Source organism: Rhinopithecus roxellana, chromosome 5 (assembly GCF_007565055.1).
Source record: "Rhinopithecus roxellana isolate Shanxi Qingling chromosome 5, ASM756505v1, whole genome shotgun sequence".
NCBI lineage: Eukaryota > Metazoa > Chordata > Mammalia > Primates > Cercopithecidae > Rhinopithecus > Rhinopithecus roxellana.
Window position 1 is genome coordinate 99762497 of NC_044553.1, and position 272036 is coordinate 100034532.

Consider the following 272036-nt stretch of genomic DNA (forward strand, 5'->3'; position numbering starts at 1 on the left):
CTCCTTTTTTCTTGTAACATGTGGATTCAGTAATGTGACCATACCCTCCCAATTTCCCCTCCAGCCTGCTTTTCCCCTTTAAATACTGAAGCCCTCAAAATCATCTTTGCAGAAAGGCAAACTTCTGAATTGGTTGAGACTTGTCTCAGGAACTTTTTGGTTTACAAATTTGTGACCAGGAAGGGGCTCAGTGGAGGTCCCCCTGACCTTTAATAAATTTCCTGTCGATGCTTGGTACCAGCTTGGGCTATCTTTATTGCTCAAATAGGATGATTTGCTGAGGCTTGTGAGCTCTCCCTTCCAGAGAATCCCTGATCTCCCAAAATTTGATTGAGGTCTAAGGTTTATTTTGCTATACAACTCCTTTTCTGGAGTTTTACTTGCTTCCAACAAGAAAAAGTGAGTTTGCCTGCTTTCATGACAATGGAGAGCAGGCAACTCCTTTCTGGAGTTTCAGCTTGCTTCCAACAGGGAAGGCAAGTTTGAGTGTTTTCCTGCTTCTAGGACACTAGAGAACAATCTTTAGCCTAGACCCCATTCCTAGTTAGTTGAACTAGGGTTTGTCTTGGAAATTCTCCTTATTAACTAAAGGTTAAGATTAACAACTAGCTGGTCTTAATTTCTCCTTACCATTAAGAGTTCAGTAGTCATATAAATTGTGCAAGCATCGTTTGTGTTGCTTAATTGTTTTTGTTGATTTGTTTCTGGTCTTTTTGTTGTTTTTGTTTTTCGGTCTTTATCCCATTGGGTTTGACCAACTCTACCTGACCTGATCAAATGCAAAGGAACATTCCAAATTAAAAGGAATAAGGCCTCTGAATTGGTTAAATTCCCACAGCTGGGGAAAAAAAAAAAAGAGAGGAGGAAAAAAAAAAAAAAAAAAGCCGGCCAGCAAAAGAAAAAAAGATTTGCCTACACAGGGACTTTATTTATGTAACAAGGCCACCTTTTGCTAGCCAAGTGAAACCGAAAGAACTTCGGCCACCACCCCACACTGTGGTTCCTTCTTTTGCCCTTTTTTTCACCGTGACACCTGGGATTGATTCTTAAATCAAGTCCTTTCTGGCTTTATATTTTTATATTTATGTTACTTTTTAAATATAAGCAATTTGTCCCAGCTAAAATGTGGTAATGAGATATAAAAGGATGTTTTGAACAGTTTGATGGTTGAAAGTCAGCTTAATTAAAAGCTGCTATCAAGATGTGTGTGTGTGTATTTAAAAGGCCTTTATGCTTTCTTTCTCTCCTAGAATCTTGTTTTTTGAGAAAAAGGTTTTTTTCTTCTCAGTAGACTGAATTCTGTCTTTTCCATTTACTTCTACCTAACTTTCCTTCCTCTTACCACCTTCTGCTGCATGAGGGACCTAAAACAGTTTCTAACAGCCTAGGATTCCTTAATGAAAACAAAGAAGATGCCAGACTCCTTTTTAGGGAGAAGCTCTGTTTTTCCTTATGATACCAAGAGTGTAAACAGACAAGTTTCTCAGATTTTTAAACTGCTTGCTTTTCTATTGTTACCCGTTTGTTTTGTTTTGTTTTGTTTTTAACTAAAATAGTTATTACCACAGGGGCTGCTCTTGGGTGTTTAAGAAAGGACATAGTTTAGACACTTACAGAAAAGTCTTTGTAACAAAGTGCACTGTAAAAGCACTACATGGCCTAGTCTCTTCGGAACAGGCCCATGATGTTTCCCTCTTTGGAGAACCAGGGGTTCAGTGTGGGCTCTGCCCAGAGCTCAGAAATCTAGTTAAAAGATAGAGACTAAATTTAAAACTACCAATCTAAATAAAATTGGTCTCCTTATACAATCCTATGGTAGATTTCTATAACTTTATGTTTGACTTGGCATCTTTTTTTTTTCTTGAGACTGAGTCTCGCTCTGTCGCCAGGTTGGAGTGCAGTGGCGCGATCTCGGCTCACAGCAACCTCCACCTCCCAGGTTCAAGCAATTCTCCTCCCTCAGCCTCCTGAGTAGCTGGGACTATAGGGGTGCGCCACCACGCCCAGCTAATTTTTGTATTTTTAGTATAGACGGGATTTCACCATGTTAGACAGGATGCTCTCGATCTCTTCACCTCATGATCTGCCCTCCTAGGCCTCCCAAAGTGCTGGGATTACAGGTGTGAGCCACCTCACCACGGCATCAAATTTTTTTTTTATACTTTATGTTCTAGGGTACATGTGCACAATGTGCAGGTTTGTTACATATGTATACATGTGCCATGTTGGTGTGCTGCACCCATTAACTCATCATTTACATTAGGTATATCTCCTAATGCTATCCCTCCCCTCTCCCCCAACCCCACAACAGGCCTCGGTGTGTGATGTTCCCCTTCCTGTGTCCAAGTGTTCTCACTGATCAATTTCCACCTATAAGTGAGAACATGCAGTGTTTGGTTTTCTGTTCTTGGGATAGTTTGCTGAGAATGATGGTTTCCAGCTGCATCCACATCCCTACAAAGGACACAAACTCATCCTTTTTTTATGGCTGCATAGTATTCCATGGTATATATGTGCCACATTTTCTCAATCCAGTCTGTCACTGATGGACATTTGGGTTGATTCCAAGTCTTTGAACAGAGCCCTCAGAAATAATACCACACATCTACAGCCATCAGATCTTTGACAAACCTGACAAAAACAAGAAATGGGGAAAGGATTCCCTATTTAATAAATGGTACTGGGAAAACTGGCTAGCCATAAGTAGAAAGCTAAAACTGGATGCCTTCCTTAAACCTTATACAAAAATTAATTCAAGATGGATTAGAGACTTAAATGTTAGACCTAATACTATAAAAACCCTAGAAGAAAACCTAGGCAATACCATTCAGGACATAGGCATGAGCAAGGACTTCATGTCTAAAACACCAAAAGCAATGGCAACAAAAGCCAAAATTGACAAATGGGATCTAATTAAACTAAAGAGCTTCTGTGCAACAAAAGAAACTACCATCAGAGTGAACAGGCAACCTACAGAATGGGAGAAAATTTTTGCAATCTACTCATCTGACAAAGGGCTAATATCCAGAACCTACAAAGAACTCAAACAAATTTACAAGAAAAAACCCCATCAAAAAGTGGGCAAAGGATATGAACAGACACTTCTCAAAAGAAGACATTTATGCAGCCAACAGACATACGAAAAAATGCTCATCATCACTGGGCATCAGAGAAATGCAAATCAAAACCACAACGAGATACCATCTCACACCAGCTAGAATGGCGATCATTAAAAAGTCAGGAAACAACAGGTGCTGGAGAGGATGTGGAGAAATAGGAACACTTTTACACTGTTGGTGGGACTGTAAACTAGTTCAACCATTGTGGAAGACAATGGTTTCCATTTCATTCATTTTGACTTGCGGGTTATCCAAACATACTCCCCACATTGAAAAGCAATCACACTGCAGAAGGTGGTGGGGTTTTTTTGTTGTTGTTTTTTGTTTGCCTTAGGAAAACTGAGATAAAAACATTTTTAAATTTAAGGTAATTTAAGGTTTTGGGGGGATTGAGACAGTCTTGCTCTGTTGCCCAGGCTAGAATGCAGTGGCGCAATCTTGGCTCACTTCAACCTCCGCCTCCCAGGATCAAGCAATTCTCCTGCCTCAGCCTCCTGCTAGCTGGGACTACAGGTGCGCACCACCATGCCTGGTTAATTTTTGTATTTTTAGTAGAGATGGTGTTTCGCCATGTTGGCCAGACTGGTCTCGAACTCCTGACCTCAGGTGATCCACCTGCGTCAGCCTCCCAAAGTGCTGGGATTACAGGCATGAGCCACTACGCCCAACCTAGCTTGCAAGTTATCTAAATGTACTCCCCATATTGAAAAGCAATCACACGGCAGAAGGTGGTGGATTTTTTGTTAGTTCTGTATGGGGGGAGGGGAGAGTTTGTCTCAGGAAAACTGACTTATTTTACAATGATCTGTGATCCTATTTTGTGATATCAAGTATTTTAAACTCTTTATATTTGACAAACTTTCCAAAATCAAATTCTAAATTTTTAAATTTAAGGTGATTTAAGGTTTTAAATTAAGGTTATTACATCATGAACCGCATTCATGAGGCACAGGGCCAGAAATTAAAACTATTCAACCACTCTAGGCCCAGGGACTATTCTGAAAGAGGTGGGTGCATAAGACTGTAAGGGCTGATTTTGAGAGAGAAAATTAGTTCAAAGTTTCTCTATAAACATTAATACCAAAGGTACACTGATACAGGACCAGCAACTGGACCCCCATGTCAGATTAACAAGCTTTTCTTGGAGCATTTACCCACTTTAAAAAAAAAAAAAAAAAAAAAAATTATAAAAGACTATAAAAAGGTTTATGGAAATTCCATCTTTATGGTCAAGATGATTAAAATTTAATAGGTTTGGCCGGGCACGGTGGCTCAAGCCTGTAATCCCAGCACTTTGGGAGGCCGAGACGGGCAGATCACGAGGTCAGGAGATGAGACCATCCTGGCTAACACGGTGAAACCCCGTCTCTACTAAAAATACAAAAAATTAGCCGGGCGAGGTGGCGGGCGCCTGTGGTCCCAGCTACTCGGGAGGCTGAGGCAGGAGAATGGCGTGAACCCGGGAGGCGGAGCTTGCAGTGAGCTGAGATCTGGCCACTGCACTCCAGCCTGGGCGACAGAGCAAGACTCCGTCTCAAAAAAAAAAAAATTAATAGGTTTGAGAGACAGACTTAATTGGCCTTATGCTGTCTTTATTTTGGCTTATTGTTTGAGGAATTAAGTCTCCCCTCTCAAAGAATAAAGATTTTTGCCTTTTAACAAAATCTTTATCACTTTGGCTAAATGAATGACTTATTTTACAATGATCCGTGATCCTATTTTGTGATATCAAGTATTTTAAACTCTTTATATTTGACAAACTTTCCAAAATCAAATTCTAAATTCAGTCTTCATTAATTTTTTGATATTAGGTACCCTTAAGTCCAAGAGACACATTTGGCTTATTTGGTATAATAAATTCACACAGGAAGTATTCTCAAATATGAAATTGTGTTTAGCCTTCTTTGGATTATATTTATATAAATGTGTTATTAGTACGTGTGCCAAAATTATAAGAGATTCCTGTGATTCTGATGTTTTAGTATATGTTATCAGTAGTAATTATGATTATTATGTAAAATTATTGTATGCCAGAGAAGTAACTAAATTTCCTTGTCAATTGTGTCTTTAAACATGGCTGTTCTAAGACTTTTGTCATCCACAATTGTTGTTTTACTTTGATCCTTTTATAAGGCAGTTTCTAATCAGCTGTAGAACTCCAAGGAGTACTCTTAAATATAGATTTATAGATAAATTTAGAGATGGTGTCATTGGAATAAAGAGGAAAACTTCCAGGATTCTCATGGAAGAGCTGATGTATTCATGAGGTTTGCTGATCCAATATTGAGCAGAGTAGGAGTTAATTGCATGGGCTGAACTAGTAGCAGACTGGAAATAATCTTTTATGACTTTTTGTTTAAAACGTTTGCTGATTCTTTTTGTTTTGTTTTTCAGAGTCAAGAAAACTTTCTTTTCTTTTAGGCTACTTGCAGCTTTTAACAATTCAGTAATGTATACTCTTATGATAAAAATTTAAAACATAATTTCTTTCACTCAACCTAATTTCTCCAAAATTTGGTAACTTATTTGTGAGAATTCTTGTGCCAAGATTGAAGACACACCCAGGACAATATGAAAATATAGTTATTTGCATAACTTCAATAAGAAGCTATTTTCTTTTATACAAGTGTATAATTGGAGCCCCTTGGAAAAACTGGCCTCATACCTTGTTCTTTACAGGGTCCTGATCTGTGGTAAGTAAAGAATGTCACTTTCTGACAGGCCCAGGAACCCCAAGTTTTCTTGGAACCTCAAAAAGAGAAAAAAATCACCTAATTCACACAGGTATTTGAAGGCACAGATATAAATCCTTGGCTGGGCTCAAGGCTTTTAAGAAAGTCAAATCTTAGATTCCTTATAAAACAAAGTTTCCAGCAAAGCCAATTAAAAAGAAAAAAAGGGAGAGAGCCTGTATAACAAATGATTATTCTTGCTGTACTTTATGCAAATAATCAAGCCAAGTGTAATAGGTCTAAAATGTATTTTACAAATAAGTTGGTCCTACTATGATTTTAAATAAAATTGGGTTATTGGAGAGAGAAAAATCTTGTTCAAATTAAATTACAGTATACCTGTTATTAGACTCCAGCCTTGCCTAAATGCTTTCATTTTTATTATTTTCTACAATTTGGACTGAATTCTAAAAAATTTTGCTGGCTATGACTCTCCAAAATAATGTTTTCAATTTCTTTTCCTTATTTCTTTTCCTTCTTTTTTTCTATTTTTTCCTGATTTGAAATCACTGAAAATTAAGCTCTGCTTTTCTTAAAGCCCTGTGAACTGAAGCTAGACAACTTAAACTTCAGAAGAAAACAACAGCAACCTACTTATATACATAAACCACTTTCATACCTGCCTACTGATGAATGGACTTCAGAGTAATATAATATGGCCTTTGTCATTTTTCCAGGATTGTTCTCCATCTTTTTTTGTTTTTCTTCCTCCCTCTATGTTCTCTTTGTAGGACATGAGACTTCACAACCTGCCAAAAAATTAGCTTACTAACAACATAGAGACCTACTCGTCTAGGAATAAACTGTCCTAGCCACAAAAGATCAGACAAAACCCAAGATCAGAGAATCGTTTTCTTCTAAAATGCTTTCTCTGAAAGATTTTAAAAAGAAAAGTGGTGAGAAATGTGAAAGGAAAATAAAAACTCAGGACTCCAATTCACTAGGCCAAAAGGAAAAATTTAAGCTAAAAACTGAGTCATGCAAGCAACTGCCTTTCCTTTAGTTCCTAAGCAGAGAGCTACAGATAAAGGTCAAATATCTCCACTCTATCACCTTATCTTGTGTACAGCACAGATTTACTGAGCATAAGACGAATACATAATTGACTATTCCCTTATGTGGTTTTATCTTGCAACCTGTGGATTCAGTAATGTGACCCTGCACTCCCTATTTCCCCTCCAGCCTGCTTTGCCCCTTTAAATACTGAAGCCCTCAAAATCATCTTTGGAGAAAGGCACAGATCTGTCTCGTGGGTGTGTCTTCAATCGTGGCACAACAAACTTCTAAACTGATTGAGATTTGTCTCACATACTTTTTGTTTTACATGAGATTGAAAAAACAAACTCTCTTCCTAAATACTTAGTTCACCTTTAGCTTGAAATAGTACATTCTCTTATGTTTCAGTTAATAAAGATTTCAAATTGGCCATGTTTTCTGTTTTCATAAATTCATTATATTAAACCTATGATATTAAACATAATTTTAAATGCTAGAGCTAATTTTCTTTAAAAATGTTTATATATTAAAATGTTCCAAATGTTTAACTTTTAAAAACACTAAATCAACCCACAGCATAAAATGACACAATAATTTATCATGTTAAACTCATGTAATTATAATATTGAAAAATCATTTAGAAATCAACTTGTCTAATTCCCTCACTTTATAGATAAAGAAATGTAAAACCACTTGGCTGGGCATAGTGGCTCCCACCTGTAATCCCAGTACTTTGGGAGGCCAAGCCCGGCAGATCACTTGAGGCCAGGAGTTTCAGACCAGGCTGGCTGACATGGCAAAACCCCATCTCTACTAAAAATTTAAAAAGCTGGGTGTGGTGGTATGCACCTGTAATCCCAGCTACTCAGGAGGCTGAGGCAGGAGAATCACTTGAGCCCAGGAGGTAGAGGTTGCAGTGAGCTGAGATCGTGCCACTGCACTCCAGCCTGGGCAACAGAGCCAGGCTCTGTCTCAAAAAAAAAAAAAAAAAAAAAAATCAATTTTTCACTTTTTGCTTTAGGTTACAAAAAAAGCTATATAACTAAAATAACAATATCCTACTTTAAAAAGCTCATGAGACTATAGATTTTTTTTCTCTAAACAAGATTCATAATTTCAAGAGCTTATGAAAGATGAACTTCAGTTACATGATTTTGTTCAGTGAAACAGTAACAAAATATTAATTTTCAGGTTGTTTCCTTGAACTTCTCATCTCTCAAGTGGATCCACAATTTTTTTTCGTTTTGTTTTTAAAGACAGACTCTTGCTCTGTCACATAGGTTGGAGTGTAGTGGCCTGATCTCCACTCACTGCAACCTCTGTCTCCGGGGTTCAAGCAATTCTCTTGCCTTGGCCTCCCAAGTAGCTGGGATTACAGACGTGCGCCACTATGTCTCATTCATTTTTTGTATTTTTAGTAGAGCAGGGTTTCGCCATGTTAGCCAGGCTGGTCTCAAACTTCTGAGCTCAATCTGTCTGCCTCATCCTCCCAAAGTGCTGAGATTACAGGTGTAAGCCACCATGCCTGGCCTGGATCCACAACTTTAATAATGCTCTCATTTTACACAGTTTCTAAAAGCTTTACCATTTCAGGCTGAACTTAACATGGCAAAAATTCTATCCAAGGTAAATACTGAATAAAGTATGAACTAATGATAACATTTGCAGTAACACCAGTAAAAATACTAGAAGTGCAACTTTAATCAACAGAGCCAATTATTCATCTGCCTAGTCAATTCCTTAGAATTGAAGGAATAGCTTTCTCCATAAATGAAAAACAATTTAGAAAGCAGAAGCCTCTTAAGTTTTAATTGGGAGCACATGCTTCTCCCCTTACTAACAAGCAGCAGGAAGAATACTTAATTCCTGATTACACATTTCCTTTACCTCATACCAATCCAAGTCTAATCCCTGGTTTTCTTTGCCACGTCCAAACCTTCATAACTCAGAAGTGAAAAATGAAGCACACTGTGTAAGTTTTAAAGCACCTCATCATGAGTCAGTTTTAGTTATAAAACCCAATTTGAAAGAGCTGCTTCCTAAGGTTATGTCTAAAATGAGAATTCAAGGCCGCGCTCGGTGGCTCAAGCCTGTAATCCCAGCACTTTGGGAGGCCGAGCCGGGCGGATCACGAGGTCAGGATATCGAGACTATCCTGGCTAACCCGGTGAAACCCCGTCTCTACTAAAAAGTACAAAAAACTAGCCGGGCGAGGTGGCGGGCGCCTGTAGTCCCAGCTACTCCGGAGGCTGAGGCAGGAGAATGGCGTAAACCCGGGAGGCGGAGCTTGCAGTGAGCTGAGATCCCGCCACTGTACTCCAGCCCGGGGGACAGAGCAAGACTCCGTCTCAAAAAAAAAAAGAGAGAGAGAGAGAGAATTCAAATACCTGCCTTAACTGCTTCACAGGATTGTTTTGAAAAATATGAAGTATTACATGCAAAAATGAGTTTCTCATATTACTAACATTCAGAGAATAGGAGTTTGAAAGTAATCCCAGAGTATACTGGGTCAGTCTCAATACAGAAACTTCCTTCAGACTTGTTAAATAGCTGCCCAATTTCCATGTGAACACATACCTTGATAGGAAGAGGACAGCATCCTCTAACTGCCTGTTTGAATATTAGACAAGATCTCTTGGGATGAACACACACTGGCCCTGGTTAAGCAAAATATCTATTCCATATCTAAAGTAATGAACTGAGTCATTTTTCAGTCTTCTCCAACCCCAAGATTCTCTGATGTTCTGCCTTTTGAAAGATCACATTTCCTTTTTTCAAAAAAAGATAGCCATAATCATACCTGCTCTCAAAGTTAATATTTTATCACTCATTGAGCATTTACCATGTTTTAGCATCTGTATATACATAATTTTGGACCTGTATCATTACTGATGAGAAGGCTATTAGTTTGCTGTTTATAGGTAATTTGTCCTGCTGGTTGCTTTCAAATTTCCTTCGTATTCTGTAGATTTCCAATGGCATGACCTTAGGTGTAGATATACTTTTATTTATCTGCTTTGGACTCAAAGTGCTTCTGCAATCTGAAGAATTACATTTTTCATCAACTCTGAGAAATTCTCAGGTACCATTTCTTTGAATGTTGCTGCTCTTCCAGTCTTCCCTCTGGAATTCCTACAAGGCTCATATTGGACTTTTCATTCTATCTTCTGTCCCGTAACCTCCCCCATTTATTTATCTGTTAATATACTCTGGTAATTTCACATATTCTCTTTTTAGCTGGGTCCAATCTCACACCTTGAGTTTGCTTATTGAGACAGTCTTGCTATGTTGCCAAGCTGGGAGAGACTCCTGGGCTCAGGTGATTCTCCTATCTTGGACTCCCAAAGCGCTGTGATTACAAGCATGAACTACTGCGCCTGGCAAGAGTTCGTTTTTTTAATGACTGTTTTCTCATTTTTTATTTATTTATTTATTTATTTATTTATAGACAAACTCTTGCTCTGTCATGGAGGCTGGAGTGCAATGGAGTGATCTCCTCTCACTGCAACCTCTGCCTCCCAGGTTCAAGTGACTCTCATGCCTCAGCCTCCCAAGTAGCTGGGATTACAGGTGCACACCACCATGCCCAGCTAATTTTTTGTGTTTTTAGTAGAGACGGGGGTTTCACCATGTTGAGCAGGCTGGTCTCGAACTCCTGACCTCAGGTGATCCACCACCTTGGCCTCCCAAAGTGCTAGGATTACAGGTGTGAGCCACCGCGCCTGGCCCTATTTTCTCATTTCTATACATTCTAATTGATTCTTATCAACGATGCCTCAGCCTTTTTCATAATGCTCTGCTCTTTGTGGCTTTTATTCTTTTATCTTTCAAATTATTTTTAAAATATACTTTAAAATCTCATTCAAGTTGTTCTTTTAATTCAATTACATAGGTTGCTAATTTTCCAGTCTATTACGTCTTCTAGTTTTCCCTCAGTGGCACGCTTACTTTTGGGGGGGGGGGGGGGGGGGGGGGGGCCTAAGAATTTTTTGCTTTTTAACATAGAAAGCCAGTATGTATTTACACTAATAAAGCAATTACAGATACATACACTTAAAAAGACATAACATACTGGAATATTTTCTTAGTGATACCCTAAAACCATAATTAAATCCTTTTTCACTTCTCTACTGAAACACAATAAACGTACATATTTTAGGGTACATGTGCTAATTTAATATGTTCATGTAGTTCAAGATCAAATCCGCGTAATTGGGATATCCATCACCTTAAATATTTGCCTTTTCTTTGTGCTAAGGATGGCTGTAACTCTTCTGTCTTGGGGTAAATTTCCATCTCTAAACCAATCCCCTTGAACATTTGAATTACTCTCTTCTATTTATTTTGAAATATACAATACACACACTTTTTATTGGGTCCTCAATTTCAGGAGGAATTGCTTGTCTATGGACAAGCTGTTAGTCACAACTAGTCTTAAGTATTACTACAGTACAGTTTCTGCCAAGTATTCCAGATGTTACATTCAGTTTTTAGCACTCCTTTAAGAGTGCTAGCTTTGTACAGGAATCTCTATATCAATTTATACATTAAAACATTAGTCCATACAACTTATATCTGGTTTTAATATCCTTTTATCACTTTTCATTAAAAAGGTTTTAATATCCTTTTTTTAATTCTGGCACCAAGGATATTTTCCTTTCCTATACTCTTAGATTCCTCTTCTCAACTAAACATAACCACAAGTTATGTAAAATTTACGAAGTCCATGCAATCTGCAGGCGCATTTACCATATGGCACCCAGAATGAACAAAGTTTTCCTGTTGCCTGGTCCAGTTTGGAAACTGAACTTCTATTATATACATCCTTAATTGCTTTAGCTCCCACATTATACTGTTTACTCACCTTATGCTCTATTCACTTATAACTCATAGATCTTTGATGTAAGAACAACTTCTAAAATAATTTAAATGGAAAAATGAGACTTCATATTTATCCTGCATCAACTTTTTTTTTTTTTTTTTAACGTTTTCACACAAAAATGAGTCAATACTACTCAGCAAGTGGGAACCTTTAAAACACACACCTGGCTTTCTAGGAAAAGAGGAATAAGCTTATTCCTATGTGAAATGGACCCTGCTGTTTCTGCCTACACAGTACTCCATTCGTATAACAGAATCCCTCTACTTACAAGCAATGTATCCCACATAATTCAGATGAGGATTACCCTGCCCAGCCACAGGGGGAAGCTCCCAATCCCAAGGCCCAGCCAAGGGGATTGGTTAAGAGATGGAAATTTACCCCAAGACAGAAAAGTTAGAGCCATCTTTATGACTTTTGCTGAAATTTTCCAATTCAAAAAGAAAAAGAAAAAAGGACTCTCTCCACCTTCTGAAGTAGTAGTAAATACTAAATACCACGTTAAGCTTAGAGATGCTGCCCCTACACAGGAAGATAATGTGCCTGAGAATGAAATTAACAGAGAAAAAGCACAGCCCAAGAGACTAGGACAGAAAGACTATGTTTTCATAATATAATTTAAGTCATTAGATGTAACTGTGAAACCTTGAAACTCTCAGTCACAAAAAACAAAATTCAGTTGTTTTTCTCAAAGCAGTTTGAGTCGCATTTCCATCCTGCAAGCAAGAGACCTAACACAATGTATAATTCACTTAACTGCTCTTTATAGAAAATTATCAGAGCATTCTCCTATGACACAAAAAACCCATCATCTTTTGTAGCACTCACATCAAATTCTGTAAAAGTAGCTGCTATTTTGAAAAACCAGAAGGTTTAGTTTGTCATGATTATAACACTGGATGCTTGTCTAAATAGACACACGATGAACCCTGAACCACATCTGCAAAAACAGACTAAAAATCACTCAGTATGTTAACAAAATAATTTTATAGCATCTAACCAAGTCTACAAATTGGCCCTAAAAAGTCTTTTTTTTGCAACTAACCTGGTTACAAAGAATATGATCTTCTCCTTTTCTCTTAACTACCCTCTCTCCCCTTCCCCAAATTCTGGCACCAATTCTGAGAATACATTCCTAAACTTATCCTAAATCCAGAAAACAAAAGTGGATATATAAAGATATTTAATATTACATCATATGTAATTATTTTAAAAACCTTTTAAAAAATGAAAACAGCTTAAGTGCTCACCAAGAAAAGAATAGTCAAGTAAACTATAGTCACAAAATGGACCACTTACAAACACTAAAAGTGAAGTTTACAAAAGAGTATGTAACATAAAAATGATTTATGTTACAGGATTAAGTTTCAGGAAAAAAATAAAAAATTACAGACATATAATTACAACAATTCAAAAGATACTTGAATAAAAGCTTGAAGGAAATATGTAAATGCAAAATGCAACTCTGCTTTGGTGATGGCCTTGGAGTGATTTTTCTTCTATCTTTGACCATTTTCCAACTTTTCTTCAAGGACCATGTATTCGTTTTCCATTTAAAAGGTTATAAGATCAAAGCAAAGGGAAAAGTTATCCAAATAGAACCCAGAAGTAGTCTTTCTTGAAATTTTCAAGACTACTGTAATCAGTTCAAAATAATGCTCGAGGGCCTGGGCCATTGTGGGCTCCAGCAAATGTGTGGGGATGAGCGGCGAAAAGGGGTGGCTCTACCGTGCTGAGGATGCAGCACCGGCAACAGACTCGGGCAATGGAGGCTTGTCGGAGAGGCGCTGGTGAAGGACAAGGTGCTGGACTTCCTCAAGAGGACGCCAGAGCAGCCCCAGTGAGGCTTCAGCAACGTGGTGGTGCATATCCTGCCAACTGCACAGCCTCCGTGACTACCTGGCCTACAAAGTGCTAGATGACCTTGAGCTCCGACAAGGCATTAAAGACTTTTCCAACTGGCCCGCCATCGCACAAGCATATCTCAATGGAGAGTTTGTGAGGGGCTGTAACATTCTTCTGCAGATGTGCCAGAATGAGGACCTGGTGGCAGAACTGAGAAAGCTGGGGATCCACTCCACCCTTTTAGATAAAAAGAAACACCAGATTCAAAGTGTGGCTGCCTGGGCCCTCACTGAGCAGAGATGGAGTGTTCATGTCAGAGACCGCCAGAAAAGCTTTACCGATTTTGGTTTTCGCTATTGAGGCAACAACTGCTTGCACTGATCACTTCAGTTTGTAAGCAGTTGGGTGATTTTAGTTTGTCCAGTGTTTGGGCTAGTAATATTTTATTGTGAAAATTGCAACCACTTCACTGTAGTAATTCAATGTTGTATTACAATATTGCTGTAAAAAATTCATTCTTATATTGTCATTTATTCTTTGATTCAGGAACTAAACTAGGGGCTTTGGAATCATTATTCATGACTCCTCTGCAAATGACAGTCTGCAAAGAAAATATATCCCCCCAAATTTTGTGTAACTTCTGATAAGCAAAATGATGGACAAAGAAGAAACTGTAATAAACGGGGTGCTGTTTTTTAAAACAACTGCCAACACAAGGGGAGAAAAACAAAACAAAACAAAATAATGCTCAGTTGAACTTTTGCCTATTCATGTCACTATCACTTCAGAAGGTGGTAACCATTAATAGTAGAAAACTTAAGCTTCAAGATGGCAGACAAAGCACATGCATTTACCATCTGCCCCTCCTGAGACCCCACTGAAAAAAACACAGAGTCGACTGAAATCCCATAACAGTACAAAGAATAAAGGAGGCCACCAACGAATAAGAGGTTTTCCATTTTTTTGGAGGAAAGGAGGAGCAATGAGGATTAGGGTGGAAGATAAAATAACTAGAGAAAGCCACAGCCCAGAATCTGTTACCAGGGACTAGACGCCAGTCTACCTGCTGGTACCTGAAGATGTGTTCCCTATACTATACACAGAATTAAGGATGAGTGTGAGAAGAGGAAGATTAAAGATCTGTACATAGAATACCTAATTGTTGGTACCACCATTCTAGTCCTATAATCCCAGGCACATGGCAGTGAGCTTGGATTTGCCTCTGGCTAAAACACTGGACAGATCTTGCCTAAAGAAATTAAACTGGAACAAGCAAAGGCTTCTAGTGCAACTAGATCTCTTTCTGGCATCTGAACAGCATTCACCCTGCCAGCCAGGTCCCTATCTGTTCACCCCAAGGCAAACCCTGTCAGTCACAGACTCCCCTCCCCAAGCCCTACCCACAAGAAAAAAGATCTCCCAGTCTGAATTCTCACCTGAGAAAGCCATCTAACAGGAAAAGTGCATCTTATATTAAAAAAAAATATGAGCCAGTACCAGTTAACTAGTTCATCTTTCTGAAACATGGATAACTGAAGGCTTAGCAAGCACGGTGAGGACAGAAGACCCAAGAGGAGCAAACGGAATTTAATTATTAACTCCAGAGGAAACAGATAATTTTGAAAACAACTTCCAGAAAGCTCTAATTTAATATAGAGAGATTCAAGAAGATAATAAATCTTTACAAAAAGGACAAGATATATGAAACAAAGTATGAACTAAAGAAACAAGTATAATAAAAATGTTCTTGCTGGGTGCAGTGGCTCAGGCCTGTAATCCCAGCACTTTGGGAGGCCGAGGCAGGCGGATCACCTGAGGTCAGGAGTTCAAGACCAACCTGGGCAACATGGTGAAACCTCGTCTCTATTAAAAATACAAAAAAATTAGCAGAGTGTGGTGGCAGATGCCTGTAATCCCAGCTACTCAGGAGGCTGAGGCAGGAGAATTGCTTGAACCTGGGAGGTGGAGGTTGCAGTGAGCTGAGATGGTGCCATTGTACTCTGGCCTGGGCAAAAGAGCCAGACTCCGTCTCAAAAAAAAAATTTAAAAAAATAAAAAAAAATAAAAAATGTTCTTGAAGATTAAACACGTTTACTGAAAAAAATTTCAAGAGAAATACATAACTGAAAAAAATTTTCAGAACAAAAGATAAAGGATTAAATTATCTATAGGTAAAAAATTACCAAAAAAAAAAGGAAAGAAAAAGAAAAAAAGTAGAGATTTAAAATATAAGAAAAGTAGAAAAGGCCGGGCGCAGTGGCTCAAGCCTGTAATCCCAGCACTTTGGGAGGCCGAGACGGGCGGATCACAAGGTCAGGAGATCGAGACCATCCTGGCTAACATGGTGAAACCCCGTCTCTACTAAAAAAAAAAAAAAAAAAACTAGCTGGGCGAGGTGGTGGGCGCCTGTAGTCCCAGCTACTCTGGAGGCTGAGGCAGGAGAATGGTGTAAACCCGGGAGGCGGAGCTTGCAGTGAGCTGAGATCTGGCCACTGCACTCCAGCCTGGGCGACAGAGCAAGACTCCGTCTCAAAAAAAAAAGAAAAAAGAAAAGAAAAGTAGAAAAGGAATCTTCCAAAGATTAAAAAAAAAAAAAAAATCCCAGAATCCCAGAATTTCAGAACATAAGTCTTCAGGTATAAGTGCCTGAACACAAGGTGGCAGCCATGGTACACCAATCATGTTTCTCCTCTGCAGAAAAGCCTGCTAGGTATAGTTCTTTAGCCTTCAGCACTCACACAAATACCAGGTTCCTCCCGGGAGATTCTCCAAGCCAAGGACAGAACACAGCAGGGGATCCAGAATACAGCCATTCCTACCTAATGAGGGACTATTCTAACAGGCAACTTTTACCCTGGGAATTGCCACTGCCCTGCTTGAGACTTTCTCAGAGCTGCACTAAGACTGTTTACACCCAATCTTTCTTCCTTCCCTCTCTCCACTCACTGATGACAGACATGAATCATTATCCGAAAGTCCTCTTCAACCTAATTCTGCACTCTCGCCCCTTAATCCTTCACAGGTGTTCTTCCTCAATAAATCTCTTCATTGTCTAATTCCATCTTGGAATCTGTTTCTCAGAGAACCTTAACTAACAAAACAATAATTTAAAAGTGTCTCACATGTAAATGCATTATATTGTGATTCTCAGACACCAAAGATAAAGGGTGGGGGGGAGCAAATTTCCATAAGAAAAAAATCAGGTTACCAACAAAGGGAACAAAATGAAATTTCCTTCAGACTTCTCACCAACAACATTAAAAGATGATATATTGGTATTAACTGACACTTAGAAAACAATATGCAGTAGTTCCTCTGTAACTGTGAGTTCTGCATCCACAGAATCAATCAACCACAGATCACAATATTTGCAGGAAAAAAAAACAGACAACAATAAAAAATAATACAAATAGAGAAGAGAAGGAACTTCAAGACAGCAGACTAGGAGGCATCTGACATTTGCTTCCTCCACAAAGAACCAAAATAGCATGTAGATAATCACACTTTGAATAGACCACCTAAGAGAGAACACTGGAATTGAACAGAGAAGTGACAGGAAATACCTGAGGCATGGAAGGAGAAGGAAGTCGGGCAACCGGCTCAGCTGGGTGCCCAAAGAGGCTCTCCACTGTGGGAAAAGGGTGAGGGATCCCCAGGCATCCACATTCCCACTGCAAACTCCTACAACATTAGCCACAGGACAGAACCCTCAGACTAGCATAAGGAGCTGCCTAGACATAGCACGTTAGCATTGCTCTCGAGAGGGAGCTCATGCCGAGTACCACACAGCCCCTGAAATCCAAGCTGCTGCAGCCCAGTACCACTTCAAAATCCAGCCCCACCAAACTAAGCCTTCTGCTCTAGGGCTCAACAGCCCCTGCATCTTCACATCCCTGAAGCGGCACTGATTCCCCTGCATTCACAAGGATGACTGCAGTGGCATAGCATCAACTGGACTCAGTGGAATGACACAGTCGCCGACACTCTAGCACATACAGTATCCTGTACCCCAAGGATAGGGTACTGTAGCACACAAGGGAGGTGCCCCCAGAACAAAGGGAGCCAAAGTACTACAAGTTCCCCAGAGCCTGAAACCTGCCTGCCTAAAGCTACTGCCACTGATAAAAACCCTGCCTCCATCAGCAGCAGGGCCACAACACAATGGCATGGCTTTCCAGTGTGCCACCACTGGTGCTGCCACCAGGGACCCAAGTGTGTGCCACTGGCAGCAACTCTCTGCCCCTCAGCAACACAGCGGCCATGCACTTGCACACACTCTTCTGAGGACTATTTCTGCTGTTGCCACCAATGCTAGAGGTTGAAGTGTGTCCTCCCTAGAGCCTAAGAGTTGCCTACCTGCAGCTGTGGGCACTGACAGCAACCCCATCCCCACCAGCAAAAGGACAACAGTGCACTAGTGTGTAACCTGAGGATGGGCTCTCTCCGCTCACCACAATGCAGCTGCCACCATCCAAGTGCTCTGCCAGGAAACATAAGGGTCTCCCCAATGTGTCCACCACAAACTGCACCATGCACACCACAGGACAGACTGAGGACAGGCTATTTCCAAACACACCATTCAGCGGTGTGGGGATCACCCCAACCCATCCACCACTGCTGGCATCTGTGCACTACTCCTAGGGGCCTGAAGATGGGCTCACTTAGCCTGCCACTAACATCACAGCTGGTACCTACTGGCACGTGCCCTGCGGGCCCGGGGACTGGCCCACCCAACCCAACACAGCCATTTCCAAAACAAGTGTGTGCCATATGGAAACTCAAAAGTTGTCTTACCACCGCTACAGACATTGCCCATGATACACGCGCTGCCCAGCGGCCCAACAACTCACCCCCCTGGCCCACCAATGCAACTACCAGCACCCAAGAAAGCTACCCGGAAGCCCAAGAACAGGCTACTTGGACCTGTTAATACCTGTATCTGTGTATGGCCACCCAGAGGCCCAAGGACAGGCACACTCAGCTCACTGTTCCCACTACTGGGCCCTGAAGACAGCCTGGCCCACCTGGCATCCCTATATCCAGCAAAACCTCACCACAGCCTCCACTAATAGCTACAGCCTAAGCGAATGATGAAATCACAAACATCACTGAAGCTGCTTAAAGTCTAAGAAACTGCATAGAGACTGCACTACTGCATGCACCCAGAATCAAAGCTAAAACGCCCTACCCAACCAACAACATAGGCACACTTTTAGGAAAAGGTCTGGCCCTACAAAAGCCAATACAAAAAATTAAAAGAAGTGACTGTTACACCAGACATGCAAATATCAATATAAAGGAGACAAGAAACATAAAAAAGAAAGGAAATGTGACACAGCCAGAGAAACAAAATAATTCTCCAGCATTGTATTCCAATAAAAATGAAATTTATAAGATGCTGGAGAAATAATTCAAAAGAATGTTATTAAAGCTTAGTGAGACGTAAGAGAACACAGATGAACAATACAAAGAAATCAGAAAAGCAATTCAGGATATAAATGAGAAATTACCAGATAGATAGATAGGTATTTTTAAAAACCCAGATATCCTAAAATAAAAGAATTCAATACATGAAATGACAAATACATTTGAAAGCTTCAACAATAGACTAGATCAACCAGAGGAAAGAATTTCAGAATCTAAACCCAGGCCTTTTGAAATAACTCAGTAACACACACACGCAAAAAAAAGAAAAAATAGTAAGAATGAACAAAGCCTATGTGACATACAGAGAACCATACTGTAACCAAATATTTGAATTCTGGGTGTTCCAGAAATGAAGAGAAGGCTAAAGGCACCGAAAACCTATTTAATGGCCAGGTGCAGTGGCTTACGCCTATACCACTTTGGGAGGCTGAGGCAGGCAGATTACTTGAGGTCAGAAGTTCGAGACCAACCTGGGCAACATGGTGAAACCCCCATCTCTACTAAAGATACAAAAATTAGCCAGGCGTGGTGGCGCATGCCTGTAATCCCAGCTACTTGGGTGGCTGAGGCAGGAGGATTGCTTGAACCTGGGAGGTGGAAGTTGCAGTGAACTAAGATCATGCCACTGCACTCCAGCCTGTGCACCACAATGAGACTCCATCTCAAAAAAAAAAAAAAAAATTATTTTAAAAAAAAGAAAAAGAAAACCTAAAACCTATTTAATAAAATAATGGCTGAAATGTTCTCACATAAAAGAAGACACTTAAACATCCAGATACAGTAAATTCAGAGATTCCAAATACGTAAAACCCAAAAAGGTGTTCTCCACAGCACATTATAGTCAAATGTTTAAAGTTAAAAACAAAGAGAGGATTCCAAGAACAACAAGAAAAAATAAATCTAGTAACATAAAAGGGAATCCCCATCCAAATAACCACAGATTTCTCAGCAGAAACTTTATAGCCCAGGAGACAATGAGATGATATATTTGCAGTGCTCAAAAAAAAAAAAAAAAAAAAAAAAACCATCAGCCAAGAATACTACACCCAGTAAAGTATTCCTTCGTAAATTAAGGGAAAATAAAGTATTTTCTAGATAAGCAAAAACTGAGAAAATTCATCACCACTAGAACAGACCTACAAGAAACGCTTAAGGGAGTCCTATACATGGAAGGGAAAGGACAATACCTATCAGCATGAAAACACAAAAGTATAAAACTTACTGGTAAAGCAAATACGAATAAGGAACAAAAAGATTCAAATGTTACCACCACAAAAAAAAAACCAACAAACTACAATAAACAAGGGAGAAAGAAACATGAGATATACAAAATAACCAGAAAACATTTTTTTTTTTGAGAGTCTCACTCTGTCCCCAGGCTGGAGTGCAGCGGTGCGATGATGTCGGCTCACTGCAACCTCTGCCTCCCGGGTTCAAGCGATTCTCCTGCCTCAGCCTCCCCAGTAGCTGGGACTACAGGTGTGTGTAGAGATGGGGTTTCACCATGTTGGCCAGGATGGTCTCAATCTCTTGACCTCGTCATCCATCGTCCTCAGACTCCCAAAGTGTTGGGATTACAGGCATGAGCCACCGCACCCGGCCCCAGAAGACAATTTTTTAAATGCCAAAAATAAGTTCACCACATATGAACAATGACCTAGAACACAGAGAGATTAAACTTTCTGCTTAAAAGGTATAGAATGGCTAAATGAATTAAAAACCAGAACCCAACTATATACTGCCTACAAGAAAATCCTATCACCTGTAAAGACACATAGACTGAAAGCTTTACTTTTCAGCTCTTTAAGCTGGAAAAAGATACTCCATGTGAAGAGAAACCAAAAGCAAGCAAGAGTACTTACATGAGAAAAAACAGACTTTAAGTCAAATAACAGTATACAGAGGCAAAGAATAACATCACAAAACAATAAAGGAATCAATTCAGCAAGAGATTATAACAAATCTAAATACATATGCACCCAACAATGAAGCACCTAGAAGAAATACCTGAAGCAAATATTATTAGATCCGAAGGGAGAGACAGACTCCAATACAGTAATAGTTACAGACTTAAACAAAACATTGCTCTCCCAGCATCAGACAGATCATCCAGACAGAAAATTAACAAAGAAACATCCTTTTTTTTTTTTTTTGGAGACAGGGTCTCGCTATGTCACCTAGGCTGAAGAACAAAGGCACAATCTCAGCTCACTGCAACCTCCACCTCCCAGGCTCAAGTGATTCTCATGCCTCAGCCTATGAGTAGCTGGAACTACAGACACATTCCACCACGCCCAGCTAATTTTTGTATTTTTTGTAGAGACAGGATTTTGCCATGTTGGCCAGAGTGGTCTCCAACTCCTGGTCTCAAGAAAACCTCCCACCCTGGCCTCCCAAAGTGCTGGGATTACAGGTGTGAGCCACAGCACCTGGCCAGAAACATTAGACTTAAACTGTACCTTAGACCAGAGAGACCTAACAGACTATTTACAGAAAATCTTATCCAGCAGTTGTAGAATACACATTCTTCTCACTGGCATAGAATATTCTCCAGGTTATACCATATGTTAGGCCACAAATTTAAAATATTTGAAATCATACCAAATATCTTATCAGAACACAATGGGATAAAACTAGAAATCAATAATACTTTGATTGGAAACTATACAAATACATGGAAACTTTGAAAAGGAACTTTGGAAACTATACAAATACATGGAAATTAAATGACATGTTCCTGAATGACAGACCACTGGGTCAATGTAGAAATTAAGAAGGAAATAAAAAAGTTTCTTAAAACAAGTGAAAACAGAAACACAACATATCAAACCCCATGTAATACAACAAAAGCAGTGCTGAGAGGGAATTTTATAGCAAAAGACATCTACATAAAAGAAATAGAAAATTTTCAAATAATCTAACAATGCACCTCAAGGAAACAGAAAAGCAAGAACAAATCAAACCCAAAATTAGAAGGAAATAAATAATAAAGATCAGAGCAGAACTAAACAAAACAGAGACTAGAAAAACATTACAAAGTTTAGTGAAACAAAATTTGGGTATTTGAAAAGATAAAATTGATAAACTGCTAGCTAGACTAACTAAGAAAAAAAAGAAGACCCAAATAAAGAAATCAGAAATGAAAAAGGAGAAATTACAACTGATAGCACAGAAATATAAAAGATCGTCAGAGGCTATTATGAACAATATGCTGACCAACTGAAAAAACTAAGAGGAAATGGATAAATTCCTAGACAAATACAATCTACCAAGGTTGAATGAGAAAGAAAGCAAAAACTTGAACAGACCAATAACAAGTACCAAAATTAAATCAGTAATAAAAAGTCTCCAAACAGAGGAAAACCCAGAATGAGACAGCTTTACTGCCAAATTCTAGCAAACTTATAAAGAATTAACACCAATTCTCCTCAAACTATTCCCAAAAGAACTGAAGAGAAGGAAATTCTCCCTAACTCCCTTCTATAAGGTCGGCATTATTCTGACACCAAAATCAGACAAAAACACAACAAAAAAATAAAACTATAGGCCAATATCTCAGATGAATATGGACGTAAAAATCCTCAACAAATACTAATACTAGCAAACTGAATCAAAAATCACATCAAAAATAATAAACTATATCCAAGTGGGTTTTATCCCACAGATAAAAGGATGGTTCAACATATGCAAATCAATAAATGTGATACATCATATGAACAGAATGAAGGACAAAAAATAGATCATCTCAATAGATGCAGATAAAATTAAACATCCCTTTACGATAAAAAACACTCAAAAAACTAAATACAGAAAGAATATTCTTCAACATCATAAAGGCCATTTCTGACAGACCCACAGCTAACATCATACCAAAATGAAACTGAAAACCTTCCCTTTAAGAACTGGAATAAGACACTTGTATGATTCCTATCAAATACAGTAGTGAAAGGCCGGGTGCAGTGGCTCAAGCCTGTAATCCCAGCACTTTACGAGGCCAAAGCAGGAGGATCACCCGAGGTCAGGAGTTCGAGACCAGCCTAATATGGTGAAACCCCATTTCCACTAAAAATACAAAAAATTAGCTGGGCATGATGGTGAACATCTGTAATCCCAGCTACTCATGAGGCTGAGACAGGAGAATCGCTTGAACCCAAGAGGCGGAGGTTGCCGTGAGTCAAGATGTTGTCATTACACTCCAGCTTGGGCAACAAGAGCAAAACTCTGTCTCAGAAAACACACACACACACACACACACACACACACACACACACACACACATAGTCCTCAAAGTCCTCGTCAGAGCAATCAGGCAAGAGAAAGACACCTAAATTGGAAACAGGGAGGTCAAATCATCCCTCTTTGCAGATGAAATGATCTCATGTTTAGAAAAACCCAAAGACTCCACACACACACACACACACACACACACACACAAACTCTTAAGATCTAAAAAACAAATTTAGCAAAGTTGCAAGATACAAAATCAACATACAAAAATCAGTAGTGTTTGTAAACACCAATGAATGAAATAGCTGAAAAAGAAATCAAGAAGGAAATCCCATTTACAATAGCCACAAAGAAAGAAGTAAAACACCAAAGAATAAATTTAAACAAGGAGGTGAAAGGCCTTCACAGGGAAAACTACAAAACACTGATAAAAGAAGTTAAAGAGGCTATAAACAGAAAGATCCCATCCTACCATCATGGGATTGGAATTATTAATATTGTTAAAATGTCCATACTACCTAAAGCAATCTATAAATTTGAAGCAATGGCTATCAAAATACCAACATAATTTTTCACAGAAATAGAAAAACAATCCTAAAATTCATATGAAACCAATAAAGAGCCAGAACTAGCCAAAGCAATCCTGAACAAGAAGAATAAAGGTGGGGGCATCACATTATCTGACTTCAAAATATATTACAAGGCTGTAGTAACCAAAACAGCATAATATTGGTATAAAAATAGACACACAGACAAATAAAACAGAAAACCGCAAAATAAATCCATATATTTACAGTCAACTGATTTTCAACGAATTTCCAAGAACATACATTGGAGGAAAGAACACTCTCAATAAATCGAGTTGGGAAAACTGGATATCCATATGCAGAAGAATGAAACTAGACCCTTATCTCTCACCATATGTATTAAACTCAAGATGGATTAAATACCTAAACATAAGGCCTAAAACTATAAAACTACTAGAAGAAAATACAAGGGGAACACTATAGGACATTGGTCTAGGCAAAGATTTTATGGTTAAGGAGGTATAAGCATATCTCCTAAAATTCTAGAATCACCAGAATAAAGGAAAAAGAATTTGTTTTACATTTTAAACAATTTTAAATTGTCTAAAAACAAACTATCTAGAAAATATAGCTGGGAATAAGGAATAAATGGAGAAAACTTACTCTTTATCCTCAAATATTATTTTATTAAAAAATTAATTTAATTGGAATATTCTGTGTAACTTCTGTCCTACTTTTCTTCTTTCACTTTCCAACTTAAAAAACAGTCTTCAGGCCGGGCGCGGTGGCTCAAGCCTGTAATCCCAGCACTTTGGGAGGCCGAGACAGGCGGATCACGAGGTCAGGAGATCGAGACCATCCTGGCTAACACGGTGAAACCCCGTCTCTACTAAAAAATACAAAAAACGAGTCGGGCGAGGTGGCGGGCGCCTGTAGTCCCAGCTACGCCGGAGGCTGAGGCCAGAGAATGGCGTAAACCCGGGGGGCGGAGCTTGCAGTGAGCTGAGATCCGGCCACTGCACTCCAGCCTGGGCGACAGAGGGAGACTCCGTCTCAAAAAAAAAAAAAAAAAAAAAAAAAAAAAAGAGTCTTCAGTCAGGTGTGGTTGCTTATGCCTGTAATCCCAGCACGTTGGGAGGCTGAGGTAGGAGGATCCCTTGAGCCCAGGAGATAGAGGCTGCGGTGAGCTATAATAGTGCCACTATGCTCCAGCCTGGGCAACAGAGCAAGACCCTGTCTCTAATTAATTAATTAATTAATTTGAAAAGTGGTTGGGCATGGTGGCTCACACCTGGAATCCCAGCACTTAGGGAGGCAGGGGCAGGAGGATAGCTTGAGCCCCAGGAGCTTGAGTCCTACCTGGGCAATATAGTGAGACCTTGTTCTCTAAAAAATAATAACAAATAATTAAAAATTAATACTTTTAAAAATCTTTTGTTTCCTCTGAAATCTTTTAATCACTGTGGTAGTCCATTTAGGCTGCTATTATAAAACACTATAAACTGGGCAGCTGTTAAACAAAAGAAATTTATTTCTCACAATTCTGGAGGGTGAGAATCCAAGATCAGGCATTCTCAGATTTGGATTCTGGTGAGGTTTTTAGCTCCCTGCCTCAGAGATGGAACCTTCTTGATGCATACTCCTACATGGTTGAAGGGGTGAACAAGCTCCCTTGAGCCTCTTTTATAAGGGCACAAATCCCATTCATGAAGGTTCCACCCCCATGACTTAATCACCTCCCAAAAGGCTACTTTCTAACACATCACCTTGGGGGTTAGTATTTCAACGTAAGAATTTTGGGGAACACATTCAGACCATGGTAAGCACGAAATGTAATGACATTTCCACATCCTCATTTTACTTAGTATTTTAATCAAGCATTCATTTCACTTCCAGTATTCCTTTTTAGCCTTTTTTTTTTTTTTTTTCTTTGAGGTGAGGGTTAGAATAGAAGGGGAGCAAAAATACTTCACAAGATCAGTTTTCCAAAGAACACCTAGGGAAATGCTGGCGGGAAGTGTTCCAATTACAAATGTATCACTGCTTTTATTCAAGAATATTTAATCTTCTATTTTTCGGCACCGGAAAAAAAGTCTAATACTAAAACAACCAACTGGTCAACATAAGTATTGTGATGTTTATTAGCTATGCTTCACTGCCTTTCCTCCATAATCACATTAATGTGCAAGAAGCCTAACATGACCTACAAACCTGATTCAGGGAAACACTACAGATATTGAGTCCAAAGTGCAAAATGATGACACATCACTCACTACAGTTATCCTGTAGTAAATCTCAATATTCCCCACAGAAAATAGTAAATACCTTACAAAAGAAGAGTGGGGTGGGGGGGGCAGGGAAGGCAATAAGGAAACTGTGCAAGAAATTCAGTGAATAAGAAGATCAAAAGTCTACAACTGACCATTAGATAATATCCTGGTTTTCTTTAAAATATAATCCATTTTGACTTTTAAGAGTGTATTAATTTGTTGCTTTGGGCCACTCATGTCTATTTACAAGAAAGAGGGCACATTTGTCATAACATAACTGAACATGAAAGACCCACATAAGTTTGAGTTTTGTACCTCAAAGTTACTGGTAAAAGGAAAAAAGTTAATAGAGTCAAACTTATAGAAAAACTAGCTGATTTTATTATTATCAATGCCAAACAAATCTTTAAATCAACTAAAATTTATTTAAGCATAAAGTTACTTTCACATTTGTCTACAACCACAGTAAATACAGTTCTCGGCATAAAGACAATTTAAAGCCTCCCCACCTGCAAGATTACATATATAAAACTCCCACCATTGTTTATATAATAGTGGATTAATCAAATTAAAAGTTATACTATCTAGAATAAAATAAAATGAAAATAAATTACTCCTAAGATTCATATTTAAATTATCCTCATTTACAAAATACTATCCTGAGAACTGTAATTCCATTAAGCTTCAATTTGAGCAAAAGTATAATCACTTAAGTAACAGCAGTTACTTAAACTGAAAATGAGATCAGTCAAAATTACTTTTGAAGAGGGCAAACGTGTTGTCAGGTTTCTTGCTGTGTTTCTGGATGTTCAGTAGCAGGCTCATTTGAAGGCGAACTCAACCCTGAAGGGAACTCATTCTACCTTCAGAATGTGGGGGTGGGGGAAAAAATCCAGGTCTTGGGGGAAGGTAAGGAGGAAAACCCCTCGGTGGATAGACATTTCTCACTGTTCAAAGAGATTGGTAAAAGACATTTTTTAACTTTAAGAACCTGTACTGTGCCCTAATAAATCATTAAGTTTATAACTTCCATTACCTATTCTTTTCTTTGAAAATTGACACCAGATAATTACTTCATCTAACAAATTACTTTTTACATTGAGAAAAATGTACCTCTTCCAATACAGAAGATTAAAGGAAAATCATTAATTTTTTATGTAATTTTTGTCCTATCTTAACACCTGTTTTTAAAAAAAGAGGAATTATTTCAAAATATATACAACTTACTGTAAAAATAACATTTTTATCTTTCATTATCAAAGTCCTTCTCAAAAAACATTTTCATGTAATATTTTCACCAAACTTAAAATTCATATCAGTGATTCCCGACTCTGATTTGATATTATACTGAAACATTTCCAGTAATATCAAAGGCCACCTTAAAATTCCCCCAAACAAAATTCATTTTAATTCACTTTTAACTTTAAAAAGAGAGGAGAAATAAGGAAAGGAATGATTATATGAGACAGTCATAGGAAAAGCCTAGTATTTGGTAACTACTTATTTATTCTGCAGAACCTTATAGTTCAAAACAGTAAAGTATGAATATAAAAGCAATGTATTCTTCCCTGTTTCTTATGTGAAGCTTTAAAAGAATTCAATAAATCCAAAAATTAGGTCAAACATATTAAATACATTTTAAATTTTAAATAAGTAGGACTATATCAGAACTACTTATGAAAAGGACTAAAAAATAGCCAGTAATTGTAATGCTAGAATATAAGTTTTAAATATTTTCACTAACTGCCAAAATGACCAGTTGCTACCAGATAAGGTACAGATAATTTTAGTTTTATCATAAGACCTGCAAAAAGTCAATTATTTTCTTGACTACCAAAATACAGAAATAATTCCATATTATTAAGATGAATCAAGGTGAAACCTCATTATAGTCCACTTATGGCTGGCTGCCTTCCCAATTCGGAAAAGTAATGGTATACTCACAGAATGCTAGAAAAATTTTTCCTCTGCTGTGTTACTACATTAACAGATAGTAAAATTAAATCTCTGATTAATAAAACACATATTGAGCTTTAAAAAACAGTTTAAAAAAGCATACTTGCAAATGGAGCATGTGGTGGACCTGGGAAATCCCTTGGTGGAAAATAATCTCGAGAAGTTCCAAACATGGCTCCTGGAGGAGGTGCAGGGAAAGGAGGTCCTCTTCTCAAGAATGGGCCCCTTGTATCCACTGGAAACAATGGACCTCTGATTGGAGCAAGAGGTGGAGGAACAAAGCCAGGGCCAGTTGCTTCATTTTCAGCGGGGAGAGATGAATCAGGCACATTTAAATTCTACAACAAATTGACATATAGCAGTCACTTAAACAGCAAATTTGTAATCGTTTTCCTTAAAATCTCAGGCTTAAAAGAAACCATCTAGACAGAAAGCATTCCATGATAGTCTTAGAAAGCTCTAGAGAAAGATTCAAACAGCTTTCCACATTAATCTATTAGCTATCACATTTTAGTTATCACAAATATTTTATTAAGTCAACAGAAAACAGCTTTAACCAACAAAGTAATAGTCTGTCTAAAGATAAAACAGAAATATAACCCAAGAGCACCAAAATATATATTATTTTATCAAATATATACTGGAAAAAAAGAAAAAGCAAGATGCCTATGTTTATATTTTCCAAAAAACCAGTATCTTAATAAACAAAAATATATTTTAAAATATTCAAATAAAAATCCAAGGGCGAGGGAAACTAAAATCTTGTTTAACTACTAAACTAACTCAAACTCCTAGTCTGCAAATTGTATTTTATCACCACAGGTTACCATTTACAAAAGAAACAGCTTTAATGCTAAGTAGAAAGTATATTAATCAAAAAGACAAAATCAGCCTCATATCAAAACCCAGATTATTTATTAGCTGTATTTCTATTCTAATAAACCATGAGGTTTAGAAGGCTCAGGCCAGGCGCAGTGGCTCAGGGCAGGGCACAGTAGCTCACACCTGTAATCCCAGCACTTCGGAAGGCCGAGGCGGTTGGATCATCTGAGGTCAGGAGTTCAAGACCAGCCTGGTGACACTCTGTCTCTACTAAATACACAAAAATTAGCTGGGTGTGGTCGCACGTGCCTGTAGTCCCAGGTACTCAGGAGGCTGAGGCAGGAGAATTGCTTGAACCCAGGTTACAGTGAGCCGAGATAGCGTCACTGCACTCTAGCCTGGGCAACAAGAGTGAAACTCCATTTCCAAAAAAAAAAGAAGGCTCCTGAATACATGGATACAATTCCACTCTTTCAATACTTACACCAAGATCATCTTTGGTATCATTTCTACTGGATTCCATTTCTGAAGGCATTGACCCATCTAGACATAAAAGTTAAACCATGAAAAGTACATGATTTACCACTTTATTCCTAGAGTATTTCCAGACCACAAAATTGGTATTTTCCCACTCCCCTTGTTGGCACATAAACCAGTTGGACACCAATATCGTATATTGCGGGCACAAGAACAGATTGAGGTCCCTAGAAATTCTGGCAGACTCAGAGTTCTATGATGGCATGTGGCAGTGATTTCTCTGGCTAGTTCCTAACTAAGAAGACATCTGGGAGGAAGCATCTCCCTCCTTCCTTTTCCCCCTCCCTCCTTTTATTTTTCCCTCCTATCCTCTTCTCCTTCCTCCCCTTCTTCCTTCTGTCCTTATTCCTCCATTAAGAGAGACTAGCCACTGGAATTCAGCTACTGTTCCTAAATAAATGTTCCTGAACTCTGTTATCATCAAGAAATGCAATCCTCTCTGACCATAACTACCTCTCCTCTTGTAGCTTTCTCATTTATTCTCACTACATCTGTCCTTAGAAGTCACTGATGCTTCTGACCACTGAGTTTCCTCCCTCACTTCCTTCCCCAATTAACTAGACTCCAAAGTCCATGACTTCAGCCAGTTATAAATGTCCTTGTCTTACTAGTCATTTTTCACTTGTGCTTGACAACATTCAACTACAAACGGTAGCACTTAAATATTATTATGCCATATTAGGTACTGGTCAACTAGTATTAAAAAATGGGCAAATGTAAAAATTTTTAAATAGTGTAGAAATGGATGTTTAATCACCCATTACTTTCATTCCATTAAACCTGATTTAATGGGGGGAAAACAATTTCTAAAGCCAAACAGAAAGAATTCATTATAATTCTGTAAGGACCTTGGGACTGCTTTCTTTGCTTGTTACTTTTACAATCTGATTTTTGGCCAGACACAGTGGCTCATGCCGATAATCCCAGCATTTTGGAAGGCCAAAGAGGGTGGATTACTTGAGGTCAGGAGTTTGAGACCAGCCTGGCCAACATGGTGAAATCCCATCTCTACTAAAAATACAAAAAATCAGCTGGGCGTGGCAATGGGTGTCGATAGTCCCAGCTACTTGGGAGGCTGATGCACAAGAATCGCTTGAACCCAGGAGGCGGAGGTTGCAGTGGAGCCAAGATGGCACTAATGCATTCCAGCCTGGGCAACAGAGACTCTGTCTCAAAAATAATAATAAAAAAATAAAATAAAATACTGATTTTCTAGGCTGAGCAAGGTGTCTCACACCTGTAATCCCAGCACTTTGGGAGGCCAAGGCAGGTGAATTGCTTGAGTCCAGGAGTTCAAGACCAGCCTCAACAACATGTCAAAACCTCATCTCTACAAAAAATTAGCCATATGTGGTGGTGCACACCTGTAGTCCCTGCTATACTATATAGTTTACTATTTCAGAAAATCAGTATTATTTTTTAAATTATGTATATATTATATATGTTAATATTTACACACATATATTTAATAAAATATAAATATATTTCCTTTCCTGAGGAAACCTTTTACCAATACATTTAAATCTTGACTTTAAAAAAAAAAAATTGGCCAGGTGCGGTGGCTCAAGCCTGTAATCCCAGCACTTTGGGAGGCCGAGACGGGCGGATCACGAGGTCAGAAGATCGAGACCATCCTGGCTAACACGGTGAAACCCCATCTCTACTAAAAAATACAAAAAACTTAGCCAGGCAAGGTGGCGGGCGCCTGTAGTCCCAGCTACTCGGGAGGCTGAGGCAGGAGAATGGTGTAAACCCGGGAGGCGGAGCTTGCAGTGAGCTGAGATCCGGTCACTGCACTCCAGCCCAGGCGACAGAGCGAGACTCCGTCTCAAAAAAAAAAAAAAAAAAAAAAAAAAAAAAATTTATTTTCTTAATGTTGTATACTTCTGGTTGATATACTACATACATCTATTTCCCAACTTTAATGGGTTGCTATGAAGTAGTCTAAGTAAAAGAGAGCCGGAGAAATAGATTGCTCAGTATATGTTAGTTATATATAAGTTTGAAATGTTTAAATAATATAACTGATCACAATATCAACAGAGCATGCATCTAAATTGTCTGGTGGGTTTTTATGTATCCATTCACATTTGCCTGGCTTATTTCCCTGATTACTGAACAGGACACATGTAAGTGGACTAGAAAAATTAGAAAATTAGTCATAGAGCAGAGAAAAATTTATCATCATAGGTATATGGAGTAAACCTATTTCCATGGTGCTCAAACCAACCCACCAACATATATTTGGATGCCATGTCTGTGTACAATATAACAAGAAACATAAAACCAGGACATTTTCAGGAAAGAGATTTTGGCCTTAGGAACAACTAGAGATAGCAATTATATTGGTCTTTATTCTAACTTCCAGTTCTTTAGTGTGCCACCAACATTTTTAAAGAAGAAAAGCACAAAGTACTTCGTACCCATTTTATCCAAAGAAGGCATATTAAAACTTCTGAGTTCTGCTGGTCCAGACAGTCTACCAGAATTAGAACAAAATCTGTCTTGCCTTTGTGGAGGAAGGGCTGAATCAGGATATGATTGTCCTAGAAAATAAGTTTTTTAAATGTCTTAATATAAATCAAGTTTACTTAAGTTTAATGTATTGAACTTAAGACTTTTGACCTGCATTCTAAAACTTAAACTCATCTTCTTGGTTGACAATAGTAGACAATTTCAGAAGAATTGGATATTTTACTATAGGCAATAACTTTTATAGTAAACACAAGCATAATCTGCTACTTTGAATTTTAAAAGTTTCAGTTACTATGTGTAAATTAGAACATGTGAAAACAGAATTTAGTTTATATATATAAACTATATATATAAGCTACATATATAGTTTATATAAACTATATGTATATAAAATATATATTTATTTTTATATACATATAGTTTATATAAACTATATATAATATATGTAAATTCATTTAACTTTCCATTTTAAGAATGGATGGAAGTAAATACATCCATATATCAAAAAAGACCCAGGAAACAGCTACTAACATAGGGAAAAAGTAAAGAGATAAAACATAAGCGCAGCAAGAAATTTACCAGAACAGGTGACAATTCGTCATCAAAGCAGAAAGAGTATCATTCAGAGGTTATCACTGTCAAACTTTTAGTAATATTGACATTTTGGAATTTAGTATCTATTCCAAACCAAATGGAAAGAGATGGGTGTGGTGGCTCACATCTGTAATCCCAGCACTTTGGGAGGCCGAAGTGGGTGGATCACTTGAGGTCAGGAGTTCAAGACCAGCCTGGCCAACACGGTGAAACCCTATCTTTACTACTACAGAGGACCTTACCGACACATCATCTCTCCTACACAAAACCAAAGAAACCACCTGGCATCAACCAGAGTCAACAAAGAGATTATATTTAATGAGCTCCCAATGGTCGGGAAATGTGACTGAAGAGAGAAAGATCCAGATAGTTTGAAGGCTCATTTACACTCCCTTTCAAAATTCTAGCGAGGAGCTGTTTCAACGGGTTTGAGTTAGCCTAATGAAAGAAAAGGTCAGTACCAACCACTGAGATCTAAACTCAGTTTTCCCTTTCTACTTCAAACATAGGATTAATTAAATGGTGGAGTTGGACGAGGGGATGAAATAAGGAAACCTGAACACCAACTCTTTTTAACTAGGTCTCAATATATTACATCATTATTTTGCTTCTAAATTATATCCCCACACATCAACAATCTCAGAAATAAAAAATTTTGTTACAAATGTGCTACTTTATAAACTACATGGCTATGTTGCCCTCCACTGGCAAAAGCAATTCATTCCTTAAATCTTACCAAGGCCTAGTATGTGTCAGGCACAAACAATACAATGTTGGTCTTGATACACCTCCTGCCCTTACAGTCTAATTCTGATAGAAACACATAAATACAATGTGATTAATGTCTTAATAAAAGGAAATATACATAATATAAGAGGCAGCCCATCTATTTCTGATTGCAGGAATCAGAAATGGAGTCAGAGGCAGTAAAGCTTGCCCTGAAAGAAAAGTAATGATGAACAAGTAATCAAGGGTATTCTAGTCAAATGCACACATACATATACACACATATATACACACCCTCATATGCACATATAAACACACACATATACATGTAATAAGATACAGCTATGTGGAAAGCATATGACCAGTTAAAGACTGAACTGAACTACAGAAAAGAAGGACGTGAAAGGTCCCTTTCTTTTTTGCTTTCAAACTTTTGTTTTCTATAATAGTATTCTACCCTTATAATAGAAGACATGATTAGAAAGAAAGAATGGAAGGAAAAAAATTATAAGAAAAAAATGAATAAGGAGTGGGAGTAAGTGTACAGGGCATTCTGAAGCAGTTTTGCAAACTAAGGATTATACTGCAGAAATAAGCTACTCTCATATACTTCATATACTAGCCGTCCTCAACGGCTTCTGTTGAGGACGATGGGGAGATATCTACTAAAACCAAAAACAGGCCAGGCGTGGTGGCTCATGCCTGTAATCCCAACACTGTGGGAGGCCAAGGCAGGTGGACTGCTTGAGGCCAAGAGTTTGAGACCGGCCTGGCCAACATGGTGAAATCTCATCTCTACTAAAAACACAAAAAAATGAGCCAGGTGTGATGGCACAGGCCTGTGATCCCAGCTACTCGGGAGGCTGAGACACAAGAATCACTTGAACCCAGGAGGCGAAGATTGCAGTGAGCCAAGATCACACCACTGCACCCCAGCCTAGGCGATAAAGCAACACCCTAACCCTGACGAAAAAAATTAAAAATAAAGCCAAAAGTGTGCATACCCTATTACCTAGTAATTCCATTTCCTGGACTAATCTTGAAAGAACATATGTACAAAAAGGGTGTTAGCTGCAGCATTGTTAGTAATGGTGAAATATTGGAGACACTCTAAACGGTCACCAACAGGAACTGGATAAATATATTGTGGTTTCTTATATACTGAAATACCACACCACAATTAAGGTAATAAACTCTATATATTAACAAGGAAAGAATTCAAGTATGTGAGGCTGATAAGGAAAGTTGATAAAACAGAACTTTAATTCTTTTTAAATTATTATTATTATACTTTAAGTTCTAGGGTACATGTGCACAACATGCAGGTTTGTTACATAGATATACGTGTGCCATGTTGGTGTGCTGCACCCATTAACTCATCATTTACATTAGGTATATCTCCTAATGCTATCCCTCCTCACTCCCCTCGTCCCACAATAGGAGCCGGCGTGTGATGTTCCCCTTCCCGTGTCCAAGTGATCTCATTGTTCAATTCCCACCTATAAGTGAGAACATGCGGTATTTGGTTTTCTGTTCTTATGATAGTTTGGTGAGAATGATGGTTTCCAGCTGCATCCATGTCCCTACAAAGGACACGAACTCATCCTTTTGTATGGCTGCATAGTATTCCATGGTGTATATGTGCCACATTTTCTTAATCCAGTCTGTCACTGATGGACATTTGGGTTGATTCCAAGTCTTTGCTATTGTGAATAGTGCTGCAATAAACATACGTATGCATGTGTCTTTATAGCAGCATGACTTATAATCCTTTGGGTATATCCTCAGTAATGGGATCGCTGGGTCAAATGCATATTTCTAGTTCTAGATCCTTGAGGAATCGCCACACAGTTTTCCACAATGGTTGAACTAGTTTACAGTCCCACCAACAGTGTAAAAGTGTTCCTATTTCTCCACATCCTCTCCAGCACCTGTTGTTTCCTGATTTTTTAATGATTGCCTTTCTAACTGGTGTGAGATGGTATCTCATTGTGGTTTTGATTTGCATTTCTCTGATGGCGAGTGACGATGAGCATTTTTTCATGTGTCTGTTCGCTGTATGAATGTCTTCTTTTGAGAAGTGTCTGTTCATATCCTTTGCCTACTTTTTGATGGGGTGGTTTTTTTCTTGTAAATCTGATTGAGTTCTTTATAGGTTCTGGATATTAGCCCTTTGTCAGATGAGTAGATTGCAAAAATTTTTTCCCATTCTGTAGGCTGCCTGTTCACTCTGATGGTAGTTTCTTTTGCTGTGCAGAAGCTCTTTAGTTTAATTAGATCCCATTTGTCAATTTTGGCTTTTGTTGCCATTGCTTTTGGTGTTTTAGACATGAAGTCCTTGCCCATGCCTATGTCCTGAATGGTATTACCTAGGTTTTCTTCTAGGGTTTTTATAGTTTTAGGTCTAACATTTAAGTCTCTAATCCATCTTGAATTAATTTTTGTATCAGGAGTAAGGAAAGGATCCAGTTTCAGCTTTCTACTTATGGCTAGCCAATTTTCCCAGCACCATTTATTAAATAGGGAATCCTTTCCCCATTTCTTGTTTTTGTCAGGTTTGTCAAAGATCAGACGGTTGTAGATGTGTGGTGTTATTTCTGAGGGCTCTGTTCTGTTCCATTGGTCTATATCTCTGTTTTGGTACCAGTACCATGCTGTTTTGGTTACTGTAGCCTTGTAGTATAGTTTGAAGTCAGGAAGCATGACGCCTCCAGCTTTGTTCTTTTGGCTTAGGATTGTCTTGGCAATGTGGGCTCTTTTTTGGTTCCATATGAACTTTAAAGCAGTTTTTTCCAATTCTGTGAAGAAAGTCGTTGGTAGCTTAATGGGGATGGCATTGAATCTATAAATTACCTTGGGCAGTATGGCCATTTTCACAATATTGATTCTTCCTATCCATGAGCATGGTATGTTCTTCATTTGTTTGTGTCCTCTTTTATTTCACTGAGCAGTGGTTTGTAGTTCTCCTTGAAGAGGTCCTTTACATCCCTTGTAAGTTGGATACCTAGGTATTTTATTCTCTTTGAAGCTATTGTGAATGGGAGTTCATTCATGATTTGGCTCTCTGTCTGTTACTGGTGTATAAGAATGCTTGTGATTTCTGCACATTGATTTTGTATCCTGAGACTTTGCTGAAGTTGCTTATCAGCTTAAGGAGATTTTGGGCTGAGATGATGGGGTTTTCTAAATATACAATCATGTTATCTGCAAACAGGGACAATTTGATTTCTTCTTTTCCTAAGTGAATACCCTTTACTTCTTTCTCTTGCCTGATTGCCCTAGCCAGAACTTCCAACACTATGTTGAATAGGAGTGGTGAGAGAGGGCATCCCTGTCTTGTGCCAGTTTTCAAAGGGAATGCTTCCAGTTTTTGCCCATACAGTATGATAGTGGCTGTGGGTTTGTCATAAATAGCTCTTATTATTTTGAGATATGTTCCATCAATACCGAATTTATTGAGAGTTTTTAGCATGAAGGGCTGTTGAATTTTGTCAAAGGCCTTTTCTGCATCTATTGAGATAATCATGTGGTTTTTGTCTTTGAGAACTTTAACTTTTTAAAAATCATTATTAGAACTGAAAGTTTACACACACTAAACTCATGAATAGCTGCTTCTAGGAAAGGAAGGTAATATGCCCAGGAAAGGAAATGCAATAGTGTTCAATTCATTTATATAGTGTGCTTTTTCTTTTTATGTTTTATTTACACATTTACACACACAAACACATATATATCTGAAGCAAATATTAATATGTAAATTCTCAAGGGTGATATCCAGGATTGTGCTATATTATCTCAATTTGTGATGTTCACCAAGTTACCCAACCTTTCTGTGCTTGTGTTTCTTCACCTGTAAAAGGGAATAATAGAATAACACTCTTAAGAGTGTTAGAATGATTAAAAGGCATTTAGTCTGACACAAATACATTTTATATATAGCTTTATAAATATCTGATAAATTAAGCTTGTTGTTATGATTATAAACTATATTAAAAATATAGTATTGACTGCTTTTCAAATTTATGACCATAAATTTCAAACCGATGCTCAACAATGCCCTATAATCATACTACACTTTACTAATGACCAAATTCTTCCACTCTCCTAAATAGCTACTCCATACCTTTTTCTCTTCAAATCTCACAAGCCTCTCCTCTACCACCTGCTTCAGCTGATGATCTTGCTGCATCAAGAAAATTGAAACAATTGGACACCTCCACTCACCCTCCACCCAATCGCTACATCTGTGCTCACTTGCTCTGCCTTCCTTCGTTTTAGAATGGATAAAGTGACCCAGCTACCACAATTTCTGCAATTACACTCTGGATAGCATCTTTTGTGCTTAATATTCCAGGGTTTCACTTTTATAACCAGACCCTCTCCCAACCATCATTAATTTCTCCTTCTAGCCTGAATTATTCCCATCAGCAAATAAATATATTATTCATCTTTCTTTTTTTTTTTTTTTTTTTTTTTTTTTGAGAGAGAGTCTCACTCCGTTGCCCAGGCTGGAGTGCAATGGTGTGGTCTCGGCTCACTGCAACCTCTGCCTCCCAGGTTCAAGCAATTTTCCTGCCTCAGCCTTCCAAGCAGCTGGGACTACAGGCGCATGCCACCACACCGGCTAATCTCTGTATTTTTAGTAGAGACGGAGTTTCACCATGTTGGCCAGGCTGGTCTTGAACTTCTGACCTCAGGTGATCCACCTGCCTCAGCCTCCCAAACTGTTGGGATTACAAGTGTAAGCCACCATGTCCAGCCAATGTTATCCATCTTTAAAAACCAAAACACCTCTCCCTCCAGCTACCATCTCTTTTTCATTCAAAGTCAAATTTTTCAAAAAGTTGTCTACATTTGTCCCTAGACCTTAATCTCTCCTCAACCTACTCTCTTCAGGAAGACTGACAAATTAAACACAGATTTTTAATGTTTATAAAAACATATACAGTGGCAATTTATCAACCGAATAATCATGAGAATGTATAAAGGATCATTATATAAGACACAAGTGATTAAGATATATATATTCCCAAAAAAGTGGTAGCCTAAAATTTGGGAACAACTTTAAGTAAATATCATCCTTTGAGAGCATAAAAGCATATATACCAAGACTTTAGAACACCTTATTAAGTTTGTGAAGACCACAGTTTTCATCAAGAAGATCAAAATGAGCCTTAATTAAGACAAACTATAATTCTAATGAGTCTTGTCTGAAATGAGTCTTGTCCGAAAAAACTATTCAGAATGTAGGACAATGGTCAGCATAAATGTCTATGAATCAGAGCCAGTGAAGTAAAAATCTATGCCTGTGCATTCAAAGCTATCCAAGGTATTTTGATCTGCTTCGCACACTTGTTTCCCAAGGAAAAAGTCAAAACTGTTCTCATCAATTTAGCTGTACACTGTATGTCTCTTATTTGCTCAGCTCTTTAAGAAAAATAGTTTTTAAACATGCCAGGGTAGAGACCACACTTAACTCATGATTACACCACCAAGGTATAGTTGCTTAGTCTCTTTGTTATGCTTACATAAAATATATTATCCAAATCAGTAAAGGATAAGCACCGACAAAAATAAGGAGAAACCACATACACACTCCTTGTTCTTTTAAACAACTAAAATTAGTAATAATAAAGCTCAAAAAGGTATGGAAGAGGGCATGGTGGCTCATGCCTGTAATCCCAGCACTTTGGGAGGCCAAGGTGGGAGGACTGCTTGAGCCAAAGATTTTGAAACCACCTGGGCAACATAGCGAGGCCCCGTCTCTACAGAAAATTTAAAAATTAGGCATTAGTGGTGCATGCCTATAGTCCCAGCTACTTGGGAGGCTAAAGCAGAAGGGTCACTTGAGTCCAGGAGGTCAAGGCTACAGTAAGCTGTGTTCATGCCACTGCACTTCAGCTTGGATGAGAGTGAGATTCTGTCTCAAAACAAAACAAAATAATAAAGAAAAGAAAAGAAATTTTAACTGACAATTAAAATTCAATAATATGTAAAATTCTGTTTCTCAAGTTGTACTAGATACATTTTAAGAATTTACTAGCCACATGTGCCTAGTGGTTACTGTACCAGACATTTCTATTATTGCAGAAAGTTCTACTGGACAGAGCTGTTGTAGAAAAAGATCTGTTTCAGTATTACATTTATTTCATTATATTAACTCATCACTGAAATACGTAACTACACATTTTTAATAATTGATTCTTTTTTTGTCCCAACATCTTGAATAAGATGTTCAGTAGAAATTCTTGTAAAAATGAAACAAACTATAGCACATAGATTCTGAAAATATATTTAGAACTAAAAATACAGAGTTAACATTTTTACTCCTTCTCCTTGGGAAAGCTACTAACCCACTGTATCTTTCTATCTAAATATATGCCAACAATTTTCAAACTATATATCCCAACCTGAGCTACAATTAGAAGCAGTCATTAATCAGCACCATAAGACAGGGAAATAAATAAATGTATGTATGTATGTATGTATGTATGTCGTCATCTACAGTGGGGGTCCCTAACCCCTGGGCTGCGGGCCGGTGCCTTTCCGTGGGCTGTTAGGAACTGTTTGCGCAGCAGGAGGTGAGTAGGGCAAACAAGCATTACTACCTGAGCTCCACCTCCTCAGCTGAGGCATTCTATTGTCATAAGAGCACAAACCCTACTGTGAACTACGCATGTGAGGGATCTAGCCTGTGCATTCCTTATGATAATCTAACTAATTCCTGATGATCTGAAGTGAACAGTTTCATCCCGAAACCATCCCCCTCCCCGCAACCTCCGTGGAAAAACTGGATTCCATGAAACCAGTCCCTGGTGCCAAAAAGGTTAGGGACTGCTGATCTACAGGATAGTGACATTATCTACTTAATAAATTACGATACCTCACTTTCATTTCCAAAAGTGAAAACAAAACAAGTCAACACATAACAACTTGAAAGTTTTTATGAGAAACACCTTTGTTACAGTTAACCCTGGCAAAAGAATTATGTGAACAATTTAAACTGCTTTCTCACCAGGTCTCTTTGATCTATAATATTCTCATTCTACATATGAAAACACTTTTGCGTTTTTTCTTTCGACTGAAGCGCTGAGCAAGGTAAGTCACATTGATAAATTTTTGTTGCAGGTTAGTATTTATAAGGAATTTATAATGAACTGGTTATTCCCAGGAAATATTTCTGTTAAAATTTTAATTCTGATTACTATATGATATGTGAATATTACCAACTTACTTATATTATTCAAGAACATTTTTTCTGCTAAAATTATGATAAGACTTCTAATTAAACTTATGAATAACCAAACTGAAAACTATCCCTTTATCTGAGTGCTAGTTACATCACTGTGCTCAAATTGTGGGAAAAAATCACATTATATGCTTAATACTTGCACTTTCCTGTATGTGTATGATATACAATAAGATTTTTACTTTTTTAGAGATTCACAGAAAGATGCAAAAATACTACAGAGAGGTCCTGCACACCCTTTATTCGATGTTTACATCTTTCATAATCATAGTGTATTGTAACAGCCAGAAAATTGACACTGGTACAACTCATGTGTATAGTTCTGACATTTTACTGCATGTGTAGATTTATGTAATCACTACCACTCTCAAGATACAGAATTATTGTACCACCAAAAACACCCCCTCGTGCCACCCCTTTATAGTCCTACCTACTCCCCTCCCCACTACTATCTCAAACTCTTGCATCCACCAATGTGTTTTCCATTTCTATACTGTCATTTCAAGAATGTTATATATGGCTGGGCACAGTGGCTCACGCCTGTAATCCCAGCACTTTGGGAGGCCAAGGTGGGTGGATCACTTGAGGTCAGAAGTTCGAGACCAGTCTGGCTAACATGGTGAAACCTGTCTCTACTAAAAATAAAAAAATTAGCCTAGCTGGGCGTGGTGGCATGTGCCTGAAGTCCCAGCTACTCAGAAGGCTGAGGCAGGAGAACAGTTTGAACCCGGGAGGCGGAGGTTGCAGTGAGCCGAGATCACACCACAGCACTCCAGCCTGGGCGACAGAGTGAGACTCCATCTCAAAAAAAAGAATGTTATATACATGGAATAATACAGTATGTAAACTTTTGAGACTGGTTTTCTTCACTCAACTATTGAGATACATCCAAACTGTTGCATATATCAATAGTTCATTATTTATAGTTTGATTCCATTGTGATCAAAGAACATACTCTACATTATTTCACTTCTTTTAAATGTGTTGAGGTTTGTTTTATGGCCCAGGATACAATCTATCTTGTAAAATGTTTCACTGCTACTTGAAAAGCATATGTATTCTGCTGCTGTTGGGTAACTTGTTCTATAAGTGTCAATTAGGTCTTGTTGGTTGAGGACACTGTTCAGTTCTTCTACATACTTGCTGAATTTTCTCTTCAGTTGTTCCGTTAATTGCTGAGAAAGGGATGTTTAAGTCTCCAATTATAACTGGATTTGTCTTTGTTCCTTTCAGTGCTATCACTTTTTGTTTCCCATACTTTGTAGCTGCTGATGGCATATACACATTTAACATTTGCTATATCTTCTTGACCTCATTTTCTTTCGATTAATGTTTGCATGGTGTATGTTTTTTATCCTTTAACTTTCCACCTACTTATACTATTATATTCGAATGACTTTCTTATAGACTGTATATAGTTATGTCACTATATAACATACAAGGTCCAAATAAATGAAACAAGTTTTAAAAATCACAATAAAAGCCAGGCACAAAGGGTCGTGCCTATAAACCCCCGCTATTCAGGAGGCTGAGGAGGGAGGACTGATTGAGGACAAGAGTTTGAGACCAGCCTGGGTAACACAGAGGAACCTTGTCTCCAAAAACAATTTAAAATAAAATAAACATTACCCAGGCATTGTGGCATGTGCCTACAGTCCCAGTTACTTGGGAAGCTGAGAGTGGAGGATTGCTTGAGTCCAGGAGTTCAAGGCTACAGTGAGCTATAATCACGCCACAGCACTACAGCTGGCTGACAAAGTGAGACCCTGTCTCTAAAATATTTTTTAATAAATTTTTTAAATCACACTAAAAGATAAAGGAGTGAAAACCAGAAAGCAAATTTCTTGATTTCCAGTCCAAATGCCTTTTCACCTAAGCCAGTCTTGTTCTAAACATGCAAACTAACTAAAAGCACATATAAGAATGTTAGATGAACAGATACATTGTAGACTGTTCAACACTGTATAAAATTTTGTACACATATTATGCGTCAGCAGAATTAGCTCTATTCTAATAAAGTAGCCAAATTTGTGTACTAACCTTTAATAACCATTTATATTCCACAGTTTTAAAAGAAAACTTAAACGTTTTAAAATACTTATTAGTTTATAAGATTGAGTCTGCTACTGAAAATAATGAGAATAAAATGTTGATTACTTGAAGAAACTAGGTGTATACTTGCTAATAAAACCTTTAAGTAATAAGAATGTTTGGATCAAAACCACAGTGAGATTCCACCTCACACCAGTCAGAATGGCTACTATTAAAAAGTCAAAATAACAGATGTTGGCAAGGTTGTAGAGAAAAGGGAATGCTTATACACTGTTGGTGGGAATGTAAATTATTAGTTAGGCCACTGCGGAAATCAGTTTTAAGATTTCTCAAAGAACTTAAAACAGGACTACTATTTGACCCAGCAATCCCATTACTGGGTAATATCCAAAAGAAACTAGGTCATTCTACAAAAAAGCACAAGCACTCATATGTTTATCATAACACTACTGACAATAGCAAAGACATGAAATTAACCCAGATACCCACCAACGGCGGACTGGATAAAGAAAATGCAGTACATATACACCATAGAATACTACGCAGCCATAAGAAAGAATAGAATCATGTCCTTTGCAACAACATGGATGCAGCTGGAGGCCATTATCCTAAGCGAATTAATGCAGAAACATAAAACTAACCCATTCTTACTTATAAGTGGTAGCTAAACACTGGGTACACATGGATATAAAGATGGCAACAAGAGACACTGGGGACTACTAGAGTAGAGCGAGGAGAGAGAGGGAGGCAAGGGCTCAAAAACTGAGTACTGTGCTCACTTTCTGGGTGACGAATTCAGACACACCCCAAACCTAAATATCACGCAATATACCCATGTAACAAACCTGCACATGTACCTTGTGAATCTCAAATAAAAGTTAACATTATTAAAATATTTTTTAAAAGAATGTCTTGAATAGAGCACATGAGAAAAAAGATAAGTTAGAGCAGTTTTTTCTGACTACATAAGCTAAGTAAAGTTTCCTCCTTTTCAAAGTATTTAACGGTGCAAAGATAAATTATACCTTGTAATTATGGAACTATTTAAAATCATTTCTGCTAACTCAGCATGCTAAGATGCTAAGACTGACTTCCACGCTAAGTCAATGAAAATCTAAAACACTTCTTCCAAGTAGTAACATGTTAAGAAAATATATACATTTTATAAATTATGCCTAACAGACTAAATGACAGATAATCTCAAATGCAGAATCCATACTCTTCAGACACTTAAGTTATTTTAGTTGTCACATTATTTTTTAACATAAGTATTTTAAACTAAAATATTTTAAAATTGAAGAAAAATCTTAAAGACAATTATTAGTGAGAAGGACTCTTCATGAGTCCCAATAAGTCAACCGTACATAAAAGAGAGGCAGATTACTTTAGAACATCACCATCTGTGTTTTACAGAAGTCACTATTCTGTTTGTTTTTTTGTAGGGACAGAATCTCACTATTTTGGCCAACTTGCTCTAGAACTCCTGGCCTCAAGCAATCCTCCTGCCTCGTCCTCACAAAGTGCTAGGATTACAGGCATGAGCCACTGCACCCAGCCAGGAGACCATTATTTTGAAAGAGAGAAAACCATGACAGGTAAAATTTATTGCTCAAGGTTACACAAAAAAGTAATAGCAATGATAAGATTTTAAAAGCCTAGGCCGGGGGTGGTGGCTCACACCTGTAATCCCAGCACTTTGGGAGGCCGAGTCAGGTGGATCACCTGAGATCAGGAGTTCGAGACAAGCCTGGCCAACATGGTGAAATCCTGTCTCTACTAAAAACACAAAACTTAGCAGAGCATGGTGGCGCATGCCCTGTAATCCCGGCTACTCATGAGGCTTGAGGCAGGAGAATTGCTTGAACCCAGGAGGCAGAGGTTGCAGTGAGCCGAGACAGCACCACTGCACCTCAGCCTGGGCGACAAAGATGAAACTCCATCTCAAAAAAAAAAAAAAAAAAAAAAAAAAAAAAAAAAGCCTAAGTCCCCTCATTCATTATCATTTTGTTAACTGAAACACAACATAAAAGAAAAGAATCCTGAAATCTGTTCAGTGACTTTTTTTTTTTTTTTTTTTTTTTTTTGAGACAGAGTCTCTCTCTGTTGCCAGGCCAGGTTCAAGCAACTCTCCTGCCTCAGCTTCCCAAGGAGCTGGGATTACAGGCGCCTGCCACCATCCCAACTAATTTTTGTATTTTTCATAGAAACAGGGTTTTGCCATGTTAGCCAGGCTGGTCTCAAACTCCTGGCCTCAGGTGATGCACCTGTCTCAGCCTCCCAAAGAGCTGGGATTACAGGCGTGAGCCACCACACACATCCTGTTCAGTGACTATTTAAATAGCATGTACCAATGTACCAAGAGCAAACACAGAATACTTTTGTAACTTTAGGTAGAAATGAAGCTAACTGAGAAATACATTTATCAGCATTACTCTAATTCATGCTAGAGCCTCAGGAGTCATTTAGCCCTTCTCACTCACCATAAATTTTGGAACAATACAGAAAATTCCTTTACTGTGTCTGTAGAATTACTCTTGTCTATGACATTGAGATTACAGTTGACACAGGTTGGCCCTCTGTCAAACCAAAGGGATCAGGTTCATTATTTGGAGATACTCTGTAGGATGGACACATATCTCTTCGATGAAGGTATCAATTAAGAAGCTAACAAATTATTGAAAAGTCGGAGACCATGTTCCATTTCTAGTATGGTAAACTCAGACTGACTCTCCTACACATAACTATAAATTCCAGACGATATGCAAAAAAATAACTGCCTGAAGCCCTCGGGCATGAACAAAAGCAGGAGGACTCAGAAAAGAAGAGAGAGCTTGGAAGAAGAAAGGAATAACAACTAGGTATGGGGTGAGTTTTCCATTTTTATGTTTTAGCCTGATGGAAGACCACAGTGGGTTGCAGCACACAGCAATCAAAACTTGATAAAACGTTCTTGCCTGAAGAACAAGTGCACAGAGCCCAAGCCCAAGGCAACAGGTTTGGGATATCGTAGAAAGGAGAAAGCTGGAAAGGTACAGCCCAATATTCTGGGTACAATCTCTGCCCAAGTCTATGGCTGATTCCTGAGCAACACATGTGTATGGCAAATTTAAGCAGTTTTCAGCTAAAGCAAAAAGGACTGAACTAATATTTGAGTTGTTCCCCACCACAGAAGGGAAAAGGCTGCAGTCTGAGCCCATCCAAGTTAATGGTCTTCTACAGTAAGACCAATAACACTCTTAGAGGAACAGAAGAGAATCTAAAATTGACACAATGTCTAGTATCCAATACAAACTCATCAAGAAAGAGAATGTGACCCATCCTTAAGGGAAAATATTATCACTAGAAGCCAACCTCAAGATGACCCTGATGTTAGAATTACCATACAATAACTTTAAAGCAGTTATTATAAAACTAATATACTCAGTGGTTTAAAAAAATGCTTATAAAGAATAATAAGATTAAAAACTCAGCAGAGAAATCAAATTATAAAAAAGGAACCAAATGGTAATTTTAGACCTGAAAAATATATCTAAAGTAAAACTTCTACAAGACAGGCTTAATAGCAGAATGGAAATGACAAAGGAAAGAGTCAGTAAACCTGAAGATAGATCAAAAGAAATTGTTGATTCCCAGGCAAGATGGCCAAATAGGAACAGCTCCGGTCTGCAGCTCCCAGTGAGACCAACGCAGAAGGCGGGTGATGTCTGCATTTCCAACTGAGGTACCTGGTTCATCTCACTGGGACTGGTTAGACAGTGGGTGCAGCCCACAGAAGGCAAGCAGAAGCAGGGTTGGCATCGCTTCACCCAGGAAGTGCGAGGGTTCAGGGAACTTCCTCCCCTAGCCAAGGGAAGCGTGAGGGACTGTGCTGTGATTGATCACGCAAAAACTCCATCCGAAGGTCACCAACAGCAAAGATAAACGGTAAATAAATCCATGAAGATGAGGAAAAACCAGCAAAAAGGCTAAAAATTCCAAAAACCAGGATGCCTCTTGTCCTCCAAAGGATCACAACCCCTCGCCAGCAAGGGAACAAAACTGGACAGACAATGAGTCTGACAAACTGACAGAAGTAGGCTTCAGAAGGTGAGTAATAAACTCCTACAAGCTAAAGGAGCATATTCTAACCCAATGCAAGGAAGCTAATAACATTGATAAAAGGTTAGAGGAACTGCAAACTAGAATAACCAATTTAGAGAAGAACATAAATGACCTGATGCAGCTGAAAAACACACCACAAGAACTTCATGAAGCATACACAAGTATCAATATAGCCAAATGGATCAATCAGAGGAAAGAATATCAGAGATCAAACACCAACCTACAAAAATAAAGCATGAAGACAAGATTAGAAAAAATGAATAAAATGGAATGAACAAAGCCTCCAAGAAATATGGGACTATGTGAAAAGACCAAACCTAGGTTTGATTGGTGTACCTGAAAGTAATAGGGAGAATGGAACCAAGTTGGAAAACTCTCTTCAGGATATTATCCAGGAGGACTTCCCCAACCTAGCAAGATAGGCCAATATTCAAATTCAGGAAAGACAGAGAACACCTCAAAGACACTCTTTGAGAAGAACAACCCCAGGATACATAATCGTCAGATTCACCAATACTGAAATGAAGGAAAAAACGTTACGGGCAGCCAGAGAAACATCAGGTTACCCACAAAGGGAAGTCCATCAGACTAACAGTAGATCTCTCTGCAGAAACCCTACAAGCCAGAAGAGAGTGGGGACCAATATTCAACATTCTTAAAGAAAAGAATTTTCAATCCAGATTTTCATATCCAGCCAAACTAAACTTCGTAAGTGAAGGAGAAATAAAATCCTTTACAGACAAGTAAATGCTGAGATTTTGGCACCACCAGGCCTGTCTTACAAGGGCTCCTGAAGGAAGCACTAAATATGGAAAGGAAAAACCGGTACCGGCCACTGCAAAAACACACCAAAATGTAAAGACCATGGACATGATGAAGAAACTGAATCAATTAATGGGTAAAATAATCAGCAAGCATCATAATAACAGGATCAAATTCACATATAACAATATTAATCTGGCCGGGCGCGGTGGCTCAAGCCTGTAATCCCAGCACTTTGGGAGGCCGAGATGGGCGGATCACGAGGTCAGGAGATCGAGACCATCCTGGCTAATATGGTGAAACCCTGTCTCTACTTAAAAATACAAAAAACTAGCCGGGCGACGAGGCAGGCGCCTGTAGTCCCAGCTACTCGGGAGGCTGAGGCAGGAGAATGGCGTAAACCCGGGAGGCGGAGCTTGCAGTGAGCTGAGATCCAGCCACTGCACTCCAGCCTGGGTGGCAGAGCAAGACTCCGTCTCAAAAAAAAAAAAAAAAAAAAAAAAAAAAAACTATATTAATCTTTAATTAATTAAAAGACACAGACTGGCAAATTGGATAAAGGGTCAAGACCCATGGGTGTACTGCATTCAGGAGACCCATCTCATGTGCACAGATACGCATATGCTCCAAATAAAGGGATGGAGAAAGATTTACCAAGCAAGTGGAAAGCAAAAAAAAAGCAGGGGTTGCAATCCTAGTCTCTGGTAAAACAGACTTCAAACCAACAAAGATCAAAAAAGACAAAGAAGGGCATTACATAATGGTAAAGGGATCAATGCAACATGAAGAGCTAACTATACTAAATATATATATACCCAATACAGGAGCACCCAGATTCATAAAGCAAGTTCTTAGAGACCTACAAAGAGATTTACGCTCCCACACAATAATAGTGACAGACTTTGACACCCCACTGTTAATGTTAGATCAACGAGACATAAAATTAACAACAATATTCAGGACTTGAATTCAGCTCTGGACCAAGCAGACCTAACAGACATCTACAGAACTCTCCACCCCAAATCAATAGAATATACATTTTTCTCAGTGCCACATAGCACTCATTCTAAAATTGACCGCATATTTGGAAGTAAAACACTCCTCAGCAAATGCAAAAGGACAGAAATCATAACAAACAGTCTCTCAGACCACAGTGCAATCAAATTGGAACTCAGGATTAAGAAACTCACTCAAAACCGCACAACTACATGGAAACTGAACAACCTGCTCCTGAATGACTAGTAGGTAAATAATAAAATTAAGACAGAAATAAACACGTTATTTGAAACCAATGAGAACAAAGTCACAACACACCAGAATCTCTGGGACACAGCTAAAGCAGTGTTTAGAGGGAAATTTATAACACTAAAATGCCCACAGGAGAAAGCGGGAAAGATCTAAAATCAACACCCTAACATCACAATTAAAAGAACTACAGAAGTAAGAGCAAAGGAATTCAAAAGATAGCAGAAGACAAGAAATAACTAAGATGAGGGCAGAACTGAAGGAGATAAAGACACAAAAAACCCTTCAAAAAATCCGTGAGTCCAGGAGCTGGTGTTCTGAAAAGATTAACAAAATAGATAGACCACTAGCCAGACTAATAAAGAAGAAAAGAGAGAAGAATCAAATAAACACAATAAAAAATCATAAAGGGGAGATCACCACTGATCCCACAGAAATACAAACTACCATCAGAGAATACTATAAACAACTCTACGTGAACAAACAAGAAAACGTAGAAGAAACGGATAAATTTCTGGACACATACACCCTCCCAAGACTAAACCAGGAGGAAGTCGAATTTCTGAATAGATTAATAACAAGTTCTGAAATTGAGGTAGTAATTAATAGCCTACCAACCAAAAAAAGACCGGGACTAGACGGATTTACAGTCGCATTCTACCAGAAGTACAAAGAGGAGCTGGTACCATTCCTTCCGAAACTATTCCAAACAAGAGAAAAAGAGGGACTCCTCCCTAACTCATTTTATGAGGTCAGCATCATCCTGATACCAAAACCTGGCAGAGACACAACAAAAAAAGAAAATTTCAGGCCAATACCTCTGATGAACATTGATGCAAAAATCCTCAACAAAATACTGGGAAACCAATCAAGCAGCACATTAAAAAGCTTATCCACCACCATAAAGTCAACTTCATCCCTAGGATACAAGGCTGGTTCAAAATATGCAAATCAATAAACGTAATCCATCACATAAACAGAACCAATGACAAAAACCACAACATTATCTCAATAGATGCAGAAAAGACCTTCGATAAAATAAATGCTAAAAAAAAAAAAACTCAATAAACTAGGTAGTGATGGAACGTATTTCAAAATAGTAAGAGCTATTTATGACAAACTCATAGGCAGTATCATACTGAATGGGCAAAAGCTGGAAGCATTCCCTTTGAAAACCAGCACAAGATAAGGATGCCCTCTCTCACCACTCCTATTCAACATAGTATTGGAAGTTCTGGCCAGGGCAATCAGGCAAGAGAAATAAATAAAGGGTATTCAAATAGGAAGAGAAGAAGTCAAGTTGTCTTTGTTTGCAGATGACATGATTGTGTACTTAGAAAACCCCATCAACTCAGCCCAAATACTCCTTAAGCTAATAAGCAACTTCAGCAAAGTCTCAGGATACAAAATTAATGCGCAAAAATGACAGGCATTCCTACATACCAATAACAGACAGAGAACCAAATCATGACCAAACTCCCATCCGCTACACTACTACAAAGAGAATAAAATACCTAGGAATACAACTTACAAGGGATGTGAAGGACCTCTTCAAGGAGAACTACAAACCACTGCTCAAGGAAGTAAGAGAAGACACAAACAAAAGAAGAAACATTCCATGCTCATGGATAGGAAGAATCAATATCGTGAAAATGGCCATATTACCCTAACTAACTTACAGATTCAATGCTATTCCCATCAAGCTACAACTGACTTTCTTCACAGAATTAGAAAAAACTACTTTAAATTTCATATGGAACCAAAAATAGCTCATATAGCCAAGACAATCCAAAGCAAAAAGAACTAAGCTGGAGGCATCATGCTACCTGACTTCAATCTATACTACAAGGCTACAGTAATCAAAACAGCATGGTACTGGTATCAAACCAGATACATAGACCAATGGAACAGAACAGAGGCCTCGTAACACCACACATCTACAAGCATCTGATCTTTGACAAACCTGACAAAAACAACCAATGGGGAAAGGATTCCCTATTTAATAAATTGTGTTGGGAAAACTGGCTAGCCAGATGCCAAGAACTGAAACTGGACCCTTTCCCTACACCTTATACAAAAATTAACTCAAGATGGATTAAGGATTTAAACGTAAGAACTAAAACCATAAAAACCCTACAAGAAAACCTAGGCAATACCATTCAGGACATAGGCATAGGTAAAGACTTCATGACTAAAACAACAAAAGCAATGGCAACAAAAGCCAAAATTGACAAATGAGATATAATTAAAGAGCTTCTGCATAGCAAAAGAAACTATCATCAGAGTGAACAAGCAATCTACAGAATCGGAGAAAATTTCTGCAATCTATCCATCTGACAAAGGGCTAATATCCACGATCTACAAGCAACTTAAATTTACAAGAAAAAAAGCAAACAACCCCATCAAAAAGTAGGTGAAGGATGTGGGCGAAGGATATGAACAGACACTTTCAAAAGAATACATTTATGCAGCCAACAAACATATGAAAAAAAGCTCATCATCACTGGTCATTACAGAAATGCAAATCAAAACCACAATGAGATACCATCTCATGCCAGTCAGAATGGCAATCATTAAAAAGTAAGGAAACAACAGATGCTGGAGACGATGTGGAGAAATACGAACGCTTTACACTGTTGGTGGGAGCATAAGTTAGTTCAACCATTGTGGAAGACAGTGCAGTGATTCCTCAAGGATCTAGAACTAGAAATACCATTTGACCCAGCAATCCCATTACTGGGTATATACCCAAAGCATTATAAATCATTCTACTATAAAGACACATGCACAAGTATGTTTACTGCAGCACTGCTCACGATAGTAAAGACTTGGAACCAACCCAAATGCCCATCAATGTCAGACTGGATAAAGACAATGTGGCACATACACACCACAGAATACTATCCAGCCATAAAAAAGAATGAGTTCATGTCCTTTGCAGGGACATGAATGAAGCTGGAAACCATCATTCCCAGCAAACTAATACAGGAACAGAAAACCAAACACATGTTCTCACTCATAAGTGGGAGTTGAATAATGAGAACATATGGGCACAGAGAGAGGAACATCACACACCCGGGCCCGTCTGGGGGTAGGGGGCCAGGGGAAAGATAGCATCAGGAGAAATACCTAATGTAGATGATGCAGCTGTTAGAACAGCAGTTATTATCTTATTTCAAGATATTCTGCTGTCACTCTTCTGGTAAATATATTTACTTTGGAAAGATAAAATGGTCAGTGAAAAAAGACAATTACAAAAGAGGGTGAATGGTACAACTGCACAGAGTGATTAAAAGAATTTGAATAGCTATGTGTATAAATGTATACCCAAAAAAATCTCTAAAAGATATATACCTACAACTAAATTCTGGGAAGGACACACTAAGATGACAAAAGGGATTTTTCACTTCTTTATACATTTCTGTGTTGTTTGGATTTTCTAAAGTAAACATGCATTATTACCTCTATAAGCAACAAAGCAATAAAAACATTCCATTGAGGGAGAAAACAGCTTTCTATAATATGAACAATTACCTCCAATCATTCTGTTTAGATTACTTATCATTGTTGTTTTCAAAAATGTATGATGATATTTCCTAAGAGAAAACAAACATATACTCCTCTCTTCTTCCATTCCTGTGTATTCCACATCCCAGCTGCCTTTCAAAGAGAAATAATAACTATTGTCTTTACATACCTGGTGGAGGAAACATCATCCTACGGTCCTGTTCCCATGGAGGTGACAGAGACCCAGTGTCAGAGGGAGCCCTATGAGGATCGGTTAGCCTATCACAGCTTGATTCTCCTCTTTCATTGGTAATCTGATGGTCCAGAGGATTCCCTGGGCCTCTTGAGCCTAATTAAAGAAAAAAACATACAAATCTGTTTCATCTTAACAAGTCTTATATGCTTGTTTTACACATAAAATCAGTGGTTAAATCATAAGTTATAAATATGAAGTCTGAAAAATAAGGGTATAGAAAGTAAATTGCTATGATTCCTATGCCAGATGTAACAGGATAATTATAAACTAATTATAAGAAATAATTAAATAAAAAATATAAAATAAATAAAAAATAAAATATTTAAAATAAGTATAAAAATAAATGATTAAATAAAAATATAAACGATTTTGCTGCTTAAACTAATATGTCAATAGTCCAAATGAGCATGATCCCTTTAAAACAGTCATCTTAGCAGTTCTATATCTATTTTAGTATTTTTGCTACTATTTACAGTATTTTTCAGAAAAACTCTTTTGGAAATGCACTCAGATTAACTTAAGAGCCATGTAAAAAATTGCATCTCAAAGTTAAAACATGACTCTCTACTTCTGTCCAAATTCACTGAATAGTGTTAGGAGTCAATGAGAAGATAAAAAAGATAAATACTTCTGCCCAAAAATGGTTTTAAGTAGCCTGATTTAAAACATTATGTACAACAGATAAATTGGCACTAAATGGCTTTTAGTAATTTCTAAATATCAAATTCACATTCAAAAGGAGAATTCATAAGTTCTGAAGACAAGTCTAAAATAATAGTTTCAGAAACAACAGCACTGTTGAAATAATCACTTTAAATGAGCTAACATCCATTTTGGATAAGAAAATCTGGTATGTTTACATTTATAAAGGGTGGTAATTTTAAAGTTCCCTTCTTAACGACCACAGAAAAGATAGTACCTTAATTAAAAACCCACATTCAGGGCGGGGCGCAGTGGCTCACGCCTGTAATCCCAGCACTTTGGGAGGCCAAGGAGGGTGGATCACCTGAGATCAGAAATTCAAGACCAGCCTGGCCAACGTGGTGAAACCCTGTCTCTACTAAAAGTACAAAAATTAGCCGGGCATGGTGGCAGGTGCTGTAATCCCAGCTACGAGGGAGGCTGAGGCAGGAGAATGGCTTGAACTCAGGAGGAGGAGGTTGCAGTGAGCCAAGATAGTGCCACTGCACTCCAGCCTGGGTGACAGAGTGAGAACCCATCTCAAAAAAAAACAAAAAACAAAACCCATATTCAGTTAAAATGGAAAAGACAAATATAAAAAAATTTTGGCCGGGCGTGGTGGTTCATGCCTGTAATCCCAGCACTTTGGGAGATGGAGGCAGGCGGATCACAAGATCAGGAGATCGAGATCACCCTAGCTAACATGGCGAAACCCTATCTCTACTAAAAATACAAAAACTTAGCCGGGCATGGTGGCGGGCACCTGTAATCCCAGTTACTTGGGAGGCTGAGGCAGAAGAATGGCGTGAAGCAGGAAGGCAGAGCTTGCAGTTAGCCAAGATCGCGCCACTGCACTCTAGTCTAGACAACAGAGCGAGACTCCGTCTCAAAAAAAAAAAAAAATTTAACATTCAATAAAATACATTAATACCTCATTTATGTGTCATTGAGAGGGAAAAGGGGGGTCTTCTCAAAATTGTATTGTCCAGGAAACAAAAGCTTATTATTCTCAAGGAATAGCTTTAAAAAAAATCTTTTTCTGAGACAAGGTCTCACTCTGTTGCCTAGACTGGAGTGCAGTGGTGCGATTCTCAGCTCACTGCAACCTCCACCTACTGGGCTCAAGCAATTCTCCCACCTCAGCCTTACAAGTAGCTGGGACAACAGGCATGTGCCACCACACTTCGCTAATTGTTGTATTTTTTGTGGATACAGGGTTTTGCTGTGTTGCCCAGGCTGGTCTCGAACTCCTGGGCTCAAACAGTCCCACCACCTTGACCTCCCAAAGTACTAGGATTATAGGTGTAAGCCACTGCACCCAGCGGACAATTTTTTTTCAATAGAAGCCTAACTAAAATAGCCAGGCGCAATGGTTCATGCCTGTAACCCTAGCACGCTGGGAGGCTGAGGTGGGTGGATCACCTGAGGTGAGGAGTTCGAAACCAGCCTGGCCAACATGGTGAAACCCCATCTCTACTGAAAATACAAAAATTAGCTGGGTGTAGTGGGACATGCCTGTAATCCCAGCTACTCAGGAAGCTGAGGAACAAGAATCGCTTGAACCTGAGAGAAAGGGGTTGCAGTGAACCGAGATCATGCCACTGCACTCCAGCCTGGGCAACACAGTGAGACTCTATCTCAAAAAAATAAAAAATAAAAAAAGAAGTCTAACAAAAATTCTTATTCTATTTCAGTACCTCCTTTAAGAGAACAAACCAAAATTAATTTTAACTTTTCTTGGTAACTAGTACAAATCAGCATAAGCATTCAAGTTTAATATATAGTAATCTTTAAAACAAATTTTCCATCTACTCCCTTTAGTAGAATCAGATCAACTGACTTTTACATCAGGAGGTAAACTATCATTTTGCCTTATGAGTATACGTTCTATCAGATTCCCCAAATCTTTCCTTCTCGCTTCTTCATCCTAATAATTAGCTCATTAGAAGAAGAAGGCTGGGAAAGCAGAAAATGTGCAAGCTGTCAGTTAGGCAGAGTTCATCTGGAATGAAGCACAGATATTTAAAAGAGACATTCAAAGGCTTTTCCTCCTGATTGCTTACTTCCAGAAGACCAAAGTTACAGGTCAACTGACTACCCAGTGAAAATTACAAACCTAAAAATGCTAATGGTTAAAGTTTTCTATTCAAACCAAGTTACATACAATTTACTCCAAGAAGAAATTGTTTCACTCGTACTCAATATTATTCAAATATACCACTCACCCAAACTTCAAATTAAAAAGATAATAAAAGTAAGGAAAACAACAGGTACTCTCCATCCTCCTTTGGTGGATCACAGAAAGTTTTAGTTCAAATCAACTCTGTAAGACCCGATGACAACTTACCCAGAACTTCTGTAGCTTTTTAAACAAATAGTAAAACACCCTTGCAGATAATCTAAACACACTGTATGTTTAAATTAAATAGGAGAGGAAAGAGGAGAAATCAAATGTAAATTTTAATCATTCCAAATATTCAACTGACTACAAGCAATCCTTGACTTATGTAATTCAATTTCCAGTGATTCATGTTTGCAGTTTAGCCAATTATACCCTTATTTCTAGGGCACTGTTTTTTCAGACTGCTAGCTCCTATTCATTTGTGATGTGTGAAGTTTAAAAAATAATACTAATTAAGATTAAATTAATGAAACGGGATAAAACTGAAAAGAAAGCATCAAAACTGTAATGGTAAGTACTATTTCATGTAGCTGGTTTCAATTATATTTCAATCATATTTATGTTGGTATACAATATGACATGATATAAAATAAATTTCTTAATGTAAGTCAAGGTAAAAAATGGAGGGGTGGGAGTGGACTTAGATAACTAAGTCCTAAGCTTGCAGCAGACATGTTAATATCAAAATCAGTCCCTTTCCTGAAGTGCTCAATGCAAAGCCTCCCTAAGGCTCTAAGTATCAGTCTATAGGGCAGTCCCTTTCCCTAGGAGCTTCCAGTTCAAAATCAACACAAGCAAAGGCTCTGTAGGGACCCCAGGCTGTGGCCCAATCTACTGGGGGGACTGGGAGGTGGACAGGAACAGTTCTAAGTGAAGCACAATGAGGGTGGAGAAAGAGGATACAAACAGGATATGGGCAAAGGGAGAATATCTCATGAACACAGAGTAGAAAGTTGATTTTCTCATATTCTTTGAAGGCAATTCCAAAGGAAGAGTTCCAAAAATATTTGGAATAATGGCAGCTTCAACTAACAAGTACACAGACTTCCTACTATTTAGATGAGTAATATCCATCTGTGTATACGAACTTTGATTTGTTGTATTTAATTTGGTGTTTTTGTTTAGATTCATTAATTTATGTTCTTATCTCAAATTCAATCTGGTAAAATCACTGATACAAAGGGTGGGAATGTTTCACTGGTGAAGAATGCCATTAACTCTTATAAAACACATACTTGGAACTGAAAATGTAAGACTTCTGATTTTGAAATAAATAGGGCTCTATATCTTTGAATTTCGACACAAATTAAGGGAAAACTTTAAAGCAACTTGACAAAGAAAGTATGGTGAGAGATCAAAAAAGGAAAACTCCAGGTACACAGGAGTTTTCAAAGGTAATAGGGCCTTTTGTAACACCAGGGCGATGCTGATGAGATAAATGTAGAATAGCTAATGATTCGGCCTGAGGTACCTACAGAAATTCTCAACAACATACAAGGGGGTGACAGCGGACAACTGTGGCTTGGTTTCCCAACGTTTTTTTTTTTTTTCTTTTCTGAGATGGAGTCTCGCTCTGTTGCCAGGGTGGAGTGCAGTGGTACTATCTTGGCTCACTACAACCTCTGCCTTCTCGGTTCAAGCAATTCTCCTGCTTCAGCCTCATGAGTAGCTGGGACTACAGGCGCCCACCACCACACCCAGCTTATTTCTGTATTTTTAGTAAAGACAGGGCTTCACCATGTTGGCCAGGATGGTCTCGATCTCTTGACCTCATGATCTGTCCCCTTCAGCTCCCAAAATACTGGGATTACAGGCATGAGCCAACACGCCCGGCCCCCAGTGTATTAACAAATGATGTAGACCACAGTAAAGGTTCCCATCAAAATTCTAATGTTTCATCAAAATATAGTTTTATGGTGGTTCACACCTGTAATCCCAGCACTTTGGGAGGCTGAGGCGGGTGGATCACCTAAGGTGAGAAGTTCGAGACCAGCCTGGCCAGCCAACGTGGCAAAACCCGTTTCTACTAAAAATACAAAAAAAATTAGCCAGTAATGGTGGCGTGTGCCTGTAATCCCAGCTACTTGGGAGGCTGAGGCAGGAGAATCGTTTGAACCTGGGAGGCAGAGGTTGCAGCGAGCCGAGATCGCGCCACTGCACTCCAGCTGAGCAACAAGAGCGAAAACTGTCTCAAAAAAAAAAAAAAAAAATTACATATATATACATACACATATATAATTTTATGCTAGGTTATACTGTTACTTTATTTCATGTGGTCTTATAAAATTTTATATTACATCATGTAATATATAGTTTTTAAGAAGTCAAAAATGTGGTTTAAAAAGATACGTATCAAGTCCTTGATCAAAATGTTATCTAATATAGCACTGTTTCTAAGAGAAAAATACATCAAAATTAGATATCATAGAGATCCTTTTCCAAATAAAAGTTATTTACAATAAGTGCAAGGAATGCCTGTATTTTCCAAATGTTTATTTTACAGATCATTTTTAAGGTAAGTTGAAATGAAAATATAAAGTAAGGAAGAAATCTAGAGTAATAAAGATGTTTAAACAATATACCTCTTCCTCCTCCCCCTGGAAGCAAAGGTGAGAGTCTGAGTGGACCCTCCAACAAAGTTGGAGGAGAGAGAAAAGCTCTCGTTTCAGATGAAGGCCGACCCAATGGTGAGGGACCATATGGGGAATGCTCTGGAATAATTAAAACAGCATATTTAAATTCATAGTTTCACTTAGCTACACTATAGAGTTAGAATCCCATTTCAACAATTACCATCAGGTCATCCTATTGCCAATTTAAGTTTAATCTATGTCCTGAATGTATCCTTTGATTTTGCTAATATAGAACAGAATTAAATATAGACCCTGGTGTTTTCAATATTTGTCTACCAGACACTTTAACCAATAAAAACATCAACCTATTGGGAATTAATACACTTAAACAATCATTTATATTAAGAAGGGATATTGGAGATATATTTTAGAATTATAGCAGCATAAAGTTAGATTTTTGGGGGGTTGTTTTTACTGGCAGTATGCATCCGGACATTTCAGCTAGTGAGAGTTGCAACACAGAATTACTCAGTTTAAATCAGGGCCAGGTAGGCTGTATTGGGCCACGAATTGTTTAAATAATGCTCAGATTATGAAGAGGAGAAAAATGCATAGAATACTTTGAAACAAGATTACAACTTACTTTTGATTCATTACCACTAAGTCAGTTTACAAATACTAATTTATCAAATAAATCACTTAACCTATAATCTATACAGCCAAGACACCTACCACTTTACAAACTTTACCACTCTCAAATAATGGTTTTGTTTCCAAAGTCAAAAATCAAAAACAAAATACAAACAAAAACCACCAAAATAACATTTCTAAAACATGTTAAATGTAAAACATGAGTGTAGCTGGTATAATATTCAAACCAGCTACAAGAAAAGATCAAAGCATTATCTACCCTCCTTGAAACTTTGTGTTGGCTTCAAACAAAAAAAAAAATCCTTCTGTATACTTCACCCCAATCCAAACTTTACTACCTGAAATTCGTAATAATCTAATATTTTTTAAAAGTAGAAATAGACTTTAATTTTAATGAAATTTTACTCTCAAAAGTGATTTTTATAACTTTCCAAAGTTATTAAAATGAAATTCTACCTATATATATATTTATTTTTCACTACCTTAGAAGCTTCATTCCAATTCAACCAAAATTATTATGAAAAAATTTAAAGTGTTTGCAATAGTTTGAGATCATTGCAGACCCTAACTCAACAATGGACAGAAATATTAAATATATCTTACACAAAAAAAAAATTGGTCCTCCCTTGAAGGTAATTAAAGCAATCAAAACTCAGATTGAGTTTTCCCCACATTTTAAATTAATACTTTTAAATAATTAAAAACTATTTTTTAATTATCAAACAAGCAAATTCCAACTATAGTTAATATATAAACAGTCACAATGCTATTCCAGGTAAGCATTCCTTATTCATTCAATCTCCTAGAAAATTGTTAATGAGTACCTTACTATGTGCCAAGCACCTGGCTTTTCAAGCTCAAGGCACTAAATATATATCATCTCACAAAATCCCACTGAGAAATAAAAGCAACAATAATTTTCATTATTGCACAGGAAACAAAACCTAGAAACTTGTGAGTCTATGAGAAAGCTTAGACTAGAACCTTGGTTCTAAAATCTAAAATATTTATATAAATAACTGTGTTAATTAACTTACACTAATAGAAACTATACGTGCAATATATATATATATATAATATGTATTTTAAATGAGGGGTTAAAAAAAAAAAAAGACTACCTCTGCCAAATGCTGTATTTGGAACATCAAGTGCATAAGGATCTTTTTCTAAAAGTTCAAATTTAAACTCTGTTTCAGTTAATCTGCAAATAAAGAACAAACATCTCTAAGTTACTCATCCAAGAGAAGCACCACAAGAAAAAAATGCCTCTACCAAGTACAAGCTACTCTTCACTATCTTAATATCTACACAGAACAAACAGATCCTCTAAAATTTATTATTCTGACCAAAACACTTTTATCTCCCACTGCTTATTAACTAGGGTAACCAGTTTCTTGCTGCCCTAGGGATGGTGATGTTTTGTGGAGCCTTACAATTGTTTTATTTCTTCTTCAAAACTAGACTACCATGAGTGCCGTATCACAGAATCCAAATTTTTGAAATACAAGAGTCCTCCAAGGTCAACCAGTTCAAGTCTATCACTTTACAACTAAGGAAATTGAGGCTAGGAGTTTAAATGATTTATTCACAACGAAAGTGCCAGGATTAAGACATAGAGTTCCTGGCTTTGAGTCATGTATGCTTTCCATTGTAATGTGACACTCATGATTCCAGTTATAACACTGGAAATCCCATTAATTTGTCCTACTATCTTACTCGTAAACGTTTTACCCTACAAATGTGACATTTTAAAAGAATCTTGTTTCTAGTTCTTAATCATGAGATATAAAATAAAACATTTAATAATTTGATTTTAATTTCTGAGACCAGAAAAGACAAGCAAGAGGACTGAAAACTAATATTGGATAATGTTAACAGTACATTGTAACAAGAAATTATAACATTCTAGGAAGACTGTTATAATCTTCATAGAAAAGCACTTACTCTTCCCTGCTATTCTATATTGTAGACTTTTATTCTACGTTTCATTTTATTGTAAAACAATGTCAGCCAATACTACAAAACCAGGAAATGAGAGAAATTAGTGAATATTATCCTATCTACTTATCCATTAAAAGAGGCTGATATTCTCGGCATTACTATGTCAGAGAGATTCATCCTTTCGCTTTCCATCCATTTTTACCTCCATCCATCTACACTGGTTTAAAGAAATTTTTTAGCTATAATTTTTGCAGAAGGATCTGTTAACAGTTTCCTCCAAGTGCCACTTCAGTGACCTGGGACAAGTACTTCAACAAACAAAAAAAAACTAGACATTCCTATTAAAACTAATAGATATCTCACGAGATATGCTGGATTCACTGTAAGTTTTCTTACTTAACCTTATAAAAGTATTACCTAATTAATGAAATAACGTAAGAATAATAACTAATTTTAAATGTTCCCACTAACATACTTACTTTTGTCTGTTGTGAGCATTTTCTTTCCTTAAATCATTGAGGTTTCTTTCAGCATTCCGAGCTGCCAACTTCAAGAAAATAACACATTTTAAAAATACATTTATATAAACTTAAAACATAAGCATAAACATGTCAATATAAACACTCATTAAATTAAAAAAAAAAATATATATATATATATATATCACAACAATGGTATACAAATCATAATCACTTAAGTAAGAAAAAGTGTAAGATCTGGACTCTGAAAGATCAGAATTTCTGTATCTACTCTTTACCCTCTAGTTATATGACCTTAGGCTGTTTCCTCATCTATAAATCTGTATTATAATACCTACTTTACAGAGTTACTGAGTAGATTGAACAAGTAATGTATGTAAAAGGCTAAGTACAGTGCCTAGAACACAAGAGATTTTAATAAACATCCTATCTTTTTATTATTGTAATTGAGACTTTATTATCCCCCACCCTCAAATCTCTAAAGTTGACAGTTTGAGCCATGTCCTCATCCCCATCCATCCTGGGGTCAAACATTCAGAGCCTCATGGACTCTAAACTCAGCCAGTCTGGGTTCTATCTGATTGGGTGATTAGTTCCTTGAAACAAACACTTTTTCCCTAAAAAACAAGTTAAACTCTGTTACCACATGACTTTTCAGAAACTAATATGAGCCTCTCCTATTAACTGTCTTCTGCCCAGACCCCAGTCTGCTCCTGTGGGTAGCTCAGCTCTGGAGCGTGTGACAAGCTACTGCTCAGTGTCACTTTCATTCCCTCTACCAATCCCAATTCAGCTAAAAACACACCTTGTCTGTGGAGCTTCTCCCAGGTGACCTTCCTGATACATAATTCTTTAGCCTGTGGTTCCTTGGGTTTTCCTGCCTGCCCTGTGTTCTAGAACACGTGAGGACAGATATATCCTAGGTTGTCATCTGGCTGTCCTGGATCTGTATATCCAACTGCTTAACTGTCTCTTTGTAGCCTCTACCCATGTCGTCTGAGATAACCTTTACTTTACGAGACTTTAATAAATATGCAGGGGTGAGGAAGGGATGTGGAATTGTTACCTCTGGGTCTCAGCATATTCCCTTCTTGTCCATTGTTGTCTGTGGTTTTTATTCTAATCTTTACAAGTCAGTGTCCCTCTAAGATCTGTAAGATGTTCCTGCTGCCCTTCCAGAAACAGCCTTCTTACCAACTTACCCTGGGACTGTGTGTGGACCTCTCCATCTTCAAAGAGTAATCTACTTCTAAGTATTTTACAAGTGGTGAGGAGTGGTTAACCAAATTCATCTCCAAGCCCAGCTTAATTCAGTAACAAATTTTCATTTGAACCCTCAATACCAAAGCATACAGAATCTTACAACTGAGGAGGACCTAATCTCTCACCCTACCTAATAGGTGAGATACCTCTCAACATATCTAATCTCTCACCCTAGGTGGGAATCTCCACTCCAACATGTCTAAGAAACATCTACCAAGTTTCACTATAACAATAACAACAGTTAACATTCACTGAATGTATACTGTGTGTCAGGCATTTGGCAACAACCTTACATGAATTTAATCATCCCAATAACCCTATGAAATAGGTACTATTGATATCTCTATCTTACAGATAAGAAAACTGATGATAGGTGATGGAGCCAGGACACCAGCCAAGACAGCCTAATTCCAGACTCCATGTATTCACCCACTGTGCAAACTGCCTACTGTTGAAGACTCCTAGTGACAAAGGCCAGTTATTACAACAGTCCTATATGTTAGAGTGTCTTTCTTATAATTAGTCAAAATCTGCATCCTTATCACTTCCCCACACAGTCAGTTCCTCTGGAGCACTGATACACTATTTCTCATGATGACCCTTTTCTTAATGTGTACCCAGTAATTCAACACTGAGAATCAGGTAACAGAACTTTGACTTTTAGAACTAGAAGGGGCTTTGAAGATCACTTAATCTAATCCCATCGTTACACAAATGAGGAAATAGACCCAAAGAATTTTAAGTACCTTGTCCACAACTAATCAGTGGCAATTTAGTGCCCTGAAACAATCAATCCATGATTATATCACCTTCCCCATGGAGCATAAACTCCTTTCAAAGAAGCAATGTGATAAAAGCAAAGAAGGAAAAATCAAATTTTTTGAATAACTGTGTTGGAACAAACTGTTTAGTTCACAAGGAACGTAATTTCACTACTTGTAAAATTAAAAGAAACTGATTTTTTAGAATACCATATTTTCATCTAATTTAAATAAGCAACATACCTTCTGAAAAAAAAAATACAATTTGACAAAAGAGACTTAAGGAAATTTAAAACTTACCCAATTATCATGTGCTTTTTTCTCATGGGAAATAATCTGAAAAAGAAAGTAATTAAAATGCCACTAACAATTATTTTTCTTAAGTAAAAGACATTCATATCTACCACTATGATGTAGCTCACAACTCAAAAATATCCCAAGCATCTCTGAAGAGTAGGCAACATTTTCAAAGCAAATTTTCATATATAATCTATTATATTTTAAAACAAAAACTGAATGTAAAGACAATTACATTTTTTGTCTAGTAAACTTTTACTTTATGCAATAATCAACAGGAATTGCCAGTTAACATATAACTAGCCTGACTCAGTATGAGACCCCACTGTTGATATACGTTTATGTGATGTACTCTACCTTCTCAAAGCAGCAGGAGATATGGCAATTTTATTTTTTTGAGACGGAGTCTCAGTCTGTCACCCAGGCTGGAGTGCAAGTGACACAATCTCAGCTCACTGCAACCTCTGCCTCCAGGGTTCAAGCGATTCTCCCGCCTCTCCCTCCCAAGTAGCTGAGATTACAAGCATGCGTCAACATACCTGGCTAACTTTTGTTTTTGTTTTTGTTTTGTTTTTTTTAGAAGAGACAGGGTTTTGCCATGTTAGCCAGGCTGGTCTCGAACTCCTGACCTCAAATGATCCACCCACTTCAGCTTCCCAAAGTGCTGGGATTACAGGCGTGAGCCACTGCACCCAGCCAATATGGCAATTTTAAATAAGATTTCTTATCCCAGAATCTTTGGCTCCTGGGAAGTGTCCCACAGCCACATGCGACACCTCAAAAGAGGTGTACAACTGGTAATTATATTCCTGCATCAATTCAAACAAACCAGAATTGTTTTCATTTATACACACACACATATATATACACACACACATATATATACCTGCCCTTGATAAGAATGAATAGTTCTCTCCAATTCTTCTTCAAGATCTTTGGCTCGCTTTCTAAATGGAATGAGTAATTATTCTACTATTAACATATAATACGAAATGACAGAACATACTCTCTACTAAAAAATATTTATTAAAAAACCCGGAATGCTCTATTTCATGTTAAAAAAAAAAAAACTCCAGAATTCCACATTAAGAAATAATCACCTCTGAGAGGTTCTACAGTAAATTTTTTCCTAAAGTAATTTTAACATTGATTACAACATAATACTACTACTTGAGTTTACCTAAACCGCAAGTCAAGCAAATATTTACGTGGTATATTGTGTTGTTTTTATTTTTAAGAAGAATGATCCTAGAAGATTCATTCAGATGTTGGTGGTCATTTTTTTTTTTTTTTTTAAACAGAGTGTCGCTCTTGTTGCCCAAGATGGAGTGCAGTGGCGCAATCTCGGCTCACTGCAACCTTCGCCTCCAGGGTTCAAGCGATTCTCCTGCCCCAGTCTCCTGAGCAGCTGGGATTACAGGTGCCCGCCACCACGACGGGCTAATTTTTTTGTATTTTTAGTAGAGATGGGGTTTCATCATGTTAGCCAGGCTGGTCTCAGAACTCCTGACCTCAGGTGATCCACCCACCTCGGCCTCCCAAAGTGTCGGGATTACTGGCGTGAGCTACCGCACCCAGCTAGATGTGGGTAGTCTTAACAGAATTCTAGGAAATTAGCAATCGTTGTGAAGTAAAATTTTACTTGTTACTTTTATGAGACTAATAAGATAACTTATTTTGGATAAAACTCAAGCTTACTGAGGTAAAATGAAGTATCACAACTATTCAGGATACGGCTGAATCTTGCCCCTTTCTTTCTCTATATTTTCTATTTCCTGGGATCTAGTAAATCAAACCAAGGTAAAATCTAGATTTATAGTCTTTTAAATACTTCAGAATGCTCTGTGGCTCACTCTTCTTTTTGTGGCACACCTATTGATTCACTAATATTACATATATTCTTCTCCATTTGAACCAATGAGGAAAGACCTTAAAATTAAAATCTATTCATATTGACACTAACATGAAATAGAATTGTCCATATCAACTTTGAGAGATTTTAAAAATCGTACAACCTGAAAGAAAAACATTTTTCCTTTTTATATTTTCTGTATAATTGCTGACCAAGAAATCTGAATGAAAAGTGATGAGACAAAAATATATTTTTTTTTTGTCTGTACCACTTGTCAGATTTTAAAATGTTTTCTATTTTCATTTATTATTTTTTCTGGCATTAGGGTTTTTTTGATACTCTTCCCATCCCAATAAAGAAACCGGGAAAACGTATTTAATACCTATAGGTCTCCAGCTCTTCAGTAGCATGGCTGATCTTTTCGTCTACTTTAGAAAGTTTCTCTTCTTTCTCTAACCGGTAATTTTCCTCTACTGTTAATTTCCTTAAAAACAAAAAATGTTTTAATTCTCCTAATACATGTCATAAGATAATCAATTCTATCTTTTTAATTGTATCAAAACTGGTGATTCCTATAAAATGATTTCTAAAATACCACTGAAAACATTACCTACAAGGAAAAAAAAAGTACCTGTATAAACATTCCTGGTGTGAAATTTAATATTAAAAACCGAAATTGTAAAGCATTGTGCCTAATACACAACTACTAACAGTTTCAGGAGTTTTCTATATAAATTTATCTTAAAAACAGGATCAAAGATATATTTAATAAAAACTATTATGACTATCACTTATCAAGTCTTTCCGTATAAACAAGCATGACATTTGCTAGTAAGAAGTCACCAATTAATAAAATGTGTTTCATTAATTTTTATATTGGTTAGTGTTAGGCTTCCAGGTGAGCATACACACACACACACACACACACACATAATTATAATTACAATGAACCCAAAGTAAACAGTGGTAGTAGCAGTCCTATTTACTACATCTAGTTCTATTAATAATAACTTATTGAGCCATTAGTATGTGCCAAAAACTGTTCTTAGACTTTTGCATGTATTATTTAATTACCACAACAGCTCTACAAGAAGGGTTGTAGTTATTCCTATTTTACAAAAACGAAAATGAAGCACAGAGAAATCATTAAACCAAGGCCTAGAGCTCATAAGCAGTGACTCTTTTATGCTATAACACCCATGTTGTTTCATTTTACGTACTATCATTAATAACCTTGGTCACCCAAGAAACATTTATTGAATACCACAGGAAAACACATTTGGAGTCCTAAATGGGTAACTTCCCTCTGTCATGAATTTTGAGAAGGAACAAAACAAACGACTGAAGAGGTCTTGCAGCATGGCAGTAAATGTTTTGTATTCTACACACTACATTACCTATTGCTTAGAAAGCATTCCCTAAAGTCAATCACATTCATGGACGTTGTAAAAAAAAGACGTCATCTCCTTAGGAAAAGCACGAAAGTGCGATGGGCACGGATATGAAAGAGAGATGTGCTTTTACAGACCATGTAGACTGAAGATAGCTAGAAATTCTTTGACACCCCTCCTGATAAAAGGTGAGGTCTATATAACTTCCCATTGAATTTGGGTGGGCCTATTAATAATAGAAATTACACTGTGAAAGGAGACCTGATGATATGACTCAAAAATATTGTATCTTGGCCGGGCGCAGTGACTCATGCCTATAGTCCCAGCATTCTCAGAGGCTGAGGCAGGCAGATCATGAGGTCAGGAGTTTTAGACCAGCCTGGCTAACATGGTGAAATCTCGTCTCCCCTAAAAATACAAAAATTAGCCGGGTGTGGTGGCGGGCACCTGTAGTCCCAGCTACTCGGGAGGCTGAGGCAGGAGAATGGCGTGAACCCGGGAAGCGGAGGTTGCAATGAGCCAAGATCGCGCCACTGCACTCCAGCCTGGGGATAGCAGCGAGATTTCATCCCCCCAAAAAAAAGACAAAAGTAACACATCAAGCTTCTAGGTCCTACCATTTCATTTGTTTCCACTATTAAATTTGGGAAAATGGTATATCAGTCATGAAAAACATCACGCCAACATCTAGACTGAACTTAAATTATACTATATGCAGTAAGAATATAAATTTAACATTTCACTGGTACTATCAACTCAATTATTTTACTCTGAAGAAGTACCAATGGCATAATTCACTGAATTTCAGTAGCAAGTAGTTTAACATAAATATAAGAAGGAAATGTAAAATATTTTAGGAATTTAAAATAATTTCAAACTAATGAATGAAATCATGTGAACAACACACACAACTAGGATACTACTCAGTTTCCTATCCTTTAAAAATCTAAAGAAAATACCTTTTCTTTGAAATGTTAAACATTACTCATCAAAATTCTATAACCAACCATATACTTTTTTGATTCAAAAGATACACTCAAAAATATTTCTTTCACCTCAATCACTTATATCCAAGTTTTACTTTAATACCTTTCATTCTAACCTAAAAAGAAGGGCCCACTCGTAGGTACACTGGCTGAAAAACCCTGAGGTTATACTGTAATTCTTCCATTTTGTCAAGTTTATTCTCTTGCATACCCTGAGCAGTCCCAAATGGCCAAAGGTTCATAACAAATAACAACTTTTTAATTGTGAACTGAGTCCAAATCATGACTGAAGTATAGAACTTGGCAGTGAATGAGCCAAGCACTACCCAGTATCCTGATCTCAAAGAAGCATTAGTACTCTCTACCAGTTTCCAAATATATAAAGTAGACTGTCATTATTTGTGCTAGTTACGTTCCATAAAGTCACCATAAATTGTAAATTAGCAAATACTAGATCACTGCTCCCAAGGGTAATACAGGGTTAGCTTCCTGCTATAGCCTCTGGTCACAACAATTTTATCAACCAACCAATATATAACCTTGTTTTTTCTGTGTTTCTGTTTAAAGATACCTTATTTAACATATATTGTTAATTTACTGACATTGAATTCACAGCCAAAAGCACTGTACTTCATGCCTAAACAAAGGTTATCTAACACATGTATTTTCTCTGTAACACACATCACAGCCTTCTTGTGCTTCAAAACACCACATAGCAGTTCAGCACTATGCTTAGGGGACATTTAAAACAGCTTAATCACCAGCAAAAAGCATAAAAATGTAAAAAATGAGGTACAAATATACGGTAAAAGGACACTTGTTTGCAGAATGAGAGCTGACACAAGAAAGCAGAGCATCGCCTTGTTTGACCTCAGCTGGGAACATGCACATTGGGCAACTCCAATTTTTCATCATTCGGAATGTGTTCATGAATGGCTGCAAAAGCTCTGCATGTATTGATCTGATTTACAAATAAATTTTAGCAAGTAAGTGAATTCACAAATACAGATTCTATAAATAATGAAGAACAACTGTAATAACTTTCATTAAGAGCCTAAAGGAACCTGAAAGTCTGTTACATCTTATTACCCTTTACAATGAAAAAAATACGTGCTATGGTACTATTTGAAAATCTAGAGTCTTCAGGTATCTCAAGGGTCTTCAGTGTACTTAGGCATTTAGGCAACAGCACACACACACACACACTCTCCTTCACTCCAATATATAAAGGCACTGAACATATTTGTACATATATTCAACAAACATGGACTGAACAGCTATCATGTGTCTCACATGCTTTAGGCACTGGGAATACAGAAGTGAAGAAAATAATTATCTCTCAGAGCTCATATTTAACATAGGGAAGATAAAAGAAATAAAAGCAATCAATCATCAGAGGACAATATGAGCTATGAGGCAAAATAAGGGGATGAAGAGTAGCAGGTATTATTTTAGTTAGAGTAGCCAGGGAAGGATTCTTTGAGGTAACATTTGAACCCAGGTCTAATAAAATGAAGAACTGAGTCATGCAAATATACAGAAAACATCATTCCAGGCAGAAGAAACAAGTGCAAAAGACCCTGAGGTCAATGTGCTAAAGAGCATCAAAAAGGCCAGTGTTGGATGGAGGGTACTGAGAGGAAAATGAACATGAATAAGCTAAAATTGAAGAGGTGGCCAAGGGTCCAATCCTGTACTGTCTTGTAGGCCAAGATATAAAAGCTGCGGGTTGAGTGTGATATAAAGGCACCCGGGGATTTTGAGCACAAGAGTGACCATACTCACAATTCACACTTTAAGGGTCATCCTACATGCTGCAGAGAAAACATAGTGCAGGAGAAAGGGTGGAAAGGAGGAGACTACTCATAAGGCTACTGTAATAAGCCAGATGTTAACTACTGATGACTTGGACCAGACTAATATGGGAGATGGTAAAAAGTGGTCAGATTCAGGCTATAAAAAAGCTGACAAGATTTAATGACAGAATAAATAGGAGATATAAAAGCAAGAGAGAAGTCAAAAATGGCTTGAGGAGCCACCCTATATAACTAAGTAAAGGACACTGCCATTTACTAAGACAAGGAACACTTGGGAAGAAGCAACTTGCACAGAACAGAGAAATCCGTTTCACATATATCAGAGATGGAATTAAATCGGCAGTTCAATCAAGAGTGTCCACTCAGAAACCCTGCCAGTATTAGGAAGTTTAAGGCAATCATTTGCTGACTACTTACTAGAAGCTAAAAAGGATTCTGTTAACTAGCTTGGAAATTCCAACATCATTTACAATATTTTCTTTGTTGAAAAAAAAAGTGTTTCCAGATTTATTGAAAAGTATTCCAGATCAAATACCCTTCTTAAAAATAAGTTGATGACATACAATCTAATCACAAATTGAGAACTTTCAGTAATCACTACAGCTAACCATGTAACATGTATCCCTAAAGCTATTTTACTTGCTGTTCAATGGAGTTAACATAATTTTTATTACCTGTGGAGTTTCATTTCATTTTCTTGATATAATTCAGTCATTACTTTTAGTTTCTGTTGAAGCTTCTGATTCTCATTTTCAAAATGTGTGTTTTCTGACTGCAAAGATGCTTGTTCAGTTTGAAGACTTTTAATATGCTCTATATAAAAAGTTTAAGTCATAATTAAAGGAGTAAACATTTTGAGTTGCATACTAACATTTCAGAAACATAAAAATTACTAAAAATAATAAATTATTAATAAACTGAACTCTATCCAAAAACAGAAAATCTATAAGGTATTTTATTTACCTAAATGCTTTTATTGTTATTAGTTGATTGACACATAAAAACTGTACATATTTATGTGATACAGTGTGATATTTCAATACAAGTATTCAATGTGTAATAATCCTATCAGGGTAATTAGCATATCCATCACCTCTAACATTTGTCATTTGTTTATGTTATGAACATTCAAAATCCTCTCTTCTAGCTATTTAAAAATAACAATATGACAAAGTAGATCTAAGAAAAAGAAAAATAAATGTAAAGTTAACTAGTCACCCTACAGTGCTATAGAACACTAGAAATCGTTCCACCTATCTAGTCATAATTTTGTATCTGCTAACTAACCTCTCCCTAATCTGCTACCCTCTATACTTCCCAACCTCATATTACTATTACTATTCCACTCTCTACTTGTATAAGATCAACATTTTTAGCTCCCATATATGAGTGAGAACATGTGCCATTTCTCTTTCTGGTGTGGCTTATTTCACTTAAAATAGGCTCACTCATGTTGCCACAAAACAGGATCCCATCATTTTCTGATGACTGACTAGAGTTCCACTGAGTGTATTAATATTTTAATTAAGGAGCTATATAAATTGTTTTAATTTTGGCCGGGCACAGTGGCTCACGCCTGTACATCTCAGCACTTTGGAAGGCCGAAGTGGGTGGATCACTTGAGGCCAGGAGTTCAATATCAGCCTGGCCAACATGGCAAAACCCTGTCTCTACTTAAAATACAAAAATTAGTCAGGTATTGTGGGGCATGCCTGTAATCCCAGCTACTTGGGAGGCTGAGGAAGGAGAATTGCTTGAACCTGGGAGGCAGAGCTTACAGTGAGCCAAGATCACACCAATGCACTCCAGCCTGGGTGAAAAAGCGAGACCCTGTCTCCAAAAAAAAAAAAAAAATTCTTCTAATTTTTATTATTATGTATAGGATTCCCAAAACCTTAAACATTCTGATTCTAGCATCTAATTTTCAATTTTGGAGCTAAATGCCACTAACTTTCTCAGGAAGGTCTTGGAGATAAGAGATTTAAAGGGAGATATTGTAGCTCAACATTCCCCGTAAAACTATTTCCAGGTGATGAATAATGCCTGTTTTTATCTAGTAAAAACTTTCTCTCTCAATAAATACTTAAATTCTACCTAGCCCTCCCTTTTAAGCTAAAATTTTGACATATAAGTCAAGCCAGAAATCTGGATCTTCTCATAACAAATGCTCAAACATACTCCTAGTTTAAAGCAGATCAAGACCAGAGAGAAAAATACCAACTTTAAGCTGTGTTTCAACTGCTAAATGATCTTAAAAAAATCTATAAAATAAAAATGAATAATTCTAAATAATTATGAATGCTTTATAATTTATGCACCAATTTTTTTAAAAAACCTCCTTTCTCTTCTAAAGTAATTACCTCAACTCTGAGCTCCTCCAAAATTGAAGTACCAACTCTGAACATCCCTAATATTAAGGTACCAAGATAATAACCTCAACTCCTCTAAGATGAAGGAAGGTATCATCTCCCATAACATGTATATGAATCACCACCACAAATCTTAAAAGACAAAACTCAATCTGCCTAAAGTGGAGAGTTTTGGAAATCGTATTGACAAGCATGAAAATTTTAGTAATTACATGTAATGGTATTTAATTATTCTAAAACCCTCATGACATGGTTTGGCTTTGTGTCCCCATCCAAATTTCATGTTGAATTGTAATTCCCAATGTTAGAGGTGGGGCCTGACGGGAGGTGATTGGACAAAGGGGGTGGTTTCTAATGGTTTATCACCATCCTCCTAGTGCTGTCTCCCGCTAGGTGATAAAGTTCTCAAGAGATCTGGTTGTTTTAAAGTGTGTAACACCTCCCCTTCACTCTCTTCCTTCTGCTCCCACCATGTAAGATGTGCTAGCTTCCCCTTCGCCTTCCACCATGACTGTAAATTTCCTGACGCCTCCCCAGAAGCAGAAGCCTGTCAGCCTGCAAAACTATGAGCCAATTAAACCTCTTTTCCTTACAAAGTACTCAGTTTCAGGTAGTTCATTACAGCAATGTGAGAATGGACTAATATAACCCATTAAACATACAAACCAAAATAACAGTTTACATCTTTAAATATTAAATGATTAAATGTACAGGAAATTGTATGTAACTATCTTTCCACCCACAGAAATTTTTTAATCTACATCAGAAAAAAAAATCCATTGACCTAGGCTTTAATCCATTGCCAAGAACAATCACGTAAAGAAATTAACTTTGGGTATTATCTCTATTAAAATTCAATCATCCCTACTGTAAAACAAACAAGCAAACTACAACCCAATACTTAATTAATGCATTTATGTACTCCTTTTTTTTTTTTTTTGAGACAGAGTATCGCTCGGTCACCTAGGCTGGAGTGCAGCGGTGCGATCTTGGCTCACCCCAGGTTCAAGAGATTCTCGTGCCTCAGACTCCCAAGCAGCTGGGACTACAGGCATGTGCCACCACGCCCGACTAATTTTTGTATTTTAAGTAGAGACAGGGTTTCACCATGTTGGCCAAGCTGGTCTTGAACTCCCCAGCTCAAGTCGTCTGCCCACATTGGCCTCCCAAAGTGCTGGGATTACAGGAGTGAGCCACCACGCCTGGCCATATTTTTGTACTTCTACAAATCATACTGCAAGTAGTACCACTACCGAAGATCAATTTTTCAATTAACAAAGACGTTAAACATTAAGTTTCAATTTGCTACTTTTTAACATCTAAAACATAACAAACACATAACACTGTAATTCAAAGATAAATACAGTTTTACATGTTTTTTAAAAAATTTCATTATTTTAACTTCACATAGATATAGAGGAAATCGATATACCTTTAGCAACAATGACAACAAAAACCAGGACTGTTTCACAAATACCAAACAAGAACAACAGTTAAAAAATATATATAATTGGATCTTCCCAAAATTAATTCAATTAATTTTTACCATTCTCTGAAAGGAGGTGTACTTACTTAGAAAAACATTAAAAGTGTATATATAGATGACCTACCTGTAAGCTCTTCCTTTGTTTTATCAACTTCAGATAACTGAATATAAATTTGGTTTCTTTCTCCTTCTAAGGTTTTTAAAGAAGCATTTAACTTTAAAGAAGGGAAGAAGGAAAAAAGTAACATTAATTAGTTATACAACAACAACAACAAAAATAACATAAAACCTCACTATAACAACCCCAACACTTTTTATGCTCTTTTATCATTTTGATGAAATTATCACCTGGGATACAGAAACCAATAATGCAACTTCCATCTTAAAAAAACCAGCAAAGTCATCAATACTTGTAAATCTCAGAACAAGGGATAGAGAAAAGTAGTGAATGCTTTTCACTGGATGCTTAAGAAAGTGACTATTTTCATTCTATTTACTTGCAACAAAAGTTTTTATTAAAGCAGCCTTCAAACTACATTACCAAGACTTCACATAGATCAGCAAAAATGAGAATACCACTACTAGGGTGGAAAAGAGAAGGAATAAACCAGAGAAAAAGGAATCTAGTATTTACTTAAAATAGGATACAGGGCAGAAGGGGTAAGAAAATACTGAGACTAGAAGAAAAAGAATGCACTGAAGGAAGTACGAGATAAAATACAAGAAACATTTTAAATATATTCTTATCTGAAAAAATGAGTACAGAACTTGGAATTTTTTATTTTGATAAATTCCAAAAATTATATGAACTTCTAAAGTTAATAACTGAAAGTAAAAAGTAATTGATGATGAAAAATCTGGTAATTTCTTAAATATTTTTATATGGGAACAATAAAATGGACTTTTTAAACAGTTACTATAAAGAAGACATGAGTAATCCATGTTCTCTTTCTTCCTCCTTATTCTTTATATGTATCTAATAGCACAAACCTTAGCAGCATGAATCAGTTTCTTCAAAGCTCCTTTTGGAGGATTATCTACAGTGAAAATCAAAAGCACAACAATGATTTGGGAAAACAGTACAATATGACAATAGACACCAAAATGATTTTATCAGTTCACTCAACCAGAAACTTATAATCCCTCTTCTTGCTACAATAAAGCATTTGGTATAAAGCAGAATGGCCTTGGACCTGCTCCCAGGAAGCTAAACAATAAAAGCACTGAAGTGCCATATCATTTAACAATGTTCTGCAGCTCTAACTCGAAGAACAGACTTATAACAAGGATTCAACATTCATCTAAATATAGACCACAATCGTTAACTATTCTTGTATTCTTACAGCATCCAAAATATGAGTAAAATTATAACCCAAGTTAAAACAACATTAAACAAGCATGAGTTTTCTCAAATAGAGAAAGGATTATTTTATATATGATCAAGTAGAAATGAAAAAGTATAAACAGAACTTTATATACTTATTTTAGGGATGTAATTTTTTCCAACATATTAATGTTATCATGAAAAAACTTTTAATCACACTTTTTCCTCCTTAATAAATTTGTTAATTATGCAGGGGGCTGAGGAAGAGAACAGAAAAATAACATAAAAGTCTGAAGAACTACCACTGGGGTAAAATGAGAGAGGGGTACATGGGACCTCTGTACTAGTTTTAGAACTTCCTATGATGCCATATTTCAAAATAAAAAGGTTTTTTTCAGGTCAAAGCAATTGGTGTGAGAATACAGTAAGTGGCTATAGTGAAACTAACTTTTGCCACTTTCGCCAACTTCAGAGCACAACCAGCAATGGCAATAACAATTTGAATGGCTAAGATTAAAAGTACTATAACCATCTGAACCTCTGACGAAAGCAAAAGAAGTATCCTGAAGTATTCACTTATAGAACACTCATTTCTCAAACTAGTCATTCATCCATTTGTTTAGCTTACAGTACAGGGAAAAACAGGTATTGAAATGATTATGATGTAATTTTGAAAGTGGCTATAATAAAGATATGCACAATATACAAAGAAAACAAAGCGGGGAGGCTGTAAGTGTGTCTGAGCAGCTGGAGAAAGACTTATTGAAAAGGCAATGCTCCAGCTGAAGCTAAACTATAAGGGATGGTGAGAAAAGACAGTATGTTGCAGACAGACAGAATGTGCCAAAGTAAAAGCATATAAAGAACATGGTGCACATAGGGAAAAAAAAGGAAATAGAAGAGCTAGTCACCATTTTAGCAAAAGGAGATGAGTCATGACTTAATACCTAAGTAAGCACCATTTTCTGATTCACTGTTCATTTCTAATTCCAAGTTATCATCATCCGTTATGTCTTCTCCAAGCACAGTAGCCCAATCTTTCATCTTTAGCAAGCGTTCAGTCAGAGTCTTGACATTTAACAAAGGGGAAAAACAGAGAGAGTAATGCCTTATGCTAACAGCTTTACAGCTTCTGAATGTCCAGTTATAGTTTAAAAATCAATCCACACAAATAACAACACAAGAGCTCTTATTTTCCACCTCTTAAGATATTGTAAAGTCTTGAGAAATGATAACATTTATTGACTATTAAACTCTGCAAGATAAAAACCAAAACTAGTTATTCCCAAATCAAGTATAGTACATATTAATATCATGCAACTAAAAAGTAGTAAAATATTTTCGTATATGACATTTCTCACATGCCACAAATAACAGTGGCCTAATTTAACATAAGAGTAAATTCTGTGTGACACCAAACACATCTGCAGTGAGATACATAATGTATAAAAAGATCGTAGATTTTTACTTGATTTATTCAAGGAAACAATTAGCTGAGGAGTTCAACTGAGATAAAGACATTTATAAAATAGAATTTGAATGGAACATTAGAGGTTTTCCAAAAGTACTTCTTGAATTTTGTTGAATAAAGAAATATTTTCCAACACTACAGATAATCAAACGACGTGTCACGTATTCCTCTGGAGGAACCCACCTAAAAATAATGCACTGCTCTACAATTTTCACCCTTCGATCTCCTCCCTCTCTTCAGAGTTCCAAGCACAAGTAACATGGCCTATACCTTTGAGCAGAGCTTGAGGTTAGCATCTCATTCTAGGTGGATCATCTGAGGTCAGGAGTTAAGACTAGCCTGGCCAAAATGGTGAAACCCCGTCTTTACTAAAAATACAAAAAAATTAGCCAGGCATATTGGCACATGCCTGTCGTCCCAGCTACTCAGGAGGCTGAGGCAGGAGAATCACTTTAACCCAGGAGGCAGAGGCTGCAGTGAGCTGAGATGGTGCCACTGCACTCCAGCCTGGGCGACAAGATTGAAACTCTATCTCCAAAAAATATATATATATACACACACATATATTTTTTTACTTTATATATATATAATTAAGTACATATATTATATATATATCATTTACTTAATATATATTTTATATGTAATATATATTATTTACTAAATATATGTGTGTGTGTGCCAAATTCTGAATAAAAGACAGCTGGAATTTTGAAAATATTCTTAGCAGCAACATAACTAGCATGAATCCATCACTTTCAATATGACAACATCCACATCACTGTGTAAATTACAGAACATTAGTTTTACATAGTATTTCATACACGTGAGTATCTGTATTTACCAGCATTAAGACTTTTTAAATGAGTAGGAAATGAAAAAAATCAAAAAATCCTAAGAGTAATATCAATTATTTTATTCCTACAATTAGAGTCAAGTTTCAATTAAATTTATTTTTTAAAAGTATTCCTCTCCATGAAAGTACATACACCAGTTAAAGATATTCAATTAATATATATAACTATGTGTCCAAATTCTCAAAGTCTTCCAACCTCCTAACAGAAGCAGACAGCATCCTGAAGAGAAACAGTAAAAACCATTATTTTTATTTCTTTATTAAATACCTAGGCTAAAATACAGAGAAGAAAAAAGGACACACAGAATATTCATATAAGTATGTATGTGTGTATGTGCATGTACATACTGCAAATCTGTAAGTATTCAAGAAACATTTGAAAATCTAGCCAAATACGTTATGAAAATATGTTGTGAAAATAAAAGCTGCTAAAAATCAGTTTTCAAACTTCAGAGTTAATGTAAAATTCTAGCCAACTTGGTCACTAAAACCAGTAGAACCATTTACCTTAATGTGATTTTCTTTATCATTTAGAACCTGTTCTGCGTGTACTTTGGAGTCTTCAAATGTTATTTTCTGTTTACTAAGTTCACTCACTTGTTCTTTCCATACTTCAGCTTCTTGCAAAAGCTGAAAATGAAAATTTTAAAAATGCAACTCATCATATAAGTGAATCATTAAAAGATACTAAGAAGGCATTGTGTAGCCACTTAAAAAAGGAAGACATGGCTCCTGTTTTCAAAGAACTTTCAAAATGGGGTAGTGTAAAATAACACACACATTCTTCAACTAGTTTATATCATATATTTATATCAAATAAAGGTTTTCTGAGTTATACATATCTTAGATTTGATCATTTCTTACCGTTCCTCATATCCCATATAAAATGTCATACCTTACTTGCATTAAAATTTATATTTTAAATCATTGTGCAATTTTGTACTTAAAATAACTAATCTTCAGAAATACCACCATCCTGGCCAACATGGTGAAACCCCGTCTCTACTAAAATACAAAAATTAGCTGGGCGTGGTGACACATGCCTGTAGTCCCAGCTACTCGGGAAGCTGAGTCAGAAGAATCACTTGAACCCAGGAGGCAAAGGTTGCAGTGAGCTGAGATTGCGCCACCGCACTCCAGCCTGGCAACAGAAAGTGACTCCATCTCAAAGAAAAAATAATAATAATAACATTAATCTAGAACAGATCAGATTCTGCACAAACAGTATTCTACTACATATACTTTCACAGGAAAGCCTTTCTGAACATGACAAAAAGTAAATATCATCATAAAAGGCAGACTTGACTACATAAAGCTTAAAAGCTTCACAAATCAAATATAACACAAATGAAATTTAAAGACAACTAGAAAGGAATTCTTTTTTGTTTTTTTTAGAGGCAGGGTCTCATTCTCTCATTTAAACTGGACCACAATCTTAACTACTGGGCTCAAGATATTCTCTCACCTCAGCTTCCCAAGCAACTAGACTACAAGCACATGTCACCATACTCTGCTAATTTTTTTATTTTTATTTTTTGTAGAATCAGGGTCTTGCTATGTTGCCCAGACTGATCTTGAACTCCTGGCCTCAAGTGATCCTCCCACCTGGACCTTCCAAATCACTGGGATTACAGGTGTGACCCACTGCACCCCACCAAGAAAGAATTCTCGTAACATTTGTAGCAGAAGGTTAATAACCTTAGCATGCAAAGAGCTCTTAGACCTCAATAAGAAAAATAGGCAAAGAAAAAAAAAGACTGAGCAGGCGATTCACAAAAGAAATGGCTCATATATATGAAAAAGTCTAAATGTATTCAGTCTTCGAAACTATGTTCTACCAAACAGTAATTATTGGATTTCTCTGCAAAACTAAGGCTTCATTAGCATATTTCCTAACACATGAAAAGTAATCCTTTTCTATGTATATATAACAGAATCAGATGATACAGGTAAAAACAAATGAGAATTCAGGAAACAATTCACATTTGGTGATTAGGTCATCTCTCATGAGTCAGTAAAGAGACTTGAGTACACAGTATGCAGTATTAAAACATGACAGAAGGAGTGCATTAGAACATGGCATCAGTGAATAGTTTGTTTCAAGAACTTTGATTATTACAAGGGAGTTAGATGAAAGCAGTTGTAAAGAGTAAGAATGATCTAGGTTAAATATTTTCCAAGGTGGAAAAGGTAACTGTTGATGATAACATGGCAAATTTAACACGGGGTTTACCACCACTTTCTACTCAAATCTACTAAAATGGCAGAAAACAGATTCTTTTTTTCAAAGGCATAAACCCATAAGGAAAAAAGAATAGGAGATGAGACAAAAGATAACTGTAGAAGTAGAAAATGGAAAGAGATAGAAGTGTGATAAAAAGACTCAACCTACTAGAGAGAACTACAATCTAAGCCAGAATGTAGGAACACCCAAAAGTAGGCTGATTTGATATACCCCAGAAAGGCTCATGATTTGAAGGCACAAATAGTAGGGAAAATAAACAGGATTGGAAAAAAGGAGGACTGGCCAAAAGTCTGTATAAAAAGCAGTTGGAAAGCCTCCCATGACATAGATATATATACACATTCTTATTCTCTCATTCATTCTCTATCTCTGTCTCTTACACACACACAAACACACACACACACACACACACACACACACACAGACATACAAAACCCTACAGGGTTATTCTTTGGAGAGGTGGAACCTGAGACTCTGGGACATCTATCCAGGTGAAGATGGAAATAACATACTGAAAACATAAAAGTTTTGTTGAGAGGAAAAACTTTTTGAGTTGAGAGGAAACTGACTTACTGAACAGTCAGACACCAGCACTCTTTACCTGACTGAGTTGCAAGACTGTTGGCAAACAGGCTTACACCTCCCAAATGGGAAATGTGGAGGACTCATCCCCGTGCAAATGGTCGTCAGATACCAACAACTGAGAATCCTCCAATTAGAAATACCCTAACCTGGCCAGGTGCGGTGGTTCCTGCCTGTAATCCCAGCACTTTGGGAGGCTGACGCAGGCAGATCACTTGAGGTCAAGAGTTCAAGACCAACCTGGCCAACATGGTGAAACCCCATCTCTACCAAAAACACAAAAATTAGCCAGATGTGGTGATGCATGCCTGTAATCCCAGCTACTTGGGAGGCTGAGGCAGGAGAATCACTTGAACCCGGGCAGCAGAGGTTACAGTGAGCCGAGATAGCGCCCTGAACTCCAGAATGGGTGACAAAGTGAGACTCTGTCTCAAAAAAAAAAAAAAAGAAAGAAAAAAAAGAAAAGAAATACTCTAACCATGGCCAGGTGTGGTGGCTCAAGCCTGTAATCCCAGCACTTTGGGAGGCCGAGACGGGCAGATCACAAGGTCAGGAGATCAAGACCATCCTGGCTAACACTGTGAAACCCCGTCTCTACTAAAAAATACAAAAAACTAGCCGGGCGAGGTGGCAGGCGCCTGTAGTCCCAGCTACTCGGAGGCTGAGGCAGGAGAATGGCGGTAAACCCGGGAGGTGGAGCTTGCAGTGAGCTGAGATCCAGCCACTGCACTCCAGCCCGGGCAACAGAGCGAGACTCCGTCTCAAAAAAAAAAAAAAAAAGAAATAAAGAAATACTCTAACCAGAATATCCTATAGAAAAGCCTGCGAACAGCCGGGTGCAGTGGCTCACGCCTGTAATCTCAGCACTTTGGGAGGCCGAGGCAAGTGGATCACTTGAGGTCAGGAGTTCAAGACCAGCCTGGCCAACATGGTGAAACCCCATCTCTACTAAAAATACAAAAAAATTAGCCGGGCGTGATGGCAGACACTTATAATCCCAGCTTGGGAGGCTGAGGCAGGAGAATCACTTGAACCCAGGAGGCGGAGGTTGCAGTGAGCCAAGATCACTCCAGCCTGATCAACAAGGCGAGACTCCGTCTCAAAAACAAAAAAACAACAAAAAGAAAAGAAAAGAAAACCCTGCCAGTAGCCAGGCACGGTGGCTCGCACCTGTAATCCTAGCACTCAGGGAGGCCAGGGCGGGTGGATCATGAGGTCAAGAGATGTGTAATGATCTGTAATTTCAGCGAAGAGGAAACAATAAAAAGACATTAAAAGCTTCTAGGGAGGAAAAAAGCAGATTACCAAAAATGTCCAATTATCTGAATAGCTTCTGACTTACTAAAAGCAATACTGGAAAGTCAAGACAATGGAGTGACAGTGTCAAAATTTTGAGGAAAAAAAATATGCCCACCCAGAATATTTTCAACCAAAATATCAACAAGTATGAGAAACAAGACATTTCCAGGCATGTAAGTTCTAAAAAAATTACTTCCTATACCTCTTCCTCAGAAAGTTAACCAAAAGAATTAACCACAAAAGAGCTTAGATATGGGAAATAGAAGATCTAACATAGGAGAAAGACAAGAGGAATCTTTAGGATGGGGGTGAAGTGAAATCTCAGGACACAGAACAGAACACACACCTACAGAATAAGTTCTTATTAAACCAAGAGAGGCCCGAGAAAAAAACTGCTTCGAGAAAAAGAAAACAAAATTAACAGATTAAACAAAGCATTTGAAGGCATGAATAAGATACCTGTATCTCTAGAAGACAGCGTACAGATGAACCAGCTAAGTATACAAGAAACAAAACAATTATTAACTCTAAGGAAAATATTGAATAAGACAGAATATGTAATAAGAACAAACTACGAGGCCAGGCGCAGTGGCTCACGCCTGTAATCCTAGCACTTTGGAGGCCAAGGCAGGTGGATCATGATGTCAACAGATCGAGACCATCCTGGTCAACATGGTGAAACCCTGTCTCCACTAAAAATACAAAAATTAGCTGGGCATGGAGGCGCGTGCCTGTATGCGCGCCTGTAGTCCCAGCTACTCAGGAGGCTGAGGCAGGAGAATTGCTTGAACCTGGGAGGCAGAGGTTGCAATGAGCCAAGATCACACAACTGCACTCCAGGCTGGCAACAGAGTGAGACCCCGTCTTAAAAAAAAAAACAACAACAACAACAACAACAAACCAATGTGGCTCTGGTGTGAGTAATACTTGGATAATTATAATAACTTAATCACTGAAAAATTTTCCCACTGAAAAGTTACAATTATATTGGCAAAGCAGAAGAAGAAATATACCTGGGAGTATCTATGTATGTGGGTGAGAAACAGGGCAAATGCCACCTCCTCATGTGATCTGCCGCCAGAACTACTTCTATCTTTAGGTCCCAGATCTATAACTTCAATAATCCTCACTCGCATTCTCTGTACCCCTTCAGTCTGGTTTTAAGTTGGTTATGATTACCAAAATGCTAAATGCCCTGGCTTACTTTCCCTGCCCTGGGGGTAGAGGCTGCCAAAAGTATACACTTTGGTATACTATACAAAAGAGACAGACACTGAAATACGTAAGGGAGACTGTCCCACTCTCGTGCTCTCAAGGAAAAGCCTACACTTGTCCCTAGCATGGGTCAGTCATGAGGATGCCAAGAATATTTATAATTAGATATTCACAAGTTGAAGAGTCCCTACAGAGCACAAACCTGTTTCTCACTTTCCTGCAGTTGAGAATTTTCACTCAAAGCATCTTTTATTGCTATCTTCAGTCGTTCTTCATTCATTTGAAATACCCTGAAGGTCATTTTGGCCTAAGTAAAACAAAAAATATCAAGTTTGTAACAATTAATTTAATACACATCTTTACACATACTCCCTAGAACAGAGAATTAAACAAAGGCAAAACCATGCCAATATTAACAGCAGAGGCAGCATGGTGTAACAGAAAAAAGGCTTGTCTAGAATTGGGGTCTAGTCCTGCCTCTCCCACTAACTTGCTACGATGTGACCTTGAACAAATCTCTTGTAACTTTCTATGTGCTGTGCAGCAAATTTTGATAACTATTTGTTCTGTCTCCCCTACTAAAATGTAAGCTTCCTGGGGACTTTTTTGTCTATTAATGTTAAGTGTCAAGCAACCAGTCCTCAATATACAGTAATAGCTCAACAAACACTTATCCATTGAAAAGATGAACTTTTCTGAAGTACTTCATGTAAAAAAGAAAATACAAGCTGGGTGTGGTGGCTCATGCCTGTAATCCCAGCACTTTGGGAGGCCAAGGTGGGCTGATCACTTGAGCTCAGGAGTTCAAGACCAGCCTGGCCAACATGGCAAAACCCCGCCTCTACTAAAAATACAAAACTTAGCCGGGTGTGGTGGCGCATGCCAGTAATCCCAGCTACTCAGGAGGCTAAGGCAGGAGAATTGCTTGAACCCAGGAGGTGGAGGTTGCAGTGAGCCAAGATCATGCCACTGTACTCCAGCCTGGGCAACACAGCCATGCTCATTCATATAGGTATTATTAAAAAAAAAAGAAATACATACCTGGGATCCCCTATATCTCAAATTCTACTATTATATCTTCTTAATTTAAAAAAATTAAATTAAAATGATTTTCAAAAGCAACAGACCTACTAGACTAATTCAACTTACTTCAGCTACTTGTGATTTGAGGGATTTTGACTCATCTTCTAGAGACTGTATCCTTTTAGAAATATCCGCCATCTAGAAAGACAGTATCAGGCAATAAATATTTACTAAACTCTAGTTTCCAAAATGCCATAAATATTAGATATACTGTTAACCTAACAATTTTGCTCCATAAGCGACAGCTCAAATTAAGAAACCTTCTCAGTTTATTTAGCCACATGCTTAAAGGGATTTTATATGAACATTACATAACTATAATATCTCATATCAACTTTAATATTTCATAACATTTAAGTTATATAGGCTCAAGGTAAGTCCACTAACATGTTTTACTAAATAATCTCATATACATCAAGATTTTCATTAAGATAGGTTTTTTAAAAGAAAAAGTTATGTTAATATACATGTTAATTACAAGTATACACTATGTACATGATTATTCAGTTTTTATTTACATGAGCTACTTGCATAGTGCATATAGAAATTTTCTATGAAAATATACAAGAAATTTAACACAGTAACATCTAAGGGGAAGTAAAAAGAGTGGATCTAGAAAATTCTGCTCCCTACAACCTTCTGTATTCTTTATATTTTTTACAAAAATGTAATACTTTAACCAGTATCATATTAATTTTGTAAAGCTCAGTAACTTTTTTTCTTATATTCTCCTCAAATAAAAAAGCCTTACCAATTCATCTTGTTCAGAATGTTTAGATTTCTCTTCTTTTAATTCTTTTTCTAGACAGAGTATTTCATCCTCAAGTTCAGACTTGGACCTGTTCAGCTTTTCACAGGCTGCCTAAGAGAGAAAGCAAACTTTATAAAACAGATACAAGAATTTTTCATTAGAGAAAATCAGATAAGCATAATCAAAAATATGTACTGTAAGTTAAATAACTTTCATTTATATATTTGCTCATTTTTATAATATCAAAATAACAGCAACTGTAGCAGTGGTCAGCAAACTTCTGTAAAGAGCCAGGAAATAAATATTTTAGGCTCATAGGCCATGCAGTCTTTGTCGCAATTACTCAACTATGCCATTGTAGTGAGAAACAAAAGCAATACCTAAATGAATGAGCATGGCTGTGTTCCAATACAATAATTTATTTGAAAAAGTGGCCCACTATGCACAGTTTGCCAACCTCCGCTTAAAAACGTTATAAAGAAAAAAATGAGAAATAAAGCTAATTTAATATAATTAAAAGCATGACATAAAAAATCAACTAAAAAACCATCAATGCTGCTTCATAATATTCCACATTGAATTAAGACCTATTTTCTATGATCTTTTTAATTTAAAATGATTAGTTATTGGATTATTCCAACTGGATCTTAAATACTATAATAAACATACCTCTGATATTTGTGATCCTTCAACAAACTTGTTAAAGAAAAATAAACCAAAAGATTCAAAGATTTTAATGCAGGCCAAAATAAAAGCAGAACAAACACATACTACATTACAGTGATTTAAAAACTTGTTTATACATATTACCCCAAATTTGACTATTTCATTGTAGGAATTCCCTGACCTAAATCAAAATTACTCTTTTGGTTTGATTTTATCTACAGATTCAGGTATCATATTTTTTAAACTGCATTACATTATAGTTTGAATTCAATTATGATTACTATTAATGAAAATACCATGCTAAAAAATTACTAAAATTGAAGATTTTCCAAAATATTGAACGCAGCTAAAAATTCAGCCAATTTTACTCCTATAATAATTCATTACCTTGAAAATAAATTGGTGTGTAATATTTTATCCTCGATATTATGAAGCTTGAGTAAATGTCTTTGCTACCTACTTTTTGCTCTTCTGTTAGCATGCCAAATGCCTTCTAAAATTCTTTTATCAAACTAATAAATTACTACTGAGAGAGTAGTTAAGACAGAGGGTCAGCAAATAAAATATAATTTCAACAACTTCTTGAAGACAGTAATAGACAACAAGTGAAGAAAATATCAAGAAACTTATTTGGAATCCAATTTATAACTTCCTTTGGACTCTACCAGAAAATTCTGAATCATAACACATAAGAGTTTCTGATGATTACGGACAGCAGTGACTGAGAACTACCACACTGTACTGGACACTTATCAAAGGTACAAGGTCTACTGTTTTCTCTTTTAATATTTGCAGATGCAGGAGTCCTCTGCTAACCTTTGTCACTACTCTGCTTTTTACAACACGTCCATATCTAAACAGTAGTAAGGCATTCCCATCACTTACCCTAATCTGTCTTAGTTTAGCTAAATTACAAATTACCATACTTTCCTTCCTTAAAATTAACCAAATGACACTTGGCTCAGGAAAGCCTCCTTTAAGCATTATCTTCCCAGACTCCTTATTCAGTGACATCATGTTAGTAGCTTGAAACTGGCCACGGTGGAAGTATTCATACTACAGAACTCAGCAAATGGCTACAAATAAGGCTGCTTTTTTAAAAACAGTTGTTAAACATTTACCAACGGACCATTACTTATAACATAAGCCTCTGGCCTAATTCTAGTTAGCTCTTAATATCCTCAAGATGAAAGTAAAGGCAAATACTGTCATAATTTACGTAAGTTCTTGTTGCCAACTATTCCTAAGTTTGTAAAAATGAATCTTATTTCTCCTTTCTGGAGCAAACTGAGTCAAAAAAGGAATGATCACCTTAATACGTTTCCCAGGAATGATAGAATGAAGTTTCTCTATAGCTCCTGATTCCTTGACCATAAACATGCCTGACTCAAAACAAGTTAGCAATAAAAGCTCAAATTTTTATAATATTTTATGCTACCTACTATTGTCCCATTTCCTATATTAATTTTCTTCTTTAAGTTTTAACATCCAGAGATGCTCTTTCACATTTCTTTCAAACAGTTAGTTTTCAGACGACACATTTTTAAAGTTTTTGTTATTTAGCATTTTTTCCCCAGCTTTTAAATTATAGCATTTGATTTTTTACCTCCAAACTTTGTGCTTCTGTTGCCTCCTTCTCAAAACTGGCATCCTTTAAAGATGACTCTACTTCATAGCCTTCATACTGAAACAAAGCAACAGCACAAGTAAAAACTCTACCAATTTTATTCTAAATCTTGTCTGGATAGATGCCTAAGAGGCAGACAAAATCCATTTCCACATGTACATTAAGTTTACTTGGATTTAGTTAGCTTTAAGTTTTTCAAATCTGACCACTATAACAATGCCAGAGCAGCTAACACATCACAGACCACAGACCACAGACAACTGTAGCTCAGGCAACAAATGTCAGAACTTCACCTATAAGAGTAAAGTCTGCTTCTCAGAGAACATAGGACTATAACTCATATTAGCATCTTTTACTAAAAATGAGGTAAAAATTCTAATGGTAAGATTGTACTAAAGATTATCCAAAGATTTACTCAAAGAGCGTATTTTTATGTAAGCTATCTAATTATGGCCACAACAAGTAAATCCTTTCTTTAAGGCTATTCATTCAAGAGAAATTTATAGTAACTGACCATCAAAACTTTTCACTTTTAATTCATACCATACAACAAATACAGCAAGTGGGGAATATAAAAATCTGTAAAAGGTAGGGAACAGCCATCAAAAAATGAAAAGAACAATAAAAGATATAATGCTGTAACATTTGGCAAAATGCACTTCAATTATTCCAAAAAAAAGTGATTAAATTGAAGACTAGGTTGTTCTGGATCCACCTTTCTGGCAAGAACAAGAAAAGCTCGATGAAAATACTAAAAAAAAAAAAAAAAAAACAAAAAAAAAAAAACAAAAACAGTATCTGTCTGAAAGCCTCAGAAAGCTATCAAAACAGTGAGAATTTGTGAGAGAAGTGGGAATCCCCAGAAAGGCAAGTCTAGTATTTGGCATGTCTATTCCTCCTAGAAGAAGAGGCTGATGGGCTAAGAAACTCAGCAGAGATTTCAGAAGAATCGAAGCTGAGAAAAAAAACTTGGGAGTTCAAGACCTGCCAACTCAGATGAACCCTGTCCTTGGCTAAACAATGACCTGTCCAAAGATATTCTACCCCAGAACGTCCAGGTGTGATAAAGGATCTTAAGATGGAAAGAGCATCCAGAATTATTTTGGTGGGCCCAATATTAATGCCAGGGGTCCTTATAAGGAGGAGGCAAGAGGACCAAACTTAGAAAAGAATGATATGATATGAAGATAGAAGCAGAAATTGGGGTGATGTAGTTATGAGACGAGGAATGTTGGTAGACTCCATATAAGAGACAAAACACAGATTCTATCCTAGAACATTGCATAAAGAAACAGACTTGCTGCTATCTTAATTTCTGCCCCTAAGATTGGTTTTAAGGCTGGGTATGGTAGCTCATGTCTGTAATCCCAGCACTTTGGGAGGCCGAGGGGGGAGGGTTACTTCAAGCCAAGAGTTCAAGGCCAGCCTGGGAAACATAGTGAGATCCCATCTCTACAACAAAATAATTTGTAAAAGATTAGTTCTAGACCTCTGACCTTCAAAATTGTAAGAGAATAAATGTGTGTTGTTTTACACCACTAGGTTTGCAGTAATTTGTTACAGCAGCAAAAGGAAATTAATATCCTTACCAAGCAAAACTGGTACCTTGGATGGGCGCAGTGGCTCACATCTGTAATCCTAGCACTTTGGGAGCCTGGATCACATGGATCATGAGATGAGGAGTTCAAAACCAGCCTAGCCAACATGGTTAAACTCTGTCTCTACTAAAAATACAAAAATTAGCTGGGCGTGGTGATGTGCGCTTATAATCCCAGCTATTCGGGAGGCTGAGGCACAAGAATCACTTGAGCCCAGGAGGCGGAAGTTGCAGTGAGCCAAGATCATGCCACTGCACTCCAGCCTGAGTGACACAGCAAGACTGTCTCAAAAAACAAAGAAGAAAAAAAAAAGAAAAAAAAACCTGCCTACCTTATAACAAAGTCGAAACCAAAAACAGACTAATCCTCTGAACTGAGGCCCAGCTTCCAAATATCTCCATCTGTTATTAAAGTAATCTGACTTCCCAACAAAGAAAAGCCCAGGAAGAGATGGCTTCATGGCTGAATTTTACCAAATTTTCAAAGTAGAATTATTACCAATACTTCTTAAACTCTTCCAAGAAAAACAACAGGAGGGAATATTTCCTAACACATTTTGAGTCCAGCATCACCGTGATACCTAAGCCAGACCAAGAAACCACAAAAAATAAATAAACAAACAAACCTATAGGTCAATATCTCTGATAAACACTGATGCAAAAATCCTAAATAAAATATCAGCAAATTGAAATCAACAATACATCAAAAAGATTATGTATTGTGATCAAGTGGGATGTATCCCTGGCATGCAAAGCCAGTTTAATATATGCAAATGAGCCAGGCACAGTGGCTCACGCCTGTAATCCCAGCACTTTGGGAGGCTGAATAGCACACCTGTAGTCCCAACTACTCAGGAGGCTGAAGTAGAATTGCTTGAACCCAGAAGGCAGAGTTGCAGTGAGCTGAGATCGCGCCACTGCACTCCAGTCTGGTGAAAGAGCAAGACTCCATCTCAAAAAAAAAAACAAATAAATAATAATAAAATTTTTTAAATAATGAAAAAAATAAAAAGAAATAAAGTTCCTCAACATAACAAAAGCCATTTATGAAAACCTTACAGCAAATATCATCATCTGTGGGGAGAGACTGAAACCTTTTTCACTAAGATCTGGTACAAAGCAAGGATGCCCACAATCAACACTTCTATTCAAAACAGTACTGGAAGGGCTGGGTGCGGTGGCTCACACCTGTAATCCCAGCACTTTGGGAGGCTGAGACGAGCGGATCACTTGAGCCCCAGAGTTTGAGACCAACCTGGGCAACTTGGCCAAAAACCATCTTTACAAAAAAAACACAAAAAATTAACTGAGTGTGGTGACGCACGCCTGTAGTCCCAGCTACTTGGGAGGCTAAGGTGGAAGAAACACCTGAACCTGGAAGGCTGAGGCTGCAGTGAGCCATGACCATGCCACTGCACTCCAGCCTGGGCAACAGAGTGAGACCTTGTCTCAAAAAACAAAAACAAAATAGCATGGAAGTACTATCAAGAGCAATTAGACAAGAAAAAGAAATAAAAGGCCTGGTACAGTGGCTCACGCCTATAATCCCAACACTTTGGGAGGCCAAGGTGGGCAGATCACTTGAGGTCAGGAGTTCAAGACCAGCCTGTCCAACATGGTGAAACCCTGTCTTTACCAAAAAATACAAAAAAAAAAAAAAAAAAAAATTGCCAGGCATGGTGGTGCACACCTGCAATCCCAGCAATTTGGGAGGCTGAGGTGGGAGAATCACTTGAACCCAAGAGGTAGAGGTTGCAGTGAGCTGAGATCACACTGCTGCACTCCAGCTTGGGCAACAGAGTGAGACCCTGTCTCAAAAAAAAAAAAAAAAAAACAGAAAGAAGGAAAGAAGGAAGAGAAGGATAAAAGATGTCCAAATAGAAAAGTAAAATTATCTGTTTGCAGATGACATGATCCTAAATGTAGAAAACCCAAAAGATGTCATCAAAAATACAGATCTAATAACTGAATTCAGGAAAGATGCAGGATATAATATCAAAACAAAACTATGTCATTTCTATACACAAATAGCCTAGCCGAAAAAGAAACCTAGAAAACAATCCTATTTACACAGCATCAAAAAAATAAAATAAAATAGGAACAAATTCAACCAAGGAGGTGAAAGATCTATACACTGAAAAGTATAAAACATTGATGAAAGAAATTGAAGAGCACACAAAGAAATGGAAAGGCAGCCAAAATCTCAATGGCATTCTTCACAGAAATTTGTTTAATCTAAATTTAATATGGAATAGCAAAAGATCCCAAAGAGTCAAAGCAATTCTGAGAAAAACAGAGTTGGCAGCATCAGACTAACTGATTTTAAATTATATTCCAAAGCTGTAGTAATAAAAACAGTGTGGTACCAGTATAAAAACAAATACACAGACGAGTGGAACAGAACAGAGAGCCCAGAAATAAATCCAAATAGATACGGTCAAATTTTCAAGAGGGCACCAAGAATACACAATGCAGAAAGAATAGTCTCTTCAACAAATGGAACTGAGAAAACTGGATTTCACATGCAAAAGAATGAAATTGAAGTCTTATTTTATACAATACATAGAAATCAATTCAAAGTGGACAAAAGACCTAAACATAAAACCTGAAACTGCAAAACTCCTAGAAGAAAACACAGGGAAAAAGCTCCCTGACACTGGCCTTGGCAATAATTTATTGAATATCACATCAAAAACTTAGGCTACAAAAGCAAAAAATAAGTGAACAGGACTATATCAAACTAAAAAGCTTTTGCACAGCAAAATAAACAATAAAATGAAAGTTCCTTTGAGGTGAAGCTGCAAGGTAAAAAAAATAAAAATATACATAAGTAAACACAATAAAAAGGCAACCTACAGATTGAGAAAAAATGTATCAGATAAGGGGTTAATATTCAATATTTTAAAAGACCTCACACAACTCAACAGCAGGCAAACATATAACCTGATTAAAAAACAGGCAAAGGGCCGGGCGCGGTGGCTCAAGCCTGTAATCCCAGCACTTTGGGAGGCCGAGACGGGCGAATCACGAGGTCAGGAGATCGAGACCATCCTGGCTAACACTGTGAAACCCCGTCTCTACTAAAAAAATACAGAAAAACTAGCCGGGCGAGATGGCGGGCGCCTGTAGTCCCAGCTACTCGGGAGGCTGAGGCAGGAGAATGGCGTGAACCTAGGGAGGCGGAGCTTGCAGTGAGCTGAGATCCGGCCACTGCACTCCAGCCCGGGCGACAGAGCGAGACTCCGTCTCAAAAAAAAACAGGCAAAGGACTTAGATAGATATTTCTCTGAAGATGACATAAAAATGGCCAACAGTATATGAAATGGTATTCAACACCACCAATCATCAAGGAAATGCAAATCAAAACCACAATGAGATATTACCTTATATCTGTTAGAATAGCTATTATCAAAAAGACAAGTGAGACAACAAATATTTGTGAAGTTATGGAGAAAAGGGAACCCTCATACAACAAAACCCCAAGACGCAAGTTTACCTATGTAACAAATCTGCACTTGTACCCCTGAACTGAAAATAAAAGTCACAAAAAAAAAAAAAAAGAGAGAACCTTTTTTCTAGACAAGAAAAGAGAAAGGCATAGAGCAGGTCCTTTGTCCTTTGAATTACATTGTTTTCTTCAACATTGTTTCATTATAACATTGATAAGGGGAAAAAAACTGAGTTCAGTATATACATTGTTTCACTGAAAGTCAATTTTCAAGAAACTATAAAGGACATTGAGGGCTTGCTGTACACTATTGGCAGGGATGTAGATTGGTACGGTCATTATAGAAAATAGTATGGAGACTCCTAAAGAAATTTAAAATAGAGCTACTATATCCAGCAAACCTTCTTCCAGATATTTATCCGAAAAAAATGAAATTGGCACCTTGTACAGATAGCTGCACGCCCATGTTCACTGCAGCATTATTCACAGTAGCCAATATGGAGACAACCTAGGTATCCACCAATGAACAAACGAATAAAGAAACTGTGGTATATATTTACAATGAAATATTATTCAGCCATAAAAAGGAGATCCTACCATTTGTTACAACATGGATGGACCTAGAAGGCATTTTGCTAAGTAAAATAAGCCATACATAGAAAAATATTGCATGATCTCACTTACATGCGGAATTTTTGTAAAGGTCAAATACATAGAGATAGAGAATAAAACAGTGGTTAGCAGTGTTGGGTGGGAGGGAGGAAACAGAGACATGTAGGTCAAATACACAAAGTAGAAAATATGCCCGGGCACGTTGGCTCATGCTTGTAATCCCAACACTTCGGGAGGCTGAGGTGAGAGGATCATTGAGCCCAGGAGTTTGAGACTGTCCTGGGCAACACAGGGAGACCCCATCTCTACAAGAAATTTAAAAATCAGGCAAACATGTATCATGTGCCTGTAGCCGCAGCTACTCAGGAGTCTGAGGTGGGAGGATTACTTGAGCCCAGGAGATAGAGGCTGCAATGAGCCAAGATCATGCCACTGCACCCCAGCCTGGGTGACAGAATGAGACCCTGTTTCAACAAAAGAAAAGAAAACATGTGGGATGAACAAGTTAAAAGATATCAACTGAGTTCCATAGTTAATACTAGTGTATTGCATTCAGGATTTTTGTTAAATGAGTATGTTACAGCTGCCCTTGGGGGGTGGGTGGGCAGGGAATGGGTAACTATGAGAGATAAAGAATACGTTGTTTCACTATAGTAACCATTTTACTATATATGTATCTCAACATGTTTATACCTTAAATATATACAATAAAACTTATTTTACAAAAAAGAAACTCAAAGTTAACTGAAATGTCTATACCTTAAATATATACAATAAAATATATTTTACAAAAAAGAAACTCAAATAAATAAAGTTATCTAAAATTTCTAACGTCCCTAGCCCAGCTGCCTATGAAAAGCAATAGTAAATCCTCACTGAAGAGAGATGACAGCACTCACAGCTTCAAAATTATCTCCACAATTTTTATTATATTATCACTGACAGCTGATATAAAATAACCTGGCATTCAAGAGGACAAGACTTGACTAAGAAACAAAAGAATAAAATGAGCACCAGAAACAGACTACTGGATAATGCAGCAGACATTAAAATAGGAGAGCACATTTGTCGGCAGGTGTCTGAAAATCAGAAAATAAAAATAACACATAAATAAATAAAATGAGAGCACAGGCCAGGCGTGGTGGCTCACGCCTGTAAGCCAGTACTTTGGGAGGCCGAGGCGGGTGGATTGCCTGAGCTCAGGAGTTTGAGACCAGCCTGAGCAAACAGTGAAACCCGTCTCTACTAAGATATAAAAAATTAGCCAGGCATGGTGGCGTGTGCCTGTAGTCCCAGCTCCTTGGGAGGCTGAGGCAGGAGAATCGCTTAAACCTGGGAGGCAGAGACTGCAGTGAGCCGAGGTCGCTCTACTGCACTCCACTCCAGCCTGGGCGACAGAGGGAGACTCCATCTCCAAAAAACAACCAAACCAAAACAAAACAAAATAAGAGAGCATAACGTGTAAACGGAACTAAAAAATAGTATTGTACCAGAGAAAAAGAACTACAAAAAGAGCCACAATAAAACTGCAGAACTGAAAAAGGCAAGAGATGAAATTAAGGTCTCAATGGATGGTTTAAAAGACGATTAGACATAAATGAAAACAATTGTTAACACGGAAGTTAAAGAAGAATACGTCTAGACTGAAACATGGGCAAACAAAAAGATGGAAATCCCAGAAAAGAACATAAAAGACAGATGAGAAACAATAAAAAGTTAAAATACTCATTTTTATAGTACCAGAAAGAAAGAAGAAAAAAGGGCAAAAACAATATGTGGAAAAGTAACAATCAAGAGCATTTCAAAACTAACAAAAGGTAGAGCACGGTGGCTCACAGCTGTAATCCCAGGACTTTGGGAAGCCAAGGCAGGAGATTGCTTCAACACAGGAGTTTGAGACCAGCCTGGGCAACATGGCAAAACCCCATCTCTACAATAAATTTTTTAAAATTAGCTGGACACGGTGGCGCATGCCTATAGTCCCAGCTACTCAGGAGGCTGAGGTGGGAAGATTACCTGAGTCCAGGAAGCAGAGGATGAAGTGAGCCAAGATTACACCACTTACTGCAGCCTGGACAACAGAGAGAGATACTGTCTCAAGAAAAAAAAAAACTAAACTAATAAAAGACATTAAGCCACAGATTCTAGAAGCATCATAAACCCCAATAAGGATAAACAGGAAAAAAAAAAACACACCTAGACAAATCATAGTAACACTGCTGAAAGCCAAAAACAAAGAAAAATGATAAAAATAGCCAGAAGGATTTCTTTTTTTTTGAGACAGTCTGGCTCTGTCACCCAGGCTGGAGTGCAGTGGCCGGATCTCAGCTCACTGCAAGCTCCGCCTCCCGGGTTCACGCCATTCTCCTGCCTCAGCCTCCCGAGTAGCTGGGACTACAGGTAGCCACCACCACACCTGGCTAAATTTTGTGTTTTTAGTAGAGACAGGGTTTCAACGTGTTAACCAGGATAGTCTCGATCTCCTGACCTCGTGATAGGCCCGCCTCAGCCTCCCAAAGTGCTGGGATTACAGGCGTGAGCCACTGCGCCTGGCCGGTTTCTTATCTTATACAGTTAAACTATACTACCTGCCCTAATGACTTACCAATTCCAATACTACTTACTGAAAAGAAATGAAAATACATGCCCACAAAAAAAAAAAAAACTTGTAGAAGAATGTTCACAGTAACTTTATTCATAATAGCCAAGAAATGTAAATTAACCATACCAGATACTCAGATACTAAGACTTATTATAAAACTACAGGATATAAAAAAGTACGTTATTGGCAAAAAACAAACAAGAAAAAGGCCAACAAAATGGAAGATTTAACAGAAACAGACTCACATATATTCAGTGACTTAAGAAGATGACACTACAGAACAGAGAAAAGATGGTCCTTCCAATAAATGGCATTGGTTAACTCAACACGACACACACACACACACCCTCAACTGCACCATCGCAGATCTGATTTCAAATGGATCAAAGACTATTATGGACTGAATTGTGTCCCCACAAATTCATATGTTGAAGCTCCAACCCCAGTACCTCAAAATGTGACTGTATTTGGAGACAAAGCCTTTGGAGGTGGTCAAAATAAAATAAGGTTGTTAAGGTGGGCCCTAATCCAGTCTGACTGCTGTCTTTAGGAAAAGAGAACATTTGGATACACAAACAGATACCAGAAATGTGCACATGCAGAGGGCGTGTTTGTGTGCTCGACCTCACCAGTCAGGAAAACTCAAAAGGAAAGCACAAGGAGACACCATTGTACACCTACTACAACGGTTAAAATTAGTAAGACTGGTTAAGTGTTGAATATGAAGAGCAAGAGAACTCTCATACTCTGCAAAGAAAGCATTCATAATCTTAAATTTACACAGAAGTACCTACAGTGAGAAGTATAAAGTTCTCTGACTCTAACATGAATATTTTCAAAAATATCTTACCTCTTTTTGAACAAGGCTAAATTTTTCAAGTAGTTTACATTTTTCTTCAATTAGTCCAGAAAGCATTACAGCAAGCTTTTTCTCTCTTCCTAAAAGAGTCAAGTCAATATTATCATGAGTAAATTATTATAAGTGTTTACATTGCAACAATGAGAGTTAAAGCAGAAAAAAGAACTTACCCACATAAAGCCGACTCCTAACCTGAAACAAAGTTTTAACAAAAATTACATTAAAACAAATATACTCTCAAATAAATCAATTTATTTAACTTCTGCCAACTTAAAAATACAGGTTTCTTATTGCCTTAGTATAAATACAAGCCAAAAGTATTCTGTTTCCAATGAGAAAATAAATGCTCCTTTTTTTTTTTTTTTTTTTTGAGACACAGTTTTGCTCTGTCACCCAGGCTGGAGCGCAATGACGTGATCTCAGCTCACTGCAACCTCCGCCTCCCGGGTTCAAGTGATTCCTCTGCCTCAGCCTCCTGAGTAGCTGAGATTACAGGCACCCACCACCAAGCCCAGCTAATTTTCATATTTTTAGTAGAGACAGGGTTTCACCATGTTGGCCAGGCTGGTCTAGAACTCCTGACCTCAGGTGATCCACCTGCCTGGGCCCCCAAAAGTGTGGGGATTACAGGCATAAGCCACCACCCCCAGCCAAAATACTACTTATTAAAGACTCCCTATTGAAGATTCACATTGTGAATTAGCATATTAAAATGCTCTGAAATAACTTTACTCTAAAGATACTTGCAACCCATTGCTCCCCAAACATATTTGACCCTAAAAAAATAATTTCAAGAAGCCCCTATTATCATATCCCCTGATGCTAATATCCTAAATAAAACAGTCTGAGAAATGTTACCATAGGGCCATAGATTTGAACTGACTAAAGAAACAGTAAACCAAACCTTTTTCTTCCTTAACCTCTCTCTCAAATAATGAAGCAGGGGGAATTCATTTGTAAAAGGATCACCCTTAGGGTTGAGGTAACACAAACAAGTAGAAAAGAAACGAGGACTTCAATCATCTATGGAATATGGATAGAGATGAAATTAAAAGGGAAAACCTTTAAAAGACAAGATACTCTAAAATGAGTATAGATGAAGAATAGATTTCAGTTCCTCAGATTAAGAAACTCTCACAAAAGGTATAGAAAACCATAAAGAAATTGAAAAATATAAGTTAAGAGATAGGGAAGTCAGAAGCAGAAGGGCCAACATCTGAAAACTAGCAGTCCCAAAAATGCATTAAAAATTTCCCAAAATTAGGCCAGGCGTGGTGATTAATGCCTATAATCCCAGCACTTTGGGAGACTGAGGCAGGCAGATCACTTGAGGCCAGGAGTTCTGAGCAACACAGTGAAACCCACCTCTACAAAAAATTACAAAAATTACCCAGGCATACGAGTGCGCACCTGTAGTCCCAGCTACTCAGGAGGCTGAGGCAAGAGAGTGGCTTGAGCACAGGAAGCAGAGATTGCAGTGAGCCAAGATCGTGCCACTGCACTCCTGCCTGGGCAACAGGAGTGAAACCCTGTCTCAAAAATAAATAAAATTTCCCAGAATTTAAAACAAGATGAAGCTGGGCAGAGTGACATGGACCTGTGTAGTCACAACTACTCAGAAAGCTGAGACAGGATAGCTTAAGCCCAGGAGTTTGAGGCTGTAGTGCACTATAATTGCATCTATGAATAGCAACTGCACTACAGCCTAGGCAACATAGTTAGACCCCATCTCTTTAAATATATACATATGAAAAATCTTACATTAAAAGATCTCAGTCAAGTATGGTGGCTCACACCTATAGTCCCAAGACTTTGGGAGGCCCAGTAGGAGGATCGCTTGAGTCCAGGAGTTTGAGACCAGCCTGAGCAAGACGAGACCCTCATCTCTTTTTTTTATTTTTGAGACAAGGTCTCTCTCCATCACCCAGGCTGGAGTGCAGTGTTGCAATCATGGCTCACTGCATCCTTGACTTCCCAGGCTCAGGCAATCCTCCCACCTCAGCCTCCTGAGTGAGACCACAGATGGGTGTCCTCATGTCCAGCTAATTTTTGTATTTTTTGTAGTGATGGGGTCTCACCACATTGCCCAGGTCACAAACTCTTAAGCTCAAGTGATCTGTCTGCCTTGGCCTCCCAAAGTGCTGGGATTAGAGGTGGGAGCCACAACACTGAGCCTGACTCTCATTCGTGACCCTCATCTCTTAAAAAAAAAAAAAAAAAAAACTCTGAATCTCTATGTAGTTTCTAACTTGTTTCCTTAAAATAACAAATAAGTAAGTTTCTCATATTATTTGTTTAGCCCAGTGACAGAATGAACATTCTCTTAGTATAGCACTGGTTACTTACCGATCTAAAACTTCTCCACAAAAAAAAGAGAACAGCAAAAAATCCAACAACAGCTGCACATATCACCAATTCCCATGGAAAACCATAAGAATCTGGTCTCATACCTTCAGGCAATGCTGCCACAACCTTCAAGATAAAGAAAAGTTAAGTTCTTTAAAATGCACTTTTGATAAAAATATTGATTACAAAACACAGGTAAGCTCCCTCTTTTCCTTTCTCCGCCATCGTGGTGTGTTCTTGCCTCCACTTCTCGCCATGTCTTCTCACAAGACTTTCAGGATTAAGCGATTCCTGGCCAAGAAACAAAAGCAAAATCGTCCCATACCCCAGTGGATTCGGATGAAAACTGGAAATAAAATAAGGTACAACTCCAAAAGGAGACATTGGAGAAGAACCAAGCTGGGGCTATAAGGAATTGCACATGAGATGGCACATATATTTGTGCTGTCTGAAGGTCACGATCACATTACCATATCAAACTGAAAATGTCACCCACTCTCTGGAGAGTTCGACGTATTTTCCTCTCTGAATCTATTATGAATGCGTTGGTTGGCTGGGTTCAGTAATAAATATGTGAGGCCTTTCATTTCAAAAAAAAAAAAAAAAAAAAAACACAGGTACAAGTTTATGTGGTCAACACAAAATGGGCTACCAGACCAGACTAACATGTAAACAGAAGGTATCAGAGTACATTTTTTTGGCAACTTTCAATCACTATCACCAAGTAAAGAACAGCAGTATGGTGAAATGCAATTATATTCAAACTGGAGTTCTACAGAGGTGCCTTAAAGCTTCCAAGGATGAGAATAAGAGAAGGCCAGAGAAAGAAACTGAGTGACCTGGGGTTCAGGTACTCTTACCCTGATTTCAACCAGTTTAGGTTTTATCTGTAGAGTATAATCAGTTCCCTAATACACAATTTCCTTACAGGAAGAAAAAATCAATTTGCAGCTTTAAAAATAAAAACTTTGATTCAAAGTCGGCCTGGGCAACAAAGTAAGACCTGTCTCAAAAAATAAAAAAAAAAAGTTTTGAACACCACTGATAGAGCTTTGGGTTTGGAGCTTGAATCTCTCCACCCTACCTCTGCGGGTCCCTCTCTTACGTGTAATGAGAATAATGCTGTTTGAACACGCCAGATAGGTGTTCAATAAAGGGTAATTATTTCTATTATCTCCTCCAAAGGTCCTGATCTTCTGACCATGGCCTTTCCACATTACTTCTCCCCATAGCAGACCTTCAGCACAACACAGCCTAAGGCTTTTGCTGTTGCTTCTATATTTCACCTTTCTCTGGGTCAGTTCATTACTCATCCTTACCTAATGGGGTTATTCTGCTCTTTGTTACCAGGCCCAAGATATCACTTGATCAAAAAGAAAAGGGGAAAGGTAAGGTGAAAAAAGAAAAATGCCATTTTAAGAACAATTTGAAATATGATCGGGTTTGATTCTTTTCAGGCTTTAACCCTAAACGTCTACAGCAAATCTTCCTTTTAGGCCCTTTCTGCCTATAAGAACAGTGTTTATAGTTATTTTCCTCTCCAAAATCTTGTATAACTCTAATCCAAATATATACTCCTTCCAAGGTACTATCTATACTTCATTAACCTGTACCAAACAAACCTGATTACACTTCTAAAAAATATCCCTTTACCCTGATCTCTGCTTCTGCCTCTCCCTACATTACCCTAGGTACCAGTTCGCAGAAATCTAGTATCATTACAGACAATTAATGATTAAAAAAAATACTTATTTTGTCAATGGGGGAAAAAGGCATTCAATAAATAATACCAGTGAGAAAAGTTTTCTTTACAGTTTACGCATTTTCCAAGCATCTTACTTTTAGCTAACTTATTCACACATAAGATGCATACTACCTCAAAAATTGTGCAATCAGTATGACTTATGATACTCTACTTTAAAAGGCAATTTCAAAAGCATCTCTCAGATCAAACATGTAATTATCTTCAGTGCAATAATATTTCTTTGATTCAATCATATTTTATCAGCTCTTCTCCTCTAAAAGGACATGGTAAATTCTAGTTTAAAGCACTGAGCTAGGGCCGGGCGCAGTGGCTCAAGCCAGCACTTTCGGAGGCTAACACAGGCGGATCACATGAGGCCAGGAGTTCGACACTAGCCTGGCCAACATGGCAAAACCCTGCCTCTACTAAAAATACAAAAATTAGCCAGGCATGGTAGCAGGCACATGGAGTTCCAGCTACTAGAAAGGCTGAGGTGGGACAATCGCTTGAACCTGGGAGGCAAAGGTTGCAGATCGCGCCACTGCACTCAAGCCTGGGGGACAAAGCAAGACTCTGGACTCTGTCTCAAAAAAAAGGGGGGGGGGGGGATTAAGGAAACATGGAAATTAAGGATTAAAAAAAAAAAAACACGTTTTTTGTTTTAAGTTAGGAAGTATAAGAAATACTTCCTTATTCTATGAGGCCAGTATTTACCCTAAAAGCCAGACAAATACATCACAAGAAAAGAAAATCACACACCAATATATCTTACGACTACAGATGCAAAAATCCTCAAAAACATATTGACAAACCAAATCCAACAACATATAAAAAGGATTATGTACCAAGACCAAGTGGGATTTATCCCAGAAATGCAAGGTTGATTTAACATACAATAATGTTATAAACCATATTAAAATCTTTTTTTTTTTTTTTTGAGACAGAGTCTCCCTCTGTTGCCAAGGCTGGAACACAGTGGCACCGTGTAGGCTCACTGCAACCTCCATCTTCTGGGTTCAAGCAATTCTCCAGCCTCAGCCTCCTGAGTAGCTGGGATTACAGGCACCCACCACCATGCCCAGCTAGTTTTTATATTTTTAGTAGAGACAGGGTTTCACCATGTTAGCCAGGCTGGTCTCAAACTCCTGACCTCAAGTGATCCACCTGCCTTGGCCTCCCAAAGTGCTGGGATTACAAAAAATAAAAATAAAAAAGACTTTAAAAACAAAAAATAAAATAAAACCTTGAGCTGGTTAGATCTGGTAGATAGGAGAAAAGCAAAGAATCTGAGTCTTGGCCAGGTACAGTGGCTCAGGCCTGTAATCCCAGCACTTTGGGAGGCCGAGGTGGGCGGATCACTTGAGGTCAGGAGTTTGAGACCAGTCTGGCCGACATGGTGAAACCCCATCTCTACCAAAAATACAAAAATTAGCTGGGCATGGTGGCATGAGCCTATAATCCCAGCTACTTGGCAGGCTGAGGCACAAGAATTGCTTGAACCCGGAAGGAGGCTACAGTGAGCCAAGATCGCACCACTGCACTCCGGCCTGGGTGACAGAGCAAGACTCCATCTCTAAAACAAAAAAAGCAACTGAGTTCTAAAGGATTCATCTCAAATTCATTGCTCTGGTCTAAATTATTCCAGCTTTCTCAAGGAGATTTTCACCATTAAATTTTATCTACAACATAACACCCTATCTCACAAAAACATAGAAAGAACAACCAAATTTCTCAAATATCAACAAATATAATACAGAATTACATGTAATCTGATAAACTGGAATTTAAAGGGTGATGGGTAACCCCTCCAAGAGTAACCCTCCATAAAATAAGGTAGTGACTAACCACAGAACACTTAAAATCTATTTCAGGCCGGGCGCGGTGGCTCAAGCCTATAATCCCAGCACTTTGGGAGGCCGAGACGGGTGGATCACGAGGTCAGGAGATCGAGACCATCCTGGCTAATACGGTGAAACCCCGTCTCTACTAAAAAATACTAAAAAACTAGCCGGGCGAGGTGGCGGGCGCCTGTAGTCCCAGCTACTCTGGAGGGTGAGGCAGGAGAATGGCGTAAACCCGGGAGGCGGAGCTTGCAGTGAGCTGAGATCCGGCCACTTCACTCCAGCCTGGGCGACAGAGCAAGACTCCGTCTCAAAAAAAAAAAAAAAAAAAAAAAAATCTATTTCATTTCCAAAACATAAGTACTAAAGGAGTTCAAGATCAAGTAGCTTTAAAAAAATCAATTAATCAAGTTGATAAAATATACTAAGAATGAACTAAAATTGTTTTTCATCTAATCCCAAGCATGATATATATTAATAACAAAAAGTATGTCAATATGCAGGCCCTGTAAATACTTGATTAAAACACAAAGTTCCATGAAGGTACACCTCTCCAAGATAAAATATTAACACCAATTACTCTTAAACTATTCCCAAACATATAGGAGGAAGAAATACTTCCTAACTTATTCTATGAGGCCGGTATTTACCACAAAAGCCAGACAAATACATCATAAGAAAAGAAAATCACACACCAATACATCTTACGACTACAGATGCAAAAATCTTCAAAAACATATTGACAAACCAAATTCAACAACATATAAAAAGGATTATGTACCATGACCAAGTGGGATTTATCCCAGAAATGCAAGGTTGGTTTAACATACAATAACGTTATAAACCATATTAAGAAAATGAAGAGAAAAAAAAAACACATGATCATCTCAATAGACACAGAAAAAGCATTTGACTACATCTAGCACCCTTTCATAATCAAACCATTCAACAAAAATTAGCCAAGCATGGTGGCACATGCCTGTAGTCCCAGCTACTCAGAAGGCCGAGGTGGGAGAATCACCTGAGCCCCGGCAGTTGAGACGGCAGTGAATCATGATCATGCCACTGCACTCCGGCCTGGGAAACAGAGTGAGGCCCTGTCCCAAACAAACAACAACAAAACAAAACACACTCAACAAAGTATGATTTGAGGGAATTTCCTCAACCTGACAAGGAACATCTATGCAAAACCTACAGGTAACATCATACTTAATGATGAAAAAAAAAAAGCTTTTCTCCTAAGATCAGGAACAATAACATCCACTCTATCAACATGTATTCAACATTGTAATGAAGGTTCTAGCCAGAGCAATTAGGCAAGAAAAATAAATAAAAGGCATCCAGACTGGAAAGGAAGAAGAAAAACTGTTTGAAGATGACAATGCTATTCTACATAGAGAGAAAATCCTAAAGAACCTATAGAAAAACTATCAAGAGCTAATAAGTTCAGCAAAATAGCAGAATACAAAATCAACATAGAAAAATCAGTTGAATTTCTATACAATAGCAATGAGCAACCTGAAAATGGAATAAAGAAAACATTTCCATATACATTAGCATCAAAAAAGTAAGATTATTAGGAATACATTTAACAAAAGAAGTGCACACTGAAACTACAAAACATTGTGGAAAGAAACTAAGGAAGACCTAAACAAATGTAAAGCCAATCCATGTCCATGGGCTGGAAGACTTCTTTGTTTGAGACAGGGACTGACTCTGTTGCCCAGGCTGGAGTGCAGTGGTGCGATCTTGGCTTACTGCAGCCTCGCCCTACCCAGGCTCAGCTGATCCTCCCATCTCAGCCTCCCAAGCAGCGCAACTACAGGCACACGCCACCTCACCCAACTAATTTTTGTATTTCTTTTAGAGACAGGATTTTGAGAGTGGCAGGAGGCAGGCAAATGCTTAGGCAGATAGGGGCGAGTCCCTAGTGAAACCCTAACTTCAAGCCAAAGACAGTTTAAAGCTTGAAAGCCAAGCTACAAGTTAAATCCTTGGATCAGATTGAGAACTTGCCCTCTTGTTTGGCATGCTTTCCTCTGATTAATTCCCATCCTTCACCTATTTTACATATACCTATCCTTTACTAATGTTTTCTTTTTTTGTTTGTTTGTTTTTGGAGATGGAGTCTCACCCTGTCACCCAGGATAGAGTGCAATGGCGCAATCTCAGCTCACGGCAACCTCCACCTCCCAGGTTCAAGCGATTCTCCTGCCTCAGCCTCCTGAGTAGCTGGGATTACAGACGCACGCCACCATGCTCAGATAATTTTTTGTATCTTTAGTAGAGACAGGGTTTCACCATGTTAGCCAGGCTGGTCTCAAACTCCTAACCTTGTGATCCACCCACTTCAGCCTCCCAAAGTGCTGGGATTACAGGCATGACCCACCGCACCCGGCCTCCTAATCAGTTGTCTACATTGTCATGCCCACCTTTGAGTGGTGTCTTTGCTTTAACCTTTTTGCATACTCACAAACCAGTCAGCATGCACTCCCCATTCTGAGTCCATAAAAGGCCTCACACCCAGTCACACAGGGTGACTTTCCCACCTTCCGGTAGGGGAACCACCCCCTGCATTCCCTCTTTGCTGACAGCTTTCCTTTCACTTAATAAATACTACTCCACTCACTCTCCGGGATCTGCATGCCTAATTCTTCTTGGTTGTGAGACAAGAACTCAGACCTAGCTGAGCTAAGGAGCAGAAAGACCACAACAGTTTCACCAAGTTGCCCAGGCTGCTCTCAAAGTCCTGGGCTCAAATGATCTGCTCACCTTGGTCTCCCAAAGTGCTGGGATTACAAGCATGAACCACTGCACCCAGCTTGGAAGACTTAATATTATTGAGAGCAATACTCCCCAAACTGATCTACAGATTCAATGCAACCCCTATCAAAATTCCAACTGCCTTTTTTGCAGAAATGGACAAATTGAATCCTAAATTCCTAAAACTGAATTCCTAAAGTTTATATAGAAATGCAAGGGACTCCACATAGCCAAAACAATATTGATAAAGAAAAAGAATACTGACAAACAAAAACAACATTGGGGGACTCATACTTCCCTACTGTTTCTTACTACAAAGCTACAATAATCAAGACATTGAGTAAAAAAATGTTTTAAAGATAATGTAGTAATGATATAGGGACAGACACAGGCCAATGAAATAGAAATGAGAGTCCAGAAATAAACCCTTAAAATTATGGTAAATGGCCGGGCGCGGTGGCTCAAGCCTGTAATCCCAGCACTTTGGGAGGCCGAGACGGGCGGATCACGAGGTCAGGAGATCGAGACCATCCTGGCTAACACGGTGAAACCCCGTCTCTACTAAAAAATACAAAAAACTAGCCGGGTGAGGTGGCGGGCGCCTGTAGTCCCAGCTACTCGGGAGGCTGAGGCAGGAGAATGGCGTGAACCCAGGAGGCGGAGCTTGCAGTGAGCTGAGATCCGGCCACTGCACTCCAGCGTGGGCGACAGAGCGAGACTCCGTCTCAAAAAAAAAAAAAAAAAAAAAAAAAAAAAAAAAAAATTATGGTAAATTATTTTCAATAGTATTGAGACAAATCAATGAGGAAAAAACAGTCCTTTCAAACAAATCATACTAGAATAAGCCAATAAATATCCATATGCCAAGGAATGAATCTAGACCCATTCTTCACAACACATATGAAAACAAAATCACTCAAAGTGGATCGAAGAACTTCCTGTAAGAGCTAAAACTCTTAGAAGGAAGCATAACTGTAAATCTTTGTAACCTTGTCTTAAGCAACGGTTTCTTAGCTATGGCACCAAAAGCACAAGCAACCAAAGACGAAAAGATAAATTGGACTCAATCAAAATTTAGAACGCTTATGCTTCAAAGGACACACCAAGAAAGTGAAAAGAAAATGCACAGAATGAGAGAAAATCTTTCTAAATCATTTATCTGATAAGCATCTAGCACCCTAAATGTATAAAGAATGCTTACGACTCAACAATAAAAAGACAACCCATTTTTTAAGTGAGCAAAAGGAAATGAATAGACATTTCTCCAAAGAAGATATAAACAATAAGCACATGCTCAACATCATTAGTTACTAGGAAAATACAAATCAAAACAACCATGAGGCCTGGTGTGGTGGCTCGTATCTGTAATACCAGCACTCTGGACGGCTGAGGCAGGAGGATCCCCTGAGGCCAGGAATTTAAGGTGGCAGTGGGCTATGATCATGTCACTACACTCCAGCCTGGGCAACAAAGCAAGACCCCCATCTCTTAAAAAAAAAAAAAAAAAAAGTGAGGCCAGGCACAGTGGCTCACACCTGTAATCCCTGCACTTTGGGAGGCCAAGGCAGGTGAATCACAAGGTTAGGAGATTGAGACGATCCTGGCCAACATGGTGAGGCAGGTGAATCACAAGGTCAGGAGATTGAGACCATCCTGGCCAACAAGGTGAAACCCGTCTCTACAAAAAATACAAAAATTAGCCAGGTGTGGTGGTTAGTGCCTGTAGTCCCAGCTACTCAGGAGGCTGAGGCAGGAGAATCTCTTGAGCCTGGGAGGTGGAGGCTGCAGTGAGCCGAGATCACGCCACTGCACTCCAGTCTGGGTGACAGAGCGAGACTCGGTCTCAAAATAAAAAATAAAACAGAGTGAAATACCACTCACTTGTACACCCACAAGGGTGACAATTAAAAACAAAAGAAAACAGAAAATCACAAGCGTTGGAGAGGATGCAGAAAACTGAAACCCTCATAAACTGCTGGTGGGGATGTAAAATGGTGTGACCTCTGTGGAAAACAATTGGGCAATTCTCAAAAAGTTAGACATATGGTAAATATGACTTAGCAATTCCACCCCAGGTACTTACCCAGGAGAACTAAAAACATACATAAAAACTTGTACACATAGCAGCATTATACGTAACAGCCAAAAAGTATTAATAATCCATATGTCCATCAACTATGACATAAATGGGATATATTCACACAACGGAATATTTTTTCAGCCATAAAAAGAAATGAAGGGCCAGGTGAAGTGGCTCATGCCTGTAATCCCAGCATTTTCGGAGGCCGAGGTGGGCAGATCACTTGAGCCTAGGAGCTCAAGACCAGCCTGGGTAACATGAAGAAACCCTGTCTCTACAAAAAATACAAAAAAATTAGCCAGGCCTGGTGGTATATGCCTGTGGTCTCACCTATTCAGGAGGCTGAGGTGGGAGGATCACCTGAGCCGGAGAGGTCTAAGCTACAATGAGCTGAGATCGTGCCACTGCACTCCCCCCTGAGTGACAGGAGTGAGACCCTGTCTCAAAAAAAAGAAAGAATAAAGAAATAAAGCTCTGTTACATGCTACAACATGGATAGGCCTTGAAAACATGCTAAATAAAAGAAGCCAAAGGGCCACATAGAGTATGACTACATGACACATGCAGAATAGACACGTTCATACAGACAGAAAATAGATTAGTGGTTGTCAAGGGATGGGGATGGGAATTAAGACTGCTAATCAGTACAGAGTTTATTTTCTGGAGTGATAAAAATGTTGAGGAACTGTGCTGACAGTTGCATAACATAGTGAATATACCAAAAAAAGCACTGAAATGGACATTAAAAAAGGATTAATTTTATGTTGTGTGAATACATCTCAATACAAAATAATTTTTAAAACAAAAAAAAATTTTAAAGCAGAACAATGTTGCGCCATCCCAGCCTCCAGGCCAGGGTAGTTGCATTTAGCAAAAAAAAAAAAAAAAAAAAACTGTGCAGGTGAAGATACAACACACCAGACTAGAGAAAACTGCAAAATCTAGCTGCATTTCTCCAAGTCTCTGTAAATTGGCAGTCCTATAAAAACTAAATCTCGATTATTATTGTTTTTAGTGAAGAAAGGAAAATAATGTGCAATCCGAAATTATCTCCCATCCCACAATATGCTTCTCTTCCTATAAACCCTACCTCCATGAATAAGTTACCACAGCCAGAAACCTGGAAGTCCCTCTAGATTCCTTCTTTCTCTCACCCTTCACATGCAATCAATAAAGCCAAATATATTTTAGCTCTTATGAGGTTATCTCCCCACACAGTACCCTCTTTTCTATCCCTACTACTGTTATCTCTCCCTTAATCCCTATTTCAAGTTTTGTTTCCCTGACATCTAATCTACATGCTACTATCAAGAAGAGCTTTTAAACCAAAGCCTAACCACGGAAAAGCCTTCAACAGCTCTCCAACACCTACAACACTTGGAACCTACTTACATCTCCGGCAAGCATCATTGCACATCACTCCCTAAGCCCACTTTACACTCTAAGTAATACAGCTCCTAGTTCCCTGCACCCACTGTGCTGTTTCATGCCTCCTCTGCTTAAATTATTTGCTCAGCCTTAGAAAGTCTTTCCTAACGCTCAAAAAAATGTAATCTCTCCCACCCCTCAATTTCCCAAGCACTTTGTGTGTATGCTTAGGTAAGCACTTCATCAGTTTCTACTTTGTACTTTTTTTTTTTTTTTTTTTTTTGGTCTTCTCTTAACAGACAACATGATGCTAGTGGCCAAAACTATGTCTTAGTCCATTTAGAATCTCCATAAAGGTTCTCCTTTCATATTAAATACATATACGTATGCACTAGACAAACTATGAACTCATAAACTAACACCATGGTAACAGTACTTTTAATTCACATAACAAGAAAACATAATCATAACTGCCTCAATAATTACGTGGTCTTTTTAAAGATTTAATCCATTTTTTAAAAACACGGCGACATAAATGCCCCTATACATGTGAACAAAGATACCTAGAAACACTTAAGGAGAAAAATCTCTAAAACCTGATTATAAACTAGACTTGAAAAAAACAAAATTTGAACACTGGGGGTTGACTATCTCTAGACTGTACATTAAGACAGAAGCGAAGAACAAACTCACTCATGGTAGAGCATCTCAAAAGGGCATTCTTTACAAAAAAAAAAAAAAATGCAGAATCAAAATTTCAACTCCCCGCCCAACCTCAGGTGTCCTTTCAAGGTTCAACGAAAAGTTACATCACTAAATGTAACTAATTTAAAGGAACAGTCCTCAAGTTTCTCACAGTCGAAGGAACCACGTGTCACTGACCCCTGCTCAAAATAAACAACATAGCGGAAAGGCTAATTAGTTTCAGGAATCGGGAAACAGTTACATCCTTGCAAAGTCCAGCTAAGCAAGTGCTTTCTTCACCTTCCAGAGCCCCAGGTCCTCCACCATCACACAAAAACCACTCAAGCGCCCTACGAGCCTCACTACTGCCTCGAACACAGGCCGGAGCCGGGCAGCAGACGAGGACTGGCTTCGGGACCTCTGACCTCTGCGGCTCACACCCCAAAGCCCATCTACTGCTTCCTTCCCCGGCGGCTCCCGCGACCCCTGGGCCACGTAACACTCATCGCGCCTGGGCTCACCCTGCGTAGCTTCTCCAGGATCAGCCCCAAATACGGTTGAGGGGTAGCCCCGGGCTCCTCCATAGCACCAAAGCTGCTCTCGTGGTCGCCGCAGTAACCCCGGCCCTTCGGGGCCACAATAAACGGCGGAGAACACACAGCCTTCGGTCCGGAACCCGAATCCGCACCCGGCAACAGGAGCGGACCACTGGGGAGCCGGCTGCGGGGGGAGCTGGGGGACGCGGGCCCACAGGCCTCACAGGCCCACGCTGCCCATCCCGACCCCCTTGTTACACTTTACATCCTGAGGCAGCGCAGGTCCGAGCCCGACTTGCACAAGCCTGCCACGCACCCTGTCCTCGCCACCCCAACCCTCGGTTTGGTTTCGGCCAGGCAGCCGCGAGAAGGCGGGGAGGCGCGGACAGCCGCAAACTTCCCCTTCTTCGCGCAAGCTTCGCAGACGTGTCCCGGTCGTTCGCTCTTAAAGGGGCCGGCGCTCTACCTAGCGAAGTCACCTAGCCGTGGTAGTAGAGAGGCTTGGGACTAGAGGATGGGATTCACCCTCATACTGTGCGCCGTCCTGTGAGCCGCACAGCCCCAGGGCTATGTCCCAAGTTCCCCCGCCTCGGGCGGCCGCGGTGGCGGCGGCGAGGCTTCTCCTAGAGGCGTTTCGGCACAACCCCTGGGGGCGAGCGCAGCGCGCCCCCTCGACCCAGGGACCGGCGCCAGGCCCAGCCCCGACACCCAAGGCTTTCCTGCCGCAGTCCCGCTAGAGCCTGCTCTCTGCGCCCTGCAGAAGCCCTGACGGCGGCATACCCCGGGAGACCCCGGCGGCCCCGGGAAGCCAGCCGCCGCCGTCATTCCAGTCAGAAAAATGGCCTGCGGGGCACGCGCCGGTGCCGGTGCGCCCTGCCAACCATGTCCGGACCTTGGACTTTGGACAGGAAGGCGTCCAGGCTCAGCTGTGGTCTAGTCAGAGTTTAACCTGTCCCACGCAAGAGAACCTCGATCGGGTTTCCTCGCTTACCTGAGTCACCTGGGCATTTGCTAGGCCCAGCTGTTTTCAATTCCATTAGCACCCAGTTACCCAAATGCTAAATCAAATCCCCGTGGACCTTAGCCTGGCTCGGCGCGGCTGTTTTCCTCCGAGAAGAGGAACTAAAAGTAGCACCTTGCCTTCCAAATTTAGGACCCTATTTTTAGGACCGTCAAATAAAGTGCCAAGTGCTGGATTTGTTCGTAGGAGACGGTTTTAGCTGACGTAGGTGTAAAGGATAACCCATCTCATATATATGTCTTCCTTGCCAGCATAATCATTCTTATTATATTCTGCCTTCTCAAGTCTTTGGTGAAGCAACTCAAAAAGGAGCAGATACTTCCTCCTAAATAAATCACCCAAAAGAACTCAGTAGATGAACAAAATGTTAAATCCTTAGGAAATTTTCCTGATGTAACCTCTTGTAGCAACGAATTGTTATGCCATTTAAAAAATCAAAAACTGGCCCAAGTTCACAGCAAGTGATTTTTCAGGACCAAAATGCGGCCTAGCTTTTCACAACTCAGATTGCTATTTCTCCGTTGCCACATCAGCCTGCGGAGTTTCAGGAAATGCTAATAAAAGAGTAGCCGAAATTGCTTAGTAATTCTCCATTACCTTAGTAATTCTCCCAGGTTTATACCTTAAACCTTGGAGAGCATACACAACTTTCATACGTATTAGTGTATATTAAAATTACATTATGTGAATAGTTTATTGAAGTCAAAACAGAAGCATAATCAAACTTTTATGTTTAGAATTTCACAGTCTCCTAGAACAATGTGTATGCCTCAGTTAGAACATTGTATTACTCGATAAAAATTCTTCAATGTGTCTGAACATTTTCAGGAGACTCCAGAATCATTTTCAGGTTTTAGAACTTGCAAAAAATAAAAAACAAAACAAAACCTCCCTTTGCCCTCCCTAAGTCACTCTATGCCCCTCTCCAATTTTCAATAATTACCATTCCAAATATTAAAAATAGTAAGGACAGAGGAGAAAATTTAAAAAAAAAAAAAGAAAAATCCAAGTGTCCCCCATAGCAAAAACACAGTAAAGCTTAACAAACTTAGTGCAAAATTCCAAACCTAATTTTTTTCAGTATGCTTAATAGGTACAAACTCACCTCTTCCTCTGGATTTTTCAATTCCATTTCTTAAAAAGCTCATGTTAAAATTTCCTAACATGTAAATAAAGTTCTACCAGGCACCTCATATCCTTGAGAAAGATTTCAGATTCTAATATATCCTGCACTCTTCTGTTTCTACACTCTGATCCTGTTTTGACATTTGTGTGGTGAAGGGGTGCTACAGGTGGAGTTGTGACTACCAACCCATAACCCAATTTCATGGACCTCACTCCTTATTAAGTATATATATACTCACACACATATATACGCACCTATATTTTTTTTAAATGTCGTACATATTACTACCCTCTTACAATCTGTAATTGAAAAGAAAAATCCTGAATTTGATAACTGATAAACACTAAAATGTTTTATTCTATAGCCTATTCATATGGAGTACATGATCTCTATCATTTAAAAGATATTCAAAGACTGTCCTCCATAAGTAGACATGGGATTTTTTTGGTCTTATATAGTGCCTGTTTTAAAGCAGATGTTAGAACAAATGCTGTTAGTGTTTGTGACAGGTACTAGAAAACATCCAAGAACATCAGAAACATGCTAACCAGTAAACTTTGTTCACAACCTAGACACTGACATCCCTTATGAAGGGTCCCATTGCAAAGCTGTAAGTACTAGTTACACCCTTTTAATTAAACAGGCAGTGTTACAGACTTTAAGATCTAGTCCTTTGGAAGAAAATCAAAATTGTGGAGCCATATCTTTAATCTCTGTACTAGTGATGTAAGAGTTATTCTCAGAAAATATTGAATCAGGAACTACCTGTTGAACAATAGCTGGGTAATTTCCATTGTATATTCTGTGAATAAATGAAGCATTCTACTTAAGAATATATAAATGTTAGAACCCAAAAAGGCTCCTCAATTGTAAAATAGAAAAAAAGTAGTGTTAAAAATAGAACTACCATTCGACCCAGCAATGTCATTACTTGGTATATACCCAAAGAAAGTAAATTTTTCTAACAAAAGACACATGCACTCTTACGTTCATCGCAGCACTATTCACAATAGCAAAGATATGAACTCAACCTAGGTGCCCATCAACGGTGGACTGGATAAAGAAAATGTGATACATATACACTATGGAATATTATGCAGCCATAAAAAATGAAATCATGTTCTTTGCAGCAACATGGACGCAGATGGAGGCTGTTATCCTAAGTGAATTAACGCAGAAACTGAAAACCAAATATCACATGTTCTCACTTATAAGTGGCAGCTAAATCTTGGGTACATACAGACATAAAGATGAGAAAAACAAACACTAGGGACTTAAAAATGAGGGAGGGAGGGGGTCAAGGACTGAAAAACTTCGCACTGAATACTGTGTTCACTATCTAGATGACAGAATCAATAGAAGCCCAAATTTCAGCACCACGAAATCTACCCTTGTGACAAACCTACACATGTACCCCTTGAATCCAAAATAAAAATGGAAGTAAGAAAGAAAGAAAGGGCTGGGCGCAGTTGGCTCACACCTGTAATCCCAGCACTTTGGGAGGCCAAAGCAGGTGGATCACTCAAGATCAGGAGTTCGAGACCAGCCTGGCCAAGATGGTGAAACCCCGTCTCTACTAAAAAATACAAAAAATTAGCCAGGCGTGGTGGTGTGCACCTGTAATCCCAGCTACTCGGGAGGCTAAGGCAGGAAAATCATTTGAACCCAGGAGGTGGAGGTTGCAGTGAGCTGAGATCACTCCACTGCACTCCAGCAGGGGTGACTGAGTGAAACTCTGTCTCAGAAAAAAGAAAAGAAAGGAAAAGAAAAGAAAAGAAAGAAAATAAAAAAGAAAAGAAAGAGAGGAAGGGAGGGAGGGAGGGAGGGGAAAAGAAAAAAGAAAAGGGAAGGTAAGGGAAAGAAAAAAAGAAAAGAAAGATGCTAGGCATAATGGTTCAAGCCTGGAATCCTAGCACTCTGGGAGGCTAAGGCAGAAGGATTCCCTTGAGCTCAGGAGCTCCAGACCGGCCTGGGCAACATAGTGAGATCTCGCCTCTACAAAAAATATAGGAAAAAAAAAAAATCCACCAAGATCAAGTTGGCTTCATCCCTGGGATGCAAGGCTGGTTCAACATACGCAAATCAATAAACATAATCCATCACATAAACAGAACCAAAGACAAAAACCACATGATTATCTCAACAGGTGCAGAAAAGGCCTTCAACTAAATTCAACAGTTCTTCATGCTAAAAACTTTCAATAAACTAGGTATTGGTGGAACGTATCTCAAAATAATAAGAGCTATTTATGACAAATCCATAGCCAGTATTATACTGAATGGGCAAAAACTGGAAGCATTCCCTCTGAAAAGTGGCACAAGACAGGGATGCCCTCTCTCACCACTCCTATTCAACATAGTGTTGGAAGTTCTGGCTAAGGCAGTCAGGCAAGAGAAAGAAATAAAGGGTATTCAATTAGGAAAAGAGGGAGTCAAATTGTCCCTGTTTGCAGATGACATGATAGTATATTTAGAAAACCCCATCGTCTCAGCCCCAAATCTCCTTAAGCTGATAAGCAACTTCAGCAAAGTCTCAGGATACAAAATCAATGTGCAAAAATCACAAGCATTCTTACACACCAATAACAGACAAACAGCCATATAATGAGTGAACTCCCATTCACAATTGCTACAAAGAGAATAAAATACCTAGGAATCCAATTTACAAGAGATGTGAAGGACCTCTTCAAGAAGAACTACAAACCACCGCTCATCGAAATAAAAGAGGACACAAACAAATGGAAAAACATTCCACGCTCATGGATAAGAAGAATCAATATCATGAAAGTGGCCATACTGCCCAAGGTTATTTATAGATTCAATGCCATCCCCATCAAGCTACCAATCACTCTCTTCACAGAATTGGAAAAAACTACTTTAAAGTTCATATGGAACCAAAAAAGAGCCCGCATTGTCAAGACAATCCTAAGCCAAAAGAACAAAGCTGGAGGCCTCAAGCTACCTGACTTCAAACTATACTACAAAGCTACAGTAACCAAAACAGTATGGTACTAGTACCAAAACAGAGATACAGACCAATGGGAAAGAACAGAGGCTCAGAAATAACAGCACACTTCTACGACCATCTGATCTTTGACAATCCTGACAAAAACAAGAAATGGGGAAAGGATTCCCTATTTAATAAATGGTGCTGGGAAAACTGGCTAGTCATATCTAGAAAGCTGAAACTGGATCCCTTCCTTACATCTTATACAAAAATTAATTCAAGAGGGATTAAAGACTTAAATGATAGACCTAAAACCATAAAAACTCTAGAAGAAAACCTAGGCAATACCATTCAGGACATAGGTATGCGCAAGGACTTCATGTCTAAAACACCAAAAGCAATGGCAACAAAAGCCAAAATTGAGAAATGGGATCTAATTAAACTAAAGAGCTTCTGCATAGCAAAAGAAACTACCATCAGCGTGAACAGGCAACCTATAGAATGAGAGAAAATTTTTGCAATCTACCCATCTGACAAATGGCTAATTTCCAGAATCTGCAAAGAACTGAACAAAATTTACAAGAAAAAAATCAAACAACCCCATCAAAAAGTGGGCAAAGGATATGAACAGACACTTTTCAAAAGAAGACATTTATGCAGCCAACAGACACATGAAAAAATGCTCATCATCACTGGTCATCAGAGAAATGCAAATCAAAACCACAATGAGATACTATCTCACACCAGTTAGAATGGCGATCATTAAAAAGTCAGGAAACAACAGGTGCTGGAGAGGATGTGGAGAAATAGGAATGCATTTACACTGTTGGTGGGACTGTAAACTAGTTCAACCATTGTGGAAGACAGTGTGGCGATTCCTCAAGGATCTAAAACTAGAAATACCATTTGACCCAGCGATCCCATTACTGGGTATATACCCAAAGAATTGTAAATCATGCTACTATAAAGACATATGCACATATGTGTTTATTGCAGCACTATTCACAATAGCAAAGACTTGGAACCAACGCAAATGTCCATCAATGATAGACTGGATTAAGAAAGTGTGGCACATATACACCATGGAATACTATGCAACCATAAAAAAGGATGAGTTCATGTCCTTTGCAGGGACATGGATGAAGCTGGAAACCATCATTCTGAGCAAACTATCACAAGGACAGAAAACCAAACACTGCATGTTCTCACTCATAGGTGGAAACTGAACAATCAGAACACTTAGACACAGGGTGGGAAACATCACACACTGGTGCTTGTCCTGTGTTGGGGGAATAGGGGAGGGATAGCATTAGGAGAAATACCTAATGTAATGATAATGTAAATGACGAGTTAATGGGTGCAGCAAACCAACATGTCACATGTATACATATGTAACAAACCTGCACATTGTGCACATGTACACTAGAACTTAAAGTATAATAATAATTTAAAAGAAAAACTAGCCAGGCATGGTGGCACATGCCTGTTATCCCAGCTACTTGGGTGCCTGAGGTGGGAGGATTGCTTCAGCCCAGCAGGCTGAGTCTGCAGTGAGCTGTGATAGGGCCACTGCACACCACCTTGGGTGACACAGCAAGACCATGTCTCAAAAAATAGAAAAAAAAAAAGAGAGAGAGAGAAAAGCAAAGTGCTAAGGGTAAATAAATTTTCAAAAGACATCCATTAAATTTTCAAATTACTCTTGCCAAGGCTCCTTGTGGAGATTTGAAAGAGATACTCTTCTTCTCTTTCCATTGTTGAACGAGGAGAGTCAGTATACTAGTAGCTCTCCAAAATCTGCCTCCTTGGCCACGTGGTCTGGACTGGGCAGAACTGTTTCTCTAGATTCCTCCTCACTGATCAGGGCATCTCTGAAGGAAAGGTAGAGCCCCAGTCAGGGGCTTACAGACAAAACCCCCATCCCCCTGGGACAGAGCACCTGGGGGAAGGGGCGGCTGTGGGCAGAGCTTCTGAGGATTTAATCGTTCCTGCCTGCCAGCTCTGAATAGAGCAGCTGATCATAACAAGAGGGATTCTACCAGCACAGCGCACCAGCTCTGCTAAGGGGCAGACTGCCTCCTCAAGTAAGTTTCTGACCCCCACGCCTCCTGACTGGGAGAGACCTCCCAACAGGGGTCGGCAGACATCTCATACAGGAGATATCCAGCAGGCATCAGGCCAGTGCCCCTTGATGTAAGAAAGGAGCAGACAACAATCTTTGCTGTTGTGCAGCCTCCACTGGTGACACCCAGATGAACAGGGTCTGGAGTGGACCTCCAGCAAACTGCAGCAGACCTGCAGAAGAGGGGCCTGAATGTTAGAAGGAAAACTAACAAACAAAGCAACAACATCAACATCAACATAAAGGACCCCCACACAAAAACCCCATCCAAAGGTCACCAGCCTCAAAGATCACAAGTAGATAAATCCATGAAGAAAAGGAAAAACTGGCACAAAAACGCTGAAAATTCCAAAAACCAGAATGCCTCTTCTCCAAATGATTGCAACTCCTCTCTCACAAGGGCACAAAACTGGACAGAGAATGAGATTGATGAATTGACAGAAGTAGGCTTTGGAAGGTGGGTAATAACAAACTCCTCTGACCTAAAGGAGCATGTTCTAACCCAATGCAAGGAAGCTAAGAACCTTGATAAAAGGTTGCAGGAACTGCTAACTAGAATTAACTATTTTAGAGAGGAACAAATGACCTGATGGAGCTGAAAAACACAGCATAAGAACTTCGTGAAGCATACACAAATATCAATAGCTAAATCAATCAAGAGGAAGAAAGGATATCAGAGACTGAAGACTAACTTATTAAAATAAGGTGTGAAGACAAGATTAAAGAAAAAAGAACGAAAAGGAACGAACAATGCCTCCAAGAAATGTGGGATTATGTGAAAAGACCAAATCTATGATTGATTGATTGATTGGTGTACCTGAAAGTCATGGGGAGAATGGAACCAAGTTGGAAAACACACTTCCAGATATTATCCAAGAGAACTTCCCCAACCTAGCAAGGCAGGCCAACATTCAAATTCAAGAAATACAGAGAACACCACTAAGATATTCCTCAAGAAGAGCAACCCCAAGACACATAACCATCAGATTCACCAAGGTTGAAATGAAGGAAAAAATGTTAAGGACAGCCAGAGAGAAAGGTCAGGTTACCTGCAAAAGGAAGCCCATCAGACTAACAGCAGATCTCTCTGCAGAAACCCTATAAGCCAGAAGAGAGTGGGGACCAATATTCAACATTCTTAAATAATTTTCAACCCAGAATTTCATATCCAGCCAAACTAAGCTTCATAAGTGAAGAAGAATAAAATCCTTTACAGACAAGGAAGTGCTGAGAGATTTTGGCACCACCAGGCCTGCCTTACAAGCGCTCCTGAAGGAAGCACTAAATATGGAAAGGAAAAACCAGTACCAGCCACTGCAAAAACACACCAAAATGTAAAGACCATCGACATGATGAAGAAACTGCATTAACTAATGGGCAAAATAACCAGCTAGCATCATGACAACAGGATCAGATTCACACGTAACAATATTAACCTTAAATGTAAATGGGCTAAATGCCCCAATTAAAAGACACAGACTGGCAAATTGGATAAAGAGTCAAGATCCGTTGGTGTGCTGTATTCAGGAGACCCATCTCATATGGAAAGACACACATAGGCTCAAAATAAAGGGATGGAGGAAGATTTACCAAGCAAATGGAAAGCAAAAAAAAGCAGGGGTTGCAATCTTAGTCTCTGATAAAACAGACTTGAAACCAACAAAGATCAAAAAAGACAAAGAAGGGCATTACATAATGGTAAAGGGATCAATGCAACATGAAGAGCTAACTATCCTAAATATATATGCACCCACTCAGATTCATAAAACAAGTTCTTAGAGACCTACAAAGAGACTTAGACTTCCACACAATAATATTGGGAGACTTTGACACGCCACTGTCAATATTATGACAGATCAACGAGACAGAAAATTAACAAGGATATTCAGGACTTGAACTCAGCTCTGTACCAAGCAGAACTAATAGACATCTACAGAACTCTCCACCCCAAATCAACAGAATATACATTTTTCTCAATGACACACAGCACTTATTCTAAAATCGACCACATAATTGGAAGTGAAACACTCCTCAGCAACTGCAAAATAATGGAAATCATAACAGTCTCTCAGACCACAGTGCAATCGAATTAGAACTCAGGATTAAAAATCTCTTTAATTAAACCTTTAATTAAAAATCTTTTTAATTAAAAAAATCTCTTTAATAAAACCAACTTGATTACTTTTAAACCTCAGGTAAGTTTTCTTTCTAAAATTTCTTGAATTATTGCTTCATTCTCTTCATTTGCCTTCTCTCTTTCTGGAAATTCTATTCTTGGCATAAGTCTCTTGGCTTGTTGTGTATTTTCTTTTTTTACTCATAATTTCTATTTATGTTTATTTTTCTTTTTTAGATAGTTTCTATATTTGAACTTTCAAAACACTTATTCAGTTTTCAGTAGTGCTGATTCCAATTTCTTCACATTTTTGGAATCTTTAAACTTAAAAATAATTTTTTTCCAAAACCTTTGGCTTTCTCATAATTTTTTTGTTATATTTTTTAAAATAACTGCCTCATTTAATTTCCCATTGCTTTTGATGTGATGGAATCATTTAAGAAATATCATTTTAATTTTCAAAAGAAAAATGTAGTGTTGATCCCTAGTACTTGAACATTACAAAGAAGGTATGTTCTGCACAAAATCTACCTGAAACGACCATTGAATTGGAAGAATTACCTAAAGTATTTAGACAAGAAGACAAGGAAACCTTTCACCTAAATGTAACTGGAAAATTGCTCCAATTTTCCATTTACTACAGCTATTCAAATCTATATTATCGGTGCTTCATAGATACATTCAGATTGTTAGAATCCTAGATCTAGCCGGAACTCTCAGAATATTTAGTCTGAAGATTATGAACTTAAAGCCCTGTAGAGACCAAGCAGTTGACATAAATGTAGGAAAACGGAGAGTCCATGTCTATGTAAGCAAGCACTAACAAACTTGAGTTTCTTTTTGCTCAAGAAAATTGACAGCTATATGTCACAGTCTTCTACTTTTTCAAGAGAACCCAGAAATTCAGATTTTAAGATGAGCTCACCTTTTAAATGTTGACAACTCATTCATAATTTTCTTAGACAATACAAAGCCAGTTTTGACCAGCAGCCTGTGATCTCATCTCAGCTCTAATATTGGAGTTTTCAAACTGGGACTCCTTCCCAGACAATAAGTGACCTTCCAAGATCACAAGATAATTAACATAAATGTAAATTCAGTATTTTCATGTCTAAATAATTTCATCCAAAATGGTCCAAGTAAAATGTATTTAACTATGTTTACTGAGTCCAAATAAAAGCATATTTAGTATAGACTTTATTAATAAACAAGCACTTTATACAGAAGTGAATATCATGTATTGATTAGCAAATTATCTGTTCAATTATTTAACTTCATTCATATAATTTGTGGAGGAGGGGGTTAAAAGGGGAGGATTATGTCAGCAAGACATACCAAAAAATAGAATTAATTCCATGAGGAGTTGAAAGTTTTATTATGGACTATTTTGTAATTATCATTATTATTAGTTTTTCTTTTCTCCTAACCTGGGACAGATTTCTAACTAACTTTTTGTTTTTGTTTTGTTTGTTTGTTTGAGACAGAGTCTCACTCTATGGCCCAGGCTGGAGTGCAGTGGCACGATCTTGGCTCACTGCAACCTCTGCTTCCCAGGTTCAAGCAATTCTCGTGTCTCAGCCTCCCAAGTAGCTGGGATTATAGACACGCGCCACCACCCCCAGCTAATTTTTGTATTTTTTGTAGAGACGAGTTTTCACCACATTGGCCAGGTTGGCCTTCAACTCCTGACCTCAAGTGATCGGCCCTCTTTGGCCTCCCAAAGTGGAGCCACCGTGCCTGGCCTAACTAACGTTTTATAATCAACATCTTCAACACCAAATCATACAGAATAAATTAATGATTTCTCTGGGTTTATTTATCACGTAATGTCAACTATCTTGAACCAAGCAAAAAAAAAAAAAAAAAATTAAGTGAGGAAGAGGCCTCCCAAAGCAAAATGATGTGTGTTATTAAGCCCAGTTTTCACAAAGACTCAGTGGCACCACCATCTAACGGGTCCCCCAAGCTAGAAACCTCATAAGTTATTGGGTCCCCAAGCTCAAAACCTGGTATCCTCACTTTTCCTTGTAATTCTCCATGCTGCATTCAGTCAGTCATTAAATCCAATGATTCTGTCTACAAAAGATCTATCCAATTTGTCCTTCCAATCATTTTGACTACAACCATTGATGTTAGGCCAGAGGCTAAAAAATGTGGCCAGTGGGCCAAATCCCACTCACAGAAGGTTTTTTCTGACCTACATTGTGTTTTATTTTACTCTGAACATTTGCCAGTATTAAAAACTGTGAGATTTCACACACAAAAATCCAGATTTCCAGCTTTTCTTGAAAATCAGAGTATCTGGGGAACCGAAGCTGAAGGTAAGTAGTACCGTTATCCTTTAGACAGGGCATACAATCTCTAGTTGGCTACAGTTCTCACCTTTACTCACACTTCACTCATTTCATTTGCGTTAGTAAACGCTGACTTAGATTTTCGCCTTTTCCTCATTTTCAGAACTAACACAACAGCTTCTTGACTGAACTCCGTGCCTCTGGTCTTTACCCCTTTAATCTTTATTTCACAGCATTGACAGACTTTATAAATAAAACTTTTTCATTTCACTCCCTGCTTAAAATTCAATAGTGCCCCATCATCTATAAGATAGAATTGAACTCCCTATTATTTGACCTCTCTGTACTGCTTCAACTTCAATCTGTGTTCAAACTCAATTGCTTATTGTGCTCCAAAAGTGCCGTATTCCCTACCACTTCACTACTTTAAAAGTGCTCTTCTCAACCTAGAATGCCTATCCTTTCTTTGTCTGACTAACTCCTACTCTTCCTTCAAAATTGGCTCAAATATGATCTTCTCTGGGACACTCTCCCAGGCTCCTTCTCCCCACCCTCTCTACCTAACCCTCCCAATCAATCTACTAGGCAGCTACTCCTGCATATCAGTAGCACCCTGTGACTATTATAGCACTACATTAAAATTATTACTTTTTTATATGTGTCCTCCAACTAGAGTGAGCTCCTTGAAAACAACCACTATTAATTTCAGCTTAGAATATAAATAAGAAGATAAAAGCGCTTCCTCAATTATTTCTATCATAGCGATACATGAGAAAAGCAACATTTGTAAAAGGCCTCTTATATGCCAAGTACAGCTAGTCCTTTTGCAATATCTCATTTAATAGTAAAATTTACAACAAGTGAAAAAGTGAATAGAATTTGGAATTTCAGTTACAGTTTGGTTAAATTTTGATAGTTTAGTTGCTTTTGTACTCCTACATTATACCATTTTGAGGTTACAATTCTCAATTGAATACAAACAAGTTGCTTTTCATTTTCGGTTTTTTTTTTTTTTTTTTTAGAGATAAGGTCTAGCTACGTTGCTCAGACTGGTCTCAAACCTTTGGGCTCACTCTTCCCTTTTATTCTCTTTGTTACATTCAGTCAAAAGCTCTTCCTGCCTCAGCCTCCTAAGTAGTGGGAACTCCAGACACACGCCACCATACCTATCTCTAGTTCCTATTATTCCTGAGTTAACTTATTTCGTACATAATTTTCCCTAATTTGAAAAATGGGGAGGGTGAGGTAAAAAGCAAACACTGCTCAAGGTCAACATCAACAAAGCTTAGGGAAATGTTTTTAAAAATCAATATCCATTTGACAAAACATTCATATAAACAGAAATCTTACAGGTAAGATGTCATGGAAAGAGAAATATTACATAAACATTATACAGGGAGGATTCATTCAAACATATTTTGTAGCCACTCTTATATTTAACAAAATAGGTAAAATTATTGCAAAAGGTTTAAAAGGCAAACTTACCGTTTCTGTAAGAATTACAATGGATGAAAAGGCAGAATTCATGAAATCATAACCATCAATTTGGAATAAGTATTTCAGAATCTGAAACTCAGAAGCATCTTCTGTTGATTTATAAATAAAAATATGTTAACGTGATGTTATATAACTTCTGATTCTAATTTCTTCCTTAAATGATGCATTAGAGAATAAATAACCTGCTTCTTACCTTTTTGAGAAATATAATTTTGAGAAGACAAAGAATTATCAGTTGAAGCCATCTGACTATTTAGCAGGGTGTTTTCCACAGATCTGTCTATCTCAACCAGAGCAGGCCCTTCAGTGTCTACTGATGGTTTTGAATTTTCATCACTATCTTTAGAAGATGAGGGTTTGAAATGTACTTCTTTGTGAATTCTCATAGGTAACTCTATGTTAGAGACCATATCTACAAATAAATAAAAAGAAATGTGTTTTTCCCAAATACTTGCTTTGTTGAGGGCTCCCCGTTTGTTTTCTAGGCAGGTCTTTTTTCTGAACTTTTGTAGGTCATTATGATACTTCGTTAAAGAAAGGATACACTAAAACATAAATTGTATCCTGTGTTACCTTTCTATTGCTAGTAAGATAAATTACCAAAACTTGGTGGTTTAAACAATGCAAATGTATCCTCTTAGAGTTCTGGAAGTCAGAAATTCTAAAACCAAGGTGTTGAAGTTGGCAAGGCTGCATTCCTTCAGGAGGCTCTAGAGCAGAATCCATTTCCTTGCTTTTTCTACTTTCTAGAGGCCTCCTGCGTTCCTTGACACATGGCCCCACCCTCCATTTTCAAAGCCAGCAGTGTAGCATCTTCTAATTTCTGTCTCTCTTACTCTGATACACCTACGTTCCTCTTATAAGGAGCCTTGTAATTATATTAGACACACAAGGATAATCTCTCCATTTCAAGGTCCCTAATCACATTTGCAAGGTCCTTTCCACCATGTAAAGTAACATATTCTCAGGGTCTGGGGGTTAAGATATAGACATCTTTTAGGGGGCTTTTATACTACATAGCCTTTTCTTTATTCCTCAGCCAAGGAAGAATTACAAAAGCTATATGTAATCCTATTCTCTACATGCCTTTTTGTCCTAAAAATTACTTTTTAAAAAAAACCATAAAACTAACATAATTGTCAACAATTCTGTGGTACTATATAAGCATATGACTAAGAATAAGGCAACACATAGATTCCCTTCAGATTTTGTTCCCGCTATGTATGCATTTGTTAACCAGAAGGTGTAATGTCTAAAAAAAAGTATCAGTGTGGTCCTGAAAAACAATAATAAAGAGTAGGAAGTGAATTGTTCAATGTCTAATTTTGCTCTTTGAGCTTATGAGTCTTAACATAGCACTTTGACACTGTCATTTATTTATCATTGTTTAAAAGATGAAAGTCCCAATTGAGCAAACACATATCAGTAATTTAGTAATAGCACCTGTGGATAATAATACTTAAAAGCATTCAAATCAGGAGTCTGAATTCAAAGGGATTATTGTACATACAGGACTCAAATAGTGATCTACAAAAACGTTTAATGCTATAAGAATAAAAGGATTATTCAATAAATATACTCAAATTTATACGTAACTATATTGATTATTTTAAAATGTTTTAAACGGCATTTGAAATAAATATATAATAAGAAAAATGAATATTCCCTATTCCATTTTCATATTTAATTATATTTTTAGGTATTATTTACACAATTAAACCTAAGTTTTAAGATTCACATTAAATATGGATATGCTTTTCTTTATTATTGCTTATTAGCAGAATTTTAAGTCAAATAAAATAATAATTTTAAATATTTAACTATACTTGGGAAACTCATTATTTAAGTATGCACAATTGGAATCCTTTTGTAAATTCGTTATTCACGTTGTAATATAAATAACTGTTCCCTAATTTACCTGTTTTGTAAATTCCTAAATCAATATGTTAGTTTTCTGTAAATGTGGTTATCTCAAGTCTGAGCCTTTCACAAACACAGATTCAAGATCAGTGATTCATCTTGCTTATGCACTATAATTACAGCAAGTTTTCATTTGTTATTCCCTGAAAGAGTTGTTGAAATCTGAAAAGATTTGCTGTTTAATCCTTTCTCTAATATCCAGAAAATAGGGCCTGTGGCTTTATAGAAATCTCTCTTTTAGGATGCTTTTTTAAAAACAAATTTTTGCATGATCTCAGGTTGTTTTTCATTCAATTTTTATTTAATATTGTAGTGTTTTGGAATAACCCACTTTGTTAATGAATGACATCTTTTTTTCTGAAATTTAAAAGAATTTCTGAATATTTTCATAAAAGTTCCTCAAAACTAGTTAAAATTGCAGCAACATCCTATTTTCATTTAACCATTTACCAATTTTAGAAATTCTTCCAGTATCTCTATATGAAATGATAAATTTTAAATATATATATATGTTTGTGTGTATATATATATATATATGAGACTGAGTCTCATTCTATTGCCCAGGCTGGAGTACAGTTTTGCAATTTCAACTCGCTGCAACCTCTGCCTCCCGCGTTCAAATGGTTCTCATGCCTCAGCCTCCCGAGTAGCTGGGATTACAGGGGCACACCACTATGCCCGGCTGATTTTTGTATTTTTAGTAGAGACGGGGTTTCATCATGTTGGCTAGGCTGGTCTCGAACTCCTGACCTCAGGTAATCTGTCTGTCTCGGCTTCTCAATGTGCTGGGATTATAGGTGTGAGCCACCACACCCCGCCAATATTTTCTTCAGAGAGAAAGTGTCACTGTGTTGTCCAGGCCAGCCTCGAACATCTAGCCTCAAGTGATCTCCCACCTCAGCCTTCCAAGTAGCTGGGACTATAGGAGCACACCAACACTCCCAGCTAAATAAAATTTACAAAAATGATTTTTTTGTGAAATCCCTTTGAATTCCTGGAGTTTCTATGATTGTGCTCTAAAATATTTTTATATGTCAATCTTTGGAATCATCTGGATTTCTGTATCTAATATTGTTTTGTTGTAGATCTGCCTTTTCTTAAATATTCCTTTAGGATCTAACAAGTTTAGAACAAGAGAATTTACCTTTTAATTAGCCTTTAACAACCTAAAAAGGTCTCTAAGCTTTTTAGTCATAAAAAGCATCACACCTGCACTTTTCTCATTTGGAAAAGGGTTAGAATCTAAGTATCTATATGTTGGTTGAGGATGTTGAGTAGAGAGCTCCCATTTTAGGGAATGTTAAGGTATTACATACAGTTCTGGAAACTCAAAAAAATCACCTGGTTCTAATGGAAATGTGTTTCCTTCTGAGTTTGTTGCCCTCTTCCTGTGAAAGGTTTTCTGTCATTCTAGGGTTTAATTGTTTTTGTATTATTGGTCAATATTTGCTGCGTTTATATTCTGTCCATCACAGAGTCATAAGGATGGAGATGTGGAAAAGTCGTATTATAAAATTTTCTACTTAAAATACAATCCACATGTTTTTAATCATAGGAGCTGCTAGATACCTGGACATCTAGATCTGAAAGTATTATCTTATATTCTGCTCTCTTCTGTTGCCCTCTGTTGAACTCTCAGAATTGAGGGACTTGAGGGAGAAAGTTGAAAACTTTTTCCCTTTTTTTGCTTGAGTTTTCTTATTACATTGACACTTAAAGGAAACCCTTGTTATCAGCTGGGCACAGTAGCTCATGCCTGTATTCCCAGCACTTTGAGAGGCTGAAGTGGGAGGATCCCTTGAGCCTAGGAGTTGGGACCAGCCTGGACAACATAAGGAGACTCCATCTCCACAACATATAAAAATAAATTAGCTGGGTGTAGTGGTGCACACTTGTCGTCCCAGCTACTCAGGAGGCTAAGGTCAAGGGATAGATTGAGCCCTGGAGGTTGAGGCTGCAGTGAACTGTGATCACACCACTGCACTCTAGCGTAGGTGACAGGGTGAAACCTTGTCTCAGAACAAAAACAAAAGAAAACTCTTGTTATCATAGTCCTTCTTAGGAAAAGCAAATCTACAGACCTAGAATAAGATCTAATTTAGGAATCAAAACTATTTAATTAAAGTTTCCCTTAGTTGGCCGGGCATAATGGCTCACACCTGTAATCATAGCAGTTTGGGCGGCTGAGTGGGGCAGATCGCTTGAGCTCAGGAGTTCGAGACCAGCATGGGCAATATAATGAAACCCTGCTTCTACAAATATGCAAAAATTAGCGGTCATGGTGGCACGCGCCCATAGTCCCAGCTACTTGGGAGGCAAAGGTGAGAGAATTGCATGAGCCCAGGAGGTCGACGCTGTAGTGACCTGAGATCATGCCACTGCACTCCAGCTTAGATGATAAAATGAGACCCTGTCTCAAAAAAAAAAAAAAAAAAAAAAAAAAAAAGTTTCTCTTAGCTTAGGTTTCTAAGAAAACCATTCAAATATAGTTGTATTGGGAAGGTGTTATTGGGCTAAAAAGTGAATGTGAATGAGAAAATCCACACCTACCAGAATAGAAAGTCAATAGACATTGTCTAAAATAGGGCAATCAAAGCAGAACAGTATAAAGATTCGATTTAGAAAACTCTTAAATACTAAAAAGATACTGCTTTAAAAACAAAAAAAAAATTATTGTCTCTGGGAAAGCAGTGGGAGTGGAGGTAGATGGAGGGAACAGACATTGCTATTGTCAAAAAAAAAAAAAAGCCTTAGCACTATTTCAAATTTTAAACTATTTACATACAATATTTTGATAAAAATTAAAATTTATTATAAAATAAGATTTTCTTGGAACATCTTTAGATCTCTAGTCATTGTTTTTCTGTTGAGATTTTATTTTATAATATTAAGATCTAAATTCCAGAGTAAACCAGAAATTGATGAAAGAGCTAAGTATTTTGAGCCGGGCATGGTGACTCACGCCTTTAATCACAGCGTTTGGGAGGCTGAGGTGGGCGGATCACAAGGTCAGGAGTTCGAGACCAGAATGGCCAACATGGTGAAAGCCCGTCTCTACTAAAAATACAAAAATTAGCTGGGTGTGGTGGTGTGTGCCTGTAATCCCAGCTACTCAGGAGGCTGAGGCAGGAGAACTGCTTGAACCAGGACCTGGTAGGTGGAGGTTGTGATGAGCTGAGATCACACCATTACCTCCAGCCTGGGCAACAAGAGTGAAACTCTGTCTCAAAAAAAAAAAAAGAAAAAAAAGAAAGAGCTAAGTTATTTTGAAAAATGCAGATTCCTGGACTTTTTCATCTGATTTGCACTTTTAAAAATAAATTATGTTTAAAAATAAAATAAATTCTAATATAAATATTTTCATACCAACCTGACAGACTGTATGAACTTTCGAACATCATAACTTTTGTATTATCTGTGGGATAATTATCAATGGAAAATTCTTCAGTTTCTTCATTTTCAATTACATTATTTTGATCCAGTATCTGTTTGGGAAATGGCAATTCTGTTTCCTTTGGAGTGTTCTGGAAGTTCCAAGGGTTGTCAAAATTATACAAGAACTTTTTCAAATATGGTATGGTATCAGATTCATCTGTTTTTTTTAAGACTGGTTTCTTGTCTATTTGATCTTCTGTTTCCATAATTTGTATCATTGCTATTTCTTGTTTTTTTTCAGGGTCTAATTCACTTGTTAGAGGATATTCATGTTCACCTGCCCCACCATCTTCTTCATTTTTCCTGTCATCTAACATAACTTTGTCTTCCTTGGCATATGCAAAGCCTAGCATAGCAAAACCAAAATCAAACCAACTTGGTTCGAGACTCAAGCTATCATTAGTGATTGTGTCTTTTTTTTCTGTTAATATTTCTGTACATGGAACTGTGTCTTCTTTATCAGATGATATGGAATTGGGAAAATCTTGTAGTGGTGAATTGCTTTCTTCAGCTAATAATTCAAGCCCTGTATCCTCATCTCCAAAACCTAAATAACTTGTAAATCCACCACCAAACCAACCAGTGGGTTGAGGTTTGGGAACGTGCTCTGACTCAGATGCTAGTTCAGAATGCGTCTTTGGCACTGAATCAATTTCTGATTCAGATTCTTGCTGATGTTCTGTTTGAGGCTCACCATTATTTAATTCCTCTAGGTCATTTTCATCTTCCACTGCTATTTTTCTACTTCGAAATGAGCTTTCTTGTACAGGTTCAATAACTGATTCAAACGCCTTCTCTTCAGCTTGTTCTCTTCTCAATCCAAACCATTCTTTGACTCCAGGCACAGCTGAAGATGGTGGGACACGCACTTCTGGAATATGATCCTGTTCCACACTTTCAACAACTACTTCTTCCCAGTTTTTTGATTCACTGGTACTTCCGATATCTTCAGGAGCCTCTAATGCTGGAAATTGGTCTTCATATAAAGTACTTTCGTAAGTTGCATAAAATTCAGGTTCTAGCTGAAAATCACTTTCATATATACTAGATTTTTCATCTTTATCTTCTTCATAAGGATATATATTTTCACCATAATCACTGTTTAATTCACTATCTTCATTGTCAAATGTGTAACTTACTCCAAGAAGACAAAGAAAGTCAGATTCCTAAAAGGAAAAAATATACATATGATTAACATGAATGTACTAGAGCTCCTTGTTTCTCCCTGAGTCATTTAAAATGGATGACTGTGGGCCATGCATGGTGGCTCACACCTGTAATCCCAGCACTTTGGGAGGCTGAGGCAAGCGGATCATGAAGTCAGGAGATCGAGACCATCCTGGCTAACACGGTGAAACCCTGTCCTGACTAAAAATACAAAAAATTAGCCAGGCGTGGTGGCAGGCACCCGTAGTCCCAGCTACTTGGGAGGCTGAGGCAGGAGAGTGGCGTGAACCCAGGAGGTGGAGCTTACAGTGAGCTGAGATCGTGCCACCGCACTCCAGCCTGGGGGACAGAGAGAGACTCTGTCTCAAAAAAAAAAAAAGAAAAAAGAAGTAAAAAGGATGACTGTGATTTTCCCAAAACACATGACTAGCTCAAGAGCAGAGCAAAAACTCAAACACTTGTATCACAACTGACTTCGAGGCTAAATATGTAAACCTAAATGAAAAACCTTTTACATTACGGTTTTTTGTTTCTTTGTTTGTTTGTTTTTAGAGACAGGGTGTTGCTCTGCTGTCCAGGGTGGAGCACAGCTCACAGCTTGCTTGAATTCCAGGGTTCGAGTGAACCTCCCTCCTCAGCCTCCAAAGTAGCTGATATTATACCCAGCTAATTGAAAGAATCTTTTGCGAAAATGGAGTCTCGCTATTTTACCCAGGCTGCTCTTGAACTTATGGCCTCAAGCAATCATCCCACCTCAGCCTCCCAAAGCACTGGGATTACAGATGTGAGCCACCACACCAGGCCCATTATGATTGATTTGTTATTAAATAGTTGAAATTTTGGGGCCAGGCATGGTGGCTCACGCCTGTAATCCCAGCACTTTGGGAGGCTCAGGTGAGTGGATTGCCTGAGCTCAGGAGTTCGAGACCAGCCTGGCCAACATGGCGAAACTCCATCTCTACTACAAAATACAAAAATTAGCCAGGCATGGTGGTGGTCACCTATAGTCCCAGCTTCTCGGGAGGCTGAAGCAGGAGAATTGCTTGAACCCAGGAGGCAGAGGTTGCAGTGAGACAAGTTCGCACAACTGCATTTCAGCTTGGGTAACAGAGTAAGACTCCGTCTCAAAAAAATAAATAAATAAAATTTATTTCAAATAGTTGGAATTTTTGAGAAGCAGAGACAATCAATGCTTTCAGTGTATTCTGCAAACAAAATCTCATGAAAACGCATGCATATCCACAACATTTTGCACCTCCTAAGAACACACTGACTGAACACATACATCTTTGCAGTGATTTGAGGTAGGGTTCTATGGTTTGACTGTGTCCCCAAAAACCATATATTGGAAACTTAATCCCAAGTGCAATATTGTTGACAGATGAGGCCTGGTGAGAGGTGATCAGTCCATAAGGGCAGAATGAGTAGGATTAATGCCATTACTGCGTGAGCAGGCTTATTATCACAGGAGTGGGGTCCCTTATAAAAGGACCACTAGTTCAGCACCTGTCTTGCTCTCTCTCTCCAGCTTTTTTCCCCATCTTGCCTCCCAGTATGAGACGTTGCAACAAGAAGACTTCTCAGCCTTCAGAACTGTGAGAAATAAATTTATTTTCTTTATAAGTTATCCAGTCTCTGGTATTCTGTTATAGCAGCACAACATTGACCAAGATAGAGGGGGAATTTCACAGCATATGGTTATATCTCAGACAGACCAGAGACTCTAAAGCAAGTTTGTCCAACCTGCAGCCTACAGGCTGCATGCAGCCTAGGATGGCTTTGAATGTGGCCCAACAAAATTCATAAACTTTTAAAAAATATTATGGGATTATTTTTGCAATATTTCTTTTTAGCTCATCAGCTATATTAGTGTCTGTGTATTTTATGTGTGGCAGAAGACAATTCTTCTTCTTCCAGTGTGGCCCAGGGAAGCCAAACGATTGGACCTCTGCTCTAAAGCATGAAAACCTGGTTAAAAATTGCACCAAAAGGCTGGACACAGTGGCTCATGCCTGTAATCCCAGCACTTTGGGAGACCAAGACAGGAGGAGCACTTGAGCCCAGGAGGTCAAGGCTGCAGTGAGCCATGGTTGCACCACTTCATTCCAGCCTGAGCAACAGGGCAAGATCCTGTCTTAAAAAAAAAAAATTAGCTAGGTGCGGTGGCCCACGCCTGTAATCCCAGCATTTGGGGAGGCTGAGGTGGGCAGACTGCTTGAGCCCAGGAATTTATAAACAGCCTGGGCAACATGGAGAAACTCAGTACAAAAAAAAAAAAAACACACACACACACACACAAATTAGCCAGGCATAGTGGCATGTGCTGTAGTCCCAGCTACTCTGGAGGCTGAAGTGGGAAGATCACTTGAGCCTGGGAGGTTGAGGCTCCGGTGGGCTATAATTGTGCCACTACACTCCAGCCTGGGCAACAGAGTTAGATCCTATTTAAAAAAAAAAAAAAAGTTGCACTGAAACAATTTGGCTTCATTTATTGAGATATTGCATACAGCCAATGGAAGTGAGGATCTACTTGTCCATCTCACAGAACAACCAAATCATTAAGAAGAAACATGATGAAGACTTTTTTTTAAATCTGAATGTTAGAAACAGTGACGTGAGCTGCCTTTGGATACTACCATTATGAAATGAAGATAAAGTTCAGATTTTTTAAAGAATAAGCTTCAGAATTGCAATTTTACAATATATACTTGGCACTACAGTCTAGTACATGATTAAGAACAGACTCTGGAGTCAAACCCTTTGGGTTCAATGCCCAACCCTGCCATCTACTACCTCTGTGACCTTGGTTGAATTTTATGATCTTTCTATGCCTCAGCCGCCTTCATCTGTAAGATGGGGATGTTGGGGCTCAGAAATACCCCCAAAATGAAGACATCAGAAGCAAAATTCTTCTCTGAACTTCTCCTATTCTCCACCTCTCAGTCTCATTTTTCCCCGAGGCTAGTCATAGAAAGTAGAATCCCGCTTTCCCAAGGCAGCTCATAGAAACAAGAACCCCTTTTCTCCAAAGCTTGCCATATAATCTAAAATTATTACTCTAATGTTTCCTCCTCTTTTCTATGCAAAGCTATTCATAAATTCTCTGACCTACCTTGTTTGATTGTAGGGCATAAGACCGGCATTCCAGGGAAGGCCCTGCCCTATAACCAGAAAGATGCAATGCATGCTCAGCAAAGCCAAGGAGAATCTAGACAGACAGGTCTTTCTGGGTTCCCCCACTCAGTCTACTGAATTAGATCATACCCTTTTTGTTCAGTCATATCTCTACATGGCTATCCATACGTTATTGAAGCTAAGCATAAAAATGGACAGTTTCCTTTGTATCTTTGGGTCTTCATTCTTTTTTGTTTGTTTGTTTTTTTGAGACAGAGTCTTGCTCTGTCGCCCAGTCTGGAGTGCAGTGGCATGATCTCCACTCACTGCAACCTCTGCCTCCCGGGTTCAAGCAATTCTCCTGTCTCAGCCTCCCAAGTAGCTGGGAAAACAGGCGCACACCATCACGCCTCGCTAATTTTTGTATTCTTAGTAGAGATGTGGTTTCACCATATTGGTCAGGCTGGTCTCGAACTCCTAATCTCAGGTGATCCACCTGCCTTGGCCTCCCAAAGTGCTGGGATTACAGGTATGAGCCACCACGCCCAGCCTGGTTCTCCATTCTGAAGGTTCCTGTGTCACGTAAAATTGTGATCAAATAAATTTGTATGCCTTTTGATGTATTAATCTTCCTTTTGCAAGTTGACTTTTCATCTGACTTTCAGAGAGAACTTTCCTCCTTGAATCCTCCAGGGATAATGACAGTACCTATTCTACCGAGGTGTTGTGAGGATTAAATAAGTCAAGCATTTAGAATAGTAACTATCTCTAGTAAATACTCCCATATCCCAGCCCAAAGTCACAGTATTCCAAACACAACCAGAAATGTGGGGATAAAAGGTCCAATTGTCTTGCCTCTCTCTCTATTAAAGACAACTCTGAAGGGCCATTCCAGCTCCAGAGCTCCTTAGGAAATCAGCTGAGACCTTCACTGCAACTACATCACAATTCAACTTCTCTGTCTGCCCAGTCATGCTTCTTTTTTCTTTTTCTTTTTCGTTGTTTTTGTTGGTTTGTTTGTCTCGGCCTCCCAAAGTGCTGAGATTACAGGCATGAGCCACTGTGCCCAGCCAAGTCCTGCTTTTACTTTTGTTCCTTCACAGGTGCTATTCCCAAACTACCCAGCAAACTTCTTGGATGCAAAGACTTGTTTCAATATCTGTCTCCCAGGGAACTTGACATAAGAATTTGGGGCATCTGTGCACTTACTTTATGCCTGGCACTGTGCTAGGTGCTGGGATTCTGCAGTAAACAATAGAAAAAACGAATTGTAAATTGCAATAAATGAGGACGGGTGCGGTGGCTCACACCTGTAATTCCAGCACTTTGGGAGGCCAAGACCAGTGGATCACTTGAGGTCAGGAGTTCGAGACCAGCCTGACCAACGTGGTGAAACCCCTGTCTCTACTAAAAATACAAAAATTAGCTGGGCGTGGTGGCAGGCCCCTGTAATCCCAGCTACTTGGAAGGCTGAGGCAGGAGAATCACTTGAACCCAGGAGATGGAGGTTGCAGTGAGCAGAGATTGTGCCATTGTACTCCAGCCTGGGCAATAAATAAGAGGCGAGACTCCATCTCAAAAAAGAAAAAGAAAAAAAAATTGCAATAAGTGCTATGAAGGAAACAAACAGAAAACTGTGATTAAGAAGCAACAATTCCTTTAGAATCATCATGGAAGGCCTCTCCAAGACTCTGGTTTTTATTTTTAATTTTCAAACTCAACATACTTTCATTTCCGTTTTATTGAGGTATAATTGGTATACATAAACTGCATATAATGAATGTATGCATTTGAACAAATGTATACATTTGTGTTACCATCACCACAATCCAGATATTAAAACATATCCTTTGCTTCCAAAAGTTTCCTAGGAGGCACTGATGTTTAATCTCGGGCCTAAAGGATAAGAAAGAACTAGCCAAGTGAAGTGTTTGGGGAAAGCATTCCAACCAGAAGAGATAGCCTGTTTGGGTCCCCGGGCTGGGAAAGAGCTTGGCATGTTCTAAGAACAGTCAAAAGTCCAGATTGGCCAGGATCGTGGTGAGTGACGTGAGAATGGCACCAGAGACAGAGTCAGCAAAGGAGGCAGGAGCAGATCATGTGGGACTGTGAAGCCAGGGCAAGAAGTCTGGGTTTTATTCCAGGTCCAGTGAAAAGCCACTAAAGGGCTTTAAAGGAATGATATCATCTGATTTTTTGTTTTTACAAGATTCATTATTGTTTGGAGAATGGATTGAAAGAGGGCAAAAGTATAGACAAGGAGTATAGTTAGAAGGCTATTGTAGTATTCTAATCAATAGATGAAGCCACTTGTGGTGGCACACCTGTAGTCCCAACCATTGGTGAGGCTGAGACGGGAGGATTGCTTGAGCCCCAGGAATTCTGGGCTGTAGTACAGTTTGATTGTACCACTGCGTTCCAACCAAGAGATGATAGTGCCTTGAATTAGGGCGATAGTGAAAATGGAATTGAAGAGAAGACAATATACTCCAGATATATTTTAGAAATAGAACTGACAGGACCAATTATTATACAGTAAATAGATAGCTAATCCCAGAGTTTGTGATGGGAAAGAGCCAGAAAATAGGCAGTTTGTTTAACTAGATAGACTCCCTTCTCACTGACCTCATTTAAGGTAAATTGGCTTAAGCTAGAATCTGAATTAAACGGGCTAACCAAGTTTATTAATTGAAAAGTCACCTCCTGATTCCCTTGAAGCCCAACATTATCATGCTCATGAAAAACTCCAACAGCAAAAGAGGATGTGCAGATAGGAGACTAAGGAGTGTGGTGGAAAATAAACTTTTATCTTAGTAAGACAATAGCATTAGTAATAATAACTAACAATTACTGAGCACTTAGTGCTCTTCTACGTACTTTACATATACTCATTTATTCTTCAATATACGTGAACCACTGTATTATACTCAGCACCTCCATTTTACAGATAAGGAAACTGAGGCATACCAGGCCACATAGCTTGTAAGTAGTTGAGTCAGACTTTGAACTCAGTCCATCTCCAGAATCCATGCTCTTAACAACTACACTCTACTGCCTGTCTGTTAATTTTTCAGAAAGCAAAATCTTTTACTGTCACCAAATTTGTCTTAATTAATTTTATTCAGATACTCAAGCTATTCCTAGAGCAAGTTCTCAGGTCAACTATTTCATGCATTCACTATAAAAAGTACATAACCAATAGGCACTGATACCGGGGAAAACTGTTTTAACCAAGAAATTTTAAAGTCAATTAACAACTGAGAATGAGTTTACTCACTTTAGTTGACATTTGAATTTCCTCAGATATGAACACCTCTTCAATCTGGACGGCATCTCTGGGAAAATATCCAAACTCTTTTCCTTTCTGTCAAAATGAAGAACAAAGATCATCGAGAAAGAATGATCAAAGCAATAATAATTATTGAACCTAATTTTGTCCCATGTCCTTGGCTTTCATCTACTCCAAATCGCAAACATTGACTATCAATTTCCATGTAAAAGAGAGTAAAATCATATTCTTTTGTTATTCAAAAGAAGAGCATTTATTTAAGGAACAAAGAGCCAAATCGTAAAATGTCGCTGTTTCGAACTTCAGAAGGAAACCTGTTCCACTTACTCATTTTATTCCTTTTTCTGTTCTTTAACAACCTTTCCTGTCCAGCTCAACTGCAGATTTACACGAGTAGACCTGGGATATCAAAAGGCAAGGCAATGGTGGCGGTAGCCAAGCTAGATGGAGTAGTGACATATTCAATATTTTCAGGATGTTAAAATCAGACAGGTGGTGTAAACTCTGAAGGGCCACAAATGGATTCATCAAGATAGTAAAGGTCTACAAGTCCTCCAGGGAGGATTTGGTTCCATTCTACTTTTCTGGGGCTACCTTAATAACAAAGACCTTCTTAACCCAGTTCAAGCAAGGCAGATTGTCCCCCAAGGGTGAAGGTTTTACACAGCCACCCTCAGCCCATTTCCTAACCCTGTTGAAGTTTTAAAGAACATATTTCTTTTGGTCCTCTAATCCAGCACCATTGTACCTCAACTGTGATTTGTCCAGCTCTCCATAGCTGTAACTATTTGGAAACTGACAGCCTGTGGGTCCATAGTGTGGTTTCTTAAACAGCTAACTGCATGAACTAAACATCAAATGCACAAAAGTAAATGTGTCTAAAACTTCGCCCTGCCTTCACACATTAAACACTGCTTTTATGTGGAACCATTATGTTCACATACAGTAAATAAAAAAGAATGCTTTCTTTGCCTTTTATGACACCTAAGATGTCACTTTTTGTACGGCTGCATTGGATGCTTCCAATGAATTCGAGACATAGATGGTTTTTTCGTTTTCGTTTTTTAATAGAGACAGAGTCTTGCTCTGTTGCCCAGGCTGGAGTGCAGCAGTGCAATCATAGCTCACTGTAACCTCTAACTCCTGGATTCAAGCTGTCCTCCTGCCTCAGCCTCCCTCAGCCTCCGAAGTAGCTAGGACTACAGACATGTAAACACCCCACTAATTTGTGTGAGTGTGTGTGTGTGTGTGTGTGTATTCTTGCTAGGCTGCCCAGGCTGGTCTCACTTGGCCTCAAGTATTCCTCCTGCTTCAGCTTCCCAAAGCACTGGGATTACAGGCATGAGCCACCAAACCTGGCCTTAGACTGGCATTTTAAAGGCACCAGAAGCAGTAGGGAAAGTTGAGAACTGCAGAGGCCAGACAAGCAATTCTGGCCAGTGACAATTAGAAGTCCAGTCCTACAGCCCCTGATGGTAAAGGAGAATTTTTAAATAAAATCTGCTTCTTCAAACAGTGACCACAGGGGCTACACAAAAAAAGAGGTCTGGTGCATATGTAATATGGAAGTGATATACGTATCAAGTCTATCATGTTTGTTCAGCTTGGGAGTAAAAGTACTTATCATAGCACCTTTGCATTATAAACCATAATGATACAATCAAAGAGAAACCTTTTTTCAATGGAAAGTATTAATCATTACTTTTCCCATGTTACATATTCAGAGATAATTTAACCTTCTAGGAATTTCAGCATACTAAAGCTTTGGGCCAAATAAAAGGCTCTCTCAGCTGGGTTGTCTTTTTTGTGTTTTTGTTTTTGTTTGTTTTTTTTTTTGTTTGTTTTTTGTTTTTTTTTGAGACAGGGTCTCACTTTGTAACCCAGGCTGGAGTGCAGTGGTGCAATCACGGTTCACTGCAGCCTCTACGTCCAGGCTCAAGCGATCCTCCCACTTTAGCCTCTCAAGGAGCTGGGTTTACAGGCATGCACTACTATACCCAGATAATTTTTGTATTTTTAGTCGAGATGAGGTTTCGCCATGTTGTCCAGGCTGGTCTCAAACTCCCGGCCTCAAGTGATCCGCCCACTTTAGCTTCCCAAAGTGCTGATATTACAAGTGTGAGCCACCGCACCTGGCCCGAGTTGTTATTTTTTTCTATAAAAAACATACACACGTAGGGCCAGGTGCGGTGGCTCACACCTATAATCCCAGCCCTTTGGGAGGCCAAGGCAGGTGGATCACCTGAGGTCAGGAGTTCCAGACCAGCCTGGCCAACATGATGAAACCCCGTCACAACTAAAAATACAAAAATTAGTCGGGCGTGGTGGCAGGCACCTGTAATCCCAGCTACTCAGGAAGCTGAGGCAGGAGAATCGCTTGAACCTGGGAAGCAGAGGTTGCAGTGAGCTGAAATCACACCACTGCACTCCAGCCTGGGTGACAGAGCGAGACTCTGTCTCAAAAACAAACAAACAAACAAAACTTATACACCTAGCTTCCCTAGGCTACCAACCTTTCTGGGGATCTCTTCAATAACAACTCAGCCCTTCATTTGCTCAGAAAGAAATGTCTTTTAATCTGATTAACTAAAACTTTGCAGTCTCTACAACTTGACCATTGGCAGGGTGCAGCGGCTCATGCCTGTAATCCCAGCTCTTTGGGATGCCAAGGCAGGTGGATCACCTGAGGTCAGGAGTTTGAGACCAGCCTGACCAACATGGTGAAACCCCATCTCTACTAAAAATACAAAAATTATCCAGGTGTAGTGGCATGCTCCTGTAATTCCAGCCACTCAGGAGGCTGAGGCAGGAGAATTGCTTGAACTTGGGAGGCTGAGGTTGCAGTGAGCAGAGATTGTACCACTGCACTCCAGCCCGGGCAATAAGAGTGATACTTTGTCTCAAAAAACGAACAAGCAACAACAAAAACAAAACAAAACAAAACAAAAAAAAAAACCTTGACCTTTGGCAGCACCAATAAATGACTGGGGTTGCCTAGCCATCCCATAATATGAAGTCCCTCCAAATAAATATAAAAATCTAATTTTAAAAATGATGCATGCTATGTAAAATAAATTCAAGAATTCAAGGCATTCTCTTAGCCCTCCATCCCAACCATACTGCCTTCCCAAAAAGCCTCTTTTATAGAAATATTGGAACTACCACTGAGCATGACCATTTTTTGTTTGTTTAAATATGTTAAGGGTTTTTAATATATATACTGTGTTTTGAAATTCTTAACGTTTCTTTAAAGATGAAAAGCAGGTATCCTTGGCTGGGTGCGGTGGCTCACACCTGTAATCCTGGAAGTTTGGGAGGCCGAGGCAGACAGATTACTTTAGCTCAGGAGTTCGTGACTAGCCTGGGCAACAGAGTGAAATGCTGTCTCTACCAAGAATACAAAAATTAGCCGGGCATGGTGACACACACCTGTAGTCCCAGCTACTCAGGAGGCTGAGGTGGGAGGATGGCTTGAACTCAGGACATGGAGGTTGGAAGTTGTAGTGAGCTGTGATCACACCACTGCACTCCAGCCTGGGCAACAGAGTCAGGCCCTGTTTCCTGTTTCCAAAGAAAAGAATAGAAAAGAAAAGAAAAGAAAAGAAAAGAAAAGAAAAGAAAAGAAAGGAATCCTTGTGCAAGTTGGTCATTTATTCTGCATTCAATTTTTAAAAGTAGTTACTTACACTTCCTGCCCACAAATCTTCCCTTTCTCCTGCAAGTTTAACAAAAACAGATATCTCTTCTCCCTTAGTGAAGTTCAGGTATCTGCAGTCAGGTCCTCTGTAATCTCTCATGGCTGAGACTCTGCTTATTAAAGCTATGTAAAACATGTAAAGAAAAACACACACATTAAATTAAAATGTTATTTCTCCCCTTTCATCTTGCTCTCTTTCAATCCATCCTATATGTTTCCAAATGCTAATATCTTTATATCATTTATGGCCTCAAAAACCTACGTAGCCTTAGCGAGTCTAAGCCTTTGGGCCTGGTATCCAAGGCTGTCCATAACCTGGTCCCCTTTCTCTCTTTGAAAGGACCTCCTCCTATCCCTTCACACAGACTTGGCTACACTCAAGCTTGTTTATCCATCGTCCCTGGAACGTATCATTATCATTCTCTAGTCTGTAGGAAAGGAAAAAAGATAATCAGTTTTCTTCCTGGCACTTACCATATTCTAGGCATTATGATAATTGCTCTCATATTTTTATTTTATTAAATCCTCAAAACAGATCTGTGAGGTAAATAATTTCATCTCAGTCTAACAAATGAGTCTTTAGTGAAGGCTCAGAGAATTGGTCACACAACCCTAGTGGAGCCTGATTTGCTCAGAGGTTCTTCTCACTGCAAAATCTCCTTCCTTATTCTGAGCTTTTCTTTCTGTCCTTTCCCCAGTCTAGACACCTGTTTGCCCCTTCATGCTTAAGTCATGTCCTGCTTCCTCTGTGAGGCAGCCTGATTATTCCAACCTACTCCGATTGCCCTTTCTCTGAACTTTAAATTACCTATTATCCTTACTAGGCTGCATCACTATTTACTGTTTCATTTTAACCTGTCTTGTCATCGTTCACTAAAATTAAATTTTCTGAAGGGGAAGAAACTTATCTTACATCTCATTTTATTCCCCTTAGATGCATAGCACCTGCCCCCCGTCCAACCCAACATGTAGTAGGCCCTCAATAACTATGAATGAATCACAGCCACATATGCCAGATTCAGCAGTTCAACACATGAAGTAATATACATACCATATTATCTATTATAATGATACTGACATGTGTAAAACAAGATATTTTTATTGTCATGCAATTAAAGTTAAAATAACATTATAAATTTCTATAAATTTGAATGTTCCCTTTTCAGGTTCTATGTCTGGCCTTAAGGAAACTAAAATGATGTTGTAATATAAAGAGGGAAAGAAAGATTTTTTTTTCTTTATATATATTTTTTTGAGGCAGGGTCTTGTTCTGTTGCCCAGGCTAGAGTACAGTGGCATAATGATAGCTGACTGCAGCCTCCACTTCCCAGGTTTAAGCCATCCTCCAACCTCAGTCTCCCTAGTAGCTGGGACTATAGCTTGTGCCACCATGCTCAGCTAACTTTTTTGATTTTTTTGTAGAGATGAGGTCTCACTATGTTGCCCAGGCTGGTCTCAAACTCCTGGACTCAAGTGATCCTCCCACTTCAGCCTCTCAAAGTGCTGGGATTAGAGGTGCAAGCCATCACACCCAGCCAAAAGATTATTATGATAATAAAACATCATCTAGCAAACTTCTCTATGTATTACATTATATGTCCAAAAAGTTAAGGAAGAATGTTTACTCAAAATTATTACTTATAAATTATTTATGTTTATACTAATAATGTTTTCCATTTTTAATTTTCATGTTACAAATTAGAAGTAATTCTCACAGCCAGGCACAGTGGCTCATGCCTGTAATTCTAGCACTTCGGGAGGCTGAGGCAGGTGGATTCCCTGAGCTCAGGCTGGGCAACACAGTGAAATCCTGTCTCTACTAAAATATGAAAAATTAGCTGGGTGTGCACCTGGAGGCTGAGACAGGAGAACTTGTGAGGCGGAGGTTGCAGTGAGTCAAGATCGTGCCATTGCACTCCAGCCTGGGCGACAGAGCAACACTCCGTCTCGGAAAAACAAAACAAAAAGGTAGAATTTATTTAAAGCAACTCTTGATTTTGCTCAGAGAGAAAAAGTACATATTTATTATAACATAAAAACAAAAGGAAAAATAACTTATTTAAAGCAACTCTAATATATTGGGGTGTAATTTATTTTGCACCATAAAATAACAGAAAATTAGTTCTTAATAGAATGGAAATTAATTTCCATTTACAGTAAAGAAAGCTTTATATTCAATGATATAAATAAAAAATTTATATTCTAACCCTGGTTTCAGTATTTTTACATAATAAATAACACAGAAATGATTAACATTTGATAAAGTTTAGAAGAAAAAATCATGACGGTTTGAAATAAGAACACTTTTTAGGAACGTCATGAGAATCAGAAAGTTCTGTGTGTGAAACAGAAACTAAAATGTAAAAGGCCTTCATAAATAAAGGACTATCAAATTAGCCTGATGTCTTTTTTTATATGAATCAAGTAGATTTATCCTTTTTTTTTTTTTAATGGGGCAGCCTTCTGAGCCAGAATAGGCTCAGAGACTCCCAGATTTATCTTTAAAAATAGTAAAAGGGCTGATTAGTTTGTTTTTGAGGTATGAATTAATATCATTTTAACTTCTGATCTATTTCTATAGCAGACTGATTTTTGCTGTTTGTATATTTGTATTAAATACTATCACAAAATGCTTTGCTTCCAACATTTCTTTTTTATACCAAGCTATGCTTCATAATGCAAATATTTCTCAATGATATCAGTACTCCTTTTTATCATGCATGACCACAATAAGATTTTATGTCATTTCAGAGCCTCAGTTTAGGAGGAGAAGAAGCGGGGGAAGCAAACTTACTTTCACATTCCAAGTCACCACATTTTTTCAGGTCTGCCAGCAGTTTTGTACTTTCCAGACACTTTGTCAGAGAAATAGCCAGAAGAAAGATTCTGTGGACGCCAAGTTTCTCCATGCTAAAACAAGCAACCAGGAATCCCAAGTGAGGTTTAAGCCAATTGTTCAGGTTTTAGAGATGTCAGCCAAAACAGGAGATATTTAACTCTCTTTACTAAATATAAGAGAAAAAGGGTTGAAGTTTTAAAAATTTCTTGATAACTACATTTTTCTACCGGCTTGTTGGTTTAACTTGAGAGACAAACACTGTCTGTTTCCAATCTGCAGTGTCAGGTATTCCTGTAACACCTAAGGGTTTAATAATTAACATGGATTTTTAGTTGGACTAATGTCTTATAAAGGAAGCCCATATAAAACTGTCTCACTTAAAGGTACCTTGTGTTCAGCAAGATAGTTTTTAAGTAGGTCTCCACAAATTAGTATTTGCAGTATAGTTACCTGCAAATACTAATTTCAGTGGATAATGTACATAGTGTGTGCAAAAAGAGTAATAATTTATGTTAAAAGAATGGCTTTGAAATATCATGGTGAAAAGTATTTTTAAAAAGATTCCACTTGTATATTTAAAAACCCCTTATTGTTACTATGAAGTTAAAACTTATTTAGCTAAGAACAATAGTTAAAATGTAGTAAGTACTTACTATGTTCCAGGTACTGTCTTAAGTAAGTACTTAAATATCTGATCTGATTTAACCTTCACACCAACTCTCTGACGTAGGTAATATTATCATCCCCACTTTTGTATATAAGGAAACTGAGGCACAGAGAGATGGGTTAAATCACTCACTCAATGGCACATAGTGAGTGGAAAAGAAATGTTAACCTAGATACGATGAGACCCCATACTTATAACCAATCACTTGCTTTACCACCAAGAATCAAGTCATCTGCTGTGTAAAGATGTCACTCTGTCTGCAACAATACTACTCCAGAAACAACAGGTAGAGTATTACTCCATGTTTTAAAAACTGTATGCATATTTCTGTAAGTGGACAGAGAATGAAAGAAAGATACCTGAATAAGTGCTTCCCACATGGTGGAAGTATATAGTGTGATTTCCGGTGGTATTTTCTTCTTTGTAGTTTCCTATATTGTTTGACTTTTTCTATATTGTTTGGCTCTATTTTTTAAAAAAGAAAGCACATATCTTTTTTGGTTTTGTTTTGTTTTTGAGACAGAGTCTTACTCTAGCCCAGGCCAGCCTCCCGGGCTTAAGCAATCCTCCCACCTCTCCCTCCTGAGTAGCTGGACCACAGGCATGTGGGACACAGCTGGCTAATATTTTATTTTTAGTAGAGATTAGGTCTCACAGTGTTGGCCAGGCTGATCTTGAATTCCTGGGCTCGAGTGATCTTCCTGCTTCAGCCTCCCAAAGTGCTGGGATTACAAGCATGAGTCACCACATCTGGCCCATATATTAGTTTAAAATAAAATAAATCAGCCAGGCCCAGTGGCTCATACCTGTAATCCCAGCACTTTGGAAAACCAAGGCAGGAGGATCATCTGAGGTCAGGAGTTCAAGACCAGCCTGGCCAACATGGTAAAACCCCATCTCTATTAAAAATACAAAAATCAGCCAGTTGTTGTGGCAGGCACTTGTAATCCCAGCTACTTGGGAGGCTGAGATAGGAAAATCACTTGAGCCCAGGAGGCAAAGGTTACAGTGAGCTGAGATTGCGCCACTGCACTCTAGCCTGCGCAACAGAAAGAGTCCATCTCAAAAAAATAATCATAATGAAAAATAAATAAATAAATAACAAAACTATGAAAATCCAGTCATTTGAAGGTTATTGTCACTCAAAAAGGATCAAAATCCCACATTAGAAATTTTTGGGTAAAAACTCTAGGTCTCCGTCGATTTTCAGAAACCATGGTTGTCCAATTTCATTCTTTGGAAAATATTGGTCTAAGCCCTCCTTTGCTATACTTTTTCACTGTATTTGGGCATACCAGTGGGCATACAGTTGGTCTTCTGACTCTCAGGTCAGAACCCAGCACTCGTATGATGTCACGCTCCCCTCTAGTGCCTGACACAAATAGGACAAATACCTAGCCCCTGAGCAAGCTAAAGTAAAGGAAGGACTTTTGCTTTCAAGATCCTAAGTAAAGGAAGTTTGTTTGTTGCTTTGTTTTCCAAAAACAATGATCAGCAGTAAACCCGCTCTCTCAGAGCTAAGATTTTTATATCCTTCAAAAGAATCTGATAGAGTATGCATTTCAGGATCATTTGGATTGCAACGGAGCACTGCATAGTGGTATGCAAACACATACAAAAAGGTGTAGGTTAGGCCAGGTGCCTCACACCTGTAATCCCAACACTTTGGGAGACTGAAGCGGGAGGATTGCTTGACCTCAGGAGTTTGAGGCTGCAGTGAGCTATTGTCACACTGGGTGACACAGTGAGACCCTGTCTCTATTTTTTAAAAAAAGATGTAGGTTAGTTTATTAAGTACCTTTGCAAATCTACAAGCTGTGTTGTTAAAGACATTTAAAGAAGGATCAGCTCTTCAGCATCAAAATTTAGCTCAGGGTTATTTGCATATTTTGTAATATTGCATATTTGCAGGGTTATTTGCAAATTACCAAATCCAGTATTAAATCAAGAACATTTAGTAATTAATGTAGTTTAACTCTCCTTGTTTTTGTATTAAATATTAAAGATAATATAAAGAATTTAGAGATAAATTCAGAAGTAATTGACTTAATCCATGTTCTAAGTTAACAACAGCAAGAGCCCAGCAAATTCTAAATTTGGTATTGATTGGCCTGAGGGAGATTTGAGTGGAGGAAAATTTTTGCCTAAGATGCCGGTCTGGAGAGATTTGCTCCTACTAGAAATGTTCCCACACTCTTGCTACTTAATGCACTCAGATTATCTCATTTTATGTTCAGATCATTATTTAAATTATAATTTAACAGATATCTGAAAATGTGTTAGCACAATGTTGATGAACTGTCTCTAACAAACCTGGATGAGGAGATGGCACATGAAAGGGAAAAGAGCATTTGGTTAAAAGAAACCAAAGTGTGACTTTCACTATAAAAAATAGTCATATTAACTTAGCCAGATATTATCTAATTGCTGATGCATTTTGCAGAATATATCAAATTCATCAAATGTAATGCTAAATGTTAAAACTGAGGAAGGTGTCATGGTAACACAACTCAGCCAGGAATACTGATTTGGAAGGCCTATACTATTCTTCACAAACCATATGGGAAGTAAGAGTACTTATTGCATAATGCTAAAGAATGAATCATCAGCCAGCCATGGCAGCTCATTCCTATAACCCCAGCACTTTGAGAAGCCAAGGCAGGAGAATCACTTGAGCCTAGGAGTTCAAGACCAGCCTGGGCAGCCTGAGCAACATAGGGAGACCACATCTCTACAAAAAAAGAAAGATTAAATGAGCCAGACATAGTGGCACACGCTGTAGTCCTAGCTATCTGGGAGACTAAGGCAGGAGGATCTCTTGAATCCAGCAGTTCAAAACTGCAGTGAGTTATGACGGTGTCACGGCACTCCAGCCTGGGCAACAGAGCAAGACTTTGTCTCAAAAAAAAAAATAATAATAATAATAAAATGAACCCTCAAAGCCACACATATTCAGTACCTAGAGATAGAATCACAGAGCAACCCTTTCCATGAGAATATAAAGACAGAATCATGAATGCTGTCCTTCTACTGCTTGGTGATGTTATTTCTGATACTATATAGTACAGTCTTCTCTCTTAGTATCTCAGGTTTCCTAAAGTGGGAACATATTTTCTTCAACACCTGCCTGTTACTCTGGCAACTTATAAGACAGGGAAATTTAATTAGAAGGTACTTGGGATGACGAGAACTGATTAATCTAGAGGGATTTTACTATGGATGAGGAAAGAGCCTTTGGAAAGAGTTCCCATGGTATGATGTGTGTGCAGTGAGAGATAAGACCCGGGAGAGATTAAGATGTTAGTCTTGTGGGAAGGCGTGGAGATGGCCCTCCATATCCCCTCTCCAAGATAGTACTTTCTGCCCACCTACAGGGAGTACAGTTAGTAAACAGCCTCCACTAGCAGCTATGTCAGGGCCTGCCTCAGCTGTAGAGACCTATACCAGTGCCTGCAGAGACAAATACCCAGCTCCTAAGCAAGCTAAAGTGAAGGAAGGACTTTTGCTTTCAAGGTCCTAAGTAAAGGAAGTTGGTTTTCCCAAATCAATGATCAGTAGGAAGCCTGCTCTCTCAGAGCTAAGATTTTCATATTCTTCAAAAAAATCTAATAGAGCCTGCATTTCAGGGTCATTTGGCCTATGCCCTTACCCAAGCTCACCCCTTCCTGAGTGATCTAGTGAATCTAGTGAATAAACAAGAGAGTACAAAGGCAGAGTCATTTCAGCCTCATGTGGGACAACCTGATGGGCATTTCTCACCCAGAGCTTCCTGTTGGGTTGACTGAGTCTTTGTAAGGCCTGCACTGCAATTTGATTTCTCACTCTGCCCAATCCTGCTATCTGCCACTTCCTTTCATAGGTTTGATCCTTTGAACCCCAAACTCTATCTTAGCATCTGCTTCTAGAGGACCTAACCTCAGAAGCTGGTGATTCACAGGCACAAAAAGAGGAGATGACAGAACATGCACATTTTGACTTGACGCATCATCTGTGCTAGTCACTCCATGGCTTGCCTTTTTTTGTTGTTGTTGTTGTTGTTGTGTTGTTGTTGTTGTTGTTGTTGTTTTTGGTTTTGAGACAGAGTCTTGCTAATTTTCGTATTTTTTTAGTAGAGACGGGTTTTCGCCATGTTGGCTAGGCTGGTTTCAGCCTCCTGGCCTCAGGTTATCCACCCACCTAGGCCTCCCAAAGCACTGGGATTACAGTCATGAGCCACCATGCCCAGCCAATGGCTTTTCCTATGTTTGTTGTTTTGTTGTTGTTGAAGATCACATTGTAATTCTCCCGCTTTTTCCCATTCTGTCTGTATCAATAAGAATTTTACCAGGTAACAGATGGACATTCAATTTTAAGGGGATAGCACTCCTCAATGATTTAGGAGAATTTAATAAAAGGACTATTTACAAAGGTGGGGACAGGGTTAAGGGAAACCAACAAAGGATGTAACATACCCAGGTAGGCAGGAATGTGACCACTGACTGGAGAGAGCTTAGGAGAGGACGGCTGAACAGGAACTTGAAGTCTTCAGTAAAGGAACTCAATCAAGATAACCTCACCCTGCTGCCACCTTCTGACCTCCTGATGCAGCCTCCCACTTGCCAAACCCAGCCAAATGCCAGCAAAGAATGGAACCCATTGAAGCAGTCCTAAAGGTCTGTGTTCCAGGGACACTGAGCAGAATGGCAGAATTAAGAGTGGATTAAGGATAGCAAAAAGAGAATACCCCCACACACTGTCATCATTCCTTTACAAGTTGTTTCAGAATAATAGTATGCAGCATTCTTTACATCCAAGATATGTGTGTGATTTTTGCTCATCAGGGAACCAAACTGATTAGTCTCATCAAGAGACAGGAAAGAAAATTAAAGTTTGTTGAGCACCAACTTTGAACAAGTGAGCTTAATATCTCGCATACAAATCTCACTTCTAAGATAGGTATTATTTGTTGAATGCCTATGATGTGTCAGGCATTCTTCTAGGGACTGGAGATACAGGAATGAACAGGACAAAGTTCCAGCTCTCATAGACCTTGCATGCTTTTGAAGTGAGGCAGACAAGAACAAGTAAACAAATGAACAAGATAACTTCAGGTAGTGATAAGTTATTATGGAGAAAAATGTCTACTTGGATAAGGTTGTCTCGGAAGGCATCACTGGAGTGACATTTGACTTAAGACGAGGGGAGTGGGGAGACAGAATTACTGTGCAGAGGAAAGAATTAATGAGGAGGTTATACTTCATTGTCTGAAGCTTCATTACCCCAGATTTAAATAAAAAAATAAAGAAGGCATACAAATGCATTAGAGTATGTCAGAAAAAAATGGCCTTGGCCAGGCGCAGTGGCTCACGCCTGTAATCCCAGCACTTTGGGAGACTGAGGCAGGCAGATTATCTGAAGTCAGGAGCTTGAGACCAGACTGGCCAACATGGTGAAACCTCGTCTCTACTAAAAAAATAAATAAATAAATACAAAAATTAGCTGGGCATGGAGCATGTGCCTGTAAACCCAGCTACTCAGGAGGCTGAGGCAGGAGAATCACTTGAATCTGGGAGGCAGAGGTTGCAGTGAGCTGAGATTGCTTCACTGCACTCCAGCATGGGTGCCTCTGTCTTAAGGTAGAAATGAACTTGGCCTATATATTCAAGAAACATCAAGGCAAGTGAAGAGTACTAGGAGATGAAGCAAGAGGCACAGACACGAGGAACCCGATCATTCAGGGTCTTTTTGCTGTGGAAGTGTGGAGTGTGAGTTTTTTTCTAAGTACGATGGGAAGCCATAGGAAGTTTTAAGGAAGAGAGTAATATGATCTGTGTTTTTATCATATAACGTTATTTTTTTGCTTTGGTAACTCCTACTTATTCTTTAGGTGACTTAGGTTCTTAGGTTAAATTACTTAATAAATAGGGCCAGGCGTAGTGGCTCACGCCTGTAATCCCAGCACTTTGGGAGGCCAAGCCAGGTGGATCACAAGGTCAGCAGTTCAAGACAAGCCTGACCAACATTGTGAAACCCCGTCTCCACTAAAACTACAAAAAAATTAGCTGGACATGGTGGCACCTTTAATCCCAGCAACTTGGGAGGCTGAGGCAGGAGAATTGCTTCAAACCGGAAGGCGGAGGTTGCAGTGAGCCGAGATTGCACCACTGCACTCTAACCTGGGCAAAACTCTGTCTCAAAAAATTAATAAATATATATCACTCAATAACTTTTTACTGAATGAATGAATACATGCATGAATAAATAAATGAAGTGATTCCTTTTCAAGAAGTCATGCCTCATGACTAAATGAAATTCTGTACTGAGTTGTGTAGCTCAACTGCTCTCTCTCTCATTTCAAAAAAAAAAAAAAATTCGATTATATCTTTTGATTAATTTTTTTCAAACAGATCTAGCTTTTCCCATATTCATCTTTGTCACTGGATTGATAGCAGCAGTAGCAGTGAAAGTCCAAACATCCAGCATGCAAAGCTATGAAAAGCCTTTGGATTCCCAGATACTTCAAGGATGTTGGACAGGTTCCTGTACATAAATAGGTTAATGAGCAACAGCCTAGAAATATTTAATATTCCTACTAATTCCCAATCATCAATACCCTAGATGTCTATAAAGAACTCAGATGGACTGGATGCAGTGGCTCATGCCTGTAATCCCAGCACTTTGGGAGGCCAAGGTGGGCGGATCACTTGAGCTCTGGAGTTCAATACCAGCTTGGCCAACACGGCAAAACCCCGTCTCTACTAAAAACACAAAAATGAATCAGGCATGGTGGTGCGCACCTGCAATCCCAGTTACTCAGGAGGCTGAGGCAGGAGCTTAAACTCAGGAGGCGGAGGTTGCAGTGAGCTGAGATCACGCCATTACACTCCAACCTGGATGACAAGAGTGAAACTCCGTCTCAAAAAAAAAAAAAAAAAATGACTCAGATGTGCCAATGTAAGATACTCTTACACTATTCTCTCCCAAATCATCCTCCTTCATTCCCTGTAGCCATCCCTTTCTCTTTTATGTACCCTCTCCTCCCTCTTGCCTTTTTGGTGTCCACAGTACTAGATACCTTGTGCTTCCAAGTGTCTTTAAGAAAAAAAAAGTCAGTAATTTAATATTTACACTTCCCCCAAATAATTTTATATATATATATACATATATATATATATATATATATTGAGACAGAGTTTTGCTGTGTTGCCCAGGCTAGAGTGTAGTGGCGTGATTTCAGCTCATTGCAACCCCCGCCTCCCAGGTTCAAGTGATTCTCCTGCCTCACTCAGCCTCCCGAGTAGCTGGGATTACAGGCGCCCACCAATGTGCCCAGCTAATTTTTTTGTATTTTTTTTTTTTTAGTAGAGACGGGGTTTCACCATCTTGGCCAGGCTGGTCTCGAACTTGTGACCTCGTGATCCTCCCTCCTCGGCCTACCAAAGTGTTGGGATTACAGGCGTGAGCCACAGCACCCGGCCAATAATTATATTTTTAAAAGCATGTATTGCATAAAATTTCTACATGAAAACGAATAGATAAGTTCTTTATGATTATTTATTTTATCAATTTCTTTCAAAGATGTATAAAATAAAAATACCTTGAAAGCCTGGCGCAGTGGCTAATGCCTGTAATCCCAGCACTTTGGGAGACAGGAGGAATGCTTGAGCCCGGAGTTCAAAACCAGCCTGAGCAACATAACAATACCCTGTCTCTACAAAAAAAAAAAAAAAAAAAAAAAAAAAAAAAAAAAAACATAAAAAATAAATAAAAATCAGCCAGGCATGATGGCTCCTACCTGTAGTCCCAGCTACTCAGGAGTCTGAAGTGGGAGGATCGCTTGAGTCTGGGAGGCGGAGGTTGCAGTGAGCCCTGATTACATCACTGCACTCCAGCCACAGTGACAGAGTGAAACTCTCTCAAAAAAAAAAAAAAAAAAAAAAAAACCCTAAAAAAAATCCTTGATCTGACACTATTATCTTCCCTCTTCTCTTTTTTTTTTTTCTTCCTCTCTCCCCCTTGTTCAGACTTCCCTGGGACATAGAAATAAACAACCCCTCTGCCAGTGAACTCACGCTAAGTCTTGGCAAACTACTTAGCCTCTTGTAGCTTCAAAGTACATTCCATCTTGGGGTCCTCCTGCCATTCTAGTTGATTTTTTTTATATTTGCATATGGTAAAATTAACTCTTTGTGGTGTAAGTATAAGTATACAGTTCTATGGGTTTTGACAAATGCATAGTCATATGCCCACTACCACTATACCATACAGAACAGTTCAAAGTCATTATTATTATTATTATTATTTTTTTTTTTTGAGGCAAAGTCTCACTCTGTCGCCCAGACTGGAGTACAGTGGCACAGTCTCAGCTCACTGCAACCTCCTCCTCTCAGGTTCAAGCAATTCTCCTGCCTCAGCCTCCCGAGTAGCTGAGACTATAGGTGGTCGCCACCATGTCCAGATAATTTTCATTTTAGTAGAGATGGAGTTTCACCATGTTGGCCAGGCTGGTCTTGAACTTCTGACCTCAGGCAATCCGCCTGCCTTAGCCTCCCAAAGTAATGGAATTACAGGCGTGAGCCACCATACCCCAGCCTGAAAGTCATTTCATTTAATATTTTTTCCTTTTTTTTTTTTTTTTTTTTTTGAGACAGAGCACTCTGTCACCCAGGTTGGGGTACAATGGCATGATCAGCAGCCTCTATCTCCCAGGTTCAAGTGTTCCTCCCACCTCAGCCTCCCAAATAGCTGGGATTACAAGTATGCACCACTGCACCTGGCCAATTTTTGTATTTTCAGTAGAGATGGGGTTTCACTATGTTGGCCAGGCTGGTCTCAAACTCCTGACCTCAAGTGATCCACCTGCCTTGGCCTCCCAAAGTGCTGGGATTACAGGTGTGAGCCACCGTGGCTGGCCCAAAGTCATTTTAGAGTTAACATTTAAGTTGAAAATGTATCTGAATTATGTGGAGAATTCTTACTTTGCTGATTCTCCTCATGAGGCTTATTAATCCTTTAGCAGAATAGAACCTTAATATATAAGATCATTGAAAGCAAAATAAATATCTATTTGTTTCTTCATCTTTGCAATATAATGCTCCAATAAAGGTTACCTTTGAGCCTTTCCACCAGCTCAAAAGCGAGAAAGCTTAAATAGATGTATCTTGTTGGCTTTTTGTCATTAGTGAAGAATCAGATCAATCACATGTATCTGACATTGAGGATACAAAAAAATGCAAAATAAAAACAAATTATTAGAAGCCTCAAATGTGATAAAATAATTTTAAAAACAAAATAACTGCTTTTAAAAATGTTATTTCTCATGAAAATAATTTCCATGACTCATTCTGGTCCTAATACATTGGCAGGTAACTGTCTGTCTGCTTTTACCTAACTGTCCTCCAACTAGGCTTCTCCTCATGAAGTGATGGCAGAGAGGGGCAGTGGGTAGGGAACAGAAGAGCATGAGGAAGAGAAGAGAGAAGAGGAAGGTGAGGAAGGGAGGAACAACAGAAGCCTCAGTCTCTGCAGCCTCCGGTAAGGGCTGAATGAGGTGGGATGGTACAGCAGGGCTCTGGACTGTGAATACTGGCCTCACCTCCCCAGGTGGCTTCATGGAGCAGACGAGAAGGGAGATGGAGTGGATTCAGCAGGCGGTGCCCTTATTCAAGCACTCATGGTTATTAAAATCTTCCGTTAAACCTATGTCTACAGGATAACACTCGATGACCCACTAGAAACAAGCCTACCTAGTTTTAAAAGCAACAACAAAATGTACACTCTGACTAACCTCAAATATAAGCATGACATCATTTTTAAATGAGGTAATAGGCTTTCTCATCTCCTTTCTTATGTTGCAACAACATACAATATTTCTCAGTTTTAATTGTTTTTTGTCTCGAGTGTATGATATTTTAATTCATCAAACTCTTACCGATTAACAAGATACTACTGATAACAAAAAACCATTTGAGAAGATGCTTTCCAAGGCTTTGACCACCAACAAAAATGTACTCCACAAACCCACTCTGATTATATTACTAAACACATCCATCCTTTTACGCTCAGGAGTAACCACAACTTCATCTCACAATAGCTACATAAAAGGCAATCACATAACAAATGCCTCAAGCATTTTTTATTGCTATCACCTAAGAATTTATTTCACGTTTCCTCAAGACTCAAAATATTTTCAAACACTATTTACCATTTATGTGTATGAGCCTACATTTTTCATTACAACAAGATATCACAAAACAACGTTCTTAAGTATATGTTTCCTCCACCAAGTAATATTTTACTTTATACGAAATCATCAGGATCCAAGGCAATTTTCACTGACTTAGAAAACTTCCATGGGGCAAGATTGCTAGTTGAGATCCATGCCATGATGTCATCCTGGCCAGTCAATCTGAGCAGCTGACTGTATATCACAAGTTATGATTTCTTCCTGGGTCCTGTGGGATTATGCTTTGTTTCTTCATCTCCTACAATGCGATGAAAAAGAGATTGGAAATTCCTCTTTACAAGCCACGCTATGTCAGGAGTTTCTGGAATTATCTGAACATTGAGATTATTGTAGCTGGTTTAAGAATGACAAATTCCCGGCCAGGCGCAGTGGCTCACACCTGTAATCCCAGCACTTTGGGAGGCCAAGACGAGCAGATCATGAGGTCAGGAGATCAAGACCATCCTGGCTAACATGGTGAAACCCCGTCTCTACTAAAAATACAAAAAATTAGCTGAGCATGGTGGTGGGTGCCTGTAGTCCCAGCTACTCTGGAGGCTGAGGCAGGAGAATGGCGTGAACCTGGGAGGAGGAGCTTGCAGTGAGCCGAGATCATGCCATTGCACTCCAGCCTGGGCGACAGAGCGAGACTGCGCCTCAAAAAAAAATAAATAAATAAATAACAAATTCCATTCCTACATATAAATTTAAAAGCTTGTTAATTATGTTCTTGTTCACTTCAACACTGATACTTACTTTAATATCTCTGAAGGAGATTGCAAAGGGTCTCCACTATTATATTAACTTTACTATTCCTAATAATTTTTTTCTTCTACACAAGTTTTCCCTCTGGATTTAGCAGTCTTCTACGACTGGAAAAGCATCAGTATTAACTCTCAGTTAACCTCATTAACAATAAAAATAATTGATTCATTTATATTTGGATTTGGAACATAAGATGAAATCCTGAGAAATAACTGTCATTACTTTTCTAGTAACATTTTTCTTAAACTTATATTAAAATGAATTTTTTATTTCTCTGTGCAAACGCAAACTGATGACAAGAACAATCAGCTTGAAGGTATCCCTGGGAGCAAGGGAAATTGGCTAGGGCTTAAAATTTTCTGCAAATAATCAGAGAAGTCAAAATTCATGTTATAACCATTACATATTATGCCTAGGTTTGATTCTATTACAACTTCCAATACTTTTTTTTCAAGATCTCATTCCCAAAGGCCACAGGGTAGAAATTTTGTACTTTCAGGATTAAAAGCCTTTGTGATTAGTCCTCTTACGTTTTTAAACATGTGCATTATTAGAAACGGCACAACTGTCCTGTAATCCCAGCACTTTGGGAGACGGAAGCAGGCAGATCACCTGAGGTCAGGAGTTCGAGACTAGCCTGGCCAAGATGGTGAAACCCCATCTCTACTAAAAATACAAAAAATTAGCTGGGCATGGTGGTGCATGCCTGCAGTTCCAGCTACTTGGGAGGCTGAAGCACGAAAATCGCTTTAACCTGGAAGGGGAAGGTTCAGTGAGCCGAGATGGCGCCACTGCATTCCAGCCTGGGTAACAGAGGAAGACTGTCTCAAACAACAACAACAACAACAACAACAACAACAACAACAACAACAACATCACAACTGAAGACCACGATATTGCCACTAGTATACAGCTGTGAAGTGCATGATTCCGCGACTCTGCTCAGCAAGACGAAGTATGAAGATATCCCTCTAAAGTCTTGGGCAAGTAATTCATTACTGTACAGATGAGTTCTGTTTGATTATCATTCTTCACAGCCTTTATTCCCACCTTCCCCTTCAAAAAAGTATAAGTTTGGTTTTGTGAAGCACTAGTAGCATTGGTATGAACCTAGGATTCCAGATCAAATGTTATTTGATATCACTATAGTCAGGTGATAAAAATATAGAAATGAGTTTTATTTGTGTGGCTTTTTTTTCAACCACAGAATATGTAGTAATATTCATGTATTTCTAAAAGAACTTTTAGAGAATAGACTCATCAATTTGTCATAGTGTCAATACTTCATAGACTATGGAAAGCTGCAGTAATAGAGTCAGCTTTGATTTATAGTTAAAATTCTTATTGGTTGAAGAATAAATATGTGAAACAATGAAAACAATAAACAAAGCAAAAAGAACTCAGAAGATTTGCCTTTATTGTTCAAGCTTCCAAAATATCCAGAAATGCTCTGATTTAACAGTGTGGCTACCCTGAAGAATCTGGGAGCGCAGTTAGAGATAATCAAAATTTAGTTAAAGAAGCACTTTCTCTTTGGGAAAACGCTAAGACCCTGAAATTATAAATAGAAACAGGAAAAGAGCCGTCTTTTTGTTTGTTTTTGTTTGTTTGGAATTTGTAAGCATTCCATTTGTGGTAGAGTACTAAACTACTACTTCACAGAACTATAACAAAATTGATTGATCCTCTCTCATATGAATTTATGAAGCATCACACCAGCTCCCAAGGACATATGAGCCCTTTCCATATTTTTGCATTAGATATACTTCAAGAACTGTTTACTTGTTGGATGATGGGCATATGTACTTTGCAAATTATAACAATTATGAGTAATTGGAGAGTGGCTCAGGCCTGTAATCCTAGCACTTTGGGAGGCCAAGGCAGGCCAGATCGTTTGAGCCTAGGAGTTTGAGACCAGCCTGGGCAACATAGCAAGACCCCATCCCTACAAAAAATAAAAAATTAGCCATGTGTGGTGGCACACGGCTGTAGTTCCAGCTACTTGGAGGCTGAGGTGGGAGGATCACTTGAGCCTGGGAGGTCAAGGCTGTGGTGAGCCATGATTGTGCTACTGCATTCCATGCCTGGGCAACAGAATGAGAAGCTACCTCAAAAAAAAAAAAAAAAAAAAAAAAGAGTAATTGAAGATAAATTTACCTATGAGTTCCAGAATTAAACAACTCCTAAAAAAAATTTATTTATTTTTTACTTTTACATTTATTTATTTATTTATTTATTTATTTTGAGACAGAGTCTGGCTTTGTTGCCCAGGCAGTAGTGCAGTTTTGCAATCTTGGCTCATTGCAGCCTCCACCTCCTGGGCCCAAGTGATCCTCTCACTTCAGCCTCCTGAGTAGTTGGGACTACAGGCATGTACAACCACGCCCAGCTAATTTTCATATTTTTATGACAGAGAAAGGGTTTCACCATGTTACCCAGACTGGCCTCAAACTCCTGGATTCAAGAGATCCACACACCTCAGCCTCCCAAAGTGCTGGAATTACAGATGTGAGCCTCTGTTTGCGGCCTAAAAGTCTTATTTATTTATTTGAGACCGAGTCTTGCTTTGCAGTGCAGGCTGGAGTACAGTGGCGTGTTCTCGGCTCACTGCAACCTCCACCTCCCGGGTTCAAGCAATTATCGTGCCTCAGCTCCCCAAGTAGCTGGGAGTACAAGCGTGCACCACCACGGCCCACTAATTTTATGTATTTTTAGTAGAGACAGGGTTTCGTCATATTGCCCAGGCTGGTCTCGAACCCCCGGGCTCAAGCAATCCACTCGCCTCAGTCTCCCAAAGTGCTGGGATTACACACATGTAATTTTAGGCGCCCAGCCCTAAAAGTCTTTTTTTTTTTTTTTTTTTTTGAGATGGAGTCTTGCTCTGTCTTCCAGGCTAGAGTGCAGTGGTGCAATGTCAACTTACTGCAACCTCCACCTCCTCGGTTCTTGCAATTCTCCTGCCTTGGCCTCCCGAGTAGCTGGGATTACAAGCATGCACCACCACACCTGGCTAATTTTTGTATTTTTAGTAGAGACAGGGTTTCACTGTGTTGGCCAGGCTGGTCTCAAACTGCTGACCTCAAGTGATCCGCCTACCTCGGCCTCCCAAAGTGCTGGGATTACAGGCATGAGCCACCACACCCAACCTAAAAGTCGTTTTTAAATAGAAATATATTAGTTAGGGTAAGCGAAGATATGCTGTGATAACAAACAACAAAATCTCTGTGACTTAAAACAGCAGTGGCTTACTTCTCACTCACAAAGTCAGTCACGCAACTTTCTTTGTTGACTTTCTTTCCTTTGGTAACTCAGGGATCTGGAGTCCTTCCATTTTGTGACTTTGCCATCTTCAGCATGTGGCCTCTGAGGTCATCACAGAAGCAAAACAGGATGCGTAGACAATCACGCATGGAATTTTATGGTCAGGTCTGAAAGTACATTCCCTCTGCCAACTCCCACTAGATAGAACCCAATCATGTGGCTATAGTCTAACTGCAAGAAAGGCTAAAAAATACGTGTGCCCAGGAGGAAATGCTTCTACCACAAAATCTCTATAGTATGGTTTTACGCAAATATCTACCATTATTTCTGAACTAGGACTGCCAAAGGCATGAAATGCTTATCTTTGCCTCTGTAATTTCAGCAGTTATCATGACTTTTTTTTTTTTTTTTTTTTTTTTTTTTTTTTTGAGATGGAGTCTCACGGTGTGCCCAGGCTGGAGTGCAGTGGTGCAATCTCAGCTCACTGCAACCTCTGCCTCCCAGATTCAAGCGATTCTTCCGCCTCAGCCTCCCGAGTAGTTGGAATTTTTTTTTTTTTTTTCAATTTTTGCATTTCACCATGTTGGCCAGGCTGGTCTTGAACTCCTGACCTCAAGTGATCTACCCACCTAGGCCTCCCAAAGTGCTGGGATTACAGGCATGAGCCACTGTGCCTGGCCATGACTTCTTTAAATGAACATTAAACTGTGATTTTGTTTTGTTCACATTGATAAATACTGAACAAACAACTGTGAGTCTGAGGTCATGTTCACTGACAATATGTAGACTGTAACTTTCTATATGGCCTGTTAAGTGCTGAATCATATACTTTTAACTCTTAGCAGAGTAGAAGTAAGACTGATATTATCTTATGAAAGGTAAGGAGTTCAAGAGGTCAAGTGACTAAACAGAAAGTCACTTCCCAACTCCATCTTGCAAGTAAGCCAAAGGAGCACTTGGAAACAGCCCAAGAATCTTCTCAAAAAGTAATTTTGCTTTTGCTCCAACACAAAATGATCAAGCCAAAAAGTTCTAAATCAGCATTGTCCAATAGAAATAGAGAATGATGAGAGGCTGAGGTGGGAGGATTGCCTGAGCTTAGGAGATTGAGGCTGCATGAGCTATGATTGCGCCACTGCACGCCATCCTGGATGACACAGCAAGACCCCGTCTCTAAAGAAAAAACAAAAACAACAAAAAAAGAGAGCGACAGAGTGAGCCACATATGTAATTTTCTAGTAGCCACATTTTACTTTGCGTGTGTTCGTTCCTTTTTATTGTTGAGTTGTAGTCCATTTGTATGGATATATAGCAGGTTGTTCATCCATTCTCTAGTTGATGGACTTCTGAGTTATTTTCAGTTTTGGGTGATTATGGATAAAGCCCCTACAAACATTTGCATACAGGTTTTTTTCATGTTAATTTTTTTAATAATAAATTTTGGCTGTACAACTTAGGAACATACCACTGGGGAATTTTTCTCTGCTATTTTAAAAAATAACTTCAACTTTTATTTTAGATTTGGGAGTACATGTGCAGGTTTCTCACATGGGTATATTGCATGATGCTGAGGTTTGGGGTAGATAGTGAGCATAGTACCCAATAGGTAGTTTTTCAGCCCTTGACCCCTGATATGGTTGGGCTGTGTCCCACCCAAATTTCATCTTGAACTGTAGCTCCCATAATCCCCACGTGTCATGGGAGGGACCCAGTAGGAGGTAATTTAATCATGGGGGCGCTTACTCTCATGCTGTCCTCATGATAGTGAGTGAGTTATTATGAGATCTGATGGTTTTATAAGGAGCTTAAACCCTTTTGCTTGGCACTTCCCCTTGCTGCTGCCATGTGAAAAGAATGTGTTTGCTTCCTCTTCTGCCATGATTGTAAGTTTCCTGAGGCCTTTCCAGCTGTGCGGAACTGTGAGTTAATTAAACCTTTTTTCTTTATAAATTACTCATTCTCGGGTATGTCTTTATCAGCAGCTTGAGAACAGACTAATACATCCACTTCCTTCTTTCCTCCCTCTAGTAGTCCCCAGTGTCTATTGTTGCCACATTTATGTTCATGTATACCCATAAGTAGTGGCTCCTACTTATATATGAGAACATGCGATATTTGATTTTTTGTTCCTGTATTAATTCATTTAGGATAATGGCCTCCAGCTGCATCCATGTTGCTACAAAGGCCATGATTTCACTCTTTTTTATGGCTGTGTAGTATTCCATGGTGTATATGTACCACATTTTCTTTATTCACTCCACCTTTGATGGATACCTGGGTTGATCCCATGTCTTTGCTATTCTGAATAGTGTTGTGATGAACATAAGAGTTAGTAGCCATATTTTTTGGTGGGGTGTACAGGGTCTTGCTCTGTCGCCCAGGCTGGAGTGCAGTGGCACAATCTCAGCTCACTGTAAGCTCTGCCTCCCGGGTTCACGCCATTCTCCTGCCTCAGCCTCCCGAGTAGCTGGGACTACAGGCACCTGCCACCACGCCCAGCTAATTTTTTCTGTTTTTTAGCAGAGACGGGTTTCACTGTGTTAGCCAGGATGGTCTCAATCTCCTGACTTCGTGATCCATCCACCTCGGCCTCCCAATAGCCATATTTTTTAAAGTAAAAAGAAACAGGTGAAATTAACTTCAACATTATATTTTACTTAAGTCACTATATACAAGGTATTATTTAATATTATTGTATTCATCGTCTATTTGCTGCTGTAACAAATTACTACTAACAGTATCTTAAAACAAACTTATTTATTTTGTTGATTTATTTAGGCTTTTTTGTTTTAGTTTGTTGTTTTGGAGATGGGTCTCACACTGTTGCCCAGGCTGGAGTGCAATGGCATGATCATGTCTCACTGCAGCCTCAATCTCCCAGGCTCAAGCGATCCTCCTGTCTCAAGCCTCCCGAGTATAGGCATGCGCCACCATGCCTGGCTAATGTTTTCTTTCTTTTTTTTTTTTTGTAGAGACAAGATCTCACCATGTTGCCCAGGCTGGTCTTAAACTCTTTGGTCTGAAGTGATCCACTTGCCTGGGCCTCCCAAAGTGCTGGAATTACAGGCATGAGCCACCATGCATGGCCCATTCATTTGTTCATTCATATTTATATAGGTCAGAAGTCCAATATAGATCTCAATGGGCAAAAACCAAAGTGTTAGCAGGACTGCATTCTATTCTAAAGTTCTAGGGGAGAATACATTACCTTGTATTTTTCAGCTTCTTAGATGCCCCCTTCTTCTATCTTCAAAGCCAATAATGTTGCATCTCTGCATCTTTTTTCTTTTTTTGAGGCAGGGTCTGTCCTGTCACTCAGGCTGGAGTGCAGTGACACAATCACGACTCATTGCAGCCTCAACCTTCTGGGCTCAAGTGATACTCTCACTTCAGTCTGCTGAGAAGCTGGGACTGCAGGTAGGCACCACCATGCCCAGCTATTTTTTTTTCTTTTTTTTTTTTTGAGACAGAGTCTCGCTCTGTTGCCCAGACTGGAGTGCAGTGGCTTGATCTTGGCTCGCTGCAAGCTCCGCCTCCCGGGTTCATGCCATTCTCCTGCCTCAGCCTCCTGAGGAGCTGGGACCACAATTTTTTGTATTTTTAGTAGAGATGGGGTTTCACCATGTTAGCCACTATGGTCTCAATCTCCTGACCTCACGATCCGCCCACCTCAGCCTCCCAAAGTGCTGGGGTTACAGGCGTGAGCCACCGCGCCCAGCCCCACGCCTAACTAATTAAAAATTTTTTTTTGTAGAGACAGGGTCTCAAACATCTGGGCTCAAGTGATCCTTTCACCTTGACTTCCCAAAGTATTGGGATTACAGGTGTGAGCCATGATGGCCAGCCTCTATGTCTTTTTTCTGTAGTCACATCTCCTTTTCTACTGTTAAGGACCCTTGTAGTTGTATTGGGCCTACCCAGATAATCCAGCATATTCTCACTGTTATAAGGTCAGCTGATTAGCAACCTTAATTCCTTCTACAGCCTTAATTCCCGTTCACCATGTAACATATGAAACATATTCACAGGTTTTCAAGATGTGTACATGGAGATCTTCAGTGGGCCATTATTCTACCTACTATGATGATCAATATAAAAATTATTATGACATTTTACATATTTTCATTTTTTCATGCTATGCCTTTGAAATCTAATGTATTTTATATTGACAGCATTTCTCAATTCAGAATAACCACATTTCAGGTGTTCAATGGCTACATGTAACCAACAGCTACATATCAGATGGCATAGTTCTAAATAATAACTAATATTTATGAGGATTTTGTGTAGAATAGTGCTATCCAATAGTACTTTTTATACTACAGAAGCCTTCTATATTTGTGTTATCTACATGGTTATTTAAACTTAAGTTTTTTTAATCAGATAAAATTTTAAAATCAATTCTTTAATCAAACTAGCCACAATTCAGAGGCTCAATAGTCACATGTGGCTAGTGGCTACCATATTGAATAGCACAGGTACAGAACATGGCAGCAACATTTCAAGTCTTAAAAAACATGTTAACCAAATGCTCATATTAGTCATTAATTTTTTTTTGTATGAGCATTAAAGCAACCACAGAGCAACTTGAACAATATATCTGTCTAGTATACTCTTCAGGATAAGAAGAGTTGCAAAATGTACACTTAAGCAACTGAATGAAGTGACTTTCTATATAGGTTTAACAGTCAATTCATTGAAAGTGGAAGAGCTAGTGTTTTTAGTGGCTTTATAGTTTATAAAATATTTCACATAAATCAGAGATTTTTTTGTTTTCAGTGAGGATGTGTGTTTACCACATGTTGGGGGTGGGTACAGTGAGTTCTCTATTCAAGTAAGATTGGAAGCTGGCTCAGAGCTCATCCAGTCCAGTCTCCCACAGGTATAGAAGTGCCCTGATAAAATCTCAGAGCTGACTGTCCAGTCAAGATTTGCATAACTCCAGAAATGGGGCTTTTACTACCCCTCAGAGTAGCCCATTCTGCTGTTGGGCACCTCCAATGGTCGGCATTTTCCTTCCAGCAGCCTCTCTCTTGGGTTGGGGGGTGGGCAGATACTGTCACTCCAGCCTGACCCTCAGGACAACAGAGGCAGCTGGGTTGGGAACAGAGGCAGAAAAAGCCATAAGTTAAATCCAAGAATGAACAGAGATATGGCAAGATGGGCAGGGACATTCCTGGGGTGCCAGCAGTCTCTAGCTTGATCCAGGAGGCACTGGGGAGGAGGTGGCTGATGGCAAGATTCTAGGCAGGAGGTGACTCGGAAGGCTGGGTTGTCAATGGCCCTCTGATCCCCGGTATATTCTTCAGGCCTGAAGCTGTAGCGAGGGGGTGGCTCTGTGGAAGTTGGGCCCCAGGTAGGCTTCAGAATCACCTCACTGTAGGAGGGTGGGGGTGCAGAAAGGGATGCTCTGACCCTCTCTAGCGGGATGATGGAGGGCAGTTCCCGGGGTCCCCGGCAATCCGTCAGGGCGTCTGGGTCCGGGTCTCTGTAGTTGGGACAGTAGTGCTTAGCCAGTCACAGATGCACAAGAGGGGCAGGGTGATCAGGAACATGATGACGAAGATCCTCAAGGGGCCAGGGAAGAACACATTCTCCTGGCAGCAGCTGTCGCCACAGCATTTGAATCCTTTGGGGCAGGCGAAGGAGCGACCACATTTGGCTGCAACCTTTTGGGGGCCAGCCAGCAGGCTGAGCAGCAAGGTGGTCATGAGGCTGGGGACCCAGATATTTTTTCTTTTTTTTTTTTTTTGAGATGGAGTCTTGCCCAGGCTGGAGTCCAGTGGCATGATCATGGCTCACTGCAACCTCCACGCCTCCCTGGTTCAAGTCATTCTCCTACCTCAACCTCCCAAGTGGCCGGGATTACCGGTGCATGCCATGTGCCTGACTAATTTTTGTATTTGTAGTAGAGACAGGGTTCCACGATGCTGGCCAGGCTGGTCTCGAACTCCTGACCTCAAGAGAGCCACCCACCTTGGCCTCCCAAGGTGCTGGGTATACAGGTGTGAGCCACCGTGCCCGGCCAGATATTTTTCTTTTTTTTTTGTAAAGTCTCAGCCTGGGCGACATCGGGAGACCCCATCACTACAGAAAACAAAAAATTAGCTGGGCATGATGTCATGTGTCTGTGGTCCCAGCTACTCAGGAGGCTGAGACAGGAGGGTCACCTGAGCCTAAGAAGTCAAGGCTGCAGTGAGCCGAGATTGTGCCACTGCACTCCAGCCTAGATGACAGAGCAAGACCCTGTCTCAAAAACAAAACAAAACAAAAGTCCGGTCAATTTTCTCAGTTTTTCTCAAGGAAGACATATAGGAAACAGCATGAGGAGATACAAATTGATACAAGCACAGGTTTATTTTGTCCACTTCCAGGGCGCCTACCCATGCTGGGTTTGCCTTACTCGGATAAGAATAGCCATTCAAGAACAACCAAGGTAAAACCAGCCCCATTCTTTCATATTCCAAATTGCCAGCGCCTCCCCTACAACTTAAGTTCTGCTTCTAAAATAGTGTATGCCAACATAGGCGAGGGAGTAGGAATGGGAGTGGATTTGAAGTCTCAAAATAACCAATATAATTTGGGGATTTTGGAAAATCATACTATTCACAAGCAAAATAAGCACGGTCTTAATATTCCCTGCTGTGTAATCTTAAATATCAAAAAGCAGAAAAATTGTATGTCTACAGTGATGGCTGGAAAAAGTTGATACTTACATAGTATCAGACCGCAGTGGTCTCAGTGCTCCCCTCACATGAAAGTGAGGAGAGTGTAGTGCAGTGGAGAGTGAAGATTACACTTACGTCACATTGGTAATGCTGATTTACTGCAGTGGAAGCACTGGAAGACTTCACCGTTGTTCACACAGTGAGGTTTCTGAAAAGGGAGTTTGCCACCTTATGAACCAGAGTTTCTTTACTTTTGAATACAAGAGAAACTATTGTTTCCTACAAATCTGATAAACTACCAAAAGTAATCATGCTGCTGCATGACACATTTTTGTTTACCAAATGGCCAACACTGAGTGATGGTGTTATGATATATGGAAATCCACCAACAGTTACAGAATATAAAACTTCCTTAATGGCAAATACGGATACTTAAGGAGATTACACAAAGCAGGAGTTAATACAGCATTATCCCCACAATGTGTATTTATCAAGGTAATTCATTAGCTAAGGTTGCAAATAACCCATAAATCTCAATGGCTTAACACAATGAAAGTTTGTTTCTTGTTCGCACTGCAGTCTGCTGTGAACTGTCCTTTATGCAGCTAACCGGTAGCGAAACCATCTGGAAGTTGAGTTAGCCAAGGTCACCATGGCAGGCAAAGCGAACTGAAGAACTCGGTTAAAAACTAGGCCTGGCTGGGGCCCAGTGGCTCACGCCTGTAATCCCAGCACTTTGAGAGGCCAGGGTGGGCGGATCACTTGACGTCACGAGTTTGAGACCCGCCTGGCCAAGGCAGCGAAACCCCATCTCTACTAAGAATACAGAAGTTAGCGGGGCGTGGTGGCATGTGCCTGTAATCCCAGCTAGTTGGGAGGCTGAGGCATGAGAAGGGCTTGAACCTGAGAGAAGGAGGTTGCAGTGAGCCGAGATTGCGCCACTACTCTCCAGTCTGGGCGACATAGAGGGAGAGCTTGTCTCAAAAAAAAAAAAAAAAAAAAAAGACCAGCCTGGAACCCGGAAGTGGTGTATATTTATATTACTCCTGTTTCCTTCCTTTTTTTTTTTTTAAATAAGGAGTCTTGCTCTGTCACCCAGGCTGCAGTGCAGTTGTGCCATCCTGGTTCACTGCAACCTTCTCCTCCCGGTTCAAATGATTCTGCTGCCCGAGTAGCTGGGATTACAGGTGCGTGCCACCACACCCGGCTAATTATCTTTGTGTTTTTAGTAGAGACAATGTTTCGCCACCTTGGCCAGGCTGGTGTGGAACTCCTGAGTCTCAAGTGATCCCCCCGCCTCAGCCTCCCAAAGTGCTGGGATTGCAGGAGTCAGCCACTGCACCCAGCCTCTTCTGTTTACTTCTATTGGCCAGAAATAATTTCGTGCTTCCACTTAATTGCAAATTGGGAGACCCTGGGCGCGGTGGCTCACGCCTGTAATCCCAGCACTTTGGGAGGCTGAGGCAGGCGGATCACTTGAGGTCAGGAGTTTGAGACCAGTCCGACCAACATGGTGAAATCCCATGTCTACTAAAAATACAAAAATTAGCCAGCCGTGATGGCAGGCGCCTGTAATCCCACCTACTCAGGAAGTGGAGGCACGAGAATCGCTTGAACCCAGGAAGGGGAGGTTGCAGTGAGCCAAAATGGCGCCACTGCACTCTATCCTGGGTAACAGAACAAGACTCCGTCTCAAAAAACTAAATAAGGCTGGGCGCGGTGGCTCAGGCCTGTAATCCCAACACTTTGGGAGGCGGAGGAGGGCGGATCATCTGAGGTCAGAGTTCAAGACCAATATAGCCAACATGGAGAAACCCCATCTCTACTAAAAATACAAAATGAGCCGGGTGTGGTGGCGCATGCCTATAATCCCAGCTATTTGGGTGGCTGAGGCAGGAGAATCGCTTGAATCCCAGAGGCGGAGGTTGTGGTGAGCAGAGATGCCGCGCCATTGCACTCCAGCCTGGGCAACAAGAGCGAAACTCCGTCTCAAAATAAGTAAATAAATAAATAAAATAAAAATAAAAATTGAGAAGAGAGGAGGAAATTTTCATCTTTCTCTCTGCCCAGGAATAATGACAACACAGTTCTGCTTCTGGCACAGAGGAAGAGCCACTGCCCCCGGCCTGTTTTAAGATACAGAGCTCCTTTTAGTAGTTCTTGTAGTGGTGCCTCGGTAGGGGCAAATTATCTCAGCATTTGTTTGTATGAAATAGATTGTATTTTTTTTTTTTTTTTTTGAGACGGAGTCTCGCTCTGTCACCCAGGCTGGAGTGCAGTGGCCGAATCTCAGCTCACTGCAAGCTCCACCTCCCGGGTTTACGCCATTCTCCTGCCTCAGCCTTCCAAGCAGCTGGGACTACAGGCACCCGCCACCTCGCCCGGCTACTTTTTTGTATTTTTTAGTAGAGACGGGGGTTTCACCATGTTAGCCAGGATGGTCTCGATCTCCTGACCTCGTGATCCGCCCGTCTCGGCCTCCCAAAGTGCTGGGATTACAGGTTTGAGCCACCGCGCCTGGCCTAGACTGTATCTTTCTATCATATGCGATGCTTAGTTTTGCTAGATACAAAATTCTTGGCTTATAATTGTTTTGTTTGAGGAGTCTGAAGATAGGGCCCCAAACCCTTCTAGTTTGTAGGGTTTCTGCTGAGAAATCTGCTGTGAATCTGATAGGTTTTCCTTTATAGGTTACCTGGTGCTTCTGTCTCACAGCTCTTATGATTTTTTCCTTTGTATTAGCTTTAGATAACCTGATGACAACATGATGACAGTGTGCCTAGATGATGTTCTTTTTGTGATGAATTTCTTAGGTGTTCTTTGTGCTTCTTGTTTTTGGATGTCTAGGTCTCTAGCAAGTTTGGAGAACTTTTCCTAAATTATTCCCCCAAATATGTTTTCCAAGGTTTTAGAATTTTCTTCTTCAGCAACACCGATTCTTCTTCTTTTTTTTTTTTTGGAGACAGAGTCTTGCTTTGTCACCCAGGCTGTTGTGCACTGGCACAGTCTCAGCTCACTGAAACCTCTGCCTCCCGGGTTCAAGCAATTCTCCTACCTCAGCCTCCTGAGTAGCTGGGACTACAGGCACGTGCCACCACGCCTGGCTAATTTTTTGTACTTTTAGTAGAGACAGGGTTGCACCATATTGGCCAGGCTAGTCTCAAAACACCAGTTATTCTTAGGTTTGGTCATTTCACATAATTCCAGACTTCTTGGAGGTTTTGTTCATATTTTCTTTTCTTTTTTTTTTTTTCTTTCTTTCTTTCTTTCTTTCTTTCTTTCTTTCTTTCTTTCTTTCTTTCTTTCTTTCTTTCTTTCTTTCTTTCTTTCTTTCCTTCCTTTCTTTCCTTCCTTCCTTCCTTCCTTCCTTCCTTCCTTCCTTCCTTCCTTCCTTCCTTCCTTCCTTCCTTCCTTCTTTCTTTCTTTCTTTCTTTCTTTCTTTCTTTCTTTTTTTTTTGAGATGGAGTCTTGCTCTGTCGCCAGGCTGGAGTGCAATGGCACCATCTCGGCTCACTACAACCTCTGACACCCTGGTTCAAACGATTCTCCTGCCTCAGCCTCCTGAGTAGCTGGGATTACAGGCACGCACCATCACACTCAGCTAATTTTTGTATCTTTAGTAGAGATGGGGTTTCACCCTGTTGGCCAGGCTGGTCTCAATCTCCTGACCTCGTGACCTCTCCCAAAGTGTTGGGATTACAGGCGTGAGCCACTGTGCCCAGCCTCATATTTTCTTATTCTTTTTTCTTTGTCTTTGTTAGACCTTGTCTTCGAGCTCTGAATTTCTTTCTTCTACTTGTTCAATTCTGTTGCTGAGACTTTCCAGAGCATTTTGCAGTTCTATAAGTGTGTCCAGTGTTTCCTGAAGTTTTGATTGTTTTTTCTTTATGCTGTCTATTTCCCTAAATATTTCTCTCTTCACTTCTTGTACTGTTTTCTGGATTTCTTTGCCCTGGGCTTCGCCTTTCTCTGGTGCCTCCCTGATTAGCTTAATAACTAAGCTCCTGTATTCTTTTTCAGGTAAATCAGGGCTCTCTTCTTGGTTTGGACCTACTGCTGGTGAGCTACTATGATTATTTGGGGGGTGTTAAAGAGCCTTTTTTTTTTTTTTGTCATATTACCAGGGTTGGTTTTCTGATTCCTTCTCATTTGGATAGGCTCTGTCAGAGGGAGGGTCGAAGGCTGAAGGCTGTTGTTCAGATTCTTTTGTCCCACGGATCTCCCCTTTTTCTATGGATGTGGCTTCCTGTGAGCCACGGGGTGTTGTTCCCTTGATGTAGTACTCTCCCCTTTTCCTATGGATGTGGCTTCCTGTGAGCCAAACTGCAGTGATTGTTGTCTCTTCTCTGGGTCTAGCCACCCAGCACGTCTACCCGGCTCTGGGCTGGTACTGGGAGTTGTCCGCACAGAGTAGATACCAGTGCCTGTTGGGTGGAAGTGGCAGGGGAGCGCAGTGGGCTCTGTGAGGGTTCTTAGCTTTGGTGATTTAATGCTCTATTTTTGTGCTGGTTGGCCTCCTGCCAGGAGGTGGCGCTTTCCAGAAAACATCAACTATGGTAGTATGGAGAGGAACCAGTGGTGGGTGGGACCCTTGAACTCCCAAGATTATATGCCCTTTGTCTTCAGCTACCAGAGTGGATAGGGACGGCCCATCAGGTCGGGGCAGGGCTAGGTGTGTCTGAGCCCAGACTATTCTTGGGCGGGTCTTGCTGTGGCTGTTGTGGGGGATGGGGTAAGGTTCCCAGGTCAATGGAGTTGTGTACCTAGGAGGATTATAGCTGCCTCTGCTGAGTCATGCAGTTTGTCAGAGAAGTGGGGGAAAGCACAGTCACGGGCCTTACCCACTTCCCACACAAACTGAAGAGCTAGTCTCACTCCCACTATGCACCCCCTAACAGCTTCAAGTCTATTTCTGGGCAGTGGGTGAGCTGGGCTTGAGAACTTGCCCCAGGCTACCCTCCTCCCAGCTGCAAAAGAAAAGGGCTTTAGTTCTTCCCCCGTCTGTGGAGTCTGCACACCGGTTTGCACCCTCCCTTGAGTTCTGGCCAGGAGGCTTCTCACCAGGTTCGAATTGTCACAAAGTTCAGCTGGACACTTCCTTCTCGCTGTGGTGTTGTCCCTCACTCTTCTGCCCACTCTCCTGATAGATCCCTGTGGTTTCAGGCAGGAATGGCATGCTGGGGACCCAGCAAGTTCCCAGGGCCTTTCCTGCTGCTTCCTCTATGCCTATATTTCACTGGGCTCTCTAACTGACTCAGCTCCAGGTAAGATCAGAAACTTCTCCTGCAAACAGTCCTTCAATTTTTCCAGAGAGGGTGTGTGTTTGGGACAGGAGGATCTACCTTTCCCACTTTTGCAGTTTGGGCTCTCACAATATTTGGGGTGTCTCCAGGGCCCTGGAGGAGCAGTCTGCTTCTGTCAGAGGGTCTGTGGGTCCTCTCAAGATTGGTGGTCTGTTCTTGCAGTTGATCTGAAGCTAAAATTCATGGTGCGAGCCTCCGCACACCACTCTGTCCATCAAAGTCAGAGCTGCAGTCTAGTTCTGCCTCCCATCCGCCATGATGATCTCCAGTTAATCTTTAAAAAGAGAGTCTAGCCCAGACGCAGTGACTCACGCCTGTAATCCCAGCACTTTGGGAGACTGAAGCGGGTGGATCATCTGAGGTCAGGAGTTCAAGACCAGCCTGGTCAACATGGTGAAACCCTGTCTCTACTAAATATACAAAAATTAGTTGGGCATTGTGGCGGACACCTGTAATCCCTGCTACTTGGGAGGCTGAGGCAGGGGAATTGCTTGAACCCAGGAGGCAGAGGTTGCAGCGAGATGAGATCGTGTCATTGTGTTCCCGCCAGGGCAACAAGAGCGAAACTTCACCTCCAAAAAAAAAAAAAAAGAGAGAGAGAGAGAGTCTATACACCTGAGGGACTCCACGTTGCAACCAAACAGTCTGTAGCTTTAGCACTTTCAGTGTCCCAGGGCCTTGGTGGCCCTGCAGAATGAAATAGGGCAAAGGGGAGCTACTGCAAGCAGAGCCAGGTCTCTGGACCCACATTCTATGCCAGAGCTCTCTTGCAAGGCAGAATAGCAGTGCAGCAATGGAGCCATTTCCTGCATTTCTTGAGTTTGTATGTGTAACATGGTGATAGATGTGTTAAGCAGTATCTTTCTTGTCTTCCATGTATTTCCTGACAGAACTTACAGCTGAGAACAAAAATGGCACTGAGTACTTTTATATTCTATTTTCAGAAAACTGACATCTTTGAGTCCAGTAATCTCTTTGTAAGGCTTCTATAAATCTAACTCAGGGAGGTGGGAGGTAGCACACAGAGCTCATAGTAGTGTCAATCATCTCTTCCCCCTTCTCTTCTAATGTGCAGGGATGGGAATGGGGATGTTTGGCATTCAGTTTGTCCCCTCCCCCTTGCTATTTAACTAGGAGGTGTTCAAATTAACCCATCTACCAAGTCAGGATCTGTTCATAGTGTCATCTATAGATAGCTAAACCAAAAAAGTAGCACAATATCCAGTGCCTCGGGCTTGCTGCCACTCAGTAGAGAAAGAAATGAACAAAAAAGAAAGGAGGGGTGGGACCAAGGTATTCCTACTATATGGCATAATAATATGTGACTGTCCACATGATCAAATAGACATTGTGAAAAGAGGCTAGTTGCCCCATTGGGCAAGGAAACCCACGCCATCACAAAGTTTTGGAAATGATTCAAGTGGCAGAGAATAAGGGTGTGTGTGGTGAGGAATATGTGGAACATTGAAACAAAAATAGCAATGAGTTGATAATTTTTTCTTTTTTTTTCTGAAATGGAGTCTCACTCTGTCACCCAGGCTGGAGTGCAGTGGCATGATCTTGGCTCACTCCAACCTTGCCCCCGAGTTCAAGCGATTCTCCTGCCTCAGCCTCCCGAGTAATTGGGATTACAGGTGCTTGCCACTGTGTCCAGCTAATTTTTTTGTATTTTTAGTAGAGACAGGGTTTCACCATCTTGGCCAGGCTGGTCTTGAACTCCTGACCTCGTGATCCACCCGCCTCTTCCTCCCAAAGTGCTGGGATTACAGGCATGAGCCACCACCAGGCTGGTCTTGAACTCCTGACCTCATGATCCACCCACCTCTTCCTCCCAAAGTGCTGGGATTACAGGCATGAGCCACCACACCAGGCAGAGTTGATAATTGTTAAAGCTGAGTGATAGGTACATAGAGGTTCATTATAACATTTTTTTCTAACTTCGTGTGTTTAAAACTTTTAACAATAAAAGTGGTTTTTGGCTGGGCGCGGTGGCTCAAGTCTGTAATCCCAGAACTTTGGGAGGCTGACACGGGCGGATCACGAGGTCAGGAGATCAAGACCATCCTGGCTAACCCGGTGAAACCCCGTTTCTACTAAAAAAATACAAAAAACTAGCTGGGCGAGGTGGCGAGCACCTGTAGTCCCAGCTACTCGGGAGGCTGAGGCAGGAGAATGGCGTAAACCCGGCAGGCAGAGCTTGCAGTGAGCTGAGATCCAGCCACTGCACTCCAGGCTGGGCGACAGAGCGAGACTCCATCTCAAAAAAAAAAAAAAAAAGTGGTTTTTGCCCAGGCGTGGTGGTTCACGTCAGTAGTCCCAGCACTTTGGAAGGCCAAGGCAGGAAGATCACTTGAGCTCAGGAGTTTGAGACCAGCCTGAGCAACATGGTGAGATCCCTGTCTCTATAAAAAATAAAATAAAATTAGCTGGGCGTGGTGACATGCAGCTGTAGTCCCAGCTATTTGGAAGGCTGAGCCAGGATGTTGAGGCTGTAGTGAGCTGTGATCCTGCCACTGCACTCCAGCCTGGGAGACTGAGCAAGGTCCTGTCTCATAAAATTAAAAAAAATAAATAAATAAAATCAATAAACATGTTTTTTAAGGTTATAGAATTGGACTGAATTGTGAATATTGCCTGATATCACAGGATAAGTCAACAGAACATTTTTGGTAACAGTTTCGGGGGGGAAATTACATATTTTATATATTTATTTATTTTTTAATTAATGGTGTGCTAAACACTTTTTTTTTCTTCTTTTTTTTTTTTTAGACAGCCTTGCTCTGTCTTCTAGACTGGAGTGCAGTGGCACGATCATGATTCAATGCAACCTCCACCTCCTGGACTCAGGTGATCTTCCTGCCTCAGGAAGGACTCCAGGTGCGCCACCATGCCTGACTAATTTTTGTATTTTTTGTAGACATGGGGTTTTGCCATTTTACCCAGACTGATCTCGAACTCCTGGGCTTAAGTGATCCACCTGGCTCAGCCTCTGAAAGTGCTGGAATTACAGGTGTGAGCCACTGCACCAGGTGAAAAACTACATATTAATGAATTAAGACTTTACTATTATCTGAATATCTGTGTCCCACTCCCCCCACCAAATTCATATGTTGAAATCCTAGCCCCCAGGGGTGATGGTACTAGAAAGTGAGGTCTTTGAGTGGATTCGTGACATTATAAAAGAGGGCGAAGAGAGACTCCTCATCCCTTAAATTACGACGTGAGGTCACAGCAAGAAGGTACCATTTATGAGGAAGCGGGCCCTTATCAGACACCTAATCTTGTCTTGTTCTTGGACTTCCCAGGTTCCAGAACTGTGAGAAGTTTCTGTTGTTTATAAGCTACCTAGTTTATGGTATTTTGTTATAGCAGCCAGAATGGACAAAGACAGACTTACTATTCCAACATTTTATAAGTCCAACTACAAAAAGAAATTTTCTTGTCTTCCTGGAGAAGTGCCTCACTTTTTTCTTTAACTGTGATCCAATCAAGCAGAGCTCGGAAGATAGTCACAGGAGTTTCCACCGGAGACAAGAGATAGACAAAGGAGCTTCCTGCAAACTGGAAAAACATTTTTAAATTTCCTATACATAAGCAATGAATTGGTGGAAATGCAATAAAAAGAAAAAAATCCTGTTCACAATAGCAAATAATTTGTTTTAGCAGAAAACACTCTAGGACTAAACTTAATAAAAACGTACAAGACCTGATGAAGAAAACTATAAAATGTTACTGCAGAATATAGATGACAGAATAAATGCAGAATTATACTTGTTTCTGTTTAGAGTCAATATTCTAAAGATGTTGATTACTTTAAATTAATTTATAAAGGCAATATAATCACAACGAAATTTTAACTTTTTGGGGAACTTGAAAAATGACTGTAAAGTTTTCATTAAAAATAAATACATAGCCAGGCATGGTGGCTCACGCCTGTAATCCTAGCACTTTGGGAGGCCTAGGCAGGCAGATCACAAGGTCAAGAGTTTGAGACCAACCTGACCAACATGGTGAAACTCCGTCTCTACTAAAAATACAAAACTTAGCCAGGAGTGGGGGCATATGCCTGTAATCCCAGCTACTCAGGAGGCTGAGGCAGGAGAATTGCTTGAACCCAGGAAGCAGAGCTTGCAGTGAGCCGAGATCACACCACTACACTCTAGCCTGGGCACTCTCTCAAAAAAAAAATAATAATAAAAATAAATATTTTGGAAAAATTGGAAAAGCAGCATATGGGGTGGGGGACTTAGCACACCAGATATTAAAATCTACTATAAAACAATTTTAGACTGGGCGCGGTGGTTCATGCCTGTAATCCCAGCACTTTGGGAGACCGAAGCTGGTGGATCACGCGGTCAGGAGATTGAGACCATCCTGGCTAACACCGTGAAATCCCGTCTCTGCTAAAAATACAAAAAATTAGCCGGGTGTGGTGGCGGGTGCCTGCAGTTCCAGCTACTCTGGAGGCTGAGGCAGGAGAATGGCGTGAACCCGGGAGGCAGAGCTTGCAGTGAGCCAAGATGGCGCCACCGCACTCCAGCCCCGGCGACAGAGTCAGACTCCCTCTCAAAAGAAAAAAAAAAATTAATACAGCCTTCAATTAAATAGACCCAAGAATATATGGTAATTTGTTACATGGTTGCATTTTAATTCAGGGAGGTAGACAAAGATTATTCAATAAATTATACTGGAAGAACTAACAACAACTTGAAAAAAAATAAAGTTGATTCGTACCTGTTTGTTTTTGTTTTTGTTTTTTTTGAGACGGAATTTTGCTCTTGTCATCCAGGCTAGAGTGCAATGGCGCGATCTCGGCTCACTGCAACCTCTGCCTCCCGGGTTCAAGGGATTCTCCTGCCTCAGCCTCCAGAGTTGCTGGGATTACAGGCATGCACCACCACGCCCGGCTAATTTTGTATTTTTAGTAGAGACGGGGTTTCTCCATGTTGGTCAGGCTGGTCTCAAACTCCCAACCTCAGGTGACCCACCCTTCTCTCAAGGTGCTGGGATTATAGGCGCGAGCCACCGCGCCCGGCCATTCTTACCTTTTCTTAACAACTAAATACATTTCAGATATATTAACAGTTAAATGTTAAAAAACTACAAATGTGCTAGAAAACACGTTTGACTCTTTATTAAAGACATGTAGAAGGCCAGGCACAGTGGCTCACGCCTGTAATCCCAGCACTCTAGGAGGCCGAGGCGGGTGGATCACCTGAGGTCAGGAGTTCAAGACCAGCCTGGCCAACATGGTGTAACCCTGTCTCTACTAAAAATACAAAATTAGGGCCGGGCGCGGTGGCTCAAGCCTGTAATCCCAGAACTTTGGGAAGCCGAGACGGGCGGATCACGAGGTCAGGAGATCAAGACCATCCTGGCTAACATGGCAAAACCCCGTCTCTACTAAAAAATAAAAAAAAATTAGCCGGGTGTGGTGGCAGGTGCCTGTAGTCCCAGCTACTCGGGAAGCTGAGGCAGGAGCATGGCGTGAATCCAGGAGGCGGAGCTTGCAGTGAGCTGAGATCGGGCCACTGCACTCCAGCCTGGGCAACATAGAGAGACTCCGTCTCAAAAAAAAAAAAAAAAAAAAAAAAATTAGCTGGGTGTGTTGACAGGCGCCTGTAATCCCAGCTACTTGGGAGGCTGAGGCAGAGGAATTGCTTGAACCCGGGAGGCTGAGGTTGCAGTGAGCCGAGACTGTGCCACTGCACTCCAGCCTGGGCAACAAGATGACAGTTATGTCTCAAAACGAAAAAAAAAGAAAGAAAGAAACGCAGAAAGGTACAGAATTTCTTTATGAGCTTGCTCTTTTCAACCTCAAATAAATAAAGCTGACAAAATCCATGTTGGTAAGGATATGGGGAAAAAAGGCAATCTCCTTTATAGTAGGTAGCAGTATAAATGTATAAATGTGTATAAATTTCCAATATACTTGAAATGTCTTATTGACCATACAGTAAATACATATATGAATTTACTCTAAGGATATAATATTACACATGGGAAGAGATATATGCACTGGAATTACTTGTAATATTGAAAAATTGTAGGCCTGCGCGGTGGCTCACGCCTGTAATCCCAGCACTTTGGGAGGCCGAGGTGGGCAGATCACCTGAGGTTGGGAGTTTGAGACCAACCTGACCAACATGAGAAAACCCCATCTCTACTAAAAATACAAAATTAGCCAAGTGTGGTGGCACATGCCTGTAATCCCAGCTACTGGGGAGGCTGAGGCAGGAGAATCACTTGAACCCAGGAGGCGCAGGTTGCGGTGAGCCAAGATCGTGTCATTGCACTCCAGCCTGGGCAACAAGAGCAAAACTCCATCTCAAAAAAAGAAAAACTGTAAACAACTCAGAAGTCCATCTCTAAAGTATTGTTAGTTATAGAATTTCTTTGCTTTCAAAGAGAACAAATAACCTTGTCTTCAACAAGACAAATGTATTTTTCACTCAAAATTGCAATCAGGATAGGAGGTACAATGGGTATGTTTCACAAGATCATCCAGATTCTTTCTGTCACTTTACTCCATTTTCCTCCTTTATGTGGTCCATCCTTACCACTACCAAACACATGCTACAGTTGGTAAAAGGGAAAGAAAGTAGAACTTGACCTAGAAGTTTCCTCATAACTTCCACTCACATCACATAATGGCCATGCCTAGCTGAATGAGCCAATGAGAAATGTAGTTTGTACATAATCCAGCTTGGAGACTATCTAATAACCAAAGGAAGAGGGTAAAAAATGGATTTCAAAGACTATTATCCCTTTCCATCAGAGATACTGATTAAAATACACTACATCATTCAGTGAAAAACTGTGCAGCCATTAAAAATAAGAGGCCGGGTTTGGTGGTTCCCATCTGTAATCCCAGCCCTTTGGGAGGCCAAGTCGGGAACATCACTTGAGGACAGGAGTTAGAGACCAACCTAGGCAACATTAGAAGACTCTGTCTCTAAAAAAAATTCATGAGGTGTAATGGTGTGCCTATAGTCCCAGCTACTTGGGAGGCTGAGGTGGGAGGATTGCTTGAGCCCAGGAATTTGAGGCTGCAGTAAGCTATGATTGTGCCACTGCATTCCAGTCTGGGTGATAAAGCAAGACCTTAAAAATGTGTATTATTATACATTATATATATAGTCGTTGTTATATAAAGTTGTATTTGACAGTGAGTTAAAACTGCAACTACAAACATAGGATAATTCTATTTTAAAATTGTGTGTGTTGTGAATATATATAGGTATACATGTAGGCACCTGTGTGTATGTGTTTGTATTTGTGTATTAAATATATATATTTGAAAATATAGAGTTGTCTGGGAAAATGTTCCCTAAAGTATAAATGGCAGTTATTTCTGGAGAATTAAATTGAAAGTGATTATCTATTTTATAGTTTTTATTTTATACAAAACAGTGAAAAAAAATTTTTTTGAGACAGGGTCTTGCTCTGTCACCCAGGCTGGAATGCAGTGGCACGACCATGGATCACTGCTGCCTTGACCTTCTGGGCTCAAGCAATCCTCCCACCTCAGCCTTCCAGGTAGCTGGGACTACAGGTGCACACCACCACACCTAGCTAATTTTTTTTTTTTTTTAAGAGATAGGGTTTCGCTGTGTTGCCCACGCTAGTCTCGACTCCTGAACTCAAGCGATCACCTCGACTTGGCCTCCCAAAGTGCTGAGATTACAGACATGAGCCACTGCACCCAACCAAAACATTTTTTAAAGCAAAAGCATACATGATTTAAAAGAAAATCTCCAGAAATAACTGCTTCAAACTTGCTTTTAAGGTCAGTTTCAAAATTGCTTGAGAATAGGCCAGGTGTGGTGACTAATGCCTGTAATCCCAGCACTTTGGGAGGCCGAGGTGGGTGGAACACTTGAGGTCCAGAGTTCGAGACCAGCCTGGCCAACATGGTGAAACCCCCATCTCTACTAAAAATATAAAAATTAGCCAGGAGTGGGCCGGATGCGGTGCCTCACGCCTGTAATACCAGCACTTTGGGAGGCTGAGGCGGGTGGATCACGAGGTCAGGAGTTCAAGACCAGCCTGGCCAAGATGGTGAAACCCTGTCTCTACTAAAACTTCAAAAATTAGCCAGGTGCGGTGGCAGGCGCTTGTAATCCCAGCTACTTGGGAGGCTGAGTCAGAAGAATCGCTTGAACCCAGGCAGCGAGGTTGCAGTAAGCCAAGATCGCGCCACTGCACTCCAGACTGGGTGAAAGAGTGAGACTCCGTCTCAAAAAAAAAAAAAAAAAAATTAGCCAGGAGTGGTGGCGGAAATCTCAGCTACTTGGGAGGCTGAGGCAGTAGAATCGCTTAAACCCAGGAGGCAGAGGTTGCAGTGAGCCAAGATCTCACCATTGCACTCCAGCCTGGGAGACAAGAGCAAAACTCTGTCTCCCCCGGCTCCCCCGCAAAAAAAATTGCGGGAGAGTAAAGGTGAAGCTCACACAATATGGGAGAAAATTTGGTCAAGTTCTGAGATTAATTAATTTCGGGTCACAAAATGATAGGCAAGATGAGAAAAGTGCTCTTATTGAAAGACATTATAAAGTGATGGATTTAATATACTCAAAGACTTAAGAAAATGTAATTGATTCTGGGTGGTTGGGGGAAGGGAAATGAGGAACACACTAAATAAAATTAGAGGAGACTTTAATTTTTTTATCACATTTTATTTCTTTCACTGGATGATAAGTTCATAAATGTTTGCTATAATTTTGGCTATTTTTTCTTGTCTGAAATAATACATAGTAAAATATGTTTTAACTGGATGACAAATAGAGATAAAGTGAATTCTGTTCGAAAAAAATTACATACTAATGAATTATGACTTTGCTATGGTCTGAATATCTGTGTCTCTCCCAAATTCATATGTTGAAATTCTAACCCCCAACATGATAGTATTAGAAGGTGAATTACAAATTGTATTGACTTATTTTGCTTATTCTTTGTCATTTAAATTTATAACTGAGAAGACATTAATTTGCAAAGAAAATACATTTTTAACAAGATACATGAAATTTTCAGTGAACTTGGAGTTAACTAGGAAAAATGCATAGTTCTAGCCAAACCTACTACAAGCAAAACTTCAGGAGTAGTAGCTGGCATTGAGGCACTTGAAATGTACACCCAGCTTGTGTAACATTTTCCAAGAATACCTCTTATCATAAAAGTTTTGCTCCTAAAGAGTTTTCCTTTTTTTTTTTTTTTTTTTTTTTGAGACGGAGTCTTGCTCTGTCGCCCAGGCTGGAGTGCAGTGGCCGGATCTCAGCTCACTGCAAGCTCCGCCTCCCGGGTTTACGCCATTCTCCTGCCTCGGCCTCCCGAGTAGCTGGGACTACAGGCGCCCGCCACCTCGCCCGGCTAGTTTTTTGTATTTTTTTAGTAGAGACGGGGTTTCACCGTGTTAGCCAGGATGGTCTCGATCTTCTAACCTCGTGATCCGCCCGTCTCGGCCTCCCAAAGTGCTGGGATTACAGGCTTGAGCCACCGCGCCCGGCCCATATTTTTAATTGGAGGGTTTTTTTTGTTTGTTTGTTTGTTTGTTTGTTTGTTTTTTTTGAGATGTGGTCTCTATCTGTTGCCCAGGCTGGAGTGCAGTGGCATGATCTTGGCTCACTGCAACCTCCACCTCCTGAGTTCAAGTGATTCTCCCACCTCAGCCTTCCAAGTAGCTGGGACTACAGGCATGCGCCACCACAATTGGCTCAATTTAGAGATGGGGTTTTACCATTTGGGCCAGGCTGGTCTCAAACTCCTGACCTTAGGTAATCTGCCGGCCTCATCCTCCCACAGTGCTGGGATTAAATGGCAGATTCCATATGTGAGGAGGTGTGTACACAAATATATGTAAACAAAATAAAATAACGGTGGTTTGAATATTTATCTTTATAAACAGTGAATATTCACTGAGGGGAAACACATGCAATTCTATGACATAAATTAATGAACTAGAAAATTTATATAAAGAAATTATATAGAATTCAGAATAGAGAGACATAGAAATGTGAAAGATAGATTCAAAAATACTTAGATTGAGATATAACATGTCTAAGCTGAATTCAAGGAGAAAAGAGAGAATGAGACACAAGCAGTATTTGGAGAGATGTTGGTTAAGAATGTATGCCCCATGAGGGCAGAATTTTTTTTCCCCAATATCGTATCCCTAAACCTAGACTAAAGCCTGATATATAATAAGTACTTAATAAATATTTATTGAATTATGTTGGGTTCTATTTCCAGTAATATGACAAACTAGACACATAAACCATCCCGCTAAAAACATTCAAAATTGGGTAAAATGTAAAAATAAATTTTTTTTTTTTTTTTTTTTTGAGATGGAGTCTTGCTCTGTTGCCCAGGCTGGAGTGCAGTGGCCCGATCTTAGCTCACTGCAAGCTCTGCCTCCCGGGTTCACGCCATTCTCCTGCCTCAGCCTCCCAAGTAGCTGGGACTACAGGCGCCCGCCACCACGCCCAGTTAATTTTTTGTATTTTTAGTAGAGACGGGGTTTCACCGTGTTAGCCAGGATGGTCTCAATCTCCTGACCTCGTGATCTGCCCGCCTTGGCCTCCTAAAGTGCTGGGATTACAGGTATGAGCCACCGTGCCCAGCCAAAATCTTCTTAAAATTATTTCTGAGATCCCAAGGAAACTTTTGTCAAATTAGAGGCAGAAAATGAGATAAAAGGAGTCTTTGCAGAAACAAATTTGAGTGAATTTTTAAATAAAATCCGAACCTTCAAAAAACAAAGAAGTTTTATGGTTGAGCTCATCCTTTTTCTACATTTGGGGGCATTTTTTTCCTCTACATGTAAGAGGTATTTTGAAGAACAAGTTTAAACAGCACTAGTTATGGCAAGTACATTACAATCTTTCAAAGGCCACACTATGTCCTCTACTCTCTTCTCCCCCACCCTCCACCCACAACTTTAAAAAAAAAAAAAAAATCCTTCATTGAAATTTCCCCCCTTCTTCATGAAAAACTCTGCAGTAACAGAAAAGGGGATAGCTGGAATAATCATGTTTTTATTTGTTTATATTGAAGAATAGGGGTTTTTGTTGTTGCTTTGAGATAGGGTTTTGCTCTGTTGCCCAGGCTGGAGTACTGTGGCACAACCACCATTCACTGCAGCCTTGAATTCCCAAGTTCAAGTGATCCTCCCACCTCAGCCTCCCAAATTGCTGGGACTACATACGGGAGTGCGCCACCACACCCAGCTTTTTTTTTTTTTTAATTTTTGTAGAGAAGGTGTCTCACTTTGTTGCCCAGGCTAGCCCTGGACTCCTGGTCTCAAGCGATCCTCCAGCCTCAGCTTCCCAAAGTGCAGGGATTACAGGTATGAGCCACTGCATCTGGTCTAAAAGTCTTGCTGTCTGCTAGAGAAAAGTCTTCACTTTTTTCTTCAAGGTTGTTTTAGTTCTTTACCTTTTCTGTTCCTATACACATTTTAGAAGCAGCTTATCCATTTTCTCGTACCTCACTTCCCTCTTCCAAAACACACTGCTGAAATCTCTACTGGAATTTTATTGAATCTGAAGAACAACCTGATGAATATTAACAGCTTTTTTTTTTTTTTTTGAGACGGAATCTCACTGTGTCACCCAGGCTGGAATGCAGTGGAGCGGTCTTGGCTCACTGCAAGCTCCACCTCCCAGGTTCACGCCATTCTCCTGCCTCAGCGCCCCTAGTAGCGGGGACTACAGGTGCCCGCCACCACCCCCGGCTAATTTTTTTTTATTTTTTAGTAGAGGCGGGGTTTCACTGTGTTAGCCAGGATGGTCTCGATCTCCTGACCTCGTGATCCGCCCGCCTCAGTCTCCCAAAGTGCTGGGATTACAGAAGTGAACCACCGCACCTGGCTAACATCTTTATTATAGTGAATCTTCTAAGGATTGAGCCTGGTACATTCTTCTACCTATTTCTTTTAAAATTTCTCTCAATATTTTATGGTCTTCTGCGTAGACAGTTTTCATTTTTCCTTTCCAATCTTCCTCCCATCTATTTCATCTTCTTGGCTTACTGCACTAAGATGTTTCATCCAGTAAAATGTTGAATACATGCAGGAATAGTGGATATCTTATTTTGTTCCCAATCTCAAGGGGAAAGTGTTCAATATTACACGATTGTGTATCCTTTTCATATATGGCTGGACTTAAATCTTCTAATATTTTGTGTAAGATTTTTACATATATATGTGAGGTTACCATGCAATTTTCCCTTTCTTGTGGTATCTTTGTGACCTCCTGCTATCAGGGTCATATACACCTCATTAAATGAGCTAAGAAGTGATCCCTTTTCCTCCATTCTCTGGAAGAATTTGTATAAATTGATAAAATTAATTAATGAAATCTTCTGGACTGGAGTATTTAATCTACTCCCTGCCTCCATCTCCCTTCAGGGAAAAGGTTTGAATTACCTTCAAAGGAGACTGTCATGTGGCTTCTCAACACAAACGATAGAATGCAGAAAACAGATAATTAAAACAATAATTCAAATCGCAGAAAGAAAATACTCACCAATAGAACTCCACACTAACAAATATATCCTCCACAAAGGTAGGTGAAGTAATTTTATGACAAACAAAAACTGAGATAATATCACCAGAAGATCCACATTAATGGAAATTCTAAAAGATGTTCTTCAGGCTAAGACAATGTGCCATGTATGAGCAATGGAATACTATTCAGGCATTAAAAAAGAATAAAATCCTGTCACTTGCAACAACATTGATGAGCCTGGAAAACAGTATATTAAATGAAATAAGCCAAGAACAGAAAGACAACACATTACCTCATTCACTCATATGTTGAATCTAAACAAAACTGATCTCATAGAAGTTGAGAATAGAATAGTGGTTACCAGAGACTGGGGAGAATAGAAGGAAGGTGTAAATGGAAGGAGGTTGGTCAATGGGTACAATGTTACAGTTAAATAGGAGGACTAAGTTCTGGTACTCTATTGTACAGTAGGGTGACTATAGCTAACAATAACGCATTGTTTGTTATTTGCTTTTTGTTTTGAGACAGGGTATCACTCTGTCGCCCAGGCTGGAGTGCAATGGCACAATCTCAGCTCACTGCAACCTCTACCTCCTGGGCTCAAGTGATCCTCCCACCCCAGCCTCCCGAGTAGCTGGGATGACAGGTGCATGCCTCTATGCCCGGCTAATTTGTGTGTGTGTGTTTTGTAGAGCTGGGGTTTTTCCCAGTTCCCCAGGCTGCATTGTAAATTTCAAATAGCTAGAAGAAAGGATTTTGAATGTTCTTACAATAAATAAATCATAAGTGGCCAGGTGTGGTGGCTCACACCTGTCATCCCAACACTTTGGGATCCTCAAGCCCAGGAGGTCAAGGCTGCAGCAAGCCGAGATTGCACCATGACATTCCAGCCTGCGCAACAGAGCAAGATCCACAGATGTAAGAAAGTATGAAAAGCAATGTTAAAAAGCAGTATTCAATAAATGAATACTGAATGTTGTATAAATCAATAATAATGTATTGCGAGACTTAAAATATAAGAAGACAAACTACATAGAAAAAGTACTATAAATGGCATAAAATGTTCTAAGGGTCTTGCATCATGCATGGATGTGTGTTATAAATTCTAGGAAAACTGAAAACCACTGAAGCAACCGTAAAAGAATGCACAAGTATCGAGTTAATAGAGGGGGATAACAGATTAATAATTATTCATCCAGCTCAAAGGAAGAAAAAGATACACAAAATAGGCAAAACAAAAAAAAAGGCGGGGAGTGAGGGCAATTAGCTGGGGCTCGGTAGCTCACGCCTCTAATCCCAACCCTTTGGGAGGACGAGGAGGGTAGATCTATTTAACTGGATCTCTTGAGCTCAGGAGTTTGATACTAGCCTGGCCAACATGGCAAAACCCTGTCTCTACCAAAAATACAAAAAATTAGCCAGCTGTGATGGTGCAGGCCTGTACAGGTCCCAGCTACTTAGGAGGCTGTGGCAGAAGAATCACTTGAGCCCGGGAGGTGGAGACTGCAGTGAGCCGAGATTGCACCACTGTACTCCAACCTGGGTGACAATAAGACTCCCGTCTCAAAAAAAAAAAAAAAGAAAGAAAGAAAAGGCAATTAGTAAAATGGTAGATTTGAACCTAAACGTGTCAATAAACTTAAGCAGACTATGCCAAGACAAAGGCTGTCCTAATTTTTTTTTTTTAAAAAACCTGCTTATAAGACACATTGTTAAATAAAAGGATTACAGAAAGCTTGAAAGTAAAAGGATAGGAAAAGATAAACCATACCAACATTATCCCAAAGAAAGGTTAAGTAGCTATACTAATGGCAGGCAGAGTAGACTTTAAGACAAAAGCCTTGTTTGAAATACAGACATCTGAAAATTCCAAAAGGATTAATTCATAAGGAAGATGAAGCAATTTTAAATGTATATGCACCTACTATAATAACCTCAAAATATGTAAAATAAAAATAGAAAAGAGAGGTCGGGTGTGGTGGCTCATGCTTGTAATCCCAGCACTTTGAGAGGCAGAGGCGGGTGGATCGGAAGATCAGGAGTTCGAGGCCAGCCTGGCCAACACAGAGAAACCCCGTCTCTACTAAAAATACAAAAATTAGCTGGGCACGGTGGCAGGTGCCTGTAATCCCAGTTACTCGGGAGGCTGAAGCAGGAGAATCACTTGAGCCCAGGAGGCGGAGGTTGCAGTGAGCCAAGATGGTGCCACTGCAATCCAGCCTGGACGAGAGAACTAGGCTCCATCTCAAAAAAAAAAAAAAAAAAAAAAAGAAAAAAGAAAAAAAGAAAAAGAAAAATATAAAGGAGAAAGATAAATCCACAAATCACAGAGGGAGATTTTAACATTCTTCCCTTGGTATGTGATAGAACAAGCCCACAAAGACTTGGTAAGGATATAAAAGATGTAAATAATACAAGTAATAAAATTGACCTAATTGGCACAAACTAAACTGCATATAATAGCTAAAGAATCAACTTTTTTTTCAGGGCCACAGGCCTATCGTTTCCAAACTTAATCATATGCAGGGCCCAACAACAACTCTCAACAAATTTTAAGTGATTGAAACTACACAGAGAATGCTCTTTAATGAAAGTGGAATTAAGCTAGAAATAGATAATAAAAAGATAATGAGAAATTCTCATACATCTGGGATTTTATTTGGTTTTCAAAAGTTTTATTATGATGTGCCCAAGTATGGTTTTTTAAAAAATTACTTATTTTTTTGAGACCTGGTCTCATTCTGTCACCCAGGGTGGAGTGCAGTGGCACAATCACAGCTCACCACAGCCTCAACCTCCCAGGCACAGGTGATCCTCCCACCTCCATCTCTGGAGTAGCTAGGACTACAGGTGCCCGCCACTATGCCCAGCTAATTTTTGTATTTTTTGTAGAGGCAGTTTTCACCATGTTGCCCAGGCTGGTCTCGAACCCCTGGGGCTCAAGCGATCTGCCCACCTCAGCCCCGGAAAGTGCTAGGATTACAGGCATGAGAGTCACCACACCTGGCCAACTGTGGTTTTTATACTGAGAAATAAAAATAAAATTATAAGTCCCCAGCTGAATGGACTCCCTCTTAGCCAAGGGGACCCCAGAGAAACCTGGGAAACTGAGTTCGCAGCTATGAGGGGATGAGAGGTCCAACATGCCTCATTATACCTACTCCCTCACCAACTGCCATTAGGCTTTCCTCCCCAAGGGCTAACCAGAAAGCAGCCCTTTCAAGACTCCACATTGATAATGTCGATTACTAGCTTATCTCCCCAGGTAGAGAACAAAGACAAGATTAATCAGTACTTCACCCCTCTGCTTCCTCTATTCCTGTTTCTTCAAATGTTCACCTCACCTTATGTAAAATGCAGATTTACTGGGCACTAACTAAAGTCTCATAAGTCTGTAATAATTCATCTCACTGCCATCCTCACCCTCCTCAGACGTTTAAAGGAAAATGTATAAATACTAAACCTCCCGAGAACTTCTTTGGAAAAAAACAGTCAGATACATCCGTGAAACAAGTTTTTACAAGATTTTTTTTCCCACCGGGCATGCCCTCAAGCTAGCTCAATAAACCTCGAAGACTAAGACTTAGGCCTCAGTCACTTATTTTGGTTCTCAATATTTATCCAACTTGGGTTCAAGACCATGATGGGCTTGTTGTGTTTCTCCAGTTGTAGCAAATCCTCAGCCATTTTCATTGACTACTACCTCTCTGAATTACTTTACCATTTTCCTCCCTTGCATACACTGCTCCAGCCATAGGGCTCTTTACTATTTATTGAAAGGACCAGTCTTGTTATTCCTTTGCTTGGAATTCTCTTCCCTCAGATACCCAAATGGCCTGCGTCTTTACCTATCTGATCTCTAAATGTCACCTCAGCGAGGCATTGACCATCCTACCTAAAACTGCAAAGCCATCCCACTTCAGTACTCCTAACCTTCCTTCCCTTTCTCTCTCTAACATTTATCACTCTCATTTGGCCCTTTTCTGCACCTCCTGCAAATGTAGGCTCTATGAAGGCAGAAATTTTTGTTTTGTTCACTGTTGTAACTCAGTAATTAGAACAGTACCTGGAATACAACATATGCTCAAGAGCTATTAAATAGCTTTTCTTTATTCTTCCAGGTCACTTCACCTGCAAAGCCTTCCCTGGTGACCCAATTATCACATCATTTGCATGAGAACAGCATTTTGTATTTCTTTTTTTCTTTTTTTTTTTTTTGAGACGGAGTCTCACTCTATTGCCCAGGCTGGAGTGGGCATTGTGGTGACACAATCTCGGCTCACTGCAACCTCCACCTCCCAGGTTCAAGCGATTCTCCTGCCTTAGCCTCCCAAGTAGCTGGGAGTACAGGCAGGTGCCACACCAGACTAATTTTTCCATTTTTGTAGAGACAGGGTTTTGCCATGTTGGCCAGGCTGGTCTCAAACTCCTGACCTCAGGTGATCTGCCTGCCTCGGCCTCCCAAAGTGCTGGGATTACAGGTGTGAGCCATGATACCAAGCCTAGCATTTTGCATTTCTAACACAAAGGTCAGCAGCCTTGAACATACTGCTCTGTGGATATGTACCTATAAACAGAAGCACATACACAGGGCTGTGAGAACAAAGGCCCAACAAGCATTAACAGAAAACTTAAATTTGAAGGGTGCATTTATTTTGTGGTCCGTTCCCCACTCACCCCTATTTTACTCTAGAGCACCAGGGGACACTGAATTCCACAATCAAAGATCATTCCTTATAGTTAACGTGCTGGCTGTCAAAAAGCAAATTTTTGGAAAGGTCAGGATTATCTGATGTAGAGTCTAGAACATTACAAATGGCACGTCTTAATACAGAAAACTGGACAAAAGGAGTGTGATTTGAGGGAGTGGGTACCTGGATTAAAAATAAGTCTGAGGGTATGCAAGGCAACTAAATTCACATAAATAAGAAATTAGAAGAGAAACAAAAGCCCTTTTAACCTTCATTATATAATCTCAGTTCCTAGATAACTTTGTTCTTCATCCATCAAAACAGAAATATATAACATATTTAAAGAGGTAACATTAGTTCACTAAGACAACAAAGAGCCTTAAAGGGTTGGGCTATATCTGAAATATCCAAAAAGGCTGAGTAATTTGACAAAGAGCCCCAAATAATTTTGATGTCTCCATACTCCTTTTCAGATCTATTATGTAAAAGCAGCACTCTGGTCACCCTTTAGCTGCACAGCACACAAAATATTTACAAAAAATGTCACAGAAACTGTTGTCTCCATTATTTGGAAGAAAATGAAGACACATTTCAGGATCTGACTTGGCTCATTGGTTCAAATAAACACATTTGGATGTGCTGGAAGAGAGGAAAGAAAGTGGGAAAGACAGAGACCAAGTCACTTAAGCCATGTTATAGACCTGTCATAATTCATTCATAATACTGAAAACCTGTTTTGCACAGGTAGTATTTTAGGTTTGTGTAATACAATGCGGTGGGGGGGAGAAATTAAAAATCCCCGTTTTCATGGAGCTTGCATTCTATCAGGAAGCAGACAATAAGCAGAAGTACTACAAAATACAGTGCTAATTGTTACGGAAAAAAACACCAAAGGTTTTGGGACAGTCATGGCAAGGAGTGGTAGCTGTTACAAATTTAAATAGGGTAGTCAATTGGCCATGGAAAGCAGAGTTGCAGGCATTTGAGTATCATATTTTTTTAGTATAATTATTTAAGTTCCTTTTTTGAAAAGATTGGTTGGACATGGTAGCTCACACCTGTAATCTTAGCACTTAGGGTGGCCAAAATGGGAAGATCGCTTGAGCTCGGGAGTTTGAAACCAGCCTGGGCAACAGGGCAAGACCCCCATCTCTATTTAAAAAAAAAAAAAAAAAAAATCACACTAGGTGAGACAATGAAAGGTGTAAGAAAAACATTCTCAGATGATACCTCTTGTTTATTTTTACCAAGTTGTAGTCTCTACCCCACTGGCTTACTAGAGCAGTGGTATCGAACCAAATACACAGCTGTTTTCTGGGCTATGTGATTTAATGCCATTCATTTTAACCTCAGAAAGGAAAAATGAGTTGGATTTGTCCAGTTGGATTTCAGAAGAGATTTTAAAGTTTCACTAGTCATAAAAAATTTTTTACACAATAGTAGCCATAAAAGAAATTCCTGAACTTGGGGGGCAGAGGTTGCAGTGAGCCGAGATCACGCCATTGCACTCCAGCCTGGGAAACAGCAAAACTCTTGTCACTCAGGCTGGAGTGCAGTGGCGCCATCTCAGCTCATTGCAAGCTCCACCTCCCTGGTTCATGCCATTCTCCTGCCTCAGCCTCTCAAGTAGCTGGGACTACACGTGCTTGCCACCAGGCCCAGCTAATTTTTTTTTTGTATTTTTAGTTGAGACGGGGTTTCACTGTTAGCCAGGATGGTCTCAATCTCCTGACCTCGTGATCCACCCACCTCCGCCTCCCAAAGTGTTGGGATTACAGGCGTGAGCTACCGTGCCCAGCCTAGAAATTCTTATTTATGTACTTTAAACCCACATCTTAATGACTGACTCTTAATAGCATTGGCCCATGTAATCACTACTCTTTTCCCTTCTGAATTTATGTCAATACATTATTGGTGTGGTGGATTTTGCTTTGCCCAAATTACCTGAGTAATCATGTAAATCGTTATCATTCTAGATAGTGTGTAGAAGGACCCTAGATTGGAAATACAACTCATTGAAGTTCAAACTGTCTTTATTTTGGTTGTTATCCAAACCTTGGTATCTTAAAAGATGTTTCCTTAAAAGACCCTTAGACGTCCCTGCTGATTTTTTTTTTTGAGACAGTCTGTCACCACTATGGAATGCAGTGGCGCCATCAAAGCTCACTATAACCTCTAACTCCTGGGTTCAAGCAATCCTCCCACCTCAGCCCCCCAAGTAGCTAGAACCACAGGCACACACCTGGCTAAATTTTTTTATTTTTTGTAGAGATAGGGTCTTGCTGATGCCCAGGTCAGTGCTGAACTCCTGGCTTCAAGCCATCCATCCTCTAGCCTCAGCCTCCCAAATTGCTGGGATTACAGGTGTGAGCCATAGCACCCAGCCTCTTTCCTAATACAGCTCTAAACTGATTTCAGTCCTAACTCGCCATCTCTATCCCCTTTCAGCTCCTAAGTTTTCCATAAACACTATTTGGGTTTTTTTGTTATTTTTTAGACAGGGTCTCACTCACCCAGGATGGAGTGCAGTAGTGTGATCATAGCTACTGCACCTCAACCTCCTGGGCTCAAGCAATCCTCCTGCCTCAGCCTCCAGAGTAGCTGGGACTCAGGCTCATGCCACCACACTCAGCTAGTTTTTCTTTTTGTAGACAGGTTTTTGCCATGTTGCCCAGGCTGGTCTTCAGCTCCTGGGCTCAAGCAACATTCCCACCTCAGCCTCCCAAAGTGTTGGGAATTACAGGCCACTGCACTCAACCATAAACACTAGTTTATAATCTCCAGTCGGAAGACTACTGAATGTCTTTTCCCCCTGGGCAACTGTCATTACTTTTATATTCTAACTTATTCCTTGTGTCTTTTCAAGTGAACAATTCCATGGTTCTCTAAACATCAAGTTCCATAAAATTTTAGTTCAAGGATAAAGCATTGATTGGAACCAAAAAAATATAAAATCTTGTATTTTAAAACTTAAAACCTTCCAACCTAAAAATGCATACCACTTGAAAATGTTAGTACAATCTGTTATTAAAATTCCTGTGCTCACTTCAGCAGCAGATACTAAAATTGGAACACAGCCCAAAAGTGGTGGCTCATGCCGGTAATTCCAGCACTTTCAGAGGCCAAGGCAGGAGTATCGTTTGAGCCCAAGAGTTCGAGACCAGCCTGGGCAACATAGTGAGATCCTGTCTCTACAAAAAATAAAAAATTAACTGGGCATGGTGGTGCACACTTGTAGTCCCAGGTACTTGGTAGGCTGAGGTGGGAGGATCCCTTGAGCCCAGGAGGTCAAAGCTGCAGTCAGATGGTTTGTGCCACTGCACTTCCAGCCTGGGTGACAAGAGTAAGACCCTGTCTCTGAGAAAAAAAAAAAAGAAACAGATTAAAATGGTCCCTGCACAAGGATGACATGCAAATCCATCAAGCATTCCATATAAAAATTCCTTTCATATACTATGATCGGTAGCACTTAGCTGAAATTATTGAAAATTACTCCTTTCCCCTCAAGCATTCATTATACCCTCATTACTACCCCTCCAATAGTAGAGCTTCAAGCCAATACTAGTCTTTTCTATAAGCAACATGAACATGAATACTATTCAGATTTTCCAGGTACAAATGAGTGGACAAAACTTAATTTGTACAAAGGATTTTAGTGCACACAAACAGTCATCAAATAAGGTGCTTTTTAACCAGGTTAAATTTTATGATCATCCCTTTAATTCACTATTTACCAACCTCTTTCCTGCCAGGGCACACAGGAAATGCAACATTTTGCTGGATAAGCCACAGATGAAGATACTAATGGTGAAACTGGCTCACGGATACAGATTGCTCTGCAAAGCTCTATGCATTTACTGTTTTAATAATTACTCCAATAAAAGGATTTTTAAAAGATCTTTTAACACATCCACTTACACAAGTGAGTTATATACACACAAAAACTAACTGAAAATACTTCTTCACATTTTCACTGTAACCATTTACTTGTCAAGGGAAGGCATAATGAATATTCAAAGTCAAGGCTAAAGCTACAATGTTAAACTCAAAAAAGGTCATTTGCAATTTAAGTGCTCTCTTGTATAAAGCATCAGAAAGTTAATACAAGTACTAGTCTTAAGCAGTCACGCAAGTCTAAGCCACATTTATTTGCACATGTATAGTAATGGGCAACAGATACTCCAAGTTCATACAAATTTGTAAAACAACAAAGTTAATAATAACTTGGTACACTTGTGTGTTATCTTGCTTACATATTAAAACCTAGATGAACTTCCTTCATTTTGTGGACTTCCATACAATACTTCCTTAAACAAAATTCTTGAAAACATATCGGCATGTTTCAGTTAGAGCCAACACAAAAGTTAAGACAAGACACAAACTCAAAAACCAAGTTTGAGAGATACTTTTCTACCTCCCTCCCCTAGAAAGAAGTGGATTTTCTTTAACAGATATATACCACACAAGTAACCATGAAGACAAAAGAATGACGCTCCCATCATCAGGAAGAAAATGCCAACCAGATCATACTGTTTCAAGTTATCTACCAAACATATGGTTAAAATGAGAAACGGGAAAACGCTTAGATTAAAATAACAAGGGAGATTAGAAAATAGCAAATGATTTTAAAGAGAATTGTTCCCCCTCAAAGCTGCAAAGCTCTGACTCTGACAACTCAAAATTGTCCAAGGCAAATAAAAACGAGGAAACCTTCAAAAACATTCTAATCACGTGCAGTATCTAGTGTTAAAAGCTGAAAATGATAAAGAGGATATTTATTATACAAGTGTCAACGAGGACATCCCAAAAATAATGAAATAAGCACACATTTATTTCTACAAAAGCAATGTATGATACAGAATTAAAAGGGAACAGACTTCAAGATTTGCCTATTAAAATATACAGATTCTTACTGAAGAGTATAGGATATTTAAAAAAGATGACAAGGGATGTTAATCTTTTTTTATTATTATCATTTTTACATATTTTGGAACCTCACATAATTTTGATAAATAACTCTTACAAAATTATGCAAAAAGTACAAGAATGTCTGGTAAACAAACAGTCTGTATTTTCCAAAAAGATTTTTTACAACATGCAATTCTTAAGGCAGCATCCTCCTTACAAGGACAGGTAATCCTTTTATATCAAGAAATCTTCTGCTGCAAAGAATGGCTAAGAAAGCCTGGCTTCTTCCATTAACGCCTTTTGTCTTTCCTGTCTGATTTTCGGTCTCTTTCACTTCTTGAAGATCTTTTGCCTGATCGACTACTCTCTGATATAGACCTCTTTCTGTCGGACCGGGAATTCTTATCCTTTGATCCTTTTGTATCTCTACTACTACCACCTTTTGAAGATTTGTGACTTCTTTCTAGTCCTGAAGTATCCCTTCTCTTCCGATCCACGCTCCTTCTGTGCTTTCTATCTCTATTATGTCCCCGGCCCCTACTCCGACTTCTACTCTCACTACTACTACTAGTGCTGCTGCTACTATCTCTGCTGCTGCTGCCACTTGTACTGGAGCTGCTACTGGAACTACTACGACTGCTACTACTTCCACTGCTAGAACTACTTCCACTGCTGCTACTGGTTGAACTGCTACTAGAACTACTACTGCTACTGCTTCGACTTCTACTCTTGCTTGTTTTATTTCTAGCTCGACCTCTACTTCTGCTCCTAGTTTTGGTTTTGCTCTTGCTCTCTGGATGTACTGTCAAGACTGGCTCTACTGGTACCTCAGTGAGTTTTACAGACTCTACAGGAAACTCCTTCCTCTCAGGTAGTAAATGCCCTTGCTCCTGAGTAACTTGGGGTGTTGGCTGTAAAACAGCTAATGACAAATTCTCAGGCTGAGAGGGAGGCTGGGACTGGAGTACTGGTTGGGACTGAGATTGAAGCTGAGGCTGGGGCTGGGGCTGGGGCTGAGGCTGAGTCTGAGCCACAGGCTCAGGTTGGGGCTCAGATTCTTTTTCTTCTTTTTCCTCAGACTCCTTTTCCATGTCTAAAGCACTGACATTCTCTTTCCCAGGAGAAAGGGATTTACATTCTTTATCTGGCTCAATTTCAAATTCCATTTCTGGTTCCAATTCTTTGCTAGCTTCATTTTCTGAAGGCTCTACACTTTCAACTCGATTAGTTTCCATTACCTCCTGGTCAGCAATTACATGTTTGACATTTTCAACCATCTCTAGCACATCCATAACTTCTTCAGGCTGACTATCCTGCTGCTTCTCACTTTCCCTTACCTCAGTTTCCTCCTCCATCTTAACCTCCATTTCCTGTTTTTGTTCTTCCTCCTCCTGTTCTTTCTCTGCATCACTATGAACAATCGCTATTTCCTTTTCCTCTTCCTCTCCTGCTTCCTCTATTTCTACATCATTGTGCTGATTACCTGTCTCCTCCAACTCTTCCTCTCGCTGAGCCACCTTACCCTCTTCTTGTTCCGCCTTCTGTTCTTCATTACGCACCACCTGATGCTCTTTTTCCTTCATTGATTGTCTTCTAGGCCTAGCCTCCATTTTATTTATTTGTTCTGCAAATTCGATGCGTCTACCTTCAAATAAAGCTAAAGAATAAAAATTTACATGTGTAAAATTTACCGATTAAGAAAATTCAAAGCCACAATTTTACAACTGGTCACAAATTGTCATTAAGCTTCATCTGGATTTGTTTTTGTAAAGTTATGACAAAATACTACCATGGCAATTAAGTAATTACAAACTGACATAAAATTATAAAAGCAAAGATCCATGGGAAATCTATATACTAGAAATTAGTGGCAGACAGAACTAGACATTTTCTAACTGATGAAGAAAACAGATTAATCTTTATGTATTAATTTTTCTGATCCCAAAGAGACAAATCATCATCTTAGCAGTGTCTATCCTTCCATGTGTGTTCCATCTAGAATCTGTTGGTTTTCACATTTGTCTTATTAGCATTTTATCAGAGTAAGAGTAGCATGCAAAAAAAAAATTATACACAAATGCTTAAGGAATACAGATGCATAAGCACTGTCTATAACTTTCACATTAAACTCCATGATACAAATATTCCTATACTACAAACTCACCAGCATCTCAGAATGTATCTTTTTTTTTTTGAGACGGAGTCTAGATCTGTTGCCCAGGCTGGAGGTTCAGTGGAGCGATCTTGGCTCACTGCAACTTCTGCCTCCCAGGTTCAAGTGATTCTCCTGCCTCAGCCTGCCAAGTAGCTGGAATTACAGGCTTCCACCACCATGCCCAGCTATTTTTTTTTTGTATTTTTAGTAGAGACTAGAGACGGGGTTTCACTGTGTTAACCAGGATGGTCTCGATCTCCTGACCTCGTGATTGGCCTGCTTCGGCCTCCCAAAGTGCTGGGATTACAGGCGTGAACCACAGAGCCCGGCCTAGAATATCTTATATCTTATTTTTTTTAAAAAAACCAAACACAGCAAACCAATCACTGAATCATAATTATTTTAGAAAACAAACTTGTGCGTATGAACATACTACCTTAGCCGCTATGAACAATTCAATGGACCTCTTCACACACTTACCATTCATTTTTCTCTGTGACTCTTCTATTAATTTTTGGGTAGCAGGACACATTCTTCCAGGAATATAAAACAAATGGGGCTTTGTCTTAGTTCTTATATATTTAATTATTTTGGCATTATGTTCATTCCATTCTTCTTGCTAAAGAAAAGGTAAAAGGTCAGTGCTTTTGTAAATATAAAGGATTACCAATCTTAGAATTCCAAATTACCACTCACCAGCTGCGCAAGCTCAACTTTCTGTTCCAAAAGCCGCAGTTCTGTCTGTTTAGCACGCCTCTCTTCAAACAGTTCTCTCCTTTCATTTTCAACCTGCTTTCTTTCTTCTTCTGCCTGGACTTCAAGTTTTTGTTCAATTTCCTGGCGCCGCTTTTGCTAAAAGTTAAGTAGCCTGCTTTAATACTTATGTGTTGAAATAGTTACAAGAAATACACACAAGGTATATATGATTTCAGTTCAATCATAATAAAAAGTTATTACACATACTAATTATGTGAAACATTAGAGGTAGGTAAATCATCTGAAGTCAGGAGTTTGAGACCAGCCTGACCAACACGGTGAAACACCACCTCTACTAAAAACACAAAAATATTAGCAGGGCATGGTCGTGCCCACCTATAATCCCAGCTACTTGGGAGGCTGAAGCAGGAGAATCACTTGAACCCCGGAAGCAGAGGCTGCAGTGAGCTGAGATCACGCTACTGCACTCCAGCCTGGGCAAGAAGAGCCAAACTCTGACTCAATTTTTTTTTTTTTTTTTTTTTTTACTATGTAAAGGTATCTGCAGGCCAGGCATGGTGGCTCACACCTGTCATCCCAGCACTCTGGGAGGCTGAGGTGGATGGATTGCTTTGAGCTCAGCCCAGCCTGGGCAACTTGATGAAACCCCATCTCTACCACAAAAAAAAAAAAAAAAAAAAAAAAGTATCTGCATATGTGTCACATTTTTTCTTTTTTTGAGATGGAGTTTTGCGCCTGTTGCCCAGGCTGGAGTGCAATGACGCGATCTTGGCTCACTGCAACCTGCGCCTCCCGGGTTCAAGCGATTCTCCTGCTTCAGCCTCCCCAGTAGCTGGGATTACAGGCATGTGCCACCACACTTGGCTAATTTTGTATTTTTAGTAGAGATGGGGTTTCCTCATGTTGGTCAGGTTGGTCTCAAACTCCCAACCTCAGGTGATCTGCCTACCTCGGCCTCCCAAAGTGCTGGGATTACAGGCGTGAGCCACTGCACCCGGCCACTTCACATTTTCAATTCAGGATACCAACTAATTAGAACTTAGCACTTGGTACTGACTGCAATTTGTCTTTAATGAAATGGAGACTGAGGCTTTTTTTTCCAGATCCCTAAATTTCAAGGCTATTAGCTATGATATCAACAACTGTTATATTGCAACACAATGTTTAAGTAAGGCTGCTCTATAAAAAGTTAAACCAAGTTTTTATTTGGCTTTATTTTAGATTTACAATTAAGTCTTAAAAGAGCTATAAGGATTAAAAAAAAAATTAATCCACTACTTTGATAACTTAAATACATGATGCAAAACAAAACTTGGATAAATACCCTTTCAGTAGCAACAGTGGATTCTTGTTTAAATTTTTGAAGGGTACCCATCAACAAGCCAAATATTCGCCGGTTCCTAAAGAACAGAATAAGAAAATTTACTGTCAACAGGATCCATTTCATTTAAACCCATCATTTTCTAAGAAACACTACAGGACACTTGAACAATCCCTTAATTTTTCTTATAACTGCATTCTTTCACAAGAGTTTTTTTCCCCCAGGGAAATACCTTTGCTTTCCCTTTTCATCCATATTTTGATCCTGGATAAGGTCTCTACGTGTGCGCTCTTTGGAGGTAGCTACAACTGAAGACTGCAATGCTGGCTGCAGAAAAAAGAAAATCTCAGTAATTAACTAGCATATGAGTGGTGTGCTTTCAAATGTAGTAAAGTGAAGGTACTACATTTGTTTAAATTCCTTCAATCTCAATACCTTTTTAACATCATCATCCTCTGGGTCGCTTTCCTGGCGTGATTCTCTTCTGGTCCGACGCTCCCCGCCCAGCCTGTCATAGACAAAATTACTTTTTTTGAGACGGTGTTTCACTATACCATCCAGGCTGAAGTGCAGTGGTGCCACCACAGTTCACTGCAGCCTCGACCTCCCGGGCTCAAATGATCCTCTTGCCTCATCCTCCCAAGCTGGGACTACAGGTGTGAGCCAGCATGCCTGGGTAACTTTTTTGTACTTTTTGTAGGGATGGGATTTCACCATGTACCTAGGCTGGTCTGGAACTCCTGGGCTCAAGTGATCTGCTGGCCTTGGCTTCCCACAGTGCTGGGATTACAGGGATGAGCCACTGTGCCCGGCCAGAAATTAATTTAAATGACCACTAAGGTATTTATGTAACTGCACACCAAAGGCAAATGCCCTCTCTTTCGAGGACTCATTTCCAGAAGCTTTGTTCTATCAAGTCTCCATCCCATTTTATTCTTTCCTCCAGCAGAGAAAGAATACAATGTGTGAACTAACGCCCAAACCAACTTTGCTCTCCTGTATTTTCTAAGTTTTTCAAACCGGTTAAGTTTTTCAAGTACAAGTCAGAAAAAAATGGTACTAATTGACAATTTTTCCAAGTTTACTCTTCACATGACCTTTATTTTGATAAACTGTGGGTTATCATGAGTGCAGAACTGTGTTTTGAGAGAACTGACTCGGTTCAATCAAATACCAAGAAAACTTGGTGGGGGGGGAAGTGGCACACGACTCAATTTTTATATTGCTCAAACAGCATTATTATTAATACATATTTATATTTGTGTGGTACATCAGAAATTAAAGAAGACTTCAGGAATCTTTTTATAGACCTACCTACTGACTGCCCCTTCAAGGTCTCTCTGTTTGGCTGGGGGTCCTCCTCCACTATCTGAGAATCCACGCCTGAAATTTAAAATGTTCAACATAAAGCACTTGAAATACAAGATAAACGGTATTTCCATCTGACAAGAGAATATGGTTGAAATTTTAAAAACCTTTCCAACGAAAGTAGCCTTAAATGGACATTCATTCCCAAAATGCTTTTAGTGTTACTTTAAACTATAAGAATTAAGTTCACTCAAAATTGGTACACTTAATATATTCTTCGACCTCCAGTTTTTCAGGATAACTGTATTTATACGGAAACCTAGTCTATCATAAGCATTAAACAAAACAAAGACGACAAACACTGGGTTATTGATTTTATCACAGGTTTTGTGCAAGCCAATATATTTATAAGTAAAGTACCAGTAGTTTCAGCATGAGTAAAGTCCAAAGGAAATCTTACCTCAGTAATAAACTACCACGTCCTCTACCTCCACCAGGACCAGAAAGGGCCAGCAATCTGGCTTGGATGGGCCTGTAAGAGATTTACAAATCAGTGCAAGATCATATGCAGACACACATAGTTGCACCAATTACTTTCAGAGATATGGATCACAAGGAGAAAATCGCAAAAGTTCCAAAAAGATAGTTTCAAATAAACCCAAGTGTCTGAAACAGGACAGGAAGTACTATTTCATTTCACTTCCTCGTTTCTCCAGGGCCTATATCACAGAAATTATAATCACCGCGATGCCCCCACACATTGAAAAGCCTGAATCAGGTCCCCATTCCGCCATCCCCGAGGAAGCCGCACGTGGGCAAGAGGCTGGGGTGAAGCGGCTGGTCGCGTCCCGGCAGGGTCTCGGGGCCGGCCCTGGGCCGGGTGCCCGCCGGAGCGGGAAGGGGCTTTGTGCTGCAGTTCCGGGCCTGCAGGCCCGAGGGCGGGAATCAGCAGTCCGGGTCTTCTCACAGGCCTGAGAAACCATGCCGGCGTACCCAGGACTCGCTCTCCTTTCTCAGGGACCTGAGACCAGCGCTCTACGGTGGGGGCCTGGGGCCTCTCCACCTCGGCGAGAACACGGTTTTACCCGCCGCCCCGCGAACAGGCCTCGAGGTTCCAGCCTTCTGAAGGCTGGCCGCCCTCCCCGCCTCCAATTCACCCCGACCAGAGGGCTGCCTCTCCGAGCTCCGAGTTCCCGTTAAGCCCTTACCTCACGTCATTCGGATCCCGCCCGGTGAGCTTGCGAATATTCTCATCCACGTTCTTAAGGCTCTCTTTGGCCTTTTCTAGCTGTTCCTGCAAAGTTCTCACTGCGACCGCCATCTTCTCCCTGCAGCAGGCTTGAGACTGCTTTACAGGCCGCGCTGGGCTGTGCCGCGCCGCGGAGACGCGAAAGGACTGACAGCCGGGCTCAGCCAATGACGATGAGCGTTGTTTTCCGGCCTCAACCACTCAGCGACCGGAAGGGGGAAGAACCTGCAGCCTTTGTGACTCTGGGCCAATGAAAAGTCAGCCAGGCAGTCACCTCCCTCCCCAATTAGCTGCTGGTGCCTGGATCCTGCTAGCGCAGAGCCGGGGCGGGTTTCACAGTCCCTGAGTTCTCAGAGACTTGGCCGGCCAGCCTGCAGTTCTGGCAAGGAGAGCGCGGAGTTTTCCAGGCATTTTAACCTATGATGTAATGTGCCTTACACAGTTTTAACCTGATCACATCAGCGTGGGACTTAGCCAAGCCTCCTTTTCTTCCTTACCCTCACCTTGGTTAATGATTTAATTAGGAAAGGGCGCGGCTATTCTGTTGGTGCGCATGCTCAGAGAGGGGGTGGGCGCGTGCTTTCCTCTATTAGGTTAATTTTTTTTTCATACGGAGTCTCGCTCTGTTGCCCAGGCTGGAGTGCAGTGACACCATCTCGGCTCACTGCAACCTCCGCCTCCCGGGTTCAAGCGATTCTCCAGCCTCAGTCTGCCGAGTACCTGGGACTACAGACGCTTGCCAACACGCCTGGCTAATTTTTGTATTATTGGAGACCGGATTCCACCATGTTGGGCAGGCTGGTCTCCAACTCCTGACCTCAGGTGATCCGCCCGCCTTTACCTCCCAGAGTGCTGGGATTACAGGCTTGACCCACCGCCCCCACCGTGATTAGGCTAAAGTGAGCAGAAGGAAGACAAAAATAAAAACTAAGAAAAGTCATTAATCATAATGGCTAACATTGGTTAGGGGTTGATCTTGTTCCCGACCCTCTGTGAAACCCTCTACATGCCTTATTCCTCACAAAAAGTGTGGATAAAATGCCTATTATTACTGATAAGGAAATTGAGACTGGAGATAATGTAACTCTCCCTTGGTTGCGCCAGTTGAGAATCAGTCCCTGATTAGACCCTGAGCATCTATGCTAGAGAAAAGAAAGCAATGGCGAGACAGACAGGCAGTCATGGTTGAGTTAGCCTCTTCACCTGGCCTAGAGCTGGTTAAGACCAGGCCTAAGGGAGCGGCCCTATTAGTGGTGTCTCTGTGTGTTGTTCTGCTTCTGCTTCTGCCCTACCTGCACTGCCAATGTGGGAACTAGTTTTGTTCTATAAATATACAAATGGAAGCTCAGAAAACATTTTTTCACAGGCCAGGCACAGTGACTCACGTCTGTAATCCCACCATTTTGGGAGGCTGAGGCAGGTGAGTAACTTGAGGCCAGGAGTTGGAGACCAGCCTGACCAACATGGTGAAACTCCGCCTTTACTAAAAATACAAAAATTAGCCGGGAGTGGTGGTGCACGCCTGTAATCCCAGCTACTCGGGAGGCTGAGTCAGGAGGATGGCTTGAGCCCCGGATGAGGAGGTTGCAGTGAGCCGAGATTGCACCACTGCACTCCAGCCTGTGCGACAGAGTGAGACTCTGTCCCAAACAAACAAAAAAACCAAAACACTTTCCCACAGAAACAATGCTATAAATAATCTCAGCCAGGCATCTGTCTTGTACAAAGCATTAGTGGGTCCGGTGTATTAATTAACTCAAGCTACCACTTTAATCCAGCCATCTTTTAGAGCTTCCATTGTGTATCAGCAGTAAGCTAGGGTTTGAAAATAAAGCCTAGAACAAGTTGTGATTCCTGCTTCTGTGGATTTTGTAGGCTTCCAAAGGAGCAATGATCATTCATTAGTTTAACAAATACTTACTGAGTGCCCACTATGTGCCAGGTACTATTCTAGGCACTTGGGTATACCAGTGTACAATAAAGATCTCTGAGCAGGTCTAGTGGATTGTGCCTGTAATCCCAGATACTTGGGAGACTGAGGTGGGAGGATCGCTATAGCCCAGGAGTTAAGACCAGACTGGGCAATATAGCAAAAATCCTGTCTCTTAAAATAAAAATTTATTTATTTATTTATTTATTTATTTATTTATTTATTTGAGACGGAGTCTCGCTCTGTCGCCCAGGCTGGAGTGCAGTGGCCAGATCTCAGCTCACTGCAAGCTCCGCCTCCCAGGTTTAGGCCATTCTCCTGGCTCAGCCTCCCAAGCAGCTGGGACTACAGGCGCCTGTCACCTCGCCCGGCTAGTTTTTTGTATTTTTTAGTAGAGACGGGGTTTCACCGTGTTCGCCAGGATGGTCTCGATCTTCTGACCTCGTGATCCACCCGTCTCGGCCTCCCAAAGTGCTGGGATTACAGGCTTCAGCCACCGCGCCCGGCCTAAAATAAAAATTTAAAAAATTGTACTGGGGAGGCTGAGGCGGGATGATTGTTTGAGTCCAGGAGTTTGAGACTGCAGTGAGCTGTCATCGCATCACTGCATTCTAGCCTGGGCTACAGAGCATGACCCATCTCTAAAAAAAAGTTATCAATGAAAAAGCTTCACAGGAGGAATTGTGGATACAGATTATAAACATAAGTACATTGGCTGGGCATGGTGGCTCGCACCTGTAATCCCAGCACTTTGGGAGGCCGAGGTGGGTTGATCATCTGAGGTCGAGCTCAAGACCAGCCTGGCCAACATGACAAAACCCCATCTCTACTAAAAATACAAAAGTTAGCCGGGTGTGGTGGTCCACACCTGTAATCCTAGCTACTCGGGAGGCTGAGTCAGGAGAATGGCTTGAACCTGGGAGGTGAAGTTTGCAGTGAGCCGAGATTGTGCCACTACACTCCAGCCTGGGCAGCAGAGTGAGACTCTGTCTCAAAAATAAATAAGTAAATAAATAAATAAATAAATTGTATAGCATATTAGAAAGCAGGAAGTGCTATAGAAGAAAAAAATGTAGAGATGAATAACAGGGAAGAAGATTGACAATTATTTAATTCTGATTGTGAGCATACTTAGCCTCATTGATCTTGTTACAGATCTGTGTTCAACCTTAGGCAGTACCTGAGGGTTGAGAGTGTGATAATAGTAGAGCCTACTCAGCAAGTGTAAGAATGTTTCCATGTATGGTTGGCCTGGTAATCCCAGGATTTTGGGAGGTCTTGGTGGGCGGATCACTTGAGGTTGGGAGTTTGAGATGAGCCTGGCCAACATGATGAAACCCTGTCTCTACTAAAAATACAAAATTAGTCCTGCATGGTGGCAAGCGCCTGTAGTCTTAGCTGCTTGGGAGGCTGAGGCAGAATTGCTTGAGCCCGGGAGGTGGAGGTTGCATGCAGTGAGCCAAGATCTTGCCACTGCACTCTGGCCTGGGCAACAGTGAGACTCTGCCTCAAACAAAGCAAAACACACACAGCCAGGCACAGTGGCTCACATCTGTAATCCCAGCAGTTTGAGAGGCCAAGGCGGGTGGATCACCTGAGGTTGGGAGTTCGAGACCAGCCTGACCAACATGGAGAAACCCTGTCTCTACTATAAATACAAAATTAGCTGAGCTTGGTGGTGCATGCCTGTAATCCCAGCTACTTGGAAGGCTGAGGCAGGAGAATCACTTAAACCTGGGAGGTGGGGGTTGCAGTGAGCTGAGATGGTGCCATTGCACTCCAGCCTGGGCAATAAGAGCAAAACTCTGTCTCTGTGACACACACACACAGACACACACACACACACTCTCTCTCTCTCTCTCTCTCTCTCTTTCTCTCTCTCTCTCTTCTTGCTTCCATAGGATCTATTCCTAGGAGCCTTGGCAATTTAACTTTATGAAGAAGGATCAGTAGGATGTTGTGTTCAATGGTTAGTGGGTCCTCATTAAATATCAGTTTCCTTTCTATCCAAAAACATACTTTAAAAGCCTCATGTTATTGTGGTTGGAGAAGTCAACCTTGATAAATTGGCCAATTACTTACTTTTTGACTTATGTGGTGAACTTGGACACCTTTTTCTTGGTGGTAGTGATGAGGGCAAGAATGTAATCTACACATAAAGGACCTGATTTCACATAAGGGAAAATTTAGTGCTGGAAAAATTAAGATTACCATTGCAAAATACTCTTCAAAATTAGACAATTTAGTGTTTTCAAAGGCTTAAGTGGAACTTTTATACTGGATTTATGTGATGAATGGAATAAACTGATTCAAATATTAGAAGGGACGTGTTTAAAAAAAACCCTACCACAATTAAAATTTTGGAACATGATCTTAAATTCTTGTGAAAGGGCATGAAGTGTGTGTGTCTGTGTGTGTGTGTGTGTGGGTTTTTGAGACGAAGTCTTGCTGTGTTGCCCAGGCTGGAGTGTAGTAGCGCAATCTCTGCTTGCTGCAACCTCCGCCTCACGGGTTCAAGTGATTCTCCTGCCTCAGCCTCCCGAGTAGCTGGGATTACAGGCACCTGCCCCCACGCCCGGCTAATTTTTGTATTTTTAGTAGAGACGGGATTTCACCATGTTGGCCAGGCTGCTGTCAAACTCATGACCTCGTGATCCTCCCCAGGCCTCGGCCTCCCAAAGTGCTGGAATGTACAGGCATGAGCCACCGCGCCCGGCTCAGGCATGAAAAGTTGAGAGGTTATTGTTAACAATTTGAGAAAACTCAAAATGTTAATTTGGGGGAAACAACTGGGATAATTGGGGAAAAATATTTGTTTTGTGAATTACCAAGGAAATAACTAATCACAGGCTAAGCAACATGCTTAATGTTGAATTTGCTAAATTTAAGATGTATATACTATGATGTAGCATGTATATTTATTTGCATATGCAGTGAGACAATTCCTACAGTTGTCTCAGACTGCTGTAAATGATTAGGAACTCCATCCTGCAGTGACATCGCTTTTCTGAATTCTGTAGCACTTTTCACCTAATCCTCTGATTAGTCTGTATTTTCCGGTTCAAGTGTATCTTGTTTTTCGCTTGCTCCACTTCCCTTGTCCCTTGCACCCCACTAACAGGAAAATTCCTGGTGGTCAAAACGGCTGTAATTCTTTCTGTATACCCGGGCTTAATTCAATAGGAATTGGGATAACTTCTCAATATTTAAAAAATTTGAACTCTGAAAATGTATTATATTTTAAACTCTTTTTACAACTTTTCATATTTGAAGAACATACGGCGAGAAGTGAATGCTTTTGATGAAGCCAATATAAATTATTGTGAATTTTTTTTAACTTCTATTGCTAATTAACACGAAGGTGGCCGCGGGAGCTCTTTTTTTTTTTTTTTGAGACGGAGTTTCACTCCTGTTGCCCAGGCTTGAGTGCAATGGCGCGATCTCAGCTCACCGCAACGTCCGCCTGCCGGGTTCAAGCGATTTTCCTGCCTCAGGCTCATGCCAGGCGCATGCCTGTAGCTGGGATTACAGGCATGCGCCACCAGACCCGGCTAATTTTGTTTTTTTAGTAGAGACGAGGTTTTTCAGGCTGGTCTGAACTTCCGACCTCAGGTGATCCACCCGCCTCGGCCTCCCAAAGTGCTGGGATTACAGGCGTGAGCCATCGTGCCCGGGCCAGGAGGGAGGTCTCTAAGTCTTATCTTATCTTGGTCCGCCCGGGACATCGTGGTGGGAGGAGAACCTTCCTCATAGCCGGGCGTTGGCTTCTCCGGGCTTGGGAGAGAGGAACTCAGTGATCATAGAGCTGGCCGAATGCCGGGGTAGAGGGGACCGGAAGTTGTTTTTTTGTCCCCGCCCAGCGGCCGGATGGCATCTCAGCTGGTTCGCTTGGGTTAGAGCTCCTGTCAAACTTTCGTTCGTCCCCTAGCACTTGGTAGCCTCGGAGTGTGGGCTGTTTCCAGTACCAGACTCACTTCAGTACCAGCCTTTGGGAAGCTCTGTGAATACCTCGGTCTCTTAGCCACAGGGACAGAATGGCGGCCTGACGGAGTCGCGGCGCCGGCCAGGTCGCTCAAGGCGCGAGCCGGAATCCCCAGACCAGCTCAAGCGGGAGCCAAAACTCGGAGCTTGGAAGAATTAGCAGGAAATGGCGGATGAGGCGTTGTTTTTGCTTCTCCATAACGAGATGGTGTCTGGAGTGTACAAGTCCGCGGAGCAGGGGGAGGTGGTGAGTGCTGCCACACGCCCTTGCGGTCCTTTTGCGGTGACACACCTTGTTTTCCCTCAGTGCGTTCCTTCAACCCCCGTCCCATGCCACCCGATGCCTCCCGAGGTGTACACAAAATGGTCCACCTCCAGGTATCCTAAACCCTGGAACCTGTCAGTTGTCTCCTTTGAACCGTCATCTTTCATCGTTTTCTCTTTCGTATATTGCATTTGATTGCTTTTTGTCTATTCCCGTACGTTTGTCTTGCACCCCACAGATTTTGGTACTTCTAGTGTTGTCCCTGCCATTGTTTACGGGAGGGTTAACTGCAGAGCTGATTTTTGACACCCCTACTTAGTTTTGCTGGTACCTCCAGCACTTCAGCCATGCACTGGACAGACCTGTCCCTCCTTCCTCATTCCTAATGCTCAGTGCAACTCCACACAATTTGAGAACTGAAGCCTAATGAAGGTTGAGTTTGCAGGGGAAAGTTTGCAGGCGTTAGGATAATTAGGGAACACGAATTATTTCAGAAAGTATTTATTTAGTGCCTGTTATGTCAGAGCTAGTTCTAGGTGCCAGGGATGTATGTAGTAGTGAATGGAACAATGGCCCCATCCTTGTAGAGTTGTAGAGATTACTTTTTTTTTTTAAAATGTAACTTAATCCGAAATGTGATAGTATGTAGCGGTTACTTGTAATATGTGGGGGTCCTTATTCAGTCATTGTGGGCCTGTCGCTGCTGACACTGCTAGATAAATAAAATAAAACTTCTGCCTCACAGCCTTTAGGGAATAGTGATTTAATGAGTAGTTAACACTTAAGTATTGGCTGGTAGAATCATGGAGTTGTAACGGATTTTAGAAATATTCTAAAGTCGTGCTCAAGTCAGGAGCCCTTTCTTTAATGCTATTGATAAAAAATGGGTGGAGAGTGGAGATAGGAAATGTATCCTAGGCAAAGATAAAGACTTAGAGGTATGAAAGAGTGGTGGATTTAAAGACACTTAAGCATTTCTTTGTGACTAGACTGAATAGAGGGAGAGTAAGAAGAATTGAGAGGTGAAGTTAGAAAGCTCTGTGTAGGCCGGGCGCGGTGGCTCAAGCCTGTAATCCCAGCACTTTGGGAGGCCGAGACGGGCGGATCACGAGGTCAGGAGATCGAGACCATCCTGGCTAATACGGTGAAATCCCGTCTCTACTAAAAAATACAAAAAAAACCTAGCCGGGCGACGAGGCGGGCGCCTGTAGTCCCAGCTACTCGGGAGGCTGAGGCTGGAGAATGGCGTAAACCGGGAGGCGGAGCTTGCAGTGAGCTGAGATCTGGCCACTGCACTCCAGCCTGGGCGGCAGAGCAAGACTCCGTCTCAAAAAAAAAAAAAAAAAAAAAAAAAAAAAAAAAAAAAAAAAAAAAGCTCTGTGTAATTAAAGAATTCGGATCTTTTCAAGGGCATATTTTTAAGGAAGGGAATGATGTGGATCATTTGCATTTTAGAAAAGTAATCCAGTGTTTGGGCTAGATAGGGAAGATCCTTGTAGGGGAAAAATCCTTTATTACGGGAGTCACTGCAGGAGATGATGACGATCTGAATTAAGACAGGGATAGTGAGAAAAGCAGGTAACAGATTTGAGAGGTAGAAAGTGAAATTCTGTAGGTCTTGTTTAAGGATGGGAGTAGGAGTTGAAAATTATCGTCAGGTTTTTAGCTTGCGCAGCTGGTTTGGATGGTGGTGCTATTAATCAGAAAAGGGAATAAAGGAGAATAAAAAAATAAGGAGGTAAGATAATGAGTTATTTTGGGGCAGCTTGAACTTTTGAGGTGTCTGTATGACATTCAAAAAAAGGTACTGCCAGTTTACCCACAAGAAGGATAGGCATTATACATTTGGAAGGTTATTGGAAATGAAGCAAATTCTATTCTTATTCAAATGATCCATCTATAATAGAGATTTTTTTTTTTTTTTTTTTTTTTTTTTATTATACTTTAAGTTCTAGGGTACATGTGCATAACGTGCAGGTTTGTTACATATGTATATTTGTGCCATGTTGGTGTGCTGCACCCATCAACTCGTCAGCACCCATCAATTCATCATTTATATCATGTATAACTCCCCAATGCAATCCCTCCCCCCTCCCCCCTCCCCATGATAGGCCCCAGTGTGTGATGTTCCCCTTCCCGAGTCCAAGTGATCTCATTGTTCAGTTCCCACCTATGAGTGAGAACATGTGGTGTTTGGTTTTGTGTTCTTGTGATAGTTTGCTAAGAATGATGGTTTCCAGCTGCATCCATGTCCCTACAAAGAACGCAAACTCATCCTTTTTTATGGCTGCATAGTATTCCATGGTGTATATGTGCCACATTTTCTTAATCCAGTCTGTCACAGATGGACATTTGGGTTGATTCCGAGTCTTTGCTATTGTGAATAGTGCTGCAATAAATATACGTGTGCATGTGTCTTTGTAGTAGAATAATTTATAATCCTTTGGGTATATACCCAGTAATGGGATGGCTGGGTCATATGGTACATCTAGTTCTAGATCCTTGAGGAATTGCCATACTGTTTTCCATAATGGTTGAACTAGTTTACAATCCCACCAACAGTGTAAAAGTGTTCCTATTTCTCCACATCCTCTCCAACAACTGTTGTTTCCTGATTTTTTAATGATTGCCGTTCTAACTGGTGTGAGATGGTATCTCATTGTGGTTTTGATTTGCATTTCTCTGATGGCGAGTGATGATGTGCATTTTTTCATGTGTCTGTTGGCTGTATGAATGTCTTCTTTTGAGAAATGTCTGTTCATATCCTTTGCCCACTTTTTGATGGGGTTGTTTGTTTTTTTCTTGTATATTTGTTTGAGTTCTTTGTAGATTCTGGATATTAGCCCTTTGTCAGATGAGTAGATTGCAAAAATTTTCTCCCATTCTGTAGGTTGCCTGTTCACTCTGATGGTAGTTTCTTTTGCTGTGCAGAAGCTCTTTAGTTTAATTAGATCCCATTTGTCAATTTTGGCTTTTGCTGCTGTTGCTTTTGGTGTTTTAGACATGAAGTCCTTGCCCATGCCTATGTCCTGAATGGTACTACCTAGATCTTCTTCTAGGGTTTTTATGGTATTAGGTCTAACATTTAAGTCTCTAATCCATCTTGAATTAATCTTCGTATAAGGAGTAAGGAAAGGATCCAGTTTCAGCTTTCTACTTACGGCTAGCCAATTTTCCCAGCACCATTTATTAAATAGGGAATCCTTTCCCCATTTCTTGTTTCTCTCAGGTTTGTCAAAGATCAGATGGCTGTAGATGTGTGGTGTTATTTCTGAGGACTCTGTTCTGTTCCATTGGTCTATAGCTCCGTTTTGGTACCAGTACCATGCTGTTTTGGTTACTGTAGCCTTGTAGTATAGTTTGAAGTCAGGTAGCGTGACGCCTCCAGCTTTGTCCTTTTGACTTAGGATTGTCTTGGCAATGTGGGCTCTTTTTTGGTTCCATATGAACTTTAAAGCAGTTTTTTCCCATTCTGTGAAGACAGTCATTGGTAGCTTGATGGGGGTGGCATTGAATCTATAAATAACCTTGGGCAGTATGGCCATTTTCATGATATTGATTCTTCCTATCCATGAGCATGGTATGTTCTTCCATTTGTTTGTGTCCTCTTTGATGTCACTGAGCAGTGGTTTGTAGTTCTCCTTGAAGAGGTCCTTTACATCCCTTGTAAGTTGGATTCCTAGGTATTTTATTCTCTTTGAAGCAATTGTGAATGGAAGTTCATTCCTGATTTGGCTCTCTGTTTGTCTGTTACTGGTGTATAAGAATGCTTGTGATTTTTACACATTAATTTTGTATCCTGAGACTTTGCTGAAGTTGCTTATCAGCTTAAGGAGCTTTTGGGCTGAGACGATGGGGTTTTCTAAATATACAATCATGTCATCTGCAAACAGGGACAATTTGACTTCTTCTTTTCCTAACTGAATATGCTTTATTTCTTTCTCTTGCCTGATTGCCCTAGCCAGAACTTCCAAGACTATGTTGAATAGGAGTGGTGAGAGAGGGCATCCCTGTCTTGTGCCAGTTTTCAAAGGGAATTTTTCCAGTTTTTGCCCCTTCAGTATGATATTAGCTGTGGGTTTGTCATAAATAGCTCTTATTATTTTGAGGTAGGTTCCATCAATACCGAATTTATTGAGCGTTTTTAGCATGAAGGGCTGTTGAATTTTGTCAAAAGCCTTTTCTGCATCTATTGAGATAATCATGTGGTTCTTGACTTTGGTTCTGTTTATATGCTGGATTATGTTTATTGATTTGCGAATGTTGAACCAGCCTTGCATCCCAGGGATGAAGCCCACTTGATCATGGTGGATAAGCTTTTTGATGTGCTGCTGAATCCGGTTTGCCAGTATTTTATTGAGGATTTTTGCATCGATGTTCATCAGGGATATTGGTCTAAAATTCTCTTTTTTTGTTGTGTCTCTGCCAGGCTTTGGTATCAGGATGATGTTGGCCTCATAAAATGAGTTAGGGAGGATTCCCTCTTTTTCTATTGATTGGAATAGTTTCAGAAGGAATGGTACCAGCTCCTCCTTGTACCTGTGGTAGAATTCAGCTGTGAATCCATCTGGTCCTGGACTTTTTTTGGTGGGTAGGCTAGTAATTGTTGCCTCAATTTCAGAGCCTGCTATTGGTCTATTCAGGGATTCAACTTCTTCCTGGTTTAGTCTTGGGAGAGTGTAAGTGTCCAGGAAATTATCCATTTCTTCTAGATTTTCTAGTTGATTTGCGTAGAGGTGTTTATAGTATTCTCTGATGGTAGTTTGTATTTCTGTGGGGTCGGTGGTGATATCCCTTTATCATTTTTTATTGCATCTATTTGATTCTTCTCTCTTTTCTTCTTTATTAGTCTTGCTAGTGGTCTGTCAATTTTGTTGATCTTTTCAAAAAACCAACTCCTGGATTCATTGATTTTTTGGAGGGTTTTTTGTGTCTCTATCTCCTTCAGTTCTGCTCTGATCTTAGTTATTTCTTGCCTTCTGCTAGCTTTTGAATGTGTTTGCTCTTGCCTCTCTAGTTCTTTTAGTTGTGATGTTAGAGTGTCAATTTTAGATCTTTCCTGCTTTCTGTTGTGGGCATTTAGTGCTATAAATTTCCCTCTACACACTGCTTTAAATGTGTCCCAGAGATTCTGGTATGTTGTATCTTTGTTTTCATTGGTTTCAAAGAACATCTTTATTTCTGCCTACATTTCATTATGTACCCAGTAGTCATTCAGGAGCAGGTTATTCAGTTTCCATGTAGTTGAGCGGTTTTGATTGAGTTTCTTAGTCCTGAGTTCTAGTTTGATTGCACTGTGGTCTGAGAGACAGTTTGTTATAATTTCTGTTCTTGTACATTTGCTGAGGAGTGCTTTACTTCCAATTATGTGGTCAATTTTGGAATAAGTGCGATGTGGTGCTGAGAAGAATGTATATTCTGTTGATTTGGGGTGGAGAGTTCTATAGATGTCTATTAGGTCCGCTTGGTGCAGAGATGAGTTCAATTCCTGGATATCCTTGTTAACTTTCTGTCTCGTTGATCTGTCTAATGTTGACAGTGGAGTGTTGAAGTCTCCCATTATTATTGTATGGGAGTCTAAGTCTCTTTGTAAGTCTCTAAGGACTTGCTTTATGAATCTGGGTGCTCCTGTATTGGGTGCATATATATTTAGGATAGTTAGCTCTTCCCGTTGAATTGATCCCTTTACCATTATGTAATGGCCTTCTTTGTCTCTTTTGATCTTTGATGGTTTAAAGTCTGTTTTATCAGAGACTAGGATTGCAACCCCTGCTTTTTTTTGTTCTCCATTTGCTTGGTAGATCTTCCTCCATCCCTTTATTTTGAGCCTATGTATGTCTCTGCATGTGAGATGGGTCTCCTGAATACAGCAGACTGATGGGTCTTGACTCTTTATCCAGTTTGCCAGTCTGTGTCTTTTAATTGGAGCATTTAGTCCATTTACATTTAAGGTTAATATTGTTATGTGTGAACTTGATCCTGCCATTATGATATTAATTGGTTATTTTGCTCGTTAGTTGATGCAGTTTCTTCCTAGCCTCGATGGTCTTTACATTTTGGCATGTTTTTGCAATGGCTGGTACCGGTTGTTCCTTTCCATGTTTAGGGCTTCCTTCAGGGTCTCTTGTAAGGCAGGCCTGGTGGTGACAAAATCTCTAAGCATTTGCTTATCTGTAAAGGATTTTATTTCTCCTTCACTGATGAAACTTAGTTTGGCTGGATATGAAATTCTGGGTTTAAAATTCTTTTCTTTAAGAATGTTGAATATTGGCCCCCACTCTCTTCTGGCTTGTAGAGTTTCTGCCGAGAGATCTGCTGTTAGTCTGATGGGCTTCCCTTTGTGGGTAACCCGACCTTTCTCTCTGGCTGCCCTTAAGATTTTTTCCTTCATTTCAACTTTGGTGAATCTGGCAATTATGTGTCTTGGAGTTGCTCTTCTGGAGGAGTATCTTTGTGGCGTTCTCTGTATTTCCTGAATTTGAATGTTGGCCTGCCCTACTAGGTTGGGGAAGTTCTCCTGGATGATATCCTGAAGAGTGTTTTTCAACTTGGTTCCATTTTCCCCCTCACTTTCAGGCACCCCAATCAGACGTAGATTTGGTCTTTTTACATAATCCCATACTTCTTGCAGGCTTTGTTCATTTCTTTTTCTTCTTTTTTCTTTTGGTTTCTCTTCTCACTTCATTTCATTCATTTGATCCTCAATCGCTGATACTCTTTCTTCCAGTTGATCGAGTCGGTTACTGAAGCTTGTGCATTTGTCGCGTATTTCTCGTGTCATGGTTTTCATCTCTGTCATTTCGTTTATGACCTTCTCTGCATTAATTAGTCTAGCTGTCAATTCTTCCACTCTTTTTTCAAGATTTTTAGTTTCTTTGCGCTGGGTACGTAATTCCTCCTTTAGCTCTGAGAATTTTGATGGACTGAAGCCTTCTTCTCTCATCTCGTCAAAGTCATTCTCTGACCAGCTTCCATCCGTTGCTGGCGATGGGCTGCGCTCCTTTGCAGGGGGAGATGCGCTCTTATTTTTTGAATTTCCAGCTTTTTGCCCTGCTTTTTCCCCATCTTTGTGGTTTTATCTGTCTCTGGTCTTTGATGATGGTGACGTACTGATGGGGTTTTGGTATAGGTGTCCTTCCTGTTTGATAGTTTTCCTTCTGACAGTCAGGACCCTCAGCTATAGGTCTGTTGGAGGTTGCTTGAGGTCCACTCCAGATCCTGTTTGCCTGGGTATCAGCAGCAGAGGTTGCAGAAGATAGAATATTGCTGAACAGCAAGTGTACCTGTCTGATTCTTACTTTGGAAGCTTCCTCTCAGGGGTGTACTCCACCCTGTGAGGTGTGGGGTGTCAGATTGCCCCTAGTGGGGGATGTCTCCCAGTTAGGCTACTCAGGGGTCAGTGACCCACTTGAGCAGGCAGTCTGTCCGTTCTCAGATCTCAACCTCTGTGTTGGGAGATCCACTGCTGTCTTCAAAGCTCAGTTGAAAATGCAGAAATCACCGGTCTTCTGTGTCGCTCGCGCTGGGAGTTGGAGACTGGAGCTGTTCCTATTCGGCCATCTTGCTCCGCCCAGCCTGACTTTATTATTGACATCAGTGTTTACTGTTTGTGCAAAGCTAGCCTTCCTTTTCCCTCTCGAACAGTTAACACACCCCTTTTACTTTTTTGTTATAACCCCCTGGTCCCCCCAATCACTTGTGTATTCAGTTCTCTTCATTTTCCCCTCCCTTCTTACCTTTCCTCTTCTCTCCTTTTTTTTTGAGATGGAATTTTGCTTTTGTCTCCCAGGCTAGAGTGCAGTGGTGTGATCTCAGCTCACTGCAACCTCCGCCTCCTGGGTTCCAGCGATTCTCCTGCTTCAGCCTCCTGAATATCTGTAATCACAGGTGCCGGCCACCATGCCTGACTAATGTTTTTGTGTTTTTAGTAGAGTTTCACCATGTTGACCAGGCTGTTCTTGAACTTCTGACCTCAGGTGATCTGCCCGCCTTGGCCTCCCAAAGTGCTGGGATTACAGGCATAAGCCACTGCACCTGGCCCTCTTCTGACTCTTGTCTAGAATAATATTTTTTCTTCTTTTAAAAATGCCTTTCTTTTTTTTTTTTTTCCAGTGGGTTAATCCTGATTAAAATGAACAGAGCTGTTCTACTCAGGCCCGATAATTTTAAGAGATGGACTAATCATATAAGAGAAAGGAAGTTCATAGTTTTGAATCATTTAGGCTAAAAATAACTTTCTTTTTCTGCTGCAGTGTATTTATGGTGGGGGGAAAATTGAAAGTACATAATAAGCAAAAATTATATAAATAACAGTTATGTGGTAGTCTTCATAATCAGAACCCATACTGAAATACGGGTATATGAGGGTTCATATTAGTGTCCCTACTTTGAGTGTACTTGAAATTTTTCATCATGAAAAATGTAAAAGATACATAATCCTGTCATCCAGAAGTGATTTTTAGAGATTTTTTTCAGACATAAAAAGATCTATAAAAACCATGCTGTTTATGTCTGACAAGATGTATAAAATCCATTTCTCGCTAACAGGATTATGTGTCTTTTTTTTTTTTTTTAAATTATGAAAAGCTTTTTTAAGTGAAATAAAGTTTTACAGATTTTCAGTATAGCAAAATAAACTTCCATAAGATTTGAGGTGAGATAAAAGAAACAGTGTTCTAACCCTCCAAATCAATGTTTATCAAACTATTCATAAAGGGGAATTCTCTTAAAATGGACTAATTTTAAGGCATTTTATATAAATTCTGTAAAATATTTTGGTTTAATTTGTGACTTTTTGGTGAGAAATTATTTATAATATGTTGCATTTCTGCGTAAGTCATTCTGTCTCTTGGGATGAATGTGAAAAGTGACTGTTCATAGACCTCAGTGATATAAGCACTGTTGCTCAGGAGTGACAAGTTGTTGATATGCAGAAGGGATGGGTGATATTTCTTGGTTGTCATGACGCATGTTTCTGTATGTTAATGACTTGTTAGGTAGCTATTAAGGAACTAGAGTTGATAAATAAATGTATACAGGTTCCTTTTGCAATATAACTGGTTATGTCTTGATCCAGGTGTTTAACATTTGGGGCTAAGTCTGACCATGCATTACTGTGGTAGGATGTGGGCCTTTTCAAGAGTGAAGATACAAGCCTTTTATCCACAGTATAACTTACAGTTTCCTTAAACAAACAAACACACACCTAGCATGGAATACATTATGTGTGTTTATGATAGCTATTTTAAATATTGTAGTGTCAACATTTAAAAATTGTTTTACATTGACAAACGGTGGGGAGTCTTGTCATTAAGATGTGTGTAACTTAAGAATCCACTTGGTTTTCTCCTAACTGTACTACATTTGTTTTCATAGTAGTAAAATGCTGTGTATTACACCTTGAGTAAGTCCTCATTCTACTACGCGTTAACTAACCCTCTAGCTGATGATGCAAATGCTAACTGTGGGATTTTATTTATAAGGACTCTAGAATAAATATCAGTTATTTGTACCAACATCAGCTGTTACTAATATTCTGAAGTAGTTAGTGCAACTTTTCATTGTGTTGTGGTTGGTCTCATAAGTAGGTTGGAGTTTTCTTCTAAGAAGAAACAATAATGAAATTCTTTTCTTTTTCTTCTCTCTCTCTCTTTCTATTTCTTTCTTTTTTCTTTTCTTTTCTTTTTTTTTTTTTTTTTTTGAGACAGGGTCCCTTGCTCAACCTGTTGCCCAGGCTGGAGTGCAATGACGTGATCACAGCTCACTGCAGCCTCAACTTCTTGGACTCAAGCAATCCTCCTGCATCAGCCTCCAAAATGGCACATGCTACCGTGCCCAACTATTTTTATTTTTAGTAGAGATGTGGTCTTGCTATGTTGCCCAGGCTGGTCTTGAGCCACTGAGCTCAAGTGATCCTCCTGCCTTGGCCTCCCAAAGTGCTGGGATGACAGGCATGAGCCACTGCACCTTGAGGGGTTTGTTTGTATTTTAAAACTTGGTGTCGGGGAGGAGCACAAAGCTTCAGCCCGTTGAACCTCTGCCAGTTAAGATGTTGTTGGGTTAGGTTACATCTGGTTACTATCCTGGGAAAATCACTTCTATAGAGATGGGCTTCCAAGTGGTTTTAAAATGTGTCTTTCTGTCTGGGTGCAGTGGCTTCATGCCTGTAATCCCCGCATTGGGAGGCCGAGGCAGGTGGATCACTTGAGGTCAGGAGTTTGAGACCAGCGTGGCCAACATTTTGTATTTTGGTATTTTCTCTACTAAAAATACAAAAATTAGCCAGGCATGGTGGTGGGTGCTTATAATTCCAGCTACTTGGGAACCTGAGGCAGGAGAATCACTTGAACCCTGTAGGTGGAGGTTGCCGTGAACCGAGATGACCCCATTGTACTGCAGCCTAGGCGACAGAGTGAGACTCCATCTCAAAATAAAATAAATTTTAAAAATGTATCCTTCTATTGAAGTTTTTAGGTTATTTATGTATATGTTAACTGAATTATGAATTGAACTTTATCAAAAAAATAGTAAAAAGTAAGTAAAGTTAGTAAAAGTAAAATAAAATAAATAAAATCTACCTTATAATTCACTTTTTCTTAAAATGTTTCAGGGAAAAAATGATAAATGTTTATATTAATATTTTTAACCAAGTTGTAAAACAGTTTCTGAATACTAACATCCTAGCATTCTAAAAGTATTTGAAACTATTATTTTTTAAAACAGGAAAATGGACGATGTATTACTAAGCTGGAAAACATGGGGTTTCGAGTGGGACAAGGATTGATAGAAAGGTGAGCAGGTTGGATTTGAAAATTTTCTTGCAGGTAGGTTATAAACAAAGATGATCTATTTCAAAAGATTGCATAAAACTTGAGATATTTTAATTTTAATTCCTGAATGTTATTTCTTCTCTTTACTTCAAAAATTAAAATTTATTTTTAGATCCAATGCCTTTTTAACTTGTTTATTCAAGTTTTATTTTAATGTTTAAAGAAAATATATGTTTTATGTATTTTAGACTTTCTTCCTGAAGCTATTTTAGACTTTCTTCCTGAAGCTATTGAAACAACAATCTAAAATCTTACTGCGTTTTCAGCTTAAGATCTACTAGGTTCTTTAACTTGCATTGAATTTTTATGTACATAGGATTGAAGTAACTATAGTCTATGTTTATGCGTATAATTATCTTTGAACTTATAGATCAATTCTTTTTAGTATTTCTCACTACTTGAATAGTTAAACTCTGAGTATATTTTATGTAACAATGTCATGATAATGCTCAGCTCTTTGTTCTTTTGTGGTTTTTTTGATGTGCTAGAATGCATTGCACCTGAAATTTTGGCTATAATGTTAGACTAATTTGAGGCCTCATAATTTATATAACGTAATGTGAATCCATTGAGATAGGATCACGTTGCCTGGTGCTTATGACTTTATGAGTGTTAAGTGTTCAGCCAGGTGTGGTGGCTCATGCCTGTAATCCCAGGACTTCGGGAGGCCAAGATGGGATAATTGCTTGAGCTCAGGAGTTTGAGACCAGCTAGGGCAACAAACTGGGACCCCGTCTCTACAAAAATATACAGATTAGCTGGGCATGGTGACATGTGCCTGTGGTCTCAGCTGTGAGGGAGGCTGAGGTGGGAGGATGGCTTGAGTCTGGGAGGGAGGTAGACATTGCAATGAGCCGAGATCATGTTACTGCACTCTAACCTGGGCAACAGAGCCAGACCCTGTCTCAAAAAATAATTAACATTAAAAATAAAAAACCCAATAAATGTTCAGTGCTGTTCCGGCATTTGGAAATTAGTTAATAATTAGTCCCTCTTGCTTTTTTTGGAGAATAAATACTGTATTACTTCTAGTTGATCTTTTTAGGTTTACAAAAGATACTGCAAGGTTCAAGGATGAGTTGGATATCATGAAGTTCATTTGTAAAGATTTTTGGACTACGGTATTCAAGAAACAAATCGACAATCTAAGGACAAATCATCAGGTAATTAAATTAATTAAGGCCTATATTTTAAAGTTCTTTAACTTAATATAAATATCGTATTTTAGTGACTTATTTAAAACCTAAAATAATTTCTGGTTAACTTTCTAGTATTTTTATGTTATTAATAGGTTATTAGTTTTTTCTTCCAATAGTGTGAACTGAATAAAGACAAAGGGACAGTTATCAGTAATGATAGCTGTTCCTTTCACCCAGTTATATGCTATGTTAAGTTTTTTAAAGTAGCAAAAGTCAGGATGATAATAGCTTTTAGTATTTGGTTCCTTAGTTACTGTTCATTAGGGGTGATAATATGCAGAACCAAAAATATATCACCTTTATGTCTTTAGTCATTTCTTTTTTTTTTTGAAGAATTTGTATTATTTTAATTATTTTTATATACAGAAAACTCAACAGTGTATATTTAACCCAGTTTGGTAGCAGGTTCTTTAGCTTGCCTTTTCCTGCTTGGCAATTCAAGCCACAGACTTGGGACCCAGGACATTGCCTCCCCAGTGACAGCTGATCTCATCGTGTCTGTCGTTGTAATTGGTTCTGATAGCTTCCACCAGCTGAACCTAAGCTCCATTGTCCTCCGAGTTAATCTGTGTAAAGGCGACAGTGGTGCAGGGCTTCTTGTGGACTAGATGTCCTAGGCTTGCCTTCCCCTTGATAATGCAGGAAGGGACCCCCATTGTATGACACAAGACAGGCAGGAAGACAACCACCTTGATGGGATCCACATAGTGTACAGTCACCACCAGCTGAGCCTTCGTGTTCTCCTTCAAGGTGGTGATGGTGTTAAACTCCTGCTTGGAGGACAAGTGGTCTCTTAGTGGGGACATCCCCTTTGCCTGCAGCTTTGTTTTCATCCCAGGCCAACAGCCTCTGCTTATTTTCTTGCTTTGTCTTTGGTCTGTACTTGTGGGACAGCTTAAGCAGATAAGTAGCTGTTTGGCGGTGCAGGGCCTGGGTGAACTGGTTAATTGTAGGAGGCATTTTCAGCTGCTTATAAGAGGATGGCTTTATGCCACTGCAACCTGATACAGCGGGGCCATTTCACAAAGCGAGTGAGGTCCGTTTTGGGTAGATGTCCTGTCCAATGCCAGAATTCTTAGGCCTTTTCTCATACAGGAGATTCACCACTTTCTTTTTCTTTTCTTTTTTTTTTTTTTGAGACGGAGTCTTGCTCTGTTGCCCAGGCTAGAGTGCAATGGTGCGATCTCGGCTCACCGCAACCTCCACCTCCCGGGTTCAAGCCATTCTGCCTCAGGCTCCCAGGTAGCTGGGACTACAGGCATGTGCCACCACTCCAGCTAATTTTTGTATTTTTAGTAGAGATGGGATTTCACCATGCTGGCCAGGCTGCTACGAACTGCTGACCTCAAGTGATCCGCCTGCCTCAGCCTCCCAATGTGCTGGGAGTACAGACGTGAGCCACCATGCCTGACCGGGATTCACCACTTTCTTGGCCTCCTGTTTCTTCATGACAGCAAGGGCTGGAGCCACCTCTTTCACGTTGGCCTTTCCTTTGGGCATCTTGGGTGGCAGGAAGAGATTCTTTATAGTCATTTCTAAGGTCTAATTTATAAAGCATATTTTACTCTTAAATAACTCCTGGATTATTACTGCTGTCATATTTTCTACTCTTAAAAGATTTTCTTCTTCTTTTTTTTTTTTTTTTTTGAGACGGAGTCTTGCTCTGTCGCCTGGGCTGCAGTGCAGTGGCTGGATCTCAGCTCACTGCAAGTTCCGCCTCCCGGGTTTATGCCATTCTCCTGCCTCAGCCTCCTGAGTAGCTGGGACTACAGGCGCCCGCCACCTCGTCCGGCTAGTTTTTTGTATTTTTAGTAGAGACGGGGTTTCACCGGGTTAGCCAGGATGGTCTCGATCTCCTGACCTCGTGATCCGCCCGTCTCGGCCTCCCAAAGTGCTGGGATTACAGGCTTGAGCCACCGCGCCCGGCCAAAAGATTTTCTTACTACAAAATTAATAGATTACATGGAAGACTATGTATTTATTAAAATTTTAAAAGGGAGACAGAGTCTCGCTATGTTGCCCAGACTGGTCTCGAGCTCCTGGACTCAAGTAATTCTTTGGCCTCAGCCTCTTGCATAGCTGGGATTATAGGCATGCACCACCACTCCCAGCTTCATTAGATTTTATTTTATGAACTTCAAGGAAATAGAGTAGTTTGGAATTTTGATTAAGTAAAAAAATTAAAGAAATGTATCTAGTACTCTCAATAGGATTATTTATTTATTTATTTATCTGTGTATTTATTTTTAATTAGAGACAGTGTCTCACTATGTTGTCCAGACTGGTCTCAAACTCCTATGCTCAGTGGATCCTCCTGCCTTGCCCTCCCAGAGTGCTGGGATTACAGGTGTGAGCCACTGTGCCTGGCCTAGAATTCATTTTGTACCAACTTTAGCTTGGAATTAGGGGAAATGCTAATGGGAAGAAATGACTCTTGATTTTTTACTTTCTAGACATGATTTAGATAAGGCTGGGTGCGGTGGCTCACCCCTATAATCCCAGCACTTTGGGAGGCTGAGGTGGGCAGATCACCTGAGTTCAGGAGTTTGAGACCAGCCTGGCCAATGTGGTGAAACCCTGTCTCTCCTAAAAATTCATTTTGTACCAACGTTAGCTTGGAATTACGGGGAATGCTAATGGGAAGAAATGACTCTGATGTTTTACTTTCTAGACATGATTTAGATAAGGCTGGGTGCGGTGGCTCACCCCTGTAATCCCAGCACTTTGGGAGGCTGAGGTGGGCAGATCACTTGAGGTCAGGAGTTCGAGACCAGCCTGGCCAACATGGTGAAACCCTGTCTCTACTAAAAATACAAAAAATTAGCCAGGAATGGTGGTGCACGCTTATTGTCCCAGCCACTCAGGAGGCTGGGGAAGGAGAATTGCTTGAACCCGAGAGGCAGAGGTTGCAGTGACCCTAGGTCATGACACTGCACTCCAGCCTGGGCGACAGAGCAAGACTCTGTCTCAAATAAATAAGTAAGTAAATAAATAAATCCAGGTGCGGTGGCTCACGCCTGTAATCTCAGCACTTTGGGAGGTCGAGGCCGGCGGACCACCTGAGGTTGGGAGTTCAAGACCAGTCCTGCCAATATGGTGAAGCCCCATCTGTACTAAAAATACAAAATTAGTTGGGTGTGGTGGCGCATGCCTGTAATCCCAGCTACTTGGGAGGCTGAGGCAGGAGAATCACTTGAACCCAGGAGGTGGAGGTTGTGGTGAACTGAGATTGAGCCATTGCACTCCAGCCTGGGCAACAAGAGTGAAACTCTGTCTCAAATAAATAAATAAAAATAAAAATTAGGTCAAATGTGTTGACTCATACCTGTGATTTCACCACTTTGGAAGGCTGAGGCAAGAGGATTACTTGAGCCCTGGAGTTCAAGACCAGTCTAGGCAACATAGGGAGACCCCCTTTCTACAGAAAATTAATAAAACGAGCCAGGTGTGGTGGTGTGTGCCTGTGGTCCCAGCTACTCGGGAGGCTGAGCCTAGAGAATTGCTCAAACACCCAGGTGTTTAAGGGTGCAGTGAGCTGTGATTGCACCATCACACTCCAGCCTAGGCAACAGAGTGAGAGCTCACGTCTCAATAAATAAATATACAAACAAACCAACAGCTTATTTCATGTGGACATAATATTAATGATTCCATCATACTAGACTATGAGTTTTTAAGGATAGGGACTATGTCTCATATAGTCTTTGTATCTTTAGTGTATAAAACCGTTCAGTAGATATTAGTGTTGTGAAAATATTGAACTTGCAACTCTTCAGCTTGAACATTGCAAAACTCCTTCATTTAAACAAAATTTGACCAGGCTGGGCACGTGGGCTCATGCCTGTAATCCCAGCACTTTGGGAGGTCAAAGTGGGCAGATTGCTTGAGCCCAGGAGTTTGAGACCAGCCTAGGCAACATGGTGAAACCCTGTATCTATAGAAAAATATAAAAATTAGCAGGGCATAGTGATGCACACCTGTAGTCCCAGCTACTTGGGAGCCTGCGGTGGGAGGATCGATTGAGCCTGGAGTTGGAGGCTGCAGTGAGGCGTAATGTGCCACTGCAATCTACCCTGGGTGACAGAGGAGACCCTGTCTCCCAAGAACAGAAAAAGAAAATTTGGCCAATGGGAAGGAGACTTTTAATAACTTTAAAAAACTCTTACATTGTTTCATAAGAATAAAATAACTTTAAGGATTGCTAGCTACATTGACTTTGGATATTTTTTCTATTTTTGGAACAGGGCATCTATGTACTTCAGGACAACAAATTTCGCCTGCTTACTCAGATGTCTGCAGGAAAACAATATTTAGAACATGCATCTAAGGTATTTAATGGAATAATTAATTAATAATATTTGGGGTTTCTGTTAATAGTAGGACTACAGGGAAAAGTACAATGCTAATCATAACAGACTGTTGAATTAAAAATATGTTTTAAGGTGTTCTTTTTTGTTTAAAGAGTTTTCTGTGAAATGAGAGACATGTTACAATAACACTAAACTGTAGCAAAATAGTCATAGAGTGACCAATTAAAGAAACACTGGCCAGGTGCTATGACTTACACCTGCAATCCTAGCACTTTGGGAGGCCAAGGCAGGTGATTACCCGAGGTCAGGAGTTCAAGACCAGCTTGGCCAACATGGTGAAACCCCATCTCTACTAAAACTATGAAAATTAGCTGAGCGTTGTGGCAAGCGCCTGCAATGCCAGCTACTCGGGAGTCTGAGGCAGGACAATCACTTGAACCCGGGAGGCAGAAGTTGCAGTGAGCCGAGATCGTGCCATCATTGCTCTCCAGTCTGGGGTACAAGAGCGAAACTCCATCACAAAAAAGAAACACTATAACTAAATGACAGTGAAATGTAGATGTATGGTAGATCACTTCCTTTTTTTTTTTAAGATAAGGTCTTGCGGCCGGGCGCGGTGGCTCAAACCTGTAATTCCAGCACTTTGGGAGGCCGAGACGGGCGGATCATGAGGTCAGGAGATCGAGACCATCCTGGCTAACACGGTGAAACCCCGTCTCTACTTAAAAAATACAAAAAACTAGCCGGGCGAGGTGGCGGGCGCCTGTAGTCCCAGCTACTCGGGAGGCTGAGGCAGGAGAATGGCGTGAACCTGGGAGGCGGAGCTTGCAGTGAGCTGAGATCTGGCCACTGCACTCCAGCCTGGGCGACAGAGCGAGACTCCGTCTCAAAAAAAAAAAAAAAAAAAAAAAAGATAAGGTCTTGCTCTGTCATCCGGGCTGGAGTGTAGTGGTGCAATATGGCCTATCTTGACCTTGACCCCCCAGGCTTAAATGATCCTCCCACTTCAGTCACCCAAGGAGGTAGGATTGCAGGTATGGGCCACCATGCCTGGCTAATTTTTAACAAAATTTTTGTAGAGATGGGATCTCACTATGTTGTCCAGGCTCGTCTTGAACTCCTGGGCTCAAGTGATCACCTCACGTCGGCCTCCCACCGCATCTGGCCTGATTGCCTATTTTCTATATTTTTGGGGTATCCAGGCTCTAATTATATTTTTATGGTTAATGTATGTATTTTCTGCCTTTTTTTTTTTTGGATGGAGTCTTGGCCTGCCTCCTAGGCTGGACTGCAATGGTGCCATCTCAGCTCACTGCAACCTCCGCCTCCTGTGTTCAAGCAATTCTTCTGCCTCAGCCTCCTGAGTAGCTGGGATTACAGATGTGCACCACCATGCCTGGCTAATTTTTTGTATCTTTAGTAGAGACGGGATTTCACCATGTTGGCCAGGCTAGTCTCGAACTCCTGACCTCATGATCCGCCTGCCTCAGCCTCCCAAAGTGCTGGGATTACAGGCGTGATTACAGAGATCTCCCAAAGTGCTGGGATTGCAGACCGCGCCTGGCGTATTTTCTCTTTTTTACTAACATCTAACTTAATGTTTCTGGTTCTCACTTAACTTTTTGGGATCTTGGTTTCTTCAGCTGTGAAAAGAGTAAGTTAGACCAATTCAGTGATTTCTAACTATTTTGAGTTATGGACATCTTTGAGAATTGGAACACCTTTCCCCATAAATACGCACATATGCATGGTTTTTATTTTCATAGGGGTCACAAATTCCCAGATTAAGAACTCTTGGGATAAACAATCTCTAAGAACTCTTCTGCTTAGAATTTCATGACTCAGATCTAGTTACTTTTTAGTACCCATTTATGTATATTATTTGTAAGATAATAATATTTTATATTATTTATATTTATTTAAATATATTGTTATTTAAATAACTGTTGATACTTTCAACCAGATAATTCTTTGTTGTGGCAAGCTGTAAGTCTTGAAAAAGTCAAGATTCTTGGTTGTAAATAGAGGAAAGAAATTCTCTATTTGATAAGCTCAAAAAGTAGGCAATAACCAGGGGAGTTTAAGGCAGCCAGTAAGATAGCCAAGTCACTCCACAGAATGTATCTACTTATAATGCTGTGGGCAGCATGGACTGTAGACACAAACTAGCTTTACTGCCTCCAGAACTAATTCCTATCTGTTTCTGGCTTGTTTTTGTCAGTGACTCTAGATTCACAGTCCTGGTCTGGAGTGCTTAATTGGCTGGGCTTAAGTCTTAAGTCCTATGTCCATGCTTTAGTTTCCGGGGAGCTGTGAAATCTATCAATATTTTTCAGTAACTTAAACAATCTTCCAAAATCCTTTTTTAAAACAGGAGTGACTTACTGATGATAAATCATGTAATGTATTTATCAATAGCTTTACGATTTTAGTAAATCCTTACTATTTTTAATAATTTTTTTTCCTTTTAGTATTTAGCATTTACATGTGGTTTAATCAGAGGTGGCTTATCAAACTTGGGAATAAAAAGTATTGTAACAGCTGAAGTGTCTTCAATGCCTGCTTGTAAGTTGAATTCACTTTTCTTACAGATGTTTTAGTAATTTGTTTTCAGGTCTTTTTTTTTTTTTAATTGAGAGGAAATTTAAAATGCTGAAACTTTCATTTTAGTTTTATCAATGTAACATTTAGTAATATGTAGCATACTATATTCATGTTCAGTAATTTTTGAATAATGGACTAAAGAAATCCAAATTTATAAGACAATTTAAGGGATGATTTTTAACTCTTCTAAAGTTATTTAAACTTTAACTTTTTTAAAGATATTCTTCTGAATATCTTGTGCACTGTTTTAAGATAGCAGATTTCCCTAGAACATTGAAAATGCTATTTTTAAACAATTGTTTAAGATACATCTATTATATACAGCTAAGTAAAACCAGATACTCTTTTATCACTAAATGTCTCCCTAAAGATCTTTTCACCAGAGCTACCAACTGAGAAAAAAGTGGACTTGAACTTTATTATATTTCCATTTACAGTGATCATTAGTAATGAAATACTGTACCCAAATGTAGGATTCATAAAGAGAAATGAAAGTGCTTACTCACAAACCATATAATCATCCCCAAAAAATAGAATTGATTGGCTAGGCGTGGTGGCTCACACCTGTAATCTCAGCACTTTGGGAGGCCAAGATGGGCTTATCACGAGGTGAGGAGTTTGAGACCAGCCTGGCCAATACGATGAATCCCTGTCTCTACTAAAAAAAATACAAAAATTAGTTGGGCGTGGTGGCGGACGCCTGTAGTCCCAGCTACTCAGGAGGCTGAGACAAGAGAATCACTTGAACCCGGGAGGTGGAGGTTGCAGTGAGCTGAGATCGCACCACTGCACTCCAGCCTGGGTGACAGAGCAAGAATCTGTCTCAAAAAAGAAAAGAAAAAATAGAATTGACTTTATTGAATATTATGAAGAATGTGAAAAGGTTTTTGACATAGCAAATTTCTTGACTGAAACTATTTCCTATATGGAACAGAAAATTGTTGTTTAGACTTGTTTTCTTTGTATCTAAAAATCAAATAATTATTTGTATGTTTTTTTTTTAGGCAAATTTCAGGTGATGATACAGAAGCTGTAGAACATTCTGAAATGCAAGGCTTCAACAGTGTAAAGAGATAAATTATTCATGTAAAAGTATTTCAAGTAGTGATGATTTAATTGTTTGATGTTTGTGCAGGAGTAAGCATGTATTTTTATCAGTTTAACACAGATCACCTCAAAGGAGATAAAGGGATATTCTGCCATGACATACACTTAACCAAAACTATTCAAAATGAAAACCTGATTTCAAATAACCAGACACCAAGATGTAGGACACTTATTTTAAACCTTTTTATTTGGTTAGAGTGATATGTATTTAGCCATAGATGGAGAAACAAAGCTCAGGGTTTGTTGAATTAGCATGAGAGAAAATTATGTACCAATAGAATCATTTGTGATAAGAATGAACAAATTTTGATAAAGTATGAATTTGTTTTATTTTAAAAAGCAAACATACTAAATTTTTTTATTTTATTGCTTATAATTTATTAAGAATTTCTCCACCTGTATAAGGATTTCATATATACATTGTATATGTGTATATATAAATACATATATGACTGCCTAAATTGTTTATAAATTTAATTTTGCTTTAATATGTTTCATTCCTTCAGAGCTCCATTAATGTAATCAAAATGAAATATAGATTAGTTTAAATGTGAATTCAGTGACTCTAGGGCCAAAGAATATTAGGTATGTTTGGAAAGAATTTTTGTATTTATTCCTGTTACAGTTTTGACTTTCAGCTTCTCTCCCCGTGCATGGAAGTCCTGGTAAAGGGTCTAACATCTTTATTGCCTTCTTTACTCTTCCAGCTGAGCAGAGAGGTGGATAATTGGATTAGTCATTCTGACATTTTTAGGACCATATCATCTTAGTGGTTTGGGGTCAGTGCTCATCTGATATATCTTTCTTACCACCTCTTCTACTTACTTTCTCTTACTTAAATTATCTGGCATAAGCAGATATCTCCAGCTTTTGTTAGAACCTTGCATGTTTTGATTACTAAAACTATACTTTGTTTTCCATTTATTTATTACCCTTTTGCATGTATTTGTGTGACAGGGAACTCTGCAGAAGGGGGTGACTGACACACCAAACAAGATATTTTGATACTCTGCCATAGAAATGGCAGATTAAGAAGATTGACTATAAACCAAACATTATATTAAAAACATGAAATAAAAACTATACAAATGTACTTTAGAACATTAAAGAAAACTCAAGTTAGAGGCATACCATTTTCCTTTCATGGAAGGGTACAGTATTACAAAGATACTTGTTTACCTTGGTTTATTAAATTCTAGATGCGTGCCCTATAATGATGTTTCAGTCAATGACCGACCACATATATGGTGGTGGTTCCATAAGATTACAATACTGTATTTTTACTGTACCTTCTTTATGTTTAGATATGCAAGTACTTACCATTGTGTTACAGTGTCCTACAGTGTTCACTACAATAATATGCTGTACAGGTTTGTAGCCTAGGAGCAAAAGGCCATAGCCTAGGTGTATAGTAGATCATACCATCTAAGTTTGTGTAAATACACTCTGTGATTGTACAATTTAAAAATCTCCTAATGATGATGCATTTCTCAGAATGTATCCCCTTTGCTAACTAATGCATGACTGCAATCCTAATTCTCACATATTTTGGAGAAAAAATTTTAATTTTGAAAAAATTTAGGAAAGTTCCTACCAAATATACATATATAAAGTTTATTAAGTTAAAAGTCATAAAGACCCAGGAATAGCTAATGACACAGAAGATCAAAATAGAACATAGTAGAGAGCTTCAAAATAAAACAGGTGTGGGAATTGTGTGTGTGAAAAAGGTGGGTTCAGATAAGTTGGTTTGTTAGACATTCATATGCCAACCCATCAGCCGTTTCGTTCTCCCTTCCTTACTGACAAAGCCCCATGTTTTTTTCTTTTTTCTTTTTGGTCTAAAACTCTGTATGGCTGCCTTGTGCTGTAGAATAGGGTGCTTCCCTAGTCCAGAGAGGGTGAGTGTTGATTAGATTCTGTGCCAATCATGGTATTGGCTTGCCTGATCATTTGATGGAATCTCGGCTAATGAGATAAAGGAAGTCTGAAGACTTTGAATAAGAAATTTTCTGTTGCTCTTAACAACTGATAAAAGATAGGGATTTGCCGGCATCCCTTTTCTGCTTCTCAGTGAAGATATGTGATATGGATGTTTGAAGCTAATCTGCAACGGCCTTCTGATGGCCATGAAAGGACAAGTATGGAGATGAAAGCTATCACACTGAGGATAGCAGGATGTGGATAGAAAGCACCTGAATTGTGCTTCTGAATTAACCAGTCTGGGAACTGCTTTACCTGTGGACTTTTTGTTATGTGAGATATTCTTTATATTGTTCCATTCACTTTCAGTATATGTATATTGTTACTTGTAGCCAAAAAGAAACCTCTGTTAGTAGAAACAAAGGGAGAGTTAGGTTATTCAAAAAATAGTATGGGACAGTTGAATATCCCTTTTTCTGTGGGAGTAGGTGGGGAGAAACTTAAAGGTTCACATGGAAAACAATAAAGTACTAAAGAAAACATGATAATACTTTTGTGATTTTGTGGTCGAGAAGGCCTTTCCAACACACATGTTGGAAATCATAAAGGAAAATTGTAAAACAAAAAAAAAATGTAGTAAAATCTCTTCAAATAGTGTCGGGAAAACTGGACATTCACATACAAAATAATGAAATTGGATTGTTGCCTTAATGCCGTGCATAGAAATCAACTTAAGGCCGGGTATGGTGGCTCAAACCTGTAATCCCAGCACTTTGAGAGGCCGAGGTAAGCAGATCATGAGGTCAGGAGTTCAAGACCAGCCTGGACAAATAGTGAAACCCTGTCTCTACTAAAAAAATACAAAAATTAGCTGGGTGTGGTGGCGGGCGCCTGTAGTCCCAGCTACTTGGGAGGCTGAGGCAGGAGAATTGCTAGAACCCGGGAGTCGGAGGTTGCAGTGAGCCGAGATGGAGCCACTGCACTTCAGCCTAGGCAACACAGCGAGACTCTGACTCCAAAAAACAAACAAACAAACAAAATAAACTTAAAATGGATTGAAGATTTAAAAGTAAAATCTGAAACTATACAATCCTAGCAGAAAACATAGGGGAAAAGCTTCATACGTTTGTCTTGGCAATGATCTCTTGGATAAGACAACAGAAGCACAGGCAACAAAAGCAGAAATAGACAAGTAGGACTACATCAAACTAAAAAGATGCACAGAAAGGACAATGAAAAGGCAACTTAGCAATGGGAGAAAATATTTGCAAACCATATACGCTCGGCCCTTTCTATCTGACGGTTCAACCAATAATTCAACCAACCTTGATTTTTGAAACATTTGAAAAAAAAAAAAAAAACAAAGACAAGGCCAGGCTCAGGCCTGTAATCCCAGCACTTTGGGAGGCTGAAGCGGGCAGATCACCTGAGATCAGGAGTTCAAGACGAGCCTGGCCAATGTGGCAAAACCCTGTCTCTACTAAAAATACAAATATTAGTTGGGTGTGGTGGCACATACTTGTAGTCCCAGCTACCCAGGAGGCTAAGGAAGGCGAATCACTTGAACCCTGGAGGTGGAGGTTGCTGTAAGCCGAGATCGTGCCACTGTACTCCAGCCTGGGTGACAGAGTGAGACTACGTCTCCAAAGACACAAAAGAAAACCAAGGACAATATAAAACACATTCTAAAACTACAGTATAACAATGATTTACATAGCATTTACAGTGTGCTTGGTATAAGTAATTTTTTTCCTCTTTGTATTGATCACGTGACAGGTACAAGTAATCTAGAGTTTTTTTTTTTTTTTTTTTTTTTTGGCAGAGTTTTGCTCTTGTTGGCCAGGCTGGAGTACAATGGTGCAATCGCAGCTCACTGCAACCTCCGCCTCCTGGGTTCAAGTGATTCTCCTGCCTCAGACTCCCCAAGTAGCTGGGATTACAGGCATGCACCACCAAACCTGGCTAATTTTTTTATATTTTTAATAGAGACGGGGTTTCTCCGTGTTGGTCAGGCTGGTCTCAAACTCCTGACCTCAGGTGATCGGCCTGCCTCAGCCTCCCAGAGTGCTGGGATTACAGGTGTGAGCCACCGCACCTGGCTTAGAGATGATTTAAAATATATGGTGGTGAGGTGGCTCGCACCTGTAATCCCAGCACTTTGGGAGGCTGAGGTGGGCGGATCACGTGAGGTCAGGAGTTTGAGACCAGCCTGGCCAATATGATGAAACCCTGTCTCTACTAAAAATACAAAAATTAGCCAGGTGTGGTGGCTGGTGCCTGTAATCCTAGCTACTTGGGAGGCTGAGGCAGGAGAATCACTTGTACCAGGGAAGTCGAGGTTGCAGTGAGCCGAGATCTCACCACTGCACTCCAGCCTGGGCGACAAGTGAGACTCTGTCTCAGAATCAATCAATCAATCAGTCAAGTATACAGGAGGGCAGAGCAGGCCAAGCAGGCTGGGTGCAGTAATTCACATTTGTTAGCCACGCACTTTGGGAGGCCAAGATGGGAGGATTGGTTGAGCTCAGGAGACCAGCCTGGGAAATGTAGCGAGAGCTCATCTCTTAAAAAAAAAAGTTAGCCAAGCATGTACTCCCAGCTTCTTGGGAGGCTGAGGCAAGAGGATTTTTTGAGCCTGAAGGATTTCATGAGCATGGGAGGTTGAAGCTCCAGTAAACTGTGATAGTGCCATTGCACTCCAGCCTGGGCGACACAGAGACACAACTCAAAAGTATATATATATATATATTCGTGAGGATGGGGAGAAATCTGAATCCTTGTCCACTGTTAGTGGGAATGTAAAATGATACGGCTGCTGTAGAATATGGAGGTTCCTTAAAAAATTAACAGTAGAACTGTAAGATCCAACAGTCCCACTTGGGGGTATGTTGGTTCTCTCAGTTTCCTTCACTTTTTCTCTGTCCTGGCTCAGAAACACAAGGTTTTTAACCATTGTGTGTGCTGGCCAGCTGCTTGTTTTGCCCTGCAGGCTTGAACCCAAGCCAGGGCTTTGAACATTCCCAGGCACTGATAAAGGTTTCTCAGATTGTTGACCAAAACCCTGAAAGGAACTAGCTCCAACCCTGAGCCAAATTTCTTAAGCCCTCATGTAAACTTTATACCCTGACCCCGTCATTGTGTACATTCACAGGTTGAACATACCCAGGGAGAAAGAAAATCCCTTATCTCGCCAGTCCCAGCAAGGAGATACCACAGCCTCCTCTATATATAAGTTCCCTTATAAATGCTCTGGACTGATCACTGATGTTTAGTGCTTCTTTCTTTGGAATTCCAGCCAGCCTCCTTTCCAGATGTTTTGGGGCAGTCCCTTATGGGAATTCCTCTGCTGTCTCTTTTGGGGTGACTGTAGCCTCAGGTTCAGCCAGGATGAAACAGCTTTTATCCAAAAGAATTGAAATTACAATCTTGAAGGGGTCTTTTCACTTGTGTTCATTGCAACATTCACAATAGCCAAGAGGTGAAAACCTTTATATCTAAGGATGAATGGATAAATGGATAATGAAAATGTGATATATATATAGATTGGAATCCTATTCAACCTCAAAAGAGATTTTTCACTGGGTGCGGTGACTTATGCCTGTAATCCCCGCACTTTGGGAGGCCAAGGCGGGTGGATCACCTCAGGTCAGGAGTTCGAGACCAGCCTGGCCAACGTGGCGAAAACCCGTCTCTACTAAAAAATACAAAACAATTAGCTGAGTGTGGTGGCGTGCACCTGTAGTCCTAGCTACTTGGGAGGCTGAGGCACAAGAATCACTTGAACCCCGGGTGGAGGAGGTTGCAGTGAGCCAAGATTGCGTCACTGCACTCTAGCCTGGGTGACGGAGATTCTGTCTCCAAAAAAAAAAAAAAAAAAAAAAAAAATCATAGGCTTCAACGTGGATGAATCTTGAGGACATTATGCTAAATGAAATAAGCCAGTTATAGAAGAGCAAATAGCACATCATTTCACTTATATGAGGTATCTAAAGCAGTCAAACTCAGAAGCAGAAAGTAGAATAGTGATTACGAAAGGATAATGGGAGGAAAAAAGGATAGTTGTTCAGTGGGTATAGAGTTTCAGTCATGCAAGTTGAAAAAGTTCTAGAGATCTGTACAACAATATGCATACAGGTAACAAGACTATATTTTACACCTAAAACATTTGTTGGGGATGGATTTGGATTTCTTTTTCTTTTTTTGGGAGGGGGGACGGAGTCTTGCTCCTGTTGCCCAGGCTGGAGTGCGGTGATGCGATCTTGGCTTACTGCAACCTCCGCCTCCCAGGTTCAAGCGATTCTTCTGCCTCAGCTTCCAGAGTAGCTGGGATTATAGGCGCCCGCCACCACGCCTAGCTAATTTTTTTTTTTTTTTGTATTTTTAGTAGAGACGGGGTTTCACCATGTTGGCCAGCCTAGTCTCCAACTCCTGACCTTAAGTGATTCACCTGCCCCGGCCTCCCAAAGCACTGGGATTATAGGTGTAAGCCACTGTGCCCAGCCATATTTCATGTTTTTTAACCACAATAACAAAATGACAACAAAAAGTTTGTATTGTAGAAAGCACAATTTTAAAAAATAAGGAAAATTATTTACAGTGCATACCACATAAACGAATATTTGCAATTTTTTTTTTTTTTTTGTAATAATAGAGACAGGTCTCCCTATGTTGCCCAGGCCGGTCTCGAACTCCTGGGCTCGAGTGATCCACCTGCCTTGGCCTCCCAAAGAGCTGGGATACAGGTGTGAGCCACTGCTCCCAGCCAAATATTTGCATTTTAAAAATGCACGTATAACTTTAAAACATACTTTAACTCAGCAATTCTACTTCTACAAAGTTAACCTAAGTATGTAAATGAGTATGAGAACTTGTATGTATAAGGATTTTCACTATTTCGTTAAGTGTCCATTGATGGTACTTCATTAAATTATGATGCTAACAGCCAGGCGCGGTGGCTCACGCCTGTAATCCTAGCACTTTGGGAGGCCGAGGCGGGTGGATCACGAGATCAGGAGTTCGAGACTAGCCTGGCCAATATGGTGAAACCCCGTCTCTACTAAAAATACAAAAATTAGCCGGGTGTGGTGGCACACACCTGTAGTCCCAGCTACTTGGGAGGCCGAGGCAGAAGAGTTGCTTGAACCTGGGAGGCGGAGGTTGCAATGAGCCGAGATCATGCCACTGCACTCCAGCCTGGGCGACACAGTGATACTTACTCAATCTCAAAAAAAAAAAGAAAGAAAATTACGACGCTAACATACAAGGAAATTCTGTGCAGCTGTTAAAAAGGATGAAATAGATTTACATGAATTTACATGGAAAGATGTTAACTGGTATATTAAGAGAAAAAAATTTGCTACAGGATACTGCACATGTAATATTTAAGTGTATATAATGAATATATACATAGTATCAAAAAGATTGAAAGTTAAATTATACAGTAGTTCTCTTGAATTTTTGTTTTTTTTTCTTTTTAAGATGGAGTTTTGCTCTTGTTGCCCAGGCTGGAGTGCAATGGCGCAATCTCGGCTCACCACAAACTCTACCTCCTGGGTTCAAGCGATTCTCCTGTCTCAGCCTCCTGAGTAGCTGGGATTACAGGCATGGGCCATCACGCCCTGCTAATTTTGTATTTTTAGTAGAGATGGGGTTTCTTCATGTTGGTCAGGCTGGTCTTGAACTCCCAACCTCAGGTGATCCACCTGCCTTGGCCTCCCAAAGTGCAGGGATTACAGGCCGTGAGCCACCATGCCCAGCCAATTCTCTGGAATTTTTGCCATTAAGTTTCTGTATTATTTTGGATTTTTATTTTATTTTTATTCTTTTGAGAGGGAATTTCGTTCTTATTGCCCAGGGTGGAGTGCAGTGGCGCGACCTTGGCTCACTGCAACCTCTGCCTCCCTGGTTCAAGTGGTTCTCCGGCCTCAGCCTCCTGAGTAGCTGGGATTACAGGCGCCTGCCACCATGCCTGGCTAATTTTTTGTACTTTTAGTAGAGATGGGGTTTCACCATGTTGGCCAGGCTGGTCTCAAACTCATGACCTCAGTGATCCACCCACCTCGCCCTCCAAAGTGCTGGGATTACAGGCATGAGCCACTGTGCCTGGGCTCTTTGGGATTTTAAAATAGTCATTTCCCCAATACAGATTTTTTATCTGGAGTGGGAAAACATGATAAAACCAGTGATTTTTAAACTCTTTTGGAGTCCTGGGATTCCACAGGGTGCCTGATATGGTTTGGCTGTGTCCCACCCAAATCTCAACTTGAATTATATCTCCCAGAATTCCCACATGTTGTGTGAGGGACCCAGGGGGAGGTAATTAAATCATGGAGGCCAGTCTTTCCCATGCTATTCTCGTGATAGTGAACAAGTCTCACGAGATCTGATGGGTTTATGAGGGGTTTGCACTTTTGCTTCTTCCTCATTCTCTCTTCCTGCTGCCATGTAAGAAGTGCCTTTTGCCCTCTGCCATGAGTGTGAGACTTTCCCCAGCCACATGGAACTGTAAGTCAAATTAGACCTCTTTCTTTTGTAAATTGCCCAGTCTTAGGTATGTTTTTTTTTTTTTGAGACGGAGTCTCGCTCTGTCGCCCAGGCTGGAGTGCAGTGGCCGGATCTCAGCTCACTGCAAGCTCCGCCTCCCGGGTTTAGGCCATTCTCCTGCCTCAGCCTCCCGAGTAGCTGGGACTACAGGCCCCCGCCACGTCACCCAGCTAGTTTTTTGTTTTTGTTTTTTTTTAGTAGAGACGGGGTTTCACTGTGTTAGCCAGGATGGTCTCGATCTCCTGACCTCGTGATCCGCCCGTCTTGGCCTCCCAAAGTGCTGGGATTACAGGCTTGAGCCACCGCGCCCGGCCGGGTATGTCTTTACTAGCAGTGTGAAAACGGACTAATGCAGTAAATTGGTACCAGTAGAGTTGGGCGTTGCTGAAAAGATACCCGAAAATGTGGAAGCGACTTTGGAACTGGGTAACAAGCAGAGATTGGAACAGATTGAAGGGCTCAGAAGACAGGAAAATGTGGGAAAGTTTGGAACTTCCTAGAGACTTGTTGAATGGCTTTGCCCAAAATGCTTATAGCAATATGGACAATAAAATCCAGGCTGAGTTGGTCTCAGATGGAGATGAGGAACTCCTGGGGAACTGGAGCAAAGGTGGCTGTTGTGTTTTAGCAAAGAAACTGGTGGCATTTTGCCCCTGCGTTAGAGATTTCTGGAACTTTGAACTTGTGAGACAGGATTTAGGGTATCTGGCTGAAGAAATTTTTTTTTTTTTTAAGACACAGTCTTGCTCTGTCACCCAGGCTGGAGCGCAGTGGCACAATTTCGGCTCACTGCAACCTCCGCCTCCCAGGTTCAAGCGATTCTTCTGACTCAGCCTCCCAAGTAGCTGGGATTACAGGCACACACCACCATGCCCACCTAATTTTTATATTTTTTTGTAGAGACAGCGTTTCACCATGTGGGCCAGGCTGGTCTCAAACTCCTAACCTTAAGTGATCCACTCGCCTTGGCCTCCCAAAGTGCTGGGATTACAGGCGTGAGCCACTGCACCCGCACCCAGTCGGCTGAAGAAATTTCTTTTCCTTTTTCTTTTTTTTTTTTTTGAGACAGAGTCTCGCTGTGTCGTCCAGGCTGGAGTGTGGTGGCGCTATCTCGGCTCACTGCAAGCTCTGCCTCCCGGGTTCATGCCATTCTTCTGCCTCAGCCTCCTGAGTAGCTGGAACTACAGGCACCCACCATGCCTGGCTAATTTTTTTTGTATTTTTTTAGTAGAGACAGGGTTTCACTGTATTAGCCAGGAAGGTCTCAATTTCCTGACCTCATAATCCGCATGCCTTGGCCTCCCAAAGTGCTGAGATTACAGGCATGAGCCACCGTGCCCAGCCAGCTAAAGAAATTTCTAAGCAGCAAAACATTCAAGAGGTGACTTGGGTACTGCTAAAGTCACTCAGTTTTAAAAGGGCAACAGAACATTAAAGTTCAGAAAATTTGCAGCCTGACTATGATAGAAAAGAAAAACCCATTTTCTGGGGAGAAGTTCAAGCCAGCTGCAGAAATTTGCATAAGTAGCAAGGAGCCTAATGATAATCCTCAAGACCATGGGGAAAATGTCTCCAGGCCATGTCAGAGACCTTTATAGCAGCCCCTCCCATCATAGACCTGGAGGTCCAGGAGGAAAAAGTGGTTTTGTGGGCCAGGCCCAGGGTCCCTGAGCTATGTGCAGCCTAGGACCTTGGTCCTTTTGTGCAAGCCGCTCCAGCCGTGGCTGAAAGGGGCCAATGTACAGCTCAGGCTGTGGCTTCAGAGGTGGAAGCCCCAAACCTTGGCACTTTCCACGTGGTGTTGAGCCTGCGGGTGCATAGGAAGTCAAGAACTGACGTTTGGGAACCTCCACCAAGATTTTAGAAGATGTATGGAAATGTCTGGATACCCAGAAAAGGTTGCTGTAGGCATGGGGCCCTCATGGAGAACCTCTGCTAGGGTAGTATGGAAGAGAAATGTGGGGTTGGAGCCCCTACATAGAGTCCCAACTGGGGTATCATCTAGTGGAGCTGTGAGAAGAGGGTGACCATCCTCTAGACCCCAGAATGGTAGATTCACCTACCATTGCACCATGCACCTGGAAAAGCCACACTCAACCCAGCCTGTGAAAGCAGCCAGGAGGGAGGCTGCACCCTGCAAAGCCACAGGGGTGGAGCTGCCCGAGACCATGGGAACCCACTTCTTGCCTCACTGTGATCTGGATTTGAGACATGAAGTGAAAGGGGATCATTTTAAGATTTGTCTGACCCACTGGATTTTGGACTGCATGGGGCCCACAGCCCCTTTGTTTTGGACAATTTATCCCATTTGGAATGGCTGTATTTATCCAATGCCTGTACCCCCATTGTATCTAAAAAGTCACTAACTTGCTTTTGATTTTACAGGCTCATAGAGGGAAGGGACTTGCCTTGTCTCAGATGAGACTTTGGAGTGTGGACTTTTGGGTTAATGCTGAAATGAGTTAATACTTTGAGGAACTGTTGGGAAGACATGATTGGTTTTGAAATGTGAGGACATGAGATTTGGAGGGGCCAGGGGAGTGGAATGATATGGTTTGGCTGTGTCCTCACCCAAATCTCAACTTGAAATATATTTCCCATTATTACCACGTGTTGTGGGAGGGACCCAGGCGGAGGTAACTGAACCATGGAGGCTGTTCTTTCCTGTGCCATTCTCATGATAGTAAGTCTCATGAGATCTGATGGGTTTATCAGGGGTTTCTGCTTTTGCTTCTTCCTCATTTTTTTTTTTTTTTTTTTGAGACAGATTTTTGCTCATCACCTAGGCTGCAGTGTAATGGCCCGATCTTGGCTCACCACAACCTCCGCCTCCCAGGTTCAAGCGATTCTCCTGCCTCAGCCTTCTGAGTAGCTGGGATTACAGGCATGCACCACCATGCCTGGCTAATTTTTTTGTATTTTTTGTAGAGGCTTCACTATGTTGGTCAGGCTGGTCTTGAACTCCTGACCTCAGGTGATCCACCCGCCTTGGCGTCCCAAATCCCAGGTTCACACCTGGGATTACAGGTGTGCACCACCATGCCCAGCCCTTCCTCATTCTCTCTTGCTGCTGCCATGTAGGAAGTGCCTTTTGCCCTCTGTCATGACTGTAAGACCTTCTCCAGTCACGTGGAACTGTAAGTCCAATTAAACCTCTTTCTTTTGTAAATTGCCCAGTCCCGGGTATTTCCTTATCAGCAGTGTGAAAACAGACTAATACAGTGCCCTAGGCTGGGAGCTGGGTAGGGGTAGAGGGATAGCCCTGAAGCTACAGGAAGTCAACAGGTGCAGCTGGTAAAGACCTTAAGACCTTTTGGTTTAAAATATCTGCTTCTCTGGTTTAAAATGTTTATTTCTGGCCAGGCACAGTGGCTCACGCTTATAATACCAGCACTTTAGGAGGCTGAGGTGGGCGGATCACCTGAGGTCAGGAGTTCAAGACCAGACTGAACAACATGGTGAAACCCTATCTCTGCTAAAAATACAAAACTTAGCCAGGCATGGTGATGGGCACCTGTAATCTCAGTTACTCAGGAGGCGGAGGTTGCAGTGAGCCGAGATCACACCATTGCACTCCAGCCTGGGCAACAGAGCAAGACTCTGTATCAAAAATAAATAAATAAATAAATAAAATAAATAAAATAAATAAATAAATAAAATGAAATGTTTATTTCTATTTGTCTCTACCCTCCTGAAAAATGGCTTTATGCAAGGTAAGTCATTATAAAAATGGTTTCTTGGTTAACAGAGATCCTCCAGCTTGCTAGTAGAGGTGTGATTAATTTTTTTTTTGAGATGGGAGTCTTGCCCAGGCTAGAGTGCAGTGGTGTGATCTTGGCTCACCGCCACCTCTGCCTCCCGGGTTCAAGTGATTCTGCCTCAGCCTTCTGAGTAGCTGGGATTACAGGCGTCTGCTACCATGCCTGGCTAACTGTTTTGTATTTTTAATAGAAATGGGGTTTCACCATGTTGTGAAATGTCCAAGCTAGTCTTGAACTTCTGACCTCAGGTGATCCATCTGCCCCGGCCTCCCAAAGTGCTGGGATTACAGGCATGAGCCACCACCCTCGGCCAAAATTTTTTACACCTCTTGTCTATTGCACATGCAAAATTGCCTTTTTTTTTTTTTTTTTTTTTTTCTGAGATAGAGTCTTGCTCTGTCATCCAGGCTGGAGTACAGTGGCGCCATCTCGGCTCACTGCAACCTCCACCTCCCAGGTTCAAGCAATTTTCCTGCCTCTGCCTCCTGAATGGCTAGAATTATAGGCACGCACCACCACGCCCAGCTAACTGTATTTTTAGTAGAGACAGGGTTTCACCATGTTGGCCAGGCTGGTCTTGAACTCCTGACCTCGTGATCCACCCGCCTTGGCCTCCCAAAGTGCTGGGATTATAGGTGTGAGCCACCACACCCAGCCACCTTTTTCTTAATGTTATCTAGTTCTCAGTAATTTTATTCTCTATGAGTAGAATGCCCAAGTGTATGCTCAGCCACGTTATGAGAGAAATGTAAATTAAAACAATTGACACTTTACTTCTATTAAAGCAATCCCCAACCCACTCCCCAAACCCCAACCCAAGCATCATATCAGCAAAAAATGTGAGGCTATAACACAGCTAGCTGTGGCACAGGTTGGTAATCTAAACCCTTCATAGTAGAGTGCTGCCTGCCTATCCAATATCTACTCTCCCCTTTTAAAATAGAACCCCACTTTTGTTAGGAGTAGCAATGTGTCCAGGTACATCTTCCAGCATTCTTTATAATTAGGGCTGGTCATATGTCATAATTCTGGCCAATGAGATATTAAGTTGAGGATTTCTTAAAATGCTGTGCTCCCCAGATACAAACAACAAGAAGGGGTGGTGGCATTTCCCTCCCTGGAGTGTAGATGTGAGGCAAGAGATAAAGAAACCATACTTCATAACTGAAAAGATGAAAACTGCATACTAAAATGATGAAAGAGAAATCTGGATGGAGCCCAGAATATTTAAGACATTGTAAAGCTGCTGCACCATCCTGAACTTCTCACACCAGAATTATATGAGAAACAAAAACAATTTCAGAAACCTCAGTTTAGCCAAGTTTTCAAATGCAGTATTAACTGATAGACTCTTGTGGCTTGCCTACTTTTGGAAACTTTTGATTAAAGAAAAAAAGTTTGAAAAAAGAAAACGTTGCATACATGAGGATATCAGTGTAGTATTTTTTTATATTAGGTTAGCACTGAAAATAAAATTAGATATCCAACAATGAGAAAATTTTTAAGTACTTAGGACTGCAATTTTATAGTGAGCTTTATGGGCCGGGCACAGTGGCTTATGCTTGTAATCCCAACACTTTGGGAGGCAAACGTGGGCGGATCATTTGAGGTCAGGAATCTGAGACCAGCCTGACCAACATGGTGAAAACCTGTCTCTACTAAAAACACAAAAAAATTAGCTGAGTGTGGTGGTGTGTGCCTGTAGTCCCAGGTACTCAGGAGGCTGAGGCGGGAGAATCACTTGAACCCGGGAGGCAGAGGTTGCAGTGAGCCGAGATTGCATCACTGCACTCCAGCCTGGGTGACAGAGCGAGACTCGTCTCAAAAACAAACAAAAATAATAATAAAGTGAGCTTTATGAAGACATTACAGAAAAGATTCAAATATAAAATGACTTCTGTTCTAGTTATAACTAGTGGCAAAACTGTTGGTTGTCTCATCCATGGTAATTCCCAATCCCCATTTTGCTTTCCCACCTTCCATTAGTGAGATTGGAAAGGCTTACAATTTCATTTTCCCATTTTCCTGGGAACAAGGGGTGATCATGTTATACATTTACGGCTAGTAGATGAACACAAGTCTGATCTAAATTTCTAGAAAAGGTTTTACGTTTATGAGAAAAGGATCAGATGTGGAAGGCCCTGCTTCCCCTTCTTTTTGTCTTGAATACAGCAGACACATTGGCTTGAACTGCAATGGCCATCTTATTTCCATGACGGAAAGGCTAAAGGAATCTGAGACCTTGATATCACTGAGTCACTAAACCAATGCCAGTGGCCAGCTCCTTTAGACTTCTTGTTATCTGAGAAAAATAAACCCCTATTTGAAGAACCATTGCCACTTGGATCTTTTGTGTTACTTAAAAGCAGAAAACATTCCTACCTGATACAGAAATAGATAAATTATAAGTGATATAAACAAATTAAAACAGTTTACCTGTTATTTTTGAAAATGATTTGTTAGATAAAGTTCTGTTTGTGCAATAAAGCATTTAAAAATAAAAGTATTGAGGCCAGGCATGGTGGCTCATGCCTATAATCCCAGCACTTTGGGAGGCTGAGGCGGGCGGATCACCTGAGGTCAGGAGTTCGAAAGCAACCTGGTCAACATGGTGAAACCCTGTTTCTACACAAAACTTAGCCAGGTGTGGTGGTGGGTGCCCTTAGACCCAGCTACTCAGGAGCCTGGGGCAGGAGAATCACTAATCACTTGAACCTGGGAGGCAGAGGTTGCAGGGAGCTGAGATCCTGCCACTGCACTCCAGCCTGGGTGACAGACCGAGACTCCGTCTCAAAAAAAAAAAAAAGTAGTTTGATTAATTTTATTGCTGACTATGAACACATTTGCCATTTAATCCAGATTATTTTAATTCTGATGCTAAGGCCATCCACTGTCTTTTGTTAGGACTCAAATAAAATTTTAGTAACCAAAACATATTTTCAATAAAATTTTCTACATATATAAAGAAATAACAAAACAAAAAACAAAAAAAGAACAAAACAGCACCAAGAACCTATGTAAAATTTCATCATACAATTTCTATGCAAGCTGCTTGATTACAGAAAACTGTTCAAACTGTTCATCAAAAACTGAGTGGGATTTTCCATTGATATTTCAGATATTCAAATCAATACAACCTATATTCTGAGTATCAGTCTGAATTGCATAGGTTAAGATGTGAACCCTTCACATAGTGTTGAAGATGTATTGCAATCTGTACTTGAATTGGCACTGCTTTCCTCAGAGTTAGGCTGCCTTCATGAGAAATATCTTCTATCCCTGGGAGATCAGCTATATCAAGATGGCTCATCAGCTAAATCACGCTGGTCAAAATACCTAGTTAAAAAAAAAACAAAAACAATTTGTGTATAAAGATATTAACTGTAGCACTATTTTTAACAGGTAAAGACCACAAGCAACCCAAACGTCCATCAATAAGAGACTGGTTAAATAAGCTATGGTATGTCTACACAGTGGAAAATTATGAAGCCATAAAAAGGGAAACGAGGGAAATATACTGCTAAAGTATGAGGAAAGTATTTATACTGCTAAAGTATGATTTCCAGGATTTATTAAGCGAAAAAAACGAAGTACAGAACAGATTGTTCTGGATGCTGCCTACCTTATGTGAGTATGTGTAGGATTGCAAATATACATGTTTGTTTATATTTTTCTTTTCCTTGTTTTTTTTTTTTTGAGACAAGGTCTTACTCTGTCACCCAGGCCGGAGTGCAGTGGCATGATCCTGGCTCATTGACCAGACTGGTCTTGAACTCCTGGGCTCAAACAATTCTCCAGCCTCAGTCTCTCAAAGTGCTGGGATTACAGGCATGAGCCACCACACCTGGCCTACTTATACTTTTAAAAAGAAACAATGAATAAAAAGATAAAACAAAAATTAGTAATAAAATGGTTAACTAGAGGAGAAAGAAGAAAAGAGGATAATGAGGATAAAAATGGATGCTAAAATACTCCAAATGTACCCTGAATTACAATTTTAATTTTGGCAAGGTAACTATTTTATGTAATTATAAGATTAAATAAAAAGGAAAATCACTAATCAAATTCTGTCATGGCTCACTGCATTCTTGAACCCCCGGACTCAAGCAGTCCTCCCACCTTGACTTCCCAAAGCACTGGGATTACAGGTGTGAGTCACTGTGCCCGGCTTTCTTTTTTTTTTTTTTTTTTTGAGATGGAGTTTCATTCTTGTTGCCCAGGCTGGAGTGCAATGGCATGATCTCGGCTCACTGCAACCTCTGCCTCCCAGGTTCAAGTGATTCTCCTGTCTTAGCATCTTGAGTAGCTGGGATTATAGGCATGCACCACCAGGCCCCGCTAATTTTTTATTTTTAGTAGAGACACGGTTTCACCATGTTGGCCAGGCTAGTCTTGAACTCCTGACCTCAGATGATCCACCAGCCTCGGCCTCCCAAAGTGGTGGGATTATAGGCATAAGCCACCATGCCCGGTCCTTTTTTTCCTAAACTTTCAAATCTTTATGTCTTCTTTTGTAAAGTGTTAGCTTCAGAACCTTTTGTAGTCTAGAACTTTTTCCATTTTTATCTAACTTGTTGAGGGCAAAAAATACACTTGAATGTTTTTGCTTTCATAATTGCATAGTACTGTAAAATCTCAATTGAGGCAGTCAGAAACTATACTTGTCTCAGGTTTCATTAATTACTGGTTTGCTGAGCCACCAATTACTTAACCTTTCTGAATCTGTGTCATTATCTGTAAAAGGAAAAAAATCAAATCCAACAGAGCTGAAAGGAAAAAATTTATTAAAACAAAAACAACAAAAAGCACAACTCTGAGCTGTTGTAAAGAGTAGAGATACTACACATAAAGTAACTAGGGCAATGCTATATCACCCCTTTTAACTGCTACTACCAACAGATGAGGTAGGCATTAGCTTCATTTGTGATCAGCACAGTTAAAAGCTTAGCTCCGCCTGGAGGTAATCTCCATTCCGGCTCCAGGAGCCTCTCAAAAAAAAAAAAAAAAAAGCTTAGCTCCGGAGTCAAAGTTGCCTGAATTTGGATTCTAACTCTAACACTAGCTTTGTAACGGTAGTAATGTTATTTAACCTGTCTCTGCTATGGTTTCCTCATCTGTAAACTGGTAACAGTACCCACCTCAGGAGGATTAAATGGGTTCCTCAATAAGAAAAATGCTTGGCACAAATTGCCCAGTAAATATTAATTATCATCAGCAGCATAATTATTGTAGATCAAGAAACTAGATATTGAATACGTGAAAATATGGAAACAAGATTACTTGCCTTCCCGATATTTAAGTATATTATAAAGCTTTAAAAAGGTAATGGCATTGGAATAAAAACACTAATCTATGGAACAAAAATATGTCCAGGAGGAGACCTAAAATAAATATGTGTGTGTTTTATTGCCTGGCCAATATGGTGAAACCCCGTCTCCACAAAAATACAAAAATTAACCGGGCATGGTGGTGGGTGCCTGTAATCCCAGCTACTTGGGAGGCTGAGGTGGGAGAATCGCTTGAATCTGGGAGGTGAAGGTTGTAGTGAGCTGAGATGGTGCCATTGCACTCCAGGCTGGGCAACAGAGCAAGACTGTCTCAAAACAACAAAAAAAGTTTTCAAATAAATTCCAAGAAGAATTTCTGTGTAAGAAATGAAATCAAACAGATACTAAATAAAAATATGCCACAACTGAAAATGAACACAGGACACAGGCAATTAAAAAAAAATGCAGGCGGCCGGGCGTGGTGGCTCAAGCCCGTAATCCTGGCACTTTGGGAGGCCAAGACGGGCGGATCACGAGGTCAGGAGATCGAGACCATCCTGGTGAACACGGTGAAACCCCGTCTCTACTAAAAAATACAAAAAACTAGCCGGGCGAGGTGGCGGGCGTTTGTAGTCCCAGCTACTCGGGAGGCTGAGGCAGGAGAATGGCGTAAACCCGGGAGGCGGAGCTTGCAGTGAGCTGAGATCCGGCCACTGCACTCCAGCCTGGGCAGCAGAGCGAGACTCCGTCTCAAAAAAAAAAAAAAACAAAAAACAAACAAACAAACAAAAAAAAAAATGCAGGCTGAGTGCAGTGGCTTTACGCCTGTAATCCCAGCACTTTGGGAGGTTTAGGTGTGAGGATTGCTTGAGCCCAGGAGTTCTGAGACCAGTGGGTGTGGTGGTGCTTGATTGTGGTCCTAGCTACTCAGGAGGCTGAGGTGGGATGATTGCTGGAGCCCAGGAAGTTAAAGCTGTAGTGAGCTGTGATTGTGCCACTGCACCCTAACTATAGCAACAGAGTGAGACCCGGTCTCAATAAAAACAAACAAACAAAAAACGTAATAAATACATCCTACCCTCACTGACCTCACTGATATACAAATAACAAAGAAGCCAAGGATTAACTATACCTGCTAACCAAGCAGATTAATAAATTCAGAGCAGGAACCCTCTCATCATCTTTGCTATCCTAAAAAAAAAAAAAAGAAAGAAAAATTTAAATATTGTCTATTCCTATAATTTTTGAAATAATTTTCCTATTAAGATGTAAAACATGAAACATGAAAACTTTATTATATGACAGTAATCATCATGTGGAAACAGGAGCCCTCAAAGAAAAAGGAGAAAACTGTAGAGTTAATGATTCCTTGAGAAACATCTAAGACTATCTTTTAAATCAAGATTCTGAATAGGGGAAAAAAAAAAAAAAAAGTTGAGGGATCTAAGGGGGATAACTTGGGGGAAATTTTTCCCTGGTTCCTACTAGAGGAACAATAAGAATCCTATGTCTTAACTGTACAGTGATGAATATATATATATTCATATATGTATCATATATTAATATATAATACATAATATACTAATATATTATGCCTTAACTATAGTGAATATATATTCATATATAATAAATATATATGAAAATAATACATCTATGAATATATATATTCATCACTGCAGTCAAGACACAGGATTCTTGTTTCTCTCTATATAATGCATACAATATATGTGAGGATATATAGAATATATATGTGTATATATAATGTATATATATTCATCACTGTACAGTCAAGACACAGGATTCTTATTGTTCTTATATGTATTCATTACTGAATATATATATGCCAGGCTTGATAGCTCATGCCTGTAATCCCAGCACTTTGGGAGGCTGACCTGGGTAGATCACCTGAGGCCAGCAGTTCGAGACCAGCCTGGCCAACATGGTGAAACCGTGTCTCTACTGAAAATACAAAAATTAGCCAGGCATGGTGGTGGGCGCCTGTAATCTCAGCTACTCCAGGGGCTGAGGCAAGAGAATCGCTTGAACCTGGGAAGTGGAGGTTGCAGTGAGCTGAGACCACACCATTGTACTCCAGCCTGGGTGACAGAGCGAGACTCCACCTCAAAAAAAAAAAAAAAAAAAAAAGGACTGAAGCTACAGCAGCCATCTTGGATCATGAGATAAGTATGAGGATGAAAGCCACATACGACAAAACTCAAAGGTCTAGGTTACTGCCATCTTAGTAAAAATCTAATTTTTTTACCTACTTTTTTTTTAGAGACAGAGTCTCGCTCTGTTATCCAGGCTGGAGTGCAGTGGTGCAATCTCAGCTCACTGCAACCTCTGCCTCCTGGGTTCAAACAATTCTCCTGCCTCAACCTCCTGAGTAGCTGGGATGACAAGCACCCACCACCACGCCCAGCTAAATTTTGTATTTTTAGTAGAGATGGGGTTTCACCATGTTGACCAGGTTGGTCTCAAACTCCTGACCTCAGGTGATCCACCCACCTCAGCCTCCCAAAGTGCTGGTACAGGTGTGGGCCACTACACCCGGCCCAGACTTTCTTTATCTCAGAAAACATTTCCATATTATTTAAGCTACTATTATTTTGGGCTTTACAAATCTAATTGCAACCAACAAAATATTCCACGTGTTTTCTTATTTCACTGAACTCCTTCTTTACCACCATATAAATTGGTGGGTGCTTTTAATTTTAAACAGTAAGTTGCAACTTACCACTAAGAGCCTCACTTCGGAGCACCTTCTTGCAAGCTGCCGAATCAGTGAATGAGCCTCAGGTAATAAAGGTTTTTCAAGACAAGCCAATAAAGCATAAAGCCATCTTCCCTAAAAGAAAATTCAAAAAAGTAATATTTAGACAAATACTGAACCAGAAGTTTATTTTTTAAATGTCCAATGTTATGCCTGATTATCTGCTATGAATAAATTCATAGAACATTTAACTATATTATATTTGGGTATAGACAACAAAGCCTCATTTGGAGAGCCAGGTGTTATCTCTTGTATCCTATAATTACAGACACAGGACATTGGATACTTCAAAATATTCCCTGATCTCCAGAGAGTTTGTTTCAGATATTCCTTATGACAGCAAGTTCTCATTTGTAAGCAGAAAACTACATTAAGATGAATATAAATACTTGAAAAAATTAAGATATATTTTTTTCTTTGTTCTGTATGGACAGATATATAAATCATTTTATAATTGTATAATTTTGTCCTCTGGGGACATACAAAGTATACCACAGATGAAATAATCTTTTGACACTTCTATAAATACTATGACAGGCTGAATGTATCCCCACTCCCTTTTAAAATGGGGTTTTCAGTTACAAAATGAATACATATTTGATGCAGAAAAACTGTGAAGAATACCACAAGGACAAGAAAAAACAAACCTGCAATCCCAACATTCCAGATAAAACTTTGACTCACTTTTGAAATGTTCTTGGTTTTTCCTATTTGTATGTATGACTTTCTTTTTTTTTTAGATGGAGTTTTGCTCTTGTTGCCCAGGCTGGAGGGCAACGGTGTGATCTCGGCTCACTGCAACCTCCACCTCCTGGGTTCAAGCAATTCTCCTGTCTCAGTATCCTGAGTACCTGGAATTACAGGCATGCACCACCACACCCGGCTAATTTTGTATTTTTAATAGAGACGAGGTTTCACCGTGTTGTTCAGGCTGGTCTCGAACTCCTAACCTCAAGTGATCCGCTTGCCTCAGCCTTCCAAAGTGGTGGGATTACAGGTGTGAGCCACTGTGCCCGGCTGTACAACTTTTTTCAATACAGTTTCATCAGTTGTAATATCATCTTGTAGCCATCTTTTTTATTTATAATACATAATAAAATGTTTACCATGTTGTTTTTGTCTTTTTTTTTTTTTGAGATGGAGTCTCACTCTGCCACCCAGGCTGGAGTGCAGTGGTGCCATCTCGGCTCACTGTAACCTATGCCTCCCAGGTTCAAGCAATCCCCCTGCCTCAGCCTCCTGAGTAGCTGGGACAACAGGCGACTGCCACCACGCCCAGCTAATTTTTATATTTTTAGTAGAGATGGGGGTTTCACCATGTTGGCCAGGCTGGTGTCAAACTCCTGACCTCAAGTGATCCACCCGCCTCAGCCTCCCTAAGTGCTGGGATTGCAGGAGTGAGCCACCCCACTCAGCCATCGCATGTAGTTAAATGGGATTAACAAGGGAATGTTAAGTGTCTGGTTGAGAGTATTTAATAACATCCCCTTGTTTAATCTCATTTAACAACATGGGGAAAGTTTATTAAGTATTGCAAGTAAAATGGTGACAAAGGGTATGTATATTCATCAAGGTTTTTCAGATATGATCACCGGATTGTATCCTGGAAAGGTTATACCAAATTTGTATTTCCACCAGTACTATATACAACTTCATTTATTCTGAGCGACATATCACTTTGGGGAAACCTAAAAAATATTAGGACATAATTTAAATAGCAATTTATACAACACACTAAGATGGTTTCCTGGGGCAAACCCAAATCAATAGTTAAGACTTTCTTACACAAAAAGATTCAAATCCAGGTTTCTTTTACAAATTGTGGAATTCTTTTTCTATTAAAAAAAATTATATGCTTCAACTTGACTCAAATTTTAAGGGATACATTTAATATGTAAAGCTAACATTCGGATATTAAATATTCTCTACACTTGTCTGCAACAAGATAAGGAGTTTGTACCTTGTACCAGGATATACATCAACTTTTTCATTGACTTTTTTTCTCAAAGTAAGACTTTCTCAATGAAGGAAGTAGTATATTGATTTACATTCTAGTGTTTGACTACAAACAAGCATAGTTCAGATTATACATACACACACACACACACATATAAATGTAAACACTGGCTGGGCACAGTGGCTCACGACTGTACTCCCAGCACTGAGAGGTGGAGATGGGCAGATCACCTGAGGTCACGAGTTCAAGACCAGTCTGGCCAACATGGAGAAAGCCTGTCTCTACAGAAATACAAAAATTAGCTGGGTGTAGTGGCAGGTGCCTGTAATCCCAGCTACTTGGAAGGCTGAGGCAGGAGAATCGCTTGAAACCAGGAGGCAGAGGCTGCAGTGAGCCAAGATCGTGCCAATGTACTCTAGCCTGGGCGACAGAGGGAGATTCCATCTCAAAACAAACAAATAAAAAATAAATAAATACTATAGCACCATATCTCATATATAAGTAGAGTCATACGTCACTTAATGAAGTGGGATATATTCGGAGAAATGTGTTGTTAGGTGATTTTTGTCCCTGGATTAACATCACAGAGTGTACTTACACAAACCTAGATGGTATAGTCTACTACACCCCTAGACTATATTGCATAGCCAACTGCGCCTAGGCTACAAACCTATACAGCACATTACTGTACTGAATAGTGTAGGCAACTATAAAAATGTAAAAATGGTAAACATTTGTGCATCCAAAAAAACCATATATTTATTTTTTAAGGTAGGGTGTCACTCTGTCACTCAGGCTAGAGTGCAGTGGCACAATCATAGCTCACTGCAGCCTCAACCTCCCTGGCCTTAGGTGATTCTCCTGCCTCAGCCTCCCTAGTAGTTGGGATTACAGGCATGAGCCACTTTGCCTGGCCACATCTAAACATATTTAAACACTGGAAAGGAGCCGGGTTCAGTGGCTCATGCTTGTAATCCAAACAGTTTGGGAGGCCAAGATGGGAGGAACACTTGAGCCTAGGAGTTTGAGATCAGCCTGGGGAACATAGTGAGACCTCATCTCTATTTAAAAAACACAAAAGGCCATGCATGGTGGCTCATGCCTGTAATTCCCAGCATTTTGGGAGGCCGAGGAGGGAGGATCATTTGGACTAAGTTCAAGACCAGCCTGGGCAACTTAGTGAGAGCTTGTCTCTAGTTTAAAAAAAAAAAGCTGGGTGTGGCTGCATGCACCTGCAGTACCAGCTACTCAGGAGATTGAGGCAGGAGGATTGCTTGAGCTGGGGAGATCAAGGTTGCAGTGAGCTATGATTGCAATACTGCACTCTGGGTAACAGAGCGAGACCTTGTCTCAAACAAACAAACAAAAAAATAGTGCAGTAAAAATACAGTATTATAATCCTATGGGAGCACCACTGTATATGTGGCTCATAGTTGACCCAAAACATCTAATTTTTGCCTACATTATGAAAAGAAAAACATGCAATACTACCAATTCCGGAGTAAAGTCTCTTTCTCCAAACCAATTACTCAGATATTCCAAGACACTAGTTACTGTTGCCTAAAAAAAAGGAGGGGGTGGAGAAGAGTTGTATTAATAATAAAACACAAATTGAATATGAGTTTCATTAAGTTTCTTTAGAAAGCAAATCCGATGTTAAAAATGGCCTCATTCTTTAAATTTTCAAAGAAAGCTAATTCTTTTGACTCTAATTAGTTTGATTAGATGGCTTATCCCATGAGGCTTTTTTTTTGAGATGGAGTCTCCCTCTGTTGCCCAGGCTAGAGTGTAGTGGTGCGATCTTGGCTCACTGCAATCTCCGCCTCCTGGGTTCAAGCAGTTCTCCTGCCTGAGCCTCCTGAGTAGCTAGGACTACATGCGTGCGCCACCACGTCTGGCTAATTTTTGTATTTTTAGTAGAGACGGGGTTTCTCCATGTTGGTCAGACTGGTCTGGAACTGCCGGCCTCAGGTGATCTGCCCGCCTTGGCCTCCCAAAGTGCTGGGATCACAGGTGTGAGCCACCACGCCTAGCTCCAGTGAGGCTTTTAAAACAAATATTTTCACACTTTCAAATATCAACTAACACCTTGGTTTAAATCCCAGGATTTAGTTTGTAACTATTAATAATTTAGTTTGTAACTACTTGAAAGGCTTCACAAGGTTAAAAAAAAAAACGTATTTGTGGCCAGGCTCAGTGGTTCATGCCAGTAATCTCAGCACTTTGGGAGGCCGAGGCAGGTGGATCACTTGAGGTCAGTTTGAGACCAGCCTGGCCAACACGGTGAAACCCTATCTCTACTAAAAATACAACAATTAGCCGGGCGTGGTGGTGAGTGAATGTGGTCCCAGCTACTCGTGAGGCTGAGGCCGGGGAATCCCTTGAACCTGGGAGGCGGAGGTTGCAGTGAGACGAGGCTGTGCCACTGCACTCCAGTCTGGGTAACAGAGTGAGACTCTGTCTCAAAAAAAAAAAAAAAAAAAAAAGGCCTGGTACAATGGCACACCTGAGGTGAGGAGTTTGAGACCAGCCTGGCCAACATGGCAAAACCCCATCTCTACTAAAAATACAAAAATTAGCCAGGCATGGTGGCAGGCGTCTGTAATCCCAGCTACTAGGGAGGCTGAAACAGGAGAACTGCTTGAACCCAGGAGGTGGAGGTTGCAGTGAGCTGAGATCCCACCACTTTACTCCAGCCTGGGCAAAAGAGCGAAACTCTGTCTCAAAAAAAAAAGATGTATTTATAAAAATACCATCAGTTGGCCAGGCGTAGTGGCTCACGCCTGTAATACCAGCACTTTTGGAGGCCGAGGCAGGTGGATCACGGGGTCAGGAAATCGAGACCATCCTGGCCAACATGGTAAAACCCTGTCTCTACTAAAATTCAAAAAATAGCTGGGCATGATGGTGTACGCCTGTAGTCCTAGCTACTAGGGAGGTTGAGGCAGGGGAATTGCTTGAACCCAGGAGGTGGAGGTTGCAGTGAGCCGAGATCGTGCCACTGCACTCCAGCCTGGCGACAGAGAGAGACTCCGTCTCAAAACAAACAAACAAACAAACAAACAAAACCCATTAGTTTATTTCCAAATCCAAATTAAATCAAAGTACACATCTGAAGAAAAAATTAGCTGGAGAAAGATGTTTTTAAACTATACAGATGGATTTATCAAACTCTTGAAAATATTCTCTGGTTTATTCACATACAGTTGATGGTTACAACAAAAATGACACTGATGGAATTTAGTATGACTGCTACAATATCTTAATGCAAATGATTAAGTAAAACTGTCAACCTGTGTATTATTTCCAATAGAATATAGCCCACAAAAAAATTGTTGGCTGGGCCCACTGGTTCACACCTGTATTCCCAGCACTTTGGGAGGCTGAGGTGTGAGGATAGCTTGAGCTCAGGAGTTCCAGACCAGCCTGGGCAACACAGTGAGACGTGTCTCTACCAAAAATAAACAAAATTAGCCAGGCATGGTAGCACATGCCTGTGGTCCCAGCTACCAGGAGGCTGAGGTGGGAAGACTGCCTGACCCCCAGAGTACAAGACTGCAGTGAGCCAAGATCACACCACTATACTCCAGCATGGGCAAAAGAATGAGACCCTGCCAAAAAAAAAAAAAAAAAAAAAAAGGCTTCCAAAGGTACCCAATGCTATGTGAAGATAAAAATACATTTTTATTTGCTTTTAAAATGAGTAATAGAGTCCTTACTCCTAAAAAACTGAAGAACCAAACTCCATAATTCTCCCCTTTTGGTCCAAGAAATTATGTATGTATCTTTCTTTTTTTTTTTTTTTTGAGAGTCTCGTCCTGTTGCCCAGGCTGGAGTGCAATGGTGCGATCTTGGCTCACTGCAACCTCCACCTCCCCGGTTCAAGCGATTCTCCTGCCTCAGCCTCCCGAGTAGCTGGGATTACAGGTGTGCACCTCCACGCCCAGCTAATTTTTGTATTTTTAGTAGAGACAGGGTTTCACTATGTTGGCCAGTCTGGTCTCCAACTCCTGACCTCGTGATCTACCCACCTCAGCCCCACAAACTGCTGGGATTACAGGAGTGAGCCACTGGGCCCAGCCCATATTTCAATCTTAATAGAATGTACAGGACATCTAGAACTAGAAATAGCAATCTAACCTTAGTACAGATGCCCCTGAACTTGCAATGGGGTTATGTGCTGATAAACACATTGTAAAGTTGAAAATTCCTAAATTGGCTGGGCATGGTGGCTCATGCCTGTAATCCCAGCGCTTTGGGAGGCCAAGGTGGGCGGATCACTTGAGGCCAGGAGTTCGAGACCAACGTGGCCAACATGGCAAAACCCTGTCTCTATTAAAAATACAAAAATTAGCCAGACATGGTGGGGGAAAAAAAAAATCCTAAACTGAACCATTGTAAGTTAGGGACCTTGTATTTAATTCAAATCCCAGAATCTAAGACTTATAACTGAAGTCTATAGAAATTAATACTCTAGCACCATTATTAAGACAGAGCATGAGCTCTGGAGTTAGATCTACCTGGCACTGAATCCCAGTACTGCCATTTACTTGCTGAAAAACCACCTGCAAGTTACTTAACCTCAAATGCAGTTTCCTCATCTATAAAAAGTAGATATCAACAGCTCCCCATAGAGGGTTGTAGTAAGGATTAAATAAGAACCATTACAGAGCTTAGAACAAAGTCTTGCATACTATAAGAATTCAGTAAATGTATTACTAATTCAAATACTTTCACACATAATGCAAACGAAATAATGCATATATCTTTATTATTAATTTTACCTGATTCATTCTGCTAACAATACTAAGCAAGGGAGGAAAACCAATCTGAAAGAAAAAATGAGACTGAAATTTACTAAATGGTATTATAAGCTTTTTTTTTTTTTCCAAACTGGTGAATTTCTTGCCACACTGTTGTTTAGAAACAAAGAACAAATAAATAAAAGACAATTCTTTCGTTGTCCATTACAGTAAGACATTCCGGAAACTACTATGTTGGTAATGTGGAAGAAAATAACGTCTTAAAATTTGAATATGTAATTTTTTTTTTAAGATGAGGTCTCACTCTGTCACCCAGACTGGAGTGTGGTGGCGCGATCTTGGCTCACTGCAACCTCCGCTTCCTGGGCTCAAGTGATGCTCCCACCTCAGTCTCACTAATAGCTAGGGCCACAGGTGCATGTCATCATGCCCACCTAATTTTTTTGTATTTTTGGTAGAGATGAGGTTTTGCCATGTTGCCCAGGTTTGTCTGAACTCCTGAGCTCAAGTGATCTACCTGCCAGGGCCTCCCAAACTGCTGTGATTACAGGCATGAGCCACCTCACCTGGCCTGAATATGTAAATTTTTAAATAAAGTATGATATAGTAACTAAAATGTTAAAGACTAAAATTTTGTTAAATGATAGTACTTGAAAAAACTAACTTATTAAGTATATTCAATAAAACTAACATATTGATGACATTAATATGTGGTACACACCATTTCAAAATCTTCAGCTAAAGCTAACATTTTCAAGAATTAAGGACATTTGAATTAGAATGACATTTTTTAAACCTAATTTGATTCCATTTTTAAAAGTCTACTTTGGAGTCTGAGGCTGTGATTCCTAATTATTAAAATACCACTGATTTGTGAGAAACTTAAGAGGATATACATTAAACGCTTACTTTCTTAAGGGTTTTTTTTAACATGGTGTATTTTATTTGTATGTATTCTCTGAAAATAAGCTAAATAAGTTTTGGCCAGCCATGGTGGCTCATGCCTGTAATCCCAGCAGGAGGATTACCTAAGCCCAGGAGTTCCAGGCCAACCTGGCAACATGGCGAAAACTTCTCTCTATAAAAATTTTTTTTAAAAAATTAAAAATTTTTATCTTAACAAATTAAAAAATTTATTGCTACAAAAAATTTAACAATTAGCTGGGTGTGGTGGTGCGTGCGTGCTGCCCCTGCTACATGGAAGGCTGACGTGGGTCGATTGCTTGAGCCCAGGAGGTTGAAGCTGTAATGAGTCATGACTGCACTACTGCACTCCAGCCTGGATAACAGAAGACCCTGTCTCAAAAAAAAAAAAAAAAAAAAAAAAAAAAAAATTATATATATATATATATATATAACTATTTTTGAAATGTAGCATATATTAAGGATATCATCCAAAAGATCAACTGGTTACATAGAAAGTGTATCAAATTAACTTCCCTAAGATTTGAGTCTATTTACACTACTGTACCACGTCTAAGAGTGCTTGTTTTCCCAGCTCTTGTCAATATGGTGTATCAAACTTTCATTGCCAATATGATTCCTGAAAAATAGCACCTTGGCATAGTTATGTTATACCTCTATTACAAGTGATTTTTGGCATCTTGTCATATAAGAATAATTTTATTTCCTTTCTGTGAGGTATCTATATCCTTTGGCTGTTTTTTCTTGGGCAGGGGAGGGGTCATTCTTGGTCTTTTTATTGATTCTTGAGGCTCTTTACATTTTTGGGAAAAATTAGTTTTAAATGGGGAAAACACAATGTGGCACCATATAACAAATAATAAATACCTGTTGAACCAAAGAGAACAACATGCTATAGGGAGTAAGCGCTAATGCAGCGGCATACACTGGATTTTAAAGGAACACCTGCAAACTTGGTGGCAGGTAAATCCTGAAGCACAAGGAGTTGGCTACATAACTTATGACTACAGCCACATGAATTTTAAAGATATCCTTAAAATTTCATCTTCAGAATATATGATTTACTTTTTTACACGCCCATGAAATACTATGTGATTATGCATTTTAAAGCACCTAATTGTGTCAATTTCCATTTTTTCCCTGGCTACTCAAAACACTGTTTGCCTGATGCCTCGTCATTTTAAAACACCCTGAATCTTATCCAACTCATAAAATGATTACCAAGTCAAACATAAGGGATATGAAGCCAACCTAAAAAAAGTCACAGTAAATTGTTGCAGAAACTAAGCTGCTTTGTTAGGTTGAAGAGCTAATAAACTAAGTCTGGGTTGCCAAACATTTTCTATCAAGAGTTAGACAGCAAATATTTTAGGCTTTGCAGGCCACATAAAGTCTCAGCCACATATTATTTGTTTCTTTTTTACAAATCTTTAAAAACCTAAAAACAATCCTTAGCTCATGGATATAAAAAAGGCCATGAACTGGATTTGGCCCAGGGTAGAGTTTGCTGACCCCTCATATTAAGTGATGCACCAAAATTAAAACGCTTTTTGTTCTGTTTATCCACACAGCCCTTACTTGTACATAATCTATTCCAGGACTTTCATTTGTGGCTGGTCCAACAGCCCCGTCAGCACATAACTTTTCACCCAGACAAAATTTCTTCCAGCCTTCTTCATCTTCAGATTTTGGCTAAAAGAAAAAAAAAAAACTGATTTATTCCTGTGTATTAATTTTTACACTGAACAGTAAAAAAAAAAAAGAAGTTAAGGCCTTCCATATTCCCATTACCTCAACCCAAAGATAGGGTGCCAGTTATGGGGAGAATCTCTGTCCCCAAAATTTGTATGTTAAAACCCTAAACTCCAGTACCTCAGAATGTGACTATATTTGGAGATAGGGCCTTTAAAGAAGTGATTAATTTAAATTGAGGCCATTAGGGTGAGCCCTAATCCAATCTTACTAGTGTCCTTGTAAGAGGAAATTTGGACTCACAAAGAGACACCAGGGACTCCCACACATAGAGGAAAGACCACGTGAGAAAACATGGAGAAAGTGGCCCTATGCAAGCCAAGGAGAAAAGCCTCAGAAGAGACCAACCTGAGGCCGGGTGTGGTGGTTCATGCCTGTAATCCCAGCACTTTGGGAGGCTGAGGCAGTCGGATCACATGAAGTCTGGAGTTCAAGACCAGCCTGGCCAACATGGCAAAACCCCACCTCTACTAAAAATACACACAAAAAAATTAGCCGGATGTGGTGGCACACACCTGTAATCCCAGCTACCCAGAGGCTGAGGCAGGAGAATCGTTTGAACCCGAGAGGGGAAGGCTGCAGTGAGCCGAGATTGCGTCATTGCACTCTAGCCTGGGCAACAAGAGCGAAATTCTGCCTCAAAAAAAAAAAAAAATAAAAAGAGACCAACCTTGCTGCCACCTTGTTCTTGGACTTTCAGCCTTCAAGACTGTGAGAAAGGCCGGGCGCGGTGGCTCAAGTCTGTAATCCCAGCAGTTTGGGAGGCTGAGACGGGCGGATCATGAGGTCAGGAGATCGAGACCATCCTGGCTAACACGGTGAAACCCCGTCTCTACTAAAAAATACAAAAAACTAGCCGGGCGAGGTGACGGGCGCCTGTAGTCCCAGCTACTCGGGAGGCTGAGGCAGGAGAATGGCGTAAACCCGGGAGGCGGAGCTTGCAGTGAGCTGAGATCCGGTCACTGCACTCCAGCCCGGGCGACAGAGCAAGACTCTGTCTCAAAAAAAAAAAAAAAAAGACTGTGAGAAAATAAATACATTTCTGTTGTTTAAACCACCTAGTCTGTTATGGCAGCCCTGACAAACATAGTGCCTAAGTGGCTACAAAATATGTGGGACATGTTGTTTTTTCTTATTATTACATTTTTTGAGACAGGGTTTTGCTCTGTCGCCCAAGTTGGAGTGCAGAAGTGTGATTACAGTTCATTGCAACCTGAATCTCCTGGGCTCAAACAATTCTGCCACCTCAGCCTCTTGAGTAGCTGGGACTACAGGCACGTGCCACCATGCCTGATAATTTTTAATTTTTTTTTGTAGAGATAGTTGTCTCACTATGTTGCCCAGGCTGGTCTCAAACTCCTGGCCTCAAGCAATTCTTCTGCTTTGGCTTCCCAAAGTGCTGGGATTACAAGTGTGAGCAACAGTGCCCAGCCAAGATGTGTTTAGTTTGGACAAGACTTTAATGGACACTGACAGACAAGGGTGTGTCCAAAAGAGGATGATAAAGACAGAAATAAGTATGGAGGAAAAATGCACCAAGAATGCTTAATAGAATGAAGGATGTTTATCCCATGTAAAGAGATGTGATTACATATTTCACATATCTGAAGGGCTGTCTAATCAAAGAAGAAACAGATCTACTCATGCTGCCAGACAGAAAATTCAGGACTAGTTGGGAGAAGCATTCAGCTCAATATAACCTTCTTAACAAAACAACTTTTATATGTACATATCACCTTGCACATTACTCTGCATAGGTGCATTTTCCCCCCCAGGGATAAGTAGCTTTCATTAAATCCTTAGGATGAATCACCTGAAGTCAGGAGTTCGCGACTAGCCTGGCAATCTGGTGAAACCCCATCTCTCCTAAAAATAGAAAAATTAGCTGGGTGTAGTGGCAGGTGCCTGTAATCCCAGCTACTTGGGAGGCTGAGGCAGGAGAATTGCTTGAACTCAAGAGGCAGAGGTTGCAGTGAGCCAAGATTGTGCCATTGCACTCCAGACTGGGCAATGAGAGCAAAACTCCATCTCAAAAAAATAAATAAAATAAAATAAAACCTCATGATGAACATGAGACCACTACAAAGTTAAACCCTATTGTCTTGGAATAAGGTATTTACCTTTTCCTATCACTTCATCAGGTCAGAAACTGTTTCTGTTTCAGTTAGTACTAAATATCCTGATTATTAAATATAGTATATGCTTAATTATATCAATTAATAAACAAATGTTTATGTTTTCACACAGTTGCCATCAGAGTGTACTTTATTTTTTAAATAATTTAAATAGAGACAGGGTTTTGCCATGTTGCCCAGGCTGGTCTTGAACTCCTGAGCTCAGGTGATCTGCCTGCCTCAGCCTCCCGAAGTGCTGGGATTACAGGCATGAGCCACTGTGCCTGGCTCAGAGTGTACTTTAATATTCCACTGTTCTGACGGACCATAGTTTATTGAAGCAATTATGTTAGGTCATTTCCATTTTTGACAAAATTTTATTAAGTCATAATGTTACTGATGTGGTTTCTTTTTTAGATAGTGGGCATGTACCCAAACGCCTTTCCACTAAGTAAGAAAAAAATATATTTACCTACCTAGCCCTGTCCCAACTACATACAGACATCCTTGGTACTAGGAAGGCACCATTGCCTAGTCAAAGGCACACAGGCTTTAGAGACAGACCAACTTGGGTTTGAACCCTAAGCATACCTTTTGTGTGTTTATGTGCCCAGGCTTCTTTGATAGAAGAACTAGCTATACCTTTTACGAGTTAAATGACCTTTGGCAAGTGATAAGTTACTTCCCTTCACACTTTTGCTGGAGCAGAGCTTCCAAATGGTATGCAGAAGCATACAGAGATGCCATATACTGAATCTCTCAGCTTTCGGCTGGTTTCAGGAAGAATATGCAAGCAGTCCTTTATTCTAATGTGTCACCATGTAAAAGATATCAGGAAGCACTGCCTAAAGGAAGCTTCTAAAATCTAAAATCTATGAACTACCTGAAACTAAAATTTTGTGCACAGGTGCATTTTTTTCCCCTCTGAACATAAATAGCTTTCATTAGATTCTATGAAGGAATATGAAATCCCCTAAAAGGTTAAAAACTACTGTCCTGAGACAATGTATCATCTTTCCAACTCCCTTTTTCATTTGGTTGTCCTGATATATCTACTAAAGAGCTTAAAATTATATCTAAACTGATAAAATGTAGGACATATGCATGACAATATACATGACAGATTTCACTTATGTCACTGGAATTGTGATGCAGACTCATCACATTAAACAGAAGCAGAATCCATTCATTCACAAGTTCTGTAAACGTGAGTTTACTGCATGCCACCATCACCTCATCAGGAAAATAAGCCTTTATTCAATTTTTTTGTAAATATTGAAAATGTATTTATTTCCTAGAAAGTAAATGTCTAGAAGAACCCTTAAAAACGTGTGGAAGCTTAACAGTCACCTATCCAAAGTCCCCCAAGATATTATGAATTAAAATTGACATGAAAGGCTGGGTACAGTAGCTCATGCCTGTAATCCAGCCCTCGGGGAGGCTAGGGCAGGAGGATCACTTGAGCTCAGGAGTAAGAGACCAGCCTGGGTAACACAGGGAGACTTTGTCTCTATAAAAAATTTGAAAAATCAGCTGGGCATGGTGGTATGTGCCTTAAGTTCAAGCTACTTGGAAGGCTGAGGTGGGAGGATCACTTGAGCCCAGGAGGTCTCACTCTAGCCCAGTGAGTCATGATTGTGCAACTGCACTCCAGCCTGGGAGACAGAGCAAGACCCTGTCTCAAAAAAAAAAAAAAAAAAAAAAAAAATTGTCATGAAAACCATACTTTCCAGGCTACTAACATAATGGAATTGTGACTATTAATGGTATATTGAAGAGAATGAAAATAACTGACCAGGCAAGTGAATCTTTAAAGACTGGAAGTAAATATACACTCTTTCAATCAGGTATACATTGTACAACATTGTACAATTAAAACTGAGAAACTTACATACCATAGTCACATTACTATCCAACTGTTGTGATTTCCAGTGACTTCTATGTTTGTTCACATTCTAAAGAAAGAAAAGATGTTAGACGGTACTCTTCAAAAAATGGATAACTGAAATCAGTTTCTGCACAAAATTGTAACCATCTAAAACTTGGAAAATGGGAAAGGTGGGAGGGGTGAGATATAAAAAACCACGTATTGGGTACAGAGTACACTGCTTGGGTGACGAGTGCACCAAAATCTCAGAAATCACCACTAAAGAACTTATCCATGAAATCAAAAACTACCTGTTCCCCAAAACTACTGAAATAAATAAATAAATAAAAATAAACAAAACTTAGAAAATATTTCAAACTGTATTATGTCTAATGATTATAATAATAATTTGGTAATTAATTCATGAATATTCTGTATACTTTAGGATCATAAATTTTATTTTTCCAGCTACAGTCTAAGAACAGAAATAAATCCAACAGGGGCTTAATCAGATTAAATATGACACTCACCTGTCGAACAGTTGAAAACTGTGCCACTTGTTGCTGTTGCCATTGAAGTGTTGGGGAATAACCTTCAGGGGCGGGTTGGCATCCTGAAAGCTAGAGATCAAGTTCACAAATATTAGGATCAACAGTAGTGTCAAAACTAGAATCTCATGCCTCTGCAAAGCAAAGTAAAACCAAGATAAAGTATATAATAAAGATTATACAAAGGCTGGGTATGGTGGCTCACTCCTGTAATCCCAGCACTTTGGGAGGCCGAGACGGGCGGATCACAAGGTCAGGAGATCGAGACCATCCTGGTTAACATCATGAAACCCTGTCTCTACTGAAAATACAAAAATATTAGCTGGGCATAGTGGTGGGCGCCTATAGTCCCAGCTACTCAGGAGAATTGCGTGAACCCAGGAGGCGGAGCTTGCAGTGAGCCGAGATCCCGCCACTGCACTCTAGCCTGGGCGACTGAGCGAGACTCCGTTTCAAAAAAAAAGATTATACAAGAAAATAAAATACTTTTTGCAGATGTAAAAAAGTAGGCATTTCACTTTACTATTTATATTCCAGTTAAAAACATTAGGGAAAGAGTCTTAAGTCACCTTAATCAGAGAAATCTGGAAAGGTTTATAGTTGGAGTGTCTATAAAATCTAAATGACAGGAGCCTGGAGGATATGATCTAGTCCTACCTGCCTTTCTAGAATAGCAAAACAGAAACAAAAAGAGAGATATACCCCAAATAAAGAATTCTGGTATGAAATACAGTTAGATAGAAGGAATGAGTTCTCACGTTCAATAGCACAGTAGAGTGACTACAGTTAACAATAATTTATTGTATATTTCAAAACAGCTAGAAGATTTGAATGTTCCCAAAACAAAGAAATGATAAATGAGGTGATAGATATCCTAATTACTCTGATTATTATACATTGTATGCATGTTTCATAATATCACATGTACTCCATAAATATGTACAATGATTATTATTTTGCCTGCATGATAAAGCATGAAATTATGTATGATTATTATATATCAACAAAATAAAAAATAAGAACTTTGGTATGGGCAAAATGTACTTAAAGACGCTTAACTTTAAATTGCCTACTTCTGTTTTCTTTTTTTTTTTTTTTGAGACGGAGTTTCACTCGTTGTCCAGGCTGGAGCGCAATGGCGCCATCTCGGCTCACCGCAATCTCTGTCTCCTGGGTTCAAGCAATTCTCCTGCCTCAGCCTCTTGAGTAGCTGGGATTACAGGCGTGTGCCACCACACCTGGCTAATTTTGTATTTTTAGTAGAGACGGGGTTTCTCCATGTTGGTCAGGCTGGGCTTGAACTCCCAACTTCAGGTGATCCGCCTGCCTCGGCCTCCCAAAGTGCTGGGGTTACAGGCGTGAGCCACTGCACCCAACCATACTTCTGTTTTCTAAAACAGCACATACAGCCTGAGCAACATATCAAGACCCCGTCTCTACAAAAAATACAATTAGCTGGGCACAGTGGCACATGCCTGTCATCTCAGCTACTGGGGAGACTGAGGTGGGAGGACGGCTTGAGCCCAGGAGCTCGAGGCTGCAGTGAGCTATGATTATGGCACTGTACTCTGGCCTGTGCAACAAAGCGAGACCCTGTCTCAATCAATCAATCAATCAATCCATCAAATTAGGTATATTAAGACATTCTGTTCCATTAGATGTCCATCAACTAAAAAATCCTGAAGAGGAATTATAGGAAAAATGATAGTGGCTGAATTAAAATTTCCTGATTACAAATATCAGTTAGAGAAACTACTTTGAAAATGAAAAGGAAATTACTATCAACTATTTAAAATGCCACTCTCCCAGGCGCCTGTAGTCCCAGCTACTTGGGAGGCTGAGGCAGGAGAATGGTGTGAACCCAGGAGGCAGAGGTTGCAGTGAGCCGAGATTGCACCACTGCACTCCAGCCTGAGTGACAGAACGAGACTCAGAGACTCCGTCTCAAAGAAAAAATAAATAAATAAAATAAAATGCCACTCTCCTTTGAGCTTAGGTTAAATAGCACCTCCTTAGAGAGACCTTTGCTAGCCAGGCGTAGTGGCTCACACCTGTAATCCCAGCAATTTAGGAGGCAGAGGCAGGCAGATCACCTCAGGTCAGGAGTTCGAGACCAGCCTGGCCAACATGGTAAAACCATGTCTCTATGAAAAATACAAAAATTAGCCGGGTGTGGTGGCACACCACCTGTAATCCCAGCTACTTAGGAGGCTGAGGCAGGAGAAGCTCTCGAACTTGGGAGGCGGAGGTTGTGATGAACCGAGATTGTGCCACTGTACTCCAGCCTGGGCGAAAAATCGAGACTTAAAAAAAAAAAAAAAAAAGGGAAAAAGAGAGTCCTTTTATGATTCCTCTATCTACAGTAGTTCTGTCATGTATTGATTATTATATATGCTTATTTTCTTCATAGCAATAATCACAATATGTAATTATTTGTTTGCTTGTTTACTCTCTGTCTTCCTCAGGAGAGTATGTAAACTCTACAAGGGTAAGAACCTTTTTTGTCTTATCCTCTGTTGTATTCCCAGGGCCCAGCACAACCTAGTTGCTTAATTAAAGATGTGCTGGATAAATAAATAAATGAAAATGTCCAGAGTGTAAACATAGCTATAAAAGTAAGGCCGGATATGGTGGCCCACACCTGTAATCCCAGCAGTTTGGAAGGCAGAGGTGGGCGAATCATGAGGTCACGAGTTCAAGACTAGACTGACCAACACGGTGAAACCCCATCTCTACTAAAAATGCAAAAATTAGCCAGGTGTGGTGGTGGGCGCCTGTAATCCCAGTTACTCAGGAGGCTGAGGCAGGGTAATGGCTTGAAACCGGAAGTTGCAGTGAGCCGAGATCGCACCACTGCACTGCAGCCTGGGCAACAAGAGTGAAACTCTGTCTCAAAAAAAAAAAAAAAAAAAGTGTAAGACATCTGGGTTTCTATTAAAAAATTTAGTCAAATTCAGATTAAATTAGATTAAACTAAGATTAAACACGGATCCAATAACTGGAAAAAGGTTCCTTAAAAATAAAGGGGTCAGGCGAGGTGGCTCATGCCTGTGATCCCAACGCTTTGGGTGGCAGAGGCGGGAAGATCGCTTCAGGCCAGGAGTTCCAGACCTGCTGGCAACAGAGACTCACTCTCTATAAAACAAACAAACAAACAAGCAAAAAAACAAACAAACAAAAGCGTAAGTAACCCATTTAAAGACTCCTTTGAAAGGACTGGATAATGTCCCTGAAGATGGGCAAGCCTCCACAAAGGCTAGAGTTACAGAAAGCCTCTTTAGAGGCAGTAAATGCCAATTGTGTTTCTAGAGGAAAAAGTACAAGCGAATGTCTAACTTTGCAGCGAGTAGTCAAATCTTACGTCATAACTGATACTGTCGAATACTATAGGGAGTGTTAGTCTTTTGATTGGGGGATTGGGGGTAATCTCCAGACGGTTAATAAAACTCACAGAAATATTCACACTTTGCTTCCTTTTCAACTTCTTTGGGTCAATTTGAGCTACCACAACATCTGGACATTGAGCTGCTTCGATCCTACAAATAAGTAATAAACGCGAGAAATTAAATTTCTATTGTGCTTTGCTCAGGTGTAGTAAAACGAGCGATCCATTTCCACAGTTCATTGTGAAATTAGAAAAATAATTCAGACTTCCAATTGAGGTACTAAGCAATGTATTTCTGAAATTATCTGGATTGAAAACAAATCTAAGAGCACACATCTTGATACGTGCAATCACGTTCAACAGAAACTCGCCCACGTTAGGATGTAATCCAGAATTCTGAATAGACCCGAACTCGCAAGAGATTGGAACGGGAATAGAGCACCGGGGGCTGTACCCACGGTCAGTGCATAAGACCAGCCCACCCGCCCAGGGCCAAATCACTCACTGGACCCGCCTCAGGTATTCCTGAGGCGTCCTCGGGGGTACCGAGGGATCGAAACCTTCCGTTAAGTCGCAGGGCTCCACCGGCAATAGCCGAGGCATCAACTCTTCCACTGCGGACTCCGCTGGTACCCACGCCATGGTTTTCAAACCAGCCAGTTCCGCTCAGCGCTTGCGCCCATTCCTAGGTCACAGCGCAGGCGCACAAGTAGACACCTTAGGCAGGAGCTGAGCAAGCGGCAGTTTAGGGAGCGTTAACTGCGCATGAACAAACTGCTGCTTGCCTCAAGGTTAAGGCTCCGGTGGTGTAGTAAAGGATCTGAGAATTTAATTCCTAGCTGAATTGGTTCGAACGCGTTTCTGGGTCTTTTACTCTCTGTTTTGTTTTCTAACGCTGGGTAAAGGCCGAGGGTTAGCAACTTTTATGCATCTCTAGTAGTGAGGGATCCTTAGAAATGTTTTTTGAATTAATGAACAATATTAAGGTAATTATCATTCATGGAGCTCTAAATTCTTTTTTTTTTTTTTTTTTTTTTTTTTTTTTGAGACGGAGTCTCGCTCTGTTACCCAGGCTGGAGTGCAGTGGCCGGATCTCAGCTCACTGCAAGCTCCGCCTCCCGGGTTCACACCATTCTCCTGCCTCAGCCTCCCGAGTAGCTGGGACTACAGGCGCCCGCCACCTCGCCCGGCTAGTTTTTTTTTGTATTTTTTAGTAGAGACGGGGTTTCACCATGTTAGCCAGGATGGTCTCGATCTCCTGACCTCGTGATCCGCCCGTCTCAGCCTCCCAAAGTGCTGGGATTACAGGCTTGAGCCACCGCGCCCGGCCGAGCTCTAAATTCTTAAACCCTTCATAAACACACACATTTTCTCATTTGATTCTTAGAACAATCTTGTGAAGTGGGTAGTAATATTCCGCTTTCTTAGGGCAGGGACTGACCTTCCAAAGGGGAAGAACCAATTCCAACCTAGATTTATCCGATGCCAAATGAACGAAAAATTAATTTTCTACAGGAATTTCTAGTGCTTGACCACTTCAGAGATCACTGTATGTTTATTTGGAATGAATATTACTCCTAGAATAGCCAGCACTTTTTAATTTTCGTTTTAAAGAAAAATCTCTTCGTTTAAATACAAATAGTGAAAAAAATGAAATTAATGCTAACACCCAGAAATTAAAAATGTTAGGTCAGTCTTGTTAGGTAGATAGTATTATTATCTCCATTTCATAGGTGAGGAAACAAGGCAGGAATGTGCAAGAAACAAGTATAATATCTGATTATTTCTAAACAAATACAATTGAGTGAATACAATTGACTTTTATTTTCTAACATTTATGTTTATTTTAGAAGGTTTAAAAAATTTTTTTATTTATAGCACTGCCTTTAGCTTGCAAGGAACTGATTTTAAACCAGGATGTAAATCTAAATTGAAGATAAAGTGAGGATAGTCCTTAGCTTATTCAAGTACTTAATGCTTAGGAACTGCAACTAAACAGTTGGGACACTGGGAAAGATATTGCTTGGCTGCAGACTACAGTTATTTGGTTAACAAATTTTCACTGGTTTTGGGAAAAACAAACTTAAAAGAGAATAGGGAGAAATACTCCTGTCCTCCAACATTTTGGTGATAATCAAGGACAAATATGAAAAAGTAGTGACTTGAGGACTAAACTGATTTTTAAATTTTGCCCAAATTCCTATCTAAGGGGTCTAGGGAGTCATGCCCTACAAAGCATAAATTCTCATCAGATGGGTTTTATTTAACCCTATATATCATGATTTACTTTTCAACCTCACTTCAGCATAACATTATGAGACAAAGAAGAAGAAAAAAATATTTTACCCCAAAACATGTTTCTTTGCCCTATTTTGAAAAGGCCCTGCAAAGCTGTTCTTTGTGGGGGAAAATTTGCATCTGTAAAGAATCTTGGCCAGGCGCAGTGGCTCACGCTGTAATCCCATCACTTTGGGAGGCTGAGCTGGGCAGATCACCTGAGGTCAGGTGTTCGAGACCAGCCTGGCCAACATGGTGAAACCCCATCTTTAGTAAAAATACAAAATATTAGCCGGGCATGGTGGCAGGTGCCTGTAATCCCATCTACTTGGGAGGCTGAGGCAGAAGAATTGCTTGAATCCAGGAGGCGGAGGTGGCAGTGAGCCGACATTGTGCCACTGCACTCCAGCCTGGGCAATAAGAGTGAAACTCCATCTCAAAATAAATAAATAAATAAATAAATAAATAAATAAAAAATAAAATATTACCCAGCCTTGATCTCCTGGACTCAAGTGATCTACTCACCTTGGCCTACCAAAGTGCTGGGATTACAGGTGTGACCCACTGGGCCAGGCCACAAATACATATATTTTTATTTTTTACCGTAAATTATTAGCATTTTCTCTCAATTTTTTCTGGAGAAAAGGTTACCTTGCGAATTAACTAGCAGTGGAACCATGGTTAACATTGGAGTTTGTGCATAAGTATGTGTCAGAACTACGCAAGGATTAAGGAAGAAAGGAGACAATACGAGAATGGAACAAAGGTTGTCCTGGGAAATAAAATAAATTATTTTCCAAAAGAAGAGGTAATAATATAGCTTCATGCTACTTCAAATCTAATTTGATTTAAAAGAATTAGTAATGAGATTTTGAGCGGAGTTTTCAGAAATTGCACGAAGTATTTGTTAATGCTTCAGTGAAATATGGAACACATGAGATAAGCTATATTTGGCTGATGAAGATATTCTGAAAAAATGCTTATTATTTGGAAAGGTGAACTTCTGAAACTACAATAACATTTCATCTATTCCCAGGAAGAAATATTCCTAAGGTACTGAACTACTTCTGGTGCCCTGTTTTTAGAGATTTATCACCTGTTTTTAGTTTATGATGGAAAAATTCTTGTTTCAGTATTTCTCACACAATTGGTTAGCTGTAGAAGTTACATGAGGATTGTGAGAACAGAACATTCTGTTGTGTGTTTATTGATGACGTGGCTGTTTATTGATGATATGGAGGCATCTGTTAAGTCAACCTTACACAGCTGACTGCAGTTTATCTCTGTCTCTGTATTTTCTTTTCTTTTCTTTTTTTTTTTTTGAGATGGAGTCTCGCTCTGTCGCCCAGGAGTGCAGTGGTACTGCTCACTGCAACCTCTGCCTCCCAGGTTCAAGCGATTCTCCTGCCTCAGCCTCCTGAGGAGCTGGGATTACAGGCACCCGCCACCATGCCCGGCTAATTTTTGTATTTTTAGTAGAGATGGGTTTTGCCATGTTGGTCAGGCTGGTCTTCAACTCCTGACCTCAGATGATCTACCTGCTTCAGTCTCCCATGTCTCTGGGTTTTCTGTCCCTTTAAGGAGCTTAGTTATTCTCAAATGTTAGTGTGTATAAGAATCATCTGGCTGGGCATGGTGGCTCACGCCTGCAATCCCAGCACTTTGGGAGTCCAAGGCAGGCGGATCACCTGAAGTCAAGAGTTCGAGATCAGCATGGCCAACATGGTGAGAGCCCCCCCCGCCCCACGTCTTTACTAAAAATACAAAAAATTAGCCGGGCATGGTGGCATGCGCCTGTAATCCCAGCTACTTCGGAGGCTGAGATGGGAGAATTGCTTGATCCCAGAAGGTAGAGGTTGCAGTGAGCCGAGATAGCGCCACTGTACTCCAGCCTGGGTGACAGAGCGAGACTGTCTCCAAAAAAAAAGAAAAAAAAAATCTGGAAGAAATTATTTAAAATATAGAGTCCTGTATTTTATAGCTCTTTCTTCCAGAGCTTCTGTTTCTGCTGATGGGGTGTGGGGCTAAGAAACTGACATTTTAAGAGGCGTTCCAGGTGGGATTTTTTTTTTTTTTGAGACACAATCTTGTTCTGTCACCTGTTGCCCAGGCTGCAGTGCAGTTGTGATCTCTACTCACTGCAACCTCCGCCTCTCCTGTGTTTGAGCGAGTCTTGTGCCTCAGCCTTCTGAGGCCACCACGCCTGGCTAATTTTTGTATTTTTAGGAGACACAGGGTTTTGCCACATTCCAGCTCTCTGGCGCTGTTTTTCTCTTTCTCAGGGCTAAATCTTTCACATGGATTATCTCGTTTAATCTTCACAATACATGCAATTTAAGTGGTAGTTACTATTGTTATCTTCATTTGCAGGTGAAGAAACTGCAACATGCCCAGATCATACAACAAGAAAGTAATGGAATTGAGATTCTATCCTCGGCACCAAGCCATTGCTCTAAATCTCTATGCTGTACAAGATACAGCTGAGTAAAGATTAGCAAAAACAAAAAACACAACAAAAAAAGTCCCAGGGAAGGTTCCTGTGAGTCTTTATGACCCACTGGCCATAAATTAGAGAGAGGCAATGAAAATTAAATGCAGAGAGATCCAGTTTGCTTCCTAGTCTTAGAACATTGCCATATAGGCATGAGTAGTCTCCTTATCTCCATTGTCTGAGAATGCTATCCTCTGGCTCTGAGGTCCAGATCCACTAAGAAAGAATGCTGACTTGATGTTGGAAAATCAAGACAAGGTCTAGTTTAATTATGGAACATGAAACAAAAACTTTACTCCTCTTTTAAAGTAAAAATGCAAATCTGTTCCCTTTTAGAGTGGGATTTCCCTCCTTTGTGATATGGCTTTTTAATCACTCTTATGTTCTTTACAAATCAAATAAATAAAAGATAAAAAGAAAAATAAACCTGTCAGTAGATACTTATGTTTTCTTTGGGCCACTGTAAACGGTTTAAGGGCAAATCAACAAATTTCATTTGTTTAGTTTTTTTTTTGAGACGAGTCTCATTCTGTCACCCAGGCTGGAGTGCAGTGGCATTATCTTGGCTCACTGCAAGCTCCACCTTCGGGTTCATGCCATTCTCCTGCCTCAGCCTCCCGAGTAGCTGGGATTACAGGCACCTGCCATCATGCCTGGCTAATTTTTCTATTTTCAGTAGAGACGGGGTTTCATCGTGTTAGCCAGGATGGTCTTGATCTCCTGACCTCATGATCAGCCCGCCTTGGCCTCCCAAAGTGCTGGGATTACAGGTGTGAGCCACCACGCCCAGCCCCTCGTTTGTTTAGTTTTATTAACTTAACTCTTAAATTCTGGGATTGGTCAGAGTGGCAGAATGAAGAGATATTGGAGTATACCACTGTTGGGGCACTCTGTGGAACAGAGAAGACTGCTATTTGGGCCAAGCATGGTGGGTCACGCCTGTAATCCCAGCACTTTGGGAGACTGAGGTCGGAGGATCACTTGAGCCCAGGAGTTTGAGACCAGCCTGTGCAACATGGGTGAATCCAAAAATATACAAAAAATACAAAAATTAGCTGGGCATCCTGGCATGAATCTGTAAGTCCCAGCTGCCCAGAAGGCTTAGGTGGAAAGATCACCTGAGCCCAGGAGGTTGAGGCTGCAATAAGCTGTGATCCTGCCACTGTACTCCAGGTTAGGTGACACAGTGAGACTCTGTCTCAAAAAAATATATAAAATAAGATAAACAATTGCTATTTGAACAAGAGTTAGAAAATCTAGTCCTGTCAGCATTTAAAGAGGAAAAGACAGGCATGAAATGAAAACTCAGTGTTGTAGGTTTTTTGTTACTTAGTTTTTATTTCATAATCATAAACTTAACTCTGCAATCCAGCTAGGCACGGACGGAAACAAGGAAAACATGCAGCCCAAAGGAAACTGCAGTGAGAGCACAAAGATTATAGGATACTGCGAGCAAATGGGGTGGAGGGGTGCTCTGCTGAGCTACAGACAGAATGGTCTGGTGGTTAAGATAAAACATGTCAAACTTATTAGAGTTATCCACAGTCAGCAGTGGTGATCTTGCTGGTCTTGCCACTGGACCCAAAGCGCTCCATGGCCTCCACAATATTCATGCCTTCTTTCACATTGCCAGAGACCACATGCTTGCCATCCAGCTACTCAGTCTTGGCAGTGCAGATGAAAAACTGGGAACTGTTTGTGATGGGTCCAGCATTTGCCATGGACAAGATGCCAGGACCTGTATGTTTTAGGGTGAAGTTCTCGTTATTAAATTTCTTCCTATAGACGGACTTGCCACCAGTGCCATTATGGTGTGTGAAGTCACCATCCTGACACATAAACCCTGGAATAATTCTGTGAAAGAAGTAACACTTATAATCCAATCCTTTCTCTCCAGTGCTCAGATCATGAGTTTTCTGCTGTCTTTGGAAGCTTTTCTGCAAACTGCTTGAAGGAGATGCGGCCCAAGGGCTCGCCGTCATGGTGAACCCCAACGATGTCAAAGAACACGGTGGGGTTCACCATGGTTGATAGTACAGGGCTCCTGGCAGCGGTGTCTGCAAAGCCAGTGTTGTAGGTTTTAAATGAGCATCAGCACCCTGGCCTAGGGTGTTGTTAAGTGTGCCACTTCTCTTGTCCTCACATTCATTTGTCATGTATGGGGATTAGACTAAATGATCACAAAGGCTTATTTGAGTTTACAATTGTGTAATTTCCATGTGACTTATTAATTAGCCTTATTATATTTAATACAATTGTAGTCATTATGAGTGCAGAATAGAGGATCAGACAGATGTTATTCCATGAATATAACTTTAACACACTATTGATGCTGAAAATTAAAAATTAGAAGAATCTGAATATTGCTTTTTCAAGTGACTACTCCAAACATAGTTGGCCAGTGCCTTAACCTGTCAGTGTCTGAACAAATGGAAGAGAATCCATGTTAGAAAAAAACTACAAGTGCTTCATCAATACTGGAAAACAGAGCAAACCTAAAAAGGAAAAGTAGAGGTGAAAGCTCCATCTGGTGGTTAACATCTACAATTCCAAGAAACTGACATTATACTTCACTGACTGTAGTGCTGGAACCACAGTTTAGAAATATCTGTGGGTTCTGAAGTGGGAAGATTACTGGCTGTTATGTATTAACTAATATTTAATGGTAGAAGGCAAAGTCTTTCATAGGGTGCTTAGAGTACTTGACTCAAGATAGTCCCTGGGAAAAAAGTTGCAAGCTCAAATATCTTTAAGAAATGTTCTTGGCTACACATCTTTATTTGACCACAGGATCTTTCCCTCTCTTTTTAGTCTCTGGCATTTTAAGAAATGCCAGTTTGAGGAAGTAGTGAACTTTGGAGTATATGCTTTTAAAAGACTTTCTTTTGAAGGGAGCTTATATGAGATTTTATATTTTTTACAATGTCTTAGATGTTCTGACCTTCCTTTCACAGGACTTAAAAATAAATTCCATTCCCTTTCTACTCTTCCTCAGGTTGAAGCCTTGTAACCAGCATACTAGAAAAAATTATAGGTGTGGTGGTTCATACCTATAATCCCAACACTTTGAAAGGCCGAGGTGGGAGGATCCCTTGAGTCTGGAGTTCAATTCCAACCTGGGCAACATAGCAAGACCCCATCCCTATTAAAAAAGAAAAGAAGAGGCCAGGTGCGGTGGCTCGCGCTTGTAATCCCAGCACTTTGGGAGGCTGAGGTGGGCGGATCACTTGAGGCCAGGAGTTCAAGACCAGCCTGGCCAACATGGTGAAATCCCTGGAATAACAGGCGTGAGCCACTGCGCCGGCCTGGCTTTCATCTTTTTTTTTTTTTTTTTGAGACAGCATCTTGCTGTGTCGCCCAGGCTGGAGTGCAATGGCATGATCTCAGCTCACTGCAACCTCCACCTCCTGGGTTCAAGCAGTTCTCCTGCCTCAGCCTCCCAAGTAGCTGGGACTACAGGTGCCCACCACCATGCCAAGCTAATTTTTATATTTTTAATAGAGATGGGGTTTCACCATGTTGGCCAGGATGGTCTCGATCTCTTGACCTCGTGATCCACCCGCCTTGGCCTCCCAAAGTATTGGGATTACAGGTGTGAACCATTGCGTCCGATGACTTTCATCTTTTTTAAAGCATAGCTTGGAATAATTGATCAGTAAGGATGAAATAATTCTATGGATGATGAAGTAGCAGAATGTTTCAACATACAAAAAAAAAAAAATTAGTAAATCCCATGATGTGTCCTAGATTTATAAGAGTCCAATAGACCTATATGGGAATTGCAAATAGAATGAGTTTTATTCTATTTTTTAATTTTATGTATTTTATTTTTGAGACTGAATCTCACTCTGTTGCCCAGGCAGTGCCACAGTCGTGCAATGGCGCCATCACGGGTCACTGTAGCCTTGACCTCCCCGGGTTGAGGTGACTCTCCCACCTCAGCCTCCTGAGTAGCTGGGATTAAAGGTGCACACTACCATGCTCTGCTAATTTTTCTATTTTTTTTGGTAGAGATTGGGTTTCTCCACATTTCCCTGGCTGGTCTTGAACTCCTGGGCTCAAATGATCCTCCCCCTTCAGCTTCCCAAACTGCTAGGATTACAGGTGTGAGTCACCATATCTATTTTTTTCAGAAAATAAATTTTCTCTTTGTTGTTTGGAAGACTTCTATGAAGGAATAAAAATCATGAAATATCAATCCTTAAGAATAGAGCTCAAAAACAAAAAAACAACCCTGAAAGGCTAAAGCTGGGTCCAGTAGATCCTGATCCTGATAGTATATCCAAGAATTAAAGTCATTCATCTTTTTTTTTTTTTTTTTTGAGATGGCGTCTCACTCTGTCACCCAGGCTGGAGTGCAGTGGCGTGATCTCGGCTCACTGCAACCTTTGCCTCCCGTATTCAAGTGATTCTCCTGCCTCAGCCTCCTGAGTAGCTGGGATTACAGGCACCTGCCACTGCGACCGGCTAATTTTTGTATTTTTAGTTTTAGTAGAGACGGGGTGTCACCATCTTGGCCAGGCTGGTCTTGAACTCCTGACCTTGTGATTCACCTGCCTCAGCCTCCCAAAGTGCTGGGATAACAGGCGTGAACCACTGTGCCTGGACTTAAAGTCATTCATCTTAAAGCACATAAAGACAGATGCAACTGAGTTTGTTATGCATCCTAACATCTATTTCATTGTAATAGGGAACCAAAACCTTTGATCAACTGAAAACAAAGGAATGATGAGTTTTTGTTTGTTTGTTTTGTTTTGTTTTTGCTTTGAAATGGAATCTCGCTCTGTCCTCCAGGCTGGAGTGCAGTGAGGCGATCTTGGCTCACTGCAAGCTCTGTCTCCTGGGTTCACACCATTCTCCTGCCTCAGCCTCCCAAGTAGCTGGGACGAGTAGCTGGGACTACAGGCGCCCACCACCATGCCCGGCTAATTTTTTGTATTTTTAGTAGAGACAGGGTTTCACCGTGTTAGCCAGGATGGTCTTGATCTCCTGACCTCGTGATCTGCCCACCTTGGCTTCCCAAAGTGCTGGGATTACTGGTGTGAGCCACTGCGCCTGGCTCGGAATGATGAGTTTTTAAAAAGACTTAATTGAGCTGGATGTTAAAGATGCCTTTCTGGAAACCATGAAATGAATGAAACTACCAAAGGTACTATACTTTGATTTATTCCTCACTGAATTCCAGGATTTCTGTGGATCTTCTCATCAATGTTGCTATGGTCTGAATATTTGTCTCCCCCCAAACTCATAGGTTGAAATTCTAACTGCTAAGGTATGAGGAGGTAGGGCCTTTGGGAGGTGAATAGGTCATGAGGGCTGGCCTCCCATGAATGGGATTAGTACCCTTGTAAAAGAGACCCCAGAGAGTTGGCCAGCCCCTTTCGCCATGTGAGAACACAGTTAGAAGGCACCATCTATGAATCAGAAAGCAGGTCCTCACTGGACACCACATCAGTTGGCATCTTGATCCTGGACTTTTCAGCCTCCAGAACAGTGAGAAATAAATTTCTGTTGTTTATGAGCTACCCAGTTGACGGCATGTTGTTTTAGCAGCCTAAATGGACTAAGATCTATGTCTTTTTACCCTACTCATTCTTAGATCTTGTCGCTTTTTGTGGGTGTACTTATTCCACCCTTATAACATTACCCCTGCTGTTCACATGGTGTGCTGTCAAGAATCTTCATTAAGGTAGCACCCTGAACCTACTTTATTTGGAAGCCTACACTAATTTTTAGCTTTTGATTCCCATTGCCCTCTTTAGGATTGTATTACAATTTGACAAGCAAACTCATCCTCTTCCACCTTCCAAAACAAATTTAGTATACACATTATAGAAAGGGAAACATGTTTGGTGCTGCTATCTTTTCTCTTTTTGTTTTGAGACGGAGTCTCACTCTGTCACCCAGGCTGGAGTGCAATGGCGTGGTCTTGGCTCACTGCAAGCTCTGCCTCCCAGGTTCAAGCATTTCTCCTGCCACTGCCTGTAGCTGGGACTACAGGAGCGTGCCACCACACCCGTCTCATTTTTGTATTTTTAGTAGAGATGGGGTTTCACTATGCTGGCCAGGATGGTCTCGAACTCCTGACCTTGTGATCCGCCTGCCTCTGCCTCCCAAAGTGTTGGGATTATAGGCCTGAGCCACTGCGCCTAGCCTGGTGCTGCTGTCTTATTTATCATGAATACGAGCTTTGAAGGACAGGGACTTGATCTTTTTTTCCATTCCATAAAATGCGGATATGGCTAAGCTTTGCAGGATTTTAGGTGTTGTCATATATGCAATTAATTCCATGGGCACTTAATTCCATTCCTCTCACTGAAGGATGGGGTTGTCTGAGACCACCAAGCTCTTATGTCTCACCAATCTGTTGCTTTCTCATTTTGTTAAACTTTTTTCTTGGAAAGAAAAACATTGACTATATCAAGATGAATCAGTCAAATATTGTACTGTGTGTATGTGTTGGGGGTGGGGGGAAACAGAGTAGAGGTGGCAGAGGCAATGTAGGAGGAAAAGACAGGCTGACTAGAATAC

The 272036-nt window shown here is 40.0% G+C and overlaps 6 protein-coding genes and 1 pseudogene across 10 annotated transcripts; 2 read left to right on the forward strand and 5 right to left on the reverse strand.

The window, feature by feature from the left end:
• Nucleotides 1–26383: 26383 nt before the first annotated feature.
• On the reverse strand, nucleotides 26384–109025 carry LOC104656930 (melanoma inhibitory activity protein 2). Its single transcript, XM_030930584.1, is given in 26 exon segments — nucleotides 26384–26880; nucleotides 26883–26969; nucleotides 28082–28316; nucleotides 29285–29343; nucleotides 31761–31883; nucleotides 52239–52397; nucleotides 57750–57878; nucleotides 59510–59592; nucleotides 60812–60879; nucleotides 63136–63171; nucleotides 64019–64079; nucleotides 65367–65468; nucleotides 69853–69991; nucleotides 73158–73248; nucleotides 74024–74070; nucleotides 75305–75425; nucleotides 77189–77311; nucleotides 82225–82329; nucleotides 83172–83243; nucleotides 83857–83967; nucleotides 84526–84552; nucleotides 86129–86206; nucleotides 95259–95347; nucleotides 95438–95459; nucleotides 97614–97739; nucleotides 108615–109025. Coding segments are annotated over 26 exon segments (2433 nt in total). The 5' UTR covers nucleotides 108678–109025; the 3' UTR covers nucleotides 26384–26803.
• Nucleotides 97820–98225, forward strand: LOC115897513 (60S ribosomal protein L39). The gene has a single exon (XM_030930587.1). It carries the CDS (start codon nucleotides 97869–97871, stop codon nucleotides 98022–98024), a length of 156 nt encoding a protein of 51 aa, XP_030786447.1. The 5' UTR covers nucleotides 97820–97868; the 3' UTR covers nucleotides 98025–98225.
• Nucleotides 109026–121271: 12246 nt separating the features above from the next.
• Nucleotides 121272–141487, reverse strand: LOC115897512 (melanoma inhibitory activity protein 2-like). Its single transcript, XM_030930585.1, has 6 exons — nucleotides 141168–141487; nucleotides 138363–138496; nucleotides 134665–134751; nucleotides 127042–128272; nucleotides 121945–122163; nucleotides 121272–121840 (listed from the first exon to the last, which is right to left on the reverse strand). The coding sequence occupies exons 1-6, from the start codon at nucleotides 141280–141282 to the stop codon at nucleotides 121662–121664; spliced, it is 1965 nt and encodes a 654-aa protein (XP_030786445.1). The 5' UTR covers nucleotides 141283–141487; the 3' UTR covers nucleotides 121272–121661.
• Nucleotides 141488–160929: 19442 nt separating this feature from the next.
• On the reverse strand, nucleotides 160930–163431 carry LOC104656934 (annotated as a pseudogene). Its single transcript, XR_004057350.1, has 2 exons — nucleotides 163388–163431; nucleotides 160930–161845 (listed from the first exon to the last, which is right to left on the reverse strand). The product of XR_004057350.1 is annotated as a transmembrane protein 92 pseudogene (transcript).
• Nucleotides 163432–189393: 25962 nt separating this feature from the next.
• PNN (pinin, desmosome associated protein) lies at nucleotides 189394–197105 on the reverse strand. Its single transcript, XM_010356636.2, has 9 exons — nucleotides 196895–197105; nucleotides 196147–196218; nucleotides 195693–195761; nucleotides 194814–194886; nucleotides 194611–194705; nucleotides 194382–194457; nucleotides 193037–193192; nucleotides 192821–192959; nucleotides 189394–191842 (listed from the first exon to the last, which is right to left on the reverse strand). The coding sequence occupies exons 1-9, from the start codon at nucleotides 197005–197007 to the stop codon at nucleotides 190476–190478; spliced, it is 2160 nt and encodes a 719-aa protein (XP_010354938.1). The 5' UTR covers nucleotides 197008–197105; the 3' UTR covers nucleotides 189394–190475.
• A 5377-nt stretch (nucleotides 197106–202482) lies between these two features.
• TRAPPC6B (trafficking protein particle complex 6B) lies at nucleotides 202483–225631 on the forward strand. The gene is made up of 6 exons (XM_010356635.2): nucleotides 202483–203093; nucleotides 213834–213901; nucleotides 214986–215103; nucleotides 219384–219467; nucleotides 221921–222014; nucleotides 223058–225631. Exons 1-6 carry the CDS (start codon nucleotides 203013–203015, stop codon nucleotides 223087–223089), a joined length of 477 nt encoding a protein of 158 aa, XP_010354937.1. The 5' UTR covers nucleotides 202483–203012; the 3' UTR covers nucleotides 223090–225631.
• Nucleotides 225632–238321: 12690 nt separating this feature from the next.
• Nucleotides 238322–261444, reverse strand: GEMIN2 (gem nuclear organelle associated protein 2). Of its 4 annotated transcripts, XM_010356633.2 has the most exons (10): nucleotides 261243–261444; nucleotides 260804–260888; nucleotides 257335–257424; nucleotides 256833–256892; nucleotides 252650–252763; nucleotides 250169–250213; nucleotides 246876–246944; nucleotides 243392–243502; nucleotides 241787–241845; nucleotides 238322–238723 (listed from the first exon to the last, which is right to left on the reverse strand). In XM_010356633.2, the coding sequence occupies exons 1-10, from the start codon at nucleotides 261377–261379 to the stop codon at nucleotides 238684–238686; spliced, it is 810 nt and encodes a 269-aa protein (XP_010354935.1). In that variant the 5' UTR covers nucleotides 261380–261444; the 3' UTR covers nucleotides 238322–238683. The 4 variants fall into 4 exon arrangements, with proteins under 4 accessions (XP_010354935.1, XP_030785857.1, XP_010354936.1 ...); XM_030929997.1 differs by lacking the exon at nucleotides 250169–250213; XM_010356634.2 differs by lacking the exon at nucleotides 246876–246944.
• Nucleotides 261445–272036: the final 10592 nt, after the last annotated feature.

Bases quoted from the DNA above. Each gene is read 5' to 3' on its own strand.
- TRAPPC6B (XM_010356635.2), top strand. From the start codon at position 203,013: ATGGCGGATGAGGCGTTGTTTTTGCTTCTCCATAACGAGATGGTGTCT. The intron at 215,104-219,383 runs GTAATTAAATTA...TTTTTGGAACAG, and splicing joins ATCTAAGGACAAATCATCAG to GGCATCTATGTACTTCAGGA. The intron at 222,015-223,057 runs GTAAGTTGAATT...TTTTTTTTTTAG, and splicing joins AGTGTCTTCAATGCCTGCTT to GCAAATTTCAGGTGATGATA.
- GEMIN2 (XM_010356633.2), bottom strand. From the start codon at position 261,379: ATGGCGTGGGTACCAGCGGAGTCCGCAGTGGAAGAGTTGATGCCTCGG. The intron at 256,893-257,334 runs GTGAGTGTCATA...TTCTTTCTTTAG, and splicing joins AGTTTTCAACTGTTCGACAG to AATGTGAACAAACATAGAAG. The intron at 246,945-250,168 runs GTAAAATTAATA...CCTTTTTTTTAG, and splicing joins TTGTTAGCAGAATGAATCAG to GCAACAGTAACTAGTGTCTT.
- LOC115897512 (XM_030930585.1), bottom strand. From the start codon at position 141,282: ATGGAGAAACTTGGCGTCCACAGAATCTTTCTTCTGGCTATTTCTCTG. The intron at 138,497-141,167 runs GTAAGTTTGCTT...TGTTTTACATAG, and splicing joins TGGTGACTTGGAATGTGAAA to CTTTAATAAGCAGAGTCTCA. The intron at 128,273-134,664 runs GTGAGTAAACTC...TTTTCCTTTTAG, and splicing joins AAATTCAAATGTCAACTAAA to GAATCTGACTTTCTTTGTCT.
- LOC115897513 (XM_030930587.1), top strand. From the start codon at position 97,869: ATGTCTTCTCACAAGACTTTCAGGATTAAGCGATTCCTGGCCAAGAAA.
- PNN (XM_010356636.2), bottom strand. From the start codon at position 197,007: ATGGCGGTCGCAGTGAGAACTTTGCAGGAACAGCTAGAAAAGGCCAAA. The intron at 196,219-196,894 runs GTAAGGGCTTAA...AATCTCTTACAG, and splicing joins CGGGATCCGAATGACGTGAG to GCCCATCCAAGCCAGATTGC. The intron at 194,706-194,813 runs GTATTGAGATTG...TTTTTTCTGCAG, and splicing joins AGGATGATGATGTTAAAAAG to CCAGCATTGCAGTCTTCAGT.